The 288,358-nt window shown below is 39.4% G+C and overlaps 5 protein-coding genes and 1 long non-coding RNA gene across 15 annotated transcripts in view; 3 read left to right on the forward strand and 3 right to left on the reverse strand.

The window, feature by feature from the left end:
* Positions 1-1,493: 1,493 nt before the first annotated feature.
* pex2 (peroxisomal biogenesis factor 2) lies at positions 1,494-8,959 on the reverse strand. The gene is made up of 2 exons (XM_026938168.3): positions 8,895-8,959; positions 1,494-3,362 (listed from the first exon to the last, which is right to left on the reverse strand). The coding sequence occupies exons 1-2, from the start codon at positions 8,896-8,898 to the stop codon at positions 2,449-2,451; spliced, it is 918 nt and encodes a 305-aa protein (XP_026793969.3). The 5' UTR covers positions 8,899-8,959; the 3' UTR covers positions 1,494-2,448.
* Positions 8,960-9,151: 192 nt separating this feature from the next.
* Positions 9,152-127,161, forward strand: LOC113541280 (putative leucine-rich repeat-containing protein DDB_G0290503). Of its 2 annotated transcripts, XM_026938166.3 has the most exons (21): positions 9,152-9,647; positions 12,170-12,319; positions 15,774-15,905; positions 24,038-24,111; positions 34,566-34,701; positions 35,177-35,278; positions 62,809-62,988; positions 68,131-68,214; positions 68,754-68,921; positions 68,997-69,080; positions 69,474-69,641; positions 70,795-71,016; positions 72,623-72,853; positions 73,417-73,626; positions 76,536-76,749; positions 82,698-82,821; positions 88,828-88,960; positions 104,578-104,687; positions 106,110-106,184; positions 115,388-115,478; positions 122,407-127,161. In XM_026938166.3, exons 1-21 carry the CDS (start codon positions 9,486-9,488, stop codon positions 122,647-122,649), a joined length of 3,093 nt encoding a protein of 1,030 aa, XP_026793967.3. In that variant the 5' UTR covers positions 9,152-9,485; the 3' UTR covers positions 122,650-127,161. The 2 variants fall into 2 exon arrangements, with proteins under 2 accessions (XP_026793967.3, XP_053084004.1); XM_053228029.1 differs by lacking the exon at positions 62,809-62,988.
* A 70,910-nt stretch (positions 127,162-198,071) lies between these two features.
* Positions 198,072-209,522, reverse strand: pkia (cAMP-dependent protein kinase inhibitor alpha). Of its 4 annotated transcripts, none has more exons than XM_053228142.1 (3): positions 209,370-209,522; positions 200,381-200,558; positions 198,072-199,116 (listed from the first exon to the last, which is right to left on the reverse strand). In XM_053228142.1, the coding sequence occupies exons 2-3, from the start codon at positions 200,529-200,531 to the stop codon at positions 199,034-199,036; spliced, it is 234 nt and encodes a 77-aa protein (XP_053084117.1). In that variant the 5' UTR covers positions 200,532-200,558; positions 209,370-209,522; the 3' UTR covers positions 198,072-199,033. The 4 variants fall into 4 exon arrangements, with proteins under 4 accessions (XP_053084117.1, XP_026794061.1, XP_026794063.1 ...); XM_026938260.3 differs by lacking the exon at positions 209,370-209,522 and adding an exon at positions 208,179-208,319; XM_026938262.3 differs by lacking the exon at positions 209,370-209,522 and adding an exon at positions 201,191-204,018.
* A 3,929-nt stretch (positions 209,523-213,451) lies between these two features.
* zc2hc1a (zinc finger, C2HC-type containing 1A) lies at positions 213,452-226,297 on the forward strand. 2 transcript variants are annotated; one of them, XM_026937801.3, is made up of 9 exons: positions 213,452-213,593; positions 216,293-216,363; positions 217,275-217,391; positions 220,940-221,081; positions 221,167-221,315; positions 222,165-222,270; positions 224,235-224,343; positions 224,422-224,532; positions 225,276-226,297. In XM_026937801.3, exons 1-9 carry the CDS (start codon positions 213,578-213,580, stop codon positions 225,409-225,411), a joined length of 957 nt encoding a protein of 318 aa, XP_026793602.1. In that variant the 5' UTR covers positions 213,452-213,577; the 3' UTR covers positions 225,412-226,297. The 2 variants fall into 2 exon arrangements, with proteins under 2 accessions (XP_026793602.1, XP_026793603.1); XM_026937802.3 differs by having other exon boundaries at positions 222,165-222,258.
* Positions 226,298-253,846: 27,549 nt separating this feature from the next.
* ctnnd2a (catenin (cadherin-associated protein), delta 2a) overlaps positions 253,847-288,358 on the forward strand; it is a 265,685-nt gene continuing 231,173 nt past the window's right edge. For 4 of the 5 annotated variants that reach the window (XM_026938090.3, XM_026938091.3, XM_034298152.2 and 1 more), the window contains exons 1-2: positions 253,848-254,162; positions 285,534-285,643. In XM_026938090.3, the coding sequence (XP_026793891.1) occupies positions 285,542-285,643 (102 nt within the window). In that variant the 5' untranslated portion in view covers positions 253,848-254,162; positions 285,534-285,541. Of the gene's footprint in view, positions 254,163-285,533; positions 285,644-288,358 lie in introns of all 5 variants that reach the window. The other variant, XM_034298153.2, reaches the window with a different exon arrangement.
* On the reverse strand, positions 261,747-268,332 carry LOC117595792 (uncharacterized). The gene is made up of 3 exons (XR_004576971.2): positions 268,280-268,332; positions 267,955-268,014; positions 261,747-263,422 (listed from the first exon to the last, which is right to left on the reverse strand). It is a non-coding gene; the product is annotated as an uncharacterized LOC117595792 (long non-coding RNA).

Raw genomic sequence — 288,358 nt, forward strand, 5'->3', positions numbered from 1 at the left:
TACTAGCTTAACTTTTTCCTTCCTGAGCAGAACAGTTCATTTTTTTGTCACTATCTGACATCCTCGTCTCATCAACCATGACAAACTGATGATCCTAAAAAAAACACAAGTTCTGTCTGAACTCATTCCCTCAATCACTCGATCATTATAAAGTCTGTTCTGTATATAACAGTGCATTCTTCTATATAAAAAAAAAAAAATGCTGGTAGAAAGGTAAGAACATTTAACCATCAACAGACCTCTTGAGGAACAGACCTCTGAAGGCAGCATTAACCACATGTTCACACTAGCAAGCGGCAGAACAACAGGCGACCGTTCCTCTTCTACTTTGCTAATCAAATCTGAGAACGAAGCTAGTATGAACAATTCTCACACTGAGTAGTGTGTTATTTTTGTGGTGAACTAGTTAGTTTTAGAACTGATGTATAGCTAATACAGTTAATCATTGGAACTTAAAAAAAAAAGCTGGGCAGGCCACACCCACAAACAACAGTAGAGACAAACTACAAGCCACTGAAGACTTGTCCCGTGCTCGTATAGTGTGGATGAGCGTAAGAGAGCCACTCAGAGTTTGCTGAAGAGTGTCACATAGAACTTTTCCCCCATTACGTGTTTTATCATCGTTTTCGCCTCTAAACTCTAAACCAGGGGATCTCAACATCTTTTACAGCGACGCATTCAACTGCTCAAAAAAACTGACAGACCCCCTCAGTACAGATTTATTTTACAAAGGAAAAAAAATGGCTATTTATAATAAATTGTCTATTTATTTGCACAAGAGAGATTTTTTTAAATTCAATAGAAGGAATCCATTTTTATTAAAATTGTCATTAGATTCCAGTTGACATTATTTAAAGGTATAACAACATAGGGTTGTGATTTTCAACAGTGTAACTAAATTTAGAAAACTACAGACGCCACTTTGAGAACCTAAAAAACTGATGAGTTTTTTTTTTTTTTCTCCAAGCTTTAAATTAAATTTTGAAATAAAATGTGTGCCACAAACGCCCTAACGAGTCATTGTGCATTACGATTAAACTGTAGTGATTGGACAGCTGAGCAATGGTTAAATAAATATATGACAAACTGCATGAATTTATCCTCGGCTACAACACCTCCATGTCTTACTCACTTCTTCTCCGGTCTCACCTGCAGTATCCTCACCCACACAACACACACTTACCCACCTTAAAAAGAGCTATCATTGTGTAATCAGGTATTATACAAGTATACAAGAGGAAATAAAAAAAAAAAAAAAAAAAAGTCAAGCGGCGTGTGTACATCCTGCGCTGAAAAGAAAGCGAAATGTCAAAGACATTTGTGATTCATCTTTATGAGTGTTGAATTACAGTAATCCTTTCACGTTGAGGCTGCATAAATGCGCATTAACGTAATGTACGCAGCGGCGAGCGTGTTACAGTCGAACCTTTTTGTATGCATTAAAACATAGCAGTGTTCATTGCTGTGACAAACCTCCTGTAAGAATATATATCTTTCTTTCTTTTTTTTTTTTGTCTTTTATTCCGCAGGAATTTTTGTGGATATGTATGTAAATGATAGTAGAAGACATTTCAGTGGACGTCTTTTAATCCTGAATGAAAACAAAGGCTGCAGTGTAGTGTTTGGCAATAGCACATTAGCATAACAAGCTCAAAGCAAGACTTCAGCGCTCTCTTTGTCAAGAAACTTCAGGAGAATAATTTCAAAAGATGCACAAAACAGACCATGGGCTCCATCACGCCTGGAGTCGTGATTGATTGCCTCCGAAATCAGCAATTAAGGCCATGCGATCAAAACAAGGTGGGAGTTTCCAGCAGGCCTGAGCCCACTTGGGTGCATTTTGCTGGAGGCATGGCTCATTGGAGAAGGTTAACGCCAGAATAAATAACCGTCTTTGCTGTTATTATTAGGATTAGTGCATAATGTGGGTTATAAAAAAAAAAGCACACAGACCTACTAGGGTTGGTTACAGTTTACTGCCGTCTTAAGAAGGCCAAGGAGATTACGCCGGGATGTCTGTCAATCCGTACACCCAAAACACCCCCACCACACACACACACGCGCACACACACACTCCCCACATCCCATCCCATCATGGCCTCTCCTTGATCTTGTGCAAATTTCACACTTCACTGGAGATGCAAACGTGCAGGCGCTCGAGCTGTTTTGATGTTTATTCATTTGCGCCGTCTGAGAACGCGGGAGAGGAAAAGTGGACCTCTGATACTCGAGTCCCCATCAAACTTTAATGAGCAGGAATAAATTAGCGACAGAAATCGTTTTAATTTGAAACTAAGCATCATCGAGTTCGTCTCTCCTCGGCCTTTTCTTGCATATTTCATGCCAACAAAAAGGCACAAGCTGCAGTCTTTCATCAGCTGGTCTCTAGGGATTCGAACAGAAGTTCACATTATGGTTACTGTCAATGACATGTTGTGGGGAAAAAAATCATGTCTGCTGCATTTCCGCCATTTCTATTTGAAACTTGACTGGCTGTATGGTGGTGACCTCAGCACCGCATTGGGGACACGTGAAGAAGACGTCGGCAGCCGTATGGCTTTTGATGCAGTAGTAGCAGAAGACGTGGCTGCACCCGATGGAGTGAGGCATGATGGGCCATTCGGCGCATAGTCCGCACTCGGAACGTCCGACAGACTCCGATTTCTGGCTTGAATGATCAGAAATGGAGAACAGCGCAGACACACGGGTCTTTAGTTTCCACACGTTGATCAGCGGCAGCAGAAAGATGAGGAACTCGGCGAAGCCGTGCCACAGCAGTTCCCGGTTCATGTAGTGGAAGTTGATTTCACGGGCGCTCTGATCCCGGACGAACACCGGCCGCACTCCCAGCATCCTCTCCGTCAGAGTGGGAAATGTCCCGCTTTGTAGAAAGAGCATAAAGTTGAGCAGGCTAGCCACTTTAACTGCGCTGCTAACCAAAGCTAGAGCTTGACGTGTTTTCTGGAGGCCCGAATGCGCACTGTTGCTGAGGAACAAGCTGTGAGAACGTTCCTTCAACCACTTCTCGCCCACCGTGAGCAAAGCGAACCACAGTTTCTGCCGCCTGCTCAGAGACCTGTATTTCTGTCCGGCGATGAGCGTGTTGTGGTAGCGGATGTTGAGCAGCGTCTGGCCTACGGTGGCACTGCTGGAATACACGGTGAACCTCCACACGAGGAGCTGCAGCAGAGCTTTGAGCTCTGGCTCCACACGAGTCAGCAGGCCTGGTTTGAAATGCTGGAAGCATCGCGCAAACTGGGACCAGACGAGCTGCTCCAGGGCATCGTCCAGCTCAAAAGCGTCCAGCTGGCTGATTCTAAGGACGCGAGGCGGTGAGTTCTCACTTCCGGCTCTGGCTCCGGCTGCAAGCAAAAGAAGCAGACGAGTACAGGTTATGTGCTTTCTGCATTTCACTTGAAATCACTTTTTCATATGTTAAAAAAAAAAAAAAAAAAAAAGCCTGTCCTAAATTCATCTTAATACTGTCCCCTCTGGAGCTTCAAGCTGAGGACCAAATCACATCACAGGAGATTATCCCTACAGCGCACGCTTGGCACGGCAGTAAACAGGCGCTGTGTGGAACTGCTTCACTTTGACAGCTTTTCTATATGATCTAAGAACTTTTGCGGAATATTGGAGCGAGTTTATCTCTTTTAAAAGCAGTGGAAGCACTTTAGAAACGAGAGCCAGTGCCCAAGGTGGCCACCTCTTCTCTTTGTGTGCATCAATGGACGAGATTAGGACAATCTCAGACATAAACTGGTTTATAGAAATCATGGAAGCGACTAAATCTTCAAAAAAAAAAGGCTTTAAGTGAACCGATGATAAAGTCGTGCGTCTACAATATATTCATGAGTGTATATAAGTGGGGCAGGTGAAAACATGAATATATGCATTATAAGCACTGCATGACGTTATATTTCCATAACCCTTACAGTATAAGCCATTACCCTTCATCTTGTGTGTACATATTAAACACTTAACATCTAAGTGAACAATTATGTTTTATGGCATGCATAATACCTTTTAATGGCTGGTGCAAAACTGCTCATAAGCAGAGATGTTATAGTTACATGCATAGCACTTCAAAAGCATGGGTACTCTGATATAATGTCAGGTTACATAGAACATTTATAACATCTTATAGCGTGTGTGTGTAATTTTAATATCTGGCTTAATGATGTAGTTAATTACATGCATAACATTTTAAAAGCATGAGCACACTGTGTAACGACAATGTCAGGTTACATTTATAACATTTTATAGCATTTTATTGCATTATAATGCCTGGTGTAAAGATGTAGAAATGCCCATAAGTAGATCGCATACATAACACATTAAATGCAATGCACACTATGTGATGCCATAATGTCAGATTATACAGAATATTTAGAAATGAACAGATGCATTATAAACCACTACAGCACATAATTCCTCAGACGTTACAAGGTTACTTATAATATTTATAACATGTATAAAACTTTATAATGCCTGCTAAAGCATGAGTGCACTGTGTGATGCCGTAATGTCAGTTTATAGAAGAATATGAGCAGGTGCATTATTAACGCTGCAGCACATTATGATTCCATAAACCTTACAGTATTAAGCAGTTCTATTTAATAGGGGTGTAAGGATACATTGTGACATGGAAACCGGGCATTTTAGCCCACTTTGGAGCTCTATTTCTGCTACAGAGCTCATTATGGTTCAGTCGATCATTTTCAAAGACCCCAGGTCAGACATTTCCAAAAATTTTGGGACAATTTATTTATTTACTTTTAAGATATGGTGAACCTGTAGTACATTATGTTCACAATATTAAACCTCCGTTAATAGCAAATTTTGATTTATTTAGTTTTATACAGACAAAAAAATCAGTCTTAATTTTTCTTCATTCAGTCTTAATTTTTCTTCATTCAAATTTTTTTTTTCTGATTTTCTGAGAGTTGAATCAAATCGTGACCGGAGTGTACCGTTACACCCCCAATATTTAATGCATGCATAGGTTTAGCTCTTCATCTCCAGGCCACTCTGGGACCTCGGGCGTCCCTGTCGTCGTCGTCTTCTTCTTTTTAAAGGCTTTTATTGAGCAGTTTACAAGTTATGAATGAATATGTTATATTTGAGAACATATTATTGACAGCGACCTATCAATAGTAATGTGACTATTGTCAAGGGCCTGTCAATATTAATGTAATTATGATTTAGAGGATCACGCAGACGTTAGCCGGGGCCAAGTAACATCTCCTACAGGCCTGCTATCAATACGGGGATTACTATTGACCTGTTCGCTCAGACTCAAAAGCGGTTGCCAAATATATAACAACTAGACACTTTTGTCAATGTGCGCTGCCTATAAAAATTAAGCAGTTGAATTTACAGGGCTTCAACTGGAGAGCTGTGGAGAGAAAAAAAAATCCATGTATTCTTATGTAATCATCAAAATTCACAATCGATGGATGTGTTTACCTCTACTGTAATCAGAGGACCTGACCTACATACTAGAGAGCTGTGATTCCTACACATGCATTGACCACTGCGAAAAAAATATGATGGTGGAGAGAGAGAGAGAGAGAAAAAAAGCACAGTTAAAGTGGTACGAGCATAAAAACGACCACAAATTAGACTGAAATTATTCTACAAAAAAAAAACGACAATCCGCCTCCTTTTTAAAAAGGCATTTCCCAGTTTTCTTTGTCTAATATGTATATTAGACAAGAATGCATGTGGTTTAGCATTTATGCAGAATTGACTCGGCTCTGACGAACAAATAGGATACAAAAAAATGCTGAATTTTAAGGAAACACTTTAAGGCTCCAGGTGACAAAATGGATGAGGAGCACATATATTAGGTTATAGCAGCCAAGTCAAGGCCCTGACAACTGGCATTAAATGACAAACGACTGGCACTGGCGCGGCCCATAAAGCGCCTCGTCCCCAGGCAGCGACTCCAGGCTGAGGCTCGCAATTCTGAAACTGATAAGAACGCTAACAGCATGACCTTGGGCCTTGAGCGTCACAATGCTGCAGATTTCCTGCAGCTAGATGACTGTGTGCAATATGCAGACTTGTTTCCGCAACGTTTTGAAACATATTTTCGGCTTGTGTATTTTTTCTGAGGTGAAAAGGGGTCATGGGTTGTTTACTGGAAAGCTTACTAACTTTGTCTAACAGTGCATTCACACGGCATGTTTTTTTTTTTTTTTAAACTTCATTTAAAAAATCATTGTGTATAGCACCTTTCATGCAGACATGAAAAAAAGAAAAACAAAGAAGAGCACACGTGATGTGCGCACTGTTACCATAACGACGCTTGTCACAGTCCTAGTTGGTATCGGCTAACTTGGTTTTGCGGTTTCAGATTTTTACGGTACTGTAAAAATATCAATTTCAAGACATTAATCAGCCATTTAAAAAAAAATTATTGCTAATTAACTAGCTTTAGCTTGCTCTGCAGATGAGATTTATTATTCTCAGTAATGCACGTGAAAAAGTGTGGTGTAACTCTGGTGATAAGGAGGATGCTTGTCTTCGCTGTAGCTTTAGAGGCGGAAAATCAGGAGAATTTGAGCTGCTTGTGCAAGACGTCGCATCACGTACTGGTGAATGTCCCAGTCGTACACACACTGATATTTTTAGTTACACTGTAAAATTGGAATCTTTTGAACCATTTTCACCATGTTGTAAATCTCCTCATATTTACTCGCTGGCACTTTGTCCTTCATGTTTGTTTTTCTGTTCTGGCCTCCAACTTGCGTCCTGATTGGATAGCAGATAAAGTCATCAGCACTTTTCTGAATAGTTGAACTTTTTTTGTACTTTGAATCTAAACTGTGACCCTAAAACCTAAAAAAAAAAAAAACCTGAGATGCCAACACTATTTAAAAGCAGCCGCTTCCCATATGATTGCATTTAAAACTAGTGGTGAAGGGAAAAAAGAAGAATATAAGCTATAAAACTTTTAGCCAAAGCTGCTTTTTATTGATATGACTCCAATTTACATAACCACATGAAATATGAGCGGTTGTATTGCACCTTTCAGGTTGTACGTGTGCTGTTAATCAGCATGATCGTGCCTTTTAATCTGTGCTCATTTTATTTCAGCTTAGGGTTATGCATTCATGATGACTCCCACAGCAGCATATCAATTCCATAATGATAAATAGGTCAATTTGAAACTTTTTAGCTGATGTCATCTTTGCTTGGTAAATTACTCCCCGTGTGTCCATACTAATTGTGCCATCATAAAATATGAATGTGTACAAATGTATCGAGGGGGTCCGAGGCGATGCGTCATGCTTTATCAAAGCGGCCCTATTTCCCTAATTCCTAATTGTGCCAGCTCGCGCACAAGCAAAAGTTAATGTTTGAGAAACAGCCTTTAAAGTGAGTCTGACACAAAGATATGAGCTTTGCTTAATCTAGTTTGCACAGAACATAAATTATTTAAGGGAATTAATTGATTTTGTGAGTATGAAGGTGGAAGATGCAAAGCCTGTGCGAGTAATAAGTACAGAAGTTTGCAGGAAAACAACTTAAAATCTCATGAAACATTTAAAGGCTGAGGCAGCAAGAATGACTGGAAAGGACAGTTAATAAATGAGAAAACGGCAAGGCCGCGATTTTATGGAGTAAAGACTCCACACGCTCAGCTGATGCGAACAAAAAGATGGACATATGAGGTTTATAAGGCTGAATAAGTCTAGGCTGATATATTTATATAACACAATGCAGAATGAGCAATGAATAACAACGCATATAAACAAGAAGCAGAAGGGTCAGGAACCTCTTCCAGTGTTTAAAATAAATAAATAAATAAATAAAGTCCACTAACTACCTTGTCATAGCACAATGAGCAAATGAATAACAATCATTTATCAGAGCATTTCTTCAGGTTTTTTTTTCCCTGAAATTTTCATCCCAGAATCCAAAATGAAACTTGTTTAATTCATGTGACTCATAACTCAACTAACAACTAAATGAAATGCTGAAATCCGATTGGATTTAACACCTTAACATTCGATCCATGACTTACGTCATGCCATGAACATGTGTATATTTGACAGATGTGATGCAGATCATGCACATGAGCATGACACAATGCGATTTTTAACACAAGCTTGCAAAGAATCATTCTAGTTACTAAGAGGATGGAAGTGTTGGATCAGTATTAGCTGATATTCAGAGCTTTGCTATCTGAACCATAATGAATGAAAAAAGTGGGATTGCTGCATTCCTAAAGGTAAATAAGAATTAATTTAATATTTAGCTAATTACTTTATCATTTGTATACTATTTCTCATTTGTATTTATATAGCATTTATATTAATTGTAATTTTTATAATAATATAATAACTGGTTGTGATCTTTATCACTAACAAACAAATAAATAAATAATTAGCCAGGACCCTGTGCTCAGTGGACTCCATGTTGACACTTATAGCGAGACATAATTTCCTAAACTACAAAGCAAATTTGATCTAGAAAGAGTCACTAATTATTCTGAGTTTGTTTTGGGCTTGACTGAGCTCTAACGATCAGATATTCTGATTTAATTGAAATTATAATGATAAGCCTGGAGAGCATGGGTAGTGTGTTATAATCACACCGAGGATTAGGAAACAAGATACAGAAATAATTAAAAAGGTAAAAGGTAAGAGCAAGGCAGTAAATTCACCAGCTCAATATTATTTAAACTGATAATGAACTGGACCAGGAACAGCTACAGACAATGTTTACCTGATTACCATTAAAACCTGATTAAAAATACAACCATTTAATGCTGTAACTAAAAAAAGCATTCTGTTTAACACAGTTACGTCGGCGATTACAAATTAACTATGCAAAACATGAGATGTTGGGTCTGTGTTATGAGATGATTTAAACATATTTACCCATTTTAAGCTCACGGTCTAAAATCGACACGTTGAAATAGTTGATGCTCCATTTCCGGGTTGCATTCTCAGAAACCCCGCCTTGAATCGTATTCACCAATCGTAAAACGCGCTTCATTCACGTGATCGAATTTACGCAGCCAATCGCGTGTCGCGCCTGAGTCCGCGAGGCAAACACGAATTTACACTAAACAGCAGCTTGTGCTGTGGAGGCGGAGCTGAATTCTCAACCGAACGCCCCCCCAGACGTAAGGGTAGTTTGTCACATTGTATCCAATCAGCGAGAAGATTTTTTCTGCATAGTGCAAGCTAAACCAATCATATTTGATCAGAGGCGGGACTTCGCGGTGTGTTTACTTCCATGAGAGCCAGAAGGACGCCGTTGACTAGCCAACGGTAAATATTGACAGTACAGGGAGACTTTATAACTTTGTAAAAACGTTTAAATGGAGGTCTTTATTTTGACAAGAAGTTTCATAAACTGTAAATGACACTCTCTGACACTAGGTTAGTTAGTTAGGCTGTGGGATTTCATTTAGAAGTTGCATTGAAAGGTGTCATCAGCTGAACTTTAGACTGTTGGAAGTGTGAATGAAGATGGACAAAAGCAGTAGCTCGGTTTTGGAGATGAAACGTAGTTGTCTCGTCAGTAAATCAGTGAAATGTTTGCTGAATGAGGTCCAGAGTGTGTACGGAGAGAAGCTCAGGCGCCTTGAGTGGGAAATGAAAGGCTCCCAGGAGGAGATTCTGCGGGTAGGTGATCATCCAAATCCAAACCTCCTTCTGGAGTCTGCCTCTCAAATGTCCTTTGGCTGTGAAAGCCATGATAAATAAACATTTAAGCTCTAACACATCCATAATATATCCCAAACCCATTACAAGTCCTTTTTAATATCCATTAATCTCTAAAACGATTCTTTTAAGTGATTCGACTCTTGTAGTTTAGTACACTAATATGACTCAATGATTCGAATCGTTTCAGACTGATTCATTCCAACTGATTCGTTCATTTTAATATTTGATGTTAATATGATTTATTATATTTAGTTGTGTTATTTCGTATAAAATGCAACTGGTTAGCATTAATAAAAAGAAATAAGGATGATATGAACATTATATATTGATATTGATTAAATCTTTACATTTTCTTTTCCATGTTTTATGCATGTTCAAGGATCTGTGTAAGAAGAGTTGAGTTTATTCAGGAGCTTTTATTACTAATTACAGGACAATAAGGAGAAGCATTTCAGTGCTTATATTTGCAAACATTTCAAAGATTTGTTTAAAATGAGAAATCTCAGTGCACTAATCCCGCATTTCAGCATTTTCAGTACAATACTGATATCAGAGCTACGAGTATTGGCTGATGTTAGGATCTGATCCGATACTGACGCCGTCCTCGGAGTGTTTTACTCCAGATGAACCAAACACTCAGTGCAGTTGTCATTCATGACCAGGAAAAAAGTGTGAAAACTGAGTTATGCGAAAGATCGTACTACGTCATTATACAATTTCCTGTAAATTCTGTGTTCAGTGCAAGATGTGCTGAGTCAATATCACACACGTTCATCACATACACTGTGGCAGTGGAACACATAGTTTGGGTTTTAGGTTTTAAAGAAGTTCCTTTATTGTCACTTGTAACCAAAATAGTTCAGTTTTATAAGTTTAATATCTGATGTGACGTAGGACTGGGTGATATGACAATATAATATCGATATCCTGATAAATTATGCTGCAGTGCACTGTTCTGAGATATTCAATTCAATTCAATTCATTTTTATTTGTATAGCGCTTTTTACAAAGGTCATTGTCTCAAAGCAGCTTTACACAAACAAAAGTAAAGTGAAGTGTGTGTGTGTGCCGTCTCTGATGAGCAAGCAGGGCGACGGTGGCAAGGAAAATATTTAGATATATTTAGATAGATATTTTAGATATTGAGGTGGCAGTATTTTTTAAAAATAATTCCAAGCTGATAGGAAGCAGCTGATTAGATGATAAAATGTTGTACTGAGTCTTTAAAATTATGACATGCTATGTACAGAATGTTTATTTTTCTCTTTTAAGTAATAAATGTTTATAGATGATAACTAACGCATTTATTAGTTAAAATCCTAAATATAAATCACGACACACTGTGTAGTGTAGAAATGCTTTCATATGCAGTGACCTTTTTTTTTTTTTTTTTTTTAAACCATATTGACCATCCCTGATGTGAAAATTCTAGATAAATTGTACAATAGAGATATGTTTTCCTTATTTCCCCCCCCCCCATTTGAGGTGAATAGGATAATTTTATAGTCAAATAAACAACAGATATGTCCGCTCATTGCTGATGTTCCTTTAGGGAGTTTTGTGTTTGAATTTATTTTAAAAAATTATGTTTATTTATGCAAATGAGGCATCATTTACTTAAATATACATATTCATGTATATTTAAAAAACAAAGAACTAGACAGTCTCATGAAAGACTTTTGCAATAATATTTATCTTTTTTTTTGTTTAATCATGAAAATGCCATGCATTGTTATAAAACATATATGTTTTAATGTTTTCATATTTCATATAAAATCTAACGTAAGTCCAAGAATAATCAATATTTTGGGAAGTTCCTCAGTAATACAAACTTCTATTTAGGGACAGTAATGAATGTGTAAAATTTCATGAATGCAGGAAATCCAGATTTTTGATTCTGAAGAAACTGATTTTGAGAAAAATGGTTTTAAAAATTCAGCAAGCGGTTTCATGCGTTTGCATGAAGTTAGTGTGGTCTATAAAGGAACTGGATATCGTAATGACACATACACTGACATGTATATGAGGAAACACGCTTTTCATGGATTTATGACATGATGACATATGATTGTGAAGTGGGCGGAGCTTAAAGCCTATTGCTGAATATTAGATAATGGTCACTGATAAGCAATGGACAAAAACAGTGAATTAAATTTTTTTTTTTGTTTTGACGTTTTTATTATGACAGTGTAAAAGAAGACGTTATAGATGGGTGATGAGATTAAAAAAAATCATTTCTACCTGTATCCTGAATTTTAATTTCTTTTTTTTTTTTTTAAGACTTTTTACTTAGCAAGTATCATGGCATGGTTTTACTGTCTAACGGTTTAACCATGAAAAGCTTTGCAAAGAGATTTGTTATCCATTTAGCCTTGAACATGATGTCTCAATTGTTGGTATAAATGAATATATACAGAAATATATAAATCTCTGTATACAGGAGCTCAGTTATGTCTGTCTGTCTGTCTGTCTGTTTGTAGGTGAAGGTACGGATCCTGCACTCTTATGTAAATGACCTGAGCGACCAGAATCGAATCTTGGTCCACACAGTGGAAGAGCTGGAGAAAGAAGCGAGCGAGAAGGTTGCCGACTTGAAAGCGAAACTGCAGACTTCAGAAGAAGGCATTAACGTGAGACACGTGTGCGCGTATGGCATTGGATCACAGCTCGTTGTCTGAAAGCCGTGCCCAGCTCTGACACATGCAGCCTCCAGGAATGGAAGGCAATGCTTTAAAAAAAAAAAAAAAAAAAAAGCTTTAAAGATTACATCCATATGTTAAGTGACACGGGCTGTTCATGGGCATCAGAATAAAGGGACGTATGGCCTTCTAGATAGATTTAATCATACAGAGTGCTCAGGTGCAATAATGATTTTTTTTTTTTCACACACATTTATACACGAGCGTACGGACGCTTTAACACGTCTCTTCTTCCTTCACCTTTCGTGTTTGGTTTACAAGGTTAAAAAAAACCTCTTAGTGTTCTAGTATTTAGTAAAGGAACAATCTTTAAACTATGTTCACCTCAATACATCGCTGTATTCAAAAGCTCCAGTTAAAATGACACAAATAGTTATTTCTCTGCTTTTACACCAAAAGGATAAAAAAAACCCGCAGAGTTTTTCACCTACACGCAATAAAGAGAACTAATTTTATTTCATCCTCACACGCTTTGTTGGAAGGCTGTCAGTTTTTTTATTTAGGTCGGCAGTTGCAGATCGATTTCTTTGAGAATATATTTATTTGGCGAACGCTTTTATGGAAAGAGACTTATGCTTTCTAATTACCAGCGTAGAACTTTAACCCCTCAGTCAGCGCAGCTCTTAACCCCAAGATCTTTCAGTTTCTGTCTGTCAGTACTTAATAAAAATTTTTCACGTCTGTACTTCACATGCTTTGCTTTCATAATTGCTTGAAAGTTTCAATAAAACTACACGACGTATACTTCAAATAGAAGTTTATTTTTCTTCATTTATTCATCTCTCTGTGATCATCAGCACTCATGTACGTAACCTTTAGTTTTCGTACACAGTTTTCTGACATTTGCTTCGTTAGTTTTGCACTGGAGCTACAAGAGTGAGATCGCTCCCCCAACATCGTTTCAAAAAATCCATGCTCAGGTATTTATATATTTGTTAAAAATCACAGTGTTACTCCCCGTAATGTAATTAGTAAATCAGAGAGTTTTTTGTTTTTTTTTTGTGCTTGCTATTTCAGTTTAAGGTCACACTAGGACTTTTATTTTGTTGATGACTGAAAGTCTAACTTTGTGCAAAAGTGCTGAATTTTCAGTCACCATAAGCCTTGCTTCAGACATCGATGCTTAAAATCTGTATTATGTTGTAGCCGGCCATTTTTTCAATAAGCGCTCTTTGATATTACTTTGACGCTAGTATGCTAGTTCCTGTTTTGAGTTACTAAATAGAGACTTGAAGCTTTAAAAAAAAAATATATATATATATATATATATATATTATTTTACAGCTACTGTCCCGGGAAGGTGAAGGCTAACATGTGCATGCTCTGAGATACGTGAAGTCAGCCAGTTGCACCTTTCTGAACTGCTGCTCATGATGTAGCGTAACACACTCTGAGGAAAGCGCTGTCTGCCCTCTTTCACATACATGAGCTCACAAACGCCCATGCCTGGCTAATGTCGCTGTGACTGGGACTTTAAGCATCAATCGAAAAGAAAATTTGCTAATTTAACTGTCTGCTTTCTGCCACTGTAGACGTTCTGTCTACTAAGCAAAATATTATATTATATAATAAATAAATAAGTAAATAAATAAATAATTTATATTTTGTTCACACATTGATAAAATTCTTTATAAGGAACACAAAGCATATTTTTAAAGGACACGTAAAACTATCATTATTTCCCTTTTTTGAAGCTACACCTTTGAAACCTGATAAAAAAAAATGAAGAGCACAAGGGCGTGAAATGAGGTTTGAAAAATAAACGAAGGCTTGTTCCATGACTTTGTGCTCCGTGTTCAGGTATATGTTAATATTATAACAGTATAATCTCTTTGTCTGAGATCAAATCATTTTTTTTAAAGCTACGCTGTGAATTTATTGTCACATTGTGTCCTAAAACACATTACGGACTTCTGCTAGTTAGCTACATTATCCTCGTAGCTCCAGTGCAGTGCGAAAGATGCAGATGTCAAACACAAAACATATTATTATTATTAGCATGATATTTGGAGCGATGTCAGTAATTGCAGTGCTTTTTACAGAAAATAATCCAGATCCATGGGTTGTAAGATGATAAAGAACACTGCATTATTGTGTTCCTATGAGTTCATTAACTAAATGACTTGGTATCAGTATCAGTATGAGTATGAGTGGATGTATTGTGGATGTTCATGTTCATATTGCTTGATGGTTTTCTGTTAATCAGTGGAATTAGATTGGAGTAAGAACTGCTGCTCTTCTGTTCCACAAGCACATTAGCTCGTTGTCCCTTGACTGTAGTAACCGTCGCTGTAATGTACATAATTGCAAATTGAATAGATTCAGGGGATTAAACGCTGCTTATATGACTCTCAAAATGTAAAGAAATGCATCGCACTCTGTAACACGAGGAGCAAAAATGCACTGATTGAATGGCGGCAGTACTTTTCAGATTTATTAGCCTGTTTTGCGAGGTTAGGAGTTAAAGCAGTGGGTTTTTCACTAGTCACTGCTGTCATCTTACATAAAAAAGTAAATAAATACATAAATAGAGAATAAACACACTCTGCGTTGTGCTGTTAGAGGAACACGATCAACGACGGGGTGGTGATATGAAGCGTGAATGAATACTGTTCAAACTCGAAAGATTATTTTTATTTATTTATTTTCCCATAATGGCATGTCCCAAAGTGTTTTATTCCTCCTATACACAGATATTTCTACAATTACAATCAAAGAATGCCGTGTCATACTTTTTAATCTGATTATAGTTACATTTAATGTTGTGGAACTCTCCATGACACAGGTTAGTTCCTGTTCTCACTTGCGTTATAGCAGCTATAAACAGTAGTTCCTTCACCAGCCTCTCACTTACAGTTACTAAGAGAGAAAAAACACAGCGTTAACTAGAAACCGCAGCACGTAAACTCCTCTGTCCTGAAGATTTACAGTTACGGCTTTACCTCTGACTGTTACCAATCGCTGACACTGGAGACTCCTTACATAAATGTGAAATAAACTTCTCCTAACAGAAAGTTTCACCATATCAGCAATTACACATGTCCATCCTGTGAAGGAGCTGTTACTATAGAAACGATCAACCTGTTAAATTAATCAGCAGCTTCTGACCAGTCAGATTCGAGAACCCAGGAAATATACAGGAATATACAGGAAATTGGTCAAAGACGTCATCATTTAAAGCACAAGTCATTATTATTATTATTCCAGTGAATCTGGTAATCTTTAATAACAGCCATGTTGCTGGTGGCTGGATGTTTGATGGAATTGGTGGATCCTTGCATCAAAGCTCGGGTTAGCCTGGTTGGTAGGCCAGATTGGATTTACAGACGTGTATAAAGGATGAAGCATAGTGATTTTTTTTTTTTTTTTTTATTTCCTCTTGCAGGATTTGGACCATCAGAAGAGGCGCCTCGAGGAAGACAACAAGCGCCTGAGAGCTGAGATTCAGCAGCTGAAGGCTGACACTCGAACCCTTACACGTGTGATCCAAGAGGCTCAGCGTGCACACGGCCTGGACGTGAGTCATATGTTTATGTTTTCCTCATCTCTTTAAAAATAAAAAAATTTAAAAAAAAATCCCTACGCCATCCCTGAAGTCGTGGAGCAGCCCCTCATTTATTTTTCAAACCCCATTTTCCGCCCTTGAGCTCAGGATTTTTAATTCCATCCTCACCTTGACTGGTGGCCTTTGGGCATGAGGGATCAGCGGAGGCGAGGCTTTGATCCACCGAGCCGGCATGGGGCCTCATTTACAGCCCTGATGCCACTCGCCAGGCTCCACTTGACCTCCGAACTCTGGAGGGACCCTCCAGCCTTTGCCAAACCCCGCCCCCCCTTTACTCCCTAAAGCCCATTTCTCCAGAACACCTCCAGAATCTCCTTCCAATCAGGATTCGCTCCAGTTCCTCAGCTTTGCCTTTGATCTTTGTAGCTCTGCTCCTGCACGCAATCAGTGCAGGACAAAGACGGAGCATTAGCACGCTAGCTCTGAGTGCTGGAGGAACGTGCACCAGTGAGGCGCTGCAGGAACTAATGATTGCTCCCAGGCTGCTGTTTTGCGGTGGTTCGTCTTTCTTAGAAAGATATTTTGGAATATCTTGGAACGTATGGCAATGTGCAGCTCTGTTCCACCAAAAATGGATTGTTATTTGATCTTGTTCTGGTCAGCAATGCTGCGTTTGATAGCCATCATGTATGGTAGAGTTACGAAAATGCTCAGAGAAATGGGGGTGTTGTAACGGGATTTAGGGCGAGTTCAGAGGGACGGGGTTGCAAAATCCAACCTACATTTTTGTGGAGTCACAGTCAGACACAAAAGGGGTGAGAACTACTGGAGAAAGGAACTTGATCAGGTAAAAATAAAAGACGGAAAAAAAAATGTATCAGTAAATTTGCAAAAATAGTAAACCTGTGTATCTTATTACTCTGTAAGGATGCACTGTTTGTTAAAATGCATTTGCGTGGACGAGCAGATTGTGTCTATCAGTGTTCCGACAGAGCGCCACACGGTGTCAAGAAGTTGTTTGTGCTTCATTAAAGCAGATTTCTGTTGTTGTGGTAAAAATGTGACGTCTACAGCGGTGTCAGAGAGACCACGTTCAATACCACGTCCAACTCCAGCCTCATCCAGTAGCATCCGAAAAATTCGCCGCTGATCTGACTCTAAACTAGCCAAATAGGATTGGGAAGTGATGCGCAACCCACGGCTCTGAATGCGCTTTTTCACACACCGCTGGTCACGACCAAATTCACTCTGCCACAGTGCAAAGATTGATGATGTGATATCAACTTGTTAACAGTCTGTTAACGCAAGAAAATTTAAGAAAATGTTTAGCTTAGTGATGAGTAATTGTACCATGTTATCAGTTAAATTCAATCAATTTTATTTGTATAGCGCTTTTAACAATGGACATTGTCACAAAGCAGCTTTACAGAAATAAATAGATTCAGATTAAATTAAACCAAAATAAATTGTACGTATGTGACTTTATCCCTAATGAGCAAGCCAGAGGTGACGGTGGTGAGGAAAAACTCCCTAAGATGATATGAGGAAGAAACCTTGAGAGGAACCAGACTCAGAAGGGAATCCTCATCTGGGTGCTAACAGATTATGAATAAATCTCATCTATAACTGTGTGCTATATGGATACGGTGTGCTGTATATTATTGCACCAGTAAATTCATCACGGTTTTCACAAGAAGTCCAGTTTGTTAAACCTATCCACTGTCCACTGATGGAGTCCAGAGTTAAAAGCTGCTCGTGGCAACTGCAGCCCCCAAAGCCACCACAGCAACCGCAGTCCCAAGCCATCACAGTACAACTCCACATATGAGATCCCCAAGCCATCTCCATGGCCCCCAAGCATCATCATCCCCAGCAATCCCACTGATCTTCAGGCCGTCCGTGTGGGGCCGCCCCCAGCAGCAGCGAGCGATCTCAACCGATAAGACCTCCAACCAGAAGTAGGGCATCAGGATGGATCAGGCAGGTCTGGAGGGCAGAAGGGATCAGGATCACTGGTATCTCAGGGTCACTGGTATCTATCAGTGTTCCGACAGAGCGCCACACGGTGTCAGGAAGTTGTTCGTGCTTCATTAAAGCAGATTTCTGTTGTTGTGGCAAAAAGTGGTGAACATGGCAGCACCGGGCCAGTGTAAGGTCATGGCAGCTTCTCCATGTGCATCACTTCGGAGTCAGGACAGTTGACCGGCAGCGCTGGAGGGAAAAAGAGGTCACACCAGGTCACTCGCCTGTGCTTTGCTAGCACTGCTGTGAACGACTTCTCTTTGAGTGATAATTGATCAGCTTCATTACCATATTAAGTCCATAATGCAGAGTAGGGCGGCTGTAATTAATGCCGGGTTTGATTTTTGAAATAATGAACTAATTAGGCTAATTAAAATCAATAGAGGCGCCAATACGAGGTTAGGCACGAGCTCCTCGCCGGTCTCTATCAGCGCGCCAGCCCGAATCACCAGCTCAGTAGGAAAGGAACCTTGCGCTGATTTACAGCCACTCGATGGTCGTTAGTCGGAATAAATTGCTCGTAGGAGCCAAGACAGCATTATTCAAGCGCAGGATACTAAGTGCATTGTAAGGTCAGCAATAAGGGCAAACTTACATATGTAGTGGAATGCCCTTGTAAACCCTTGTTAATATATCAGGTCAGAGCGGTGGGGGACGACGTACTGTATCTCTGAATACACACTTCGCTAACTGCACTATGGAAAGTAGGCTTAATATGCAGTAATAGCAGGATGTTAGCTGCACTGGAAACTCATTCATGGCCCCGTAGCTGTTTTTAGGTGCAGTGAATTACTGAGATCGTTTGATGGCATTGGAAAAAAAGCCTTCAGGTTATTGAAGACGTGAGTAAACACAAGGTCACAGGCATGGGTTAATATATCTCAGAAAAATTAATGAATAAAATGAATAATATTTCTTTTTTTTATTTGAATTGTTTACACTTGTTTTTTCTTCAGCAGCCATCTTGTCCAGGATATTGAGTGTTGTATCAGTTTGGGTCGTTTTACTGTGTATTATATAAGGAATATATATGCTTTTGTTGGAAAATAATCAATTGTTTTATTCCTCTTACACCACAGCAAGTTGCCAACGATGACAAATTTATTTATTTATTAAAGGACATGTAATTTTTATCCGTTTATAGTTGCATTTAATGTTGTTTAATGTGTACAAAACAAGTTAGTTCCAGTTCTTACTTATTCTACAGCGGAAAAAACAAAACAAAACAAAAAAACGCAGCTTGTCGTGTTACCAAGCCATAAACTCCTCTGTCCTGACTGTCCAGAAAACTAAAAGTTACAGCTTTACCTCTGACTATTACAAAGTGCTAACACCTGAAACTGAAGACTCCTTCCATATATATAAGGAGTTAAATAAACATCTCCTTACGGAAAACTTCACCATATCAACGATTGCACACATTTTTTAAATCTGCTTATGTGGAGCGTTCACTGTATATACAAGTCCCTGTGTATGAGCTGTTGCTATAGAAACGATAGTGTATTAGATAGAAGGAGTGCATTAATATAAACCTGTGATTTGCAGCCACACTTCTGTCAGCGCTGCTGCTATAGAAAATGAATAAACACTTTCTGACCAATCAGCATGCAGAATTCAGCAGCACTCTGGTATTACAGAGAGTTATTATGAGGCCACCTCTGAGCTCGGTTCTTGTATTAATCTGACGTGTCAGTCAGCCTCGACGTGCCATTTTCAGCCAGACGCCAGACTTTTTCCTGTCGGCTGCCGCTTTGGCCGGTGGCCTGAGCTCTGACGCCTTTTCCCGCTCCTCGTTATATTCCCTCTCCCTATTTTTACCATATTAATGTTCAAAATGGCCCTGAAAAGTAATTTGCGTGATGCAACATCCATGTTTGGCCCTGTTATATATTAGCACACCCATACCGAGCTGCGTCGGGTTTTTCTCTCTGTACGGCAGTTGACCATTACTTTAATAGTATTTTTTTTTTCTCTCCCTCCTCTTCAGCTTTAATGATTGAGTACTGGTTGTGCGAGCTTTTGCCATTCCTCTAACAAATTAGTTTACTGTGGTCATAACCTTCAAAAAGCTCATTACCATAAATTGCATGGCCTTTCATAAAGCCCGAGAGCCGCATTGACGGATCACGAGCGGGACCTCACTGCGGACACTGCTAGGAAATTAAAACCTCCATTTCCTGTACGTTTATTAATCAGCTAATGTTTTTTTATTCGCCTTATTAATTTTTGCCCAATTTTCGGAAGGAGCTAAATGAGCAAAGCTGTGCACAGATTTGTGAGGCTTTTTACAGGAATACGGGTGTCATAACCTGAGAGGTAACAGGAATATGTGCTTATGAAATTGCCTCTGCAGTGTCTTCAGTCATCCTGTACTTACACCTTATATGAGCACCTTCCCCGACTTTTCTTTTTTGGAGACGTGATGGCTGCGTGCAGTAGTTCAGTAAATTCTACAATTTGGCTTTTACCACGTTTGTTTAAATACTCCTGACTCATTATTAAATATTTAGCGAGTTGAGAAATGTTAGAAATCACTTTATTTTATTGGAACGGTCAGAAAAAAGCTCCAGAACTCTTTCCTTGCATAGCTAATGAAGAACATTTGTCCAAAACATCCTGCTTCTCTGGAAACTTTGTGCAATTTGTACTGGATCCACCATCATTACAGAAGTACTCTGTAGTTATTTCCCGGATTTTTTATATTTATATGTAGATATATGGTATAATTATATATTAGGCGACTAATGCATTCACTAGATGCCGCTGTGGAAAGCAACTACATGTACTGTGTTAGCCTGAAAATAATTCATACTAGACAACTGTAAATTTTTTTTTTTAATTTTATATCGATTTAATGGTACATTATCATGTTCATTATAACTTTTTTTTTTATTCCAGTCAACTCTCTCTTGAAGAAATTCCTCCTGAAGTTACTTCAGCTGTCCTTTAAAGCTAAACAAATAAAATAAATATAACTAATAATAACAGATATAACTAAAATCATGGTGGCCAGCACTGTGTGGAAGAGCCACGGGTTGCGCATCACTCTCAAATCCCGCTCGGTTAGTTTAGAGTCGGGTCAGCAGCACATGCTGGCTCAAAGAGGCTGATCCAGACTCGTTTTCGGACGCTGCCAAGAACAGAGTTGATCATGGTGGAAAAACCTCCCATGCGCTGCAGTAGATGTCACATTCTCCATCTAAGAAAGGCCAGTCATTGAGCTATAAGGAGAGCTCTATCTGCAGACATGAGCTTCCACGCTGCACGCTCTCAGTTCCAGAATCAACGATTTCAGCTCAGTCACCACGTCGTCCACATGAGCACATTTTTAAAAAACTGGTACATTCTTAAACTGTCACACGATACACATTTAGTGCAAAGAGGCATTTCCTTTTTTTTTTTCCCAAATATATTTGCCTATAGCATAAAGAAGCATTGAAACTGGAAATGTAAAAGTGCTATTTGACAGTCTTTGCTATTTTTAGCCTCGTTTATTAGTGCAATTAAACAGTAATAAACATCAACAAAGTCCTGATTCTGCTTCGGCTTTAGCTGTGGATGACTAGAAGTTAATAGTCGTGCAACCCCATATGCATTTCTATTTTCCCACAACATTTTTGGTGAAAGTGCAGTTGCATCATGCCGCAGCGACCCTTCAGAAGTGCGTTCTTTTAATGAAATTAAGCCGTTTAACGTAATTTAAAAAGCAAATTACCGAGCCAGTGCTTGTTTTGAGCTGTAGATTCACCGCAGGTTCACAACAGAGTATGGAATTTAATTTCGGTTATTGCCTCTCTGGAGCGGCCAGCTCGATCCCCCCCCTCGTTACAGTCAGAACACATAATGGGCGGCTCACGAGCTGCACTGATCAGCCTTCCGTTCACTCTTTTAAGCAAGTGTTTCACGGCTCGGGCCTCCAGCCTGCTTTTATTGTTCCTCTCTGGCCGTTTAATTCCCCTCGGTGCTTGCTGCGCCGTCTACACCGGCTCACTCCTCTCAACACTAATAGCAATTGTGCACCTTCAGTGAGCAAGCGTTCGTTAAGCTTAGGCACGCTGCTTAATTAGCCCCCCCCCCCAAACACACACACACACACACACACACGCTACTCCTGCTGTAGCTGTAATGCTGCATATTGATCAGCTCATATGAAATTGTGTTAAGTGCTCACTTTTGATCTGTCTCTGTTCAGTATAAAATACATACAGAAAGGCATCGTTATGGGATTAAACCTGCATCTTTCGTAATTTTTTTTTTCTTCTCCAATGCTGTTTGTCGACCCAGAAAGCAGCCAAGCGTTACGAGCCATAACAGCAAGAGGTCCCTCGTCTCAGAATCATGCATAAAATATATAAAATAAAATACTCTCGCTTTAACGGATGCACCTCAAGTGAGTCGGATCTTGCGTTGCCACATTCTTGTGTCGTGTGTGTGTGTGTGTGTGTGTGTGTGTGTGTGGGGGGCTGCTAAACATTTTAGAGGAACCGGAGCAGAGCAGCAAAATCAGGAAAGAGCTCCTCTCTGCTTGGGCAGGTCATGGAGAAAAAATAGACCTGATGGCACAGGGACTTGACCTGTGAGTAATTAACATCCACATTGATTTCCTTTTTTCCCCCCAGAATGACCTCTGTCACTGCACCTTCCAAACACACACTCACATGCCCATATTTCAAGTCCACACACACACACAGCCCCATATTTCACTCCAGCACACGCTCCCCCAATATTTCAGCAATGCGGCCAGCCTCAAATCCCCAGCTCTCCAAAGACAACACCAGGCGAGGCAGCAGAAGACTAATTAGATGTAGTACAGGGCTGACCATGTGAGCTGTCCGTATGTTTTATTCACTGAATTTATTTATACAGTGAAGTCTCTTCCATCCATCTTGCTGTGTTTGGTCAGCGACTTTATTATTCTGACAGAAAGTCTTCATGTTGTCACGTGTCTCGGTTTTGTGTCTCTACTCTCTCTCTCTTTCAGTCTGTTCCTAGAGACGTGACCTGTGGTACACGCGGGCGATATGGCGAAAATACATCGTATCATGATACCGCAAGAAGTCTTAAAGAAACAAGATATTTTTCTCTATACCACAGCACTGCTGAATTCTCAGTTCTGTTTGTTTAGAAGGCGTTATTTAATTTTCTGTAACATACAATTTCTATTAATGCACTTGTTCTAATACATTATCGTTGCTATAGTAACAGTTCATTCACAGGGACTCGTATGGCGGACACTCCACTAATTATAAACTGATTAAAAAAGTTTGTGTAACTGTTGATATGGTGAAGTTTTCTGTAAGAACTTGATTATTTAACATTAATGTAAGGAGTCTCCAGTGTCAGAGGTAAAGCTGTAAGTTTGAGATTTCTTCAGGACAGAGGAGTTTTCGCTTCGTAAAATGACCTGCGTTTTTTTTTTTGTGTGAAAATTCTGGGAGATCAGCAGTTTCTGAAATACTCAAACCAGCTCATCTGGCACCAACACCCATGCCCCGGTTAAAGTCACTGAGATGTTTGATGTGAACATTAACTGAAGCTCTTGACCTGCATCTGCATGATTTTTTTGCATTGCGCTGCTGCCACATGATTGGCTGATTGGATACCTTCATAAAGCATAAGTGAGCAGATGTTCAGGTTCCTATTACTTTGAATGGTGTGTGTGTGTGTGTATATATGTATATATGTATGTATGTGTATATATATATATATATATATATATATATGTATGTATATGTATATGTATATGTATATATATTTCTCAGAATGTGAACTTGCCTCAGAGATTTAGATAAAGGGTCGACGAGATCAGCCTGCCATCTCAAAGGGCTCCATTCATCAGCAGAGAACATGGCCATGTCAGTGTCTGAGTCAAAGTTTTGATTAAAACCCAGTTATGGAAATGAGACATAAGCGAATGCAATTATCTTAATTATATTTCATCAAATTATCTCTTATTACTTCCACGTCTGCCTGGAATTTTTTTTGGTTGGATCTACTTTTTGAAAGAGTGATTTTAAGTCTGCTGATTACGGCCACTCGCTGGCATTCTCATGTTATTGGGAACAGACAATAAAGAAGGTGTGTGTGTGTGTGTGTGTGTGTGTGTGTGATGGTTATTACAGATCACAGGGCTCACATTAAGGACACAGCCACTGGATTGCATCACAGACCAATCAGCTCATAGCAGTCAGCTATCGTAAGTAATAAACTGTACCTAATCTTTTGGTTTGTTTCGGTTTGTACAGATGCTAGAAAGTCTTACGTAAGGAATAAACACTGTGTTGCGCTGCTGATGGAAAATAATTAATGACTGGGTCATGTGTGGAAGCGGAGTTACCATTAACATGGCAACAGCACATCCTGACACGTTTTTTACTCTTACGCCACAGCAGCCTACCAGCACGTACAATTTTTAAATTCACAACAGAACGATGTCATACTTTTTATCTATCTATTGTTACATTTAATGTTGTGGAAAACAAGTTAGTTCCTGTTCTCACTTACGTTATAGCAGCTATAAACACCAACCTGTCTTTTTTCCCCTCTCTGTGTTGAAGTTAATGAGACAAAAAAAACGCAGCTTGTCATGTTACTGAGAAACCGCAAAATGCGTAAACTCCTCTGTCCTGAAGATGTCGGAAAACTGTAAAGTTACAGCTTTACCTCTGACTGTTGCAAAGTGCTGACACTGGAGACTCCTTTCGTAAACGTTAAACAAACGTCTTACAAAAAACTTCACTATATCAACGATTACACACATTTTTTTTAAAACTTTTATCTGTAACTAAAGCTGTTAAAGAAAATGACACCTTCTGACCAATCAGAATTGAGAATTCAATAAACCTTTAAGACTACAGTGGACACCATTATGAGAAATAACTGCTGATTTCCTTGACAGATAAGATAAGATGTACCTTTATTGATTGAAATTCAAGAAGACTCATATATAGGAATAATACACTAACATAGTGTTAGTCTATTTAAATAATAAAATAAGAGTTTTGAGTAGTAGTGAAAAAGTTTCGAGTCGTAAATCCATTGTGCCGCACTGCAGGAACAGGAAGAGCGTTACTCGTCAAGCAACTTCTTGCAAACTCGAGCACTGAAGGATGAAAAAGGAAACCTTTCATAATTTGTGCATTAGTAGTATTTGTTTTCTTATTTCAGAAAATTTTTGCAGAAAGTAAAATTCTTCCCTCTTCTCATTTGTACCACATTTGAAGTTCTCCTCGTGTCCCGCTTCACCTTTAGTTCTCATTAACCTTTTATTTTTCTCTCCACGCAAAGTTTTCCAAAGTTCTCTCTCCTCCTCGACGAGCCACAGCAGTGCTAAAGCATGCGGATAAAAAGGCTTGTGCTCTCCCTCCCCACCCCGAGGGACAGACGAGCGCCTTCAAAGAGGAAGGTGTTGTACCGGGAGGCTGCTGTGCCACGCTGCCGAGCGTGAGCCTGAGCCTGAGCCTGCGTGTCCCGTGGTTTACGTTCTCACAGCCGGTTCCCAGGAAGAGCCTCAGCGCCTTCAAACATCATGAAATAAATAAAAAATAATAATACGAATAATAACCATGGCATCGAATCATGTAAATATGAAATGTAGGCAGCATCCCTGCCACCAGCGTCAACATTAAAAGGAACAGATTGAAATGATCCCCGGCGGTGCTTTCACTGCAGTGGGTGATGGAATTTCACTGTTTTTTCCTTCCTTTTTTTTCTTTCCTATTTGTTTTGTTTATCTACAGAGTTATTTATATATTTACGATAGCTTGACTAAGTCAGAATAATGATTTATTGATGTCAGGTTCAGTTAAGCTACTCGTCAATGATTTAACTTTTGTTTATATATATATACATATATATAAGTATATATGTGTGTGTGTGTGTGTGTGTGTGTGTACAGTCTTTGCTGGAGTTATGATTATATATATATAATCATAACTCCAGAAGAGACTGTACGTTTATGCAAATTAGCACAGCATTTGTAGTTGCGCTGTGGAGTAACACCAGGCACACTTTTTTGTATATCATTATTTGACCTACGTTTTTTTTTTTTTTTTTTTTTTTTTTTTTTTTTTTTTTTTTAAAAACACTCCATGGGGTAGTGTGGTGAAGCGGAGTTACTGTTGCCACCCTGAAGTTGATTTATTTTCCTATTTTCCAAAGTGTTTTATTTCTCTTATACCACAGCAGGTAGCCAACGACTTTTATTTATTAAAGGAAAGGATGTCTTTTTTTTTTTTTTTTTTTTTTAAATTAATTTATAGTTACCATTAATGTTGTACAATGTCTGAAAAGTTAGCTCCTGTTCTTAATCAGTTTCAGGGATTATTTTTTAGAACAGCACATCCCAAAGTTTTATTTCTCTATATTACAGTTTTATAATTATTATTAAGCAACACAACTTACTTTTCATCCATTTATAGTCACAATTAATGACGCAGAGCTTCCACGAAACAAGATAGTTCCTGTTCTCACTTATGTTATAGCAGCTATAATCAGTGGTTCCCTCACCAGCCTCTCTCTTCTCTCTCTCTTGAATTTAATAAGCCAAAAAAACACCAAAACCACAGCTTGTCGTGTTATAGAGAAGATCAAGATGCTGAAGATGTCGGAAAACTGTTACAAAGTGCTGACACTTGAGAAGACTTCACCATATCAACGATTTCACACATTTTTAAGCTGTTTTTGTGAAACTATAGCTGTTACGATAAAAGCGATAACATATATGAATCCACTTGTTCTAATAAACCTGCACTACTGTCAGAGCTGCTGTTATAGAAAAGTAACCAACGCCTTCTGACCAATCACGATCCAGAATTCAACAGTGCTGTGGTGTAGTAGTAATAATAATAATAATAATAATAATAAATTCATTCCCAGCACAGCATCACTTCACAAGGCATTGGACAGAGCAGACTAATCGAAACTCAGCATGAGATGATGTGATGGGAATTAATCGTTGTTTTAGTTCAGTAACTTTTAGAGCATCACTGCGCGTGAAAGTGAGAAATTTCGCTTTCAGTAACGCCTGCTTTGTGGGCGGACACAAGTTTTTTCTAATTTCTATTGACTTTTACAGGTTCTGGCCTTCTGTTATTAGGGATGCAAACAGATCAATACAGTACAGTGTGGCCAAAGTGCAGACATGAGCGACTCCTGCTTTCGCTCTCTCTCTCTCTTACTCTCTGTCTCTCGGCACCGTCTGTTCAACGCCCTCTCTCTATCCCTCTCTCTCCCCCCCTCTTTCTTGGTTTCTCTTGGCTCCATATGCTCATCGCTCTCTCTCTCTCCCCCTCTCTCTCCCTCTGTCCGTTATTTGCGTTGCAGATCTGTGGAGTTGCACAGCAGCTGTTTTTCGCTCGTTAGTCACATGAATCAAAGCGTAGTGGCAATGTGAGTGTAGTTACGCAGAATCCGATGCAAAATAATGCTCAGTTAAGAATAAATCATTTGTGCTGCATTTGAGCTCTGACTCGATCCATATAATGATCAATGTAACGTTTATAAGAAGTTTAAAAAAGTGCTTTATTTCAGAAGTTTATTTTATTTTATTATAGAGACCACTGACACAGAGATCTATTTATTTATTTATTATCTAAGTCAGTCTAATGAATTGCATAATTAATTAACTGAGACGTAACACTGGAGTCCTCACTTTTCAACTTCTTATTTATTTATTTATTCATTTATTCTTATTATTTTTTATTTTACTTATACACAGTTGCATGTAAATTATATATTTTTAATATTAACTCATGATACAAAGTTAGACTCATGAAGGTTTGCTTGTTTGTTTGTTTATTTATTTTATTTATTTGAACCACATGTTTTTTTAACTCCTCACATATACTCAGTGGCACGTAAATCATATATTTCTAATATTAACTCCTGCCACAAAGTTTTAGAATCATGAAGGTTTATTTATTTGTTTATAAGCTTGTTTATGTAGACTTCATACTGATGGATCACTGTAACGTATTTACACGTTTTTCGTTTGTTTAACTCCGCCCCTGTGGTCACATCTGGTTCATGTTTTCTAGCCCCAGGCACCTCTCTCTCTCCCTCTCTCTCTCTCTCTCTCTCTCTCTCTCTCTCTCTCTCTCTCTCTCGGGTCGTTTTCGTGCATGCCAGGCCGAGCCGTTCTTACGTTGTGATCAAAAGCAACAGATCCTTTTGCTGTGCTGCTGAGCAATTCCCCCACCCCTGAACACACACACACACACACACACGTTCACATATCGCTTATCGAGTGCTTCCCAGCTGGAAAGTTTTGACGTGTGTTGGATGGTTGGAGCGGCGGAGCAGCTGTCAGGCTCGTTCAGCGGCAGTCGGTGCGATGGCGCTGTGCCAGCTCATACCATCTGTGCTCCTGACATTTCCTTCTAATTAACACGAGGGTTAATTGTTGTGGCAGGCTGCGACGTCGTGTCTGACATTACCCCAGGGAGACGTGCACAAGTGGCAGAGCGGCGAGGTGGCGCGATGCGACGGCGCGGTTAATGCCACACGCTTAACAGTTGCCAGTTGGTTACGTTCGCTGCCACTAAGACTGAGGGGGGTGGCTTTTTTATTTTTGATGAATTATGCCAAGCTGCTGTAATGATGTAGAAAGAATTGGGTTTGGGGAGGCACGGACCTCTGCCTGGGGGCAACTCGTAGAGGGAATGATTTGCATGTTATTACTGCATATTCATAACTAATTGTGTTAGGCTTCGCTAATAGAGCAGAATGACAGTATGAAAAATCGCGACGGTGTTTTCACAGCCAGCGAAGCACACCGCCGCCTTTTTTTTTTTCTTCGCGTCTCGTTTCCCGCAACGCACGACGCCGAGCCAGCGATCATTAAGACACTTAGTTGCTAAATATAACAGGTTGTACCATCTGTCAGGGTGACGCAGTGTAATTTATTAAGTGCTCTAATTTTATCTTAGTGTACGGAAGCCATTTTTTAACGGCACTTAGCGTGGCACCTTATAACGGAGAAATTGTGTTTGGTGTTTCAACAATGTATTAACCACTAACGTGTGAAAATGTACAATTAGCGCCAGTAATTGTGGTGCATTTGTTATTTGTTTGAGCCACTCAAAATATTCATTTATTTATTCACATTTTTTACACTTTACTTTCACACTTTATTTTGTAACAAAAACAAGAACAACGTCAGATAGCTATTTATTTATTTCATTATTTACTTACTTAATTAATTAAATGAAAAGTAAAAAAGTCTGATGGCTAGTAAACTGAACAGAAATCTAAATCTTATTTTATTTCTTTTTTTTTTTTTTTTTTTTAAACTTTATTTATTTATTTATTTATTTATTTATTTGTAACCTAAAGCGTAAAAAGTTTGATAGTTGGTGTGTTGACCCGAAATCTAAGCTATCAGTTTGGAGAAATGTTATTTACTTTATTTAACTTTTTAAATGACCAGTACACGGTGTCTGGTAGCCGGTATACTGGAGAGAAACGTGAGAGTTTATCAGTGTGGAAACATGGCGCAGGCCTGTGTAAGGGTTTTGGCTTTAGCTTGTGATGTGATGTGATCGATGTGAGCATATGCATGTCATGATGAATGATTAATTGTGTATCGTGTTGGCATCAGAGGTGGCGTGACCGCTGACGTGCGGACATCTCTCTCTCTCTCACACACACACACACACTCTGTACAGATGGGCTAAATGGATGCCCTGTGGGTGCAGGAGTGATTTGTGCGCCTCCCTCGGCCCCTGAGCTCCACTGACTGCCTGTTAGGAGTGTGTGCTGTGAAGGCGTTCTCACCCCAAACTACAGAGCTTGGACTTTTTTACCCCAGCGTGGGACAATCTGCTCCCTGCATCCTGCTCCCTACTTGGCTCCCTGCATCCTGCTCACTACCCCTGCTCCCTACCCCTGCTCCCTACCCCGCTCCCTGCATCCTGCTCGCTACCCCTGCTCCCTACCCCGCTCCTACCCCGCTCCCTGCATCCTGCTCCCTGCATCCTGCTCCCTGCATCCTGCTCCCTGCATCCTGCTCCCTACCCCACTCCCTACATCCTGCTCCCTGCTCCCTGCATCCTGCTCCCTACCCCGCTCCCTACCCCACTCCCTACATCCTGCTCCCTGCATCCTGCTCCCTACCCCACTCCCTACATCCTGCTCCCTGCATCCTGCTCCCTACCCCGCTCCCTAAATCCTGCTCCCTGCTCCCTACATCCTGCTCCCTACCCCGCTCCCTGCATCCTGCTCCCTGCATCCTGCTCCCTACCCTGCTCCCTGCATCCTGCTCCCTACCCCGCTTCCTGCATCCTGCTCCCTACGCCACTCCTACGCCACTCCTACCCCACTCCCTGCATCTTGCTCCCTACATCCCGCTCCCTGCATCCCGCTCCCTACATCCTGCTCTCTACATCCTGCCCCCTAACCCGCTCCTATCCTGCTCCTTGCATCCTGCTCCCTACATCCTGCTCCCTAACCCGCTCCTATCCCGCTCCCTGCATCCTGCTCCCTGCATCCTGCTCCCTGCATCCTGCTCCCTGCATCCTGCTCCCTGCATCCTGCTCCCTGCATCCTGCTCCCTGCATCCTGCTTCTACACCTGCTCCCTGTATCCTGCTCCTACCCCTGCTTCCTCACATTCTGTTACTTCCTTGTTCATTTCTTTACAGGTTTCCTTTTCCTCATTCTTCCTTCTTTTTGTGCTGTAGACCCAGCATGCAACAGTCTGCCAGTGCCATATGCTGTTTTTTTTGGAGTGGAAATTGAGATTCAGGATGTCGTCTTTTATTTACTGAACTTTTACATTCTTCCATTTGAATGTAGCACATTTTTATTCCCTGATAAAGCGCTCTGAATACATCACTGCCTGTAATTTGAAAGAATATTAAAAGATGCAGTGTCCCTACAAACTTTCCTCTTTGTTAAACTCCTCCAGACTTGTGTCTGCTTCGAGCAACACCTCTGATTCATCAATCCTCAGCTGCTCTTTTCTTATTTCTGATGAGTACAGAGCATCTTCCTCGGCATCGTCCCTCGGCATTTTCTTCTCCTCGTCACACGTTTATCCGTCGACGTGTCTGGTGGCGCAGGACGACAGCCAGGGAGGAAAAAAAAGATTTTTTTATGTCTTTGTTTTATAAAGTTGGATTTACATATTCAAATAAAAGCATGGATTAGCGTTGATTTGTTTTAGAAATATTTTTTTGGCAGGTGAGTGTTTAGACAGGCGTTTTTCTGGGCTGTGACTGGTGATGGCACGGTGCTTGACAGCTGTCGCTAGCAGCTCGGCAGATCTCGTCAGGAAGTCGGGCCGCCTGCCTGCTCTGTCACAGAAGCTTAGGAGCGATTCGAGGGCCGTGCGCTCCTCAGAACCTTGGTGGGAGACGAGGTGCATGGGCTCGGCGGGTTCCTCAACCTTCAACTAGTGCTCCATTGCTTCATTTTCCTCTCTCTGGTTACACGGCCCCGCAGGATCAGCTGTCCAAAACCTGCCAAAAACCCTGCAAACCTCGCCTGTTTATCGCCGCTGATCAGCTCCACGCCGCTTTTCTGTTTTATTGCTTCAGACTGCAGGAGGAACGGGAGCATTCTTCTCCAAAAACATGAACTCAGTGAACTATATGAGGATGTTTTATACATTACACACTAACATGCACATTTTCTCTATTTATACATCTTTATCCAAGTCAATATGGGTGGGCAATATGACCAAAAGAAATCATATCAGGATACTTGAAGACATTACTACAATATGCAACATTTATCACAGTAATTAAATCTGCCAGCAGATCTTTATTATAATTAAATAAGTATTATAGATATTAAATTATAATTGCTATTAGAATAAGTAACAAATGATTTAAATGAAATGTTAAAACATTTTACAATTATGAAAAATTCAGCAAGCAACTTTTATTCAATTATTTAAAGATTCAATAAAAAAAATACAAAAAATAAGCCGCATTCAAGGAGTTTGTATTTTAACAAAATAAATAAGACTGGGAAAAAATTTAAAAAGTTATTTAGTAAACATTTTTTCCCATAAAAAAGCTCCTTCCAATAAATAAATAATTTAGCCCTGAAAAGGAGAAAAAATCTGTTCAAATAAATATTTGCAATTCTAAACATTTATTTAAATACATAATTTTATAATTAAATAAGCCGCATAAATAAATAAATAAATAAATAAATAAACAAGCAAGCAAGCCCTGAAACGGAGAAAAAAATATAAAATGCAAAAACATTTCACAATTTACAAAACTAGTACAAAATGTTAACAACAAATTACCCGCTTCCAAGCATAGTTTGTGATTATTATAAAAAGAAATAATTTAACACAGAAAAGGAGAAAAAAATAATTTAAAAAAAAATCATGTTTTTAGAAATTAAAATTTTACAAGCATAAAAAAAAGCTAAAGCATAGAAAAAGCTGCTTTTAAGCAGAGATTGTAATTATCTAAAAATAAATAATTTATTTAACACTGAGAAGAAGGAAAACAGAAAGAGTTAAGATTTTACAATCAATTTTAAAGATTCAGTACAGAATCTTTTTTCTGTACTGAAAAAAAATTCACATTCAGTGCAAAAAATGAATGTTAAATAAGATATATCCAAGGAAAGTTTGTAATTGTTGACATAAATAATTTAACATTGAAAATGAGGAAAAAATAACAAAAATATGTAGAAAGTTATTTTAATTACTATTAATTTAAAAAATCCCCACAATATTTCAGACAAGTGTCTTGTGAATATTGTGTGGAATTTATCAGGATGTCTGTGTTATATAATCATATCACTCAGCCTTACCAGTGCATCAGCCGTCTTTATTTATCAGTGTGTCGTGTGTTTACTGCATGTCACAGCCCTGTGTGTGTGTGTGTGTGTGTGTGTGTGTGTGTGAGACATTGTGTATGACATAGTGACAGTAATGATGCAGGATGGAGGGAAAAGATTCGGAGAACCCACACAGAATTAGCCCGAATAAAGAACGCTCCAGCCGCTGCATCATAATTGTGGCTCTCAGCAGGCGGTTCTGAGGAGAAAAGAAAGAGAAAGAAAAAAGAAAAGAAAATCATCTAGAGTACACAATGCAGATCGGGAGGTTCATTAAGACGTTCTCATTAGAGGCCCATCACCTCCTGGAACCGCAACAAAGCCGTGAAAGGTGTCATTAGGGATAAAATAAAATCGCACCTGGAACGGTTTCGTTCTTTCCAGGCCAGATAATGGCTTCTGATTCTTTTTTCTTTCTGTTTTTGGCGTCTCCAACATAGTCCTGTAATCCGAGTCCACGATCAGTAACTGTTTCATCAGATGCAGAAATGTTACAATTTATTTTCACCTAAATTGTATTTCCTAATGGAAATTGTATTATTATTCACTGAAATGCAATAATGAGCAAAAAACCGTCTTTATCAAACGTTAAGCAAAAACACAAAGCGTGCATGTTTATGTTTAAATATCTTCTGATTTTTACACTATTTTGAAAGTGCAGAGAATGAGTGGGTGATACGACAAATATTACGATACTTGAAGACATTTCTAATGATCTGTGATCTCTCTTTGTCTCTCTCTCTCTCTCTCGCTCGCTCTCTCTCTCTCTCTCTCTGTATATATATATATATAGTATGTTAATGTTGCTTGATAAACTGTGAAAAACTTTGAGTTTGAAACTACTTTTATTTAACTTTTTAAAGTATGTAAAAATGCACGAATTTAAAGTTTAAGTAATAAAAAAATTGATAAAATCAGCTGCTTCCATTCGGTTCCTTTAAGTTTGTAATTGATATAAAAATATCACGATAGCAGTGATATCTCCGAAGTGTATTGTGACGTAATTTATCATGATTTTGAGATTATATCATCATATCACTTATATCCTCTATTTAACATCTACTAAAGCTACTTTCAATAACTTTGTAATTGTTAATTAAAACAAACAAAAAAGATAATTGCGATATCTCCGAAAAATGTATAGAGAATGTATTGTGTCATAAAGCAGAACTGATTATCCGCAAAACAAGTTCGTTCCTGTTCTCACTTACGTTATAGCAGCTATAAACAGTCTTTCCCTCACCAGTCTCTCTTTTTTCCTCTCTCTTGAAGTTAATAAGCCAAAAAAAAAATGCAGCTTGTTGTTACCCAGAAACCACAAAGTGAAAACTTGTCTGTCCTGAAGATGCCGGAAAACTTAGTTACAGCTTCACCTCTGACACTGCAGTACGAGTCCCTGTGAACGAGCTGTTACTATAGAAACGATAACATATTAGAATGAGTGCATTAATATAATTAATTAGAATCCAGGATTCAGCAGCGTTGTGGTGTAAATCAGGTTCATCCGCCATTTTGTGTTTGTTTCTATGTAACTTTGATGAATGAGGAAACTTATTTAGACCTTTTTAAGGAATATCAGTTGATAATTTACAATCTAAAAGAAAAGGGTGTTAATTATTCAAAGCAATAAACTGCAATAAAATGATTTTTTTTTTATTTACGTGGACAGTTTTGATCATTGTTATTATTTTACTGATTACAGAAAGCACGATTATTGTTTTTAGCCGTTGCTGCTGTGTACATACACTGCGTTCTTCTGATTTCTTTGGTGTGTTTGGGTCTTTATCCGTGTTTTTTGAGATCTGCAGGTTGTGTTTAATATTCTCCGTGGCCTTTTCGCTTGCAGGCAGAAGCCAGGCGACCTTATGAAGGCTCAGGTGGAGGATCTGCGGAATCAGCTGAAGACCAAAAACAGGATTATTCAACGTCTGGAAGAGGAAATTAAGATGCTTTTGTCCCACAGAATCCAGGAGAAGAATGAGGTAGAGGAGCTACAGGCTGCTTTTTCATTCTTTTTTTTTTTTTTCGTTCTCTCCTGCTCTATTAAATAGAAGCACGCTGTAGCAGCAGTGGAGGCGATATTACTTGCTGTGTTGTGCCCTGAGCTTTGCATGTGTTATGTATTACACAACGCTCACTGCATGTGATGAATCGCTAACATTGCGTGCCCTGGAGGTTCGAAGTGGTGCCCAAGCAGTGTTTCTTTTTTTTTTCTCTTTTACTTTTTTTTATTTTTTTTTTATTTTACTGCTTCCCACACCTCCTTATGAAGTGTCACCAAATTAAACCTCACCGCTGTTTTACTGTCTGCGGCTTCTGCATTTACAAATTGACAGTTGTGGCATTAAAACCTCACAAAAACTACTGTTTTTTCCCCCCAAAACAACCTCGCAATATAAACCTATCAATATGATATTTTGTTTTTATTTTATATTTCAGAGCTGTGTGTGTGTGTAGTTGCAGGGCAGGAGGGTTGCAGAAGCTCTGGAGGAGGTGTGTAAAGAGGAGGCGTGTAAGCCGAGCGTGGTGCAGAAGCGAACTCACTCACACACTGAGCAGGTTAGGTTTTTTTTTTTTTCTCCCAGCATTCTTATATAAAAAATATTACACCCACTCTGATATGCTGGAAGTGAAAGAGAGAAACAGACACGGTACACTGAGTATCTATCTATCTATCTATCTATCTATCTATCTATCTATCTATCTATTTCCCTTTATTACTTATGTTATAGCAGCTATAAACAGTCATTCCCTCACCAGCCTCACTTTTTTCCTGTTTCTTGAAGATAAAACAGTGCAAAAGCACAAAAATGTTAGTGTTGTGGACATTCCACAACATTAACTGTGACTCTAAATGGATAAAAAAGTATGATCTGTCGTTCTTTAATTAGTAAAATATTGTTATACGGCAAATTCCTGTGGTATAAGAGGAATAAAACACTTCAGGACATTATTATTAGGCTGTTATTGGAAAATAATCAATGTGACGGGTGGTGACAGTAACTCACATTCACACCATCACACCACCCTGTTGATTATTTTCCGATAATGACATGACTCGGTGTGATTTATTCCTTATGTCATGAAATCTCAAACGTTTTTCAGGCTGCTAAAAAAATATATATAAATAAAAGAAAAAACTAATGTATGAATTATTATTTAATTGTTTACAATGCTTTTTTGGACCATAGAGCTTTATTTTATTAACTTTCCACTCACAGAACAAGCTTTTAAAATGAAAATTGTGATTAGAGCTTATTAAGGTTATTAACTGTTATTAAGGTTTTTAAGTAGCGAGTCAAACGGGTTAATAACTCTAAGAGCTCAATAATAACAACATTAACAAAATGAACACGTTCTGGACCCTTGACCTCGCTGTGAGAACTGTGGCCTTACATAACTCCTTATTTCAGTAATTAGATCATACTGTATTGTAGGTGACATCTGATTATAAATCATTACAGTGTAGAATAAAATAAATCAAAGACAAATGGTACTAAGTGTGTTGAGAAGATAACGAGTGTTAGACGTGATCTAATAGTGAGCGGGGTTCCGAGACACAGCAGCAGTTCATAGCAGGAACAGTGCTGTAGGAATACCGTAACAGGGAATACTGAGAATATTGACTTCCGAAGGCAAAAAGCAGCATTAAAGGAAAAACCCAGCAGGAAAAACTTGCATATTAATCTTTCTAACTAACACGTGATCTTCAACGGCATCCAAGATTTATTTTATACCTTAGTTTAAACTTCTTTCTTCGATATGTTGGTTGATTTTTAGCTTAATTAACGTTTTCCTACGCTACCCACAATGCCGTGCTGATAGTGGCGCAGTGGGATTTAGCCCTTGCTTCATCTCTAGCTAAAGAGAGAGATGCAGCGGCGCTTTAGTGCTTCAGTCTGTCCAGCTCTCTCATGGAAAATGAAATGTGAATGAGGAAAAAAGTTTTGTTTTTAGGAGCTAACAGTGACCGTTATCACTCACGTTCGAGACCCCCACCACACACACACACACACACACACACACACACCCTGTGACGTCAGTGTGACACGTAACTGCTAACTTGCAAACCTATTAAATGTTTTACGGTGGTGTTTTCCTTTAAAGCCCTTTAAAGTGATCGCTTCTGTCTGGTACGCCACGAGCGCACATGCTGCAGTTTTACAGTAAATTACATTTGTACTGCGATAGAAACAGGATCTGAAATTTTCTCCCGGTTGACAAATTTCTACTGATGTCTCATTTACATTTAAATGTAGTCATTTAGCAGAAGCGTATTTCGGCAGCGAGGAGCCAGGACACTGGAGTAATGAGATATCGCACTATGAGCGTGCTTAGAGCTCGGAGAAGGACACGACAGTCGCACTGAAGCTGAAGTCATTTATCCCAGCGGACCGCTCATTACTACACTGTGTATCTCACACTTGTAGTAAGTGACAAATAAAGCAGGAGTGAGCCTTGTGCTTATAGATGAGCACACTGGAGTTGATTATTTTCCTGTAACACCACATTCGGGAGTGTTTTATTTCACTTGTACCATGGAGACGTGCAGATGTTTTTTTTTTTTTGAAGGGTGCCTCCTTTGGGCCTTCAGAACACATTCATGTGCAGGATTTGTGTAAGGTTTTTATCCAAACTTGTGAGATGACAAAAGTTTTTGTAGTTTCTGTAGACTGTCTGCGGTACAAGCCTCAGTGAATGAGCTGTTACTATAGAAACGATAACGTATTAGAACGAGCGCATTAACGCAAAGCTCTCATTTGGATTGGGGTGAGACGATAAGACCAAAATATCACGATGTTTTGATTACGATATTTTGATTATAACAGAAAAATCTGTTAAAACATTTTTCAGTTTTAGAGATTAAAATCTGCTTCCAGAGTTTGTAATTATTATTTTATTTAAAAAAATCATAAAATAATGTATAAAAAGTTATCACAATACCCATGATATCACATAATTTATCATGATATCATATTGCCCAGCCCTAGTTTGAAGAATAGTTGATGTTATAGAACATGAATCTGATAAACGTTCTGGCCAATCAGAATCAACCCCATACACTGATGTGCACTCCACAGCTAATACACTCACAGCATCTCTTTTATACTTTTCACCAAAACAGCGTAACGTTCATTAAAACCGTCGAGAGGCGTTATCGTCGCTCCAACACCAAGCCGTGTCAATAAGCAGCTTTTCCTGATGAATCTGTGTACGGCTCAGCGGTGGGCCGTGTAAGCATCACCTGCGGAGTATGAAAGCAATATTAAGGCCTCTCTCAGCTGCCTCTAATTCTGTTTCAGTGCTCTACCTTTGACGCAGAGCCTTTAACAGAGGCTGGATTTATCTGCGCATTTTTAAAGGCCAACAGATAAACATTTTAATGTTGCCTTCGGCCAGTAATGAGTGCAGAAAGAATGGAATAATGGAGGTGAATAATAGCACCACATCCTTTATGCAACTTCCTCTGACCTCATCAGTGGCTCCATTTATGGCTACGGCTAATATGCACTAAGAGGATGCACAAGGATACAAGTGCTCGTAACGTGCATCGTATTAATCGGGTTGTAGCAGCGAATGAACCTGACAGCCTGCACTAATTATCTTAAATAAGGGAAGTGGGGAAAAAAATGGTAATAGATGATGGTTGAAATTGTGGTGTGATGAAGTTTATTCTGATTGAGAGACTCTCCGGATGTCATCGCAGCAATGTAGTAGTAGTAGGAGTAAACTTTATTTAACCAGGATAAAAACTCATTGAGAGAAAATCTCTTTTACAAGAATGCAAATGTCTGCAGCTTAAAGATGGACAGAAATAAATAGTGTTCCATCTCAGTATACATGTGTCCTCATAGCCTGTTTTGTATCCTATACAAACCTTAATAACCTGCTGTCTGACTTCAGAGCAGAGCAACAAAGCGTCTTTCTCTGACGCATCTTTGTATCACTTGTCCGCGTTGACACACAGATAAAGCTGTGATTAGTTTTTCTCACAAAACATGAATGGAGTTTGAATTCAGAAAATGAAAAGACATGTTGCAACGGTCTTCTTCGCTATGCAAGAATTCAGTAAGTAAAGTAAACTGACTAAATGCTAGATGCTCTCTCCCCTCAGAGCCACAGCCGATTTTACTTTCAAGCCTGTAACAAAACAGTGTAACAAACAGTGCAACAAAACCCGCTGTAACAAAAGAGTCAAGGCACAGATAAGGCAAAGAAGAAAACACTGCTTAGAACTTACTCAACTGGAGAGAATGGCAAGACTTCGTCTTTACACTTGCTTTATATGATGTGGTTTATGTAGTAAATGAACCAGGAAGTAGACAGGAAATGAGCAGTGACAAGAATTCAGGAGGTGGTGATATCTGTCCTGGACTGTTTTGACAACTTTTTAAAAAATTTATTTGTGTAAATCTTCACATATGTTTAGTAGCATCTAAATAACAGATTTGTAGCATTAACTCATTTATGTGCAAAAAAAAAAGTTCGAACCTTATATTCGGAAATGCCCCCATGTCATCGTATCCCAAATGCCCTTCCATTACTTGAATATACATAAAAATATGTAACAAACATTTTATAAACATTTTATTTTATTTTTACATATATTAAATAAAAATATTTGATGTATTTTAAATAAAAGAATAAAATAAAAATAGTATATGATAGCAAATAACATTAATAAATATATAAATAAATAAATTAAAAAACTAATATAATGATCATATTTTTTAATTTTAATTAAAATATATTTTTGAAATATTTAATTAATCTTAACTGAATTTAAATTAGGCCTAGTCTGAGACAGGAGCAAGGATCAAACCAGAAATTCTTTTTTTTTAATTACTATTATTATTATTATTATTTTTATTTCACTGAGAACTCCTATCTGGCAGGTGAAATGTAAAAGTTTTGTTTTCCTCCTGCTTTATTTTTCATAATATTTCGCTTGTAGCGTCTCCGCCTGGAGTTCAGGCCCTGCGGTATTTTGTGAGGCTTTGAGCCTCAACTCTTAACCGAGTGTTGCACCAGATTTGCCTCATCTGTTAATACGAACAGGGTCAACACTTCGAATGGATGAGTTTTATTCCCCATGTGCACCTGAATGCCAATAAAACTTTAAAAATGCATTAAAAACAAATTTGAGTGCCACGAGGTTCAAACCAATCGCATGCCTCCGCTCGGCGGCGATCCCTTGAGGTCCTCGTGCATTTTATGACGCCCCGACTTTCAGTGCGGAAAAGGTGATATTTCCCCACGTGTTATGAAAAATTAAAGCTGAGGCAAAACAAACAAGCCGACCAGCCTGTACCGAGATCACGTCGTCAGGCGAATTGTTCAAATTAATCAGGAAAGTATTGATCGGGATGCGGTAGAACTGCCACGTGTCTGCATATTAATATGAAAAGGCCCGTGTCGTCCCTCGTGTTTAATTTCTTTATATCTTCATAATTGATTAATGTTCCTTTGTGAAGAAGAGATGAATAATTTATAAGTCCAGTAGCCTTTGGCTAATGAGAAAATGCTTAATTTCGGAGAACATGCCCGTGTTTTATGAGAATCTCTTTCGCCCGATACTGGTGACGTATTAAACGCATCCACTCCGTCGACCCGCTGGAGTGAGACTCGAGCTGGCACCCGGATAATTATGCTAAAATAGAATAATGATAATGAAAGATTGAGGAGATCTTGTTGAGAGAAAGCACCTGATTGTTAGCATCTGTTGTACTGAATTGATGAATGTGTGTTAATTTTAACACCCCCCATCACTCAGACACACACACACACACTCACTCACTCACACTCGCTGCCAGTCTGGCTCATTGAGCCTTATTGAAAATGTGCCAGCAACAAAACGGAGGAAATTGAATAAACAGCACTTATCCTTAACAAGGAGCGTAATTAAATATGCAAATTACCGCAATAATATTGTTAACCTTGGCAACGCGTCGGGGACTCTCGAGTGCGCTCGTGCGTCAGGATCAAAGCTTGGAAGTTTGCCAAAATGTTGTCACACGTCTGTTTTCTGCTTTTATTCCTGCATTTAAATGAACTCATAATACCACTAATGAATCCCTTTTGTGCGCAGTTTGTGTACCTTGTAATCATAATGAGGCGCGAATATCATTACCCTCGAACGTCATCAGCTGGTCCACATCTATTTATTTATTTATTCATTTATTTATTTATTTATTTATGGTAATTCCAGGCTGTCGCGACATCCTCAGAGAGGTGCCACTCACCCGCTAATTAATCCACAATGTGGCCTATTGGGACACTTTTTCAAGCTTGTCACGGTTCCAGCTTTTCTCTGGCACTGCCACCTTGCGCTCTTCACTTCACTCCGTCGCTCTTTTCCCGGCAGGATGTTGAGAGCGGGACGCAGATGCCCTCTTCAGAAGAGACGCTCTTGTTTTTCTGATAAGAGCTCTCTCTAATCTGTGCAACAGCGAGAACTAATTTGTATTTGCATCTAAATAGACGGCGTAATTTTCATCAAGCTGGAAGATGATTGAGCCACCAGGGGCAACGATTCAAGTTATATATTTATCTTATTAGCAAGTGCTCGTTAGATACTGTTTGTGAAACCTTTTTTTTTTTTTCTTAATGCTGAAAAGAAGATCATTTTTTTAATCTTTGAGAAATTGAACATTTTAAAAAATGATATAAAAAAAAATTAACATCAAGTCAACAGCTTCCAGTCAGTTTGTAATTAAATCTCTAAGTAATAATCCAATAAAAATCCAAATCTGAGTGTGGTTTTATTTTATTAAAAAACAAAAAGCCGGAAAGTTTGCAGCGTAGGTGAAATAATGATATACATCAATCGTGTTAAACTGTGTCTTCACTTTACTGAAGGAACTTGAGTAACTTCATTACTAAACCTGAGTATCATGTTTTTTTTTAAATTTAATACTAGTTCTCTTAATTGCATTTCTGTGAAACAGCACACTTCTCACTCCTTACATTTCCATTCAGACATTTCACACGCAAGTTCCCAATCCTAGAAATCATGATTTATTTTATTCCAATTTTTTCAGTATTGTTTTTCTACCAGTTAATACCCAGTATCATATTTTTGTGCATTTTAACTTTTTAATCTTTATTTGTACTATAGTACTGTTGAATTCTGGATTCTGATTGGTCAGCAGCAGGTGGGGAGGGGGGTGATGAGAGAAAAATTACAGTTTCGATGCTTTCTATAGTAACAGCTCATTTAAAGGGATTTATAATTTATTTAGCATTTAAGGAAGGAGTCTCCAGTGTCAGGACTTTCCGATCTGAAGCACAATGTGTAATTTTATAGAATTGTTTTTCTCTGTTTGCGTGAAGGGTACCAATATTTCTGGAGTTGGCTGTGATACAGGGTTAAGAGCACACACTCGGTAATGGTGATGCCACAAATTAAATTGGTGGTGTTGGAGCTTGCCTTTGTAAAACTTTCTGGCATTTTAAGACTCACTTTTCAGAATGTAAGAGTGAAAACACTAAGCAGCAAAAACAAACAAACAAACGAAAAAAAGTTTGCGGAAAGTTGTAAGGTCGTATTAGTTGAGGTAAGCAGGTTTCCAGCATCTAAAAAAAACCCCAAAAAAACAATATGATTAAGTGACTGCTTTCGAGCGCCGTTGTTCTATCTGTGAGCGAGAGAGAGAGAGAGAGAGAGAGTGTGCCACGGTGCCCGCCGTCTCACTCAAATCTTGAGGAGGTTGCAATATTTTAATCCCATTTCTGCCGTGTCGCCTTCGCTCCTGGCCACTTTGCATAAGAAGTGTCCATTACGCTCACTAATGGCAACGTGCGCTTGGAACCGAGCTGGAGGTCCGCGCATTAGAGGCTAAAAAGCACACCAGCATGGCCTAATGGGAGCACGGCACCATGAAACGATAATTCATCAGATTTGCTGATTCGTCAATCCTGCGCCCTCATCTGATTGTGTGTGTAAAATGATCTGGCCTCTAATTACAATCCATCTCATCCGAATTGCAAATGGAGGTGTCTGGCTTAAGTAGAGGGAAAAACAGATTAACTTTGAATATTGTCGTAGGACGGCAAGAAAAAGATGAAATAGCATTCGAAGGCATCGCATTAGTCTAAGTGATTTACTTTAAAAGTGATCCTAATGTCTTGAGCAAACTTACTTTAATCACGCTTTGACTTAAACAGTTGCCGCTCCTTTACAGGTTAATCACTGACATGCTAAAGTCGGTATGACAGCGTGATGGGAAGCTTGACTTTGACCAGAAACGAAAATCAGCGCCACAAGCTCCCACGTTTTGTTTTTTTTTTCACCTAAAAATGTTCTTGAGTTCCTGGGATCCTCATAAATGATCTTGCAGTGAAAACACACCTGTTTTAAATTCCTGGGTTCTTAAAAAGTTACCTGTGGTGGAAATGCACTCATTTCTGGAAGCTTTCTGAGGTAGACATACTGGGTTCCTGAAAAGGTACCTGTGGTGGAAACATGCCAGCTTTGTGTTTCTGGGTTCTTGAAAAAGTACCTTGAGTGAAAATGTACCTGCTATGTGAGTTCCCGAAGAAGGTTCCTGCGGAAGAAATATACCCTGATGTCCTGGGTTCTTGAAAGTTCAGGGTTCCTGAGGTGGAAACTTGCTTGTTTTGAGTTTCTGGGTTCTTGAAAAGGTTCCTATGGTGGAAATAATGTGTAAGATCCTGAAAATGGTGGAAACCTAGGGTGGAAACACATCTGTTGTAAGTTCCTGCACGCTTAAAAGTTTACCTGTAATGAAAATGCACTCATTACTGAAAAAGCTTTCTGAGGTAGACATCCTGGGTTCCTGAGAAGGTACCTGTGGTGGAGACATGCCAGTTTTGTGTTTCTGGGTATCTGAAAAGGTTCCTACGGTGAAATGTTCCTGCTGTGTAAGCTCCTGGAAAAGATGGAACGTGCAGTGGAAATGTGTCTGGCTTATTTTATTTTATTTTAGCTTTTTTTTTTTTTTTTTGCAGAATACTAAATCAGAAATCATAAAAGCGAAAAAAAATCACGCATCAAATAAACAGCTTCAAGTTTCTCGATTTATTTATTCATTTATTAATTTTAAAAAAGCAAATGTGTACAGTTTAAATATCACAGTGATGCAAAGCCCAGACCCCTGGTTGCCATGTTGTCGTTCTTCATCATCTGCGTGATAACGTGGGCTGAACGTGGTGACCTGCATCTTCTTTCCACATCATCTCCTCATCTCCGGCTCTGGAAAAAAAAGAACACTTTCATTATCTCTGCAGCTGGAAAGGCGGGACTGTTCCACAGAGAAGCCGGTTATTCCTTACGTGTGATTAAACCAATCCTGCCTTATGGAATGTTTTGTGATTGGGGGAGTTGGGAAGAGATGGAAGATGGGATAAGGTTAAAAAAAAAACAAAAAAAAAACATGTACGTCTCTTCATTCTTCAGCGTGTGCGTGAGCCAGGAAATGTGGCGTTAAAGCACGAGACATGGCGTACATCAAAACCTCGTCATGTCGCACATGTTCTCCAAATCAGGCTGAATGAATATTAATGAGAGCAGAAATGATCCCTGGGAAATGTAGCTTAGCGTCATAGCTCAGCCTTTGCCATGGTGGCACTGAAGGGAGGAGGAGCAGGAGGAAGAGGAGGATGAAGAGGAGGAATTGCCAGCCCCCATCTTTCATTTATGCATCTCATTGGTAGCCTTTTTTTTTTTTTTTTTTTTTTTAAGCATCTTGTCAGTCAGATAAGCCACGCCCCCTGGTTCATGATGACAACACGTGATTTAAATCTAATGCCAACTTGCAACTTTTTTATATATAGTGATATAATGGTAAAAAATGATGTAATAATCTCTCAATGTTTTCTTTTTTTTTTTTTTAACAAGATCACAGGGTTTTTGTTTTTGTTTTTTTCCTAAAAATGGTTCCAATTAAAATACAAATTGTCCAACATTTTGTTTCTGTCTCTTAATGAAAGTAATGGTTGATTAAATTGTCTGATTATTTGGGTTGGCACTAACTTTAGCTTTACAGGAGATCTTCAGGAACATGGTTCATGATCTTCCAGATTTTCAAGATTGACTAATTATTAAAAAAAAAAAAAAAGGGAATGTATTAATTGGCCTTGATATGTTTACATCAAGCTTTAATTAACTCCAAATTCCATTCTCAGGCTTTATATTGCATCGACAAATGCGTATTGATTTATCTGATTCTGGGTTTATCCTGTACATAAAATTCACATCTGCTGTTCAAATGGGAAACGGTGGCATCGATTTCCTTAACTTGAGCCCAAACGCTAAAGATTTTTGGATAAGCTTTCTCATTACTTAAGCCAAAATCAATAAGGAAGAGCATGTTTTAATGAATGAGCAGTTTGACCAGCACGCTGCAGATACGCGCCCTGCTTCATCCACTGCTCCGCCAATCGATCATCAAGGTTGCTTAAGTGAGCTCCAATTGGTTGACATTGTGGTTTTCTTTGTGTGTCAAAACTCTCAGCTCAGGTAAAAGCGCAGGAAAAGGAAAAGTGAAGTCGAAGGAGCTGCAGGGGAGAATCCGGGATCTCAGACGGAAAAACAAAACCGTTTCAGTGTAATGAGATGTGTCCATGCGGACTTGCGTGAGATGTGCGTTATTCGTTTATTTTTAACGTAACAGAAACTGAGGCCTCATTTATAAAGACGTACATGAAATAAACAGGTCATATGATTATTTCTAGTTCCTGTAAACAATTTATTAAACATCCATATATCAGCTATAAACAGTTCCCTAACAAGCCTCTCTTTTTTTTCTTTTTCCCTACGACAGAAAAAAATGTATTCTCCTTTTCAGTTGTCTTTAAGTGTTAGCTAGTAAATGTTTTGACTTGTACGCGTGATGAATCCTTTGTCTTTTTTTTTTAATCTATCCTACCTGTATTAGGAGCTCATTAAAAGTTTCTGCTAGTAACTTCTACTAGGTGTTGGTGGACGTGTTTGAGGTGACCTACAGCAAGTCCGAGTCATCAACACACACACATGCGCACACACACTTGAGCCTCACTAACCATCTCCTCAAATCTCCTCATTTGTACGGATCACAATTTCCAACAGAAGAAAAAAATCAGCGACGTAAAAGCCACTCTGACAGCTTCCTCAGGTTTAAGAGGCTTTTTCATGAATATGAAAAAGCTCGACAAGTTTCACAGCAGGGAAAAAAAAAGGAAAAAGAATCAAAGCCTTTTGTTGTATGTCCTTTTCTCGTGTAAAGTTTGCTTTAAATGTCATCCATTAGCATATGAACTTTTAAATGAGCTTGTTTGCTCAGTGATCCTGGCATGTAAATACAGATATTGAATGCGTGTGTTCGAGTTATCGGGGCTCCGCCGATGAGACTGAAGGCCTCGGTGGCTGTAATTAAAGCACAGCGAGGGATATCCCTCCTGTCTAAATACTCTTTTTGTGCCTTTTTTTTCTTTCTTTTTTTTTTTTAAAGCACGCCCCTTTCTGGAGCTGCGCCTCCGACCTGAATATCCGATACTCGGGATGGAAATGATCCGTGTCGTCCTGATTTAGGCAGTCTTGATTGACAAGCATCACTCCCTATATAAAACTCTTCATGCATTATTCACACGCTCACCTTTCCCCTGTTGTGGAGTGTTTTTTTTCCTTCTCTTCTCTTTTTTTCCACAGCATTTGGGCCGGGCGGTGATTAGAGATGAAGAGACAGGGTTTCTGGGTTGCTTACAGATGGATATTAGCATAGACAGTAAATAAAGTCGTTATTTACAGCTCGGGAAACACGAAACATGGGGGAAAAATAATGATATTGAAGATTTGAGGCACCTTAAACTCTAAATTTCAATTCCTATCCAAACCACATCGACGCTAATGCAATCTCGAGTGTGTATGATGTCATGCAGAATGCATTGTGGAAGTTGACATCCTTCGCCATTTTTTATTCCCAGTGTGCATCTCCGGTAATTACCTGATCTCTGACGCATGGCGATGTTTGAATTTACAGAATAATGCTTCAAGTCGTATGTGGTATGAAGCGCAGGCTCAGAGACGGACCCTGAACTTCCAACTTATCAAATTAAATATCCGATTATTTTTCCCCTCGTTTCTCTCTCGCTCAGTCACTCCTTTAGAGAGAGAGAGAGCAGTAGAAAGAGGGAAGGAAATGACATTACGTTACCCGTACCTTCACTATATAAAAATGATTTAATGTGCACTCTGCTCTCGGCATCATTGACTCTCGCTCCAGTGCAGCATACATCGCTGTTTTTTTTCTTCTGGAAGTGTTCGAAACAAAGACGGGAAAAAAACAGCTCTGCGATTACCTGCGGGACGATGGGGATTATTTTGAGATCTCGATGTAGCTCAGGCTCGCATGATAAACACAGCATCTGATCAAATGCTACAGTGGCATAATCGTGTTTGTTGTAGCACCGAATTCTTTAACCTTTGAATGACCCGGCAGAATGCCAGCGCCCCAATCAGAAAACCTAATTGAATCTCCTTCGTGGGCTTCTAGAGTTATGAAAAAATAAATAAATAAAATTGAAGGTGAAATATGTTTGTATTTCCAAAGCTATGAAGCGTCCTTCTTTCTACCTAAAGCCGCGGAGTACAGGGGGAAAAAATTAAAAATACGCCCTCGTTTCTTATCAACCCTCGAGTCCTCCAGTTAGAAGTTTTTCTATACCATAATCGGATTTATTCGCCACCTAACGTTTTCTCCTTAGATGAATATCTACCATGTTATTAATATCCACCAATAATTGGGACCGATGGTGATATATATTTTTTTAAATTTCTCATCCGCGCACTTTAATGGCTACAGTGCGTCTCTAAGTTGGAAGGAAAATCCTAAAAGAATATTTGAGATGCTGTATCAGTGATGCTGTGATCAATAAGGCGCTTAAGATGGCAGCTCGTGCTCTGCTCCGAGCTACCTCGTTATTTATCAGAGCAGGATACTGAAAGTTGCGTTTAACATCTCGTCTGGACCGAATTTCACAGTGAAGCGCCAGGAAACTACACCATTTCCATAAGTACAAGAGGAAGGAAGTGTGAGACATGGTGATGCTTTTTGAACCAAACGCTAGCTTTCACATTTCCAGGTTCATGTTTAACTTTATTTTCACATTTTCAAAAATATGTTAGAGCTGTGGTCATGTGACATTCAGGACGCGGTCTGTCATAACATGATGGACAGCATCTTTTCAAAACGCTGTGTTTTTGATCGTTTCAGCCTTTACATGAGCCTCAAAGAAAACATTATTTATCATTACACCACAGTGCTCCTGAATTCTGGATTCTGATTGGTCAGAAGGTGTAGATTAATTTTCTATAACAGCAGCTCTGACAGTCGTGCAGCTACAAATCACAGGTTTATTTATAATTAATACACTCTTTCTAATATGTTATTGTTTCTGTAGCAACAGCTCATTCACAGGGACTTGTACTGCGGACACTCCACGTAAACAAATACGTCGTATTGAGGTTTTCTGTCAAAGTTTTTTTATTTTAAACGTTTAATCTGAAAATTAAGTTTTTCTGACCTTTTTAGGACTTTTTGCGGTTTCTTGGTAACAAGACAAGCTGCGTTTTTTTTTTTTTTTGTCTTATCAACTTCAAGGGAGGGAAAAAAGGACACCCTGGTGAGGGAACGACTGTTTATAGCTGCTATAACTTAAGTGAGAACAGGAACTGACATGTTTCATGGACTAAATGGATAAAAATCTTAAATTATTTGTTCTTTAGTAAATAATAAATTATAATCGTTGCCAGATTGCTGTGATATAACAGGAATAAAACACCTCAGGACCTGCTGTTGTAGTAAAAGAATAAAAGGAGCATGGCACTAGTGTGAGGAAAGGATACAAGATAAGTTAAAAAAAAAAAAAAAAGGTTGAAAAATGAAATATTAAAAATGAAATGAATTTTTATCTTTGTTATCGAGCCTCATGGCAGGACGAGTGTTGTATTTTTATGTTGTTTGTTTGGAAAGTCGTCACAGTCGAAAAGCATTTTTTTCCGCTCGCCTGTCAAGGACAAACACACGACTGTTTGTCTGAATTATGAAAACAATAATCACGTGTGTAATAAAACTGCTAATGGTCTTTAATTGGGATTGATCTGCAGCTTAATGACCATTAGCACTGTGTGACACTGACATTACGACTGCCTCCTCCTCCACGCTGTGTGTGTGTGTGAGTGTGAGTGTGAGAGAGAGAGCAGCAGGGGCAAGACCGTAGTAAATAGTGAATTGTGAGACGCAGCCAGGCTTGTAGAAAATAACTGTTTGAGGGATGGCGCACGACGCCGAAGCTGTAATTTTGACAGGTGGCAAGGTGTGGCGTGGCACGCGGCCGCCTCATCTCTCCGCCACGCTGATGAATGACTCTAATTAAGGGGTGAAATCAAGCGTGTGAAGACGGGGGAGCGCTTTAGCTCACCGTTTGGGGCTTTTTCTCTTCCTGCCACTGCACTCATCCATCCAAATATCAGCGCTCTTTCCTTCCTTCCGGCTGGCTGGAGCTGAGAGCGAGCGGCGGCAGGGCCGAGCGTGGAGCTCCTCACTCGCTGACGTGGATTTCACACTCGTGTCTTCGCTCGGTGGATCAAGAAATGTGTGTGTGTGTGTGTGTGTGTTCACACATCCTTTACATTTACTGCATCACCAGTGCTGCATCTTACCCATAATTGTCTCATCCTGTCACCTTCATGTGTTTCTTTTTCCCTGACCTTCATCACTTTCTTTGTGAGGAAGTAAGGAATAAAACACTCCTGCTGTGTCTTGCTGTTCGAGGAAAATAATCTCTTACCACCAACAAGTTGATTATTTTCCTGTAACATCACGTTCCACAAAAACAGTGTTTTTATTGCTCTTCTACCACAGCAGTTTGGAACAGTTCATCATTTGTTTACGAAATAAAGAACGCCACATTATTTTTAATCCGTTTTTTGTTACATTTTACGTTATATTCTATGTTATGGAATGTTCTTTAAACAGGTTAGTTCCTCCGCTCACTTACGTTACAGCAGCTGTAATCAGTCGTTCCTTCACCAGCCTCTCTTTTTTTCTCTCTCTTGAAATTAATAAGACAAAAAAAAAAAAAGTTGGTCCTTTGAAGCTGTTTCTCTCTCTCTCTCTCTCTCTCTCTCTGTTTGTCTGTCTTCCTTCCTCTTCCTCATCTGGCAAAGCTTAAGCTCTGAATCCCCTAGTCTCCACACACACACACACACACACACACACACAGGGGAAGAGAGCCACCAGCTGGAGTTTTGCTGCATGTCGTGCCACAGTGTCAGTCAGAGAGACGCTTCACCTCCGTCTCCTCTAAAGGCTTCAGCGTGTTCAGAATGAATAATTCACATCTCCAATCAGCACCGAGGCGCTCGCTCATTTAAAGGACACATGAAAAATTCACCGCTAACCCGCGTCCTCTCTAATTTCTCTAATTGTGATCCGGCTCAAGAGCACAGGGTTTTAAGTCAGAATTTAAAACGCACCCTGTTTATGCTAATTCCGTCCCCGAGAGCCACGTTGCTCTTCGTTTGCTCCCCCTCTGATTTACGTCTGTGTGTGTGTGTGTGTGTGTGTGTGTGTGTGCTTGTCTTGCTAGGCTAATATTTATAGCGCTGTGTTAGGCACGCAGGACTGAGGAATTAGTTTGTTGATGACTGCTGTATATCACAAATCATGCCCACATTACAGGGCTGCTAACGCAAATCTGTCCTCGCTCTCTTCCTCTCCCGTGTCCCAGCGTCGTTCTGGGGGCCGGCCTTAATAACGCTACGCTCATTTTTGCGAGATTATTTGATGAGGAGAAAGTGATTTCTGTCCTGCTCCTGCTTCTTGTGAGCATTTTTTGTGCCATTTTTCTGCGTGACGTATCAGCAGCGAGCTCATTGCTTTCAAAAATCAAAGCTAAACAGGTCATCTATCATCAGAATTTGTGTCTGGACGAGTTGTCTGAGCATCAGGATGATTTATGGGCCAAATCGGCAGCGTCAACCGTGCATGTTTCTTAGTTTATCCGTTTTTGCTGTCTTCAATTAAACTACCATAAACACCACAAAGGTCTAAAGACAACAAGGGTTTTTTTTTTTTTTTGTTTGTTTGTTTTTTTGCATTAGGGACGTAATGACACCGGATATCATGTGACTCGCTCACGAGTGACTCGCATCACGAGAGGCTCAAGTGCCGGTTTTTCATCAACTACATCCACTAATTTGCTCGTTCTCCTGTTCATACGTCTCATAAGATTAAGACGAGATGTTGACTGTCCTCCATGACCAGAATTCCACCTCTGCGTTGTGTTTTCCTTATTATTTCTCTCTTCCAGAATCATTTTCAGTTTTTTCTGAGCAACTGTGACGGCACACTTCCTGTTTCTAGAGAACGCACAGAGCGGATGAATAGGCACGTGGGTGGTTGGGATATTCAGTGATTTAAAAAAACAGACATTGAATAACAACGTCTCTGTTTTTCCCCCATGATAGATAGGATTGTAGCTTAGCTTTAGCTTATTTGGCAATGAGGAATCTGTGTGTGTTTCTCTGGATGCGGTACACCAGGGACTGGGTTATTAGGTTATCAGCGTTCCCTTCCTCCCTTCTCACGTGCAGTCGCGTCGTAAACAAATCCAACGTTTCTGGAGCAAAACTCAGGCGTGTTGTTTGATTCCTTTTGGCTCAGTTGTGGCTCAACCGGCGGCTTTATTGACAAAGACGTACCTGAGAGATATGAGCGATATCAAATCGAAGAGCCCAATTACCTCCACGCTGATCATTACAACACGCTGGAAAGCTGGCTTTGATGCTTTATTTAGGAGGATTACACGTCGGGAGTGAGCAAAAATGTTTAAACAATAGAGCGATTCTTCTTTCCTGTTTACTCAGAAGAAAAGAGTTTACAAACCAGCACAGGATGCAGAGATGTTTTATTAGTTCCTTTTTCCTGTTTCAACACCATCAGAGATCTATCGAAGCCTTAAAAAGTTCAGTTTCGCCTCCTCGGGGACGCTGGTGAGGAGAGAGAGACAGAGAGAGAGAGGGAAAAATGGCACAAGGTTATTCAGAAATTAAAAAGAGGAACTGATTTGATTTTCACCCTTAGCCCAAAAAAAAGAAGAAGAAAAAAAAAAGACAGGGTGGGAAGAGTGAAGACCTTGGCGTTGGCTGAAGAGCGGGGAAATTAATCAGTGTGCCGTCTACGGCGAGCCCGTAGTTAATCACAGGCTTCAGCATTTTATTCAGAAAATGATATATCTGCTGCGAATTATCATATCACAGCGACTCACTCCCCCTCTCGCTGCATTTTGTCATTTGAAACGGAACCTTGATTAACAATGTTTTAGGTGAGGCGGAGAGAGAGAGAGAGAGCGTGATGGAGGGAGGGGGTGGAAAAAAGCAGCATTAATATTACATGCATTGTGTCAAGGGTTCATCTGAATCTGTCTCGGCTCAAACTGTTCCATATTTATTTATTTATTTATTTATCTAACGAGCGTGTTTGTTAAACCATAAGACGTTAAACCTGCAACTTCTGGATTCTTTTGCATGCAGGCGATCGATACGTATTTCCAGAAAGTAATGATAAATTGTTTGATTTGTGCTGAGGGTTTGGCAGTTGGACCGCATCATCAAACAGTGAGAAGACGGAATGATAACTCGGTGTTGTGCTGATTTAGGAAAATAATCAACAACAGGGTGGTGAGATGAAGCGGAGTTACTGTAAGTGCCCCAAAGTTGATTATTTTCCTATAACAGCACATCCTGAAGTGTTTTATTCCTCTTATACCACAGCAATTTGCCAACAATTATGTTTATAAAATTTAGTACAGAATGACTTTTTATCCATTTGTAATTACGTTTAATGCTGTGGAACATCCATGACACAAGTTAGTTCCTGGTCTCACTTTCGTTGTAGCAGCTATAAACCGTCGTTCCCTCACCAGCGCCTCTCGATGTTAATAAGACAAAAATCGCACTCTGTCATGTTGCCAAGCAACTGCAAAGCGTCAACAACTCCGTCCTGAATTCAACAATTCACAACCAAAATGGGAGAAAGGTATGTGAGGAAATTTAGTAGTCTGAGTAAAACAAACCAAGATCCAGTGTTTCTAAATCCGCTGTCCTTAGACTTTCCCTTATTTTCAGCACTAACTCAGCCTCTGTAATGCTCATCTCATCATATACATAGTTTTCCCTCTTTCCTTATACACACCAAAACAAACTGGCATATTCCTAAACATTCCCACACTTCACGTCATACAGAAGAAACCTGAAGTTAGTGTTCGTACCTGTTTCTTAAAAACTGAATCTCGACAGAAGTCGATAAAAGAATTTTTACACAAAGAAAGCACAAGAAACTTAAGACAGGACAAGAGTGCCTATTTGCTAATGACATTAAAAAATAACTGTACAGAATTTTCAAAACATTGAAATAACCTTTAATACGTAACAAAAATAGAAATATTCTTATAAATGTACCTGTGCAAAAATACTACTAACATCATCTGTAGCAAAACAAGATGGATCTCATATCTAATGTGCTAATTACAAGCTTATTTTACATTAATAATTCCATTGATTAGCATGCTAGGTGAACGTATATTAGCAAACAGACATTCATGTGAAAGCTTTCTTGCTCCCTCTACTGATTTAACGGTTTGGTGGCTTTAAAAGAAAAAAAAAAATAACCAGCCACCCTCTAGACGTTGCTCTTCTCGTGCGATCAGATGAAAGATGAGGCCAGTCTCCATCTGGTAACCTGATGAAAAATACAGGTTCTTTTTAGCCTTGATTTACTATCTGCATCACTGCCAGGAGACTGGCCCCCTACTGCCCCCCTACCGCCCCCTACCGCCCTCCCACCCTCCACCATGCTCTATTCATCTCGCTCATTTTCACCAAATTTGGTTCCAAACCGTTCCTTCCACTCAGATCCCCGCCGAGCCCCCGGTGCATGCTGGGTCGGGGCTGCTAGGGATGGGCGGGGTGCGGAGGAGGACGGCGGGGGGTGACGTCCTGAAAGTGCTTTTGTGTCCGGTTCTCCTGATTGTTTTTTTTTTTTTCCTCCCCTCACCCCGTCACTTTGAATTCTCCTCTGGCCGACGCTGATCACTCTCTCGACGCACTCGACGCTCAGTTTTAATATTCACGTTTCTGTGCTGCTTTGTGGACGCTCGAGTCGTGGCAGCCGCCACCGCCGCCGCTCTGTGAAGTCCAGATGTTCATGTGCTCTCATGGGGAAGCAGCAGGAAGGAAAATCTGGAGGAATCCTCGGCCTCCTAAATTTCATGCATCACCATTCATGTGTCTGGGAAACGTGTGTGTGTGTGTGTGTGTGTGTGTGTGTGAGTGATACGGACTCGGCCCTTCCTGGATAAATAAATAGCAGATGTCATTCAGATCTTTTTTTTTTTTTCCTTCTTCCATAATCTTCAGGAGGTCTTATTTTCTTTTCTCATTTCTTTTACAGTTGCAACATTTATTTTTTATTACTCATGATCAGTAATATGCATGTTGTACATTTTCATGAATTCACAAACATACAACAAATGCAGTCATAGTATCTGAACACATGGAGTTTTTGCAAAAAATTGGACTTGGCCAAAAAATTAAACAAGAGTTCCATCAAATCCCTAAATCTTTCTATTTAAGGATTTAAATCCTGTCTCAGATTGTAACACAACTCTAAATGAGCGCTGTATTAAAGCGCACTTGTTTGGCGAAGCTTTTATCTTACAGTTTGATATTAGACAGTGTTAGGATCCCTTGTAACACATATGTGTGTGTGTATGCGATACAAGTGCTCATTCAAGAGACCCAAATGTTTTTTCAATCCAGTTACATCTGATTTTTTTAAAAAATAGGTCACAAACATTTCTCAGTTCTTAGATTTTCTAAGTCTAGAGAATTTAACTCAAACCCATTTCTGGAAGTTTAATCAAAAAAGTCACTCCTGGTGGTTTAAATACATCTTTTTGTAGTTTCCATGAAACTGGAATGTAAATTTGTAGTCAGATGCTGATTTCTATCATCTGAAGTAAGGTGAGAATCTATTCATAATGCAGTATAAATGTACGAGGGTGAGTCAGCTGAGTATTTTGCATTGTTTATTATAAATTGGTGTCACAAAACTGTATCATTTTTCTACATAATCTCCATTTCATCCAGCGCAATTGTCCCAGCACTTAACGAGTGTCCGACTTTGTCACATCACACTTTTAAGGATGTCATTTGACTCACCGTCGTAAAATAAGAGTCTAAACACGTCTGCGATTATGAAGTAACTGTGATTTAAAACCTTTTTTCCAGGCTTTGGATTGTTGGTGATTGAAACATACGGTGTTTATCGAATATGAAATCACATCTCAGTATCTCCCTACGAGTGTATAATCTCTACTGTGGTAGATATTACGAGAGATGTGACCAAACTTTCAGGGATAAGTGTGCCATTACTATTGAAATCAATGTTCTGCAATAGAAAAAATGATCTACTTAAAGGTGACAGAGAAAAAACTGTTAAAACTGTGATGCATCCTTGTATGTTTAAGGCCAAAATATCATTCATGTGATGTGTTATATTAATCTTATGTATGTATTTTTCCTTGTTCTTTAATGAAGGGTGCCAATAATTCTGGACCCAGTCATTTCAGTTTGATTAGGACTCAGCCAGCTGAATTGGGCTGATATTTCTCTAAGCCATGGATGAACTTTTCTCCCCCCCACACGCCGGTGGATGGTTTGCGGTGTTTTATTGAAGAAGCCGTCCAAACTTGGCGAATCGCCGAGAGCCAGGATGAGGGAGGAGGGAGGAGGAGGGAGGAGGAGGGAGGACGGAGCAGCTGGGAAATTACAACCTGGCTAATTAAATTAGCTGCGTTAATTAATTCATATCTGCAGCCAAAAGGAGAGGACTTGAGTAAAGAAGTCATTAGCCTAATTACTTAATTAATTGTCTGTAGCAGCATCCCGTTTTTCGCTGCGTCTTCATTATCTGATGTCTGGCCTTGGCAGCGCTCTGGTGTGTTTGATGAAGTCTCGGGCGTGCGATAATTCCTCCTTGTCATGCTTCGCTAATGGGGCGCCACGGAGGTGCCATATGGCCATGTTTGCACACGGGTACCTGTTGAAAATGTCACCTGCTGCTGCTACTTCATCGTGTGTGTGTGTGTGTGTGTGTGTGTGTGTGTGTGTGTTGGGGAGCGTTTCCGTCAGTGTGACAGCATGTTAGCATAACAATTCTTAGCATTGCATTTCTTTAACACATTCCACGTGACTAAAGACGTGAGGCTGCGGTGCTAATGTGTGCTCATGCTAGCGTTTAGTGGATGTGATCAGTACGCTTACGAAGATGTTGATTATTTTCCTGTAACAGCACGCCCTGAAGTTTTATTCCTCTTACACCACGGTAATTTTTCCAGTCATTACAATTTTAACTAATTTACAGACAACGTTATACTTTTTATCCGCTTATAGTTATAGTTAATGTTGTGGAACGTCCACGAAACAAGTTCCCTCAACAGCTTCTCTTTTGTCCTCTTTCTTTAACTTCTTTAAAAAAAAAAAAAGGTTGTTGTGTTACAGAGAAACCACAAAGCGTAATCTCTGAAAACTTAGTTACAGCTTTATCTCTGACTGTTACACAGCGCTGACACTGGAGACTCCTTCTGTAAATGTTTAATAAATGTCTCTTTATAGAAAGCGTCCACCGAACAAGTCCCAGTGAATGAGCTGTTCCCATAGAAACGATGACGTATCGATGTCAGATTTGCATTAAAGATGTTAAAAGCGGATACTTTTATAACACTGAGCAACTGGATTGGACAATAATTGTTATGTATTTTCGTAGGTTTTCATGCGGCAGGGCTTTTTTTGCTGGTGTATTTCTTAAGAATGGTGGTGAGGGTTTTTTTTGTTTTGTTTTTATAACCATATCTCCCCAAGTTTGTTTATTCACATTTCAAGTAAGCAGGCGCTGGGCATGTATAAACTTATTTAATCTGTTTGCATTGTTCTCGAGCTGGAGGACAGTTTTTCATTGCGGCTGAGCGGAATAAACACGGCACCGTGCTCGTTTAGGACATTAGCATGCCATATTGAGTTGGATGTATTAACGTCCTGGGGACATGGGGCTAACTGCACTTTTACGAGCCACTGCTAAAAACAGAGCGAGGGAGGGAGAGGGATGCGGGATGGTGTTGCGGCGAGAACGGCAATTGGATAGAAATTGATTAAGATTGCGTGTCCGGTGCAGACTGGGCTCAGGAAACCGAGATATAGGGCCTAATACCCAGGGCTCTGGTTCCAGTGTCAGCTCAGATTGTATTATATATTCAAGTGATACCTTGTGTTTGCGCTGCTGAAAGCTTAAAAAGCTTCTCCCCCCTCAATCCTAACGCCATCGGCTGTGGTTTCCGGGAAAAAAAAGTATTACATTTGTCATTTATAGACTCTGTGTGTCCAAAATAATCCCCCTTTTATCTCCATCCGCACAGGAAGCTAATGGATCATCAAACTCGATGCGATCGTTTCTTCAGCTCAGGGATTGAAGCCTGCCTGTTGATGCAGAAAGCGTCTGTTTTATCCCTCAACGTAACGACACACGCATACACAAAAAAATGATACTGGTTTTCAGTGGAGCAATTTCCACCGCCATCGCCATTTCTTCTCCTGCGTATCAGCGTCTCCGGCATCAGAATAAATCTCAGTTCACTCCGGAAAGCATGACGAATCGCACTCTGTGTGCACACGATAGGGGTGTAACCTGTCTGTTTATTACGCTAAATATTCGTATCTCTATTCGCTTAAGGAACGTGAGAAGGTGTGGCCTAAATCATATGTGTTTTTAATTAAATGTATTAAATTAAACGTAAACCGGAAACACTTTATTAATCCCAGGTGGAAATGTTGTACTGAATATCAGCATGGCTGTGATTCGGCTGTAGGCACGAGTACCACGGGTAATCACAGCTAATCACAGCCGTGCTGATATTCAGTACAGCAGCATGACTGCGAGTGTGATGTTGCTTTTATACAACAGTTTTATAAGCAGGAAATTAATATCTAGTAACTGACATTTCAGACACAACATGGCCAATTAGTTCAATTTTGCTCCATCAGTGAAAATCGTTCCCAAAGAAGCCGCAGCTGGATTGAGGATTGCGTGTTGCCATGCCAACGCACAGGCTGACTGACAGCCCGTAGTAACCGTAGTAACAGTTTCAATGTAATGAAATATTGCTAGAATAGGAGTTTTACGTGGCGAGCACAGACGAGTGGAGTGAGACACACGGTGAAATGGCCCAGTGCGGTTCTACTAAATATCAGCGCTCTCGGAACAACGCTCGTCCAATCAGATTAGTGAACTGCTCTATAATAGACAATATAGCAGCAGAAGGATATTAAAATATAAATTAGAAGTGAACAGTCATACACAATGTATATAGAGAGAATATGGTTGTATGTATAAAACAAGATCAGATGGTAGGTTATAAAAAAGGAGCGCAAAAAAAGAAATCAGTGCAGAAGTCAATGCAAGGACTATTAAAAGAGCGAGGCAGATAATTTAGTAAAGTTTTTGGAGAAAGTGTGGTGTGCATGGGCGATATGGAGCAGCGGCTCTACTAGGAAGTGATGGAGACGTTTAAAAAAATAAATAAATAAAATAAAAAAAGTTTATTTTTAACTGAAGTCATATTTGCAACATACAACCCTAAGCATAAACATGACCTTCCTGGATTCGGGTTACATAATAAGTGCGAGAGTTTTCATCCTTCACACAAACATGTAATAAATACACTCCTCTCTCTGCCCCGTTGTGTCCGTTGTTACTGCGCTGCTGCCTGCTATTCTACGCACTGACCACGTTTAAGTAAGAGAGTGGAATACACTTTAATGGATTAATTATGTTAATGTTACGGCGTAAACTCAGTCTGGCTTCAAGCTGCACGTGTTATTAGCGAGCAACTTTATTAAAGCTCAGCTCTGTTTGCGTCCATTGAGTCGGTAAGTACCTTCCCATCAGAATGTCATAATACATTTTTCAAACTTCATCTGCAAAACACTCTTGTTTTTGGAAAGCCCATTCATTTTTTTTCTGCTTTTCTTATTGGAATTTAAAATTCGCCCACCTACTTCTTGTCACTTTAAACTACTTCTGACTTTTAAAGAAGGTCCTTGAAAAATCTGTTTAATTTATAACACACACACACACACCCATCCCTGGCTTCTGCCAGACGCTGTAAAGGCTCGTCTCATTCACATTGTCCTGCTCCACCGGATTGACGTCTTGAAAAGATGGAGAGCTTTGCCCCATCGTGGATTTAAGCATTTCTTTCTCGCCGCGTCTCCCTCTGTCTCAGGATTCAGAAAGGGGACTCAATCCAGCACCGAGCTGGACGCACAGCCTGAGCAAATTCCCCCAGGGAGACTCTGATTGGCAAAGTAATTAGTTTATTATGTCCTTTGTAGATTCTTCCTCCAGCTGAAGTCCTCTAATATAATATTTAGGATTAAGTCCACCATTTCGAAATATAGCAATCTGATATTCTATTTTGAGTTCTCCCTTTCAGCAGGGTCAAACGAAACCTTAAAAGTTGTAAAATAGCAATTTGCGTCATCTGATTTATCAGGAATCGGGCCTCACGTTCCTCGAGAAGGAGAACGAATGGTGTTATTAGTTCCTTCTAAAAATGTAGAAGATTTTAGACTTTAAACTGAGTGTCCTCACAGATCCTGAGAGCTTGCTGATGGTGCAGTGTTAGCTCACCAGGCTTTCGGGTCAATTCCAGGACTGACTCACCTTCTTCCCCATGTTTCACTTTATTTTTATAGTTATAATTGTAGTTATAGTTACATAATTATCTAGTCATTTATTTAGCTCCGGCTCCGTGTTCTCTGTGCAAGAATTGTTCACCTTTTTTCTTCGCCGTATTTTGTGACTGATGAATGAAAAAAGTTTTACAAGGACGTTTTCAGCCCTACCTGCCACTCAGACAACTTTTTTTGCTTTTTGTTTTGTTTAATTACGTGATTCGGACTCCGGAACAATAGGTGTGAAAGCGAGCAAGTTTTCCCTCTGCATTTAAAAGTGTTTTCTCTGAGCATCACGTTCAATCTTCACTCTGCATTTTGATGAAACAGGAGACCTCTTCTTGACAGAACCGAGTTTTAAATCCTGCCTGTTTTGCGAAGACAAATCCTGCACCGTGTTTCAATAATACACTTGTTTTTTTTCTTTCAAACACACTCCCATAAGCATCACTTTAATGGACAGAACGTGCCAGAACACTTTAATCTCCGGTTCATACAGATGCCGTTGTCACAGAAGCGCAGTTTTACCGTGTCATCGCCAGCTCACGCTGCACAACTTGAAAAGAAGCAGGTGTTCAAAACGAGCCGCCGTTGTCAGAAAGGTTTCGCTGTTTTAGCTATCAGAAGAAGCAGGTTTCTGCGCTGGGGGCTGTTTGGAAGTGCAGTTTTTTTTAAACTCTTCCCCTATCCTGGAATTCCCAGTTCACCTGCTAGCGTTTGAAAGCGGTGCTGATGTTCTTCGTTCTTTGTTGGACGAGGTCTGTAGACCTGACAGTGATGTGAAATTGACTAGCGTATTTGTCAACAGATACAGACAATAAGACTTTTTTTTAGTTTCTGGTGTTTATTGAGTCCAATTTAACTAAAATGACTGGTGTCTGTTTCAATTCTTACCCCAATTTTGTAAACAAAAATCAGCAGATGTTATTTATCATAATTTTAGCTTTCTAAAATAGGTATTTTCTTTATCAGTGACTAAGAAAAAAACATCAACAACAAAAAAAAACCTTTCATATTGAGCCTTACTTGGTATGTTTGAATAGTCAGTGTTTCTTTAAAAAAAAAAAAAAAAGTAAACCATGTATGTAAAGATATATGTTAAAACTAACCATATATGTAAAGCCAGGTTTAACCAAACCTACTGCTGTGTGTTTCATTTTTGACCAAACTATATTACATTGGCTGATATGATTGCATATAGATTAAAATTGCTATTTTATTAGTGACCAAAATAAAATTAAATTAAAATCCTGGGTTTTACTCGGACTAAAAATCATTTCTTAAAAAATAAAATTTTTAAATCTTGGAGACTTTTTTATTTAATAAAGCTAATTGCTGAAATTCCTTAAAAACTATAAAAAAAAAAAAGGCTTCTTTTCCCCCCTTTATTTATTTCACAGTCATTGCTCTCGTGCTCATCAGTCTGGATGCTGATATCGCTTATAAAATATCGATTGTAAAACTGTTAGAGAGCCACACACACACGACCAGCACACACTCCACACCTGGTGAGATCAGGTAAAGCCCCGCCCACTTTCCTCCCTGAGAACACGCCTCATTTTCATTTTAATTTTTTTTATTTTGATCTTCCTGCTCCGCCGAGCACCAGTGATACTCAATAACGCGGCGCGGCGGAGCTCTCTCCCGCTGAGGATTGTGGGTTCTTGGCGAGCAAATGAAGGACTTGTTCTCCGTTTGAATGTGGTTTAGCGTCAGCGTGTGAGAAGGGTGAATTTAAGTTCTTATGGCTCTCCCTGAATAATAAATGAGAACATTAAGGAAGCATACTAATGATGAATATAATTGGGTTTGGTTTCTTGCTTTAAGCATTTTTTTTTTTTTTTTCCCTTCTCAGGGAAGTTTCGTTTCGTTCTGTGCGCTTTGTCCTTGACAAAACAAAGTCGTTTGATTTTAACTGCCGCTGATTGTGTATCGTAGGATAACCTTTAAATCTCTCTTTCTTAATCCTTTTTCTTTTTTCTTTGAAATTGCGGCCAGCTCCTTTTCCTTTAATTGCTTCTCTAATGCGAGATGGAAAAGTGACCACAATCGGTGGATCGAATTGAATAATAACGTGTTTTAATAATTGATACGTGTCGTATGAATAGCAGAACAGCTGCTGAGTAATTTGCAATGAAGTGTGAAAGGATCGATGGAAGTGTGTTACTGCAGGATTGTATTGAATTGTGCACCGGAGGCCTGCGTGAAACTGCGATGTCGGAAAAAACGCGCGTCTTTTATTTACACAGGATCTGTCAACCTGCTGCGTGTTTATGCAGGATATAAAATAAAAAGAGTAGTAAATCTGTAGTAAATCGAGTGACTGCTGATGTCTGGTGACACTTTATTTAAAGCTGACTTACATCTCATCTACATCTGTGTTGCATAAATCTTTCATAAAATGGTGACATTTAAGATTTTTGTGTAGTGTTGTGTAGTGTAGTGTGTTGTGTAGTGTAAAATCCTCGATTATCATTACATGTCTAATGTTTGAAACAAATTTCTGTAATTTTAATCCTGTATCCTGGAGGTTCATCTTGACTAACATCACATCCACCTGAAATCTTACCTTTTGTGTCTGTCTTCTTCGTACAGGAGTATGGACGTTAATGTTTCTCAACTCCAGACGTGGTCCATTTACATGAAAAACGAGTCCGAAGCATCACTCGTTAAAAAGTCCTTACAGTGGTGTAGGATTTTCACATGCTTAAACTAATGTAGTAATCGTTTAGCATTGACTGTGTATGAAAGGAGTGATGAGCGATGTGCCTTTAGTTAAATAAAAACAATACAAAACACTAACCTGCATGATATGTTAGGAATAAAACACTCAGTGGCATGCTGTTATAGGAAAATAATCAACAATGCAGTTACGGTTGAATATTTTTCATTCACAGCTGTTATTAAAAATACCTTTTTATCCATTTATAGTTACATGAAACAAGTTAGTTGCTGTTATTGCTTGTTACAGCACATCTAAACAATCGTTCCTTCACTTCCTGGTTTTTAATCTCTCTTGAAGTTAAGACAAAAAACTTTACAGCTTTACCCGTGACTGTTACAAAGCTCTGACACTGGAGACTCCTTCCACAAATGTCAGATAAATGTCATACTTCGATGTCACCTCATGAAGGTGCTTATGAATATGTTATGCCCAAAAAGTTATGATTATTATTTGTAAATGCAGCATTTCTCTGTTTTAAGACAAAGTATAAATGTTTAACTTCAAAGCCCTGTCACGTTTATTCGGAAAGACACTCAGCTCCTGTCGTTCTCTCTTTTCTCTCTCTCCACTCAGCGGCAGACCAGTGAGGAGAAAGTTAATAGCCCGGGTTTAGACGTCGGCCTGCTCAAGTCCAAATTACAGGAAAAGACGGAACAATCTCAACAGCTGCGAGATCAAATTCTCAAGCAGCAGGAGGCTTTAAGTAGGGCAAGGCGAAGTCTCAGAGACACCACCAGAGCAGCTGGCAGTAAGGTAAAGAGAGTGCTCAGTGCCCCTCCTTTTCCTTTTCCGCCCTTCTCTTCTATCTTTTCTTCTGATTCTCAACCCTTGCTGTGTAGTGGTGATGATCTCCCAGGCTGTTGTTTAGAAGAATGCGGAGTCGATTACGCTAATTTCACACTGTGGTATGTAAAGATCACCAATCCGCTTTGGTGTTCGTGTGCAGAGTCGAAGTATTTTTACTCCCGATGGAGCACAAAGTTTAAGACGGGTTAACTTAATTTTCTCAAGTGTTTATCCACGCAGATGTTGTTCTTCTACACCACAAAAAACCCAACATCTGTTTAACCCCGTAACCCCTGAAAAAAATTGAGTATATATATAAGCAAGCCTGTGATAGGTCTCGATTAATTAGTTTAATTTTTTAAAGCGAGCAACACGGTGGTTAATCTGAGCACCGGCCATGTTCCAGCCCCAACATCTGCTTCTGCTTTAGAGAGAAAACCTCGTCTCTGATCTCATATGTTGAACTACTGTAACTTTGCCACTGTCCATTTCCTGTCGGAGGGGGAAAGGGCGGGGGCGAGGAGGGAGGGAGGAAAGGAACGAGGGAGGGAATGAGGGAGGGAGGGCGAACAATAATAGGTTTTGTTCCAGCGAAGTTCCTGCGTTAGTGCAGCTGAACAAATAGCTTTAACACTTCGGTTTGAAAGAAGTCCTCCATCTGCGGTGTTTAGCAAGCGCTCAGATATTTATTGCTTCAGCGGATCTGGATCCAGGCTCGCTCTTCATTCCATTTCATTACCAGACCAAACTGCTTTACTTTCTTTATTTATTGTATTTTTAAAGCTTCGATTTTAAGACGATCCTGTCCATGCAAAACGGAAAAAAAAAAATTAAGAAAATACTTTGTTTAAGCATTATTTTGAGTTTAGTGAACACATTTTCTTTTTCTTTTTTTCTTCTTTCTTTTTTCCTCTTTCTAAATTCAAAGTATATAACTGTATAAAATAAATATTACCAGATTCTTAGGGGGGAAAAAAAGGTTCTTCGTGGGATCTTTAAGGATTCTTGGGATGATTCTTTCCAGAACAGGGTTAAATATGGAACGCTTTGCTGATAGGAAAACACTTTGTTGTAGTGATGAACATAGAACCATCAGAGTTTTTTTTTTTTTTTAAGAGCGAGAGAAGAAGACAATAAGACGAGAGGTTCTGTTGAAGTTGACTTGACGTGGGCTGAGAGAAGGGATTGTAGAATCATTATGATTGTAGAATCATTCAGTTGAAAGCTGGATTCTGATTGGTCAGAAGGTGTTGACTCGTCTTCTCTAACAGCAGCTCTGACAGAAGTGCAGCTGCAAATCGCAGGTTTATATTAATACGCTCCTTCCAATACGTTATCGTTTCTATAGTAACAGCTCATTCACAGGGACTTGTACAGTGGATACTCTAAACAGATTTTAAAAATCATTGACGTGTTGAAGTTTCTTAAAGTAAGGAGATGTTTAGTTCACGTTTATGGAAGGAGTCTCCAGTGTCAGCGCTTTGTAACAGTCTATTAGATGAAGTTGGCTTGACGAGGGCTGAGAGAAGGGTTCTGCTCGATTTCTGTAGCAGCAGCGGCAGCCATGTTGAATTCACTACCCACAATCCACTGCGTCTGTCTTAGTGGCCAGAGTGAGAAGATAGTTTTGTGAGTGTGATGACGTTGCACTTCTCATCTCTCACACACACACGCACACACACACACCCTTCAGCACTGAATCCCTGCAGTCTAACTGTCGCTACACTCTGATATCTCACAGCGAGCTCGTGATAAAGGCACACTTTTTTTCCGGCATCAATATTGGATGTGTTTGACAGTCGCTCGATTTGTTTGTTGGCTGGTTTCATATCACACTCATTCCCTCTCTTCTCTCTGTTCTCTTTACGGAACGACTGCACGTCAGTTGGGATTCTCTCTGTCAGCGTTTGAAGCGGGCGGAGACGCATGGGGGAGACGCGTACGCAACGATTGATTTTTAAAAATACCTCCTCCTTGATTCCTGTCCGTAATGCTCCTCCAGTCTGCTCATTTTTCCCCTTCTGAAAGTTAAGGAGTGATGGAGCCAGTCGAGCTGCGACTCGCTGAGCTGCTCCTGACACTCGTTTCTTTAGGTGGGTAAATAATCAACAAAATCTGGATCCTGTCACGAAATGACAACACGAGTGCGGTTTATAAACCTAATCCACATTTACTTTTATCCTACAGTGAATTCCTCTGTGCTGAAGCACACCAATGCCATTGCAGACTGTAGAAGCTTTCATTTGAAAGCTGGATTCTGATTGGTCAGAAGGTGTTGACTCGTCTTCTCTAACAGCAGCTCTGACAGTAGTGCAGCTGCAAATCGCAGGTTTATATTAATGTGCTCCTTCCAATACGTTATCGTTTCTATAGTAACAGCGGACGCTCCACTAAACAGATTTTAAAAATCATTGACGTGTTGAAGTTTCTTATAATAAGGAGATGTTTCGTTCACATTTATGGAAGGAGTCTCCAGTGTCAGCGCTTTGTAACAGTCAGAGGTAAAGCTGTAACCGAGTTTTCTTCAGGAGAGAGGAGTTTACATCTTGTGGTTTCTCGATAAAATGACAAACTGCATTTTTTTTTTTTTAGTCTCGTTAACTTCTAGAGAGAGAAAAAGAGAGACTGGTGAAGAAACGACTGTTTATAGCTGCTATAATGTATGTGAGAACAGAAACTAATGTTTTTCATCAACGATTCACAGCATTAAATGTAACTATAAATGGATAAAAAAGTATGATGATCAATAATAAATAAAACGATTGCTGTGATGTAAGAGGAATAAAACACCTTCAGATGTGCTGTTATGGGAAAATAAGAACTTCGTAACAGTAAAATAGTAACAGTAACTTGATTATTTTCCTATAACAGCATGTGCAGAAGTGTTTTATTCCTCTTCTACAACAGCAATTTAGCAAAGATTACTATTTTATTAATTAAACAACAATACGTCCTACTTTTTATCTGTCTGTTGCTGCGTTTCATGTTGTGGAACATCCACAAAGTTACAGCTTAGTTCCTGTTCTCACTTTTATTCTTGGCTTAAATCTGAGGATTAAGGTATTATAGCGTCACAATAGCAGCGTAGCTATTTTTGTCTTATATGTTATTTATCTCTAGCTCTAAACAATTTCCTCTGCTTTGAGATTTAATTTGAGCATTGCGAAACACAAAAGTGGCGATGAGGTGTGTAACACCGACCCAACACGAGCGTTACAATCTCTCTGCCCCTGCACTCGCATTATTAATGAGCTGTAAAAGCTGCTTTGTTTTTAACGTTCCACGAGCAGATGTGCTCACCCCTCGCCGTGTTTGGGCCCCGCGCGTCGCTCTGATGCGGTTAATGTCAGCCGCTGTGCAGTGGCACGCATCAGATGTCAGCTTTGTGAGATGATGCTACGGTGCGACCTGTTAAATGTGCTCTGGAAGGGTGTAATGCAATATATTATGCATGCATGAAATGTACAAACACAATGGAATTATGCACTGCTGATATGATACACGTCTCTCAAGAGCTTTTTCATATACACAAATATTTCACCTGCTTTTTTTTGCTCTTTTTTCTTTTCCTACCCCCCCGCACCCTTTTTGCCATGGGCCACATTATGCACGGCTGTAACGTGTCACGTGTTGACATGCGCCATGCGTCCTACAAGTGTTCACATTAATCTGAGATATTTATTTATCGCCACTTTGTGACTTTGTTTTTCAAGCACTTTTGAATTTTGACTTTATCCTCATTTTCTCGTTTGTTCATCCTCTATATGTTACATATTTTTGGTCTCAAGGTGACTTTTCTGCATCAAACAGCTTCAAACTCTTGATTGAAATTCATAACAAATCTAAAGTGTAATGACTGTGAGAATAAGAACATGTAGGTGAGTGTATTTATGATGTGTTTCTACTTTTTTCATTCGATAGACAGTTTGTACATGGAAGCACATTGTAACAAAACTAAAATATTCACAAACTGTGAAATATTTTGCAGCACTGGAGCTGAATCTGTCATAAACTATCTGACAAATAACTGGTGGTAAATATATACATGAGTTGTAATAATTTGCTGTTATCAGTATGTAGTAGTCGTGTAAAATTACAGTACAGTATGGTGTTTATTTGCTTGAAGAATGTTGTAAACACTAATTACAGTCACAACTTGACAGTTCTGCTCACGGTATATTACTGTAAATTTACAAAATATTTTGAAAGGAAATTTTATTCTAAGCTGCCTGGATGTGTGAATTTATACAGCCTTTTTTTTTCTTTTTTTTTTTCTTTCTTAAATTGTGCCATCCACTCTGAACAGGAGCGCTCGGTTGGTGTGACGTGCACACGCCCGCACGCCCTCGCTGCTTAGCCTCAGCGTTGAAGGCACCGGCTCCAGACAGATGGCCAATACAAAAACATTTACGGCCGGTTTACGATTGATCCTGACCGTGTTTGCATAGGCCACAAAAGCAATTATTCTCTGAATATAGCTCTGAGCGGGCGGCCAAAAGCAGACAGAAACGCCAGGAATTAGCGCAAATTGCAGACTTTGGCGCGTGGTATTGGATGACAGGTTAGCCTTTAATGAAGGAGAAAGCAGGGGTAATTAAATCTGGACGGGGCTTTTGTGTGGCCCCGAGCAGGCACAAGAGGAAAGAAAGTGGCAGAAACGGTCCGGCGTGACGCTGCTCTGTCATTCGAAACCGTTCTTCATGAGCGCGGGGTGAAGGGCGAGAAGCTATCTTAACTCCATCAATCCTGCGGACAGTTACAAACGACCTTTCACTTTCCATAAGGCGCCACGCGCGCTGAGCGGGAGCGACATTTTTCTGAGTTTTAGCTGATTTTTAGGGGCGACATCTGTGCAAACGGTTCCTTCTTCTTTCTCCGATTTAAAGAAAGTGAAGTGATGAACACTGTGCATATAAAGAAGCTCGACATGTTCGGTAACAATTCCTAAACCAGGCCTGCGTCGCTCTCACGGCCGACTTCAGTAACCGTGTTTAAAGATTTTTTTTTTTATTGTAATGAATGACTTCTGTTGTAAAAATGAAATGCTTTGTTTTCAAAAGGAAATATTCATTTTAGAGATTGTTCTCTGTCTTGGTTTTGTGTTTGCAGATACATAAGACAGAAAGCAGGCTGTCTGCGGCCCAGAAGCGACTACACGAGACCAAGAAGCAGCTCACAGAGCTGAAAAAAGAGGTGATGATCCCGGCGCATTCATAAATAAAAGTCTGCAAATCATTACATTGAGTTGTTTATTACATACAGAGATGTACTGGCTAGTCACCTTTCCTTTTTATTGCACTTTCACTGATGACGTTTAGTATCTGCTGCACATCACAGAGTTCCTGGGTGGGTGTGGTGACCACGTGGACTCACACCGCTGTGTTTGCCGTTAAAAATGTGTCAACTGTTCACTAAATCTAATCTAATTAGTGGTGGCTCGTTATTAAATGAGCTAGCTTTGCAACAAAAGGTTGTCAATGGAGCATCTAAATGCAGATATTTAGCTAGCTTAAAGCTCCTCAGGTTATTTACATGAGCTACAGGACTAGCATCCATCCATCCGCCCACCCAACCATCTTGCTATCCATCTCCCTACCCATCCATACCCCTACTATGCCACTGTTCACCTATAAACCCATCAGTCAGTCAACCCATCCATCCATCCATCCATTATAGTAGTGTTCAGTTTGTAGTAAACCACACTAACACTTGGGCTGTGTTTGTGTGTTCAGTGTGAACAAAAACAGAACGAGGTGGAGAAGCTGCAAGAAGAGATCACAAAGCGTGAAGTGCTGGAGAAGGAGAACGCCGAGGAGCTTCAGAGAGTAATCTCTGAGAAGAGAAACCTGGAGCTGGAGCTTGCCGTAATTGCCGAGAAACACAGAACGGCTCAACAGGAGGTCTGTCTGCTCACACTGCTGAACATATGACTGCAGAATTACAGCATCATCATCACGATGCTTTTCGTTACGCAGGTGTCCAGTCGAGATCAGGTGATTCTGCAGCTGAGGGCGGAGCTTCGAGTCTCGGTGGAGAAGAACCAGGGAGTGCGGGAGGAGGTGAGAAAGTGAGGGGGAAATATGTGGAGAGAATTCCATTTATATATGGCGGGAGTCTAGCGTGGACGAGTCGCAGGAGAAGAGGTTGAAATCTTCTAAGCAGTTTTGTCATCATTATACTGACTTCAGCTGTTTGTATAAAAAGCTGAGCTGGTCTTAGGAGGTGTTCAGAGGAAGAGGAGGAGGTGTGAATCTCCCCTGACCCTCGTGCAGCTCATCGCCACCCGCTTGTTTACCGTTTCATGAAAAATGCATGAGTGTGTGTTTGGAAGCTGCAGAATAATTTTCAATATTTAGCCAGGCTATGAATACAGATGATGTTGAACTTTTGTGCATTGCTGTACTCTGTATGTGTGTATGTATATGTGTGTGTGTGTGTGTGTGTGTGTGTAGCTGGGGCTGCAGGAGGCTGAGGTCAGCAGGCTTAATGAGAAGGTGAGGAAGCAGCAGGCCCACTTACAGGAGCTGAGAGAGATGTGTCGCCACGGAAACGCCCGGATGGACCAAGAACAGCAGAAAACACAGCAGCTCCAGAGTCAGTTACAGCTCGCCCAGCAACAGGTCGACACACACCATTGTTCACCGCTTACACACCCGACTGACCCAGAAACACGTCTGACTGCTTGTGTATCAAAAAAAACAAAAAAACATTTATTTTAAACATACATTATCTATTAATTAAAATAAAAATCCACAATGTCTGCCAATCCTGATGCCAAAGTGTACATAAGAGATGGAGGGAATGTGAACTTGGATCACCTTTTAATTTCATAAATGAAAATACATATTTCTTAATTATTGAAATATAAATTATACATATAAATATATGTAAAATGTGGTTTTACATAAAAGAACAGGAAAAATGGCACAGACGAACCTACACCTTTATCCTCATCCATAAATCGAGATTCTGTGAATATGCAAATTAGGAACGTCCCCACATCCGACACGTTTAGTTACGATGCATATTGCATGGTCTCTTATGTTTTATACTGCATTATACCGCAACAATAAAAGTGTAAGATGAAGTGCTAGTTTGTATTTTAGCTGTTAGATTTGTTTTATTTTCTTTGTTGCTTGTTTCTTAGTTGAATGTTTGTTTATTTGTTTTGTTTTTGTAGTTGTTTTGTTTTTCGTCATCATCTTATGTAGCTTATATAGTCTTATTGGGTTCACTGTTTTTTTATTTATTTGTTTTTGGTTAATTGTTAGTATTTATTACATTATTACATTAGCTATTTGGTTGGTTAGTTAGTTTGACAGTTATTTTGTTAGTATTAGTTCTTATTAGTTTTATTTTGTTTGTTTGGTCGGTTGTTAGTTACGTGGTTAGGGTTACGTTTAATCATTTCATACAGTCAGTTGGGTTTTTAGGTAGTTTCATTGTTAGGTTTAGGTGTTCCATGGTGTAGAACATCTCATGTGTTAGAGTTAGGGTTATAGGAGGAGTTGGATCAGGTTCAGCTCCACCCCCTGGACTTTTGGGTCTGAAATGTCAGTTTCAAACATGTAGAAACAAACCTACAATCAGCTTCACTTTTCATCAAGGTTAATTTGCCTGCGTATTAGTAAAGACTCTGTGTTCTTAAATCAAGTTGAAACGTCTTCAGGAGTAGAACAACAGTCCAGTCATTTACTTCCTGCTGTTAAACACTTCTCGCTGTCCGAGCTGAGACCCGTAACCCAGAGCCCGATTGCGCTGTGTTGTGTTTAGCTGAAGCGGCAGGCCGAGCGCACGGAGCGTCTGCAGGGGGAACTGACCGCCTCACGGCTCGAGCACGCCGCCGACGCAGAGCGCTGGACTCAGAGGAACCTTCTCCTGCACAGAGAGGTCCAGCAGCTGCAGGAGCAGAACGTCCAGCACACACAGCTCCTCGGAGAACTCAGAGAGAAGCTCAGAGAGGCCGAGCACACGCAGCACCTCGCCCAGGAGAAGGTAAATCTACAGATAAACACATGTACATCACAGGAAGTTAAAGATTATTGCTCTGAGTGCTCACTGGTTCCTGTTTAGCCGCTTTTTAACACTTTTCAGCTTCACTAGAACTCTGTGTGGAATATTTTCCTGCAGGATGAAGACAGCTGGAACCTTTTAACCTACTTTATTTTGGGGGAAAAGAAAAATCGCTGCTGTTTTTGAGACTGAAATTAGGGCGGTTTGGTGCACATTTTGGTTTTAATAGATGCTACTGCAAAGTCAGACATGCCTAATTCAGTTTCCGACACTGGTGCTGAGACACAGTCGTTAAGCTGGTGCATCGCAGCAGCATGTGATGAGCACAAAAAGATAAAAAAAAAAAGGCAGACAAATTGGACACAGCAGCCCCAAGGTCAGCCTGGCGCCCCTCTCTGTTAATCAGCCAATGGAAATTGCCATTTTAATCACAGGTTCTTTATTACAGTCACAAGAAGAGCATATCAAAGCCATTATGTAGTTTCTGAGTCATTTATCAAGGATCGAGGAAGAGAAAAAAAAGCTCTTTAAAAAAATGTGAAAACATTTCGGCGATAATGTCGTAACGGCATCAGCCTGTGAGGTTACAGCAACAGCTTCGACGGCTGGAATGTCCAATATTCAAAATGAAATTAGAAAATTAAGCAAAGTAAGATAGTTGGATGTTTGATCACTGTGATTGTGTTTGACTCAAATATGCTTCAATTGTGTCCATTTGTGTACTCTGGCTCCGCGGCATTCATCTGCTTTCAGAGCGGCTCGGTGCTGTGTGTGTGTGTGTGTGTGTGTGTGTTTAGTACATCAGTCCTGGGTCACAATTGGTATCATTTATGCCAAAATACCATTTATTGTGTGGTTTCCTTCCAAGTGTTGCAATGTTGTCTGAGAAAAATAGGTCAAATAGTGCGGCCAGGACCAGTAATATCTCACAAACTTCAGGGTCTTGCACAGGTCTGGAAAAGTCTGACGCTCGTTTCCAGACCTGGAATAATTCTGAAAATGTTTTGGAAAAATGATAAGTGTTCTGTATGTATGTATGTATGTATGTATATTATTTTTAAAAGCACATAATACTCAAGACTGAGGTTCTAAATCTGCTACCTTTAGATGTTCTCTCTCGCCTGTCTTCACCCTTTCATGTTTTTCCTTTTTTTAAATTTTTTTAATTTTATTTATTTCATTTTTCATATTGGTGAAGATGTTCATTTTTTCCCCTTTATAGATCCACCTGCATTCCTGACCTCACACAAGTTAAACAGGAATTACGTGGAAAAAAAACCACGATAGATAACATTAAATTTTTGTTTATGCATAGCAGTAAAGAAACATTTTAAAAGATAAAAAAATCAACACGTCAATAAAATGTAATTAAATATACAATACACAAAAATGAATAAAAAGTACCGTTAAAGATGAGTAAAAACTATATTACATTAGAAATTTATGTGAAATGAAATGTAAAATTAAATAAATAAAAATAATAAAATACTTCTCAGGCCTGGAGACTTTTGCTAGAACGCCACTGACAGTCAGTCCACTCCCACGTGATGTCTGGTAGGGATTAGTGATGATTTTGTTTGAACTTCAGGTAACAGAGTATGAGGAGTTCCTGAAGAAGCGGGACACAGAGATTAGACTTCTGAACCAGCAGCTGGAGGAGATCCAAGACGAAGTGCAAAAGAGCAGGAACTCGTCCCAGAGTCAGCGTTCTGCGCTGGATATCTTCAAACAGAAATACACCACTGCTATGGAGAAGGTCCAACAACTGCAGGTCCAGATCCAGAGAGCGGAGGAAGAGGCGGAGCTTTCTCAGAAACAGGTACGGTGTTTATAGTAGACAGATTGTGAAGGAGTTCGTTGATAAAACGCGCGGATTCTGTTTGTAACAGTATTCCCAGGTTGCAGGATTCAGTTTTTACTGTAGTTAAAAGAAGAAACCCAGGTGTTGTCCAAAAAAAAAAAAAAAAAGTAATTTGATTTAAACTCTAAACTATTGCAAGAGTAGAAATAAATGTTGACTAATAAATTAGACAATAATAAATAATGGTAATACTTTATCGACATCAATGCACCTCCTTCCAAATCGTGATTTTATTGTTTTAAGGGAACGTATGTCTCATTGGCACTAAGATCAGAGAAATGATGTAAAAATGGAGGTCCTGTAATTCAAACACTGCAGGCATCTGGCATCAAGTGAAAATAAAAATAAAATTCAATTATAAATAGTAATTATAAAAAATAAAATAATAATTAAAATGAAACAATAATTAAAGATTAAATTAAAATCAAATTAAAGTCATTTAAAATAAAGTTTTTTCTACAGGAAACTGTAATTCACGTTCTGATAGCGTGTGTTTTAGTGTGTTACGTGGTGTGTGTCAGGTTGTCGAGGCTCGAGCAGAAGTTTGCAGTTTAAGAGCTGAAATCTCCAGTCTGGAGTCTCGCTACGAGCAGAAAGCGAGGCAAGCGGAGCTCTCGGAGGAGGCGATGGAGCTGCTCACGGATGAGCTCCAGGCAGCGCTGGACAGCCTGAGGAGCCGAGAGGAGAGAAACCTGCTCCGCGAGGAGGAGATGGACCGTCAGCAAAAACAGGTCAGCTTCCTCAAGGCGTTTTCCTGAGCTCAGGCCTTTTCTCTGCTTCTAATATTTCCCTCACTGGTTATTCTGATCATTCTCACATTCAGTTTGGCGTCTCTATCAGAGTTCATTAATATCACTTAGCGAACATAAATATGTTGTGCGAAGAGAAACAGAAGGAAAAGAAAGTTTTTTAACTTCTTTTTCATGATTATCATGTCTGCGAGACGAACCTTTTTTTTCCAAGTGCTCATTTAATTTGTACAAAACAGAACTGCCACGTACAAGGTCAAGCTGGTGGAATTTAATTTTTAATCAAATAACATTTTATTTGTGTTTTCTGAAAGCAATTTGAAGGATGACTGTATTTTATTCTTTATTACATTCAGTAATGAGTTTGATTCTCTAGCTGCTGTAGAGAGACGCGTATCCGAGTCGCTCGGTACCCGAGTGCCTCTCAGCTCTGCGTGTCCTTTCACTCGAGGGCCTTGTTTTTTTAATCTCAGACTTATTCACTTGGAGAGTTTATATACCAGTGCTAATATTGATATATAAAAGCTTTTTGTGTTGTTTCAGATTCCTGACTTTTTATTAAAGTCGCTTATTATTCAGAAGTGTTTTAGATGAAAGATAACTCACGAGCCTCGTTGTTAATTCACTCATTTGTGTTGAGCTGTTGAGTCGATTACACTCCTAAAATTAATAATAGCGCTGCTTATAGACTTTATACATGCTTTTATTAATACTACAATTGTCTCTGAATGTAATCGAATACGCTAGAAAGGTTCACTAGGTGACACTAGAGGTGTGCACAGGGACTGGGATCTTGGTGATGGTACTTTAAATTAGGTTTAAATTTTTATTTAAGGAAATAGAACTAACTAAATTTGTTAAAAAATATCGTGGGCAGGCGCAAACAAAAATAAGTGCGTGAGGGGGGTTAAAAAAAAAAAAAACAGTCCCGCACATATCACTAGTGGAGACCAAATATGAACTGGAGTGATGGAGCTGAGGTTGAGAAACTGTCAGAGCCTTGTGGTTTAGGCCACGCCCACTTCTGGTTTAAATCCAAATATAGCTACAGTATCTTTCCACTACACAGTCGCCTTGACTTAGTCGGCTTCATATCGTAACTTGGGGCAGCAATTCAGAATACTTCTCAATTTTACAGCAAAATTTTATTTTTAAATTGCATAAGAGATTAGATTAGACTGTGCCAAAATTACTAGTCATAACTACGTCTTTGTTCCATAAAAATCTGTTACTTTGAGAACGCAAACATTTGTGCAAGTTGACGTACGATGACATGAGTTAGTATGGTGCTGAAAGTTGCTCCTCTGTGCAGTGGAAATAAGCCTTCAGTTCACTTTAATTTGCTGCAATAACGTAATAATCGATGGGCCTCATTTATTGAGCTGGAAATGAACCGATTTATTCGTAAATGTCTGTGCACTTGACGTTTTATGGACGTCGATAAAAATGCAAATGAGCTGTGTCGGGAACGCACTTTGCATGTTCTGGGTGTTCAACAGTACGCATGTGAGTACAAAGAAAATCAATGTTGCCCAAACTTTTGTAAATTCGGCAGGAGATTTTAGTTCGGTTTGGCTTACGCAAACATTTACACACTATTAAAAGATTGATAAATGAAGCCCGTTGTCTTTAATGGCTCAGGCTTGAGCAGAGTGGAATCAGCAGTGTTGGATTTCCAGGACCGCCTGTACACTGGGCTCGTCTGGAGCAGATTATTAGCTCAGGTTAACAATATTACCTGCTCATTTCTGAAATCATGGTCTGGACACGCCCTCCTGAGCTATACTAATAATTAAAAGTTTAGGTTCAATACCTCAATGGGCTTTTGCAAGGCAGCTGGGTCTGTAACATTTCCCGTTGTTCACTCGGGCTTTAGAGCCGGGATTAATTTCCACAAAACGTGTCGAGTCAATGTGATTGACTCCAATTACGGTATGAAAGGACGCTGAATATTCAAATGAGAGGAGTGGGTGATCGGCGGCCTGACGGAGAATGGAGGTGTGGAGCGATGCCAGTGGAAGGAACCACCCATTCATTAGCACCTGAGGTGAAATAATAGGCTCTCATTCACCGAGCAGTAGACATGTGTTCTGGTGGGAGAACAAGCCCCTGGTGGGCCTTTTTTTTTTCTTTTTTCTTTTTTTTTTGTTGTTGTCAGGTTTCTTCAGTAGCCGTTGGCACACAGTCAAGGTTTTGAATAACAGGGGCACATTAAGAGTCTTGAACTAACATGATCACGCATATTGAAAGTTAAATAATGAGCCGCATGGCTACATACATGGCTACATACATACATACATACATACATACATACATACATGGTAATTAAGGTAATTAAATAATAATAGATATAGATGCAAATTCCAGATTGATAGAAATGGACCCACGGTGTATTTCCTATTTAGTATACGTTTGCTAAACATGGTGGCAGCACTTATGGTTCTAAGACGCAGCCATAGCCTTGTCCAATCACCTGCAGCTAGAACCGGTCTCAGAATCACACATCCTAGCCACCTAGATGTAGTATACTTTTGGAGAAAAGAGACTAAATCTAGTATGCTATGGGATTCTTTGGTTTGTCCCTCTTGGGAACACAAGAGAGAGTTCCCTTTCAGACAGAGTGTTAGGGTAGAACCTAAGCTAGAGCCTGGTAACCAGACCTAGAACCTAACCATCCTGTTAACACCCTAAACCCAGGGGTGCTCGCCCATTTTGCCCATCAGGGAGCTTGGTCTGTGGGTCTGCAGCTGGACGTCACTCCCTAAATGTGGAATAACAAGTGAATTTTTATTGAAAAACCACTCACTAGCCTACGGCTGTCCTGGATACAACTTATTAGCACTTACTGTTGGTCATCTTGGTCATGATGCTCCTCTTGCTGTACCACTCAGGTCGAGAAGGAGGTGGCTCTGGTGAAAGCTGAGCTGCAGAACACACTCCTGACTCTCCAAACCAGAAGTGAAGAGCTGCAGGAGCTCCATGAGGAGATGCGGAAAGTGACTGAAGAGAAGAACCAGACGGAAAAAGAGAACCAGGTCATGAGGAACGAGCTCAAGCATCTGGATCATCAACTTCAGCAGCTCCTCTCCTTCTTCACAGATACAGGTAAGGTACTACCTCAGTAGTAGTGTCTAGATACAACAGTCAGAGCTGCTCTTACAGAAAAACACATTCTGACCAATCAGAATCCAGAATTCAACTATTTACCATTGCAAAATCCCAATCCTGGGGGTGCGTGTGTGTGTGTGTGTGTGTGTGTGTGTGTGTGTGCGCGCTGACCGCGTCTTGGCACTCTGAGTGTGTGATCACAACATCACAGCCTGATTGGCATGCCTCATTAGCAGATCTCTAATAAAGTCACTCTGGTGCGATGGCCTGATGCCACTCTGCATACAAAACACACGCACACACAGACAACTCTGATCACACACACACTCAAACTCACACACACACTGTTTGACACACTGACCACTGATCTGCAGTGTTATAGCGAGATACTGGATGAATATTTCGTGCCATTATTTAAATTTTCCTCACATTTACACCAAACAGAACTCTGCTTGTGTTAATAATACTAAAGTGTTGTTGTTGTCGTTCCTCTTTCGGCTGCTCCCATTAGGGGTCACCACAGTGGATCATCAGTCCGCGTATTTGATTTAGCACAGTTTTTATGCCGTATGCCCTTTCTGACACAACCCTCCTCAGCTTTATCCGGGCTTGGGCCCGGCGCTGAGAGCGCACCGTTGCATGCAGCTCCAGTGGCTGGGGTCGGTTCCCTGGCCGGGAATCGAACCCGGGCCGCATCGGTGAGAGCGCTGTGGCCTAACCACAAAAAATATGTGCTCTGCTAGGCAAAGATTTATGTTCTCTACAGTTTTCTGCATTAGTATGAAAAGAATAGAAGTCTTGTAGGTTTTTTAGTCTGCCAAATATATCAGGAATACAACTGCCCAGGGTGTAGAGCTGGTATCGGATCATCCCAGATTGTTGGTCAGCACAATACGGTGTGATGCAGTACTGGTAGTCAGTGGCCAAATCAGTGTAAAGTGTGATCAAAGTTTAAATGTCTGAGATATTTGTATAGCCACACTGACTTTAAATACTTAGTTAAATAGCAAGGTTATCCGAAAATGATCACTTAGTTGCTCTGGAAAGGATTTTCCCACTTCCCATGGAGAAGAAAGCTAATCTTAACAAGGCAGGCATCAGAGTTCGCACTACGCCAGGCTGAATCAGATGAGTAATTAAATAGCTAGCTAGCAATCCACCCGAGTGATTGATGTTACGATAGTATGTTACTTAGCATTTGGGTTTATGTGAAATGACACGATGCAGCCAAGCAAACGGAACCTTCCGGGTTTTCCAGTATACTCGATGGAAATGTGAATGTTATCCTACATGACTAATTTGACTAATTCCTAATTGACCTTTTGACAAATCACTGGTCTGCATCATCTCTTAACCCAAGTTTGGTTCTCTTGGTACCCTGGCAAGAAGGGACCAAATTCAGTACCTGTTTTGGGTGAAAATCACATCTGAAAATGAACATCCTGGCAGAATAATGGGATTTGTACCAGTGGAAAATGCCAAAGTTGTGAAACAGCACTAAGCTCCAATGGAAGAAGAACCTGATTGTTTGAGTCCTATAAATATTTTGCATCTGTTGATTGCAACAGCACTCGAAGGATTGCAGTCACTCCCGGTCGATGTGTCTGTTAGTTTGGAAAGTGCTGTGTGAGTAAGTAAGGTTAGATTGGGATATATTTACTGTTATCCTGGTTGTACTGAGAGCACAGGTTACTTAAGGGCATGTCAGGTTTAGGATGCACACGTTTCGCCCTGCTGTGCGTCTGGCTTTGTGTGTTTGGTTTAGCTGAAGCTGACATGCCCCCGCTTGGCTGTACATGTTCAATACACGCGCACAGGAACTGCAGCTCACCTTAATGATGGTTGTGTGTGTGTGTGTGTGTGTGTGTGTGTGTGTGTGAGGGGTAATGATGCAGTGCCGTGCTGCCTGGCTTGGCTGTCTGTAGAGAACTCCTCATTTGCAGTCTGGGAGGCCTTTGTTGTTCATGCGCACAGTGTTGTTACGCAGCCTGGAATGTCTCATTAAGAATTAACGTGGGCATCCTTAGCAGGCGACAGGCAGAGATCACCCTGCGACACACACACACACACACACACACACACACACACAGAGACACACACAGCCCTCCAGCCTGAGCGCTTTAATTATCAGGAGTTATCTGTCCCCCTCCCCTCCCTTTGTCCTCGCCGTGCCGGTTATGATCTGATTGTGAAGCATGCCGAGCTGCCGCGGCCTCACCTGGCACCCTCGCCTCCTCATTACCTTCCAGCTCCCACACTCGGCTAAACACGCCAGCTGCTTGGGTACTAGCTTTGGAAGATTTTTTCAACATGGTTCGATTTTTAAAAGCTGCACAACGACTTCTTTTTTCCCCCCAAAAGTCTTTCCTGGGATGAGACCCTGAGGTTGCCGGGGAAGGCGTCGTATCCAAGCTTTTCCAAAGAAGAGCTTAGCGTCTTCATTCCTGGGTGTCAAGGCAACAGTTTCACTGATGCACGTCTCTCCATCCCTTCCTTCCATAACATTAATGTCTACTCGACAGCAGCGCCACATATTGATTTCCAAGGGTGCTTAAAATGTAAAAAGGTATCCGTGGCGTTTGATTGGAATTGGTGTTGACCGTGCATAAGTGATGGATTTCATTTGAAAATTGTACTTTTTTTTGAGGTGGGGAAAAAAATGTGAAGGAGAAAATGGAAGATGTGCCGAGAACCATGAGAGTTCAAGTGGCTGATTGAACTGTATGAAGACAGACAGACTAAAAACGAGAGCGACCTGTCGAGGAACCTTCGCAGACTTCAACAACGGGGGGTTAAGAGACCGTCTTGTGCTTCAGCCACTCAGCCGAGCCCTTGGCGTGGATGAATGGAGTGCTTAAGAGAACAGAGCTCCTCGCCATGCTTTGTGTTTCCCCCTTATACACTTCCGCTTCCACGTCACTGTTGTCCTACGGCTAATCGATGAAGGACGGAGCTGTTTGCTTCTGTGCAGGGTTTTCCACTTTGAGCTGTTATTATTTCTCTTCTGCTCTACATCTAGATGCATTTTTTTTTTTTTTTTTTTGCACAAATTCATGACCTACGTGGCATGATGTACACCATTCTCTCGTTTTGTCAGTCTCTGCTGCATATGATTTGGCCTCAGTGACCTGCGCTGTGGCTGCTTGAGGTGTTTATTTTGTGAAATTACAAGCAGGTCTGTGATAAAAAAAAAAGACACGGAAGAATAATGCATTATGCGCCAGAATATAACTTAATGCAGCAGCTCCACGTCTATCCCTGCGGAAGAGAGCCGAGCACTGATTGGCTGGCAGTGACATGATTTACGAGGTCGGGGTTGCAGAGGTTGCCATGGATAGAACCTTCTGGAAAATGATATATCACAAAATAATTGAAGAATCCTTAGTGCTAGTGTAAAAATGTTTAAATGCAAATCCTGCTAATGCAAAGAAAAGTGAAAAATGGCAGCCTTATAGTGTGAGAGGTGAAGGCTGAGTGTGCTGAATGCTCAAAATCCAGGACAGGACACACACCCCGCTGTCATACACGTGCGTGTTGTTTTTTTTTTTTTTTGATGCACAGCTTGTCTTTGTGATTAGATTTGGACGATTGTGCAATTCAAATAAATAAATAAAAATATGCATCATTTTCCCGATTAACAAATGGCTCTTTGTGCTCATACAGAGTAATACAGTAGGCCATACATTTTCATTCCTTTTGCTCCGAAATGCCGCCCTTTGAGCGAGCAGTGACATCCTATCCCTTTCACTGAGAGGTATACATTTTAAAGATGATGGAATTATCAGTGAGATCTCTCCGCCTGAAAACCCGGGAGTGGACCCGAGGAAACTCTTTTCCAATACAACTAGATTACTGCAGATAATTGTGTTACACGGAGTATTGATCAAAAAATTGTTGTACTCAGGAAACATCTAAACACACAATTTCTGGGCTCTCTTTATTGCTATCTGTCCTACAATGCACCTCCTTTTTTATTTTTACCTTTTTTTTTTTTTTTTTTTTTTTTGGAGCTCCTGAATGAAAAAGATATGAATTCTATTATTATGAAGTATCATAATAAAAGAAAATCTCGGGTTGGAACATCAGAGAAATTACTTCTTTACAAGAATCTATTGATCACTTTATATCAAAGGAGTATGTTTGACATAAGATTACCTGCCAGTTTGAACATTAGGTACACTGTGTTATAGCCCGGGGCAGTTGTAAGTCTGCCAAAGGGATTGTAAATAAGGCAGCAGCTGCAAGCGCCTCTGGCTTAGAATCAAGTCGAGCTCAAAACCGAGGCGAAGGTAAACTCGAGGTGATGCAGATTTTAAAAATCCCGCTTTTCCCAAGATGACACCTATAGGATAGCGGTCACATGCTATAGGAACATGTCCACTCGAAACCTTACACATGCGCACACATTCCACTTCTTCTCCCGTAAAAAGCCAGAATTAAACATGTCTCCCCTTTTTCCTCCTCTCCCCTCCCTTCACTCCAGCTTTGGCAGCCTCTAGCTTTTAGATTTTGGTGAAAAAACATTATTCCATCACTTCCAGCACTCTAAACTCAACCTTACGTGCATGAAGCAAAAATAAAAAAAGAAATAAATAAACAAATCACATGCCCTGGCAGCGATTAATTGTTCAGCACCAACTCTCGACTCTCTCCCAGGATGGCCAGTGTTAACGGGGTTATATTGGATTGATACCTTGGATGTGATCTTTATTTTAATTTATTTATTTTCTTAGCCAAAGCTGAATTTTAAGCGCGCCTCTACCTCGTGTTATTGATTTATTTAGATGTATAACAACATTTTTTACCTTGAGGTTCTGTAATCTAGCTGAGGTGGGCTTGCGTTCAGGCTTTGTGTGTGTACGTTGTTAAATATTTAGAGATTTCGGTTGCCTCTTCAATTTCCTGCGGCTCCAATTTAAACAGTTTGGGCCCTGCAACACCATAAATTAATCATGTTTGACCGTGGATTTTTAGCATTCACTTTTATGCAGCAGTACTCCCTACCAGCCATATATAACACGCTATTTAGAAGAGACTGAAAGCCCTTAAAGCTCTGCTGCGCTGGATCCATTACACTCAGCAGCTCAAACTAAGGGGAGCTCTACTTACAAAAATAACACAATCATCTCTGCATTCAATAATCCATAGTCTGAGACTCGGTTCTGACTGGAGTCTGTGTTTTATTAGATCTGTTTCAAAAAATTATCCATCACTTTATATCAAATGTAAAGGAACAATGCTGCTTCAATGTGTTGGCTGAAAGTAGGTGTTTTAAACACACACTCGATACATTCACTATAGGAAAGCCAGAACAGTGCTTTTTTTCGTGATAGATGTACAAAAGAGGAAAAAAAAAAAAAAAGCTCAGCTGTATTCTTCAGCATTTGAGTTCAGGTTCAAAGTAAAGAGTGCCATCTATTGTCAGAGACTGGAATTTATTCCTGCTTTGTGGCAGGCACAACAAAAGAATGGGGCTTGAAAATGTACAAGCATGGACAAATATAAATCTTAATAATGTAGAATTTTTGCACAAGAGCATTTTGGTGAAGGAAAATGTTTTTGTTGAGGCACAAGGATATCATTTCTAGTCTTTGTCCTGAAATGTATGGCTGTTGGCTCGGTGTAGGTTTTACAGCACTTGCAAAAATACTGAAATAAGATTACACTTTCTGTGTGAATCTGAACCCAAGCTGCTTGTTGCGATTTCTTATTATTGTGTGTTATATTTGTTATGAATAGGGAATACAATTCATACACTGATCTAAATGAATATGTATTCATTTTCATTATCTAATAATATTTAACAAGTACACAGTGTATTTTTTTTAAATACAAAATTGCAAGTGCAGTTAGTCAACAGCTATTTAAGCATGAATTTGGTTAGACCTTAAGGCCTCTCTTTTCCTCCCTCCCTCCCTCTGTTCCTCATTTTTTCTTCTCTCCAGCTGATACTGTACTCGAGCAGGAAGACAGTGCTGTTTTCTCACCATCATTTCTCAAGAAGACAGAGCAGCAGCTGAGTGACCATCCTGAAGAGAAAGAGGACATCTGTCAACTCACCCGGCTACAGTGAGATACAGTAACGCTATAAAACCACCCACTCACCCGGCTACAGTGAGATACAGTAACACTATAAAACCACCCACTCACCCGGCTACAGTAAGATACAGTAACACTATAAAACCACCCGCTCACCCGGCTACAGTGAGATACAGTAACACTATAAAACCACCCGCTCACCCGGCTACAGTGAGATACAGTAACACTATAAAACCACCCACTCACCCGGCTACAGTGAGATACAGTAACGCTATAAAACCACCCGCTCACCCGGCTACAGTAAGATACAGTAACGCTATAAAACCACCCACTCACCCGGCTACAGTAAGATACAGTAACGCTATAAAACCACCCGCTCACCCGGCTACAGTAAGATACAGTAACGCTATAAAACCACCCGCTCACCCGGCTACAGTGAGATACAGTAACGCTATAAAACCACCCACTCACCCAGCTACAGTGAGATACAGTAACACTATAAAACCACCCACTCACCCGGCTACAGTGAGATACAGTAACACTATAAAACCACCCACTCACCCGGCTACAGTGAGATACAGTAACACTATAAAACCACCCACTCACCCGGCTACAGTGAGATACAGTAACGCTATAAAACCACCCACTCACCCGGCTACAGTGAGATACAGTAACGCTATAAAACCACCCACTCACCCGGCTACAGTGAGATACAGTAACGCTATAAAACCACCCACTCACCCGGCTACAGTAAGATACAGTAACGCTATAAAACCACCCACTCACCCGGCTACAGTGAGATACAGTAACGCTATAAAACCACCCACTCACCCGGCTACAGTGAGATACAGTAACGCTATAAAACCACCCACTCACCCGGCTACAGTGAGATACAGTAACGCTATAAAACCACCCACTCACCCGGCTACAGTGAGATACAGTAACGCTATAAAACCACCCACTCACCCGGCTACAGTAAGATACAGTAACGCTATAAAACCACCCACTCACCCGGCTACAGTGAGATACAGTAACGCTATAAAACCACCCGCTCACCCAGCTACAGTAAGATACAGTAACACTATAAAACCACCCACTCACCCGGCTACAGTGAGATACAGTAACGCTATAAAACCACCCACTCACCCGGCTACAGTGAGATACAGTAACGCTATAAAACCACCCACTCACCCGGCTACAGTGAGATACAGTAACACTATAAAACCACCCACTCACCCGGCTACAGTGAGATACAGTAACACTATAAAACCACCCACTCACCCGGCTACAGTGAGATACAGTAACGCTATAAAACCACCCACTCACCCGGCTACAGTAAGATACAGTAACGCTATAAAACCACCCACTCACCCGGCTACAGTGAGATACAGTAACACTATAAAACCACCCACTCACCCGGCTACAGTGAGATACAGTAACGCTATAAAACCACCCACTCACCCGGCTACAGTAAGATACAGTAACGCTATAAAACCACCCACTCACCCGGCTACAGTGAGATACAGTAACGCTATAAAACCACCCACTCACCCGGCTACAGTGAGATACAGTAACGCTATAAAACCACCCACTCACCCGGCTACAGTGAGATACAGTAACGCTATAAAACCACCCGCTCACCCGGCTACAGTAAGATACAGTAACGCTATAAAACCACCCACTCACCCAGCTACAGTGAGATACAGTAACACTATAAAACCCACCCACTCACCCGGCTACAGTGAGATACAGTAACACTATAAAACCACCCACTCACCCGGCTGCAGTAAGATACAGTAACGCTATAAAACCACCCACTCACCCAGCTACAGTGAGATACAGTAACACTATAAAACCACCCACTCACCCAGCTACAGTGAGATACAGTAACACTATAAAACCACCCACTCACCCGGCTACAGTGAGATACAGTAACACTATAAAACCACCCACTCACCCAGCTACAGTGAGATACAGTAACACTATAAAACCACCCACTCACCCAGCTACAGTGAGATACAGTAACACTATAAAACCACCCACTCACCCGGCTGCAGTAAGATACAGTAACGCTATAAAACCACCCACTCACCCGGCTACAGTGAGATACAGTAACACTATAAAACCACCCACTCACCCGGCTACAGTGAGATACAGTAACACTATAAAACCACCCACTCACCCGGCTACAGTGAGATACAGTAACGCTATAAAACCACCCACTCACCCGGCTACAGTGAGATACAGTAACACTATAAAACCACCCACTCACCCGGCTACAGTGAGATACAGTAACACTATAAAACCACCCACTCACCCGGCTACAGTGAGATACAGTAACGCTATAAAACCACCCACTCACCCGGCTGCAGTAAGATACAGTAACACTATAAAACCACCCACTCACCCGGCTACAGTGAGATACAGTAACGCTATAAAAGATTTGTTTTAGAATTATCCCGCAATAAGAAATATTATACAAGTTTGCCTTATAACATAGTTTTTTGCAGCGTAGCTCCATCTTCCCTTCAGAATGAATCCCGTGACACCAGGACCACCTGTAATTGGTGGAAATGTGATGTTGTTGCTGCTGTACTGTAGTTTGTCGGGAGAAGTGCGGCGCATGTCTTGCCGCGTGTTTCCTTGTGTGTTTAAACAGCATCTGTGTGTAATCTGTGTACAGTGTGCGTCAGCTCCAAACCAGCATGTGCTCATGTAACTAGCGCTTTGCCCTTTGGAGTATTTAGTTTGATCTTGGCTTGCTGGCTGACTTAATCAGTTTTATTTGAAATTTCATTCACTTTTTTTCTGTTTTTTGGAAGTTGTTAACATGGCGCACCCACAGGTGGCTCGACGGGGTCCCGGGTTCTCCCACCGCGCACAAATGTCGATTATTAGTCCAGATGTCTTTCAGCTGTGTCTGGGAAACCCCCATCCTTTTGCCCCCCGTTCTACTTTCTGTCATCTCATGTAAACCGCCTTTCTGCAATTACAGCTTTCTGTTTTCAGCCTGGTGCAGCCTCGCTCATGTCGCTCAATCAGTTTGTTTTAGCAAAATTTAGCTAAAGTTTAAACCACTCCAAATTTATATGGTCCTACACGTGAACCCTGGAGTCGCTTCTCTGTCCCAAGACAACTCCAATACATCCAAGAACGGGCAAATCATAAATTTATTAGCTAAAGTAAAATCCACAGTGTGCTGCTCAGTGTGTCTGTGTTTTATTGCTGACAAAGCTAAAAACTGGTAGCTAACCTGTAATAACTTAAAGCTAGCTAGTTAGCTAGTTAAGTGCATTAATACAGACTAAGGGAAATGAAAAACTTCTAACAAATGTTCTAATGTAGCGCATCGTGTTTGCGTCTTCAGCAACAAAGTCAGCAAGTCGTTAGCCTGTGTTTCAGCTATGAGACGTCATGTTCTCTTCTAGCATCACACGGAAAAGATATTTCTCGAGTCTTGTTAGCTTCTTTATTTTCTCTCTCTACGTTTAACCGCGAGGTAATTGCGTCTGTAATATTTCCACATACCTGTGTGTTCTTCATTCTGAACAGACTTTCTGCCATCCATTTCTGCTACTTATACCAGAGCACGGCTCGGACAGTAGTTCCGGCTGTAACATGTTAATATTAATGCGCTCATTCTAATACGGGATGGTTTCCATAGTAACAGCTCATTGCCAGGGACAGCGGACACGTCACATAATCTAAGACTAATAATAATCAGATTTTTAAAAAGTGTTTAAGAAAAGTTTAGTCATTGATTTTGTTTGGAGACATTTATTTATGGAATGAGTCTCCAGCGTCAGTGCTTTGTAAGAGGCAGGGTGCGTTGGGAAAGTGTTCAGGACAGAGGAGTTTACGCTTTCCGGTTTCTCAGTAAAATGACAATCTGTGATTTTGAGAGAGAGAAAAGGAGAGAGGCTGGTGAAGAACAGCAGGTTATAGCTGCTATAACCTAAGCGAGAACAGGAACTAACTAGTCTCTCAGATGTTTCACAGCATTAAGTGGAACTATAAACTGTTCAGATGTGTGACGTTTGCCAGATCGTGGTGCAGTGGCTGGTGGGATTCAGAAGTATGTGCTAGTGTTAGAACATCGAGCTGTGACACATCACTGTTTAAGCATAGCTACACACCAAATAAAAATGTACATAATAAATAAGATGTGGAAATAAGGTAATAAAAATGTTGCGCATACTCGCTGGAGAAGAACTCCGCTACCGATTGGTCCACCCCAATGCTGAAATATCTGACTAACCCTCCTCTCCATGGCTTTCACAAGAGCTGACCAAAGTTAATGGCCAAACCCAAAATTAGATCCGTTTCTGCTCCTGCAATTATTCACCCACTATGATTTAACCTTTCCCCGTGGTAGAAGCGGCCTGATTGTGCTTGAATAGGCATTTGCGTCGCGTGTATTTAACTCTCTTCAGGCGTGCGGTATTTGACTGCACTAATGCAGGCGAGAGGCAGAGGAGCGCGTGTTCGCACCCCACGGAACGTCCAGTGGAGGTTGTGGAAATTGTAATAATTTGTTGTATTGATCCTTTCGCCACGGCAGTCGGTTCCCATTGTGGCGGAGCAGAAATAGACACTTCATCGATTGCCTCTTTACTGCCACACTTCCCGGCCTGGGAACGAGGCTTCCTGCCGCCGCAGGGCCCATTGTCCCTCGCGCCTGGAGATTTAAATGACCTCCGATAAAAACCCCAAAAAAGGGGAGGGAAGCAGATCTTAATTCTGAAAAGCAGTCACTTCACGCTCGGTTTCTTGATTTAATGTGCTTGATTTTATTCATTTCCTGTGCTTGAGTTACAGTCTGAGGGCCAGGCCATGTGAATAGCAGTGATTTTAGCAGATTACCATAAAGCGAATTATTATATTTAACATTCATGTGCTTCACTGGAGATATTTATATATATATATAATAGCATAAAAGTTGTGGTTTGACTACAGCTGAACAGTTGTAATCGTGATTTTTTAAAAATTAATCTTTAAATAATTAAACACCACCCGGGATTTTAGCTGAGATTAGATCAAATTCTTTAATTTTATAATAAAAATTAATATCCAGTCATAACTTATATGTCCACTTTTAACCTTTAAAGTTGTTTAAATTCAAGTTGTCACTGAGTCTGAGAGGGTAAAGGCTCTTAAATTATATAATTTAATTTAAGTAAATAAATAAAATTAATATTCAGTAATAACTTGTGTGCCTACTTTTAACCTTTTAAAACTTTCAGGTTGTCACTGAGACTTACAGGGTCATGGCAAAACTGAAAAACTCGTATTAATTAAAATATCAAAATCAGTAAATAAAATTGGTTCATATTAAGTATCCAGTTTTATTTATTGTCAAATGGCTGATAATTACTTTATTTCAAAATTTCAATATTATAATTATTTATTTATTTCATGTAGCCCAATCTGTGATCACTTTTCACAGTATGACTCCTACAGTGCAAAAGTTTGCATCCCCCATGATAAAATGAAGATGATTTGAAAGAAATTTAATTCAACAAAACTTTTAGTGTGTTCTGTTTCACGGGACTGAACAAAATCTACTGAAAAATTTCTGAATTTTGTGATTTTATTTTCATTTTATGTATTTATTTGTTTCTCTTTCACCATAGTCATGACTTTTTAAATTTTATAATACAATTAATATTCAGTAGTGACTTCTGTGCTGATTTTAATCTTCAAAACTGCATTAAAATGTCACTGTAAGAGGATCACGATTAATCTACTTCTAATCAAAGTTTTTGTGTTGATTGTTCTTGGATCTTTGCCTTGTCTCAGGATTCACCCAGATTTCATTTACAACTGCTTGGAATTCTGTTATTTCTAGCTGAGTTTTAAAAACCATGGGGGTGTGCAAACTTTTGCACTGAACTGTATATTTGTACAGTGTATATTTATATTAGTGTACATAGTAAATTGGATAGAGTGCCGATTTTCCTTTAAACAGGATGCAGGATGTGGATGTTTAGAAGTCTTTAAAAGTGTGCACTTTGTAAGGATGTTTGTGTGTAACAGGTCGACTTGCGAGAAGCTTCGAGCCGAGGTCGGCGTTCTTCTGAGATCTCTGCAGAAAGCTGTAGAAGAGGCAGAGATGCAGCAGAGGCTCGTCTGTGAGGTGGCCAGAGAAAGAGACGAGGCCAGAGAGCAGGTAACCATCTCTCTCTCTCATTCACACACACACACACACACTTGCTTTCGTATAGCCTCTAGCCTCTCACAACACATGTCGCACTATGAACGGGCATAAAGGCCAGAAAAATCAGCTCTCACACTTTTCACAAAGGTCAGCCGTGTCTGAAGCCTAGCATTCTCAGAACACACACACACACACACACACAGTCTCACTCACGGGACGCATAGGGTTGTGACCGGAACTTATTTATTTATTTATTTATTTATTCATGCACTCAACGCTGTCATCTCCCAGCACGAAGCACAGAGAAAGACTAAGAGATTAGAAAACCCCTACAATTGATGCAGAGGTGCCAATTTTTACGGCTTAGCCATAGAATTTACAATTTCTGACCCATTGTGACATTGGGATACATTAGAAAACGTCTAGTTTCTCAGTTAATTCAGCAGTCAGACCAAACGTGAATAAAAATCTCGTGAAGGGAAAAGGACACTGGAAACGTGTGAATCATGTATGTGGTTACTTTCCTTTCATATCCACTTTATCTAGCTGACCTTTGACCTGTGAAATCACAAACATCACTCTTGTATGCTAATAGAAAATAAACAGATGAGGATTTTGCCTTTGCGTGTCGATAAACAGGTTCAATAATAAAAGCGCAGGTTAAAATGGCCAGTTAATATTTTCGTATATTGTATAATATCATATAGCCTGTGTCATTCTTTTTTTTTTTTTTTTTTAATATGTCGTGTATTTTGTGTTCATCTTTAGGCACAGAGGCTGTTAGAATTGCTTGATTTTTTTTTTTGGATCTTTTTTCTGCAGTGTGATATGGACACAGACCTGATTGCGTATATTCAGTAGCTTACAGACCGAACTATCACCTGCACGCAGTTTAGATTAGCTTGTTTATTACGAATATGTTATACATAATAGTTGGGAAAATATCTCCTGCGACCCCAAGTCAAGAAGCTATGGCTTATACACTCAATCCAAACACTTCTGCAGATCAAACTATGCATCTTTTATCATGTATGACATAGACTCAGGGTTTTTGTAGTAAAATTCTGGTTTCTCTCTCTGCTAGGACTTTTCTTGTTAGCAATATCGGCACGTCTGTTAGCGCAGGGCGTCGTGTGGTGGCACCTTGTTCTAATACACCAGGATTTCGACTTGTAATATTTCAGAAGGTCTTGTAGGTGGGAATCAGATTGGATAACGCTTCATCAGGTAGGAACTTCACAAAAGCCTGGAGACTTAATTAATCCAGGTCTGAGCGAGTTTCTTTGAAATCATTTAAATTCCTCTTAACTTCCTCTTCATCTTCTTCTCGGCACAGTGGCACGGTGAATAATTCAGGCTTGTCTTCGCTCTGTAAGGTGGTTAAATATGCCGTATGCTTCACAGAGGTAAAGCTGTAGAGCAGGAGGAGGGAGCTTAAGCGCGACTGATGCCCGACATCGGGATCATTTTCATGTGTCGTTTGCTCTCTGACGAGCTCGGGCTAATTACGGCAGGTGTCATATCGACCACCCAGCGCTCTGATCAGCCTCGTCCTCCGTCACCTCAGAAATAAAGAGCGAGACAGAAGGCTAATCAACTCCCTCACACCTTCACCTCACACCGACACTTACTCCAGTTTGCAGAAGCACATAGCCTTTCATTTGTGGGTTAAAAGAAGAGAAAAATAAAGAAAATTCTTTCTCTTTAGCCAGACTTTGTGTTGAACTTCATGGGGCAGTTGTCAGATCTGGGCTAGATGAAGCACTTTAATATTCCAGCGCAGCGCAGCTCAGCTCAGCTCAGGAACCTCCGGTAAACGGCTCAATCGAATGCGCTCCATCCATTTACTCCTCATTTATTCCAAACATGATCCATAACCATGCTTATTTTAGGCAAAATTGCCGCCCACGTTGCAAATGAATCGCAGTAGGGAAGCCTTAAAAAAAGATAAAGCACCTCCGTGTGGCCGATCAAAGGTTTTAAATACTAAAAACAGCAGCAGGCGTCGTAGGCGGTAAGAGTAAATCCATATAACAAATTGCTTTTGTGAGCTCTGGATGAGCCGCCGATTTTTCCGTATTGAACTTTTGTCCCATTCAGTGGCCACAGTGGGGAAAAGATACTGATCCTCTACAGGATCAATACAGGACCAGGCTTCACTGAGCAACACACACACACACACACACACACACACAGGAAGCCTGAACAGATCACTCCGTGCTGCCTCTTAAACCCTTTTTCCCACTTATCAAAAATGTTGGCATCCCAAACATCAAATTTAAATTTTTCCATCAGTCACTCGTGCAGCACCAAATGATTAAAGTTGTGTGTTTTTTTTGGTACCTCCTTACCAGGAACTAATGGCACTCAAAGGCAAGGCTAAGTGCTGAGTGGGTTACACAGGTTTGTGGACACCTAACCATCACACCCATATGTGGTTCTTCCTCAAACTCTTACCCAAAAGTGGAAGCACACATTTGTACAGAATGTCTTTATATACTGTAGCATTACAATTTCCCGTCACTGGAACTAAGAGGCCTAAACCTGTTCCAGCATGACAATGCCCCTGTGCACAAAGCAAGCTCCATGAAGACATGGTGTGTGAAGGTTGGACTTTCTGTGGCCGGGCTTCTAGGCGGTGTCAGATGTCAGCGAGTTCAAAACACCTGCAATTGGATCATTTCTGGTCATATAATATGATCTGCGCTAAACATCACTGGATATCAAGGTAACTTAATGACATGCAGGGATGATAATACTGTTCTCACACAAGCCTGTAGTAAATTCTGTCACATTTGAGATGAAAGGGTTCTTGTGTGATGTGATCCATAATGATGATGTCATTATTTTAAAGTTAGTGGAAATTGAGCTGGTGCTAAAAGCACTGTTGGTTCCTGTTCCTGTTTGTGAAAGCGCAGTGATTAATTGCGTACATGTTATTTCCTCTTTCCTTCATCGCTCGCTGCTCGTTTCTGATATGATGTGCTGGTGTAGATGAGCTCATTACGTGTAATTTTCTATAAGATCATCAACATTAGCTGTGATGTACATTTGTTTGTGTTGCCTCATTGCACCGGAGAGCTGAATTTGATTCGGATATTAATTGATTAGATTTTTAAGGATTTTTAAGCATGGGAAATGAAGAGGAGGGTTGAGTGGGTCGCTCTCTCTCTCTTTCTCTCTCTCTCTCTCTCTCTCTCTCTGTGCAACTCTCTCACACTGTTCCTCGCTTTATCTTCATGATGGCATCATTACCGTGAAGAGTGTGCATCAGCCGTCAAATTAGCACGCCACGTTTTTAATGATCCGCCTCATGTGCCAAATAAAGCGTGCCCATTGGCTCATTATTGATCTTCATTTGCCCTGATTGGTGCCACTTGTGAGAATCTGAAAATCCTTTGGAAATGCACAGCAGGAGAGCGAGAGACAGAGGAAGATAGAGAGAGAGAAGATGTATGAGCTGAATGTATACATTATTAGGCAGCTGGTGTCCTACGTCCTTCAGTCCACTATTACTGAGAGGCCGAGGGGCATCGTAAAAACCACCGAGTCCCAAAGAAACGACCACCGACAAGGCCATTATCAGCTCCTCAGCCACACTCATTACACACACACACACACACACACACACACACACACACACACACACACACAGCCAGGAAAAAAAGCAACATGATATAGCGCTGCTTAGATAAAACGATCTGGATGATTTGACCAATTAAAGCCCGTGAAAGAGTTTTTCGGATACTCTTTAATCCTCTCCTTTTTTAACCCCATTTACTGAACTTTCCCTCCAGACCACATTTGCATCACTCACTCTGCATGTGAGAATGTTATTGCGGAGGTGATCATTAAGAAGACCTGCAGGTTTAGAGCATGCTTAACTGCAACTCGGCGCAGCGAGACCTCCACCACGTGTTTTTAATATACAGTAGCCGTGCAGTGCATGCTCTTTAATCATCGGCTAACAGCGGCGACGTCCTCCTCCGATTTCCCCTCATTGGATACTTTTAATTAGCCCCTTATATTAAAGGTAACACACGTCCACTGTGCTCAACGATCCCTCCGTGAAATGGAGAGATTCGCTCCAGAGGTCGGCTCGTAATCCCGAGCAGGGAGGAGTCATGCTAACATCCTGTTCTCTCCCACGCCAGTGTCTCTCGTCTTCCCTCCCTTTTTTTTTGTATGTTTCCATCTTCATTTATATTAATTTCACAAATCTCGGCAGACAAGCGGGAGGCGTCATCATCCACCCGCCCTCGTCTTGTTCCACACCCCTGGGACTGGTGTTTTAATTTAGCCCGACTTCACTGTAATAAAATTTTATATCAGTCTTTTATTAGGTGTTAATATTACACTAGCTCTCCCTCCACTACAGCTTTATCTAATTGCTTTCATTAGCACCGCAGGAGCCGCTCGAGCGAGGACTCGGAGAAGCTCGCTCGCTCGCTCGCTTCACTACAAGGCTAGCAGTTAGAATCCACTGGCGTAGGTTAGTCTTACACTTCTGTGAGCAAATGCATGTGATGGAAGCTGTAGATATACGGTTAATATAACTCTAGTTATCTGAACAGTTGTTATCCTTACGCTTAACACTTATTCTTGATTACCACTGATGTGAACTTCACCACGTTTCTCTGCACTGATGAAAAAAAAAAAGTGTGTTTTTTTTTAATCATAGGTATAAAATTACTAATGCACTCATTACTAATGTGTTTATAGAAACATCGACAAAAACAATATCCAGTGTTTAATAAATAATTACTTTTATTATTAATAACCGCTTCTTCCACCACACAATGTAGTCTGTTATCAGTACAATTTGGTTGCTAGGCAACATCACGGACAAAGATTAGGGTTTTCTACAGACAGAATAACGGCTGTAGCGTGACTGTTTTATTAGTTTAAAACCTGGCGGATTAATACACAATTCAGTTATCGTGATGCGCTCTCAGGTGTGTGGATCGTTTTATAGTAAAAGTCGAATGTTGAATAAATGTCGAACATTTAGTAGAACGTCTCTGTCTCCTTTCAGAGATGGAACTATTTTTTTCAGAGGAAAGAGTTTGTGGCTGTGCCAGTCTTGGAGTTGTGTGGCTCTGATGGCGTATGGATACAACATATCTTTTAGACGAGTGTAACGTGTAACTGGAACGACTTTTAACTGTATGTTTGGAAATTTGTATAAAACTCCATAAGAACAGCTTTGATAAAATCTTTTCTCTCGTCTGTCTCATCTAAACACCTGTACACACACGCGCACACACACACACACACACACACGCACGCACACACACAGAAAATGAGTTTATACGAGAGTTTAATATTTTCTAAATGAGGAAAGAGCTCGCTCACTCTCATTTTTTCTGTCTTTCTCCTGCTCTTTCTGTCTCTTCTCCATCTCTCTTTCTGTCTCTCTCTGTCCCAATCTCTTGTTCCATCCTTCCATCTGTCTGTCTCTCACTTTCTTTGTCTTTCTCTTGATCTCTCTCCCCCTCTGCTTCTGTCTTCCTATATATATATATATCAGAGATTAATATCATTTTTCTCCATCTCTCTCTCTCTCTCTCTCTCTCTCTCTCTCTGTCTCAGCCCCCGTCTCTTTCTGCCTACATCTCGTCCTCTCTTTCTCTCTGACTTTCTCTCTCCCTTTATATGTCTCTTTGTCTCCCACTCTCCTTCTCTCTGTCTGGCTCGTGTCTTTCTGTCTCTCTCACTGTCTGCCTGTCTCTGTTTATCGCTCTTGTCTTTCTGTCTCCCTCTCTTTCTCTTTCTGTCACTCTCTCTCACACTCTGTCTATATCTCGGTCTCTTTGGCTGTGTTTGTCTACCGTCTCTCTCTTTCTCTCTCTTTCTCTCTCTCTCTCTCTCTCTCTCTGTCTGAGTGTGTGTGTGTGTGTGTGTGTGTGTGTGTGCGAGGATGAAACTGACCTGCCGATGGATTATTATGGCTGTAGAAATGGTCAAGCTTGATGAATCTGAAGGAAATTGGCTTTGAAATGGCCTCATCTGCTCTGGTCAAAGCCATTACTTGATATATTTTATAAGTGGATTCTGAGTGTGGCTAAATTATTTTAGAATTACCTCGGCTGGCTCGGCGTTTTGGCTGCTTGTCTTTTTGTGAGGTTTAATCACAGTGAGAACCATTTTTGAGTAAACCATTGAAGTGATATTTTAATGATCAGGTCACTTTAACGCGAATGTTACTGTGTGACTGTAAGTCTGTTTTCATTCAACGCTGTGAACGACTTGAAATGTGCTTAATATTTAATATTAATATTTCAGCACTCTAGATAATCTACCTGAAGTTCTCTGATTTGTTAATTAAACAGACGGGTGTCATATACAGTAGCTTTTACCCCCACATTTTCTAGAAAAGAATTGCAGCTAACTGTTAACTACTGTCTGGATACTAACTAGTTAGCTAAATAAAGAAACAAATAAATTGACAAAAGAAAAAAATCTAATTATTACGTTATTGTGTTGGATGAAGATTTTGTTGTATATTAATAAAACTATGCATGTAAATTAATTAAATTAAATTAATTTTTAATTTTTAAATTACTTTTTATTATGTTACTATTTCTGAATTCTTTTTAGAGATTTTGGATTTTATAAAAAAATACACAATAATCTACCACTAATATATTATTATTATTATTATTATTATTATTATTACAAAAAAGTCTTTTTTATATTTTACTGTTTAATGTTAAGGACGATAAATACTGCATGTTGTCCGCACACGTTATTGTCCTTGTTAGTGGACGCCTTTATATTCACCTCTTACTGTACGGTTCAGCTAATTACATCACAGTGTTACACACACTTCAGATCAATAACAATGTTCTGTTTGGCGTAAGAACAGCGTGGTGACATTGAAGCGACCCTCGGCTCCTGCGTCCTCTATGACCAGAGGAACACGGCTAAATGTTTACTTACTTATACAGTTACATACATGACACACGCTTCCACGAGACACAGGAAGGACCCTCAGTGACGGTGACCCCTGCTGACCAGCCCTCCCCCGCACATGCGCGCACACACACACACACACACACACACACACACACACACACAAACACACACAAAGACTGTTGTCTTGTTCATAACACTAAGCACTAACATAAGGCACAAAAATCACTATTATATTCTGGTAGTATTTTTTGTGAGCAATCAATACAAGCGTTATTGTACTACAGAGCTGTGTAATTGGGAAAAAAGAGGGTGGGGCTAGAGTGAATACATCATAAAGAGGTGTGGTCAGCTGCTATGCTGTGCTATCCAATCAAATCAGCTCCTTTTGTTCCCTTTAAAAATGAATTGCGTCTCGCCAATAGTCGGTGTGTGAGTGCTCATGTATGTGGAAGAAGGCAGACAGCACTGCCCCGCCCCCGAGTGTGTTACACGGCAGCATGAGCAGCAGGTTGGCTGGCTTCACGTGTCTCAGAGGAAGCACGTGTTAGTCTTCACCCTCCCTCAGATTTCACTTCCAGATTTCACATGAATATTTTAGTAGAAGAAATAACTGAGTAAATGTGTTTTCGGCCTCATGCAGTTTTGTGGTGGGGCATAGTACCTTTCCTGACTGCTGATTGGCTGAAAGAGCAGTTCAGTCTGTGTGTTTGTGCTGGTTCCATTCCATAATCTTCAGCCTGTCACCTGGAAATGTATTAAAAGCCCCCATTTTTGAAGACGTATCAGTTGTTAAATATGCGGTTAAGACTCGAGGACACTTCCTGAGTGATGATCATCTTTTATTTTAAAACAGTAAGGTTACATACATAAGCCTGCAGGCAGTCGTTCAGACTCGTCACTTCAGTGTCGTACCTAATTTGCACAGAATTGAGAAATTCTCAAATCAGAGTTTGCTTACTGCTCGGTCACGCTGTCGCTTGCCGTCTTCTCTGTCAGAATCGCGGCTCCACGTCACATTTATAACAAAAACACGGTTGTCTGTTGCTTTGTCGCTGTTCTAGTGAACGCAAGAGAAGACAAGAAAGCAGAAGAAATGAGGAGTTGTACAATACCGCAACTAAAGAAATGAGAAGCACCGCTTGGTCCTCAGGGTTTTTTTATTCTCCGTTCTGAATAAGAAACACTGCCCCCTCCTGGTGTGGAGAGGTATTTCCTTGGCCTCAGGTGCAGCGCATTCGTGCATATCCACCATCAGCTTTCATCTTTGCAGGAGACTTTTCACAAAAGAAGTTACGTGACATGATGTGATGTGACGTGATGTTTCCCGACGCAGTCCTCAGCCAGCCTTGACTGGCACTAATTCTTTGACGTGGGTTTGGCGTGTCAGGACCGTAGCCCTGAGCTGTTCAGCCTGGATTGCGCTCTTCTTCACTTTTAAGTGGCTTCACTTCTTAAAGCATATTCCAAATGAATAAAGTTTAAGCCTTATACCTTTTCACCCCTCACCTCCGCACACTCCTACACACACTCAATCTTGACTTTTCTTTTCTTTTTTTTTTCAAAAGTACTGCGACATTTTTACTTGAACGCGAAGGTCATGTCTCAAGTCTGAATGTGACACACAGCCAACTCGAGTCCTGCATAGAACATTTTCCATTCCCCATTTTCCCTGACACGTTCAGCTTCTTCATCCTTCAGTCTTATCGAGTGAATAGAATGGAATGAAATCTTTATTATTTGTCGTTGATTTGCTACGCAGAGTTTTTTTCTCTCTTCACCAACACCAGCAGCTCTCCAAGGGTCAGTGTGGCAGAAACTGCTAACGTTTCGATGCAGTGCGAAGTTCCACGTGACGTTTGAACACAATCCCGTCCTTCTTGTCTACAAAAATCCTATTGTAGTGCAGTTCTTTATGCATCCTTCAGCAATCACGAACCAGCTTTTACCGTAGCCTGTTTACGGTGCGCTCCTGATTGAAAAACACTCATCTCACAGTGATTGAAAAAAAGAAGCCGCCTGTATGAAAGCAGCAGGGCTGATTGGAGAGCCTGGCCCTGAGGAGAGCACTCTGGGAAGGACAAGCTGGACTTTGGATAAGTAGGGGATGCTTAATTACTTTTCCCCAACGTCCTCCAAGCCATACCTTATCCTCCATCTCCGTACGAGCCATTAGTCATCGGAGAAGTGCCGTTATTAAGGCATTAGACGACTCGTTGTGGCCGCTCTGGAAATTGTTGCTGGTACCGATGCAATTAAAGAATCCATTAGTATTATTAATAAGGACTCACGTGTGCACCGGTGGACGGTGGTTTAATATGTAATTATGCTGCTGTTATGAAAGACACACACACACACACACACACACACACACAGTGGGACAGGCCTTGCCTTGTTCAATCACGTTTCCTACTCGTCAAACTCGCATATTTAATTCAGAGCCCTTTTAAAATAAATATACATATTTAACCAATACATCATCCACCAGACATTTTAATTAGTACGATGATGAATTCTTAATGCCATCTTTAACAATATATGTAAGCATTATTACTAATTCCGGTCTGGTGAATGAGGCGTGCTTTTACATGAGGCCTGGAGGCTCTTATTTTCTTTTAAGTGATCAGAAAACGCGGAGCTGTGTGTTAACACGCTTTCCGTTAGCTTCGTTTATGAATTTTTAATGTTACTTTTATTAAGCGCAAATTGCAACACACTTCACGGTACAAAATCCGGGTAACAGGTTCTATATTATTCTATAATCACGGGGTTATTATTATCTGTGTTTGATGATAGAACTGTTTCGTAGGAGGAATATGAAGTGTTTTATGGAGACAGTACTGACGGCTGTACGGACTAGCTACCGTATCCATGGTAACCGGACACTAAGCAACAACTCTAACACTATGGTTGGGTATTTGATAGTCTTTATTAGCTAAGAAAATGCCATTTAATAAAGCAAGCGAAGATCTGAAGAGCTTTATGCAGTAGAAGATGAGCTAATCTCAGAGGAAGTGTGTGTAGTAGTGTATGATGGCGGGTCTGTTAGGTTTACAGTCCAACAGTTTGACAATTATATTAAATCATAAGTGTCTCGGCCCAAATTACTCTGATTCATTGAAGGAATCTAGTCATTATCTAGTGCCAATGTAATGCTAATTGTCAAGACACATAAAAAAAATGTGAAATTGACTCATCTAATCCTCATCTTTTGGAGAGTGCCTTAAACCTGTGTTTTTGCCCGAGTAGAAATGCAGCCTACAGTCTACGAGTGTTTCAGCTCTGTATCAATATGAATGGCTCTACACTCACAAGAAAAAAAGAAAGCCTCTCCTCCTCATCTCTCGTTCCTGATCTGCCCTCTGCATCTCCGTCAGTCTCCTGTAGTGAGATTATATGAAGTGCAGCAGCAGCAGCATCTCCACCTGACGGGGAAGATTCCGCTTAATCGCTGATCTCAGAGGACTAAAGTGTCGTATTATACACCATGCAGGTTTTATTTCAGCATTTCTGGAAAATAGAATTCTCTCCCAACATCCACATCAGCACTTTTTTTGTAATCTGACTACACACTGATCAGTTTTGGGCATGTGTGTATACACTTTCAGCTCCCATAATGCACTGGGAAGTTTACTATTCAGAAAGGTACTGAGAAAATGAGTTGAAGGTGCAGCAGCGTTGCCCCTGATGCACTTCGCAGACCCTCAGGACGGGCTTGGTCATGTGTTATAAGCAGTTTTGATTGTGGCATAGCACACTGGGAGGAGTTTTTGTTGTAAAGGAATGTGTTGGAATGGATTTGCAGAGCACCGTCATGGAAGCATTACTATGTGGATAATCACTTTCTTGGGTATGATCATGATACCCAAGAATGCAAGAAATTACCGCAATCATAAATTAAATTACTGGTTTTGTGTATGTAAAATGGCAAATAATGTAAACTGTAAACTAGCCTGTAAACTGCCCAAAGAATTACTGATTATTTTAGCTTTTGCATAATGCATATGTAAATATATCTGATTGGTTGTGCCCATGCACAGAAGCTACACAAAGAAGGAACAACCATGATGTCCAGATCGATTAATTCACCTGTCTGTGTGTGAGAGACGGAGAGATGATTGGAAATCTTATTTGAATACAGCGACCGAAGAAGTCGTATCTTTCTCCAGATCTCTGCATGAGGCTGTGGAAACACACTGGGCGAGCGTGTCTGGCGTAACACCGTGTGTGTGTGACAAGGAAGAGCGCTGTAATAAACGGAATATACAAACAAAACAGCTCGGCCTCCTCCCCTGTGTTTGTGACACACACGAGACAGGCTTCTCTAAAGCTCTCGCTCTGTAATACGCACTTATAATTGAAACATCGACATGAACCGTGCATGTGTACGTGATTCTCTGACAACTTCTCTTTCCTCATAATCGCTGCTCTTTAATCTCTCACCGTTTCGGCGTGCTGAATCTCTCCATCTCCTCCCTTCCTGTCTGTAGTCGTGCACACAGAAACGCAGTTATTGCCTTTGGTTATTAAGCAGGAAGAGATGCGGGGAGGAGGAGGAGGAGGGGAAGCCATTTTGCGGCGGCAGAATAAGCTGTCAAACAGCGGGGCAGGTGATGGTGCGGGATGATGGCGCAGGCGGTCCGATTACTGCTCCTGCCTTTATTAAATGTCTCTGTATGAACGGTAGACTGCAGACAGAGAGCGAGGAGAGGGAATCATTAAAAAACACACTCCCCCCCCCCCCCCATGCAAAGCTCTTCTAACAGACTGGCTAATATTATTTACCATGGAGAGAAATGAATCCTAGCAGAGCTGTGCAGGTTCAGTCGCGGTCTTACAGCGTCACAGAATAGAGCTGATTTGAGCTTGAGAGTATTTTGGCACACAAACAGAGTCCATGTTTAATACTGATTTGATCATACCATGTCCATGTTGCCAGTGAATGCCTCAGGATTTTAAAATCACTTTTATGAGCAATAATAGTACTACACGATATAGAATCTTATTTCTATTTGCTGAGTCTAAACCTACGTTCACTCTAGCAAGTGACAGGCGATTGTTCATTTTCTACGTACGTGTGTGACACGGATGCGCAATTTCAGCGACAAGCGACATGCGAATTGAGATTTTCTCAATTCTATGCAAAACAGGTATGACGCTGTACAGTGACGACTCAAAACTGTCCACTCTTACAGCGTGTGAGCGACGTTTCTGTAGTTCCTACCTAGAAGTACTGTCTGATCCAAATAATGGAAAAACTTATAACCATGGTTTCCTCATTTCCTGTCATACGTAACGTATCATTAAACATGTATAGAGACATTACAAAGAAAAATAAAGCTTGAAAGGAAGTAGCGGAGCTTGTTGGTGCCTCTGTTGAGGTGCTAGTATGAAGAAGAGAACTTAAATAAATCAAACTAATTTTAATGCTCATTAGCATGTTGTTTTATTTGTGTTTAGCTAGCTAGCTTGAGAAGCTGTATATATAGCTACTACCATTTCTCATCAGATCTAAAAATGAAATGCTGGACAGGCCACGCCCACAAGTGACAAAAGTTGTCAAGTCAGGAGTTGTTAAAATTCGTTAAATGCATTGTGGTCAAAACACTTTAGAGAATTGTGAATACTTCCGATGAATTTTCAGCAAATGTATCACAGGATCTATAATGGCTCTTCATATGTGTGAATCGACTCCCAAATGATTCAAATCATTTGCAGAATGACTCATCTGTAGTTGAATTCAAACAGATTATACAACACTGCTCGCTTTTCTTCTTGATGATACCTGCAAAATGTTCTGGACCCTGATATCAATCCCTTCTTTAAAACACACACACACACACACACACACGAGTCACTCCACCTCCTATTAAGAGAAACAATCTAAATGTTAAGCAGTGAACGTCATGGCTGGAGAAGAGGCCCACTGCACCCCGGCTCGGGGAAATTATTCCCACCGTGGTTTTGTAAAACATCCATTGTTCTCTCTCTCTCTCTCTCTCACTCACACACACACACACACACACACACCTCTTTAATCTGTATTTACAATATAGACACATTTACTTTTGTTCCCTTTTAGAGACGGCACTGATCCGATTCCCGTTATCAGTCCGATGCCAGTTAAAAACAATAACAGTGGATTGGATATCGGAGAAAACATATCGGATATCAGATCCTGTAACAAACGCCAAAGATTGGAATTGGATTTTGGAAATGTCTCCTTAGAAATGGAAAGAATTCCATATAAAGAGATTTGACTGTTTTGTCTTTTGTGACTGATTGTATTCTGTTTATACTCTGTGATATTTATGATATTTACAGTGTAAGGGAGTTTTGTGTGAAGGTGTGTAACTGTGACGTGCTTCAGTTAATAAAGCTCATTTTAAAGCTGAGTAGTTTTAAAGAGCGCAGTTTGGGATGAGGTGATATCGGCTGATGCTCGAGGGTTCAGTGTCGGTATCAGAAGAGGAAAAGTGCTATCATATCATCTCTAATATTAGTAGAAAACTGACTCATTTTTAAATTAATTAATCTTTATTTTTCTTTCCTGTATCAAGTGTCACATTTCTGCACACTGCTCTATCACTTTGTCTCTCTCTCTCTCTCTCTCTCTCTCTCTCTCCTTTCTCCATCTCTTTTCTTTCTGTCTCAGTCACTCTTTCTCTCTCTTAATAAACTAGAACCCCACTTTGTCTTGCTCTCTGCTTTATCTTTCTGTCTTTCTCAGTCTCTTTTCTATCCTTCTCCCCCCCTCCCCCTACTATTTCTCTATGGTCCTTTCTTCCACTCTCTCTCTATTCTATCTCTGCTTCATCATCTTTCTCTATATGCCCTTTCTCTCATCCCCCCCCTTCTCTTTTCCTCTTCTCCCCTTTCTCTTTCTGTTCTCTCTTCTTTCTCTTGATTAACAAAAACTTTATTCCGTTCTCTCTTTCTCCATCAACTTTCTTTCCTTTTTTCCTTATCTATGTCCCTCTCTCTTTCTGTCTCTTTTCTTTCCCTCTTTCTTCCTCTTTCCCTTAGCAATTCTTATGTATTGTGTTCTCTCTCCCTCTCCGTGATCCGTAACTATTTACCCCCTCACTGAGGTGTTTGCATTCATCCGTCTCGTGCTCTGCATGTTCACTCTAGCGCTCATGTTGCGTTTTTATGCCTGTATTTATTTGGGCTGCTCGGCTGCTCATAAACACCATCCAGAGAGTCGCAGCCTCCAGACGCATTTGTAACACATTAGTGTGAGCGATCTGCGAGGTCTGCTTTTGGTTTAGTGTCTTGCTCCCTGTCTTTTTTTTTTCTTTTGGAGAGAAAAAGAAAACCCCTCCTTTTCATGTTGTGAGAGTAAAAAGTTGGATCCCAGAAAAACGGGATGAAGGAAAGTGTAATTGAAGTCACCTGATTAGAGGTGTGTCCCCTCGAGAGCGCGGGAGCAGCGTAAAGCGTAATAAAATAGTAAACATGAGACGTGGGAAAGCTGCAGGCGTCTCTCTCAGCATACTGAACCAATTAATCGCATGTAGAGGGAAAGAGTGATTGTGGGGAAGGAGAGAAAAATGAGAGTGGATTCCTGACGCAGGTGGGTGGTGACTGAGTGTGTGTGTGTGTGTGTGTGAGAGGAATTTGGTTTGCCATCTAGACTTTTATAATAAAATTAACATGTTTATTCATCCACATTGCACCATTCTGACTCGTACACAACAGTTAAAGTTAGTGCTGGATGAGAGGTTCAGGCTTAGTGTGTGTGTATGCACTGGGAGTGTTTTTTATTTATTTATTTTTTAATCATCTGCTAGTTTTTCATAGATGTTCAAAATGCATGAAATACCTGAAATTAGCCTTTTTTTAAAGATTGAAATTCTCCCTGAGGAATTGAAACTCTTCCCAGAGGCTGATTATACTGTATAAAATAGATCGAGGTCAGTTTTTTTCCTGTTAAAACACACTTTCATATACAGGTTCCTGTATAAAAATGGATTTGGGGCGGGGCTATGGATGAGCTGTGTACAGGATTAGGTAATAACCGGAAACTTTTTGCCACCAAACCGTCATGCCAGGACAGAGAGCTCATTTTATCTCTCAGGTGCTTGTGTGTCATTTCATGGCGACTCAGTCTGTAAGGAATAAAACACTGAGTGTCGTGCGGTTATAGGAAAATAATCAACAAAGGCATGGTGCGATAAAGTGAAGTTACTGTAGCCACCCGGAAGTTGATTATTTTCCTGTTATAGCTTATACCACAGTAATTCACCAATGATACAATTTTTTATTAATTAAAGAAGGAGGCATCGTACCTTTTATTCATTTAATGTTGTGGAACGCCTACAAAACAATCTCACTGACATTCTAGCAGCTATAAACAGTCATTCCCCCTCCATCCTCTCTTTTTTCTCTCTCTTGAACTTAATAATGTGGTTGTAATACTGAGAAACCACAAAAAGCATAAACTCCTCGCCTTGCAGGTTAAAAAGAGAAAGAAACCAAAAAAATATAATTAAAGGAATTACGTAATTTAAAATTACGGATTTTAGGAAAAAAAAAATTTTTTAGAAAAAATAATTCTTAAGGTATTTACAAGTCGTCAACGTTAGAGCTTAGAGTGTAGGCTTTGTGTCATTATTCACTGGTAGTGTGTGTGTGTGTGTGTGTGTGTGTGTGTGTGTGTGTGTGCGTAGTGTGTGTGTGTGTGGTGTTGACCTGTTGCTCCTCACACACAGCTGCAGCAGCTGAAACGGAATCTTGAGGAAACCCGGACAGAAAACTCTCACCTCCATCAGGAGAGAGAACAGCTGGTGACCAGCATCAACCTCTGGATCACCGAGCACAAGTAAACACTCCTACTGTCCCCACACACACACACACACACACACACACACACACAGACAGCTATGTTTCTGTGTACTGGCATCTTCAGGACTGAGAAGCATGACAAACTTGTGGCCATGCTAAATTAAGTGTTACAGGTTAAGTGTAACTGTAAATGGATAAAAAGTGTGATGTGTCATTTTTTTAATGAATTAAAAATTGTAATTGTTGTGAAATCGCTGTGGTGTAAGAGGAATAAAACACTACGGGACGTGCTTTTACAGGAAAATAAACCTCAGGCTGGTAAGAGTAACTCACACCATCACACCACCCTGTTGTTGATTATTTTACTGTAACAGCACAACACAGTGTTTTATTCCTTACAAAACCATATCAAAAGGTCAAGCTCTCTCGTTTAAGTTCTCTTGGCCTCTCTCGTTCTTTAGCTTCTCTCTTTCTTTAGGTTCTCTGTCTCTCTCTTGTTCATTAACTTCTGTCTGTCTTTCTCATTCTGTAACTTTTGTCTCTCTCTTTTTCAGATTCTCTGTGTCTCTCTCATTCATTAACTCTCTCTCGTTCTTCAGGTTCTCTCTGTCTCACTCATTCAAGTTCTCTGTCTCTCTTTCTCGCTCTCTCGTTCTTCAAGTTCTCTATCTGCCTCTCTCACAATCTGTATTTCTTTTTCTGTCTCTTTCTCTCCCTCCCTCCCTCCCTCCCTCTCTCTTTCTATCTGTCTGTCTCTCTCTCTATGTCCATCTCCCTTCCCATGTTTCTTTTTTCTATCCGTCTCTCTCTCTCTCTCTCTCTCTCTCTCTCTCTCTCTCTCTGTCTGATTAGAGCTGCAGTATTTGATTTGTAATTTAAGCTCAATCAGGACACAATCAGTTGTGATGAAAGCCATGGAGGCCGTGATGGCTGTTGTCCTGTGCTGTTTAGTGATGCTTTATCGCCGCTGGATTATCGTCCTCATGTTCTCCTTCCGACCTGAACAACATTTACTCGCACTTCTTCAGGCTGAATAGTGCTGGAGTTTAATGATACAGTCAGAGCTGAGTGAAAATGTGAAAACGCCTCTGTGCTGCTCTACGTAATGTGTAATGAGCGTGATCTGAGAACACACGGGCCGTGACACGCTCTACGTCTCCGTTTATTCACAATTTCTCCTCAGAACCTCAGTGACTGAAAGCACGTGAGCTCAAGAGCATTTTTCCGTGAGACTGGTCTAACGCTATTTCTTCATGCTGAGCCTTGTTTAGGTGTACACTTTTAGACGTGTATTGTTCTTTCTTCTTTTGTACAAATCTGAGCTTGTGTATGTGATCGTTATGTCTGTTACTGGCTCTTTGGTACAATTTTTTAACACAAACATATGCAAAAAAATAACAAAAAGAAAGTGGTGGTCTTGTCATGGAAACTAACTTATGTTTTTTTTTGTCTTTATCAGGGCCGCTAACGAGAGTCTGGCTGGACGGATCAAACAGCAGAACGAGCTTTTGACCACCGTCAGTCTGGAGAGAGAGTACGTGTCTAATCACCTGTCCAGCTCTTCTTCATGCCGCGTGTGCTTCATCGCCATCTCACAAGGCTACACTGCAGTCTCAGACGTTTCTATTCCTCACTGTATTCAGCATACAGAATTGAAAACCTTTCTCACATATACACATTTAATGAGAGGTTGTATATAACAGGATTGTAAGTTGTTCTTCCATTTTTCAGCGTAAAACAGTAGATGGGAACTAACTGCAGGTAGGAACTAAATTAATGAGCGGGGAACTGAAGAAACGTCAGAACATACGCGCCATAGGTTCGGTCCGAGGAATCGTTCCAGTCAGTCGTTTGGATTCGTTTGAATAAATTATATTGTTGCACGAGCAACATAATCATGAAACTACTGTTACGGCAATGTGACTTAAAAAAGCTCGCTAAATTCCACCTCGGTCACAGATACAGCGACTTTGTGTTGTGCAGTCTCCAGTTCATAACTGTGCTGATTTCTAATTGAGAGCACTTGCACTCGATGTGAATTTCGTTGTCTCTAGTGGGCCACGTGTTAAAACCGGCCCAGCGCTATAAGGTGTTATCCTGCAAAGGAGAAGTCGACTTATTACAACATGGCTGAATTGTCATTAAATGGCCGCCCGTGCTGTGAATCTCTCTCTCTCTCTTACTCTGTGTTATTTCATCAGCTCTTGCTTGTCTCTCTGTAACACTTGTCGTCCCGACTGCTTTGCATGATGAAGAAATCCCAGCGCGACGTGATGTAGAACATAATCGCTTCTTATCCAGAGCTGATTTGAGACAAGAACTCGTTCACTTTTCTCCTCAACTCCAGTGAGGAGAACCATCTCTGGCAGAACACCAAAAGATAATTATACCTCAGAGAGCGAGCGAGAGAGAGAGAGAGCGAGGGAGAGAAGGAGAGGGGGAGTCTGCGTGCTCGTCTTGTCAATCGGTACGGCCTTCCTACCTACGGCTTTGAAAAGCATGGCGCCGACACGCAGCCTTTTCCGAACCTCCCCTCTCATCCCTAATGGACATGTTTGTAAGGAAATGAATAGCTCTTGTTTTCCATTAAGAGCATTGGAGGAAATGGCACTTTGTATGTTGGCATGGTGGACAACGTATGGATTGAAGTTCAAAGGGTTCAGCGAGGACGCACTCTGTATGCCTGCAGTAATGACAATCTTCTCTCTGATGTGTCTGATGCACTTTTTTTTCGTCTCCCTTCATCATGAAATGCCATTAATTGCTTCCAAATGGTTCTCAAACTCGGCTTAAAGACAGATGTAGGTCTCACAGTAATTGTTGCTGGTTTCTCGAAGAAACATCCCCTACTGTCTGGAGTCAACGGCTACCGTCGTCTAAACTCCGAGAACTGTTTGTTATCCGGAGATTATTTTTGTATCGGTCCTCTGAGGACCTCAAAGATGTTTTTCTGTAGGTCTTTAACTCAGGGTTTGTGATTCGTTGAATTTTTAGTCATCAAGTTTGTGTAAGAAAGTGGACAGCCCTCTTTTTGTCCTATTAAAAAAAAAAACCCAGAGTAGGTTTAGAGTGAAAGATTCAGGAATCATACGAGCAAAGGTGAACAGCATGACCGCTCTGAATGTCCTACTTACTTATTAAACGTGCCATTTTTGTTCTTGCTTTGTTCTGTGCTAAAATACCTGCTATGCTAATACGGCCGCCTCCCAACTAGGTCAGCTTCTTCTCTCCATGAATGTATCCTGGTTTTTTTATCCTGAAATATTTTTTTTTCTCCCTAGTATATTTGCATATTTACCAGATTGATGTTCACCAAAAAAACAATCCTTGAAGACTCAAATAATGAATTTCTTGATTTGTGGGCGTGGCCTGTTCAGCGTTTTATTTCTTTTTTTTAGTTCCTATGAGAAACAGTAGTAGGATAATTGTGCAGCCTACAGCCCACTATACCATTCATACACCACTTTTGTTTAAAATGTTTTTAAGTTAGATTCACATGCTACATCCTAGGCTTTGTGCTAGCTTCGTCAGCAGATTAGCAAAATACCAGCTACGTACACTCAACCTTCCAAGCTTTCCAAGTATGTACACTTCCTTCCAAGCTTTATTTTTCTTCGTAATGTCTCTATACACATTTAAAGAGCGGTCATGTATGACGGGATAAACTGAAACCATGGTAAGATTTTCTTCTATTTTTTTTCTTGCACTAAAGCTGTGAGCGGGGAAACATCAGACCACACGATTTATAGGATCATTCGAGACAATCGTTAGGATTTGTGGCTTTACCCTGACTTTTTCCACTTTAATCACCGACAAACTTTTAAACCTCAAAACTTGTGCTACATCCCAATTCACCTACTGTTCACTAAAAATATGTACTTTTTTTTGTAGCAAAAGAGTGTGCAGGTACTGGGACGTACTAACTAACACGTCATGTAACGGCCGAGATCGTCGTTGCCTAGTTACGCACACTGTCACCGTAAACAAACTCCTCGATGCACTTCTGCTTCTCTTCATTCATTATTCCTTATACAGTTTATACTATATAATTTAATTTACCATTCCCTTGATTTTTTATTGATTTACCGCCATGTTTGCATCACAAACCTCCTCCTCCATCGCGCAAGGAGTCGTGGGCAATATTAGCTGAAAAAGTGTCCATGGATCCACACTCCGAAAATTTACCAGACCAATAGTAGGCCTTTGGGATCCTCATTTCAACATACTACGATTTGGGACACACTAATTCTAATCTCGGATACTATTTAGGACAGATAGTAGGCGAATTGGGACGCAGCATGGGATGTGAACCCGAGTGTGAAATCTACACAATCTGTTCCTCGCATGGAGCAGAGCTATGATTATACACTTCTGTGCTCACTGTGAGTGTGTTAAAGAGTGTGTTCTCACCTCTCCCATATCCTGATTCAAGTCATTACGACAGACTGCTCATCTCCTGCTCTGATTGGCTGAAAGGATTCATGAGCCTTGTATCACACTTCATCACTGTTTATGCACTGAGAGCTAACGATCATCTCCTCTCTCTCTCGCTCGCTCTCTCCTCCACTCAGGCCATCCACAGTCACGCCGCTAATCAGCAAGCGCTTGTTAATCAGCTAAGAGGTCGTCTGGAGGTGGAGGAGTGAGTACACCACTGTGTGTGTGTGTGTGTGTGTGTGTGTGTGTGTGTGTGAGAGAGAGAGAGAGAGAGAGAGAGAGAGAGATATAGTTGTGGAATAGATGACATACATGCACAGCGTCATTCTACTGTAGAATATAAACTGAACACGAGCAGCCAGTTGCATCAGTTTAACTTAGTATTGAATTCTGGATTGTGATTGGTCAGAAGGTGTTGATTAGTTTTCTATAACAGGAGCTCTGACAGTAGTGAAGCTGCAAGTCACAGGTTTAAAGCGCAGTACAATTTCAATGCACTTCTTTCACAAGTTACTCGCCTAAAGTAGAAACTGGAGTGAGTGTAGATATACAGCGTCAGGATCTTATTTTACAAATGAATTACTTAATATCGAAGACTGATTTTGTGTGCTAATATTTTGAAGTGTTGCTGGGAGTCACATTCAGACGAGTCTCGTTTAAATCAACACGTGCTATTTTAGTCAGTTTCATTAGCTTGACACGCTGCAGAGGTGTAGTTTAGCAATGAAAATGGACAAATTTCCAAATCCAACCACATCAGACTAGCTCTGTGTCTCAAATCACATATTTATGTACTATTTTAGACCATTATTAAATACTAATATTAACCAGATTTCCTGTTACAGTTAGTGTTTAAATTTTACACGCCACTCATGATGCCTTCAAACCTACTGAAAGCTCTGTTTTGCATACCAGCCTTCTGGATTTTCTAGATTATTAAATATTTTTGACTGTAAGGTCAGAGTTTTGATTTGAGACACAGCTCATGACAACAATCGAGACGAAAGTTGTAAGAGAGCCAGAGCTTGTTGGTGTACCTGAAATTGCTAAACATTTTACAGTTGAAAGCCGTGATGGACTTTTTGGCTCGGATGTGCAGTCTAGTGAATGTTGCTTTTAAATCTTGCAGCTGTACATAAGATACGCAGCGAGTGTGTGAACAGTGCCACTCGTGTTAATGCTGCTTCTGCACACAAAATCATGCCTCAAGTATAAACCAGGCCTCTCTGCTTCGGGTGGAGCCGTATCACTGTCACACCACTCCGGCGTGGATTATTTTCCTACAACACAACACTTCCCACTAGACTGCTAAATCAGTGCAAGGAATATTCCTTAGGTTTTGAGTCACTTATGTTACACATACATATGTTACTGACAATGTTTAAGTATTATAGTAGTCCTATATTATAAATATAGAATTAAAAAAAAAAATGTTGGGCAGTCAAGACTTGGTGTCACAGTAAATTCATAATGTCCATACTGGCGTCGTTTGGGAAATAAGTACTTATTTCAAGATGTTATCTTGTTATTACAACTTAGTAACTTGTATGATGACTAATAATGAGATCATATATTGAAAGAACAAGTAACTTAGTCATATTTATGAGTTAGTAAGTTGTAATAATGAGAATATCATGAAATAATGCATTAGTAAGTCAAAATAATGCTTTAGTGAGTCACAATACTGAGTCAGGAAGTCGTAATAACGAGTTGGTAAGTAGTAATAAGTAACAAAATGGTAATAAAGAGTTAGTTGGGCATAAGAGAGCTTGAAATAACAAGTTAGTAACTCATTAATGCGACTTAAGTCTTATTAACCAGTTACACAGTCATAATAATGAGTAAGTTGTGTGAAAATAATGACAACACTTTAAAAAAAAAAAAAAAAAAAAAAAAAAAAAGAAAGAAAAACACACCTTGCAGTTCAGGGCCTTCGCTGTTGGCTCAGTCAAACATACATTCATAGATTTTATTTCACATTACTGAACTCAAAACATTCTCTATTTACCAGGACAAAAAGTGAGACTTTCACATAAGAAAATGGGGATAGGGGGCGGGGCTTCCATGGGTGTCGGTTAATATCAGTGAATTTGAAACACCTATGCGTCTGTCAATCATTCCAGATTCATATGTCGATTGGTTTATCTGCCGTTTTTATTGAGGGGAAAAAGAAGCTCTTTCGACTTCTCAGATTGGCGTTCCTCAGGAGCGAGCCCTTTATTAGTTTCTTTAGGAGAATAAAAAGCAAAGAGAGGACAGGACCAGTTAGAGTAGCTGCCTCCGTCCCTGACCCTCAGAGCTCCGCGCTCTGGCCTCTGTGCCTTCTTAACTTCGTGTCAGGGTGTGTGTTCGTACCTCACTCCATTGTTTTCACTCCTGGTTGGTTTCAGATGTTGCCCTCCAGCTGTCGATCATTTTAATGATAATGTTAGGGGACCTGACAGCCTGATGAATCGCTCCCTTTGTCTACTTTAATAATTGAGAAAACATTATTCATATAGATCTGTCGATTGGATTTTGATAGAAGTGAACATAATCATCTAACCTGAGATGATAAGGACGGCGGAGGAAATCGCACCTTTATTTCCACCTTTTTTGAATTGATGATTATTTTGCTTATTATAATTATGTCTCTTATGTCTTGAAACCTTTTTATTTTTGTGCCGCTGGTTTGTATATTGGGAAATAAGTGGTATTATTTTCATGCCTGTCAGTTTGTGGCTCATCCATCAGCGTAATGTCATTATGCAATTTTAAAATCTCAATCCAGGAGCACGACGTGACTGCGATCAGCGTGATGAGAAAATGTTAATAGATGTTTTATAAGCTGGATCTATAAGGGCCGAACTGCCAGTCTGTACATTCAGGTGTTCATTTATTATTCATATCCATGCAAATGAAAGGTGCTATATTTGAGGCTAACCTGAATGAGCTGCTAAAATTAGCTCTTAATTGGCACATTTATTGGAAATATGACACATAATGAAAAACACATAATGAATGAAGGACTCGGAGGTGTAAAAACCTGCTCATGTGCTTTTACTGATAATGTATTAGAACAAGCACATTAATATAAATCTGTGATTTGCAGCTGCACTACTGTCAGAGCTGCTGCTATAGAAAAATAATCAACACCTTCTGACCAATCAGAATTTGTTAGGCCATGTGAAGAAAAACATGACTGCTTGAGCCGTACTTTATAGCCCTGTTCGTCCTCTCTCTCTCCTCTCTCTCTTTCTCTTTCTCTTTCCAGCTGCTTTCACTCCAACACTTCGTCAGCACTCACCATGCACTCGTTAAATCAAGCCACAATTATCTGCTCTTAATTAGCAAATGGCGAGCGATTACGGCTGTGGATTACTGTAAACATGCGGCGACGGGGGCTCAGACACCAGAAAGCATCGGCCACCCCGTAATCCAGTCAAGTTGTCAACAAATCTCTGGCTAATTAGCAGAATTACAGGGCTGCTGATTGGAAATTGAAGACTGCGAGGCGCACAGGAATGTTTCGGCAGCTTGTTCAGGAGAACTGATCTGTGCGGCTCCAAATATTTCCCCTGGATCACAGAGTCTTAAAGAATAATTCCTCAATTCATTCCCACCGAAGAACTTGTTTAACTGTAGAGAATAAGGATATAAACATCACTCTCACTTACGGAATGAAGTTGATTATTTATTTATTTGTTTATTTATTTATTCTAAGGCAAGACGGTTCAAATTTAGTTTAAGATTTTTAATCACGTTCACATTCACCAACAGGTTCGCAGTAATTTCTTGACTGCTGATTGGCTGAAATAACATCTAAATATCAAATAACAGCTAATAATCAAATCTGGGCTTTATTTAATTATCTACTGTTTTATTATATATTTTATTATTATACTGTAGTGCGCAACTTTAAATGTAAACTTTGTACACTAGATTAATTTAAAATGAGAGTTGAATTAAATTTTTTGGCCTTGCATAGTACCTAAAATTGTGAAATACAAATAACATTTGATTAGATTCAACTTCAAAACATGATCTAGAATTCCAAAATAAAAATGAAGAATTGCAAAAGATGGGTGAGAATTTAATAGTGAAAATGTGCAGCTCACTATTCAGGCTATGGACGTATCTACAGGATTTGCATGTGGGGTGGAGTTTGTCTAAAACTGAGGCATGTCTCAGCTACGCTCGATTCTGTCCTTGCGTGATATCGGGCTCGAGTGAGGAGCAGGATTAGATCCACTGCTACTGTCTGACAGTTTGATGTAACACTACGCAACACTAAAATTTATCTTTTGGCTGTGAACATGCAAAAACCTACGGAATGCCATTCGAGTCTAATATTAAATACATAAATGTACTTTAACTAGTTAACAGTATCGTCCCTTTGAAGTCCATGAAACATTTTCGGAGGAGATCGGAGGAGACGCATCTTACTTAGAGACACTGTTTATTTCAAGGAGTGTTTTTTGTGGATAAATTGCTGAATTAATGTAAAGTGAGCTGTAGTCATAGCAGATAAGGGCTAGGTCTACACCCTGAGCATGTTTTCTTTATCAAGACACCTAGAAAATCCACTTAAGCATGTGTGCAACCTGACTCTGAATATGAGGAACTTTCCCCAAATAAATACTGACCTAAATTTTGGACTTCCGTCCTAGTAGAAATAGAGATCAGGTAATCAACACAGATCTAACTGCAGTAACAAAGTAATGGTACTCCTATTTCTGGTCATTAACTCAACCTTCAGCCTAGCTGAGACGTAGCAGTGCTCAGTTCTGTGGCAGTAAATACAGTAACATGTTATGAACACATCATTATTGCCCGAGTTCATGTTTGCTCATGTTTCTTATTGTTTTTCTCTCTGTTGTGTATTTACTCTCATACATGAAGAAGATGGTTTCAATTAAAAGGCTACTTGTTCTCCGTCTCGTTTGTTATCAGTCGGCACGCAGACTCAGACGCTCGGTTCCCGGCTGCAGAGACGTTTCGCTGTCCTAACGGATGGATGAATCGCATGTGTTTCCTCCAGCTCCGGTAAAGAGAGAAGGTGTAATTAAAAGTACCGTGTACTCAAACTTCATATTTTACAATCATGTCTGTCACAGTCGCTGCAGATATTTAATATTTGGTTGATGAGGAGTTGGAACAGAGCGCACTGCTGTCCCGATCATCACCAAATACCTCCCTCGTCTTCTTTTCTTTTAATTTCTGAGCTCTTGTACGATTTGTATGCTGGGAAAGAAGAGCTCATTACGGTGTGCTGTGGATTACGGGGTTATACAGGCCTAGCCTAGTCTAGCGCTCTTTATTAAGAAAAGCTTTTGTTGATCTTTCTGATTTTTTTTTTTTTTTTTTTTTTTTTCCCCCCCTTCTCCTTTGCTGCTGGCCCACAGTCTTTAATATTGACTGATAAGAAGCAGTGGGACGAAAATTAGCGAACAAGTCTTATTATTCCAGAATGGATCTGTTATGACTTGTCAGACAGGATCTTTTATATGTAAATCTTCATAATGGGCACGTAACATCTTGATTTTTTCCCTCTACTCTTTCTTTCTGTAAGTCTTCAGCACTAATAGGGTAGAAAAGTGTGTGTGTGTGTGTGTGTGTGTGTGGAATTCATTAAAGATGAATCTGCAACTGAAGCATGATAGACCTCTTCCTATCCATTGCTTTTTATATAAACTTCATAAAAGACTTGGGTTTTTCTTTACAGGCAAATTAGCCTGAGAAATGGTTTAATAAGCGATAAAGTCTGGCACTGATGTCGCTCATAAAGCGGCGTTTAGAAAAGTTGCACGAGAATTCGTCTTTTAACTGGACTGGACGAGTTCATCTATGCAGAAAATGGCCTGTTTTCCGGAGAACTGGAAGAGAAGACTGCGTTACGTGATGTGCGCTACACTACAGATCGTTAATTAGATGGCCATTTCTTTTAAAGAGATCTTTTGGGAAGCCGGCCATCATAAAACACAAAAGCGCTTTAATAGACGGTGAATTCTTGTTCTTCGCTGGCTTGTTATGTTCGTTCTTATTCATGTCTGTCGCTATGTTAATGTTATTCGTGGGTCCAGCGGTTTTACCTCATCCAACGTTTCTTAATAACCTCGCCGCCCTTTGAATTAAAAAGAAGAAAATGTCAATTTAATTTTTTTTTTCCCTCCGCAAACAAGGTCATGATGTAGTTGGGCGCAGCTTCCCCTTCAGAAGGCGATGAATCGCTTCTCGGCTGTTTGAAAGCCGTCATTAACGCATCTGGTGTTTCTGTGCTCTTAGCCGTCCCTTTTGCTCTGCTCTGTCTTTTATGTGTAGGAACCAACTAGCCAATAACTTGAACAAAATAGATGACATCCAGTCAAGGCTGAGGTCCAACATGCAGTCTGTCAAGCTGCTAAATCAACAGGTAAGACACAAGAGAATGTGAATCACTCACTTCACCCTGAGCGCCCAATACGTTACGATTTCTCTTCTTTTTTTTTTTTACCCCCTTTTTTCCTGCATCAACTGCTTTAAGTAACGTAAAATAACGAGTGTTTGTGAACCCATTTGTCCTTGTTTTATTTGTAGGAACATTTTAGATTTAAAAGAAAATCAGGGTATTAAAGAGACCTAAAACAAAGGACGAGTTTCAATCCAAAACACATTTCAGAAATGGAAAATAGTTCAGATACAAAGTTGGAAAAAAGTTCTGTTTCTCTATGGGTCAAGGTTCTATGTAGAACCCTATAATAGATAAAATTTTCTACAAACTTGCAATAATGTCACATTCGTAAGTTATGAGAATAAAAAAACAAAACATTATGTCCTTATACCACAGCACGGTTGAATTCTCAAATCTGATTGGTCAGAAGGCGTGCATTATTTTCATATAAGCGCACGGCTCGGACAGTAGTTCCGGCTGTAACATGAGCTACAGCTTTATATTAATGCACTCATTTTAATACGTTATTGTTTCTATAGTAACAGCTCATACACAGGAACTTGTATGGCGGATGCTGCACATAAGCTAAAGCTAATAATAATGCATTTTAAAAACACATTGTTTAACAAAGAAAAACACAATCGTTGGTGCGGTGACTTTTTTTAGGAGACGTTTATTTAACATTTATGGAAGGAGTCTCGGGTATAAGCACTTTAACAGCCACAGCACTTTGTAAAGTCGCACAACAAAGTGTTTAAAATGCGTGATATTCAATTAAACTTAAAAATTTTAATCGCAGGCAAATGGCTGTGGTGTAATAAGCGGAATAACACACTCCAGATTGTGGAGTTATATGAAAATAATGCACTTTGAAGAACTAACAGGATCGTGCCGCATTACACAGCCCCAGCATGCATTATTTTCATATAACCGCACAGTCAGCAGTGTGTTATTCCTTACTTACTTTTCATATAACATTTAGTTCTGAATGTCTGATGTAAAACTCTATGACAGTGTGTCAGAGGTGGCACTGATCCAATCCTCAGGATTGGTATTAGAATGATACACCAAGGTATCAGTATCGGAAAAGAAAAAGTGGTATTGTGCCATCTCCATAAGGCTATCAATAAGGAAACCTAAAAAATTATTTCCTCTGAAGTTATTCATAATCATATGCAGTCGTAATGATTGATTCACGTTATGGAGGCGTCCTCGTATTTTCTTACGGATTCCAGACAGAGCTCACATGAGACAGTGTAAGAATTCGGCCTTAAATGGCAGTAAATCAATCACATTTCTTTACATAAAATATTATTTATTCATTAATAGACACCACTCTGCTGTCTGAGTTGAAATCCATGCAGAAACCCTCCCATTTCCTTTCACTTCCTCACATTAAAAGCCAAATGTGAACATGTGCCAGTAAATGTACATATTTTTGCTAGACATTGATAGGATGACATGCGAGTATGATGATTGACAGCATGAGGCGAGGTCATGGGGTGGTACAACGTCTATTGTGAAAACTTTCCCCTGTCTGAAAACTCTGAAACTGGAGACTCCTTCCATAAACAACAACTTCTTACAGAAAACGTCACAATATCAAGATTGTTTTTCTTTGTTAAATAACAACACGTGTTTTAATCTGTTTATTATTAAGCCTGGATTATGCTTGCTTTTTGATTACACGTATGCAAGATACAGATTTTTAATTACACGTGTGCACCAGTCCTGCGGTAGTTTGGACAGTGGGGTCAGGATAGCATTTTAAAAACTTCTCATGTACCCTCAAAGCTACAGAAAGGTCTGTTTTTCATACTAGTCATTTGAATCTTCTAGATTTAAGATATTAAGTAAATACTTCTAAATTTAAGATAAGGATTTTTTTTGCTTTGAGTCACAACTCATGACAACAATCACAAAGACAGCAGAAATTTGCCAACGTTCGCTAACTCGCTAATCATTACAGTTGGATTTGGAAACCTGCGTATACGGATGTTTTGGCTCTGACACGCCATCTAGTGGGTGTCGCTGTTAATCCTTCAGGTGTATATAAAGTGCACAGGCGTGTGTGTGAACAATGCCCGTCACGCTGCCAACGCTTCTGCACCTACGAGGTCGCGAGTCAAGTATAAACCAGACCTTAATCGTAGATTATAGCATCTGCCTTACAAGTACTATAGAAGTATGCTGTACTAAAATGATAACTTGTTAGAATGAGTGCAGTAATATAGTGCAGCTGCACTACTGTCAAAGCTGCTGTTAGAGAAAATGAATCAACTATCCAGCATTCAACAGCACTGTGGTATTTAATTAATCTCTAACCTCTAGAAATTCAGACTGCTTTATTTCAAGTCAACTCATTATTCTGATGATTTGATCTAACAGATTAGGGTGAGCTTCAGACAAGATGGTTGGATGAATGTGTCAGGGGGTGTGGTCGAGTGAAACCAGTCCTGCATGGACAGACATGGATTATGGCTGATAGGGACACACAGTGATGATTAGAGCACACCGAGGCCAGGTGTGGAAGTCAGGAACTTGGGAAATATTCTCATTATAGGTCATGGTGATAATTACCTGACACCTACAGATGGACTCACCCCTTAATCAAAAGCATGAATCATTACTGATATTGATTCAGACTGAGATTATTGATATAATGACTGCAAAGTCAGGGAGGAAAAAATGATGGAGGGGAAAATATTTCAAGGTAATTTTCAGCGACTTCCCCACACAGTTATTCGCAGTCTAAATAATAATGGAATGTCTTACTTCATTTTGGTGTAATGGTGAGAAAATGAGCGTGGCAGCGGAGGCTAAATTGCCCCTGTCTAATCTGCATAGATTGCTGGGCTGGAATAAAGTCAGACAGGATTTGATTTCTAATTTCTTCACTCGCTGCTCATAAAAGGCTATAATTCATGTCCTTTTGTAAATGAAGTGAGCTCGATTGAACGCTTTTTGGACGAACAATATCACGCCGTTCCTTTGCTGCAATCCATTGATTGGTATTTTTATTATTGTGTGTGGAATCTGCTACAATTCATTAAGGCTAGAATTCAATTTGAGATTGTGCTCGAGCTATGACAGCTATATGCTAGATAAATACTTACTTTTTAGACATTAAAAGAGAGACATGTATCTCATTAAAGCTCTACTTTCTAATTGAACGCTGAGCCTGCTTGAGATTTCTAGAATAGTGCTTTATTATTTCTCAGATAAATATGTTGTTGATGGTGAATTTATTTAGCCTTTTTCCCCTCTTTGAGATCAAGAGAAAATACATTCCACTCTCCGCACATCCATCTTTCATTCAGGCTGAGGGAAAATTAGACTCAGCGTGATTAGTTAGTCGGAGGCTTTTTAAAGAGCCGGGTTAATATTTGAGAACGTCATTAGCCTCTTCATAATTAAATGATGGCCGTGATCCTCTTAAGCTGACGAACATTAGAGTGTCTTCCAGAATGCAAAGTTAATTAGAAATTCAACGAGACCAGACATCTTGTATGACACAGAGGATCTCTGATGGCCAGTGGGCTAAAGTAAATTGCAAATATTTGAAGTACAAGTAATACCACGGCCTCTTTAATGGTGAGACTGAGAAAATTGTACAGAGCCTTTTTTAAATAAATGTTTAGCGTGAGAGATGAGAATTAATCCATCTTTATATATGTATATACACAAGAAGATATACTTGATTAGGGGACTGATAGCTTAGCAGTTGGTAGTCACCAGATGGGTATAAGTTCAAACTGAAATAAGATAACTAACCAGATTGCAAAGAAATCCAGATCCAGATCCATAAATGCAGGTCGCGGTACACTATATGACCATCACACTTATACAGTATGTGGGCCTTCTGCAAACTGTTGCCACAATGATGGAAGCATACAATTGTATAGAATGTCTTTGTATGCTGTAACATTACACTTTCCCTTCACTGGAGCTAAGAGGCCCAGACTGGTTCCAGCTTGACAATGCCCCTGTGCACTTTATAAAGTTTTGTTTCCTCTTACATCTTTGGCACCATGTGCGTACTGAACGATCTGAATGCTTCATTCTCTACAGTTTGAAATGGACGCACATCTAACGCCATAAATCAACCTGTTGCCTTATTGCTTGAGCACAGTCGGAGGTAGAATGTCATGAGTGTTGGATGTTTTTCTTTTGGTTCCAGTTCAGCTGCTTCTGTGTGGTACATTCGAAGATGGGCTGCTGTATCTGATGTATTTCCAGATGCATAATCAGATGACAGTGGAAGTTTTAAGAGGAGGAATAGAACCACAAATAAGTCACAGGACTGAAAGACACTTCAGGATCGCAGATTTCAGATGAGAAAAAGAAGGTGGAGGTTTAACAGTGGAGTTTGTATGAACATCACTGTAATGAACTGCTGCACATGAAATGCTAATATACATTAATTTTGTCTTGAAAAATCTTAAAACAGCACATTGCTCAACATACTGGTGTTAAAGTTATTTGTTGAAGGAAAAGGGTTTTTCCCTAACATCCAGCACCATTTAATGAACAAAGAGACATATAGTGAACTGTCAGGGTTTAAAGCCGCTCTATACTTAAGCATATAGTAGGTCTGAATAGGCAATTAAGTGAACGGGTCACATTGCTTGCAAAGCAGCTCGAGAACTGCTGCCAAGCTGTGGTCTTCAAAGCACCGAGCACAGGAGGGAACAGCGTAGAGGAACGATCAGAAAGAAGATACTGTGAGCACGAAGCTTTAAATATACAGAAGCCGTCGGTCACTCGTGCCTCGGCTTTGGAAATGCAAATGTGCTGCACAATCCTTGTTGCAGGTTTTGTAAAGCTCTAGGAATTTTTTTCCCATTTTATTTAGACGTGATATAATGGTGTAATTTTTTTTGCACCAAATGCTTAATATAAGGGATTAGAACAGCTCATTTAGCATCAGTGTTTTCATTAGAAGCTAAGCACATTAGAGAACAGAGTCCAAGTTAACAATTGACTAATTCAAGGCTAGTAACTGCAAGTTCACCAGGACCAGCTGACAGAATAAACTACATATAAACTGTATGCTTCTAGAGCATGGTTGAGTGAAGGTAAGGAATTAATTAAGGGAGTCAGAGTTAACAAGAGACTTTGAGAAGTACAGCACTGTCACGTGGGGATTTCCTGGCAAACATCACTCGCCTCCATGGACTGCAGAAGAAACTTCTACCTCAAACATGTGCGAGGCAGCTTTGTGAAAGCCGTGCTTCATAACGGACCCAGACTGGGCCATGTGTGAAAGAGCATTGTAAAGCATGAGGCAGTGTGGAGGAAGCAGACACAAAGTGCAACAAGGACGTGAAGAATTGTTAGTGCTGCTACTGAAGTACTATAAGGCATACTCATATGTGTCTGAGGCTGAATAGAGTCAACAGCAAATACATCTGTTAAAGGCCTAGTGCTTAACACCAAACCAAAACATGTGCTTAACAGCTTTCTGGAAGCCACAGTTCATAAAGACACAGCATTCAGACAATCCTGGTCATGGGGGAGTGTTGAACTGCCATCAAGAGATCATTTGCTGTTACTCATGTTACGCAACATGTCTGAGAATGACTGTCATGTGTCCCAATTAGGCATCTATCATTTGCCTTGCTCATGGACCAACCCATGGATGGTTCCAGATTTTCAGTAGCAAATAATCAATGGCCTAAACTTACCACTACATCAGAAAGGTGATGAGCTAATCCTGATCCGTTTGCCAGAACACAACCACAACTCATCCCTCATGAGACCAGGTCTCTGAGCTGAGGTCTGAACTGAAGTGCCCACATGAGCTTTGGCTGCATTTCACCCAGACGCTTTCATCCCTTCCCATTCATCCATAACCATTTTATCCTGATCAGGGTTTAGATGGATCTGGAGCCTATCCTGGGAACACTGGCCTGGTGAGACAGGAATACATCCTAGATGGGGCCCCAGTCCATCACAGGGCACCTCACACACTTTCACAGAGGGGCAGTTTAGTCACCAGTCAAGGTACTGGCCTGTTTTTGGGAGGTGGGAGGAAACTCACACGGACACGGTTAGAATAGCGACACTCGAGGATCAAACCCTCAGACCCCCAATAAATCTAAAATTATCAATAATATATAAGTTTGTTATTGTTAGTGAGTGCAAATCAGCCATCAGCACCTTTACACAAGGCGTTCCTCAGGGCTCGCTCCTCAGCCCGTTTCTCTTCTTTGATTACATGTCATATTTAACAACCAGGGTCTTAATTTTCATTGTTATGCCAGTGACCATCAAATCTCTATCCACTGTTTTGTGTGTGTGTGTGTGCATGTGTGTAATTCTAATATTCTGAGAAAATAACAAAAAAATTCTTGAATTCTGTTTATAAATTGCAAAATTACAACCATTACACTGGAACAATAAAAGCCTTAGGGTGGGACAAACATAAGAGAAAGTCTTAACAAAGTATTTTATCCATCTTTCCAACACTGGAAAATATTTTCCGAAGGATTTCTGGTATCCATTCGGCATCATAACCACAAAGTTACGCTAAATGCACTCCCTGACAAACTCGTTCCGTCTCTTAAAGGAAAAACGATACAGATTTAGAGCTTCATTTATGAATACCTTTGACGTAAGAATTCATAAGATGATGTAAGAACCTCAGAAGAAAGTGTGCTTCAAAATGTGTATAAATTAGCAGAATTTAAACAATTGTCCTTACACATCTATTATAAGTAAGTTTGGAGTAACTGTTTTTTCCCCTTGGTAAAGGGAAACGTGTTGGAATTCTTGTCTGTGTTAATTACACATGTAACTGATGCAATAAGCCAGAAGTGGTTTACTTGTATGGCACGTTGTTAACAGAATGCTCGTGTGTGTGTGTGTGTGTGTGTGTGTGTGTGTGTGTGTGTGTGTGTGCGTGCAGCTGAGCAGCATGAGGGAGGAGAACAAGAAGAACAGGAAGTTGCTGGAGAAGGAGAGGAAAAGACGCTCACATCTGGAACTGTTGCTGGGCTTGAGGGTCGACCAGAGCTTGGTTCCTCTCCTTTCTCCTCCATCCCTCGAGCCCTCAGACCTGGAGCTTGACCAGACCCAGTCAGTTCGAGAACGGTTCTCGGCGCAGCCCAGGGGAACATGTGAGAAGAGATCAAAGTCTGCTTTACAGTAGTGTCAAGAGTCTTTTCATCTACCAATCATGTTGCCAAGAACCTACAACTTTCACACAGAGAGGTCATACACATGACAGACACTGCAAACGACCAATCAGGACTTGTAGCTCGTTGGCAAACACGCAAGCGTCACACACTTTCCACTAACTACTTCAAACAAAAGCACATTGCTGAGCTCATTGTTGCTTAAAAGCCAGTTGGAAACGTTTAAACACAGGAAAAAACAGGTAGCTAGCCTATAACTGTTAATGTCCTGATAGTCGCAAGCAACGCAATCAGTTTAACTCGGAAGTGGAAAAACACAACTTTATACATAACAAACTACAAAGAGGAACAAAACCATGGACGCCTCCATGAATGCTTGTCTTTTGAAAGCTTGTCTTTTTCTGTCCAAAAGCTAGCTAGCTAATATTATCTATAATCTCAAACCAGAAAACTGTACGTCCAGTGTTGAAGATTAAACCAAAAAAATGTGTCTGTATGTTTATTGATCTAAAGCAAATACGACTAGAATCTAATGTAAAAGTACAGAATGTTAATTTATTTACTGTGGAAATGGCGTAATGTGCTAAACTCAGGGTTGAGACTGTTTTCCCGAGTTTCTGAATAGCAATTTTAAGTTGACGGGGCATTTTTGTTGTTTTTTCAAAGTCAGACATCAGAAATTCCAAGTAACGAGCTCTTATCAGATGGTTTGTGGGCGGAGCCTCTGAACCTGAGCTCTACATTCATAGTAGTGAGTGACATGATTTCCACAACCAAGTGACATTTAAATTTTCTGCAAATTAGGTATGACTTGTTAAGGTGACAAATCCAAACGATTGGCTCAGCTGATTCCTCAGACCAATCCCAACTCGTGCGTGGTCCGATGTTTCTTCACTTCCTCGCTCACAACTTCCTACCTTGCACTTAGTTCCCATTTAGTGTTTGATGCAGAAAAATGAAAGGAAAAGCCATGATTATAACCATGATTTCAGTTTATCCTGTCATTTCTGACCTCTCATTAAATGCCTATAGAGATGTGACACAAAAAAAAAGCTTAGAAGGAAGTAGCAGAGATCATGGTGCATCTAGTGAGTGCATGTAGCTAGTACAGTTAGCTCGCTTTGCTAATCTGCTGACAAAACTAGTATGAAGTGAGTTATTTAATTTTTTAATTTGTGTTAAACTGGCTAGCATTAGAAGGGGTGTGTGTGTGTGTATATATATGTATATATATGTGTGTGTATATATATATATATATATATATATATATATATAGGTACTGGGCAGACATGAGACACGAGCGACTTGTCACTTGCTAGCGAACATAAGGTGAACACAAGGTGAGTCTAGTGTTGAAGCGACTCCTTTACACCAGAACCTGGTCTCTTCTTACATCAGAGTCTGCTTCTGCTCCTGAAGTGCTGCAGAACTGCACACAGGTCAGTGTTTTAACTGTTTGAAAGTCTGTGGATGTGTTACATCACCATGTGTTTTATCACCAGGAAACAGTAGATCTCCTGTTCTGATCAGTCCTGTGCTCTCAGCTTCACACCACCTGTGCAGTCTCGCACACCCCAAATAAATAAATAAATAAATAAATAAATAAATAAATAAATAAACCCAGACAGAATGTATACAACTTAGAAAAATGTCCTTGAACTTTCCACTGAGTGTTCCGTCACGTTGTCGTTGATTTATAATGACGTGCTGCGCTCATGCAGATGTGCCGTGTTACTTTTCTTTCTTTCTTTTTTTTTTTCTCGCCTGGAAATCCAAAGCAGAGAGGCATTTTTAATTCATGAGTTAGCGGTCAGTAAGGTGTGTTTTCCACCCCTGTTTGGGTGTTTATTTGTGTGTGTGTGTGCATGTGTGTGAGTGTGTGTGAGAGTAGTGAGGGGCCCAGGGCCGTATATTTTACACTGAAAATGAGCTCTCATCTGTGCGCAGTGATTGTGCTCATAAATAAGTGAGGGGATGAATCACCTGCTGTCTGTGCCGTGCATGTTGATAATGCATTGTTATTTTGGGTCCATTTGTACAGTGCTGCCAGTCGCTCTGCGTTCCCCAGACTTCACTTAACACACTCACTCGTCTCGGAGAGAATCCCTCTAATCGGACATGTTGACTTCGGTGAATATGATCATTTTTCTCACACGTACAGTTTTTTATTTACCAAGAGAATTTAGCGTGTAAAAATGTGGACAGTGAGGTATGGCATGGGTCCGCTAACACATCTGTGATCCTACGGCTGGGTGATATGATGCTATAATATCAATATTGTGATAAATTACATTCTTTTTTTTTTTTTTTTTTTACAAACTGACTGGAAGCAGCTGATTTGATCTTTAATTTTTGGACTTAATCTTTAAAATTATAAAATGTTATAATTTTTACATTAAAAACAATCTTGAATGAGTTTCTTTTTTCCTTTATTTCAAAAACTACCGTATTGCTGGGAAATTAACAAACCTAAATATAATGAAACATATCATTTATTATAGAAATGTCTAGGAGAATCACAATTTGTTCCGTTTTATCTAAGTGAGCTGTAATGTACCACATCCTCCCGGGATACCAGGAATACTAAACATGGACATGTGGGCGAGGCTAGGAATACCGCAGACATTTAGTTGATCAAATGCAATCATCTCAGTTCTGACAACCACCATTCTAGGGAAAATAATAATAATAATATTAATAATAATAATAATAATAATAATAAAATGCGCTAGCTAGAATTGCTTTTCTAGCCGACAGTAAAGACACAGCAGCCTTCAATAACGTCTAGCTTTTTTTTTTTTTTGTTCTCGTAAATGTTCTTGCAGTTTACTGGGTTATGTGTGAACTCTGAGGTGAAATCCTGGAAATGGCAACTTGCTATTTTTTTCTTTTTTTTAAATAAACTGTTACAACTAAATAAACTATTACAGACATTACAAAATATAAATCATAAGATATCATAATCATAATCAAAGCACAATCTTCATATTCAGTTTCTCACCTGCGCACAATTTCCAAGGTTCAGACGTAGTAAAACTCCTGTTAAGTGTGAACAAAAGCCAGAACATTGCCAGGTAACATGACTACGATGACACTAGACCGGCAACTTTGCTGTAAATGAGGAGATTTATATGAGGGTCAGATGCTCAAGACAGATGAGTACAAAAAATAAGAGAAAGAAATTGCTGTTATGTGTTGTCTGTGTGCCCCGAGCTTCTGCTATCTGCTTCATATTCCTTTCGGTTTTCTCCTGTTTATTATAATGCCATGAGCAACTTTTGGAAATAAGTATTACAGAACATCAGCGGTCTGTAAAACGTGGTAAATTAATGATGTTGTGAAATACATGCGCGATATCTGTTGAGTGGTAATTGTTCAGTGCATCACTGTGTCACATGACGCGTTTCCAGGATTTTCATGCCATGTATGAACGGCCTGGAGTTAGAAGTGTTCCAGGAATGGCCTGGGAAGTCCTTCTAACATTCCCACCCAGTATGATGGAAAAATCCAGAAAGTTCCGTTTGGTTGTCTGCTTTAAGTCTCTTCAGATTGAGCTAAGTGGTGTAAAGCTTCACGATAAAGCAGAGCTCCAGTGTTTCTCCACTGTTGGAAATGATGTCACCAGAACACCTCCACAGATCTCCTGCTACTTCCATGGCTTATGGAGTGTTATGTGATGGGAAATGGATGGACAGCGGCACTTAAGCAGGGTTCAGTTGGTTCTGTATTCGGATTGGATCTGATGAAATATGAAACAGTGTCTGTGTTTCCAGTCTCTTCTGCACATTTCAGGGTGAAAATGATTAAACAGACGAGTGATAATCAGTGGCGTGTTGTTCTGTAGAAATGTGGCGGGCATGAGTAATCAGACGTGACATCTCTCCTCCGTAATGAGCTTTTCTTCATCGGGAAAACAAGTTGATTGTTCTCGCCTGCCATTTGATCCTCTCGATGAACTTCGTCTCCGCTAAGCGACTCAACTCCTGCGTTCACACACATCTCTCTCCAACAATGAAGACGTGTGTCTGAAATGCCAGCGAGGGGCCTGTTTTAAAACACACAGAGAAGGGAGAGCATGTGTGTTGGCTAAACAAGGAGACCTGTGAGGCCGCTCTTTGAAATCGCTCTTCTCCGGAGAAAGAGGGTCTGTTTCACTGTGTTAATGAGAGAATGTTAGTAGATGCATGAGTCAAAGCACAGCATTTTCTCTTATCTGCAAAATGCGCTGCAACATGATTTTTCTTTTTTAAACTTCAGCCAAGGATTATACATTTTAATGAGGGAAGGCAGGGCTTGTTAGCGGTATTAGTCATTTGCACTGTCACAGTTAAAAATACTTCCTTTTTAATGTGTGCACGCAATGCACATCTTAGCCTCACATAACATCCATGGCACAGTCATTAAAAATAAAACCGCAGGCTTTTAAGACTCCGAGCCTGAGCCAGAAGCACTGCGAAGGAAAAAACACGCTCCCTTGGAAACAATGAAGGAATCATCATTTGTTGTTGTCAAGAAGCCGGTGATTTTTTTTTTTTTTTTTTTTTTTTTTTATTTATTTTTTTTTTTGCAGAGGTTAAGCAGGCTTTTGATCTGCTTTTAACTCGTTTGAGCTCGGTGTAGGGATTAATTCGAGACCCCACTCCTCCAACCAGAGTACAAATTCTAATTTTCAATGCACAGAGCAGGGTTTTTTTGGTACAAAAAGAAACTGGAGCTTGCTTCTTGCTTCTCCTCCCTTTCCAACATCCTCCCATAATTGGAGTTAATGAACATGTGGTTTCGGGTGTGTGTGGTCTCTCCGAGCATGATGGCACCCCGAGTCTTGTTTTTTGCCGCACTCAAAAATGCCGTACCCGAACCGCAGGCCTTCAGCAGACACGGCCTGACAATTACCCGTGTGATTATGCTGCATTAGTTTATTTTCCGTGCTGAAAATGAAAATAACTCCAGGGCTCTTGCTCCAGACGGCCCGGTGCAAATTGCATTACACACGTGTGCATTTTCTCACCTCAGGTGTGCCTGTTTCAAATGAGATTAAGACAAGACGTGTGGATGGCAGTGCCTCAGTGTTTTGTTTTGTTTTTTTACACCAAGTGTTTCCCTGCAGTCCAATCCATTTCCGTGAGGTAATTAGGCTGCTCCTGGCCATTGATAGAAAGTGTGTCGAGTTATCAAGCTCACTGTGTTTGAGTGTCAGTCATTTCCATAACCATAAAACTTTCACAACAAACCAGCGACTAAAACCAGGACTCACCAGCTGGCAAAAGGCAAACCCAACAAATCATTTCAGCAGACTGAACTGAAAACAACTCGAACTCGATGCCAACGGCGCAGATGGTGAAGTCTCCACCGCAAACAAGCCTAATATTTGAAACAGGAAAGAAGCTGTTGACGAAAAACCATTTCAAACATCTGACCTTGTTGTGACCTTGATTCTATTTTTATCAATTCCAAAAGATAATCTGCTGGTTGCAATGATAATTCTATATAAATCCTACAAACATTCGACCACTTGTTCTCAAGAGACTGCTTTGTTAACGAGAATCTCGGACAGACGAATAGACAAATCTGAAAACATAATGCTGTAGCAGAACTGATCAAAGTATGAAACAACATAGTTTTACTTAGTATTAGCGATCCAATCAAATGCATTTCTGTAAATGATTTAGCTGAAGACAGCTCATCGGACCAGAGACTAGCTACAGGGCTAGAGATAGAAGCTCAGAAAGGAGAGAGTTTTCACAGACATTTGTAGATTTTTTATTTTATTTATCCTTTCTGGTCTGATTAGTGGCTTGTACAAAACAAGAAAAGAAAAGTTGATGATAAAAAGCCAAAGGAATATGTCATGTACTTCATCTGAAGCACAATTATGGAATAAAATATAACCACCTCAAGTGGTTAAACATTAAAAGGTAACTGTTGTCATCATTCAGTCATGTTATCCGGACCTTTGTAAGAAAGGAATTTTGTGACTCTGGACCTCTAAAGTTTAGTTCAGAACTGCTGCTCTAAATGCTTTATTAATAAATGTTGTTTAAAAGAAGTACCCTGGGATTATTTTAAAAACTTGAAAAATGAAATGTAAATTTGGCTTTGTGATAAATGATAGTGGAAGACCTGGAGGCGATAAAGCTCATTGTGGAAACTCCTTCGTGATGTGAATACATAATATCTCGTGTTAAATTGTTGGGGGAAAATGAAAAGGAATGTTAATAAAAAGTTCTTTTTTAGAGCCGCGTTATAAAGCAATGGCCACTGGCGAGCCTGGACACTGAACTGCGTCTCAGCAAAATCCATTAGTATGCTTTTTAAATTGCCTTTATTTTGAAAGGTTTTAAAGGGGCGAACAGACAGGGAGGGTGGGGAGCGTATGCACCTGATGGGATTGTTAATGCGGCTCGAGAGATACATCTCAACCCCCTCCATGATCTCTTCCTGCATCTGTACTGCATTTTCTTTGGGGGGGGGCTCATAGGCCAGGTCACTGACCCCGCCCGTTTTTGAGATGTACGAGGAGACGCTGTCTGAGGCTGATTAGTAGAGGGAGACACTCCAGTTCCCTGCTCAAGTCAGATCCATGCTTTTGTGGAGTGGAGGATGGGATGTGCATGCTTCCTCCTTCCTCCTCCTCTTTCTGGAGGTAAACTCAAGCTCTTAACATGATCACGTGTTAAGATCAAGTTCATTTCGAGAGCCTGGAAATCTGTGTGTTTGATCGAGACAGACGTGGGACCTGGGGTGGCGTACTAGCCATTAAGCAGCAATTTAACCCTTGCGTTAACACACACGACTTCCTCACAGACTTAAACGGGACGAGTTAGACGACGTGTTAGACAGAAAAGGGTTAATCGTGAAAGAGAGGTGACCTTTCTGTTCTCACTCCCCCTTTTTTTTCTTTTTTATCAAGCCTCTCCAAAGGGACTCATCATACGTGGGGCTCTATGAACGGGAGAAGGAGAGCATTGTCCTTATCACCTCCTTGCAGAAAGTGGCCGAGTAATAGGACTTTGTAAGGAGAAATGAAGCCCCAGCCTGATGCGGCCTGATTAAAAATTGACTCTGCCACATCAAAGAGGAGTTTGAAGGTGAATGCGATGATCACTTCCCCTCGCTCGGGGACCCACCGCCATTTCTTTTATTCAACCTTGAAAGATTCGGTCTGAATACGGAAATCTCCCAGGAGCCCGTTCAGAGGAGACTGGAGCCGCCCGATGGAGATGAAGATCGCAGAGTGTCCTGTTCTTTTTCGCATTATTAAAATCATAAAATTCAATTTGGAGCTAATGACGGGCTGAGAACGGCTCGGTTTAGTCATGTGGAGATATTTCTCTAAGTCGGGCCTAATTGGGGTTAGTCAGGGATGGGGACGGTGTATGTTTAAATGTGTGTATGTGTGCGTGCGTGTGTTTGATTCAAAACAGATTCCTCATCATCGTCTCACTTTTTAAACTACAGCTGCTGATGTACACGACACCGTTGGGAGCCATAGTTTCAGCTCTTCTCTGTCTTCATTAGCATACAGAGTGGCATCAGTGGCGGAGTAATCTCCATGCAGCGAACGACAAAATAAAGGTGTCACGTGAGGTCAGGAGCTCCTGATGCCTGTCTGACGCCTCTGATGTCATTATATGACGATGATGAAAGCTGCTTTGGCGTGTAGCTGTGTTTGGTATGGAGTCACTCAAACCAAAGCACTGGAATGTAAAAAGACTTTGGTTGGAGTCTCAGTTCATTAAAGATCTCACAGGTTTCTGTTTATGTGCAAGAACATTATTGGCTATTTCACCTGGCTAAGAATGATCATTCTTTTGAGGGATGCATCAATACCTTTTTTTTCCTCCCCAGAGTACCAGCACTGATACAGAAATGAGTAACCTACTTAGTATAAATTAATCAGGGACATCATGAAACTTTTTATTTCGCTCTGTTTATGTCGGTTCTTGTCCCTTCCTCATGCAGAGCTTTACGTTTAAGATGTTACAGCATAAACAGAAAGCGCAAGGACGGCCTTCTCGAGAGCACAGAGCAGTATCAGCGAGTGTGTTCATTCAAAATAAGTGCAAAGTGCCACGTGTGCAAAATGTAGACGCTGGTGAATGGAAGTGTGCATGTCTCAGTGCTCGCTGAGGTGAACTGCTCTCAAATGTGAGTTTCTCAGCGTACTCACAAATATCTTTACATGTACAATTCAGGGCACCTTGCACTTGCTGGTCCCGCGCTGCGAGCTCAGGTCGGCCATCCTCGAGCTCTCTATTCAGCATAAACATGCTTTATCGGGTGTATTGTAGGAGGGTGATGTAGTTTTTCCTATTGATAATTTCAGATAATTGCAGTCTTTGATCGTTAATTGTGAAATACATCCAGCTGTTCATTAGCACAACCACATATACTAGGCTTGTGTCACATTCTATCGGATGTTGGTGTTTGAGCTTTTTCTACATGTACGAGTAAATGAACCCATTATCGGTCCCATACCAGTATAATGCACTATTGCAAAACTGTATTCTGCACATACACCAAACCATCAGACATATCCACCATTTCAGTCATGCATTTTCATTTCTATCAAGTTCATTCAGTTAGTTACACACAGCTCTAGGTGTGAGGTAAAAACAGAGTCTTTCTGATCAGACCTGTCCAATTGAGACCTGTAAACCTCAGAAAGCAGTCGTGGGTAGAAAGGTGTCTTGTATATACAAATGCAATTATGCATCCCTCGCTTCCTCACTTCATTACGTGACAATCAAAGCAATCCGGCGTGACGGCGTGCAGAATTAAAATTCTTTGAAAGTTTGCACCAATAAAGCTTTCTCGAGTCGCAGTGAGAATTTTCACACCTATTAAAGCAGTATCTGTGCTTACACACACTCTGTTTCTGTGTTTATGATGAGCCTCAGGGTGTTCGAATGGATTTATAAGCTAGAACGACAGAGATAGGAAAGAAAAAAAAAACTGGAGGGAAGTGAGCCGAGAGTTTATAATATATATGTCAAATTATATACATTTGTGCGTGTTGGTGGACCATGATCATATTCAAGTGTCAAGTATTCCCATTAATTATGTGCATTTGAGTGCAAAGGTTTGCAGATAAATAAATAAACAAATTCTGTGTGTGTGGGGGAAAAAAGAAAATATTCCCTCACAATTCTCACTGTATGTGTGAAAGAATTAAAAAATGAAAAGGTGTTCAACAGAAGAATGGCATTCTCCAAAATCAACAGAAAAATAGTTTAAAAAGACGTTTTGTCTCGAGATCTGTACCAAGAACCAAGTATTTTGCATTTCTGGATCAACAGAGATGTGGATTAATAATACAAGCGCATAAATGCAATTATTGTATAAATGCAAATATTTGTGCAGATTTCAGTTCAACCCGTACGTTTTATCGTTTCTGCTGTTAGCATGGAGCCTCACAGCAGCACAGTGGGTCGTTTTGCTGCCTCACAGCTCCAGGGTCAGCCAGATTGATCATGAGCTTGGGTTACTGTCTGCATGGAGGTTTGCACGTTCTTCCCATGTCCGTGTGGTTTTCCTCTGGGTTCTCCGGTTTCTTCCGCACTCCCAAAAACATGCCACCGTGGTGGACTGGCGAGGGTAAATTGGCCCTGTGTATGTGTGGTATGTGGTATGTGTGTGTGTAAATGGTGTCTTATGATGGACTTGTGCAAGGTGTAGTCCCGCCTCACACCCAGTGTTCCCGGAATAAACTCCGGATCCATCGCGACCCTGACCAGGATAAAGTGATTACAGAAAGTGAGTGAAAAAAACATTTGTTCTGTCTTCTTTGCTGTACTAATGTAACTCCTATGTAACAAGGCTTTAGTGTTATTGTATATGTATATATACAATAATATATATATATATATATAAAATATATATATTGTACTAGCATTAGAATATGTTTTTCATTGGAGAAATGTGGCTGTGGATGAGAACATCGGCTAAATGCTGTAGACGTAAAATGTAAATGTAGTCACACATTATTTTGACCATTTTTGTTATTTGTAAAAATGAAAACCCAGCACACTAAATAAAGTAAATTTCTTCATTCTAAGGCTTTGCACTTGGCTCTAATTTACAGTCTTTTTGTGATTTTTAGTATTTTTCTTTTTTGCATCGCTGCATTACTATATTATGTATCTCAGCTGGCTCTGATCCAGCGGCGTTCAGCTCCAATCTTGGGGAAAACTGAGCGATCACTATCTCATCGAGCTCATCTCTGTATCTGATGCTCTCGAGTGGTGATAGCCGGGTCTTTGAGCCCTTTCTGCGCCGAGGGTAACCGCATACCGAGTGGACTTCACCTCCCCCCTCCATGCACTTTTAAAGACGGTTAACTCCAGCAGTACGGGCTATTAGAGCAGGCTGCTCCGAAATTGCCTCTGACCTCTACGAACACTCTGGTGCATTCAACAAGAAAAAATAAATGATGGCTTGAAAGTTCATTTGGACTGATCCATCAAAAAAAAAAAAGCAGTGCGGGTTGCACTCAGCAGGACGGATGACGGACCCTGGCTGAGAACTCCATCAGTGAGTCGGAGAGTTATCAAGAGCCCTGACGAGGCCCCGTGCATTCCCATTTCCACACGGCCTCCTCACACCGTGGCCTGTTTACCATCTGTATCTCTCTGCATGGTTAAGGTTCATGAGGTGGCGCGCCGCAGACATCTTCATATGAATGAGGACGAGGAGGGGTGCGAGGCTGCAGATAGCCCCTGCTGAATGATGGGAGTTTAGTGGACCCTGCTGAAGCCCTCCCTGGGTTCTGCACAACATATAAAAAAAAAATGTAAAAAAGGGGCATTAGATTCTGGCACGCTGGAGAAGTTTGTCTTGGCAGGAACCCAGGACTTAATAGTCAGCGATGTGTAGGTTATGAATAAGGTGCTCTCGCACCGCCAGGAGAGCTGAAGGGAGCGGCGGTTGGTGCTGGCGGGATGCCTGACCACAACCTCTGCTATCAAATCTCTCCTCCATCCACATGCTTCCCTCCGTCCTCTCTTTCTTCACTCCATCTCCTTTCTTTACTTCCATGACTATTCCATTCACACGAGGCATCCAAGTGCAGATAGTCTGCGAAATCTCGTCACAGTTCATCAGGGCCAAAAGTAGGGGGCCAAGCACCAAGTTGGCAAACCTCAGGCAATTTCTTTCTTCCTCCATTGCTTTATTTATGCCTTTCTTTGTCATCTTGTAATCTGTCTATCTATCGATCTATCTTTCTAGTTTGGTACTGTCCTTTCTTTCTTCTGTGTTTGATTCTTTCCTTTCTTTTGCTTTCAGACTTCTTTCTTATTCTTTCGTGCTTGTTTTTTTTTTCTTTTTCTAGCTTCTCTCTTGCATGTTTCACTCATTCTTTCTTCCTTGCTTTTCTTTCTCTTTTTTGCATTCTTGCTTCTTTCTTTATTATTTCTTTGTTTTCTTTGTTTTCTTTCTTTCTTGCTGGCTTCTTTTTGTTCTATTTCTTTATTTCTTTCTATTCCCTCGTGTCATCTTTTCTTCCTTCTTCCTTTCTTTACATCTTTCATTCCTTCCTTCATCCCATCTTTTTGTTTCTCTCTTAACCTAGCATGCCAGTCAGAACTGCTAATTTTAACCATTTCGTTCATTTTAATTAGCTGGCCAGGACTCGTAGTCATTATCCGTCGGGGATTAGCGCACGCTGTTTTGCTTCGTGTGTGTCTCGAGTCTCCACTCTTTGTGCCTGAGGAGCTCCAGGTAGAGGAGTCTCTTTAATTACTGCACTTTATGAAATCCTCGTTATGACAATAGCAACATGTGCAAGTAATATTGAATTTTTAATCAACAACACAGTGTGCACGCTGTGCTCCTCACACACAGGTCTCACACACAAGGCGTAAGATGTAGGATTCGCTTAATATGCATCTGTAGTTGTGAAGAAATGGAATGAATTATTAAAACAAACACCAGTTTTTTTTCCTCAAATTAAATGTGACCACTGCTAAAAGTTGTAGTGCACCAGCATACACTATGTATGAAATTATGTAAATGTGATGGAAAAAGACTTGAAGCCACACCAGGTTTCTGAAGGATTGCCAGCGCGGTAATAAGAGCAGCGCTGACTGGGACGCGCCGACATCTGGAGGCTTTTACGTCGAGTGTGGGATGAATATCAGACCGTGATCCTGCTCTTCAACTGAAGCCTGAACAGCATGACATCATTTCCTGTTTGTAATTTTACAGCTTTTCTCAGAGCGGCATGTCGCAGCTTTGGTTCTCAGAGACAGAAAAGTGCATCACTTCACCTCCTCCTCAGGACATTTCCGCTTCGCTTCCTTTTGAGCACTTTTTGCTTTCTATTGATGTTTTCACTCCCTTTTGAGGACATTTCTACTTCTTTTCAAGGACACTTCAATTCCTGTTGAGGACTCATCACTTCTTTTTTGTGACAGTTCCACTTCCTTTTGAGGAAATTTAACTTCCTTTGGAGACATCTGCATTTCCTTTTGAGGAAATTTCCACTTCCCTTTTGGGACATTTCACTTTCTTTTTTTTCTTTTCTTTTTTTTTTTTAAATCGTTTTCACGTCCCTTTGAGGATGTTTCACTTCCTTTCAAGGACACTTCATTTCCTGTTGAGGATTTTCTGCTTTCTTTTTTGGACTTCTCACTTCCCTTTGAGGATTTCTCACATATTTTGAGTCCACTTCTTTTTGAGCACTTTATCACTTATTCTTGAAAAAATTTCAAATTTTTTTGAGTAGGTTTCACCATTATTGATGACCCATATAATAAAAAAAAATGTTATGTTTAATTTTGTCTCTAATAATGACGTCACAACATGGACTTTATTGCCCAATTCCACCAAATATATGCCAAGGTTTTTTAGAATTGCTGTTTTTATACAAACAAGTCACATGACATGAATACATACAAAACGTTCTAATGATGCCTTGTTCATGTCAGATGTCTCAAATCATCATCATCATCTCTCTCACACACACACACACACACACACACACACACACTCACCAGTCCACCCTTCACTTCCACTCATCTGCTGCCCTCTATTGGTGAGGAGCGGAAGCCAGGTTTAAACCCGATGCCCTTCCCGCAGCGCTTCATTGGACCCCTGAGCCTCCACACTGCCATTTTAGTGTCTGAATTAAACCTCATCTCATCTCCTAGATTGAATGCTTTGTTTTCTTTATTACCTTCCAGATTGAATAGAAGGAAAGAAATGGTAAACATTAAGCATGCAGATAAAAAGCGCATTACTGTAAATGTGCTCCGAGACGCCGTTTATCCTGCGGATCTTGATGAAAGCTTTGACAACCGTCATATTACGGTGCATAATGGAGGATAATAAGTTACTGTTCAGCTTTTTTATTTATTTTTTTAAATCGAACCCTCTGTGAAGTACACACCTTTAACTAATAGTCACCCAAACCATTTGGCGTTCCTTTATTCACGAAATTCAATACTGTGTGTTTAGCGTTTCATCATAAATCATATTCGGTAATGACATCCATACGAGAAGACGCTGGAATATTCTGTCAAAAGTCATAAATGTAAAGGTTTCAGACCGGGCCATGAGAGGAACGTGATGGTTCTGGTCATTTAGACTCCATTCTTCAAGGCTGTGTGTTTATCTAGGGCACTTACATTAATTAAAGACGTTTTATTCTTTCTCCTTTATATCATTAATGGTGTAGAACCGCTGCCGCTTCACACACTGAGACTCATCCCGTAATTAATTTAGACAACAAAATAACTTTTATTCTCCAGTTCTACATTTTATGAGGGTTTAATTTTGCAGAATTGAGTCCTGACTGTGAAAGTGTATGAAACATGTTCAGTAATAATATGGAGTGTGAGCAGAGAGACAGGTTCGTGCAGGAACAGTGTCGCTGTGATGTCTGGATAAAATCGCGACAGACACGAGGTGAAGGTTAGAGAAATCTTTCCACAAACTCAGTGACATCATTCCTCGTGGCTCATTATAATTTTAGGAGGGGAAAAAAGAGACGATTTGTCACCATCATTTTACCCTTTTGTACATTTTATACAAGGATGGAGGACAGGGTCCTGAGAAAAAATAAATAAATAAAAAATTAAACCTGCATTTTCGCATGCATCTCAAAATCGATGATTTATCAGTCCTTTTTAGTCTTTTGCAATTATTATTATATATTTTTATAACTAAAAAATCTGTAAATTTTTTGTTTTTAAATTGCCATTACACATTACCTGCATTTTGTGTGTGTGTGTTGTGTGTAAATGTGTAAAAATGTAGGTCAGAGTTAAAAGAAATACATTTTGGTGTATAGTTTTTGTTTTTTAGTTTTTTGTTTTGCTTTTATTTTTTTTTATTTATTTTTTTTATGGTTACCAAATTATAGTATTTATTATAGTATTAACAATTCCATTATAGTATTTTTGTTACTTTTGTACAAATTTATAAAAATGTAGTGTTTTTGTTGTTGTTTATGCTAAATAACTTGCCACTACATTTTTTTTTTCTTTTTCTTGTGTATAAATGTGTAAAACTGTAGATTCTGACAATTAATCGTGGCAGGCTCTTAGTCTTCTCATTTGTTTTGTTTATTTATTTATTTTTTTTAATAACGGCTTTAATGGTGTTAACATTAGATGTGCAGCCATAATGCATGTCAGGTCAAAAACTGATTTTAAACCATACACACAACCAGTCAAAAGTTTGTTCACCCCTGCATATAGAAGACCTTTAATTTTTACCATTTTCTACTATTTTAGAATAATAACAAAGACATTGTTGAACACTATGATACAGTGTTGAAATGAAAAAAGTCACTGGCCATAAAAAGTGTTAAACAAAGCGAAACTGTTTTGCATTAAATCATTAACAGTATGAAGTTCTGCAGACTCACGGCATCTTCTCGCCTGGCTTCTTGAGGAGCTTCATGCAGGAGGCTTTTAATAAAATTTCTAAATAAACCGAGCTGCTCACGGCTTCTTCTAAATTTAAAGTAAAATCTACTTGATTGGAGAAACTATTTAATTTTAAGTAAAAACTGCTAGAAATCAATGTATACACAGGTATTAACTTCGCTATTTACTTTTGCCTTGATCAAAACGTCTTTAAGACGTTAAAAAAAATTTATATTCAGTTCAGTGATTCCAAACTTTTGTGTGTGTTTATACACATCTAATACACCTAGTACACCTAATTTGTACTATTGTAATCCTATGATCACAAAAATATCACAAGATGTCAAAAAATGAAACGTTTCACCCGGACAGTAAAGGGTTAACGCATGTTAGAACGACACACCAAGGTCAAGTCTGCTGTTATAAGCCCATGACTGTGAAGGCCATCGCATATGATTTACATCATTCTCATCCTCATCAATGATCACTCATGCCCTGTGGACGGGGGCGGAGCCATCTCGGAAGAGACCACGCCCACCAGAATAGAAATATTTCTTCACAGAATAAAGGTGATCAGTCAGAAGAACTTTGTATTAATTTGCAGTGATGTGTCGCTGTAAGGAGACGAGGGAACTCGAACCATGCCAGCAAGAATAAATAAACACCCCCCACAGCATAACAGAGCAGACCCACTGGTTTTTCCTTTAATTTGTCACTCGTCTATATACCAGCCTGAAGTCATTTTTCTTCTCCCCATGGCATCGCCTGTAACACTGCCTCCAAATTTAAATGTAAAAATCCCAATGTACATTCCCGTGCCTGACAGATTCCCCAGAGACAAGCATAATTATGAACGTGAATGTGCTAGCAGGCTATAATCAGCTGTGTTTTAGATAGATCTCTCTCCCACTGTCATCCATCCTGGAAAATTACAGTACGCTTGATGGCTATATATTGAAGAATTGCGTCACATGCTTGCAATTTCCTGGCCATGCAGGATTTCACCTGTTTCTCTTTAATACTATGGACGTTGCTCTTAATAAAATGCCCTCTTCAATATACATTTCTGCCACGTCTCAGAGAGCAGGGCGTGCCGCTCAATACCATGTTTAAATATTTACCTCGGCGGAATGACAATAAGGGCTGAGGAAAATAAGTCCAAACGGCGAGTCTCTCACTGGCGCTTTTACAGTCATAAGCAGCCGTGTGGGTTTGAGCAGGGAGACGCCGCAAAATGGAATTTCCTATCGGCTGATCAAAATGCCGACGTGCTGATGTCTATAATTCAGCCTCCATACTGCTGGATTGTTTAAGGGACTTTAAATTAAGAGAGAGAGAGGGAGATTGATAGGCAGGCAGAAAAGCAATTCCGCCATCAGAAATGGAGCCTCGAGTCGAGTGTCCGTCAGGAAAAAGCAGCTGGTCACGGTGGGTCAATTGTGACGGCGTGAGATTTGTGTGGCGGAACGTGTCGGGGTCAGATAATGAAAGACAAATCAACAAATCTCCGAAAACGCACAGCTCCCAGTGAGAGGCATGTGGAACAAATAAACAAAAATTACAGGCGCAGGCACCAATAATAGTCTAATGACTGAAATGAATCAAACACATTTCCGTGCTCGTTAGATCTATTGTTGTCTCAATCATCACGCTTAATGTGTCCCAGTAGGTCATTTAAATTGAGGCTTTTGAGGCCTCCAGTGAATTCTAATGTACCTTTCATTTATTGTCAAGTTGGGTGGTAAACAACACACAACAAAACACACACACACACAGAGCGCATTACACAGTCCTTGTCTAATGGCCTCGGATTGCACTCTAAAGTTTGATTTGGGCACGGTCACTGCGATTAGTGCCATATTAAAGCAATCAGTAGCCGTCGGTTCATATTTGAAAGATCTCTAAATGCATTATTTGGACATCTTTCAGCAGTGCTTTCACGTCGGCGGCCAGGCAAATAAGATTCCATGGCCAGGAGAAGTCTGCTTTCCATTGGTTTTCCGCATACACAAGAACATATGGTGTTTAATAGGCCCTAATTCTGCTCTGTTCAGGCCCGAGGCTCCTTCTCCTCAGACGTTCAGCCCTGTTCCCTGTTCCAGCATGTTTATCGGAACTGGAGCTCCAGTATGTGGTGAATCATCAGGGCTTGACCTGCTCTTTTGGACGACTCCTACTATTCCCTCCCCCAGATTCCCAAAGATCTGCAAGTACATGTGTGATGAGCGAACAGTCTCTTAGCATATTTATTTGCGGTGCTCTTTAAGATGCCGAGCTATTTTCAGCAACGATAACAGATGCTGAGGAGCTGCACAGAGTTCTAACGATTATCCCACACGTTAAAATAATCTGTCACTTCAATTAGAACGCTGTCAGGTGGGTTGACGTCTAGTGCACCTCCCATTTGGCTCCTCTTCTCCTACGGTGGGAGTTTACTCAAAGACCACCCCATCCCAGCCCCTGCCCCCAAACACACACACACACACACACACACACACCGAAACAAAGCAGCATTGCAAGGGAAATTGACAGCAGCTTTAAAAAGCGAGTCAAGAACAACCAACCAGGTGAGGGCATGTGTTCACTTTAGGGAGTGTGATTGATGTTCACAATCACACTCCCTACAACCAGGAGAAGAAGGAAAATAGAGGAGGAGCAAAAAGTTTTAATAAGTAGCCAACCATTTTTTATACATTTAATTATTTTACATTCAGAGTTTTCTCAGCAGGAGATTTCCAGGCTTCACGCTCACATGGATGAATCCATCTCTTGGATAAACCTTTCAACAAAACATGGAGCTTTGACTTGTATCTGACCTCACCTCTTTTGGAAAGTTTTCATATCTGAATGGATAGATGGATGGAATGAGATGAATGGATGATGTGGAATGGATGGAAGTAGATGCATGTGATGGGATGAATAGAATGGGATCAGTAGATGGCGTTTAATACATGAATGGATGAATGGGTGGAGTGGAATGCACTGGGTTGCATGGATGGAATGGGATGGATCGAATTGGATGGAATGGGATGCAGTGAATCGATGAGGTTGGGTTGATGGTTGAGATGGACAGATGGAATGACTCCAATAAAGTTTAGTTTTTTCCAGCTTTCCTTGACCCACTTTCATCCCATAATTTATTCAATTTAATTACCTCCATACTCTTGCTATGCGTCATCCTGACCCTGCAGACTACAAGTAAAAAAAAAATCTCTGTTATGATTACTAATTATGACCTGAACGAGGCTTATCGAGCGGCCGTCTGCTTCGGCTTTCGTCCTGCCCCAGCTTTCTGCTCACCGATAATATTTTGGAAGTGTAGACATTCTTCAGTCTGATTTTCTAATTCGCCAAATGAGATCCAGCAGAAAATCTGTTTCATGTTAGTCATATCGTTGGTGCTATCTATGAGAACTGCATCTCTCCCTCCCTCCTTCTCAGTCTCTCTCTTAGTCTCTCTCTCTCTATCTCTCTCTCGGGGGATAAGCATGTGTGTGTAGAATCACTATACGGTCTTACCCATTGGGTTTTCTGAGTTTAGTTCATGATCCCTGTTTTTCCCTTTTTGGCAGCTGCTTAGTTTATGGAATAGACATTTTCGGAAACGTAATGCGGTGTGCTCTAATAACAACTCAATTGTTTCTTAACCTTGAAAAACCTTTAGGCGAAGGACAAAATGTGTCCTATACTATAGTCTCTCTGGATTTAGATTTTCTAACATTAAAAAGCAATTTAATACAGCAGATGATTAAAGCACACTACATATCTATAGGACACTTCAAGGAATAATTGCATTACTGTTTACTTTTCCTGCCTCATCTCCATCCTCGCCTACAGGTATGAGTGTGTGTGTGTGTGTGTGAGTGTGTGTGTGTCGTTCTCTGATGGAGCTCTATCTCCTCTCTCACTTTACTAATAGAAAGAGAGCTAAAGTGCAGGTGTATAAACAGGGATGTAAATGCACGTGATCTAGCAGACGATGGGTGTATTTTATTTTGCGGTAAAGGCAAGTGACGTACGCGCTGTGGCCCGCGTTATACAACCCACGCAATATGAAACACCTAATGGCATGCTGATGCATTTTACTTGGGTTCATTTTTTCCCCAGCATTAGAAAACCAGTTATGTGACCACCATTTCTCAACAGACAGCAGAGAGGCAATTGACAAAATGCCATTTTTATGAAGATGTGCTGAAATTCATACGGCCATACTGTCCCCATTTTTAGGAATTTGAAATGCCCCAGGGTGGGACCCCTCTACTATCTATCTCTCAGGAATAATTGACTAACGTGTACCTTTCAAGGGGTCACTTGAAACTCTTTTCCACCAGACGGTGCAGTAAGGTGTGGTGCAGTAACAAATCTGTGATCCCACAGCTTTTCAAATAAAAATAAATGTTAAGCTGTTTACTGACATGCGGGAGAAAAACATTTCACCACCCCGTAACCTCCAGAGAACCTCGTCCTACCCTCATGGGTACAGTTATGTGATGGGAAATGGACACAAGTATTCAAACAGGGTCCAGAGAATTCTGAATTCAGATAAGTATCATACCAAGACGTACCTCATCATCTTTGTAATGTAAAATTTGTATCTTTGTAATGTAAGATTCACCTAGGAAAATTAAATGCACACTCTTAGAAAAAACATTTCTTAAGAGTTATCTGGATAGGGTTCCTACGTGGTCCTACATGGAACCCTCTTTGAACAGGGAAGTGGTCTGTGGTAGGGTTTTACACTGAGCATAATTGGACCTTAGAAACCATTGTGGTACCTTCTGTGGAGTCTTAGGGGGAAAAAAATGTACTTTTGGAAATCTAAGAACCCTACCTAGATCTACCTAAAGAATTCTTCTCCATATTATGAGAATCTATTTGGAACCTTCTTTGAAAAGGAAGTCATCTGTTGCAGGGTTTCACACAGAACATAACTGGAACGTAGGAACCACCGTACCATCTTTGAAGATGCCTTTGGGGAACAAAAATGTACTCTTAGAAAATAGGGTTTCTTAAGAGTTCTTCAGATAGTTATGGGTTCTTGGCTTCCTAAGGAACCCTACTTGGAACCCCCTTTGAAAGGCAGATTTGAAAGGGTTTTACATAGAACACAACTGGACCTTAGGAACCACTGTGGTACATTTTGAAGGTGCCATAACACCTAAATGTGTTCTTAGAAAATTTAGTTTCTTGAGGTTTCTTGGTTATCAGAGGCTTTCTATTTGGAACTGTGGTTGACAGGAAGTTGTCTGTTGTAGGGTTTCACATAGTACCTAACTGGACCTTAGGAACCACTCTGGTACCTTTTAAAGGTGCCATGGGGGACAAAAATGTACTTGTAGAAAATAGGGTTTCTTAAGGGTTATTTGGAGAGTTAAGGGTTCTTAGCTTCCTATGAGGTCCTACTTGCAGCCCTCATTAAAAGGGTAGTTGTCTGTTGTAGGCTTTTGGACATTAGGAACCATTGCAGTACCTCTGCAAGTGCATTGGGGAACAAAATGTACCTGTACAGTTCCTTGTTTCTGACTTGCACAGTAAATGACTAAAATAATAGATGCTCCAATACAAGGAACAGTGAAATTAAGCAGAAAATAAATTGCAGTATTTCTTTTGCGTTATTATTTATTTTGTATGCATTCCTACCAGGCTTTAAATGTCTCACCTATCCTTTTCCTCACTGTTATTTTTGGCATTTTTCCTCCACTATGTTTGTCATTTTGTCCGATTTATTAAATTTCCTCTGGTAGTCATTCAGCTTTTCTATTGAAAGCATTTTGCGCAAATTGCATCTAAGCGAGTGTTCGTGCTGCCAGACGCTTTCAGCCTGTAATCCGCTTTAAGTTTGGTCAGATGTAACATCCTGCATTCACTGCTCTTAATATATGTAAATATTTCAGGTAATGCGCATCTTCCACGCCATAAACTGTTTCTACAGCTGGTAAAAATACCCTGAATCTGGGATTTCTCCTTCTGCAGCAAAGCAGCACTGATGCCTCAGAGTAAATACCTGCTAAGCAACATTAGCAGGTGTAAACAGAGAGTTTGTCGAGGCTAAGCTCAGCGCAATGCTTAGGTAAATGTCATTTCATTTGAGAAGCCGTCAGCTTTAGTTGGGGCCGGCATCCGTATCGCTGTCTCTTCTCCTTGCCAGAGTTTTCGTTGCTCCTCTGGGAGAGCAGTGTGCATGATTGCAGGCCTGCCTTGTCAAAAATCTGCCCGGTGTTTCTATATTTCTTTGTGAAATGTCCTCCCCTGCTTGAATAATGCATGAGAACTGCTCTCATTACATTCTCTGTCTCCCTCTCTCTTCTCTCGTCTACCTCTCTCCCCATGTCGAAGTTGTCGGCGGTAGCCAGAACTCGGGCAGCGGTGGCCCATCGTGGCTCCCAGCAGCCTCTTCTTCCCCTCCCATCAACGCCGCTGCCCACTGCTGACAAAACGGGCTTATTTGACTTCTCACCCCTTGGCACAGATGAATAATTCAGCCTGGCGCTGCCCAGCTGGGGAGGCGCAGGCAGGTTTGCATTTGACAGAGCGTGGACGGTGGATTATAGGATTGTGTGGAGGTGCTTGCCGCCTCCCACTCCGTTGCTCACTGAAGAACTTCAATCCACATCCTTTTGAAGCCCGGTTCCTGGTAGACACACTCAATGCTCCAAGTCCTGCGGCCACAGTGTGTGTCTTTATGTCACACAATCAAAAAGGCACCAGACCCAGTGAATTTTAATAAAACAGAAGTCTTCTGATGCAGATATTGTCATCCGTCTCTGGTAATTTCAGACAAACGGACACACAAAAAGACTTCTGGATGACAGAGAACCATCCATGATAAACCAGGTCCATTGCTTTGCTCTGCAATTAAGCTTTGAATCATTAAGAAATTAAAAGGCTGTTTTGACAGTCAGCTCTGTATATTCGTTACTCTTCCATCTCCAGTTTCCTTTTATAGAAAGCGTAAAAAAAAAGTACATAGCAAAAAGTCCTTTCCAAAGTCCATGCTGCTTGCCCAAACAAGTCATGGGCAGTTCTTTCTCTCAAAATGCAAGGACACTGTAAGGACACACTTTCTAGCACACTCGCCTTTTTTTCACCTTTCTGAGTTCTTTTTTGCGAGTCCGTGCTCTAATTTCCACCGGCCCTTGGCAGGCGAGTCTAGGCCTGCCTTATCTGTCTTGTTAAACACTGACAAAGGGCTGAATCCTTTTCTGTCTTTTCTCCAGCAGAGACAATAGCTGAAGTCGATAACCTAGTACTCCGGAATTAATTATCTGGCCCTTTAATTCAGGGCTGCTCTGATTAGCCCACAGTGGAAGGACGCGGGAGCATTAGCATAATATTTTTTGCTATCTTTTCCTAGCTGGCTCTCCTGGACCTCGTCTCGTCCCCCTGGCTGCTCCTCAGGTACGCGTCGGTCCCAGGCTATGAATGTGATTTGGGGTGGAGGGCAAGGAAATGAGATTTCTCCTCGATGTGAAATGTACTAATGACAGTTCATTGCAGGCGGGATAATTATGCATGGTTTTTATATATCATTTACCGGCGTGATGGGGGGAGTGATATGATGTGTTAATATAGACGTTTAGGCCCATTATGTGCTCAGCCAGTAATAAAGCCCACCAACTATGCCGCTGATTACATCCTCCACAAACGTGTCAGTTTTGCCAAGCCAGACATCTCCACCTGAGACAAGGAGGTATGGAGGACAGAGGCCCGCCTATACGGCTAGCGAAGAACTCTGTAATGAATTACCTGTCATTTGAAATGACAGTGAAGTGGGGAGGAATTTGTCAAAACGGTCATGGCTTCTCTTTTTTTTTCCCTTTCCTCTGAGCTCGCACTACGAGCGAAGGCCTACATTTGGTCTGGTTCTTCCATCTTGGCTTCTGTCACTTGTGTCCTCTTGTACTCGAGTGGCCAGTGAAGCTGAGCATCCAGGTTTGACCCACTGCCCTTTTTCCTCCCTGCTCTCGATACCACTGTAGATAGGTTGCGCAGTGAATGTCATTGGACTAGCTGCTCATAAATGGAGCTCCATCACCAGAAGCCTAACCGGTGGCAGTGACAGATGAAATCCGAAGCGTCTGCATACACCAGGGAGTGACACAGACAAGCATTCTCACACTTAATACTAAAGCTTAATACCAGGAGAGGAAAGGAGATAGGAGTCAGCTGTTATCTGCATAACAATATCACGCTAATCAGCTCTTTTAAAGAGAAGAGCAGAACGTCCCCGGAGGTTGATATGCTTTCTACTACAACTTTTTCCCCCTGAAAAAACACCTTTGCCACAGTTAGACAAAACTGCTAAATTGCTTTTCTATTTAAGTGAGGGGATTATATTATTAGAACATGTGTTTTGGAGGATTAAGCATAGACCCAACTTGGATTTTCTCTGTCCCAAGAGAGTAACGGAGAAGAGTGGAATTACGAGCTTTAAAATGGGACTTCCTGAAGCATATTCCCACACCAAAACCAGAAAGTTACTGAAGAAAAAAAATGAAACACAAGCACAAATCTGGTTCATATCTAATATGGATATAGTCTGAGGATGATCAACAATCGTTAAACAACTATTTCGTTATGAAAGCTAGAATATGATACCGATTCCAACTGTTTGCTTTCAGACATACATTTATCTTCAGTAAGCATTTCATCCTGGTCAGAGTTGCCGTGGAGACTATCCCGGGAACCCTGGGGTTGAGGCAGGAATACACCATGTTAGCTAACGTGATAACTCTGACCATACAACCTAGCTGAATGCGTATAGCTAGCTGCCACAATACAAACGTGAGAAAGTGTATGTAGCAGCAGATAGATTACAGTGATGGATATTACATCTGATGGTTTGTGCAGCATGTGATTCCTGTGAAAATATGGCAACCAGAAGCAAGATGGCACGCCCTAAACGTAGCACCAGAGGAAGTATATGTTAGCTTTTGCCCATTTTCGGTTGGTGGTTGATTTACCGTAGTAGAGAGCTAGCTAGTGGGTGAAAATTAAATAAATTAAAAACCACAGAAGAGCATTATGGGAACTCATCCTAACCTAACTGTCTAATTCACAAGATTCATAAACTGCATTATGATGTGCTCTGTATATGGCCGACATTTTCTTTGCCTGAATGTTTGTTTGTACATAAATTTTTTTTATTTAGCCATGTCTATTTTCCCCCAGCTCGTTTTTGGAATTCATTCCACTTCTGGGATGCATCACCGCCATCTCACGGCTCTACCGAGAGCAGGAGACGTTCAGCGTTTTTATGCACTGTGAAAGGTCAAGCCATAATCACTCCTCTTTAGCCTGGCTTCACAATTTAACTGACTGTCTCCCACACATTAAATTCCCACGTCTCTCTGTCTGATTATTGGAGCTGATGGATTTGTATGTGAATTCCTGAGATGCGATCTTGCTCTCCTTTGGGACATGGAGAACTTCATTTTGAATTGTACTGGAAAAAAATGCAACATAACACGTCTGAAACAGAATTTCCAGCCTGCCTTTCCATCTCTCTTTGTCTTACAGAGTAAAAGCGAGTTTGTTTTGCAGGCTTTGTCTGTGTACCAGCATAGAGCGCACAAAAGGTTATTGTCCTCCCTCCAATGCTGGAAATATTTCCTCTTGCTCACCTTGGAGCAGGCAATTTCTATTTTTCCCCCTCTCCAGCCTTTGTTTAGGAGACAGTGAAAATGCCAGGCGGACAGCAGAGCAGAATGAAGTGTGTCATTTTTTCTCTCAGCAGGTGTGACGCTCGGGGCCTGGTGTGAGCTTCGAGCCATTGTCCTGACACACATGGCCACTCCTCGGAGAATAGCCCCGTCTCTCCGGCCGCGCCAATCCCAGGACAGAGCAACACTTGCAACAAAAAGGTGAAAATGAGTGTAAATTGCAGTTATTTCTCCTTCCCTCCTTTTGCAATTTGAACACTTTTTCGAGCTCGTCGAACAACAACGCCGTTTTGATAGGAGCTCACAGGAGCATTATTTGCACAGTCTTGTCTCTGCGTAGGTTTCTGATTACTTCCAAATGGTGTTGCACTGAAAATCTTGAACCTTGACTTATGCTTGAAGTTATGATTGACTGTGCTGTGAAAGGTTTTTTTTTTCTCCATCGCCGGAACTGGTCTCATCGCTCTGCCGTCATTAGAGGGTTGATTTAATTTCCATTTTAACACCTCTTCAGTTTCCTTAAAATGTCCACAAGACAGAATGTAGGCTATGCAAATGAAGTCACACTTCTGAAAATCACAGGAAATGAAAGAAATGAGTCAATGATTGGCTGTGTGTTAACACATTTTTACTAATAGTGGCTTAATTGTCATAGCTGACAGTTCACACCTCACAGTTTCTGGCACTTAGCTGCACAAAGCTCACAGTTTACACTGAATTTTTCAGAGCAGGGCAGCCCGTTTGATCTGCTTGAACACTTGTCATTAGGTTTTCCTCATATCTGCATGGATTAATTGCAGAATGAAAGTCTGTAAATGATGTACTCTGTATTTAACAACATCTTCTGTTGCTACAGAGTTGTGAAGCACACAATTGTATAGAATGTCTTTGTGTGCTGTAGCATTACAATTTCCCTTCACTGGAACTGAGAGGCTCAAACCTGTTCCAGCATGACAATGCGCCTGTGCACAAAGCGAGCTCCATGAAGACATGGTGTGTGAAGGTTGGAGTGGAAGAACTCGAGTGTCCTGCACAGAGCCCTGACCTCAACCCCACTGAACACCTTTGGGATGAACTGGAACACCGACTGAACCCCAGACCTCCTCGACATCCCAACATCAGCGCCTGACCTCACTAATGCTCTTGTAGCTGAACGAACACAAATCCCCACAACCACGCTCCAACATCTAGTGGAAAGCCTTCCCAGAAGAGTGGAGCTCATTATAACAGCAAACACAGGGGGAATAAATCTGGAATGAGACGTTCAACAAGCACATATGGGTGTGATGGTCAGGGGGGCACAAACTTTTGGCCATGTAGTGTAAGTAAAGAATAACAACATCATTAGGCACAGTGCACAGATTGCAGTTAAAGCACAGTGAAGATGATATAGAGCTACTTTCACAATGTACATGTGTAAAGTGGCACTGTGATTTATAGATTATGGAATGGGATATAATATTATACCGAATATGATGTTATTGCAGAACTTGACAGCTGGGACCTGCTTTCTTTCTGAAAGAGATCCATACAAAGAGAAAAAAAATCTCCGCTAGAGAAATTGCATGCTGATTTTCTTACACACATAACCTCAGATATTCACTTGGATTTTAAATGTCCTCACTTCCAGTTGATGATGGTTTTAATATTTGGTTTAAATCTTGATAGAAATGAAAGATTCTCCATTTCATATTCCTCCTTCAGCTTCAGTTATGTATGAACCTCTTATTAACCTCAGGTACACTAAGGCTTGTGGAACAGTCGTTCCAAATATAGTGTTTATTAACAGATTGAGGAAGAGCCTAGAGAATACCGAGCAGCTGTGTCATCCCAAAACATGGCGCTCGTGGTCTCATTTAATCAACGTGGAACGTATTTGCTGCTCTTTGGCCACTTTCAGCATATTATGATGTCTGGTTACAAATTAAAATGCTATGCCACTAAAGGAACACGAAGGGAATGAAAAAGTCATCACGGAAATCTAATTGTTCTCATGACATTTTTCTCCAGCAGGACAATTACATTCCATCAATCTGCATAACCTTTTCCGCAAAGTACTGCACGATGGCGTTTTTAGTGTTCGTAATGAATGGATCCAGAGTGAAAATATGGTTAAGCAATAATTATACTGTTTAGCTAATGTATTTAATTGGATTCAACACCGGTCTCAGTGTTTCTCGGTGAGGAGGAGATGGCAAGGGCATTGACGTTATCCCTGATAATTCACTGTGGCCAATTCTGCAATCATTTCACCACATTATGACGCTTGATGCTTGATGGAGGCGTACAAACAAGGCTCCGAGTCTGGTCTGGATGCCCGGCTCCTTTTTCACCGCCTTCTGTCTGGCTCACGGCTTTGCGTTTTAATGAAAGTCAGGGGGTGAGTTCTGTTTCAACCCAAGTGAATTTACAAACGCAATTTGGAGAAAGACGGCTCTGCTGGACTTGTCGAGAGCTTAACTCCTCACTTTAGCCGAATTAGAGCCTCCATCAGGCAATGCTCCTTAGGGACCGGGTAGGTGCTTAACACCCATGTCTTAAACTGAGGTGAAAATCATAATTTATTAAGTATTGATCACTACAAATGACAGTAAGTGCTACAACATTTACTGAGCAAATAACTGACAAATTGACAGACAATTTTCTTACATTTCAACTCTTTAATGGCTTAAGTACACAAGAAAAGACTGTAAAAATATTAGCAGCCATGGCCCATGAGCGAAACAAAAATCCATCAAAGCCATTACACTTTCCACTTGACATTGGTAAATTACCTTAATGCCTTAAACGGCGGACGTTTCTGGCCGTAATGATGCATTTGGTGAGTGTTTCTTACTTTTTGGACAAAAATTACATGGTTTTATTTGATTTTTTAAATGCAGCTTGTAATGGGAGATGCATTATGCATTGTGCAATGCCATTATGTGGTGCTAGAAGAAAAGTACCTGAGCAAGGATTGGAGTAAATGTGCTTAATCTAGGAAGGCCTAATCTAATTTTGATCAACAGTCGTCTTGTTCCGGGCTGTGAGGCGAATGTTAATATGACCTCATTAATCTATAAGCTGGGCTCGCAGACTTGGAGTGGACGTGGCAGATTGGAATAAATAATGCATTATTTTCACGAGGCTGAGCCCTCTGTAGCTCTCGCACCTTTGGGGCAATTAAAAGGGGTTAGAATGTGTCAGACAGAGCGTGGTGATGCTATCGGCGAGTGATCGAGGTATGTCTCAGAGGTGCACGTTTGCAAATATGCGGTATTTGCACATGAAATTGTACTTCCTATTTCCTAGTCGTTGTGAATCTCGTGTTGTCCCACAAGGTTCGACACTGGGCCCTTTATTATTCATGCTAGAAAATCTGAATCAGGTAGATGATTCCATGGTTAAGATTTCTATTTAACTTCACATATTTCATCACTGTTTGTTACTTTTGTGTTGATATCTACTAAAGCCTCAGATTAATGTGTTTTACCTTTGGGTCTGAGATTCTCAATGATAAAAGCTTGTTTATATGAACTTACTGTACGTGTTATTGAGTATGTGTAGTATACACGTATTTATTCATTTTATCTAAAGAATCTTACAGGTGAGTGTGAGGACAGTTCAAGCGATGGATCTATACAATTTTCCATTTTTGCAATATTTGTGAAAAATCTTACACTACACAAAAGCTTGACGATTAATTAATCAAAGAAGTAGTTTGAATGTCAATGGCCACTACATTTGAGTTTGTGGGCTACAAAAATTAGCACCAAGTAGCATAGTTTTAATGTAGCCTTAAGTTATAACTTAAAACTTTGCCGCTACCATCTGTCGTAAACAAAATACTGTGTAATTCTGTTCAAAGTAAAAAGTGCATGTTTACCGACTCTAAGTAAATGAGTTTTGTTTTAATTTGAGGAGGAGAATGATTTCTTTATGTGAGAAGTATTTTTGTGGTGTGTGATCACCAGACATGACCAACTCGCTGAAATACACTGCAGGCGTAATCGTACAGGATCATAATGATAAAATACAGATGGGTTATTTTTATATCTTTTATATTTTTATAAATACATATAAAAATTATATTTTTATCTGTAGTATTTCCTGTTTATGTGGGATTATGTTTCTGATTTGCTGCTCATGGTGAAATACATTACTCTCTGCGACAAACATTTAATCTATGATCACTCTATGTCTAATGATTAAGTAATAAGATGCAATAATTATGTCTAAATATTAAGTGTGTGTGGTGTAACTGAAATTCTGTACCTCGCTAGTTTTAAGCTAACTCTTCTCAACATATGGTTAGGACCAACTTTACACGCTGATGTACAAACTTGTGTACGACTGGCTGCTGAATAGCAAAATCACTGCTGAGGTTCTAAGGGTTAAACCCTCCAAGTTCTTATTAACTTTAATGATAGTTATTATGACTAAGTCTTTATGCTATCAGCTTACGCTCAGTGCTAGTTAATACGGCAGAGAGGAGCTGTATGGTAATCACCAGGTTTCAGGCTACAGTAGCTGACATTTAGACTGCTGCTCACCTCTGGAATTAAACATACGAATGTATTCACGCAAAAGGAAACCTTTTGTTTTTTATTTGGTGTAAAAAGTAAACTTTTTTTTTTTTTTTTTAGTTTGGTCCACTCACATCTGCAGGTCCCAAAGATTATTTTCTCTACCTTATTAAAATGTCTCTCTTCGTTGACCAAAGCAAATTTTACTGTAAATCCTCAATAATTAAAACTTCAAAAAAAGTTGGAGGAAGAAACTAGTTGGTTTTGGATGGTGTTAACAACAATTTTTTCCCACACTTCCTCTCTTCAAAGCTGCAATTATTCAAGAAAATAAAGGAATAGTTTGTAGGTATCATGGGTCCTACTTTTATGCTTTTTTTTTTAAGCCAGTAAAGTAAACTAACATTCTTCTTCCTCCTTCTTGTCCAGCACTTATTGAACAAAATACAACAAATTCTTTCTTTTTCAGGAATATTACAGGTATTAGCTTTTCTCTGCAGTTTAATGAACCACAGTAAGAATAATGTATTCATCAATTAAATATATATCAATAGTTTTAATTCACATATGCATCTTTAAATTTAAACAAATCCCTCTCATATGTTGTTTGAACCAGTTTGATTAATTTCTATTAATATGTATTTGTAATAAATGCCAGAAATGTACTCCTGTTATTATTAAAATATTAACTCGTTATTTTTGTGCGTTTTGCAGAATAAAGCACATTTTCGAGCCTGCTGGAGCGATTTCTCTCACCCGGACTCTGATAGCACTTACTGTAATGGACGATATGTGCTGAAAATATCACTCAACCCCAAATTTGCATTGAACATAGAAATACAGGACGTGATGATAATGCTCTTGACTGGAACATAAGCGGCTCTGTTCTTTTTGTGCGCGGGTCGATCCTTTGGAATAACATTAAAAAGCACAGAGCTTTGTACTTGACTTTTTTTTTTAACTCAAAATCACCTCCAGCAAATTTCATCTCAAATGGTGAATATTAATTCATTTATCTTCACGATAAGCACTTGCTGTCTTGCTAAAATTTCAAACTCGACTATTAACCATTCTGTTCTTAGCCTGAGAAAAGACTGGAGCTGTTTTCCAGTTTCCGCTTCATTTTATAGAAGCTTCAAGAACTTTAATTTTTTGAAGTCACTCTTTTCTTTCCTTTTTAGCAACAAAACTCCAAAAAAAAAAAAAAAAAACCCTATAAATCAGACTTGCTAAATGGTCTTCATAAGGGACGCAGCCATGGGCGTCTCTCTTGTTAGCTACACAGAGCTAAGTCGAGCCGTGGCCTCCAGCCCTGCGAGGTGATGATGAAGATCGAGCAGAGGGACACGGCGCTCGGAGGAAATGGTTTGAATAATTGGAAATGGAGAGTTAGGCTGTGTTTCTGAGAGGAAGGAGGTGGAGGATGAGGGTGAGGAGAAGAAAAAAAGGCATCAGGCTTTCGTGTTAGCTAAACACATTACACAGCTAATGGGTTATTTCGATGCACGCCGGAGTCAAGGGTTCACGAGGGAATGCACTTAGAGATTCAGACCATCTGCCCTGTCAGAAGCATGGACTGTCCTTTAGATTAGATACAAAATCATATGCATGAGGTCTCTTACCTGAATGTGGACACGTTGAATAGGTTCTACCTGTGTTATACCACAGCGCTGACAAATTCTCGATTCTGATTGGTCAGAAGATGATGATTAATTTTTTATATCCACAGCTCTGATAGTAGTGCAGCTGCAAATCACTGCTCTCGTTCTACAGGATTAAAAAAACATTTGTTGTTTTCTGTAAGGAGACGTTTATTTAGCATTTATGGAAGGAGTCTCCAGTGTCAGTGCTTTGTAACAGTCAGAGGTAAAGCTGTAAGTAAGTTTTCCGACATCTTCAGGACAGAGGAGTTTATGCTTTGCGGTTTCTCATTAACATGTCAAGCTGCGTTTTTATGCTCGCTCTTATAACATAAGCGATTGTTCACAACTGTTCTCCAACATTAAACGCTACTATAAATGGATAAAAAGGATGACGTGTCACTCTAATAAATACAAAAATGTATTCGTTGACAGGTTATTGGGTTTAAGAAGAGTAAAACACTTGGGGACATGCTGTTATAGGAAAATAATCAACTTCGTGGTGGAAACAGGAACTCTGCTTCAACACGCCGCCGTGTTTGTTGATTATTTTCCTATAAGAGCACGACACAGAGTGTTTTATTCCTTACTCATTCACAGTATATTATGGTTACATTGTAATATCACAAATATGAAATATAAGAGATCATTTCATGTAAATTCCATCTTTTAGCATCCACAAATTTGAGCTAATCTTAGATATAATGAGATTCTTTATGCCCTGCATCTCTGTGTTTGTTCGGGGTATAATTTAGCCACCCTAAGTGTCACAATTTGTAGCTTTTTCCCCTTCTCTCGATGGCCCGTGCAGCTGTATTAAGTGCTGGAGGCGCTGCATTGTATTCAGCGGCACAGACTGAGATTTTTTATTATCATTTTCAAAGCATCAAAGGTTTTCTCCATCCAAGCTTAAAGAGATGAAAGTTTGCCTTTGTTCCATTGGCTCCACATTACTGCCATGCATTAGAGTCCCTTTTATCCGTGAAATTACCTTTTAGATTTCTCACTGAAAGAGCAGTCTATGACACACTAGTTCCCTTTTACTTTTTTATCTCATGATATTGTATTTTTGTATTTTTTCCCCACCATCTCAGAAGATAGCTTTTAATATTTTTATTTTAAGGCACTTTTTTGTTCCTCCTTTCGTTTTTACTTTGTAAAGTCCACACGGCGAAGCATTTTCATGGTCACAGATGTCTTTGATTGCCTCAGTATCGATGACAAACACAGATTAGTTTGTCCACACGTTGATGATGCACTTTGCGTAGTGTGTACTGCTCAGAAAATACAATATGGCAAAGATGGAAATGCTATATATACACTTGACAATCTTCACTCTTTCTAGTTTATTATCCTGAGGTTTACACTTAAGAATACTATGATTTGTAGTATCAAACCTTATATATGTAGCATAATTACGGTCGAAATAGGCAATCGTTTATATGTGCATTCTGTACAGAATCCAGTTAATGTGCTCGACGTCTCAACATCCTGTAATCCATATTAACACTGTTCTTTCTTGTATGTCCTCCGGCTAAAATTACAACAAGAAAGGAATAAACAACTCGGAAAATCTTTCCCTGTGTAATGGAATTAATTGCTTTTTATCCGTGTAGAATTTTAAATGAATAACACAGCCATAGGATTCAGAAAGCCATGCTGTCGAACTCAATTAACGCTCTCGTGAACAAAGACCACGTTCAAGCCACACAATGAGTACCCAATCAACATGTGCTGAATTAGTTAGGGTGTGTGTGTGTATGTGTGTGTGTGTGTGTCTGTGTGCACTGGGGGTGATGGAAGGAGATTATCCACTGGTTAAATCTCCTCCTTGTGTGTGAAAGATTCCTCATTCATTTGGCTGAAATCCTTACAGCTGGATAATTCCAGCTCTCCATCATGTTTTTCGTACGCGACGTCTCGTCTTACTGTTTATTCTCCTCTCTGCATCTCTGAGGCTACAGCTAGCAAATGAGCTACAAACAGACAGAATGCTCAAGTGAGGCAGAAATTTCAGACTGCACAAGTTCAGACGGTGAGAACTGTGTTATATTGTGCAAGTCAGATTGTCAGTGGAGCTGCATAGTGCTGGCACTAAGACCTCATCTCTTATTTCTGTGAAACACCTGGGCTCAGACAGGTTCTGCTGTTCTGATACATCATCCAACACATTTTATGAAATGTACCTATACTGGGCCTTGCATAAATCCTGTGAATCCAGTATTCATTATGCATTAGAAACACCTTTATAAACATGTTATGTTGCATACAGAATGTTATAATGTCTAGCATATGTCTGTATGAATGTTTAGAAGTCGTTACAGTTACATGCACAGAACTTCATATAGCACAACTACAAGATTTTATAATGTCAATTTACATTATGCATTATAATATGTTTATAAGAACACTGAAGATAGTAGTGATGTGATGCACCATAACCCAGGCTCTGGCATTATAACTTGTGGTACAGATATTATACTAGAGAAAGTGTTCTAGCACATTGCAGCGTTAGTGACTACAGCATTTTTCGGAACATGGTACATTATGTTTAATCATATACACACCGAGACCAGCCAGGACCAAACAACCAAACATCCATCCATCCATCCAACCAAACACCCAAGGACCATCCATCCAAACCACCCATCCACCCTCCATCCATCCATCCATTCATCCATCCATCTCGCCAATCAACCAACCATCCATCCATCCAACCACCCAATCCCCCATATAACCAACCTTCCATCCAACCAACAGACCACCAAACCAACCAACCATCCAACTATCGAAACAACCAACAATCCATCCCGCCATGCAACCAGCCTCCATCCATCTAACCATCCATCAAGCCAACCAACTATCGAACCAACCAACCAACCATCCATCCATCCAACTATCAAACCAAACAACCAATGAATGAACCAGCTGACCAGTGCAACAAACCAATCAATCCACCAAACAACCAACAATCCAATAATTGCTTGGTGTTGCTGCATGTTTGAGGATTTGAAGGTAAATGTAAGTGGTTTCCTCTGCATTCTTTAGATGGTGCCTAAAGCTGCCTGGACGTCTGGACAAATCAGGTGTTTATAACGTTCAAATATCCGCAAATATCATCTCATTCAGAATGAATCAGGCAGGAGTCTTCAGGAAACAAATAAAGAACAAATAAAGTACATCTCTGAAATGAAAAGCCCACCAGACCTGAGGTGAAGGTTCTCTTCACGCGGAAACACTGAATCAAATTATCAGTTTAATCCACTTCCTCGCACTTTGCTACTACTAATGTCAAGGTTTTTTTTTTATTTATTTACACTCCCACATCAGACACTTTTCCCCCAAATGCTTATTGATTAATTTAAGCGAATCTCTTTTCTTGTTTTGTACTTTGAAGGGATTTTTTTTGATTCCACACGGTGTTGGCCTTTAGATAATCACAGGAGCAGCAATCTATTTAGATTGAAGTGATTTATTTAGTGTTGCAGTGTAGGTGGCATTAATGCTAGCACAACTTCATTGCAATAAACCAGTTATTTTACTTTAACTTTGCTTGTTTGTGGTGTGTTTTGCTGCTGCAGCATCACAGGGGTTCAGTGGCTCATTAAAGCAGTACATTTTTGCAACAAGTCATCAGAGCTTTCTCACACTTCCGTCCCCCGGACCAGAGCACAGTTTACTCTCCACTTTCCAAAGCTGTTTTTTTTGTTTTGTTTTGTTTTTTTGGGGGCGTAAACACGAAACTTTGTCTCGTTAATGTTATTCCAAATAGTTGAACGTTGAATCTGCGTTCGTGCTGCTTTCGCCAAATGAAGTCAGTCGAGTGAGTGAGCCGTGCTCTTCATTTGCATGGAAAGCCATTTGTAATTCTGGACTTCGGCGTTCATGTGCAGTGATTTGAGACCTTCAAAAACAGCGTAGCTCATTTGAATAATAATGATCATAAAACATCGCCCACAGTGCCCCGTGCATACATCAAACACCGCCTCGCCGACGTAGTAAACAAGAAAACAATCATGGCAGGCCACTTAATTTATGGAAAGAAGTATTTTTTTGTTATGTCACCCTGCTTTTAATTGGCTCTAAAGCCAGTGCCTTTTCTTTTCGCTCGTTGTTTATGATTGATTTAGTCTTTCATGGATAACATCGTTTTGGACAGCGATACTCAGACCTCCATTAACCCGCTGATGTCTCAGCCACTCGTGTATGACCGCATTTGCATTTCTCTTTAGTTTGAAAAGCAGCTAAGGCAACTTAGATGGCGTCATTTCAATAAGTACACTCTCTCACTCTCTCTCACTCTCTCTCGCACCGCCGCTGATGAATCAAATCAATCCAGATTGCTTTGATGGCATCATAATTGCCTGACATCAAAAATATTGGCACTTAAGAAGAGGAAAAGTCATCTGCCGTGCACTTGTTGCCTTTTTTGATGTAGAATAATATGTTTTGATGCATTTTACCGGTAAGCAGGAAATACACTTAGTGCCCCCATTCACCCACATACACACTATTACTTCCTGAATCCTTCTGTGTTTAGTGTTTTAACCTTGTGTATGTGATCCAAGTTGACTTTGCAGATTTAATAAATTAATAATAATAAATTATTATTATTATTATTATTATTATTATTATTATTATTATTATTATTAGTTCTACAAGTGTTTTTATAATTATTTAAGCATTATTATAAAATGCTTCACAAGGAAATTAAAAAGATAAAAAGGAATCAAGTACAGACATATGAGCAGCAATAGTAATTATTTTAATAAAATATAAATCATTAAGAAACAACATGAGAAACAGAAGAATAACAGTTAATAAAAATCATGAAGGTAAAGTTTGTAAAATAAAAACAATAATAACATCAAAGAAAAAAATTTACAAATCCCAAAATTGAAAATAGAAAATGAAAAGTACAGTAGGTAACAAAAATTTTTGAAAAAAATAAACCATAGAAAGAGAAGATTTCTTTAAAAAACTGAGTTTAAAGAAAAATTAAAAGAGAAAAATATTGGTAGAAAAGAAAGAATTGGTAACAAAAACATGGACAAATCATAAAATAGAGTGAAAGAAAAAGGTTTCGATGTGTAATAATGCAAGTGTAATTTTGGACCAAAGAGGGTTGACAGTGATGCTGTGACAGCAGATTGTGAACGTTAGACCACTTGTTACATCGCTTCACCCTCGTCAGCACAGGAGTGTGTATTTATTTCACAAATGGCCAAGAACAGAAATAAAACTAGTTTATATCCTACTGAATTAGCTATGTACTACTAAGTCGCTCTTGAGGCTGCATGAAAATCGAGGCCGGTGTGTAAAGTTTGAGATACAAGAAAGAAAAAAAAATGCAACCGAGCACAATGCTAATGTCTAATAAGCGTCTTTTCAGCACAACATTTAGAAACATATTTCATACACGGTGCAGCGCGAGAGAGAGGTAGGACTCTGTGCCCAGTCCGTTCTGTATGCATGACAGCGCGAGGCGTAGCTGAAGATTTTAGACGTTCCTCTCTGTTCGCTGCACTGGTGAGCTTATCAATCACAGACAGGATGACAAGCAGAACCACTTCCATTCATCCACACCACCGTGTAACTCTCTGAATACATAAAAATCACCACTTCATGCGCTCGCATGTAAATTCGAATCTGACATTCAAACCAAACTGTTGTTAAAGCTGAAACGTTACAGCTGAGTGCAAAAAAGTTTGAATCCACTCTGTGTCTGGAAGGAAAAAAAAAAGTGAAAATGTAACTCTACTTTACAATTTATGCACAAAATAAAAAAAGTTCAAAATGTTGAAAATGAAAAGTGAATGAGAACGTAGACGGGAACAAGAGTGGGCCTCATTCGTCACGCTGGATACAAACTAATTAATTCATAAAGTGTTTGCAGAAGTGTTTATAAGAATTTGGAAGCAATCAGTCCGTACAGGATTTCATGGAGTTTTTGTGATTGTTGCGGCCAAAATGCTTAATTTTGCTGCAGCTCTTTTCAGTTTGCGAAGCAACTTGTGGAGTTTTTTTGTGCTTTTTTTGCAGAAAACTCCTGGAATTGCAAACACAGGATTCTTCTTTTACACAGCTAACAGTGAAGACACAAGTAATCACTCTCTATGATTAAAAAATATATCACAGTACACAATTTTGTTACTTTTCTGACCTCAGGAACCAATGGGCTCTCTAATATATAAAAAGAGAAAATAACTGAAAAATAAAATTTCAACATTTCAGTTCAAATTTAGCAGTAAATAAAAATCAGTGAAATTCATTAACATAAAATTTAAAAAAAAGTTTTAAATTGCCGTTTGTTTTATGTAGTTTTATGTTAATCTGTACTCTTTTGCAATTTTGCCTTGACGTTTGAGGCTCAGCAGCCATTTGTCTATGATTCACCAGACTTGATTTTCTTTTACGTTCTACAACAACGTTGCATGGTGTGCAAAACAGTTTGCCTCTACTTTTGTATAAAACATCTGGATATTGTTTTGCATGGTGTTTCGCAGTGATGTTTGTTGGTGAATGAGACCTTTTACTCAAGTTGTACTCAAGTTCAATGCACGTGAATCGAAGAGGGTTTTGACTGTGATGACGTCACTTGACGCGTCTTGGCCCAATTCTGCGGTAATTTTGAAAAATTACAAGCTTTTCTGAATATTGTGGCGTTTGCTTGAGTTTGCATTAATTTCCGTGATCGCAAAATTGCAAAATACTGGAGGGACTGAGAAAATGTGGTGTTCATGAAAATCCAGACTCTCCTGAGTTTGTGTAAACTCACTAATGTGAATCTCGATTAATCGGCTTCAAACTGGTTTTATAAACTGACTGGATTACGCCGTCAAGTTTAAATTTATGTCAACTACACACAAAAATTTGATGAAAATTTTGTCAAACTCAGTCGTTTCATCTTAATGACTTGAAAGAAAGTAATCCCAAACAAATCTATAAGTTAACACAAATAAGGCTAGTCATTCTATTAGGACAAAAACAATGACAGCTTTAGTGTGTGACTACAGTAGCTGACACACTGCAATGGCCGAGCTGCATTACTGGAAGATTCTGCTTAGGAGGTGCTCCTAAACCATTCAGTAGTTATTTACTGGTTTTCAATTGTCTGTGAGCTTTGCCTTTTATGGAATTTTGTTAGTGTGGCTAAATTTAAATTCCATGAATGTGCTTGATAATTTGTGGGTACTTGGCATTTATCAACGTACGCACGAGTGCAAAGAAAGTCTGAAAATTTTCTACATCTGGTGGAAATCTTTAGATCCATTTGACATGGATCTAAATAATAATAATAATAAATAATAATATTTATGAAATATTATTACACAACTTTACTACGATTGTTAAACGAGGCCCAAATGAGTGTGGAAAAGTTGAGAGGCTGCAAATATTAACATGAAACTGAACATGTGTCTGTAATGTCTTATTGCAGTCTCAGCTGTACTGTCTCACAAAACATATCACACAAACTGCATTATATTAATCTTAATCTCTTCACACTATGAGTATCAGTGAACTGGTAAACGGTTAAAAGTGCAGTCGAGTCATTTGCTAGCGCGAAACGTAACCATTTTTCCACATGGTTCCTAGATTTCGTCTGCTCCTGATGAGCTCTGGCCTTGGAAAATGAAACATCGTCCTCCCTCAAGCTTACGCAACATGTCCAAATGCAAATGCATCGTTCTCCTTGACAGAATGACTTGCAGCAATCTGTGTAAAGTGATGTGGATTAATATTTAAGGAGATCATTTGCAAGATTGCTATAATTAGCGGGACACATTCATGAATTCCACTCGGATATCACTCTGAGGCACATCCGCTTGTCGGAATAAAGATGTACCCTGTCATTCGTGTGGATATGCAAATGTGATCGTACATACGCAGCTGATAATTATATGAGATTTGTCGCAAAAATATGACCAGGTCACTGCGATTCTTCCTGAAGGACCTTCGGATGCTGCAGGCTGCTGAAAATTAGGAATCATAAAAAATGTTCAAATGTAACGTGGCACTTGGTTCACGATGATCTGGCTCATGGGGCTGACACTGAGGGCACAAAACAAAGGATGTGTGCAAAATCCATATTTTGTGAAGTACAGTGTGTGTTGTGTTTAGTTGAGTTTGACTTTTCAAAAATGGCTGTCTGATGTTACACATGGATGTATAAAAGAAATGCCCATTTCCGTGTCTAATGTATAGGCTACAATAGAAAACATACAATACACACACTCCTAAGGTAATGATTTCCAGTCCACTGCACACAGCTGTGCTGACTGTCGAGGCCTCGACTGTCCTTCCGTCTGCTGCTTTTTTCTCCCCCTGAAAGGCGCTCCCTTTCATTAACGTGGAGTGCACACAGAGACACACTCCGAGGTTCTTGACAGCTAGGCGTCCCGTTGAGCTGCACAAGACCTCAGACTTTGTCATCGCTGCTGCTTTTGTCATGTTCCTGCCCTCCACAGTCACGGCAGTCACTCAGTCAGATCTCAGACAGAGAAAGGAAAGAAGGATAGGATACTGGAGAGGATACTCGGGCTGAGCTGTATGGGCTAAGCACTAATTTGGCTGTATTTGTTTGACTGTGCTAGCACAGCATAGCCTAGCACATTTCAGTCTAGCACACATCTTTAATGCATTAAAAGAAGCAGTACACAGCCAATTAACTCTTGGGTTTACCTTGGCTCTCGCCAGAAATGGCTGTAAAATGAAAGGTGAAAGCAGAAGAAGAGAATTGAGCTTTAGTAATTACAGGATTTTGTGCGGAGGCGGCGACAGCCACATCCTCCCAGAATTCTGTTGTGCCTGGGTCTCTTCCAGCACCACACGTCTCACCACTGGTAATTATTATCTACGCTTGCTAAATAATTTGGAATCACGTTTGTTTGCTTAAGCTGCTGAAGCTTTATATATATCTTGCCCATCGTGGGCTGACAGCCTCTCTCAACGCCTTGATGCTCGCCCCCTCAGAATCTGGTCAGTTGAGTTTTATTTTGGTCTGTTTTGATGATCGGGTGAGGCTAAGCAGACATCCCGGCGGCGTTTCCACGGAGAGATTCAAATCCCTTCCTCGTGTGCTGCAGACCACCCAGATTCTCATTTCCTTGATAGGAGAACGCACACATCAGAAATATCCCTGACCTCCTTTTAGCTCTTCGGGATCTTAATTAAAGCAACCGAGCAAAAAGAAACCAAAAGCAATCAATGAAATGTAGGAATAGTAGGCATACATTTCTCCTAAAAAAAGAGAGAGAGAAATGCATTCTTTTTTTAATTACACGCATTGTAGTTCTAATTACGCAGCTCCTATCAGACATTCGATAAGTGAGTATTATTCTTGGCACTGCCGCACTTCCCCACAAGGCTTGACGCTGGGTCCTTTTTGCTTGTCTAATGCTGCCCCCCACTGCTGCTGTCCTGTACATTTATTATGTCATAATTACACCGGGTCCCTTTGAAAGAGCGCTGGGACGGGGATGAGGGGGGGGCACTGCTTCTCATCAATTATCTTCACCTGTTAATACACTCGGTGTGAGGTAATAACCTCGGCGTAATAACAAATGGGCCAGTGCTCAGCTCTGGCAATTAAAAACAGCGGGGGTCCCTCGTTTTGATGGTCCTGATTGCGACATTCATCATAAGACACAATCGGCAGCGCAGCAGGACAGCAGATGCCACCCTGATAGCTGGACTAACTAACCGACTGTCCCGCTGAAATAATTGTCTCCCCCCCAACAAAAGCCTGCAGCTGCAACTTAGCTCATAGAGACGGACTACTCAGGAAAAAGCAGGAAAAAAATCACTGGTGTGAGTCCATCTCTATAAAGTCATTTTTTTTTTTAAATTTCATATACATCTGATTCATATTTAATGCTGTTAGAATGAATGTCTACAGTTCTAACAATGTCCACACTTTCAAAATATATACCTACAGAAAACAAAAGAAAAATCACACTGAAATTTAATGCTTAAGATGAGTTTTTCCATAGTTACTCTAGCCTACTGATAAACACGTTTCCTAAACCTCTGGCGCTTGACACTAGGGGATGAAATAAATGCATGTTTATGATATACTTTATGTTCACATGCTTTTAAACACGCCTTTATTTCCTAATTATTCACGATATTTTTAATGTGAAAAAAAAAAAAAAAATTCAACCAAATCATGTCAGATCTTTTTCCACCTTTAATGTGATATAGCAACTATCAAGTGATAAATAGAAATTAAAAAAGTAATATTAAAAAAAAGTACAATAACCTGGTTGCATAAGTATTCGCACCCCTTAACTAACACTTTGTTAAAGCACCTTTTGCTTGTAATTCAGCACTCAGTGTTTTTGGGTAAGAGTCTTGGCACATCCTGATTTGACAGTTTTCCTTGCAGAAATGCTCCAGATCTATCAGATTGCGAGGGGATCTCCTGTGAACAGCCCTCTTCAAGTCATTCCACAGGTTTCTGATAAGATTTACGTCCAAAACGTTGATGTTCTTCTCCTGAAGCCGTTGCTTGGATTTGGATTTTTTGCCTTGAGTCATTATCGTGCTGGAAGGTGAAATTTTTCTTCTTCTTCAGCTGTCTAACAGAGGCCTGCAGGTTTTGTGCCAAAATAGACTGGTATTTGGAGATATCCTTGTTTCTATCCAACCTGAAGAGAAGCAGAACCATAGCATGATGCTGCCACCACCATGCTTCACTGTGGGTATGGTGTTCTTTGGATGATAAGCTGCCTTTTTTTTTTTTGGCCAAACGTATGTTTTAGAATTATGCCCAGAACGTTCTTCTGTGGTCTCATCAAACCATAACACATTTTGCCACATGGTTTGAGGTGATTTATTTTTTCCTGTGAGAACGACCTTCTGTCTAGCCTCCCTACCTCACAGCCCAGACATGTGAAGAATACGAGAGATTACTGTCGCATGCAGGGAGTGACCAGTACTCGCCAGATGTTCCTGCAGCTCCTTTAATGTTGCTGTAGGTCTCTTGGCAGCCTTTTCCTTTTGTCAGTTTTAGAGGGATGTCCTGTTCTTGGTAAGGTTACTGTGTGCCCCTTTTTTTTCTCAATTTTTTTTGGAAATGTGTTACTACAATCCACTCTGAGAACATTTCTGCATGCTAAAGCCAATACGTATTTAAGAAACATTCAAGTAGAGTCTAAAGTTGTTGTATTAATTAATAAAGGACGCACAATGAGTCTGAAATGACATACCTGCCCTGATCTTACACATAGCAGCTTTAAGAAAGCAACAGTTATCACCTTTCTTTATTTATACAATACACAGTATACACCACAGCACTACTGAGTTCTGCATTTTTGCATTTTTGTGTTTTTTGTCTTATTAACTTCGAGAGGGAAAAAAAGTGGTGCGGAAATGAGTGTTTATAGCTGAAATAAACGAGTGTTTATATGCAATGACAGTTGTATAATTGTTGGCATAATGCTGTGGTGTAAGAGGAAAAAAACCATTTGTGCATGCTGTTATAGGAAAATACTTTGAGGTGGTAACAGTAACTTTGATTATTTTCCCTAAATAAACAAGGGCAGTTCAGCGGTTAAGACAGTGGACTTCTGACCAAAAGGTCATGAATGAGAATGAGATGAATGTAAGTCGCTTTGCATAAAGGCCAGATGCCCAAATGCCATAAATGTAAATATTTCCCTGTATTCCCTACATGATGTATCTACTGCTAATGTTTGAATAACTGCACTTCTGATCTGAATGTACGGCATTAGAAAGGCGGAGGAGGCGCTGCTGTCATCACATCTTACAAAAGCCTTTGTGCTTAACCCAGCTGCCCACGTTTATGAGCGTGATTATATATTATCTCATTGTTTGTGTGCTAATGGCTTGTTTTACCACACGCCACACTGGAGCAGGATTTCTCCTGTAATGAGCTGTGTTTTCTGGCTGTGAAAAAGACATCGCCAGCGTCAGAGTTTCTGAGGGGAAAAAAACAGGAGAAGGAGAAAAAGAAAACCCCTTTTTTCATCAGACATAGAATAAATCTTATACATTACAGCTGTTTTCTTATTTGTTCATGTCTGCACTTTTGTGTGAACATGTATCATATAAAAAAAAAAATGATTCCTTGGATTTCAATAATTCACTCCTGCATCCAATATACTTTTATGTTATAATCAGAGAGGGAGGTAAAAAAGAACACACCTTCTTTTTTTTCTTTAAAGATTATTTGTGACCTGTAGCAAAAACAGGAAATGAGCTTTAGCAATTGTCGAGCTCGTAATGACGCTCCAGCAGCCCCCGAGTCCAAAGGACAAGGGAACAATTTAATATGTCTGGCATAAGCAATAAATGCCACTTTGATTAATTGCATGGAACATCATCATAAAGTGCGGCGGCCGAGCCTCGGAGGTGCATTAGGGTGGCCTGACTTTGCGAGGATGTTCACCTTCCTCATCATTAAGATCATTAATGTGGGTGGGGGGGGTGTTTGAGGGGTAAATAAGGCTGTGCATGCGCCTCAGTGTCCTCACTCACTCACACTGTTAAAGCCTGGCAATAAGCGAGACCTGCATGAGCACAATTTATGGCTCGGTTACTAAATTGTCCTTGTTAATGCTCTTACGGTACAGGGGGATACAGTAGCAGCAGCTGTGAAGTAAGAAACACAAAGTGTTTTATTCCTCTTACACCACAATATTTTGCCAATGATTAAAATTTTTTTATAATTTAAAAACGACTTATGCTTTTTTCTAATCCGTTTAGTGTTTATTTCTTATCACTTACATTATAGCAGCTATAAACAGTCTAATTTTTTTCTCTCTCTTGACCTTAATAAGCTTGTTATGTTACCAAAAAAACCACAAAGTGCAAAATCCTTCATCCTGAACATAAACTTAAAATTACATCTTTACCTTTGACACTGGAGACTCCTTCCGTAAACATTAAACCTACATCTCTGTCTAGATGAACAAAAGAAAATTACATCACATACATCTATAATAAAATTGCAATATTCCATACTTCATTTTCTTTTTTTTCATGATTTTGTGCATAAGCTTTTGTGTGGAACGTCTAAAGAGGTATCATCACCAAATTTTGTACAAAAGCAAAATACTGCACTTACGCAAATCAGACAGTTCTTTTATTTTAGGCTTTTCTGCACAACATGCATCAGAAAATATGATGAAAAGTATTGTGTTCACTACTGAGGCATTGATAATTTTTTAATATTTAACTTAGTTACTGCTGAGACTGCTGAGACTGGAGACTCCTTCCATAAACATTATATAGATGACTCCTTCCAGAGAACTTCACCATACGATGTGGAGTGATGTGTCTGCTGTAAAAGTCCCTGTGAATCAGCTGTTACTATAGAAACAATAACGTAGCCTATTAGAACGAGCGCATTAATATAAGCCTGTGATCTGCAGCTGCACTACTGTCAGAGCTGCTGTTAGAGAAAATTAATCAACGCCTTCTAACCAATCACAGTGCAGAATTCAACAGAAGGTCCGTCTCAGATCTGACATAATCCTGAAACATGCACCCCAAAACCTGCTTTGGGGGAGTACTGGGTTTTTTTTCCCCCTTTGATAAATGGTTGATGCGTGGGAATTTATCACACCACTTTTTTTTTCAATTAAATAATTCCAGGCAATGCTATTTCCATTCTTATTTCCTCCTCTTCCTCTTATCTCTCTGCTGAGCGTCGAATGATTTTCATAACCCGAAAGTGATTTCCTCCCCTTTCCCTGCTTTGCAATTTCATCTCCTTTTGTTTCTGCCTTTTTCCCGCGCAACCCATAAAACCTTCCTGCGCACCCATCCATCATATCGGTTAGTGTTGTCCCAGTGCCCTGTGGACATAATCATCATTTGTATTCTTTAATATGCAGTTTTCTGCATATTGTGTTTATCATAAAGATGTCAGCACACCTAGCAAGACTCGCTGATGGTGTCTGGGTTGTGTTTGCACGGCCGTGTGTGTGTGTGTGTGTGTGTGTGTGTGTGTGCAGGCCCCTCTGGGCCAGGCTGTCAGCTCTCTCTGATGGATAGGGGATAAAAGGGAGTGTGTTGAGCTCTGGGGGATCAGGTCCAGGCCCAGGCTGTGGAGCAGGAGACGGGGCATCACTATGCCCGCTTAGGAAATGTGTCAGTTATTGTCTCCACTGCCTCGGGGCACTGCTGAGGCCCAACAGCCAGAGAGACGAGCTTCAACCCGCCTCTCTCTCTTTCTCTGTCTCATTCATCTCTCCTTTCCTTTCCTCCTCCCCATCACCGCCTAAAAACTTCACCAAACTAATTGCTAAACGAGGAGCGTCTGTTGCAGAGAGAGAGGTTTTAATAGGAGTCGGCGAAGGTGCTCCTCGTTTTCTTTCATTACAGAAAGGTTTATGAGCACAAGTTAACATTGTGTCCGTCCTGTGCATGGTGGCGATGGCTGCATGTGGCCGGGACGCGTTTTCTTTTTGCATTTTGACATTGAACTTCTGAGGAAAATCGAATACAGCTTCATGCTCATTTCGTGTGAATGTGGAAGTTATGTGGAAGAAATACAAAGTCTAGTCATAAACACCGAAGATTTTTTTACTCCCTGGAAAAATGTTTGAATGTAAAAACTGTTTAAACATTTTATACAATGTTTGCTATAGAAATGAAGTCAATAAAGCAGAAGGTGAAACTGAAATTCAAGGAACTCTGGATGGAAAAAATCAGCGCAACGGAACGTTTTGTAAATCTGATGGAAATTTTTTGCTCACTCTGACCTCCTGTGTAGAATAAAATGTATGGCTTTAAATTCCTTTTTGAAAGACGTTAAGTTGTCGAGTTTGTCTCCGCAGAAACGGTTCTGAAGAAGTTCTCAGTCATCATCTCAATTACAGACATGACATGGCCACACGATAATCCCGCCCTAGGCCCCGCCCCCAAAATATGAAGGCCAAATTGATAGTTGTAAATGTCTTTGTTATTTCACAAAAAAGTAAATAACAAAATTATGTATCCTAAGAATGTCATTACACTTAAACCTTTATTAAAGTAAGATGTGTGGTATAACATCTTTGAGAATATATGAAAATATCATTTGAAGACATTACAACAGACTAATATTTATCAGGATATTTAGGTTTCCTGACTAACTGCCAGCATAGCAATAATGTTGCACTTAAATAAAATTCTTTCAATAATACCTGTGTTTAATATCTACCAAAAAAATAGCATTTTACAATTTTACAAAATGATTCAGAAATCTTTATCAGCTGAGTTTGTAATTATTATGAAAATAATAAAAAGTTCTCAAAAGCTACTGCAATACCTACAATCTCTCATAAAAGTGTGCTATAATTAAATTCTATCACAATATCAATATTATGTTTTCATACTGGCCAAAACTATTATTATTATTATACAATATATATAACTATTTATAAATATATAATTTGTACTGACAAGCGCTCACACACAGAAAGAAAGTCCCGTGTTAATGCGGAATTAAATAAAATACACAGAAAAATGTGAAAATGTGAAATTTGTTTTCCACAGGATATAATGGAAATGTATAGTAGCTAAAAGATTTAGCTACATTAGCTTCAAGTAGCAGACTTTGGACACCTGATCAGTCTGGCACGTAGTCATCTGTCTCACACGACTTGGGATAGTGTGTATGTGTGTGTGTATGTGTGTGTAAAAGGCTAAACACTGCTGTATGACTGTCTCCAGTAGTCACATGAGGAGGAGGATTTGGAGTTACACAAGGTCAAGGTCTTCTCCTTTCATCTGCCTCCACAATGAAGCTCCTCAGCAGCTCCTCAAGCATGTGCTGCGATTAACCCGAGTGACGAGGAGAAATCATTCAATTAGCGAATGCCACAGCTTTGCATTTCAGCGCCTCTGTTCCCTGGACCCCAGGCACGTGCGATTAACGCCCTCATCTGCACTGACAGCTGGGATCGTCTGTTCAGTGGGAATTCATTCGGCGTGCTCCGTTTGTCACTATGAACATCGCTGAAAACATTTTCCGAGCCATTCCCACCTGCCCAATTTAGCTGCTGATATTTACATGTTCTGCTTCTTCTGGGCCTCCTTCATTAAACAGCGAGCACACGTGATGTCCGTCTCGCCAACATCTTCATCTGGGTGGAACAAAAGATGAAGCGTAGCAGTACCATTAGCTAGTTAGCTAGCGATAAACATCATGAAGAGAGCAGCAAGTCTTGTTTGAAGTCTTGTTTGAGCACTATTTAATAATTAGCAATTCCTACCTTCTGCATTCTTTTCCAGAAAGAAGACGTCAAAGCTCCGCCCTCTTGTTTTCTATTGGCTCAGACTTCCAAGGGTCACTCATTTGCCTGGTGAAAATGAATGTGAATTTTGGAAACGCCCCGACTGAAATGTTCACCTGACATCAGAAATAGCTAGCTGGCTCGTTAGCTGCTAGTAAATTAGCCTCGAAACGTTTTCCATAACAACCACCATCTTGTTCATCACTAGCTAGCTTAGCATGCAGGTCATGTGGAAAAACAAGGTATCACATCCTCATCTAATTATTTGCATATTGGAAGCTAAAATGGTTAATATGCTAAATGGAGGATTTGAAAAATGGAGCTTTTTCCATTTACAGAGTTTGTAAATGTTATTTTAAAAAAATGATATATTTTTAGACTTTTAAAAAGTACTGAAAGGTTATTGTGGTATCTGTGATGCTTCAGAAAAGAATACTGTGACAATTTATCACAAAATCGATAACTATATTCATATCACTCATCAGTAAGTATAAAAACACCTCGGACCACGCCCACCGTGGGGTTAAAGGGCACCGAGGTGACAGTCACAAAGCAAAAATAATGGCACTATTTAAATTAATTGCCATTCTCAAGGCGTAGTTTATTTTATGTTCACTTTGGCCGCTGCTTTTCTCCAAACAGATGTGAGTGTAGCATGTGAAAGAGCTGACATTGTGTGTGTGTATGTGTGTGTGTATGTAGGTGTGTATGTGTGTGTGCAAGTGTGTGTGTGGGCCATGACAGCGTGTGAGGTTTTGTTGCATATTACGTGTGTGGGCTTCGGTGTATGTTCATGACATTTCGTGTGTGTGTGTGTGTGTGTGTGTGTGTTTGTGTGTGTGTAATAAAGGCACTGCTGAGCTCTATAGATGCTGCCCTTTCCACACACATCAAGCCTCGAGCTCCGACACTCCATCACCCTCCACTGACAGCCTCCAAATTGGAATCACAGGCCCAATGTAGGAAGATATATCATTAACACTCTCTCCCTCTCTCGACCGCATTCTCTCTCTCTCTCTTACACACACACACACACACACACACACACATACACACACACACACACTATTTTTCCACGTCTTTTTCCCGCATGGATCCTGTGTATATACTCATATATTTTATATATTTGGACAAATGTGTAACGTAAGCGCTTGGAAAGTCGGCTGGATTAGTGGCTTTATTTCAGACTTGTGCATTATAGGCATGTTTCTAATACACATATATTAAAGAATTTGTCAGAGAGAACATCATTTAAGTTGTTCAAAAAGTAAAAAAAAATAGGTGAAAGCCTTAGGTAGCGTGCGGCAGCTCGTCACGGCTCTCTAATCACCATCTCCAACTCGTCTTCCCATCTTTCACATACAGTATTTATCATTTTTAATGAAAACCCTGAATTTCACTCCTCTTTTAAAACCTCCAGCTTTTTTTTTTCTTTTTAAGTGATAAGTGATGAGACGGTGCGCTCCAGCTCAGTTAGAAAGAAGCAACACATTTCTTTCAAGATTTAAGATTTTTCTTTCCCCTCTCTTCGTGTCTCTCTCCTCTTGACATGTGTCACACGTTGGAATTCTGCTCCCGTGGGATAAGTGCCAGATTACACGCTGTCGTATTTTTATCCTCTGTACATTATCTGAAAAAAAAAAAGCTTACAACATCAAAGAGAAGGAAGATCACACACACACACACACACACACCAGCAAAAAAAAAGACTAGAAACCATAATGTAGTGCCTTTCATCATCATCATCATCATCATCATCACCTCATTCTCGTTAATAATTAGCATAGATATAATCATGTGTATAGAGTTTGATTTTAAGAAATAAATTAATGTAAACCTCTGGTAAAGACTTTTATTTTGTCTTTCCACACTTTTCTATTTTGCATTTCATTTAAGAGACATTGTGTGATCTAGATTTAATCATTTTTACTGCAAAATCTAAAAAAAATAATCATGTGTTAGCGTCACTGCAACTTTCTCTCATGCTTAATTAGATAGTCGGTCTTAGTGTCTTAAAGACCTCCTGCACAAAAAAAAAAAAAAAAAAAAAAGAAAAGTTTTCTTCCTCTGAAATGCCTGATGGTGATTGTACAGATTGGCATTTCAGACTAATTTGTTTTCCATTTAAGCCAGAAAATCTCTCGGTATTGAATAAAAATGATTCAGGGGCGGGGCTACATAGGAGCATGGTTTGTGAAGTCGGTAAACACACTGAACCAATCATATTCAGTATGAAAATAATTAGATCAGGAAGTGATACCTGGAAATGTTTAGCCATGTGTTATGGAAAACGTTATAAAAATTGAGGCTAATTTACTAGCAGCTAACTAGCCAGCTAGCTATTTGGGATGCCAGGTGAACATTTCAGTGGGGGCGTTTCCAAAATTCACATTCATGCATATTCATTAATTGTGATCTCAGGGAAAAGGTGTAGAGATGTTGCTGGGATATTTTTAGTATCTTCTTGCATTTTACCTTGAACTACCCCCTTAAGTACTATTCAGATGGGATTAGCTTTCCAGACGAGCGTCTGTTAAGTCATGTTGTAGTAATTCTGATCGATTCACATGGGATAAGCGATCTCAGTATAAAACACAGAGATGTCCATGTGGTCATCACAACAAAACTTCCAGCAGGACCAACTGATTGCTTTGTCCTTTATTATAAGCGCTTGTACTGTGATCATTAGTAGGTCACATGACTATAACACTTACCTAGACGTTACCTGTGTTGGTGTCTAAAACCCCAGGCAGTGTCCTTTTCCTGACATGTCTATATAGTTTATTGTTCTTCATTTTAAACTTCACTTTGAGAGCGAGCGCTTCCTGGAACGTTTTTATCCAATGAAAAAGCACAAAATCTATTTCCTACAGCATACAACAGAATCTTTACCGACACGTCACTCTGGTTATATAATACGATGTTTCCTCAGATAGTAGGCAGTTCAAATTAAAATGGGGCAATCTTTCCAGATGTGTACAGACGGGATTACAATCCCAGAGATACAGCGATAATAACTACATTACTCAACCTTCTCATGTAAACTAATCCAGTCCAAATAGAGCTATTTATTTATTTATTTAACAGTTAAATCTAGAACCCTAAAAGTTCGATTGGTTTCTCTCTTTGGGGAAGCTCTAAGCATTTTCAGATAGGAAGCTGAGTAGTGTGGAGAGGCATGTGATGCGACGGTATTCCTCCAGATTTTGGCTCATTCTTGTTTGGGAATGTTTTCCACCACACTTGCCTGGTTATGGAAAAAAAAGCTGATGATGGAAAACTGCATGGTTATTGTGGAAACGTGTGATTAAGCAGCACGGCTCCAACACGGTGACGTGTAGAGAAAAACCTGGCCATACTGTGCGCTCTTTAGCCAGTCCTCTGTGTGTTCGAGTCTCATGGGCTTTTTGATCGATCGAGATTGTGGCTCGTGTCTGACTGACTGAGGTCATGCTGTGGTTTAATCCTGGCTTCTGCTCGGGCCTGAAAAGTGGCACATGCATGGAGTGATGATATAAAAATGATTTAGCATGTCTCCGGCTCTCACATTGCTGTCGAAATAAGCCAGACAGTAGCACATTCGTCTGAGGGCTTGCGTTTTAATTCCAGCTAAATCATGGCCAAATAATGAATCCTATTTTAATTGTGATCCTGATTTCTGGCTTCTTTAATTAATTATACATGATTGTCTGCATTATTGCTGAGCTTAGGCAAAAGTAGCTAATAGGTTAATGTCAGAGATTGGATTTTATTGACTTTGGTGCACTACATCACAAGCTTACCATGAGGAATGGGGAAAAAAATTACACTTAAATGAAAAGTTGGGGTATTCTCTCAAAATCCTAATGTGGTAAGGAAAAGGACACTCTTTAAATACAATTGAAGCCTGAAGGGTTCTTTGGTTGGACCTCTGGAAGCCTTCAGAAGTCTTTCCCTATCAGAAAGGTTTCCAAGGCTTCCATTGCAGAACCTAAAAGCCTTTCATTATCTAATGAACCCTTAAAGAACCCATAAAGAACCCTTTATTTAAATACAAGTGAAGTACCAAGAGAGTGAAATTAGATATTTAAAAAAATAATTTGAAGTTAGGAAAAAGGGGTTCTTCACGGGATCCCGTTCTGATAGAGGACAACCAAAGAACCAAAGAATATTTCTAAAAGTGTACTGAGCCAGAGGAATACTGTACTAATTTTATTAAAAATCATGATCTGGGTTTTTTTTAGAGAGATGATCTCACATTTGTAAATTCCTAACTATACTTGCATGACTTCATTTGTTTAAAAAATTATAATGTTTAGAGTCAGAGATGAGATTGCTGTTTGCTGTTTGATTATTATGGACTTCATTGGAAGTTTTAAATAGTTAATAAATAGTTAAATAGTTAATAAATACATTTGAAATGCACAGAAACGTGACTGAACTGGTAGCCTGATGAACTGACTCGTGATCTTTGAGATTTGTAACGAGGACTCACAAAGCCTGAATGAAAGTGATAAATATGTAATTAAGTAAACCTCTAAAATGATATTTAAATCGAGTAACACAATACAGTTAAATTCCTTCCATTTGGTAACTGGCTTTGTTTGTTGGATTTTTGAGTTTAATTGTGTTTACAGTTATGATTTAAAATCCTAAAATAATTAATTCTTGATTAATTTGACTCAATTTAATTTAAACTCTTATTTTGATTCAAAGATTTATACAGGTTTATATCATAAAATGACAACTCTCTCCTTTTCTCCATTTGTGCAATTAATTTATTTTGGTTTTAAATGAATAAACATATAATTGTTATCGTTTCTGCCACTCGAAATTTCAAACCTGGAGCAGATTCTGAATTCTGCAGTCATGAAAACGACCTGACAAACAAAAGGTGAGCTGTGGACCATCCTTTGCTGTTAGTGCCTCATTAGGACTTCCTCTGAAAAGGAGGCTGTGTGTGTGTGTGTGTGTGTGTGCGTGTGTGTGTTCGAGCAGAACCAGGCTAATGCTGTTCCTGCCCTGCTGGAAGAACAGAGAATCGATACGGTCTTGCTTACAGGCCCGGCCTCTGACCCGACCCGACTCCGAGTGTGTGTACGAGGCTTTAAAAGCGCGTGGCCGAGTCACTCGGCGCCGAAGCTCATCGAAGAAGCTGCTTCTTATTTAATGGATTCACTCAAAGCGTTCCTAAATGTAAAGCGTAAAAGAATTTGGCCTTTCACGCTGAAACTCACTTACACAATCAGATTCCTTAGATGTTGTGTTACATGTCTAACCCTCTGCTATCTGAGGGGATGAGACGCCTTTCGCTGACTCGCTAAAATTCCTCTCCTGCATTTCACTTCCTGTGGGAGGGTCATCTCGGGCCAGGGGGTTTCCTCTCTCCGTTTGTCGAGTCTGGCTCTGATAGAGTGATAAGAGTTCAGATAAACGTGAGGTGGACTTTTGTACTTCAGTGTATCTGATTAACGGGAGGGCTGGAGCAAGAATGAAATTAAACCAAATTTAGAGATAACGTCTTTAACAGAAAAATCACTAGCCTGATTGTAGTAGATTATCTGAAGGGAAAAAAAACACAGCTTGTGTGTTGTGCACACTGTAACCATAACAAAGCTCTTACCCATCCTAGCTAGCATTCCTCGTTTGAAGTTTTTTGTTTTAAGTATCGTTATCTTTCTCACGAAAGCCTACCACTGTTAGTAAACAACCACTGACGTGTTCACCAAAAAAAACCTGCGACTGCTTTTTTGGGTCTGATGTGCAAACGATTCCGGTATGACATCCTAGAACCTGTGTGCTAAGCTATTTGGCTAACTAGCTAACTTGGCTAAGGTTGTGCTTTCCAGGTTTAGCTCCACTTATGTAAATAAAGAAAGAAAAAAAATAATGATACAAAAAAACAAAAATGAGTCAGGTACTAAAATTGTGAGAAATGCAAAAGTTTAATAGCAGTCAGTGTAGTATACAGTGTAGTATTCAGCTAGATATTTGGGATGACAGGAGGATATGAAGAATTTATTTTTTGTACATTCTTTCATATTCATAGACCCTGCATTTTTAAATTAGGCTTAACTTGTGTAAATGGTTCTAGACTAATTTCATTAGCACTTTGGGTAATTAAAATTGGTTTAAGATGGCATGTTGAGGCGAGTAAGCTCAGGAAAGGCAGGAACAGGAGAACAAACTCAACTCGTTGTTTGCAAGTAAGCAACAGCAGTGGAGGATCACAAGAGGACTGCAAGCTTACAGCCAATCAGCAACATTATCCTGCTTTGGAGTTTCATTTCCTTTATTTTCACCATCATTTACAGTCACCTTTATTGCTTCTGAGGACCTCAGGCGTGTCCGTACAAACAGACACCTCGTGAACGTGTTCTGAGTTTGTGTACATTTGCGACGAGAACCTGATTATTTGTTCGAGACCACCCAGAGTAGAGAGTGTCCGCTCCTTTTAGCTATGCTGTGCTGTAAATATACAAAGGGGTGCTGGGATGGCCGATAGCCTCACTCTCATCCAGCTGTGATGTTCAGATTGCAGTTCTCCAGCTGTGCAGCCCCATAAAAAATTCAGTATTTTGTAGTTGGGGAGCAGGAAGAGCAGGAAGCCTCAGAGAGAGGACCAAGATGGACAGGTTCAAAGTGAGGCGAGGATGAGAGGGACTTTCGAAATCCTGCATGCATCTTTGCGTGTGTGCTCGAGTTAGTGTGAACAAAGCAGGCTTCTCGAAATGCCTCTGAACAGCACAGGAAGCATGTGGATAACTGGATTATGCCAGGCAGGCAGTAGTTGACCTTTGGAGCCGATCAATGTAAAGATATCTATCGTGTTCGCCATGATGAGAGCTGCAGTTTTGCTCGTTTCACTCAAATCAATAACGATCTATTCATCGAGTATCTTCGGCACACTGTGGTTGGTCTTCACGGTAAAAAGCACTGGAGTTTAAACACAACCCGAGTCGAGCTGTAATTAAAGGCCCCCTCACCGTTTTTTAAAAGCGACTGTTATTGGCTTAGAGCAGGAAGCTGTATACGAGTGCTTACAGCTGACCCCGGGTCCTCCGGGAGTCGCCTCAGTCGATGCTCAGCTTTACACACGGCTCCGAGAGACTCACACTCACCCGCCTGATACACTTAACCTCCCTTTACACCAGCTAGCTCAATAACAAATCCATTTACGTTCAGCTCTTGCATAGCAGGCTAATGACTGAATTAGCTTGCGTGGATACATGTGTGTTATTTGTACTTATTTGCACATGGCAGGAAAATCACTGAAATGGTCCTGCTGTCACTGGAACATAACTCGACTCGACCGGTTTGTGTAAATTTGATCTTCTGTTTAATATCCCGACTTTAAATCAAAAGTATTATAGCTAATAAAAACTAACATTGAAAAAAATAAAAACATATACTAAACTAAATTAACTAAAATGAAAAAACTAACATGCTAAATGAATCTACCCCATAAAAGGAAATACCCCATAAAAAAACTTCATGAAAGCTAGAAATATCACCTACGAAAGTAACAGAGATTAGAAATAGAGATAGAAAGTAACAGTAAGACTTAGCAAATAATTTTCATTTCTGTTTTTATTCTTAATATTAACATGATTTCAACTTTTAATCATAGATTAAAATGACTAAAACTATCCAAAATTTTAAAATTATCCAAAAAAACACCACAGTAAACTGAAACTAATTTCAAATGTAAATCTAAAAAAATATATAAAAACATACAAACCAGTTATTTTGCAGACATTAAATGTAACTATAAAAATATAAAATGTATGACGTGTTCTTTAATTTAAAAAAATGTTAATATTGCCACATTTCTGTGGTACAAGAGGAATAAAACAGAATGTGTTGTTATGGGAAAATAATCCACTTCAGGGTGCTAACAGTAACTCTGCTTCATCACACCACCCTGTCGTTGATTATTTTCCTGTAACAGCACAACACATGGGTGGTTTATTCCTTACGTTAAAAAAAGCCTCGTAGACTTTGAAAGTGAAGCATTTGACACTAGCATGTGACCCTATAGATCTCAATAATTCCTCCAAAGTTGATCAAATCTTCAGCACGTCATTTGTGCTTAGCCTTGCCTTCGTTCTTAGTTAAATGAAATACAAGACATAATTAATGAGCTTGAGTGATCCGCCTTTTCGTTACAGGATTCTCCAGTTTAAACCCGCTTCCTCCTCCTCCTCCCTCGAGCAAACAGGGCTTTCATTTCATCCGCCAGCTGCCGATTCTGAGCTGGCATCGTTCGAACTGATGATTTAAACAATGTCTTTTGAAATGATGAAGTCGATACGGTGAGTGAGAGAGGGCTCTGGAAGCCTGCGGGGGCACTGGCGATATTAATAAACACTATGTGCAAAATAATTAATGCTGCAGTAGAGATGAGCCGCGACCTCGCTCCTCTCTGCTCTTGGGTGCTTGTTGTCATGTGCTGTTTGGCTCAACATGGCCACCAACATGTCTGTATTACCAAGAAGAATTAAAACCGGAAAGCCGTGATAATTAAACCCAACTACTCCACTGCCTTTTTAATGGGAAGTACGAATTAAACTTAATTACTCCGGCTAATTACAGACGGAGTTTGACTCTTCTTCCTACCAAAAAAATTATCAAAAGGCACTCTGGAAAATGGCAAAAGATGAATTTAATAAGGAATCTGCTGTCTTGCGTTAACGTTTTAGTGCCGTTTAGCGACGAGGCGGCAGGGTTTGCGCCTCGATAAGGAGCCGTGGTGATGACAGGCCATAATTGCATGCGTAATTGCAAATAAACAGAACACAACATTGATTTATGCAGCGTGGAACTGTTGGCGGTGTAGGAAAGTCGGGTCCAGAGCGGTGCATTATCATCACTCAAAACATCTCCACGGACTGGAGGAGGCTCCAAATTATGCCGTAATTATAGGATGTCTTTATGTATAGACAATTTTGTTTATTGCTCTTCAGCGTAATGTTGCGAGGAATCGTCTGCTTTTGCATTTCATTAACGTTCCACAGATGAATGGGGTTTTTTTTTTTTTTGCTTGCTTTTTTTTGTCTGTCTGATATGGCTTCGCTGCTTTTATCTTGTTGGGAGTGTAAAAATAAGCAAGCGATGGTTAGGCATTGCATGATACTCACCTGAGTTTTATTTGTGGCTTTTCATGAATTGAATATGCAGCAGGAAAAAAAAAAAAGATCATGCCATAGTGATCATTTCAAATATCTTTTCTTAGTGCTTATTTGCTTTTTTCTTTGTTTGCACTCGTAGTCTGGTGTGGAAATTCCTGCCTCGTCCTGTGCTGCGTCTCGTTATGGTCGTCTGGTTGGCAATTATCGTCTCACAATACGCCAAGCTCTCGTCCCGGTGACATTGGGAATGGGTGGCATTGCTGGTGTCCTCTCAGAGAGACAAGACGTGGCTGAATAGTGAGCGATATTCGTGCGTGACCCCAAAATCGGCCCGGCCTCATGTTCCCCAGACGCTCTTTTCATCCGTATCCGGGGAGGAATGTGTATTCAGTTAAGAAAAAATATTCCATTACTCAGTGTGAAAGCATTTTGGGCGCACATGCCATTAACCCGCGTGCTCAGTTAACACTTCATCTGTTGGTCAGCTCGGTGGTCAAGGCAGCATGAGAACCCATTTTAGGAGTTTTATAATGATGCTGCTAGTGATGCAGAGACAAGGTCCAGGGTTTGTTTATCCGCAAGTTTGGAATAAAAAAAAAAAAAATGAAGGAAGAAGAAGAGGAGGAGGAGGAGAGGACGATAAAGAAAATCACGCGTGATGAAAGCACACCACCAGTGGGACACCATTAGCCCCACGGCTGAGTTGATGAGCCGCTTGGCTTATTAAGAGAGTCATTTTATAGCAGTGATGTCCAGCCTGCAGCTCTGTGTGTGGATAATCAGCAGTGCCACTGTGGCCGTGGCCGAACTGTGACTTGCTGCAGACTGCTAATGAGCCTGGCCCTGACTCCATCTCTCTGTTTCTCACTTTTACACCCTCGTTTTCTCATAATCTCTCTATTTCCATTTGCAGCTGTATCTAAACTCATAATACAGGCCCACTCACCCTCTACACCCTTCATATGGAGCCTGGAAGCTGACAGAATTATCTGAACATGAATTTCATATATTTGAACTGTATACACATCATATTAAATAAAATTGCTGGATTTAATACATTTAGATTTTTATTCATGTTTTTTCTTTGTTTCAAACTTGGGCTAGGGGTAAGATGTCAGATTTTATTTTTACAAAATCGGAATCCTAAATAGAAATCCCAAAAACTCTAATCACAAAAATACAGATTTTATGTAAATAAGGTCAAAAGTGGATCATCCTGGAGTCCCAGGGAAAATTAATCGCTTTCAGAGTGGTCAAATTCAGCATTTAGCCAAATCATAGTCGTCTGCAAGCTCACGCCATGACATCAAAGTGAAGAGAAGAGCTGTAGGGTGGAGGAAAGAAGAAAGAAGAAAAGAAAGAAAAGAAAACAGAAGATGAAGTGGAATGAGATTAGAGCATCTAAAGCTTCATGTTCTTCTCAAATGGCTAGTTTGTGATGTTAAGTGATGTTAAGCACTCGATGCCCAGTGTAACTATTTAGCTAACATTCTAGCTAGTTAGGCCATGTTAATGTTAGTTTTTTCACCATGGCTGAATTCTGGAAAATGGCCAAAAATGATGAAAATATAGCAGTAATATACTTTAACATTTTGACTTTAAGAAAATGTAAATATATTTACATGGACATGTTTTTATCTAGGTTATTTTCTATCCTTCTTTTGGTGTCTTCCTGCAAAGTTTGCATCGGGTAAAGAGCCAGTTCAGCAAACACAGCATCAAAATGTCCGTGATGCACCTGCAGCTTCGATTCCTCGCCAGATCGGAGAAGAGCGCTTACACACTCTGTGCAGATGACAGCGGACAGAGTTTTAAAATGTTTCCAATCACTCCATGTTAGCGTGAGGCTCGTGTTTAAACGCTGCGAGGTGACGAGACAGAGACTGATCTGGATGAGAACTGGTTTCACATTGTAAACTTCTCATTCTTTATAATTTTGTCAGTAATATAGTTTATCCATCAGTAGATCAGATTATAAAGATAGATGTAGGGGTGATGCACTTCAGTGGAATTTAATTAAATCTTTAAATGTGATTTTTGTTTTTGCAGAAAAACAGACATTAATCTGTTTTTTTGAAACATATTTCAGCTCAGACTGTAGTTTTCAGAACTACATGAAATAGAAAATGTCAAACTTTGACCTTGTGAAGAGATTTCCTAAGCCGCCACATATATAATCAACATAACTATCATTTCCTAATAAGAGATGATGATGGAAAGTAGTCTGTCAGGATGGAGAATTAAATCGTATAATTATGTCATTTTAGGTTTTTTTTTGTTTAAAGTTGGCGCGTTATCTAGCTAGCAAGCCTAGCAACTGACTCGAACAGGTTAGAAAGCAAGGTTGAGGATCAACAGTACATTGTGTTTAAGTGCTTTAGTACACCTAAATTCATCTAGAGCGGTAATATTGCATTTACAAGCGTATGAAAACAAAACTGCTAACTATTTCACAAGGGAACCCAAACTGCACATTTGCAGATGACGGCTTTGTTCATTTTCAGCAGAAGTGCGATGGAGGTTGAGGTTTCATGCAGCTTTCTGTCTCTGTGCTAGCTCTAGCTCTGGGATTTTTCAGGTCCGCTCCAGGCCACTGTCTGCACCACAGATAACGCTTGTGTCTCCGCTGGCTTCATCGGCATGGCGGCTGCTAGAAATGTGCTCTTTGCCCTGACACGGCGATCGATAGCTTCACTGGACTGTTGCCCCCTGGAGAGCTGCAGGATTCTGTGGCCATGAGCGCGCGGTTCTCATGCTGTAGGCAGCTGAGGAGCTCCAAAATCAGTCACATATTATACAAATAGTTTCCTGCTTGTTCAAGAAACTTCATTTGTTTTAATGTAGTGAAGTGTTTCCAAGATTATAAAGTCACCTAACAGACACTGAAAGCCTTGCTAAAAAATTTTTAAAACCTTGCAAAAGAAATCATGCTAACACTCCAAAGTTGTTTAGCTCTGCCGAATCTGTGGTAGGAAGATTAATACATATTATCTGCAACACAGGATATGTTTAAACCTGGTCACTTTTTGTCGTTTTCCACCAGATATTGTGTTGTGGCACTGGATCGCACATTCTCTCACTGTGCCTCGTTTATCAAATTGATACAAATTCATTCATAAATCGTAGCAGAAAGTTTAGTGAATGCTGTGCTTAGGAGGCGTTCTTTCACTGTTTATTCATTTCTCTGTGAGCTTGTAGGCGGGGCTAAGTGTAAATGCATTGAACACGCCTGGTAGTTTACAGATGATTGGCATTTATCAACATAGGCGGGAATTTTATTTGGGCGTGGTCTACAAAAACATTTACACACAGCTTTACTACAAGACAGGCGAGGTGTGTTCTTCACTTTGTTCTAAGCATGTGGGCAGAAGGTTATTTGTTCAAACACAATTACTACAGAATCATCCTGATAACGTCTAGAACGTCTTTGTACCATACAGTACAGCAAAGTGACCTTCAGCAATGTCCTGCCAAAGTTTCTTCTTTCTGATCTTTATTTATTAACCTTTATATTAAAAAATCCTACATTCTTCTGGAGCCCCCTGGTGGCTTGGAGGTCCCTAAGCGACTGCAACTGCTCATACACCTTTCAGCTAGAAACGGCCTTGACGTTCTCTGTGTTCATCATAGAGCTTTGGAAGTCATCTTGACTAGCAACACCAATTAGCATTCACTTAGGGAGCATTTGCAGAGATGAAAATAAACTGCAATTAAAAAGAACATATCCTTTCATTCTGTAGAGATCTATATGAAAACCCACTTATCCTGCACTTGAAGGGTCGCCGGCAGAATACAGCCCATCTCTGTTAACTACATTGTTTTTTTGAAGATGGCCTTTTTGCCAGTGATGGAGAAAATAAACCTGGCCACTCCAGAGCCGGAGGTGCATTTACTTACAGCGGCACAGCAGATGGGTCACATGAACCGTACGGGGAAGAACAAAACAAAACAAAAAAAATACACAGAGAGCACTTTGTGCTCGGCACTCCTCCTGGGCTCCTGCAAATGAAACCTGGGCTTCTTAGACCACCACGGTCAGGCATGGAGCTCCCTTTATATCTCAGAGCCCTATTGTGATCGGTCAAAGCCACCGGCATCAAAACGTCTTCTCCAGCATCTCCCATGTGAAGTGTGGCTTCCCTGAGATTGATGCACTTGATATGCATAATGAGGAGAGCAATCCAGAGCAATCGCTTGATCTAAAGATATTTTCCACTCCGACGTCCCTTTATGGAATAAAATCATTTACTAGGACGTGAATATGGAGTATAATGCAAGGATCAAAGCCCATGCAGAGAGCTGAAGTAATGTCAATACCTGAGCTGTGTTTCCAGATAGATTTCAAGCCTCCTGTTTAGCTTAAGAGCATTTTCTTTTTGTCATTGTTTGATTCATTGCTTTCCTTTGAAAGTGACAGAGAGTAATAGTCACCCTGAAGATGTGCATCATGTACAAAAAGGAGCAGAACTGATGAAAGCAGATACACGAGATGCTCCTTTTCATTCGGCTGGACTCGGCTTCACTCACTTGCATTGCTTTTTGATGAAACAAATCTGAGTGCCATTTGCCATGTATGATGCTTTATGGTAATTATGGTTATCAAACTCTGAACCCTGATGGTGATGATAATGCCAATGATGGTGATGATAATGCCAATCAAAAAGTTTTTTTTTAAACACACAATATATATTTTAGCATTTTTTAAAATGACTTAATTGAAAATCCTCTAAAATGTAAAAACCTAACAATAGGTAAAAGTGAATCACAAAATGTTTATAGCACATTAAATTCTCAATTCTGATTGGTCAGACAGTAGTGCAGCTGCAAATCACATATTCATATTAATGCCCTTGTTCTAATACGTTATCATTTCAATTAACATTTGTTTAACAAGCTTTTTTTTTCTTTTGGTTTATTAACTTCGAGAGAGAAAAGAGAGGCTGGTGAGGGAAAGACTGTTTATAGCTGCTATAACAAACAAGAACAGGAACCAACTTGTTTTGTGGATGTTAAACATTAAATGTGGCTTTAAATAAATAAATAAAAAGTACGACTCGCATTCTTTAATAAATAAAAAATGTAATTGTTGACAAATTGCTGTGGTGTAAGAGGAAGAAAACACTTTGGGACATGCCGTTATAGTAAAATCATCGAATTCGGTGTGGAAACACTTTTTCACTCATTACGTTCCTTATACAGAACAGCACTTGTTTTATTCCTTACTTAGTGAGTTCAGAAATGTTAGACATTAATTTATTTTATTGACTACTGTGTTGGAATAATCTCACGCTAATGTAAGGACAAAATCTTTCTCGCTCTAATTATTTATGTTTTATTATAGGTAATATTAGCATTGTGTTTTTTAACTATAGGCTTAACGGCTTTTCCCTCTGCTGCGAGTGCGCCTGTCTTTAACAAAACTCTCATTTAGAGTCGCATTAGGATCTGAGAGCAAGCAGGTAATACGTTCCACACAGATTTTCATTCTTCATTGTTTGTTCTGTGGAAATAATAATGAGTAAACTGTAATAAAACATAAGAAACTCCAGGGGTTCAAAACTTTTGACTACCCAAGAAGAATGGGTAAAAAAAAAAAAAAAAAAAAAAAAAACTCTAATACCTGTGTACTTACGCATTAATTATACACGCAGCTATGAGGTACTCTCTTGTGAAAGGGTTCCAGATAAAAACTTCCTAGGAAACCTTAGTTATTCAGTTAACACTTAAAGAACCCAAGTACTAAGAGCTAAATGTTAAACTCTTGACAGGTTCGAGGTAAAATGATGAGCTGTCATCTGAGTTAGTACCACACACTTACCCAAAGTAATACATACAGTACATTCTTAGGAAAAAAAGCAAAAAAAAAAAAAAAAAAAAGGTTCTTGAAGGATTCATTGAAGTTCTTACCTATAAGAAAAGCCTCTCTGTTGATTTCTATATAAAACCTATAAGGCTTCCCTCAGAGGTGCAACCAAAGAACCCTTCAGGATTTAACATTTTTATTAAGAGTGTCTTTTGCATTGATTTCATTTGTATGTCCAGAAGTGTGAGAAGAACCAGGGGTTAATATCTGTAATATTTGTGATCAGCTCAGGAGGTTACACGACATCCAAAAATGAGCATTGCTTGATTTATGATATCAAATGTAAAAAAAGACAATTAATCCTTTTCTTTCTTAACCCAGTGCTACGACAGAAAAACTAATATTTGCTGACATTTTCAGGGCACATTAACTGCCCGAGCTGCACAATGCTATGGAAACGCATATTACCATACATCACGATTTATAAAGATATGCAAATGAGCTGCCATAATTAAAGAGAAAACTGTAATCTTCTGCGAGTTCCTAGGCAGCGCTGTCAGGAGGGAATTAGCGAAACACAAGCACTGAAGTTGAACTTTTTTTTTCCCTGAATTTCAAACACGGTCTATTAATGGAATGTGCATTAATTAACTGCTAAAGCTCAACTGTTTAACCCAGAATTTTTTAACAAAAATATATGACTGGCTTGATTTGCAGTTTGCAAACACGTTGGAACACAATCAGAGTCGCAGTTGTGATGATTTCTTGACTAATGTCCGAGTCGAAATCAATGGGCTGTCAGTTATTAGAGGCTGATGGTGACGGGAGAATGGAAGCGTGCTAGCTCCTGAGCAGACACACCTCGCCTGTCTCTGCAAGTCACTCAAGAGCCTTCAAACCTGCTCATATTGTGCTTTCTTCAATTTACTGTCATCTGGGCTGACGCTGCTCACAGCTGAGCCCCTCTCTTAATCTCTCGCTCTCTCTTTCTCTCTCTGCTTCATTTTTATTGCATCTCTTGACTCTTACTTCACTCGTGCATTTACGCTGTGATTTCTAAACATGAATATTCCAACCAAACTCCTACAAATGGTCACCGATGTGGCAGATGCTTAAAGGAGAAATGACAGTCATAGTTAAAACCCTTAATAAAATATATGCAATACATGCTTTGAAGGACAAGTGTGTAATGTTTACAGCTAACTTGGGAGACAAGCCGATGTCACCTGCTCTCTTAAAACCACATACGCCTAGAAAGTCAAACAGATCATCAAATGCTCATACAAATTCAAACAAACGAGACAGCATAACTGGTTTTCATTTAGTCAATGCAAAGTTCTTACGGCACTCTCACACCTTTTAGTTTGTCGAGGCCAAATCAGAGCGAAATTGATACGTTGGTTTGTTTGCTATGTGGTTTGGTTTGACACTGCGCATAATTAAATTAAACAAATTCAAAAACAAATTTGCAGAAAAGTTGTGTGCAATTGTGCAGAAAACGCAAAAGTCATCCATCAAAGAGCTTGCTTTTAGTTTATTTGATCTTTTTGTGTGTTTTGTTGGTCCAAATCTCCAGAACACGTGGCATTTCTGCAGCGTTACAGCTCTGTCTCAGTTTATCAGCTCACACCTACAAAAAAACACAACACTGCAACTCAAAACACATATTTTTTATATTTGATTCACTTTCTGCAGATGAGTCGCTTTAGAATCGAATCACCTTCTCACACCATCACCATAACCTTTGTATCATTTAACAGACACAAGTCGTGCTGATTGTTGCGCATTTCCAAGACACGTGGGTGCAAGAAAAAAGGGGTGGGGCTGCGCAGGTCTGTTCCAGTAGGGGCGGAGCTCATTTCCAAGCCAGAAGAATAAAACTGCACCTTTAATAGGTGTAGTCAGTGATGCGCTGTGATTTCTAAACATGAATATTCCAACCAAACTCCTACAAATGGTCACCGATGTGGCAGATGCTTAAAGGGGAAATGACAGTCATAGTTAAAACCCTTAATAAAATATATGCAATACATGCTTTGAAGGACAAGTGTGTAATGTTTACAGCTAACTTGGGAGACAAGCCGATGTCACCTGCTCTCTTAAAACCACATACGCCTAGAAAGTCAAACAGATCATCAAATGCTCATACAAATTCAAACAAACGAGACAACATACTGTTACTGTGACTGTTAGCACTAGCTAGCTCCTCTCTACAGTGTTCTCTTTAAAGCCACGCCCTCGAAACACATGCAAAATGAATGAATGCTAGTGCAAGAGGCGGAGCTTTCTGATTTGGAAAGGATGCCTCCTTTTTCTGATTGTTTCTTTGGTTGGATGTTGGTAATTCTCCTAATTATTTTTTCCCCTCCTGTTAACAGAATCTGAGATAACACAGAGGCCAGAGCAGATGATATTTATTATTTCAGCTTATTAAGCTTATTGTTATTAGCAGTAGCAGTAGAAAGAGAGATTGTATTGTAGTTATAATTATAAAAATTACTGCGTATAATGTGTGCAAATCTGATCTGTATGTGGCGTGTTGTGTATATGCATGCACTTGCTTATTTGCTTTCATCCAGAGTGTGTGTGTGTTTGTGTGTGCGCATGTCTGCATCTCGCTGAACATGTGTATCTGCATGAGCTGGAAGCCGTGCAGCGAATAGACAGTTTACGGACTTGAGGCTTGGCCAAGAAGCTCCTTGTGAATTCAGACATGAAATGGCTCCAGCCTGCTCCCTGTGGTCGGCTGTGGCTTGAGGCTGCGCGAGGTCTGAACTCTGTAATTGCCTCTTTCAGCTAAGATATTCAACATTTCTGGAACGCTTCATCTGTTTATCAGAGTTTCCAACCCCAGGCCTGCTTTCCTCCAACGATGCCTTGTTACCTTCAAGACCATGTTAGCATGGAAGTCTTGTTGGCTATGCTGGACTGTTTATCCTTTTTTTATTAATTCACCACAGATGTTTGATTACGGCCAATTTCATATTTTACAGTAAACGCTTTCATTTAATTTCAAATGCCTCGTGTCTTGACTTGGGGCATTGTAGCTTAGAGATTAAGGTTCTGCACCAGTGACCAGAAGGTTGTGAGTTCAAATCCCAGAAGAAAACTTTCAAGTGCTCAGCTATAAGCTTCAACTGGATTCTATATCACCTGCAGGGTCTTTTGGATAAAAGTGTCCTCCATATGAATGAATAAATGAATAAATTAATGTCCTTCACTTTTTGCAGAGTGCATGAGTGCAGCATTCAACACCATTTACCATCATATGTTAAAGGACAACCTTGAAAACATAAACGGTTTAAAGAGACAGGTTTTGCCATCACCAGTTTGTCAGTGCTTATGCCAATTTTTCAGCAAGCCTAAAAAGAGTGTCGTACAAGATTCAGTACAATATGGTGTTCTCAATGTTTCTGTTTTAGGTCCTTGCAGTATTATTTTCCATAAGCTTCTGTTTTAGGCCCCGTATAAGAGCAATATGGTGTCCCTCAAGGTTCTAGTTCAAGCTCCCTAAAAGAGCAATACGGTGTCCCTCAAGGTTCTAGTTCAAGCTCCCTAAAAGAGCAATACGGTGTCCCTCAAGGTTCTAGTTCAAGCTCCCTAAAAGAGCAATACGGTGTCCCTCAAGGTTCTGGTTTAGGCTCCCTAAAAGTACAGTATGATGTTTCTCCTGGTTCTGTTTTTGGCCCCATATAAAGTGCAATACAGTATTCCACAAAGTTCTGGTTTAGGCCTGACATTCTGTGAAACCAGAAGCTACACTTAAGAAACTTAGTGTCAAACTAGACACAGTTTTTTTTTTTTTTTTTTTTTGCCATTCCCATGTACAGTAAGTAACAACTTCACATCATGTCAACCCAGTAACTCAGATTACTCAAACGCCAATCTCATTCTTTATCTGGCTTGATTGGCATCAGTATTTACTTATTTATTTATGCAATAATTTCCATAAACTGGCTTAATCATACCTTAATCAAAGCGTGCCAAAGAGCGGTCTTCATACGAGGAATATTTGAGCTTTTCTCATTAACTCTGCATGAGCAGGGTGGGGGAAAAACAGAAAAGAAATGAAATGGAACATTTTTAATTATGATAGGTTTGATCTCAGCAAACATGCATCTCCTGGAATTAGACGGAGCAATTAAAATGTAATTTATGTCCTTTTCAGCACACTGTGAGTGTTAATTTAAGGCTCGGCTTCCGTGGGCTGTTTGCACCAGCACAGCTTTATGGGAACTAATTAGTGGCGGTTACCCAAGACTGCTAGCTATCCAAACAAGCTAAACGATGTAGGCCAATAAACATGTTATGATGTGTTAAAGTCAGGCTCTAAACGTGGATCTCCAAAACAACCCCGTCTCGGAGGTTAACTTTTATTGCGTTATTGTTGTTCTTTTCTTCTCCTGTCTTTCATTATGACATTTTAGATTTTAAATTATGCATAGACAGTCTGTTCTCTTTCGTTTCCTGTCTTTCTTCCTCTTTTTTCTCCCTTCTGTTTAAGTCTATATGTGTATGTGCAGAAAATGGAGGATCTTAAGAAAGAAGAAATAAAAAAGAGAGAGAGGAAATTCTTCTTCTTGGAAACCAAGTTCTGTGTAATTATCTACACGCACTGGATCAAGTTTCTCTTTAAAAAGCAACCAATTATCATAATGCGTGTGGTTGAAAACAAAATCCAGCAGACGAGATGGATTTTTCTTATAAACACAAACACTTAACCGGCGGCGAACGGAATCGCTGCAGTATATTATTGGAAAGCCTGGTGAGCTTTGGCAATGTTAAGTATTAGAATTATAGACATGTCAAGGGTTTAATATGGTAATATATGCGTGTCTAAATGCAAAATTAGACACTGTAAAACTTTTATGGGGGTTTTCACCAAACGTCTCGAAGACATGACAGTCGAAAGCTTGACCGTGTGTTATTTAGCGTCGAGTCCTGTTATTCATAGTGCCGTAGTGTGTTTGGTTTAGGATTGATGAATCCGGAAAACACCAGAGTGTCTTCAGTAACGAACATTTAGAGAAATGATACGGAGTCAGCTTGAGAGACGGAGGGAGAGAGCATTGTCTGACACACTTCATTGAGCTCTCAGTGGCCTTGACCCACAGTAATCATGCTAGATCCTGGACTTCACACTCAAACTCAGAAAACCGCATGGACAGTGAATGTAAACACGCAGAAACTTTGATGTACGTAATGTTTGTGTTTGTTTGAGCTGATGATTTGCTCGTATCAGAGATGGCATAAATCAGCGGTGCGCTTGGTCAGATCCGATTCATGCTTTAAACCATGTGTACATGTGTTGTGGCATTGAAAATGTAAAACATCCAGCTGCGGTCAGGAGATGGGACTCACACAGGGAGCATGGAAAAGAGCTTTTCGTTGTACAACAGTGCAACCTGGTGGAGAGATGCTGTACTGCAGGTTCTGTTATAGAGGAGCACACTTGGCCCAGTTTCCCCACAGCATCATAAAGTTCAAATCATAACTAGTAGAACGAGAGAGAGAGAGAGAGAGAGAGAGAGAGCGAGAGAGAGAGGGCACTGTGATGCTCGCTCTACCATTTAAAGGTCTCTTTTATTTCTAAAAGTGTAGAACTCAAGGAAATGTTATTATTAGCTCTGGATGCAAGATTTTTATTTAATTGTAGTACAGTTCTTTAATTTGAGTTTACGATTTTTTGTTTAGTTTGTTTGTTTATTGGTTTGTTTATTCAATTGCTCTTTTATATTTTTTCTTTAAAAAAAAAAACAAATAGCCCTAGTCTGAATGCAGTTATGTGTCATGTTTACTTATCTCAGATTAATGCACATCACAGCAATAATACTCTTTTTTTTAGTTCATTTTGTTTTAGATGTAAAATTTTAAACTGTTTATTTAGTTGTAATCTGTGTGTATTTTTTTTGTTTTGATTTTAGTATTTCTTTTGCAAGGTTTTTTAAAAATTTTAATTGTTTTTAGTCTTTTTTTCTTTTAGTCGTTTATTTAATTTTAGTTGTGTTCTCAGTAAGAAAAAAGCAGTGGAGAAAAAAGATTTCTTTGCATTGCTTAGAACTAACTAGTTTCTTTTCCATCCATCCATCCATCCATGTTTTTGTTTAACTGGCTTTTAAGTAAGTTAGCTTTTTCAGAGCCTCTGCCACACAGCTGAGGTTCAGTACATTAGTGTTTATAACCACACAAGATATTTTCCCTTGCTTTACTACAGGCAGCAGACCATTAACCAGCATAACAGAGAACACGTCTTAAGCAGGTCTTCCTCATAATAAACCTCATAAAAGCAACACATCAGAAATCTTCATCATGTGAACTCTGATGACTTAATCCACACAAAACCACCCCCTGATATGCACTTTCATTTTTAATGGTGAACCTGAGAAAAAGTGGCTTTAAGCTTTAATAATATATCTCCATGTGCTATGAACAGGTTTCCAAGCCGGCTGTGATGAAGAGAATTACAGAAACGCACACGAGCTCAGCACGAGCTGTACAAAACCTTCGCCACGAGAAGCATTTCAATCACGCAGCCGGCTGAATTTTCCCCCAGAGCAGAGGTTAATAGCATGAAATGCCCTTCGGAGTCCAGTGAGAGAGATCCTCCGCTGTGGCCGTATATCTGCTTCATATGTCACCAGCTGCCTTGTGTTATCCAACGGGGCGGCTCATAATTCACGATGGGAACAGATTGGTTATAATATCCCCAGATTCCTCTGTGCTATGGACATCTCTGTGTTGTTTCTGTATATACGTTCAACAGTCTATAAGCATAATTCAGTGGAGCGCAACACGTTCTGTATGATACGAGGTTTCATTCTCACACAAGCTACCATAAAAACGGATAAAAACCTCGCCGAGGCTAAAGATGGCGGCGTAACGGCCCTATAACGCCGGGATGTCACAGACGACTTGGCGATTTAGACTCAGTATGGGTGTGAAAATCATAAAAAGCTGCCACGCCATGAAGTGTGACCTAATATGAACAATATGCTTCATGATAATTGCATTTATTAGCAGCTCAGCCAGACACTGTGGTAATTACATATAGTTACAGTCTGCATCCACATATTTTTGATTTATGTATTTTCGCGCTTGCTGACAGATAAATAAGAAAAAATGTTGTATTAAACAGCAATAAATATGAATTATTTCGCAATCTGCCCGGAAATAATATTGTAATCTGCGAGGCGCCGGCCTGAACCCATGCCTCTATTTCAGCACAATGTGATGCTGCGCTTCTGAAGGAGCTCTTGATCAAAGCGTGGACGTTTTACCCCGGCCGTGCACCTGCTCTCGCGCAACAAGTCTCATTTTCTTTAAATTACTTTTATCATTTTTACCGATGCTCTATTCAGAATTAAACTGTGGACTGAATTTATTTGCCTGTATGTACAGTAGGGTCCAGTCACAGTCCACTACCAAGAACAGGAACTGTCTATACAAACAACAACAACAACAACAACAAAAATAAACGATTTAGACATTTCCTTATATTTCTCAATTATTATTCACACAAAAGTTTACTTTTTTTTTTTTTTACTCAGAGCATTACTCACAATAACGCATGATGCGTACACGACTTTAACAACTGAGCCAATATCAAGTGTTCATCATTCTGTAAGGAATAAAACACTCTGTATTGTGCAGAAAACTAATCAACGCAGAGTGGTGTGATGAAGCCGAGCTACTGTTCCCTCCCTGACGTTGATTAGTTTCCTATAACAGCACAACAGTTTCATTCCTACAGCAATTTGTCAATGATTACATTTTTTTTTATTTATTAAAGAATGACACCCCATAAAAATATAAAGAAATATAATTTTTTTTTTTTTTATTAAAAATTTACTCAGTCTGATCTGATTAATGATGTTTTACAAGCTACCAGAATGCTCAAATACTGTATAAAGGTATTAATAAAAATAATTAAAAGTCAGTTCAAAAGTTTAGCCTTTAAAATAATGTTTTTTTTACTTTATCTTCTAGAGCATGTCACTACCTATATATTTTTTTAAATTTAATTTAGAATTTCATAAACATCACCTAGCATTTTATAAATAATGTACAAGCAATTAAGTATTCTCTAATTTTATCTATTTATCAAATACATTTTTAAAGTTTGTTCAGATTGTTTATACAAAAAGTGGATGGTATTATAAATTTGCTTGGATTGGAAAAGGTGTGCAATCAAATAAAAAAACTGACAAGACGAGATATTTTTTGCAAAAACTATTAGAGTAGACTTAATTTTTATTTAATTTTTAAATTATTTAATGCTCGTTTATCTTATCTGGAAAATTATCATGTTTAATTCAGTTTTACAAACAACTTCTGATCTCTCGATCTCTTAAATTCTCCCTCTCTCGGGTTCTCCACGTTCACTTCAAGCCTCATTTTGACCTCTTTCCCAGGACTCTGTCTCGGTCTCCTCATTACCCGTCACTTCCTGCATGTCCGTGTTACACTCGTGTCATCATCACCTGATGTCTCTGTCTAATGCGCCACGCGGCCGCCTCGCTCGCTGCCACTCCTTGTTTCTGCAGGCTGAAGAGCTGGAGGTTTGATGATGAAGAGCCCTCACACCTCGAGCTGCACTCGCTCCTTCAGCCGCCGGATCATTATTTAGCCGGCTGTAATGAGCGAACGCCAGAGACACTAATCCCCACAATGACACAGTGGTGTAGGAAGTGGAAGGCTTTGGAGTGCTGAATAGAATAACGACTGGAGCATTTTCAGTCTCTGTGAATAGAACAGAATCTTCACATTGTACATTTTGTCCCTTAGGTACATTTAATGTTGTAGAAAGTCCATGAGAGATAGTTCCTATTATCACTTACATTATAGCAGCTATAAACAGTACCTACTCAGTTTCAGTTAATAAGACAAATAAACGCAGCTTGTCAAGTTACTGAGAAACCACAAAGCGTAAACTTCTCTGTCCCAAAGATATCGGAAAACTTAAGATACAGCTTTGACACTGGAGACTCCTTCCACTCCATCACAGTAAATGACTAGTCAATGAGATCTTATGGGTAGAACCCAGTAAGGAAAGAGATGTTAAACCTATGACAACATAATGGACTTTATTTATCAATCAGGATAGGAATAAATTTATTCTTAAATCATTTGAAGAAGCATTTACCCAAGAAATGTCTCTCTAATGTGAACCTCGATTGTGCTGGCGATGAGTTACTGCGATTTTATATACGCCGTCGAGTTTAAACAGCACATCCTGACGTGTTTTACTCTTCTTATACCACAGCAGTTTGCCAACAATTGCTATTTTTAATTAAGAAAGAATGATGTCATACTTTTTATACATTTATTGTTACATTAGGTGTTGTGGAATTTCCTTGAAACAAGTTAGTTCCTGTTCTCACTTACGATATAGCAGCTATAAACAGTCGTTCCCTCACCAGCCTCTCTTTATTCTCTCTCTTTTTTGAAGGACAAGAAAATGCAGCTTGTTACATTCTGACCAATCAGAATCAAGAATTCAACAGCACTGGAGCATACGTCCTAAATACTTATTGTGCTGTAAAATAAAGAGTTTGTGATCTTCGAGTTTTGTGTAAGAAAATACTGACCAGTGAAACCTTGAGGTGTCTGTAGTGAAGTGATGGAAGGAGAAAGAAATGAGAAATGATGGCACATGCGCAGGAGTGTATCTGCGTGAATATGAAAGAGAGAAGGTGGTCAGATTAGAAAGGATGGCACGACACTGTCCTGTCAGGACCGAATCCATCACTGTCACGCAGGAGGTGGAGTGTAGTGTTAGTGGAGCTCAATTTCACTCCCCAGAGCCTCTCCGTCCTCCCCAGAGTCCTCACACGGAGACACAGACGCATCGTTCCGACTGAACCGTGGCAGAACCGTCACTGTCCATCCAAACCCTGCTGGAGGATTCTTACTCCAACACACTACCGGCTTCAGCTCAGGTCATGGGCTCTCCATACAGTCGCATCTATAACCAGGAACGTTTAGCAAAAAAAAAAAAAAAAAAGACACTAGTCAGCTCTGACAGTAGCGCGGCTGCAAATTACAGCTTTATACAATATTAATGCGCTCCTTCTAATACGTTATTGTTTCTATAGTAACAGCTCGTTCACAGGGACTTGTACAGCGGAAATCTTTATTTAACATTGATGGAAGGAGTCTCCAGTGTCAGTGCTTTGTAACAGTCAGAGGTAAAGCTGTAACCAAGTGTTCCAACATCTTCAGGACAGAAGAGTTTACACTTTGCGGATTGTCAGTAACGTGACGATTGTTTATGGCGTTTATATAATGGAAGTGAGAACAGGAACTAACTTAACTATATTAAAAGTTACTATAAGAGGATAAAAAATATGACGTGTTCATACTTTGCTGTAGTAGAAGAGGAATAAAACACATCAGGACGTGCTGTTAGAGGAAAATAATCAACTCTGCGGTGGTAACAGTAACTCTGCTTCATCACAGCACTGAGTCATTGATTATTTTCCTATAACAGAATGACACGGAGTGTTTTATTCCTTAAATGGAGCTTTAGTTAGAAATACCTTTGACTAAAAACTTAAACAACAGCTAAATGTGTTGTAAAATTTTTAAATAGTTTCATTTTTAAGAACAAACACAGCATGAGAAAATAAAATGAATAAAACCTACATGTGATTCGTAGCTAAGAGTGATCCTTAAATCTGGTTTAAAAGGATTAGAACAGTTTAACCATGTAAAAGATTTTTTTTAAAAAAACAGACTTTTTTTTTTTACTTCATTGCCTGAAGTAATCAGAGGGTGAAGAAGTGCAGCGTGTGCTGATGAATGATTAATGTACGGCTCCGTGTGTCCGGCGGTGGGGAAAAGGTCAGCACTTCTGTGTGTTACAGTTAAACCTAACCATAAATGTCACACGGTGAAAAGCTCAGGATGACTTTATAACCTCATCCAACACAAAACGCCTCCTGTCACGTATTCTTCAGTCTCCACACTGTACTCTATTTATTATTAACACATCATTTAATAACTCATCATTCCACATCAACAGCAGGTCATCAGTACGTCACGTCAGTGCGTGAGTGCAGCAGATACTCGTATACATTTAAAAGACTGCAGAAAAAATATTATATATATTTACTATATAGTCCAATTCATTTAAACTAAAATAAAAAGTAAATAAAAATTGAAGTGCAACTGACTACAGAGTTTTGTTTATTTATTTTCTTATTTATTTACCTACTATTTATATACTGTGTATGATTTTTTTAATGTTTATATATAATTACATAATTGTATTACTAAGACAGATCACCAGATAAACAATCATTATAAAGGCTATTAAATGCTTCAGAAAGTTATAAAGATGATTTCTGCTCACTCCTGCTAATGAGTCACATGTTATAATTGCAGCTAATACACTGACTTTTTATCAGTTTTATCCTACATGTTGAAAAGTTGATTCAGCAGTAGTTATTGAAATGTAATGTGGCTTGTTTTGTAATGTAATTATAATGTAATTATGTATAAAGTATAATAAAATTATGTATAAAATGTAATTATGCTTTGTTTTATTGCACTAGTTTGGAAAGGTGGATAAAAAACAGAGGACTGAGCTGAAACAGAGGATGTGCAGTTGCTCTTGTGGCCACACGAGGGCGCTGTGTGGCTCTGATGACTGCAGTATGATATGAATCAGGTGTGTATGAGCACATTATGAGGATTCATTTCCCCTCAGAGATGCCTTTCAATTTAATTTACTGTAATTTATGCCGCCACACTTATTTTTTTTATTTATTTAATTTGTTAAAGTGTTAAAGCACATTGGAAGTGTATCAACTTGTATTTAACTCCAACACCGCAGCTACACCCCGATCGCCATCAGCAGCTCCTCACTCAGGCTCATGGGAAAGATTTAATATGTCTACATGGTGTAGAGATGAATTTGTGAAATAATTTTTTTCTTTTCTGGTGAATAACCCCTTTCGGTACAATACGTCCGAGTGTTCGGAGAGGTCCAAGTGTGAAAACTGTCACTGAAGTGGTTTTGCTGTATTTAGGAAAACATTTGTGTTAGGGTTGAACATGTGACAAGTGAAGGTTATTGCAATCATTTTTTAAAAAGTTTGATATTAAGGTTCGATATTAGGAATGAGTGCAGTGCTTCATTTGAGCTAAAATCCAGCAAAGTCCTGGGACATGCAACAGAACTCCAAGCACTTGAGCTAACACAGCTGTCACACAGAGCTAATAGCGCAGCTATGATGCCTGCGAAGGACATTTCCAATGTGTTAAATTTCACAATACTCACAACAAACATTTTACTGAGAATTTTCTGAATAATGAGCCAACAAGTTTCCAAAACAGGAAAGGATGCCACTACGGCTATTTTAGCATCCTGTTCAGCCCCATCATAAATTACACTGCTGGTGAATGAATTAACCTGCTAAGCTACTTAGGCTAATTAGGCTAATTTAGCTGCTGAGGTACCAGAAGGATCAGGTGTAAACAATAAACCAGTCCTGAGAGCTTTGTCCGGTTTAATTCTCCCTTTTCCTTCTTTCTTCGCTTTTAGACTCCACTTTCACATTTATAATCGAAAGACATTCTGCTATTTCTGCCTGCTTCGCCTGAGAGACAATTAAACCTCAATTAAGCAAAGAGATTTAATTAGACCGACCGTTAACGACGTCTGGATCATGTGATCGAATTACACGCATCCGATTGGATAACACGAGAAAACACACCACATAAACTGATTAAAAAGTGGAGGGATGTTAATCATCATGCAGGGAAGGAGTCTCCAGTGTCAGCGCTTTGTAACAGTAACAAAAGCTTTCCAACATCATCAGGACTGAGGAGTTTACGTGTTGTGGTTTTACATGAAAAGCTGAAACATGAAAAGCTTATTAAATTCACCAGAGCGAAAAAAGAGAGAGAGGCTGGTGCGGGAGCGACTGTTTATAGCGGCTGTAACGTAAGTAACTTGTTTACAGTTATTCCACAACATTAATGTAACAATAAACAGATAAAAACTATAATGTCATACTTTAGTAAATTTAAAAAAATGATAATCATTGACAAATTCCAGTAGTGTTAGAGGAATAAAACATTTCAGGACATGCTGTTATAGTAAAATAATCAACTGTGAGGTAACTCTGATTCGTCGTTGATTAGTTTCCTATAACAGCGTTACATGGAGTGTGTTATTCCTCAAAAAAAAACTTCTCAAAGTACCAGTATTGGTGTATATATATCTTAGTATTGGATTCAATATTCAAATACAGACAACTTGGGGAAAGGGGCGTGTCTCCAATTTGCATATTCATAAACACTGCATTACCTGATGAAGTTAAAATTGTAGGTGCTATTTTTCTGTGATTTTTTTTTTTTGCGTAAGTAAATTTTATGGTGTATATAATAAAGAATGCAAGTATTCACCGAGAGAAATTATTTTATGTGCACTTGTGTTGAAAAAGGTCATTTGCATATTCATAATGAGTGCATCTTTTTAAAGCTTGTTCATGAATAATATGTAGTCCTTTATGTGTATATAAATGCATATTTGCCAGATATTAGCCATTATTTGAAGGACACAAGGGAAACAGTCAAGAAAAACATTAATGATGACAAAAAGATCATCCATTAATGTTTATTACCAAATTTGTCACACCAAGCAATAAATTGAACAAATGTGGAAGACGTACATATTTAAAAAAAAAAAAAAGTTGAGCTCAAAAAAAAAAAATTACAGGGCAGTGTTGATCGAAAAAGTGTTTTTTCATTTTTATTTTCAGTTTTTTTTTGAAAAATTAAAAATAAAACTAAAATCACAAGCTCCAAAAAAAGAAAAGGAAAATACCATAAACGTTTAGCTCACTTTTACACAGCTGCATATTTTGTACATGTATATTCTCTGAATATATTGAATATATTTAGGTGTCATGCATCACTTTTTAGACCACTTTCAGTGACATTTAACTCGTCCACCAGTCACAGAGCAGCGTGTGAAACTTCGTTTCTTGCGTGTATTCAATAATAACATCAGCTGAAACGTTAAGTGAAAAACAAACCCTAATTAAAATACCGAATGAGTATTTAAATATTTAAAAACATAGGCTATTACAACAACACTACTACTCATACATATTAAGAACACCGAAATGTATTAGCAGGGCTAACTTGGCAGTGGACCTGCGGATCAAAAAAAACGTATCCCTCCATGACTCCGTGACGGAAAGTCAATGCTGAGAAGATCCTACAAATCTCCAGCTACGTCTTTAGCAGCTCTGGGATGGAGGGTCTGATAGGTTTAGCTCCATTTCAACAGCTAACAGCTAACAGTGATTAGCTAGGGGAGTGCCTACATCAGCTATGGTACTGAAGTGATTAACGCTTCATCCGGTGCTGAAGCTACAAGTCCAGCCTTTTCCTCTGAACGCTTTGAAGGCAGGGCCTCGGCTGAGTCTAGGGCAGAGCAGGAGAGGGCGTCGCTGTGTCTGCTCGGCCATGTCCAGTCCTCAAATCACCACAGGATGGAGCTGATGAGACGTTTCTCTTCCTCCTCCTAATCGCACCGGAGGCCATTACGTTCCCTCCGCTTTGCTCTCCTCTGGTTTCGGATTGGAGTCTGAAGAGCTCGAGCTTTTCTCTCCATCATTCCCTTCATCTTAATGGAAAGAGATGTTAAAAGGGTCACAAAGAGAGCATGAGTAGAAAGATATGTTCTTAAATCCATAAGGACAAGTGACCTGTTAAAGTTGGTGTTAAGTTGGTGTTGATGTCAGTGCGCTCGTTCTGATACGTTATGGTTTCTATAGTAACAGCTCATTCATAGGATGGCAGATGTTCCACATAAACAAATTATGTTGTGGATTTCTGTAAGGTGACGTTTATTTAACATTTATGGAAGGAGTCTTCACTCCTTCACTCATCTTTCACCACTTTGTCCTCCATGTTTGTTTTTCTTGCTTGCCTTCACCAACTTGCAATCTGATTGGTCGGGAGGTAACAAAGTGTTTGAGGTCACTTTGCGCTTTTCTGGGTCAGAATCTCCTGTTTTGTTTTTTTTGTTTTTTAAATTAATGTTACAAATATAGTTCTAAATATGAACACAGATTTTGTGTGCTAGTATTTCGAAACGTTATTTAGAATTAGGTTCAAGATTCATAATGTCCATTTGGAGTTGTTTGGCCAAAAGGTCTGCTGTAGGATTCCATGTAAAACATGCACTAGTGGGAAAGCAGCTGAAGAATGTTTCCTCTGAAAACAGGGCGCTGTTTGCTCTTTGCGATCGCTCTCATGTATCTGTAGCCAAAACAGTTAGACTATCATTAAAAATTAAACCCTCGTGTCCGCGTCACGTCACACTGCAGCAGGTGTGAGCGCAGAGTTACCTTGACTAAATCCTGCACCCAGGGTCTCAAAATGTCTGTCTTGAAACTATTCCAAAAAGTTGAGGCAGAAAGGGAAAAGTGAGCCGCATTTATCTTCTATTTGTCATCTTTTACACAGAAAATGAGTTTCACTTTTCCCCTTTTTTGGATTTCATTTAATTATTTGTTTTAAAACAAGATCTTGACAGCTCTGGTTTGTCTTTAAGCCATCCTTGCAGAAAAAAAAAACAACAACAATAACTCACAGATATGCTTTTTCAACAAGCAACCTTGTTCTAAAACCAGCCCAATTTGGAGTAAAAACTGCGACCCTGGCAACCCTGGCTACACCTCACATGGAATATTTTACACAGGTTGCCATGTTTAGGATAAATACATCAACAGTTCATTCAGAATCTGCCCTCTGAGTATTTATTTATAACAGTTACTGTTACACAGCCACAGCCACTGGAGGGTATTAATAACCCTGGAGCATATCAGGACCAGAACAGTGTGTGTTCCTGCTGTGGCTGTAGAAGTCGAGATAGTATCACTCACCTGTTTTGTTGATGTTGAGCTCTGAAAGTGTCTGTGAGAGTCCGCTAGCGTCCAGTCCTCCTGTTTCCCCCAGGATGTCATGCACTGCGTTCCTTCTGCCCGTCCTTCCAGAGGCGATGAAGTCTTCATACGTTGCCTCCACATCAGTCATATCTAATTTATTTCAACATAGCAGTGTCTGGGAGAGACAGATCGACAAACTGAGAGAAATTCAGAAGAATGATTCTATAATTCTAGCAAGCATCTCGATTTGCGTCGTCAATTTCTCAGTGATTTCTCAGTCTAGCCTGACAAAATATTCCATCTGTTTCCATAAACATTAACACTATTACACATTAACAGACCAGGAGTAAAAGGTTACTAGAGATGAATGAATGAATGATTAGCTTTCTAGCTACGATAATATTTGTATATCGTATGTAGCTGGAGAGATTATTAGCATGACATCACAAACTGAGGTCTCTGATTCAGTTTTATCTAAAGTACTGAAAGAAAATCAGTTTTTCAGTTTTTGCAGTCTGTGGTAACAAATTTGACCCAAACACTGTTTTAATCTGTACAATCACAATCAAACGTCCCAACCATTTAATAGAGTTAATTTTTCCTGCATGTACTTCAAAAAATTCCCGATTTCTTCCAAGTATCCAGATTTTTTGCTAGCTCTTTGGAAATTTGATTGACATTTGTGAAGCATTCAGCTGGAAACAAGACTATAGTGCGCTAAGCCACTGCTCTAATCCACTCGAGATTGGATTTGCAGGGATAAGAAGAAGCTTACACTGTGACCTTAGGAAGACATTAAAGTGATACCATCCTCTGTTCCTGGTCTGTATCAGTGTCAGTACTGAAGTTTACAGCTCTGCAACATAGGCTCTGGAAATCAGGGTGACTTTTCGCCTAATATACATTAGCTTCCATTCTGTATTTAAAACAAAAGCAACGAAAAAGAGTGTGTTAATGGTATAGTCCAGTGTTTTTCAACCTAATCTCTATCTACTGTATCTGTAGTGTGTGTGTGTGTGTGTGTGTGTGTGTGTGTGTGTGTGTGATTACCACAGACAAGAATTTCAACACGGTTAATAACAGAAGTCTAAGGGCAGATATTGAATTCTGTCAATAAACTTAAAATATGTGTAAAAATTTTTACATTGTCCTGAAAGTTTTGTTTTTGCCACACAACTACTAGTCTTTTTGTACAGAAAAACAAATACTTTCTTCTGGAAAAGTAATTCCATCTTAGAAAGGATCCATCTTTAATCTGGGCAAATTTATCTACTATTTCTTATGAGATTATTATAAATCAAATATAAGAATCAGCCTGGATTTAGACCTGGTTTTCTACTGACAGATCATTTGCTTGTTTCTAGAAATAAATGCTTAAAACTAGAAAAATGATCTGCCAAGACTATTTTAGGTGAAGAAAGGTATAAATTTATTAATGTTATATCTGGTTTAGATAAATTAAATAAAAGATAATTTTGACTATCTTCAAGATATTTTCACTTGCTAAGATATCATTTTTTGCAGTGTAGTAAAGTGTTTCAGCAGATCGAAGATGATTTAGCTGAAGGCAGCTCATCAGACCAGAGACCACCTACAGGGCTACAGACATTAGATCAGAAAAGGCAGAATTTTCCTAGAACTTTCATAGATTTTTTCATTTTATTTACGCTGTCCGGTGTGATTAGTGAGCTAACAACAAAAAATAAAAGCTGACAATGAAAAGAAAAGGTTGAAAGATAATGAGACAGAGAAGCATGTGTTTAATCTCCGGTTCAAATTCAGAACTGTTCAGAGTCTGTGCCACTAGTCAAAAGTAGTAACATGAAGCACCACTATGATAGAAAACATAACCAATCATAAATTTTCTTATATATAGTAATAAATAAATGAATCATTAATGAGTAAGCATTAAAGGTAATTGTTGCTGTAGCATTAAAGGTCACTGCTGTCGCTGTTCAGTCATGTTTGTCACTTATCCGGACGTTTGTAAGCGTGGAATTTTATGTAAACGAGCTTCATTTGCAAACACATCAGACTGAAATCTTCATTAAAAAAAAACTGTGAAAATAAGAGTTTTGTAAAACAATAAATATTTATTAAAAGATTTCAACAGCTGCCCTTAAACTTCTATTATAAGTGATGAGTTTAGCGTAAACAGGGTTTCTGTTTTTTTCACAGTGCAGATAAATAAGTCGGAATTCTCATCTGTGGTAAACACACACACACACACACACACACACACACTACAAATGCACTACAGTGGATAGAGATTAGGTTGAAAAACACTGGAGTATCCCTTTAAATTGACAAAAACAGCCCAAAGCGTAGCACCTAAAACACTCCCAAAAATCACATCCTTGCAAGTCAACATGATTTGCCAACAGAATAAGAATAAATAATAAGCCGAATAATCTTATATTATAGTTATAATAATCTCATAGTAAGAAATAGAAGATCTGATATCAGGGCGTATAATTAAATATCCAGTGATAATTAAAGCAACTTGGGTGCATTTCTGAGACCAGTATTTCATAGTATTTTCCGAATAAAGGAGCACCGATGCGACGGAGCATCTAGCTGTTTCTGCAGAATCTTCTAGTCTTTATTAGAACGTAGGAGCTGCAGCCGTGCCGCACCCTGACAAGCTCCACTGCTATAATTAGTGCGTGTCATCATCACAGCGCGCTCGTTCTCAGCTGTTGAGTTCAGAAATGGTGTCACGGGGCAGATAAACACTCGGAAGGAGGTCAGCAGCGTGGATCAGTGGGCGTGCTGATGGAGACAAAGCCCGGTTGATTATGGACTTTACTCACAGATGAAACAGATGCTATGTAAATGTCCATCCTGTTTCCTCAACTGCTGCTCGAGGATTCTCGTTTAAGATAAATCTTAGCATGATGAAGCAGGATGCAACCGTATGCTAATTGCTAACCCAGAGTCATGCTCCAGTTCAGTGATGGGGGAATAACTATCTTAATTTGAACATTAATTGAGATAGTTAAGATATTATAACTAAACACTATCTCCGATTCCTCAGAAAAGCGTCTGTGGTGTAATTTATCATAATATCAACGTTGTCAGATGAAGTTTTCTGTAAGGAGATGTTTACTTAACTTTTGTGGAAGGAGTCTCCAGTGTCAGTGCTGTGTTACAGTCAGAGGAAAGCTGTAAAGTTTTCTGACATTTACTGTTTAAAGTTATTGGAAAATATTCACCGTCAGGGAGGAAACAGTAATGCCGCTTCATCACACCAGCGTTTCGTTGATTATTTTCCAATAACATCTCGAGACAGCGTTTATTCTTTACACATAAATCAGCTATTCACTCATTAGCACATGCTTTAACCTCGAACTGATTTGATTCTGTTTTTAAAATACTGCAGAAAGAAAGACGATCCGACAAAATGTCAGCGCTGATAATCCATCTGATACGGCAAGCACCTGTCCCTGAACTGAGCCAGATCCAAATCACAAGCATGACGACGACTCCTCGCTCTCTCTCTCTCTCTCTCTCTCTCTCTCTCTCTGTTTCTCTCCCTCTCCCCCTCTCTCTCTCTCTCTCTCTCTCTCTTTCTCTGTCTCTCTCTCTGTCTCTCTTTCTGTTTCTCTCCCTCTCCCCCTCTCTCTTTCTGTGTCTCTCTCTGTGTCTCTCTTTCTGTCTCTCTTCTTCTCTTTCTCTGTCTCTATCTCTCCCCTTCTCTCTTGCTCCCTCTCTCTCTCTCTGTTTCTCTTTCTGTCTCTCTTCTTCTCTTTCTTTGTCTCTATCTCTCCCCTTCTCTCTGTGTGTGTCTCTCTCTCCCCTCTCTCTATTTCTCTTTCTGTCTGTCTCTCTCTGTCTCTCTCTCTCTCCCCCCTTGGCATCCAAGTTCATGTTCTAAAAGATCAATACGCTCTGTGGGTTTGTCAATGATTCCTTTAGGCTAAAGTGACAACTGTACAGAAGGCACAGTGCACATGCTCTGTGTGTGTGTGTGTGTGTGTGTGTGTGTGAGAATGTGGGCCGCAGTAGCATCTGCCAAGTCACCCACACAGACAGCTTGTGCAACAGCTTTAACAAAAAACACACTGAATGAATTGACAGATTGTATCATTCAACAAGAAGGACGCATTCAAGTTCCACACCCTGAATGGCACGATTGTGTTCTTATCTAAAATTTCCAAAACAAACAAGCAAAAATTTCCAAAAATTTCTACAATTTATTTCCAGGGAGGAGTCTTATAACCGAGCATGTCTCAGATTCTAAATAATTTCCGACATTTTATCCAGATAAAAAAAAAATAAACCCACTGTAGGAAGTATTTAACAATTTTATGTTTATTTTGTTTTATTCTGCAATTAACGCTGTATTTTAAATGATGTTCTTAATAATGCTGTATTTCTAAAGCAAGATCTGGCACATAAAGTACCACCCATAGACTTTTGGTTTAAAAACAGCCATGACGCATCAAAAATCTGAACATCGCGTCCTTCGGTAACTGAGTGAGTTATAAATACACCAATTTTCGGCTAAGCGCTAGTGTTGTAGGTATGCTAGCATCATGTCACAGTGTTGCTGAGCCCAAGAGAGAGGCAGCATGATTAAATTTCTTCATTATGATCTTCACATATCCAGCAATCTGCAAATCTGTGTGATGTGATGCAACTGCAGGAAACAAGCATTTGAAGATGAGTGTGTAAAGCGCATCACGACACACAACACAGAAATAAAGACAGAACAGCAAATTAGTCCAATCTAGATACAGAATTGTATGATGTTTCATCTTTATGTCAAACAAATGGGATGGAATGATAATATTTGATAGCAGCATCGGCATTACATCTGAGTTCCTATATGCAGTATTGCTTTGGGGGTCGTTGAAGCACTGTAACTTACACATACAAAAAAAACAGGAAAGTGATGTGCTAAAAGCTAGGAGTGAGTGATCTGGCAAAAAAAAAAAAACATTTCGTTATACATTTATCCAAATAATATCTAAAATATATTGCGATATTTATGTTTACTCCCAGCGTAACAGCAGTCTCAGCCTCATAAGCTCAAATATTTTTGTACACTCAAATTTTTTTTTTTTCTGGTCACAAGCTTCAGAATGATGAAGTCTGCAATCTGATTGACTTATTATTATTATTATTATTATTATTATTATTAACTTGAAGACAGAGAAAAGAGAGAGGCTGGTGAAGGAACGAGTGTTTATAGCTGCTATAATGTAAGTGAGAACAGGAACTGGCTTGTTTGCAAACGTTCAACAACATTTAATGTAACTAAAAATGGATAAAAAGTATGATGTATCGGTCATTAATAAATGAAAAATGAATAATTGTTGGTAAATTGCTGTGGTATAAGAGGAAGGAAACACTTCGAGGTGGTAACATTAACTCTGCTTCATTACATGACTGCGTCATTGATTGTTTTCCTGTAACAGCATGTCCTGCAGTGGTGTGTGAATGAGATAATCGCTTGTGTTTGCCGAAAAGGAGTGTGGTCAGTTGTTTGCTGTGTCAAGCGTCGCATTTCCAGATTTCGCATTTCGCAATTTTCCAGAATCTATAGCAAAGCTAGATTTGTGAGACAAGAAAAAAAAACAGTGGTTTTAAAAAAAACATTAAGAAAACCTGGTACAAATTGTGTTTCATGAAGCAGTGGGGCAAAAAGAAAATGATTTCAGTGCAAGATTTGTGCAGTGCAGGATTTTATTCACATCTAGTACAAATTATGCTGGAAGGAAAGATACAAATGGTTACAAGAACCTTCATATTTTCTCCTACAGCCTGACTTTTTGTACAAATCTCTATAAACTATAATGTGTGCTTTGTAATTTCTCCTTAATATCTCTCTCTTATTACCTGATAAATATGAAAAACTGATCATTCTGCTAAATAATTTAGCCAGCTGCTAAGTGCTGTGAGAAAGGACACGGGTTCTGAATTACTGCTACCTGTTATTTTTAAGAAAATACACAGCATTAAGGTAATTAAACAATCAAACATTTATTCGTGTAAAGATGGTTAACCAGTTTAGCCGGCTCAGCTCGGCCTGTGATCTGGCAGCAGCTAGCTTTAAGACCAAACTGCAAACTTCAAAAAGGATGAAGTGTTGGGAAGGAGTAATCCTTATCTGTCCTCATAGTTCGGAGAAAATGTGATATCCTGACTTAGGGCTGGGCGATATGGCAATATATAATAAAGATATTGTAATAATTTATGTCACAGTACTCTTTTCTGTGGATTCTTTTTCGTGGATAATGTGATTTAATTACAATCTGACTGGAAGCAGCTGATTTGATGTTAAAATTCTGTACTTATATCTTTGATTTTTCCATTTTTCCTGTATTTCTTCTTCAATTTTAATAAGAGTGTTATTTTTTTATATAAAAAAATACTTTTGTAGACATTAAATAAAGTATCAGAGTTTTTTTAAACACAACACTACTGTATTGCTGGCAGCTTGTTAGCTAATCTACAGTAAATATTGTGATACATATCGAAAAGTCTTCGAGTATCATATGATATTTTTATCATATCGCACCAGCTCTAGTCTCTATACTAATATATTGAGAGTAGAGATGGCACGATACAACATTTTCTTCTCCGATACTGAAACCTTGAGTGTCAGCAGATACTGATACCTATCCCATACTGTTCTCTTTAAAAACTACTAAAGACTATAAGTACAAGTATAAATGTAATAAATTAATAACAGTCAAGTCTCTTTATACTGTATGTAAACACTTCCAGTTCCAAAAATACATTTCTTGTCCAAATTCAGTTCCAGTCTTTGCTGATTGTTACAGGATCTGATATCCGATATGTTTTGTCCGATATCTGATCCACCATATGTGTTGCTCGATACTGATCGGAATCGGATCGGTTCTGTCTCTATCTGATACTGATCTAATGCTCATGTCCCCTAGACCTAATGAATTAGTGTGTTTTAATGGGATAAATTCACATATTTACAATATATTTTTTTGTGAATCTATTTATTTCTGTAAAGCTGCTTTGTGACAATGTCCAATGTTAAAAGCACTATACAAATAAAATTGAATTGAATTGAATTGAATTAATCAGGAAAAAATCTAATAAATAATGGAAAGAAGCTAAAATGCCACTCTTCACTGCAGAGTGGATAAGAGCTCACATCCAAGCATCTGATCTTTATAATATTATTATTTTCCAATGAAGAAAGAAAGAAATTGCGCAATACAAAGAGTGAAGCCTAATAAATAAAAAATAGAGAAGAAAGCAGGACATCAATACTGAGGTCGATGCAGAATGCATGGTGTGATGAGGTTTAACCACACACACACACACACACACACACACACACACTGCTCTGTGTAAGACTACAGTAAACGCCTGGGGGAATTGATTTGCGTTTTGTTTGGTTTGATCAGCTTCAGGAAGCAGGCACAGGAATGAAGAAAACAACCCGATGCATTTTGCACATTTTCACTCAGAGCAGATCTGCAGGCTTGATCCCAGGCCTGCGCACAGCGCGCGCGCGCTCAGCGCCATGTCAATGCACGTCTTATGAAGCTGTTATGCATGCTGTAATAGGATTTCATCACATGCAATGCAACACAAAGCCTTCACGTTTGTGTTTCAGAAGGTTTTGTTTCGTTTTTTTCTGCGTCTCCGAACACAATGACAGCTAAACTCTCTCACACCGATGCTGCGTTTCTAATAAACCGGCGTCCAGGCTGAATGCGCGCGACCTGTCCAAACATCTGTATATTACAAAAACACACACACACACACGCACACACACACACGCACACACAGGTTCATCTCCTACCTGTTTTAGGCTTTGCTTGGTCTCCTTTAGGCTTCTCTCTTTACAAAAGCAGCCTTGCTGTCAGTGCTGCTGCCTGAGCTGGGATGCCAGATTGAACGGATTCACCCCGACTTTAGTCTATTTTTATCCACAGTGCTCTGGAGAAATGCCCTCAAACTGATAGAATTAAAGGAAAGATCCACCCTGAACTATTTGCATATTCATCTTTTTAATTAGCATGTGCACTCCAACATCCATGAGTTATTTTGTAATGAGAGAATAGGTCTGTTTTCGCTTTAGTTAACAGTTTCCTACATTACCCAGAATGCCGTGCTGATAGTGCTGCAGTGGGATTTAGCCCTCACATCATCTCTAGCGAAAGAGAGCGTTGCAGCAGCGCTTTAGTCATCTGTACACTCTGCGCAAACAGATCAGCTTCCAAAGCTTCAAATTTCATGCTAATACCAACATCAGCGTCATCGCGCTCTTCATCTCGCACACAGCTAGCTACCCGAGTTGAGTCTCTGCTGTAACATAACTAGCTGCAGTGCATTCTGGGACTTCATTTCTAGTGTTTGCACCAACATCTGCATTTCTTCTATGCTGGATTTCTCACTAATATGACATTGAATGTCGCTGGAAAATGGCGAATGAGAAAAGAATCTTCGTATGAGCTAACAGCAAAAGCTGATCGCTATCACTTGTGTTTGAGATCATGTCATTTTTCTCTGATTAAACTCCATCGTAACTGCGCTGCCTAATAACAGTGTCCTCGTGTGACGGCAAAGCGACACACAGCCGCTAACTTCTCACGGGAATAACAAAAAATCAAACCACATTTAAGGAAGGAGTCTCCAGTGTCAGAGTTTTGTAACAGTCAGAGGTAAAGCTGTTACTTTAACACAGAGGAGTTTACTCTTTTACGGTTTGTCAGTAACATGACAAGCTGCTGTAACATGAAAAAGTGAAAACAGGAACTAACTTGTTTCATGAACATTAAATATAACTATAAATGGATAAAAAGTATGATGTTCTTTTAGTTAGTACAATATATATATATATATATATATATATATGAATGAAACACTTCAGGACATGCTGTTATTGGAAAATGAATAACTTCGGTGTGGTTAAATTAACTCCGCTTGGTCACACCACCCCGCTGTTGATTATTTTACTATAACAGCACAACACAGGATGCAATTTACTCACTGAGACTTTACAAAGGCTTTTAATTTGTTAAGACAAACAGACGGCATGTCGTCCGAGTTGCGTCCTCTTAGCCGTATTGCTGCAGCTCTTCTTACAGACAGTTGAGCTGTTGTTTCGTCCTCCCTGCTGCATGAGTGAAGAGGTTTACAATAGTGCCAGATGTCGCTCTATAACATAGTGACTTACTTGTTTCCTCAAACACACACACACACACACACACATATACAAGTCGCTTGTTCAGTGCCTGCAGAGAGCGTGTGTGTCCAATACGACGGCGGGAACCGTCTCTGATCTCTCCTTATAACAGCAGGGGTGAAGAGCCGAGCTTTGATTTCTACAGCTGGAGTGATACGAGCAATGCTGCGTTCAAGGCACAAAGTGGGGGGCAAACATGGACACCTCCATGAAAGTGTGTTTTCTTAGCAACAACCTGCGAGCTAACTCTTAAGCTAGTGATCATGAGTTGATGAGGTTTCTCAAAACCGTGAACTGTAACCAGTCAGTGTTATAGATTTAAACATCTAATGTGTCTGTGTTGATGTTGAAATAAATACTACTGTAAACTCACTTAAAGTAGCGAAGTGATGTTTTATTGACTGTTGATGGTGTGAGCTGGCGGCCATGTTGACATGACGTTGTACTAAACCTGGGGATGATGAAACCTTCACGTTTCAATGTTTATTTCAAGTCATGTGCACAAAATGTCAGTGACACCTGTACATTGAAATGCTTGTTGTGAGGCTCAGATACTCTGCAGCTCTGCAATGCAGAAAAATATCCATCAGAAGAGAGAGGAAAGTGGGGGAAAGAGATTATTTACACATACAGTATATATACAAAATATGCAGACGATATTGGTATGTATGGTATGTGTGCCTAGATAGTATAGATAGTATATAAGTAAAGTGCAGATCCTAAGTGTAAACACTGGAATATGTGCAGTTACAGAGCGCAAAACATAGTCAAATGTACAGTAGCTGTGTGCAGTTGTAGGGTCTGAGCAGATGTGTATAGACAGAGGAGATGATGTAGTTAATGTTCCTGAGCTTCTGAGTAGGAATTCCACCCTGAGAGGGTGTTTTCTTTTGCTGCCTTCAAGTCCAGTCAGAAATATCGGAATTACGAGATGTTTTTCTATGAGCCCCAGTTTTCCTTGTTGGGGGAGAGACGTGAATGAAACCATTACAGAAGGCGGTGTTAATGTTAACGGTTCAGTTTTATTTTCTTTCAGCAAAGCTACATGAACTTCTTTTTGATGATGCAAAAGAATCTTTTTTAACAAATGAAGTTTTCTCACACCATCATAACTTAAACACACACTATGTCATAATCACCACCTCTGAACTTGTATGAACTTCCACAGAGGACTCGTGAAGGCAGCATCTGGGTTTTCCTAGCTCAGAAATCACATGCTCAGCTTTAGCTGAATGCAGCGTAACCCCTTTAAAACACACCAGAAGCAGAAACACTGCAATAAAGTAATCACAGCGTTAAAGGAATAGTCCCAAGTTGTTGTTTTTTCAGCCTAATCTCTATCTCCTGTATCTGTAGTGTGTAAGTAATGATCACAGATCAGAAAGTCAACACGATTCCCTGCACCAGGAAAACAACTGAAAGCGTGTTTTCTCCAGATTCACTTATAACAGAAGTCTAAGGGCAGTTGCTCAAACTACATGACTATGTAATGCAAACAGCTGTTACACTGAGACAATAAATGTGTGAGGTGGAGGCAGATGAGAGAAAGTCTTACCAAATCTATTATTATGTAACTTTCTAATAATGGCATAATACTATAAAAGGTAGTTCCAGTTACTTTACACTTTCCTGAAACTGGTTTCTGTATTCATACGCCATCAGAGACGCTAACATTTAACTGCTAACACTGGTATAAGCAAAAATGCTTCTATTAAAAAAAAAAAATCTGTATTTAGAGCTTCACTTACAAACACAATTGACCAAAAATGTCATTAAAGTGTCTACAAGAAGAAAAATTTTTTTTGACGCAGTACAACAACTGCCCTTAGACTTCCATTATAAGTGAGCAATCAGGTTTTCTGTACTTTTCTCAGGATCAGAACACTTGTCGAAATTCCACAGTAAATACACACACACACACACACACACACACACACACACTAAGGAGGCAGGAGATGGGTTTGTAGAAGGACAGCTTGTTTTTAGGTGTTTGGAGCGCTGTCTAGTGGTCACAGGGAACAAGTGCAAGTCCTCAATGCAACGCTGATATGATGCTTCACATCTGGAGACACACATCCTTCAACGTTTAGCTCGTCATCTTGTGGTAAGACCAACACACTAGAAGATGAATGAATGATTGAATGAACATCAAATGTACTTTTTTGCCCATTATGTTGTTGTTTTGTCTCTTATTTTGGCATCCATAGGTGAAAAACATCTGTGCACTTTTCTGTTGTATTTTTTTTTCTCCCAAATCACTTTTTTTTGGCATCTTCAGGATTTTTGTGGCTGTATAATTGATAGAAACACAGACACAGTTGCCATTTCTTGTGCCAGTATTTTGGAAATTTGTTTTAAAAAAGTGACCTAGTGCATGCACAAATGATTAGCATTACATTGTCTAACTTACACTAAACATGATTAGTCTCTCATTAGTTGATGCTATAGGTCATGAAGCAATGTAGGTGCTTGCATCCCTCTTTTACTGCTTCACCCCAGCGTGGTTTCAGTAGAAGCCTCTCCCGTAGTCACTTCTGCTTCGCTGCTGAAGATCCAGGATCCCTAATGATGCTCCATATGACAGGAAATAAAGAGGAAATGAAATGTTAGAAAAAGCAGAAGCAGAAGCTTTTATTTGTCACACATACATTACAGCACAGTGAAATTCTTGTCTTTGCATATCCCAGCTTGTTAGGATAAACTGGGGTCAGAGCACAGGGTCAGCCATGATACAGCACCCCTGGAGCAGAGAAGGTTAAGGGCCCAACAGTTAGTAAATGTTACTGTCTCAGTTATACCAGCTTTAGACTTCTTCTCTTTGTAAAGCAGGGTTTATGGTTGGCCAGTGCACACGGGGTTAAATGGCCACTCAGGAATGGGTGTGTAATCTCTGCTGGTGTGATGGAGCGGAACAAACTGTGGGAGGAACCAATTCTCAGTAAGGGTGGGGATGTGACCCTCCCTACTCTACTTTAGAGGTTAGTTATTTTTATATATTACACAGTCTAGAAAATCTTGTTTAGCAATAATTGCAGTTTGTTAATAGACACGGCAAGGCTTTTGAAATTGTTTGCAAGTTTCCAGTTTTTATTCTATTTCTGGTTGTGCTTAATGCTCAATGCTCTTTTAACTGCTAATGTGTTTATTTTACAAATATTTATTACCTGACTTGTGCAGGATGATAAACATCTGTCTCTTTCTTTCTTTCTTTTTAAACCTCTTTGATGTTTTTCTCCCCATGATGATAGATAATTAAGCAATTTTACCTGAATGAGGTCTCATTTCTGCTCAAATATAGTAGTGTTTGTGGATACTAAGAGGATTTTATATATTTGCCCCTATATTTTGTGTGTGTGTGTGTGTGTGTGTGAGACAGTATAGTGTTGGATTAATATTAAATATTTTATGGGGTGCCAATATTTGTAGCGTATGTTTTGAAGGGAACTATGAATAAAAAGTAAATACTTCTATTTCTGAGCAAAATTCTGAGCAAATATGTGTGTAATATTAATGAATCTACCTATCATTACTGAATTAAATAATGGAATTTAATTTTATAGCAATATTATATGCACAAAAATCAACGTAATTTAACAAACAAACAAACATACATTTAGATTGGACCTGACCAATCTCTTCCCTTGAAAGCTGTCAGTTTACTTATAAACGATTTTTTAGTTTTATCTTTTTGTTGCAAGTAAAACCAAAGAGGCCAGTTAGTGGCTGTAACCAATCATATGTCGAGTTTGTGCACTGCTTAATGAATATTCATAAGCGTTTCCCCAGCTTCTCCAAGGATATGATCACTTACTTCCTGGTCTCCTCCTACGCCTCCACCCTGATGACCTCGCTCTGGGAGTGACCAATCAAACATCAGGATATTTCCTCGTGCGCGAACGCAAGGCCAGGGAATAACCAATCAGAGGCGTGGATATTGGCTCGCGGGGCGTGTTTCAGGCGAGGCTAGTGGATGCCCGTTGCTACAGCAGCATCTCCTGCTTTCACTGAGAAAGATGGAGGAACTTGACGGTAAGGACATAAATAAAGAAGACTATAAATTCCTAGATATTATGTAAAGAATGTTATTTAGAGGATTAATTAGTAATGTGCTTCGAAAAACGTATTGTGTTAGCTATCTTGTATTAGCTATCTTTTGTTTTGTTAGCGAAAACCTCCTTCCATAAAATTTAAGGGCTGTATTCCAAAAGGCTTAAAGCTCCCTAGATAAGTGCACTACACAGGGGATGAGAAAATGGCGTACACACCCTACGTAGTGAGTTTTACGCTTAATATAAGTGCATTTGGAATCCGGCCAAGATTTATTCCCTTTGCTGTGATCATTGAGGGGGAGTGACGTCGCTTGGTCAGATTTTTTTCACTTAGGCAGCTGCTATTTTATTATTTTATATCAATAATGTTTTTAATAACAGTGACAGTTGTTAAATAAATAATTTAGCTTTATATTAGATTGCCTAGGGCGCAATAAGTTGCATCTTTTTTTATTTAAGCTAAACTAGCTTACTAGCTATGTAAGAAAACCCAGTCACAAGATTTCCCCCTTATATCCCTATAGAATGTATGTGTGTGTGTGTATATATATATAGTGGAGTGCAAAAGTTTGTGCACCCCAGGACAAAATGAAGACATTTACTATACTGTCTAAGATTTCTTAAATGTTTGTTCACTATTACAAAATGAGCAACTATTGTATTTTGTCATGGGGTGTACAAACTATTGCACCATATAGATATATATTGTTCCTCAAGGGTTCCTTAAGGGCGTGTGTGTGTGTGTGTGTGTGTGTGTGTGTGAGATTGACACAGAGCTGTGATGTCATTGTTTACATTCACGTCAATATTCTGATATTAATCGGAATTTGTCAATATTGTAATGAGTATTGAGTCATTGAGCCAATATTCTCCAAATTCCAATTCCTGTTTTAATCGGAAATTTGTTGCATGTAAACACCTTATTCAGAAAATCCACTGAAAGGAGATAAATGCGCCTGCTCAGTCCACAAGGAATTGTGGGTGCTAACAGATGCTTAGCTGTAGGTTAGGTGTTTAGGAATGGCAACTCAGGCACACTTACAACAGCCATGTATACAGGAATATTCCGATGCCTGTACGCATATAAACATCGTATTCGGAATATGGCTGCAACCCAAATATAGACCTTAAACGGAATTTGATGTGTGTGTAAATTACTCGATTCTGTGCAAATTACTATATGGTATACTTATGGAAAGAGACAAATCCAAACCGTTGTCGCGAATGATTCCTCAGACCAGTCTTATGGCACGTGCAGTCCGATGTTTTTTTAGTTTCCCGCTCGCAACATTAGTTCCTACTTGCGGTTACTTCCTGTTTACTACAAAAATGGAAGGAAAATTTACAGCCATGGGTTCAGTGTTTCCTGTCCTACACGACCGATTGTGAAATGTGTATAAACGTCTGGAAATCCAACTTCCAGAAATCTAAAAGCAGCAGACACTCTCTCATCTGCATCAGTGGGACTGAAGTAGAGCGTGTCTCCAGCTTCAAGTTCCTGGGTGTCCACATCTCTGAGGCTCTATCCTGGCATCATAATACTTCAGATCTTGTTAGAAAGTTGCAACAGCTTCTGAAGAAAGTTCATCTGTCTCCCCAGAGCTTAACAAGTTTCTGTTACTGCACCATTGAGACCTCACAGTGTGCTATGGCGGCTCCACAGTGACTGAAAAGGGAGGTGAAAACCTCCCAACATATCACTGGTGCCTGAACATCTTCACCGTAGGAGATGTCTGTGTAGAGCAAGCAACATCATCAGGGGCTCCTCCCATCCCAGTCACAGACTGTTCAACCTCCTTCCTTCCAGGAGGAGATACAGGAGCATTTGCTCTTCTGGTAGATGCTAAACTGCATGTCACTGCTGAGCACCTGTACTGTGCAATGACTAGAAAGTTCTATCTATCTATCTATCTATCTAGAAAGACATTACAAAGAAAAATAAAGCTTGTAAGGAAGTGGCCACAAAAAACAGGAGCTAGTACAAAGCCTATGATGTAACACTTAACTCAAATGCATTTTAAACAAAAGTGGTGTATGCATTGTATTTGGCTGCGATTGTTTCTCATAGGAGAAAGCGCAGGACAGGCCACGCCCAAAAGCGACATCTATAGAGGTTGCTACATACCCAAAAGAGACAAACAACAAGCAACTTGATATGTTTTTAAATCATTTAAGAGCGGCTTGTCACACACCAGTTTGAACATAGGGTCAGCTGCTATATTTACGGAAAGATGTCCGAAAATGACATTTTCCCTTTTTCCCCAATTCATAAAACTATAGTGGGTGCAAACCTTTGCCCTTAACTGTAAAGTATATGTGTGCAATAAGACTCACCTGTGTGTATATGTGTATGTGTGTGTTATATACCTGTGCAGTAAAAAAAAAAAAGACATGACACTTGTAAAACACAGAAGGAATTTCATTCATAAATATCAGCTGCACTCTGAGTCATTTTTCTTGATTGAGAGGTGATTAAGTGTCGTGATGAGTTCAGGTCTCAGATCTGAACAGTAAATGTGTGGTGTTGACTGAATCGTCTGCTTTCTGTCTGACGTTCCTGTGCCAGTATTTTTGTGGTTGTGCTTCTGCTTTCAAGTTCAGTTTGTGATTAAACATCTCACTGTATCCTTGACTTCATTAACGCAACGACTGTTGTTTTTTTCTCTGTCTCTCTGTCAGAATCTGTGCCCGTCGGCGAGGAGCTGCTGCCGTGCAAAGTGTGCGGAAGACGTTTTTTTTTAAGTGTCCTCGTAAGTATCCTTCAGGGTGAAATCAGAGCTGAAAGCCGAGTATCACTGCAAGTTGCGGCAAGGATGGATTCACTGCTTTGCAAACACGAAAGGGAAATCCCTGTTTGGAAGAAAACATGCTAATCAAAGCGCTCTTTGTCCTCAGAGTTCCTCGTTTATTGATCTGTTCAATCGAAGGCAAGTTGCCTCAAATACACAACTAGAGCCACTGAGAAGAAAAGTTGTGATGTGGACATTCCACAACGTTAAATGTAACTGTAAATGGACAAAAAAAACCATGATGTGTCATTCAGTAGTAAATAAAATGTTGTATAATCGCAGGAAGTGCTGTGATAGGAAAATAATCCATTACAGAGCACTGTGATGAAGCAGAGTCGCCCAGAAGTTGATTATTTTCCTATAACAGCGCTACACGAAGTGTTCTATTTCTCTTTGTACTCAAGGACATTTTTGTGAATTCTCTCTTTATTAGGGTTTGACAGATCCTTAGTACTGCCAAACATTTTGACCATGAAACCATGAGGCTTGAAGGAACCTTTAAAGAAACTATGTAGAACCATACAATGGACAGAAAAGTTCCAAGCAGACCCCTAAAGCTAGAACCATCCTGAACAAGAAGTTGCTGAAATTCCTTCCGTATATTAGCACCATGAAGGCAAACCTTTTATTCTGAGAGCGTCGTGCAAAAATCGTAGCTCCCTGATGAAACAGAGAACGTTCCTCAAAAGTGAGATCGCCAAAAAATAGTTTTAGGTAGTTTAATTTTTTTTTTTACCCAGAATTCACACAAAAGCCAGTCAGTTACGTTTTTTTTTTTTTTTTTTTTTTTTTTTTTACTTTCACATGTTTATTGATTTTACAATACACTGTTTACTGTCGCGCCAACTAATCAGACAATCCTCTCTTTGTAGAAAAAGCACTCGCTTATCTGCCAGAAAACCACAGCGAAGAGAAGGAAAGTGTTTGACTCGAGCAGACAGAGAGCCGAGGGCACCGACATCCCGTCTGTGAAACCGCTCAAGCCAAAGGTGAAGACAAAACCTCAACACTCCTCACAAAATGCCTTTCAGTCCACTCTGATTTTATTTATTAGCTGCTTTCACACTTTTCCTTAACTGCCACTGCACATTTTCCAATGAGATGCGGCCGCATTCTGTCCACCTTTCCCACTTTTTCCCCCTTTTCATCTTGTTAGTAAGTGAATATAATGTAAATCCTGTATACTGTAAGCTTCAGGCTTCCACATGATACGATACGATTCTTAAGGCGACAACTCGTTATTTGACGATACCACTGAATCTGTTACGGTACGATACTATTTGATTTTGTATCCTCAGATCGATATGTGACCATCTTTGTTCAGAATGTGGAGTAAGTCTGCCTTTAATTTGTGAATGATGATGATGATGATGTAGAGAAGGACTATTTTAAAAGTCGATCCAGTTTGTCTGATTGTTACACCCCTAGAATATAACGAGCTTCACGATAATGAGGTCTTTAACATGGCTATGTAACTAAAGCAGGGGTGCCAGCATTTACGGTTCAGGCATAACATTTACAATGTTCGACTTGTTGCTACCTGAACACTAAAGCAAAGCAAAATAAAATTCACCCAGTGGAAAGAGCAGTCCACTGAAGGAGAAAAGGACTTCTTGTACTATTTCTTGTAGTGGCTACTTTGATCTGGGAATTTGCAAACCGAAGACTTAGGAAAAAAGTAAGTGGCACTGTGGACTGTTTATTATTATATATAAAAACAGTGTTCACACCAGACTTTTGCCCTCTGTTTTCTTCCTGCTGCTTGGCACACATCTGGGGGGAAAAAATCTGTTGCACCCACATTCATTAGGGTTTTGTGGTAAAATTCAGTTTTTTCTCTCGGCATGTTAGGATTTTCTTATTAGCAGCATTGGCACCTCTGCCAGAGACAACACACATATTTGTTTTGGGACGTTCCTTGCTGTCCTGCCTCACAGAGCAGTCCCAGTTTAACTCTCGCATAAGCACTCCTCTTAATATCCTGTCAGTTTGGAAGAAAGATTTCCATGAGTACACAAAAAGAGCTCTGATTTACAGTATAGCAAAGGCTCTCGGCAGTAATAAGGATAAGCCTTTCATCTGTAAATCATTTAAAAACATATCCAGGATCTTTAGATGTTTATTTAATTACTTAAAAGTGCATGTTATATGATTTTGGACTTTTTCTAAATATCACTTATATTAAAAAATAAATGGATTTTCCATGTGTATGCATACCATGAGTGAAAAAACTATAACATTATACCTGAAATAATAAAAAAAAAACAATAAATCTTCTGCACAAATTCATTCATTGTGTGATTTTGTGTAAAAAGTCTGTAAAGAGATAGCCGAGACATTCTGTATTGAGAACAACAAAGAGTCTAGAGAGCAACAGAAATCAGGATCGTGATTTACGGTAAATTACAGTAAGCGATTTGGAGGTGACTTGCATGTTATATTTTCCTAAAAACAGCCTTAAATTGACTGCACATACACCGATCAGCCATAAGATTAAAACCACTGAAAGGGGAAGTGAATAACATTTGATTATCTCATTACAGTGGCCCATGTAATGAGATAATCAATGTTATTCACGTCACCTGTGGGACGTATTAGGCAAATGAACAGTCAGTTCTCCAAGTTGATGTGTTGCAACCAGGAAAAATGGGCAAGTGTAAGGATCTGAGTGACTTTGACAAAGACCAAATTGTGATGGCTAGATGACTGGGTCAGAGCATCTCCAAAATGGCAGGTCTTGTGGGGTGTTTGGTATGCAGTAGTTAGCACCTACCATGTCGAGCTCATCTGCCAGAGAAGCATCTGCATTCACCTTTCTGGAGGATGGTGTTTTATAGTCCGTTTTGTTCTCACTCCCTGAGACAGGCTCCTGCGAGTTTCCTCCCGTAAAACCGGTTCACCTCCTTCACCGCTCTGCGCATGTTGTAGGACACAGCCTTGTACTCGTCCATGTTCTTGGTGGCGAGCCCTGCATTATAGTCAGTGGTGTGAGATCTCAGAGCTTGCCGGATGGTTTTATCCACCCATGGCCACCTAGGCATGAGGAAGATGATGGCATGGTCCGATTTCCCAAATGGTGGTTGAGACTGTGCCTTGTAGCTGTCTTTTCATGGAGTGTAGCAATGGGCCAGTATCCTTTCACCCCTGGTTCTGCAGGTGATGTGTTGGTGGAAGCTTGGCACTGTTAAAGGCCCCCACTGCAGTGAGCGCAGTGTCCTGGTGATGAGTCTGCTGTTAAGTGAGAGCCTTATGTAGCTCGCATAAGGCAGTGTTCATGTCTACCTGAGGTGGTATATAAATGGCACTGACTATGGCCGAGGTAAATTCCTGAGGAAGGTAGAAAGGGAGACATTTGATGGTCAGGAGCTCCAGGTTGGGTGTGCAGGAGCTTGAGAGAGTAACAATGCTCGCGCTTTCGCACCAGCTGCTGTTTACCGTCAGACACACTCCACCTCCGTTTGATTTCCCCGATTCTGTTGTTCTGTCCATGTGGTAAACCGAGAAGAACTTGGATGGCTGGATGGCGTGTTGCGGTACCGCTGGGGTTTGGCCATGTCTCGGTGAAACAGAGGAGATCGCAGTCCCGAATGTCCCTCTGGAACTTAACTCTGGCCCTGAGGTCATCGAGCTTGTTCTCCAGAGACTGGACGTTGGCTAGCAGCCCTCAGTCTGCTCCTGACGACAGGTCGTTTCCCTCGGGGCTGCCGCTTTGGGTCACGTCTTTTGTTCCTCCTCAGGATCTCGCTTGGCCAGCATGGATCCGGTGTTAAAAACAGCGATAGGTGAGGGGACTGTAAACCAGTAGAAATAAAAATGTTTCTATCATATCTGGTGATAGCCGTGGTGAAAAAAAAAGGTTGAAGAAAGGGAGAATGCAAAAAATAAACAAAAACAAAGAAAGTGTGGACGGAGCAGTCGTGACGGCAGCTGACCTCACTGGCGCCATCTTGTTGAGATCTTGTTTCAGCAGGATTATGCGCCTTGCTAAACTGCAAAAAGTGTTCAGGAATGGTTGTAGGGATATGACAAAGAGTTCAAGGTGTTGACTTGGGCTCCAAATTCTCCAGATCTCAATCCGATCGAGCATCTGTGGGATGTGCAGGACAAACAAGATCAATCCACGGAAGCTCCATGATACAACTTGCAGGACTTAAAGGATCTGCTGCTAACGTCTTGGTGCCTGAAACCACAGCACACCTTCAGAGGTCTTGTGGAGTCCATGCCTCGATGCGTCAGAGCTGTTTTGGTGGCACAAGGGGGACCTACACACTATTAGGCAGGTGGTTTTAATATTCTGGCTGTTGGGTGTAAGTGTGGACGCTAATACGGTGGTCGCAGCCTGCATAATGTGAATGCTGTTCCACAATGAAAAAAAAATCATATAACCTGAGTACATTTATTATAGTTATTCCAGCAATGTGCATTTTCTGGACATTCTGTCTGCTACAGTTTGCTGTGCCAAATTGACGTCATGAGTAATTCCCACAGGCCCTGTTTGAACCGGCCCTGTCCTTAAACGACATGTTTCTCTGAACAGCCTGAACCACCCAAGAAACCGTCCAACTGGCGCCGAAAGCATGAGGAATTCATCGCCACCATCCGTGCTGCCAAGGGCCTGAGCCAAGTGATGAAAGATGGCGGCCCTCTTCCCCCGCCCCCTCCTCCGTCCTACGATCCAGGTAGAAACATTGAAGGTGTTGAATAGGGGCGGAAGCTAATTGTCGTAGTAGTAACGGGTTTTGCATGATAATTTATTTGTTCTAGATTATATCCAGTGCCCGTATTGCCAGAGGCGGTTTAGCGAGAACGCAGCCGATCGGCACATCAAATTCTGTAAGGAACAAGCCTCCCGCATTTCCAACAAGGGGAAATTCCCTGTTAATGACAAAGCCAAGCCTTCAGCCAGGACGCAGGTGAGTGTATCAGAGTGCGTCTGACTCTTGCATAAGTCAGAGGATGTAAATTCAAATAGAGATGAATGATCAAAGTTCAGGGGTGGATAATGATCATTTCATTCGCTAGCGGACTAGACAAGTAAAATCTCCAGTGTGCTGCTCAGACTTAAAATTCGTTAAAAGTTTTAGTTAAAATTCAGAAACCTAATCTGCTAAAACGTGTTAGCTGATGAACATGTAGGACATCATGTCTGCGCCCTTGACAAAAAGTCATTAGTCAGTGTTTCTGCTGCGAGATGTGATGTTCTGTCCTCGCGTTGCACGTAAACGATAAACTTTGAGCTGGCTAGTGTCTTTTTTTTCCTCACTCAATATGTCGAGGTTACTGTGCAGTAAGCAGGACCATTTTGCGTTGAACTTTTTAAATTTTTTTCAGTTTCGTTAGTGTTTCCGTTGGTCACTTGCGATACGTGTAGCGCAGCAGGCAGTCGGATTTGGAGAGAGTAGCATGCGCTATAGGTACAGCATCGAGGTGCGTGAAACGTGTCATGTTTAGACGTACATAGGAAATGACAACTTTTGATTTTTTTTGTGAAAGTCAATAAAAAGTAGTGTTTTTCTTTTTCTGCTAGTTGAGGCTGCTTGCCTGCCAGACAACTCTGAATAGAAAAAACACGAACACAGTAGATTTTCCAAGGTGAATGATTTGTCCATCTGCAAGTGAAAGAAAAAGGTGTTTAATCCCTGCACTGCTTTGACTCTTACCCCTCAGATTCTCAGACACATGTTGATTGTTTTTAATAAATGAATAAATGGTTTGTAATATTAAAAAAAAACACTCTAAAAAAAAAATCTCTCTATCTGCAGTACAAACCTGCCCCAGTGAAGAAGGCGAGTTCTGTAACTTCCACGTCTTCGGTGTCTTCCTCTCGCCTACCTCAGCGTCCAGCCTACGGACAAGGTGGAGGAACTGGTACAGACCGAAACTCTGAAAACAGTTTAACTGCAAAGCGTTTCCCAGAAGTTTACGAGCAGCACTGTTGCTTTTGATAAATTGCTGTGTGAAGGCAGGCAGCAACATGATACAGGATTTCAGCTTAACAGTAGACAGTATTAAATGTTTAAAAAAGCAAATCCGATGACCTTTTTTTTTTTTTCTGTTGTCATGGCAACATCTGCACAGCCGCTGCAAGTCTTGATGTCTTCACCAACAGAAAAATGGCACATTTTCTGTTTGTCTGCACAAGCTTTATAGAAATAGTCGTTTTCACAGCTCAAATACACGGCAGGAAAAAAAGAGCGAGTTCTTTCATTCCTAGGTTTTAATCTCAACCTTTTTTTTGTTTTTGTGCCCTTGAAAATACCTAACTGCAGCAAGTCTTTGGCTGTTTTATAACGTGAATCACTCTATAGTTGCTCTGCATCCTGGAAGCCCCACCTGCTTCCCCCCATCGCACTTTAGAAATCTCTCACCTTGTCTTGATTTTCCTGCTTGAAAGAGACGCTGAAGCTCTTGCGTTCTGTTACAGTAAATCTATCCATGCATGTTTGACTAACATAGTCAAAATGGCACTTTTTTGGCCAAAAGAGAAAAATAGATTGAATAGGGCATGTTCAAACAGCGTGGTGAGGTCTGTCATGTTGGAAACTGGAGTGTGCGTATATACAGAGTTTTACAGTAACTACACTAGAAAGTTTACATGTACATTTTCTTAATAATTGCTGTACATAACATCTTTTTCGTAGAATATGAAAAAAGTACATTTTTCTACTTTTTTGCATGTAAACTTCTCTACTGTGAACATTTCTACTTTCCTGCATGTAAACTTTGCTACTTTCCTGCATGTAAATGTTTCTACTTTCCTGCATGTAAACTTCTTTACTTTCCTGGATGTAAACTTTTCTACTGTAAACTTTTTCTACTGTAAACTTTGCTACTTTCCTACATGTAAATGCTTCTACTTTCCTGCATGTGAACCTTTCTACTGTAAACACTATACTGTAAAACTTTCTACTTTTTCTGAAAGTAAAACTTTCTACTTTCCTGCATGTAAACTTTGCTACTTTCCTGCATGTGAACCTTTCTACTGTAAACATTTCTACTTTTTCTGGAAGTACACCTTTCTGCTTTCCTGCATGTAAACTTTTCTACGTTCTGCATTTAAGCTTTTCTACTTTCATGCATGTAAATGTTTCTACTTTCATGCATGTAAACTTCTTTACTTTCCTGGATGTAAACTTTTCTTCTGTAAACATTTTCTACTGTAAACTTTTCTACTTTCCTGCATGTAAACTTCTTTACTTTCCTGCATGTAAACTTTTCTACGTTCTGCATTTAAGCTTTTCTACTTTCATGCATGTAAATGTTTCTACTTTCATGCATGTAAATATTTCTACTTTCCTGCATGTAAACTTCTTTACTTTCCTGCATGTAAACTTTGCTACTTTCCTGCATGTAAATGTTTCTACTTTCCTGCATGTAAACTTCTTTACTTTCCTGGATGTAAACTTTTCTTCTGTAAACATTTTCTACTGTAAACTTTTCTACTTTCCTACATGTGAATGTTTCTAATTTCCTGCATGTGAACCTTTCTACTGTAAACACTTTACTGTAAACCTTTCTGCTTTTTCTGGAAGTAAACTTTTCCACTTTCCTGCATGTAAATGTTTCTATTTCCTGCATGTAAACTTTTCAACTTTACTGCATGTAAACTTTTCTAGTTTCTACGTTTCTACAGTTAGAGCATTTTGCATTAAAATGACACGTAAAACAGGCTCATAACTAGTATAATAACTCTATAATCTATATAATAACTCTGATAATGATTACAATCATGATGAATTTGCCAAAAATTTGTGTTCATTTTTCATGCTTTCAAATGAGCTGACACAGCAGGGTGAGAACAACACAGAAATAGCTCTTTCATCTTCCCGCAGGAATTTCCAGCACTAAAAGTCCTGCAGGCTCAGTGAGGAATGTGAACGTGTCAGCTTCTTTCTCTCCATCCCATGCTAGCTCTGGTGGAGTAACCAGTCCTCCCTCTGGGTAAGGCCTGATTCGCACTCCAGAACTGAAGGAAAAGGCATTTCTGAGCTCATTTTTCTCATTTTTTCTTGTGTTCAGAGATAACACTAAACCCAAAGGTGTGGTTGCTCCAAGTTCACTGAAGAGCATGACCTACGGAGGAGGAATGAATAAAAAAAAGGTCTACAGTGCTAACAACTATAATTCAAGGTAGCACCAATGATCAGAGATTGTTTAACTGCACATGGACACATCATAATCTTGAGGATTAGAAAAATAATCAAGTTCAGGCTGGCAGCAGTAACTCCGCCTCGCACCACCCTGTTGTTGATTTTTTTTTTTCCCCTATAACAACATGCCCCCTAAATGGTTTATTCCTTTCTTATTCCATTTAGGAAAACACACACTGTGATTTACCTCAAAATGTCAGTAGCCCCTACTTGCATGGCTTGGAAGTGTTTGATACAAAGAATTTGATGATATTCAGTGTGAAATTTTACCAACAAATCAAATGTTTCCAATCAAAGTTTGTAATTGTTATTAAAAAAAAAAAAAAGATATTGGCGATATCTCAGAAGTGTGTTTTGACATAATCTATCATGAAATTGATATATCATCATATTGCCCAGCCTTAGAAAGGCATCATGACAGTGCACACTGGCTTTTCAAGAAACTTAGAAGTAACAAAGTTTAGAGAAATGCAACGGAAACTAATAGTCCAGAAAACATGTCATGTTTTGTACTTCTGATACAATTTCTTTCTTTTTTTTTTTTTACTCTGCACTACAAACTATACCCCTATATGCGCAGTCTTGCCTGGAAGGATGAATTAGATGATCGGTAGTTTTGCCTCTCGAGTTAGTGTTGAATTTCAATGGCAGTGTTAAAGCTCTGCTTTTGTTTTCGGCGCCACACAGACTGACTGTTTTCCTCACTTTCTCTCCTCTTCTTAGGAACGAGGTGAAAAATGAGCACGTAGTGGACTATTCCACACAGGGGACCAAGTTCTGCCATGAGTGTGGAACCAAGTACCCGGTGGACTGGGCCAAATTCTGCTGTGAATGTGGGGTGAAGAGGATGTGCATTTAGAGACAGAGAGAGAAAGAGAGAAAGTGACGTCTTTTAATGCTGAATTTCCCATTTTTCCAACCGTCACACTCGTGCCCATGAATTCGTCTTTCTCTATTTATTTATGTTTTTGCCTTGTTTTATTCCACTTGTGTTTATTATCGAAGTGCAATAGGATAAACTACTGATAATTTTTTAAAAAAATCAGAACTTACCCAGTGTTGAATTAATTTCTAAAATCGAATTATATTTCCACCTGATTTCAAACCCGTGGCTTAAAGTCCCGACATCGCACCTCCGTTTCCAAGCAGGAACAATCCGTCATTGCGATTTAATTTATATTTTTATTTATGCGGATACAATTACAAAGCAAAGCCATTCCCGTTTGTCTCTTTTGTTTCATTATATTATTTTTTTGTGAAGTTCTTAATGCTCATTTATCTCGACATTTCATGTATTGTATGCAAAATGTATGTTCACTAGATAAGAGCAATCTGTCGCAGCCTGATCACGATTCGTCCCCAGGCATATTCAGACGATCCTGCTTCGAAACGACAACCTGAAATACACCCCAAAAAAACAGCGAATTTTTACATTTCACTCCATGAGCACCTGATCGAAATCGTACGCAGAAAACAGCTTCACAGCCTGAAGGTCTTTATAATCCCGTCGCTGCTCCTCAGCTGGTAGGTCACGTAAGCTAAAGCGCCATACACATACATATATATATTAACCCTTTGTGCTGTTATAGCTGAACGCTACGGCGGTGAAATGCTTATGAACAGTGTATATCACTTCTGTAAGATGGAGTGGGTACAAGGCCCGCTGACAGAGTGGAGGCTGACCCCAGATTTGTCACTGTATATGCACAATGTCACGTGAATAAACATTCATGCGAGTGCTGAGATGGATGTGATGTGTTTTTTTTTTTTTTTTTTTGGCCTTGTCTTGAACATTGGCTGTTTTGTAACAACTCTGTGTGTCTTTATAGGACAATAATTAGCGATGATGTTTCCACCCTGAGTGTTTTATTCCTCTTATACCACAGCAACTTGCTAACAATTACAATTTTTTAATTAATTAAAGAATGACACCTCGTACCTTTTATCCATGTACTGTATAGTTACATTTAATATCATGGAATATGGCAGATGACCTGTTTCTCAGAAACCACAAAACATAAACTCCTCTGTCCTGAAGACATGTTGGAAAACCTGCTGACCGTTACAGTGCACCATCGCTGGAGGTAGAGAAGGTTAGTATGAACAAGTTTTTAGTTGGGTTTGTAGTCTAGATAAGCTTACTGATTTTATTGGGAAAAATTATCAAGAATAGTACAAGTGGACTGTATCAGGTAGAATTTACTAAAACACTGGAATAATTTGACCCCACCTCCAATCCACACGCACCTATACGAAGCCCCGCCTCCCAGAATCTACAGTGGCTGGTGCAGCTCATTTGCATTAGTTCATTAACTAGGTAGACAACATTCTATCATCTTATTACAAAAAAGATCACTGGCTATAAACACAAAATGCTGACACTGCTCAATTTCTAACATTTAATTTCTAACAGCAGCTTCCTCCATTTTGCAAAACAGCTCTCAGATTTCCTCATTTTATTTCTTTGGTGTCATTACATTTATTTAAAGAAAATTGGATGTTTTTGTTGTTTTTTAAAAACATTTTTGTGCATTTGTTTCAATTTCAGTCAACCCTCCACACTAGCCAATAACTAACTCTAACTCTTACCTTGTTTGCATTTCTGGCTGTAATGATGGAGGGGCGGAGTAAAGGGCCCACAGGGGTGTGTTTATGATAAGATTGACAGGAATGGAAAAACTATGGAGCTATATTTTTTTATCCCCCATTTTCACCCTAAATTTGTCTTGGTGGCGTAACTTGCTTGGAGGAAACTGCTGTCTGCTCTCTTCTGAATACGAGAGCTCACGGACGCCCATGATTGGCTAGTGTCACTGTGATTGACAGGGGAGAGGGAGTACGCCCCTCCCACACTTGGCCACAGATAGATGTGACATCTTCAGGATTCCGGCTCACGATCCTCCGACGATAGGGCGAACGCTTTTCCGTTGCGCCTTTTTAGTCGCAGTTCAAACCAATCAAGCACAGATTAAAATGCCAAGTTGGAAAAAAAGGGACCTTTTATATAAAAATATATTTATTCACAGAGAAGTAGTATAATACATAATAAAGATCATAGACAGTTGAACGTCCAAACAAATTTGTTTTACCTGGGAACTGACAGAATCAGTTCCTGACTTACACCGAAGTGAATCTCCATAGCTAGAAAAACAATGTGGATAACCATGGCTGCGGAAAATAAAATGGATATCCATAGCTTCAGTGGAAGCGTGGGTTAAAATCACAGCATGCTGTTGAACCATCAGAAAAAAAAAATCAACCTGATTCATGGCAACTGGTCCGTAAAACAAGTCTGCTGGTTGTACGGTTCATGATGGATTCCGCATTCGGCTGATTTTGCTCTCCGAGCAGCGGGCGTAGTTCACTCGCCGCTTCATTATGAGGGCGTGTGCTCTCATACACAAGGTGCGGTGCAAAGCCTTGGAAGGAATCCATGCTTCGACATTTTATTATTAGTATTTTAAAGTTACAAAGTCTTTCACTCTGCGATCCTTTTGGCCCACGCTTATTAAGCCGAGTTGTATTGTTCATACGCTTTCTGTATCGTCATGAGCAAACGTTTCAGTCGGCAGAACTTCTTCTGTAAAGACTGGGATTCTGACCACCTCACTGGCTGCTCAGTGTCAAATGAGGAAAAAACAAAACAAAAAACAAAATGTGAATTTAAAAAAAACCCCACAAAACAGATTAAAGTTTGCACGTGCTACTTGTCAGTAAACATGTCTTACCTGGTGTGCAGCACACCGACAGAGACATCCCAGAGATAAATTTATGTCCCTCATGAGGTTCGGCAGTTCAGTCTGCAGCTGACCGTTTATGTTCCTTGGCAACCGTTCACAGGACACGGTGCAGATACGATCGATCGGCGATAACTGCACAGATACAGGGATTGCAACATAAGGAGAAGGTGTTGATTAATGTTCTATAACAGCATCCTCCGACAGTAGTGCAGCTGCAAATCACAGGGTTATATTAATGTGCTTGTTCTAATACGTTACAGTTTCTATAGTAATTCACATACTCATTCACAGGGGCTGAAAACCGCGTGCAATTGTTGATAATCATACACGCTTAAATTCAGTTTCCAATATTAGATTGCTCTTTTAGATTGCAAAACCACAGAATGACAGGAATCCCAAAGAATCATATTAAAATTCTTTTTCTGAGAATTTGAATTTTGAGAATTTTTTGAGAATTTTTGATTTTTTGCATTCAAGTTCAGATTTCTGATTTTCTGATTCTAACACTTATCACTTTCAGACACTAGGGGGCAGCAGAAATCAGCTCTATTCTTAAAAGGCCTACAATAAAGCACTGGGGTTTATCTGTTCATAAAATAATAAAATAAGCTTGAGTGAATGCTGAGGTCATGCATGGCTCAGCCATGGTCTTAATGATGCCGGGAAAAATTGTCAAAACATGCAATGTTATATAAGGAAGAAATGACGCCATACACTCAGATGTTAGCTTTGAGTAATGTTGGTGTTTCATAATTCCCTACGTATTTCAGTAGAAATGATGCTAGCTGCATGAGATTCCCTGTTTTCTTATGCGACTGTGAGTTTTGCGAATCGATTATTGGTTTCGTTCTTTGTTCAAGATTTCCACTTGCATGATATTTTTTCACATTTCGACATGCTGTGCCAAGAACGCAAGTACGCATCATGTGGCATCTTAAGTAAGTAAGGTATGATCATGGGAAAATAAAAGCACATGCACTACATGTGCCTGATGTGAAAAACACAACGTGATATGTCTAAAAACAAACACGTGTAAATTTCACATGACTCTTTCAAGTTCGTGTGACTTTACTGTAAGGATCATTACTTAATGCTTTAGGTTAGACGTTTTATTTGAGGTTATTTTATTTTATATTTCGAAGTAGTTTCTGGACTGGCATTTACATCATACTTTGAAATCGTGTGATACTTACATTCTGCAGCACAAGTTTTCTTTCCCCGCAGGACTCCACCTGTCTCTGAATACTCAAGTTCTGTGAGGAGAACACAGCTTTTTTATTTTTATTCTTTCGCATACCTTGATAAATGAAAAGACTTCAGCTCTCCTGAGCATCACTTACAATGTGCTCCAGCTGCTTCTGAATGATATACTCATAATCCTGAGAGATCTCCTCTTTAGTCTTGGTGCTTTTGCAGGAGAAGACGAGAGGTAGAAGGAGAAACACCAAAACAGAAGTGCCAAGAAGATGCTGGAAATGAAATCGAAACAGAAATTTCAGTACCTTTATCTCTGGGTTCCAACACTAATTCATCACTCTCTGAAAAATATGGCACTACACTGTACTTTTCCTTGGCACTGGTGTGCTAACAATAAAGCGTGCACCTTTTATAACTTTAGCGTTTCTTTTAGGTGCAAGAAGTGGACATAAATCTAGACGCTAATTAAAAATAACCTTCCTTAAGGTTTGATTATCTACAGTGACTCTGGAACATTTTATACTTTTAACCGTCTATCCTTCATTTTTAATTTCTTCTATCTTTGTACGTATTATTGCTTTATTCTGTCTATTTTTTTTAAATGTCTTCTATAAAGCATATTGAGATTTTCACCCTAAATGATATACAAATATAATGATTATTATTATTATAGATCACTTTTAAAGGTACAAACCATATACAGCTGGACTGCACTGCCCAAGTGACAAGAAAATGTACAGGTGAGTACCTTTTTTCTGAGAGTGAACACACATGCTCCTCACCGGATCCCAATCCTGGTCCCAAAGACCCCCTTGCACAGTTTATAGTTTTCCTGCTCTAACCCACACACACCCACGAACGCACGCACACACACACACACACACACACATGCACACACTTCTGCTTTAGGAGGATCAGTTAATTGGCCTCATTAATTGGATCAGGTGTGTACGAAGTGAAAACACACTGAAATGTGCAGGACAGGACAGGGGGTTCTCCACAAGCAGGTTGGGAACCTCTCAGAAATAAAGGAACTAAACTGCACTTTTTCCTCATCACTGTGTGAGTACTATCTTTTGCATTTAAGTCTAATTTAAGGTACCTAATTGGAGCATTAGGAGCTAATTAAAAGTGTAAAGATCCACACTGAGGGTGTTTTTCTTTTAACATTCGGCCTGTTTTAGCATTCCGGATCCAAGTTTTAGCATTTTGTGGGTGTATAGGAACAGAACAAATGAACTCGGACCTCTGTAAGTGTTTTTTTTTTTCCACATGTAGTTCATTTTAAATGAACTATACTCAGCCCTGGTAAAGTAGACCCAAAAGGGAACCAGCTGCAAATGATTGGCTTTAAATTCACAATATAAGTGAACACAAACGGGGATTCTGTTCTCTTTCTGAACAGAGTACTTCTTGTTCACACAACAACAAAGCAAACTCATGCTTCAGGCCCAGCGCCAGCTTGTCTGTTCCATGTATGTAGTTGGCAAAGACAAAATCCATGCATACATGATATACATAATGTGTATGTATGTATAATATTCTTATTGCTTTACTAATTAATCTATTTAATCTCGAAAGCATAACTCATAATGCCTCTAGTGAACAGTTAAACTGTTTTAGAGTTCATATGTTGTGTTCACTGAGTCACTGATCCAAGTACCACTTTACTGTACAACCAAAAATTCAAAGGGTTGAGTGGGACCTGACCCAGCTCCTGGGCGGAGTCCAGCCAAAAATCCAGGGTGTGTTTCAGGCTGGAGGACAGTGTGGTGTTGTAAAGTGGCTTGTGGGTTAGTGTTATAGGAGGAGGTGGATCAGGTCCAGCTCCACCCTGGACTTTTTGTTCTGCATCTCCATCGACACCACTTAAAGTGGGAAAACTCCTAAAATGCCCACAAGCGAACCGTGCTCCGACTACCTCTAGAGATGATCTCAGTATGGTTTTTTTTGTGGTCCACTTGATTTATGGTCGGAACATGAGGCTTGCTGTCGTTATCATACGTAGCAGCTTCACAGATTAAAACAAGTGAATAACATATTCGAATGGTTGCCAGTGACAAAGGAAACACTGTCGGGTAGCAACAGGACAGACTGATACAGGCTGACAGGCACTGTGGTATGAATCATGCTTTTGAGCTTCAGTAGTAAATCAGCAGTAATTAATCACAGAGTGAACAATAGTTCCTGTATATAACTGCTGTAACAGATGTCGTGTCCGCATATAGTTTGTCTTTCCCTAACTTTCTAACTACATACTTATATGAGAGTGACAAGGTGGCCTTTGGCACAAAGCCTGAGTTTGTTTGTTGATTCTGCAGGAACATTCCTTCTCTTTCCTTTCTGCTGTTCTCACCACCACCACCACCCCAGAGGTTTCTGCTGTTTTCATTTCACTGTAATTCTAATTTCCGGCCACAGCCATATCACCAAATCACTGCATCACCCTTCTGAATGACCTTCTCCATAACTCATCCAGTGATGGTCCTAAACAAGTACGAGTCCACTTGTATAGTTTAAAACCAACATCATTTCCAGATGGTGTCCTTCTGGATCCACTTGAACAGGCCTGAGTGTGGCTTATTTCAGTGGAAACTGTGTGTAAAAGTTGTTCCTTTGACAGCAGCCACAGGGAAAACGACTTGCTTTGGAAAGTGGCTTGATTTTTGAGACTGGACCTGTTCAGCTGTAGCTGCTGGAGTTCAGCAGGACCAGATGGTTTGATGAGATATTACACATCCTGACTTTTATGTTCCCAGTCAGTGCGCAGTAGTCTATTTGTTTCCATCTCCAGGATGATTTGAAGAGGTTTTTCCTCGTAACCGCACCGCATTCATTCGCTTTCGATATGACCTTCCTTTCTTGTAAACTCTCTTTCCTTCTGACTGTAATAATTACAGATAAGTCACCGGGATTTCCCCACATTGGTAGTATAAATAGGCTACAACCTGTTGCCCTTCTCAGTGCTATATGTAATGGCACCCACACACGCAGCGCGGTGGCACAGGTAAGCCCGGCTCATTATTACGCGCCTTTGTTTATTTAGCTGAAATAAAGACACTTGCGACTTACCATTTGTCATTTTTGGTCCATGTTCACACGCCTGAATGATTCGTGCCGAAGTCCTGTCAAACTGGACAATCAAACTCCATGCATGGAGACTACATTTTTCTTTCCTTTTTAATGGAGATTCTCCGTCGGTCTGTGGCGCTGGTGCTTGTCTCGGAGAGTTCACTTCGGTTTGCTTTTAGCTGCGCGTTTTCTTGGAGTCGCGCATTTCGGCGCTGTTATGAAGTTTCCGCCCCTACAGCGTTGCCAGGTGCTGAAATTAAAAGTGTTCCCCAAAAAAGTGTCGGATTTCAGAGCGAACTGTCGTGATTTCATAATCTACCCGCGACAAAAAAAAAAAAAAAAAGCCGATCAGACGCCGCGTACAAAAAAAAAAGAAAAGAAAAAACCCACAGTGCGTAAAGAGAGGTGCTGAAGAGGCACAGCAGCAGCAGCAGCACAGGTGAGCTGCTCACAGCAGCAGCAGCACAGGTGAGCTGCTCACACACTCAGTGTCACAGCGCGCGCGTGCGTCTGGACGCAACGACCTGTGCCACATGTAAGCGGATGTGTCACTTCTCATTCCTCGCGCGTCTGATCACGGATTTAAATTTTCCCATCATGCACTGATGATTAGGCCTGTTCCAAATCAGACGCACCCTAGCCTATATAGTGCACTATTTTGAGCGTTCACATTCAATTGGCTGGTCAATTGGCACACCAGCCTGCCCAGTGCGCACTGGTAGGGAACAGCGGATAGTGCACTGGTTCAGGCACGAGCGCAGGATAAAAACTTTTTCACTGGGCAGAAACAGAAAATACACACTGTAGGTGTTCTTTGGAACAGGAAGAGAGTGTTTTTTTTTCGCTTTTAATCCAGCCATAATCATTCACCTGCCAAAATTTCCCCTGCTTCCTTTCGTTTTCTGCTTAATGACGCGCATTGCGAGCTTTCAATTCACTGAATCGATTCTTTGGAACAAACCCTCAAACCCTGAGCTCAGTGAATCAAACTCCGCGAGTCGTGTGACTGATTCACCGCCCAGGGCGTCTTGCAGAAATATTTTCACTGGTTTCATTCACTGTGACTAAACATTCTGCTGTCATTTGGGCTAATATTTATAGCTGAAACAGAAGCTCCAGTTGTGTCTGGATTAAAACCTCGCCAGGAATATATTTACTAATCACTAAACACTTTAAACCCCAAGTAACACACACGCACAAAAAAAACAAACAAACAAACAAACAAAAACCCCGCCATAGTAATTACAGGTAATTAAAATAAAAATGAGTGCAAACTTTGCCAAGAACCTAAGCCAAGTTTATTTTTCTCTGATATAATAGACCTATTCATGTAATTTAGTCTTAAATCAATCTGACATTTGACTCCTTTCAGTTGTTCAGATTTATAGGACTAAATTAATTGTTGGGATTTACTGAGTTTCTGAATAAAAATATACGACTACTATTACTACTACTACTAATAATAATATACTTTATTTATATAGAAATGTTCATACACGTGTTGACTCGAAAGTAGTAAATGATTTTAAAAAAAAGTGTCAATGTAAATACACAAGGTTAAAGTACAAAAATAAGTGTAAAGAAATTTTAAAAAAAGTACACAATAAAATAAAATAAACAAAACTTACAAGCATAATTATTATCCAGACTACTACTAAAAAATCTTTCTCAGGGGTTCTTTAGGATAGTTAAGAGTTTTAGCTTTCCTTACTTTGAGCTTTACAGGAAACACAGGTGTAAGGTTCTGTAGCCTATAGAAGCTTTTAGGGTTCCCCAATAAGGACAAGGCAAAAGAGATCTAAACAGAGGGTCTAGAGCTGAGCTTTTCATTTTTATAAGAGTGTGTGTGTGTGTATATATGGTTAGATATGTGTTATATAGTGTTGTGCAAAAGCCTTATATAATATACTTAATGCATAATATATAAATTACACTGTATAATATATTCAATACCTAATAATAATAATAATAATAATAATAATAATGAATAAGTAGTAATGACATTTATAATATATAATATATTTCGAATACATAAATTATTTGGTGTTAGTGTGTCATTTTTCACAGTTTCAAACAAATATTACAAATACATTTTTTGTGCCATTAAAGAGCCTTTCGAATTTCATAATAGACCATATTTCATTATTTTATAATTTTGTAGCTCTTTATCATCAATTTTATAGATTATTTAAAAAAACTCATTTCATCATTTTTAAAAATATCTGTGCTTTAAGCATCACTTTACAACATTTGTTTTATAAAGCTTTCTTATCATACACTCACTTTATTAGGAAGACCTGGGAACACCTGTACACCTGCTCTATCCAGTCAGTCAAACATGTCGCAGCAGCGCAACATATATAATCATGCAGATACAAGCCAAGAGCTTCAGTTAATATTCACTTCAAACATCAGAATGAGGAAAAGAATGTGAATTGGACTGTGACATGGTTGTTGGTGCCAGTTTTCTGTATTTCAGAAACTGCTGAGCTCCTATCATTTTCACACACAACCAGCTCGTGTGTTTACACGGAAAACAGGACCGTCTTTAACTGACCAGTTTGGGTGAACCTGCTCTCATTGTAGCCTCAGATTCCTGATCTTGCCTGACAGCAGTGGAACCTGATGTGGAACCTGATGTGCTCATCTGCTGTTGTAGCCCATCCACCTCAAGGTTCGATGTGTTGTGTATTCTGATGCTTTTCTGCTCACTACGGTTGTAAAGAGTGGTTATTTGAGTTACCGTAGCTCTTCTGTCAGCTCGAACCAGAGTCAGCGTCTGACCATTCTCCTCTGACCTCTCTCATCAACAAACCCACAGAACTGCCGCCCACTGGATAGTTTTCATTTTTTCACACAATTGTGTGTAAACTCTAGAGAGGGTTGTGGCTGAAAATCCCAGGGGATCAGCAGTTTCTGAAATACTGAAATACTGAAATACTCATACCAGCAACATGCCACAGTCAAAGTCACTGAAATGTTTTCTAATGTTTGACGTGAGCATTAACTGAAGCTCTTGACTGGTATCGGCATGATTTTACGCATTACGCTGCTGCCACATGATGGCTGATTGGATAATTACATGAATGAGCAGGTGTACAGGTGTTCCTAATAAAGTGGATGGTGAGGGTATATGGATATATACGCTCGTTGGCTTTTTTGTCAGGTCATTCCACCACATTTTATAGATGTACAGTTACTGACTGTAGCTTACCTGTTGCACTGCACAAAGTATTGGCCCCCCGCTACATCCGTCAGTGGAAAGCTGTAGTCTGCAACCGACCACCTACGAGGTAGCAGTGTGTAATAATGTGGATATAACTCTCTTAACGATAAAAGTGACCAAAAAGTTGCTTCAGAGCATTGCAACAGAAGAACTATTTTTTGTTTCCCTAAAAGAACCGGTCTAATTCTGTCCAATACTCTTCAGTGTATTTTGCTTGTTGTCATAATAAAGTGAATCATTTTCCACCACAAAGAGTCTTTCACACAATTATAACATTTATAGTGCGAGTTTAGTTTAGTTCTCTGTTGACGACAACAATAATAGTGCTTAAAGATCCATCAATCAAAGGGTTCTCAAGGAACCAAAAAGTTTTTCCCCCCCTCTTTGACAGATATAATATCATTTTTCGCATATAAGTAGTAATCTCAGGTAGTTTTCCCTCACCACAGTTTTCATTCATGAGATACCTAAATGCACGTCCAGATTTTTTGCAATGCAGTTTTGTGCTTTATGTCTTAAGTGAATTAAATTAATGCAAAATGTGCAATATGCAAATATGTAATTCTGTAAAAAAATGTATTTTCACAGAACAGTTCAATTTAAAAATACAGAACAGTGTGTCATTGCTGTAACAAACATTACTGTAAGAATGCTGTCAATAGTAATGGTAGTAATTACAGGTAATTACAGGTGAATTTACAGGCTAATGTGTTGCATTACAAACTGCTGATTGTTAACTTTTGTTAAGTATTTATAAGTAACAGAACTGTTTTATTGTCATAAAACCTAAAATATGTGGTGTGTCGTGTCTTATCGTGTGTCTTTCACAGCACACCTGACATGAATGCTTCCTGAACTATTATGCTGATGTTTAAATCAGACATCATGTTAAAATATAAAACTAAAATGAAATTTAGGGAAGCTCTATGGACCGCTCCACTGATTTATCTACACACGTAGCTTGTAAGTTTGATTCATTAACATAACAAAACACAAACACAGCAAAAGAGAGCAATGGGAATGATTGTTCTCTAAAAATGAAATTTAGGGAAGCTCTATGGACCGCTCCACTGATTTATCTACACACGTAGCTTGTAAGTTTGATTCATTAACACAACAAAACACAAACACAGCAAAAGAGAGCAATGGGAATGATTGTTCTCTAAAACCAGAATTTTACAAGAGAGAGAGGTGAAAGATGTGAAGACTAGGAGATATGATTAAATGCCTCATGCATCAAAGTTTCGGAAAGCGATATGGAACTGGACCATGTGTGTCACTTAGGAGTAATGCAAATATGAAACATTTCCTGCAGGACTCGAAACAAACAAGACAGCACTTGTCTGAAGGACTGATTATGATTCATGGGGGAAATATTTTCCCACATTTACAGAGACAGTAACATTTTTCTAACATGTGTTGGTTGATGAGAAAGAAATCATATTGTGTGTGTGTGAAGATCTCATTGGCCAGAGCCAAGGTTACTGTAATAATAATAATAATAATAATTATTATTATTATTATTGATGATTACTACTACTACTACTACTACTAATAATAATAATTATAATAAAAAAAATTAGGGAATATATACACGGGATATTGTAAGGGTGTGCAAACTTTTGCACTTACCTGCATATGCGCTTCTTTTTGGCTGTGTATATATAGTAATTAGGCATTCGAGCATTAAAATGACCATACTCTGATGGTAGTTTTGGACTGAATCGTTCCTACAATTTTAGAAAAAATAATAATTCTAGAAAAATATCTAAGGGCTCTTATCTTCCAAAAATATGGATCCTTTGTGAAAGGGAAGCTGTTTGTTTAGGGTTCTACCTAGAACCTTTAAGGGATCCTGCAGAGGGAAAGAATCCTTAAAGGTTCTAATGTTCTGTGTATAGTATAAGTTTATATACACAGTGATGATAATCTGCATGCTTAGTGTATGACTTTAACTTTTCCACAGCCTTTACAATTTTGTCTCTCACTGAGAATTTGGCCTTTTCAACAAACAGCCACATTTTTTCCTTTTCCATGAGAACGTGGCCTTTGCAGTCTCGAATCAGGTCCACACACACGGCTCAGGGTCGAGGTCTGAGCTCGTAACCCTCTGGTCACTGTCCTCATTACTGCATTTACAGGATTTACAGTAACGTGAAATACAGTGAAATAATATAGCACATTTCCTTTATTCAGGACTTGTGAATGTGTTGAGCAAAAGGGAAAAGTTCACTTGAAAGAAAAACATGGAGAAGGACAGTTAAAATGAGTTAAATAATGTACTGTTCTCCATGTGCTGTAAATATTTGTTATTATTATTATTGTTATTAAATGACATTATTTTTAAAGGAAGCACTGAAAACCTTTAGGTGTGTGTGGGCGTGTGTGTGTGTGTGTGTGTACACACTGCCACTCAAAAGTTTTTGAATTCCCTGAATTTACAGTTTTGGTTAAACTTTAAGAACTGGGATTTATATTTTCCAAAAACAGCTACTCATCACTACTAAAGCAATCCTGAATATCATAATTTAATACATTTAATAAATTAACTATTAGATGAACAGATAATCCATTAGATGAGTATTTGTATTATTTTGTTTTAGTTATTGAGTATTTTAATCACCTGAACATATTTTACACTTTACATCCCAAAAAATTCAAGGAAAAATAGATTTATTAAAGTTATTAGGTATAAATGCTACTTACACATACATGCTACTTATGTAATATTCTTTAAAAATGCTACAGAAATTAATTTGTACTTTTATTGTGACCCTTTACATTTCTTGTTGTACATGTTATAAATATTGGCCATTTGTCTGAACGATTTTTTGTTCACATTGGAACTTAATTTCTCCTCGAATATATACAAGACTGGTCAAAAGTTTTTGAACCCCTGGAGTTTTATTACAGTTTAATCCTTCTTATTGACACCGACGTATTACCTGCTCGCTCTCAGATCCTAATACGACGTCTATAGATAAGGCACTCATAAACAACTCTAGTATTAACCGTAAGTCATAAATGCGTGAGGTCTAAAGTTTGTAATTAGAGTAATTAAAGTCATTTCTAACATTTCTTGATTCATATATATATATATATCTTCCTTGGTTTGATTTTCTCATTTTCCAGTGTTTAACATGAGGCCATTTAAACAAAAAATGCTAAAATAAAGCGTGTTCAGTGTATATTTAACCTGTTAGTACTTAGTAATAAGTTTCTACAAATCCCATATATATTTATATAATTACACACACACACACACACACACACACACACACACAAACATACACACATGTATATATATATATATATATATACATGATCTACAGTACTGTGCAAAAGTCTTAGACACCCTATTTATTATTTTTTTTTAGTACAAACTTTGTTATAGATGTTTATTTTCTGACTTCTACATTATTGATTCAGTACAAAAACATTTTCGATTCCAAACATTAGTTTTCCAGCACAAAGTGAAACGTTACAGAAAAATGTTTGTATGTCAGTAAAGAAAGCAGCAGATTCCATAAGAGACACTTTTCAGATAAAAACAGAATGAAGGCTGCTGGGTTTCGCTGCAGAAATAAGAAGCGAGTCGACAGTCAAAGTCTCCAGAAGAACTGTGGCTGCTTCTGCAAGATGCTCAGTAACACTTCCAGCTCATTTCCTTATAAAACTGCACACACTGCACCTCAGATACTATTTTTTTTTTTTTAAAAAGTGAAGGATCGTCACACCAAAATATTGACTTTGTTTCATTTATTACTGTTTACTGCTCTTTATAGTATTTTTTTTTATGTAGAAACATTTAATTTCATTATTTTTGAAGGCATCTTTGCTCTACAGCATTTCTTTGCATGTGCTGAAGACTTTTGCACAGAACTGTGTGTATAATATATATATTACAAAGTGTAATTCCTTACTTTTTATTTAAACTTAGTGCAAGTGGGTGCTGTTCAGTTTCTCTGGAGCACAGCTTCACAACCTTTTTACAGCCAAGGATCTCTTTAACTTTGAAAAAGACCAAAAATTCCTCAGCAGTTAAGAGAATCACAGACTTTATTGGCCAGGTCATCATTGTAAATGAGAACTGGTTCTCAGTTGACTTACCTGGTTAAATAAAGGTTTTATATATATATATTATTAACATGACCCATTATATAAATGCGTACAATAATAATTTGGTTATCAATTGGAGCCATAGAGCTTTTTAATTTCTTTTAAATTTAATTTAAACCTTTTCACTCACAGAACAGAAAATAATGTAAGTGAAATTCTACAAAAAAACAACAACAACAATAATAATAAATGAATAAACAAATTCAGATAAACAGGGAATTGTAACTCAAAAAAAATATAAGCAACAAAACTAATTTAAATAAAAAAATATATATATATTGTTCACAAAATGTTGGCTGATACAACAAACTAGACAAAAATGAGAGAAAATTAAGGTAAATACATGTGGTGTGTGTGTGTGTGTGTATATATAGTTTGATTACTTCTCGGTGTGTGTTGTTGATGTGGTCTTGGACAAAAAAAATCCCGAAATTTCTGTTTGTGAATTCGTTGCATTATTTGTGAGTCAGTGAGTTGCTTCTGTATGGTTAGTGCTAACACAGCTGTAAACATCATTCTTCAGAGACTTCCACTCACTCTTCCTCCACTCTTCTCTCAGAGTAGGAGCCGAGTGATGTCTTGCGGTGTTTACTCACCAACTCCCGCTTGGTAAATGAGATCTAAACGTGATTTATGAGAGCAATTTTGAGGAGTGTTATGACTTCAGGCCAAGGTTCATGCGCTCAGGATGGGGATGAAGAATTTGTTGGCCTTCAGGTTAAATCCAAAGTGATTTTTTTTTTTTTTTTTTTCCACAGGAGCTCTTTGAACAGTACAGAACTGATTGTGCTGTGATGGATATTTAATGGAGCTCATGCTGTATCCGCTTCCAAAAACCATCAACAAAATGACTCAGCTCTTTTTTTTTTTTTTTTTTTTTTTAATCCAGGCTTTCTTTTGCCATCATAGGCATTTATACTTACACCTGTGGATGATTAAGAGTTCTAGCTTTGTGAAAGAGTACTGCTCAGAATGAGCTCTGTACAGGAGATCTCCGGTTGCAGGGTTCCACACAAAACATTGCAGGGTTCTAGATCCAATATTTTTTCTCTAAGAGTGTATCTTATGCTTATCTTTATTCTTTAATCTCCATCTATCTGCGTAGTTAGCTAGTTAGTTAGTTAGATAGTTAGCATCACCTCCATGCTATTTCCTATATGCATATTTTCAAAACCTCTGTGTATATTATCCATCACTGCTAGTATATTCATTATCTTCAGTATGTTTCACACTAACCTTATGTTCACACAAGTCGCTTGTAGTTTGTCGCTTGTGGGCGTGGTCTATCCATGTTTTAATTTTTTTTTTTTAGTTCGGAAATGACAGTTACTGTATACTGTCTTACTGTATATATACTATACTGTATACTACAGTTAAATAGAAATTAAATAACACACTAATCAGTGTATTGGTTGTTTGATCAACTTTGTACTAACGCTGTTCTCAGATTAGATTAGCAAAGAAAGCTGACCGTACTAGCTATATACACTCACCAGAAGCACCGATGACCTCTGCTACTTCCCTAAGAAATTTTTCTCTTCGTACCGTCACTGTACACACATTGAGAGGTCGTATATGACAGGATAAGATGAAACCACGGTTCTAAGTTTAGCTTTCATTTTTGCATCAAACTGTAAATGGGAACTAATTGCAGGTAGGAACTAAAGTTGTGAACGGGGAACTGAAGAAACGGCGGACCGCACACGCCATAGGATCAGTCTGAGGAATCGTTTGGGTTCGTTGTTTTTCAATGTCTTACCTAATTTGCATAGAAGTGAGAAAAATCTCAATTCAAATATCTCTGAAATTGTGGCTCCGTGTAGAAAATTGTCGCTCGCTAGTGTGATTGTAGGATTATAGATGAGAAAGTATTGTAAAGTTCTGGCCGTAGGATACTGTTCTTAATTTATGATTATGGATTTGCTTTTCATTACCTAATGTGTTCATGTTTAAATAAGTTTTTAGAGAGTTCCCCTGCTGAATGAGACATCATTGTTTCAACAAAACCAAAATCGATAAGCCTTGCTCTCATCCATCTGACTCCATCCCTTCTGCTGAAATTACGTGTCTTATGAGTTGCCTTCTAAGGAAAAGTATTGAAGCTGAACAGCAGTGTTATAGATAGGGCAGGGGCTAATTTCTGTGCCGCTGTTAGCAATACAAACTCGAAAATTGGAAATTTACATCAATTTCTTTTACTTGTACACACAGAAATAAAAAAATGTAAGAAGGAAAAAAATGAAAAGTGAATGAGTCTTGCAGCAGGTTTTGTGATAGTCTTTGTGATCATAAAGAAAGATCTATCAAACCTAAGACACTGAATGTCTTCTTTTAGAAAGAAATGACATCTTTTTCATCTTGTCCTGAGGGTATGCAAATTCTTGCACTCAAATTTTTGCTGAATCAGTTTTCTGATAATAGAGGAACATCCATCAAACTTGAGATGTTAAACGTTTTCTCTTAAAAAAAATAAATGTATATTTTTCATTTTGTCCTGAAGGCATACAAACTTTTCACACTGAACATATTTTATATCTGAAACTGAAATGGTTTGATGTGATTGTTATTACTTGATTTTAATGAGATGACAAAAAGGTTTTTTTTTTTCTTTTCTATTTCCTGTCTGAAGAATGAGTATAACTGTTCCTCAGTGTTGACTTCTAATGGTTCTGAAGAAACATTTTTACTGAGTAAGACATTTTATTTTTAACATTGTGCTTATAATGGAGGAAGTTACTGTACACTCTATTAATGCCTAAAATGTACTCCTATAAACAGCGCAATGTGGAGGGGATTTCTAGTTTTTTCTTTCTTGTTCACAGCATGAGCATGCCTTTATTCGCTTGCTGACCTTGACTATCAAAAGATGCTCAGAGAGTCAAAAAGCTACAGGAGAGCAGAATCTAAACATTCAGGGTTTAACAAGAAAAATGTCTGAGATACAGATTTACATACAGGATGAATCCAAATTTATACATACTGTACATTCCAATATTGGAAACTTGCACGGCCAGTTTTGCGCTCTCAGACTCCTGGCTATGGATAGCTGTGTCATCGTTGGCATTCCAACTCACGATCTCTGGACAATACGTTTCAAGATGCAAGAGTTTTAAACCTACATGGTGCAAGAGTTTGGTAGAAAAATCCTACTGCAAGCTATTTGCAGAAGAATATTTCATAGCATAAAGGTTGTGCGGCGTCTTTCTCCACAGCAGATTAATCGTAAACAGTATAGACATCACTGTTAGTTTGGAGTGAAGCCCAAACTGGAAAAGTATTCTCCGGAGAATAAAATAACTTTATTGTAAAGGAAAAGTGTTATTGCCACAGTTACTGGGCATCAGATGAAAGAGTAAAACCTCTCTCCTTTAACAAGGGTTTGTCTTTTAGCTGACATGCTTTCATCTGATAGCTTTCATATGAAACTCACGGCCTTGTTCAAAGGAGAAAGGCTCCTCCTGTAATCTTGCATTGGAACTTTACAGGTCAATGACAGGTCTTCGGCTGAATTACTTTGAAGGCATGGTGCCGTTGGATGGATCTGAGCTTTTGTTTGATGCGTGTGTTCGAAATTTCCCACTAATTCCAACCCACATTCCAGCTCTGATTGTGAATTACCATGAAGTGGTATTACAGGATTATCAGGTTGACTCATGGATGCTCAGGAACATCATGCGTTAGAGTATATTTTCTGCCTGAGTCAGAGCTGCTGTTTGCATTTTTACTCAAAAGGGTGTTTTGTGAGCATAACGGTAGAAGAGATTAAAAAACTGATTATTCATTTAGGAATGCTTCTAACCTGATCAAAGTGCTAGTCTGAGACTCAGTTCTCCATATTTTAAAAAGAAGGCTTTACACTGTAAGATTTTTTGGACCAATTTTCACAGACAAAACGTCACGAGTTTCAGATCAGCGGTCTTGCATTATGGCCGTTAGCCTGTTAGCTTGCTAGTATCATCTGTCTATTATTTTTATTTGTACCTGTCTGTAATATTTGAGATTTATTCTAATGAATTTAGCTGCTTCTATTTCCCAAAATATTCAGAAACTTGTAGTGTACTTTCAACCACCGTGACCCTGACCAGGCAGTTACTAAGGATGAATTACTGAATGCTGTAAATGGTACATGCAGCACCGCATGTTCATGCTTTTTCATCATCACATCTCACTCACATCCGCAAGAAAATAAAATCCTTCCGTTCGCATGACTTTATTGTTGTGTCCTGTGGGATCCCGAAGCACACCTCTTTTCTCAGTCAAATTCCCTGTGAACCTTTCTGGCAAGCTTTCTAAAAAAAAAAAAGTGTTTTCTATTCTCTATTAAGAATATACACACACATACACGTGTGTATATATATATATATATATATATATATACATATATATACATAAATATAAAATCAGAGAAAATATCTTGCTTCTCTGTGCTATCATAGTTATTTCTATTTATTGTCAAATACTGAAAAGTTTCAGATGGTGAAAAGGGAGGAAGGGTAGCATGAGGAACACAGGGGAGTTAAGGCTCTTAATTTGAAGCCTATTTTTAAAGAATCTGTTGTAAACATCATCTGCTGTGTGATTAAAGCAATGTTGCTTTACAAAGAGTGCACAGCAAACAAACGAGAAATTCAGATCATGTTCCTTCTCTTACCGTTTACCGTACGCAAGTTGGTCAATGAAATGAAGTAATAATGAGATTGTGTATTTGTGTAGAGAAGGGAAGTGACTTTGGGAAGTGAATGTAAAGCTCTGTGAAGCAGAACCCACACACACAGAGACTTTTAATATCACTGCACATTTTTTTGGTATTTCATAATTTCACAGGCTAGAGTTTATTCACATTAGTCGTCTGTTTTCAGTGTTTAATTTGAATATTTGATGTATTTGTTAGTAATATACACTATTAACTAATCCATTGTGTTTATTGCATTGTGACCCAAACGAAGGATGGCAAGAGTTCCCGAAATGGGGTCGCTTGATTTACAAATGGGGTTGCTAGAGAATCTCACAATCTCCTTTTTTTGTTTCACTCATTTATTATACAAATGAATATAATAAATATTAAAGGGGGATTTTGTGTGCTAATATTTTGAACTGTTACTGGGAGACACATTCAGACAAGCCATGTGCTATTTTAGCCTTTTTTCACACTCCTGACATGCTGACGCATTTCCCCGTCAATATGCCTCCTAATCAAACTAGCACTGTGCCTGAAATTGTGTATTTATGAACTTTTCTAGACCGCTATTGAATGAAACTCTCATGTCACCTTCAAACCTACCAAAAGCCCTGTTTTGTTTACCAGCCTTCTGGATTTTCCGGATTAGTAAATACTTTTGAATCAGAGTTTTCGATTTGAGATGCAGCTCATGACAACAATGACGATGACAGCAGAAAGTGTGAAGAGACAGGGCATGTCAGCGTGTTTAACATTGCTATATAATTGCGATATAAAATTTTACAGTTCTTGGAAACCGGACAGACTGGGATGTTTTGTCTGTGACATGCCGTCTGTTGGATGTTGCTTGTAAATTTTCTAGAATAAACACAACGAGTGTGTAAATAATAATGCTGCTCACATTGTGCACACATGTGGAAGAAGCAGTAATCACGCGTCAAGCTTTGTTTGCTCCAAAATTTGTGAATCTCTGAATTATGAGATGACAAAATAAAAAGAATGGTGGAGAAATCATGTCAAAATAAAAACACGTGCATGACTACACGTGAAAATTGCGTGAAGCATAACATGTGATGTGTGTCTGCTGCCACACCTGTGTAAATTTCCTATTCAAATCTTTTCCTGATTGGCTCTGGACCCTAAGATGAAGCACTTAATGAAAATGAATGAATAGTGTACAAGAAGTGACTTTTAATTCCTTATTAAACACTATGTACTTGCTGTAGTGTAAAAAAAACTGTATTGTCTTGGTGAGTTGTGAAAAGATGGGGGGTGTGTGTGTGTGTGTGTGTGTGTGTGTGTGTGTGTGTCGGGGAGGCGGGGTCGGTATCTGTTTCCGTTTTGGTTGTGGAAAGACAGGAAGAGGTTCTCCACCCTCCACTGGGAAATGCACACATTATTTCACACACAATATTTCATACACATTAGGAAATAGCTCATGTACCATCTGCTTCTTGTGTGTATACATTATGATATACTTTCACTTCCTTTAAATTCAGGTTTAATTTCATTCCACGTACACTCTTGGTTGAAATTTGGTTTGTCTCTGGGTTGCAAGTAGACTCCCTTTTTGCAAGCTAAGAACATTTAATGATCAAATAAACCCTCTCTAATAGAAAAGTCACAGACTCTTCACATGCGAAGTTTACACGTGTGGGTCTGAGACACTTCACGTGCCCTTTCACACACTTCTGTGGTTTGTGGAGTCAAAGCTTTTGTAGTGCATGTGACTCTTAAACATGATTCAGGTATTTTCCCATGATTTTTCATGATTCATTCATATTCACATGTGATTTCTGTACAATTCCATTATTTTCACATTATTTTTACACACAATTTATTTTCGCATGATCATGTGATTGTTACACAATGGATATAAAAAGTCTACACACACCTGTTAAAATGGCAAGTTTTTGCAATGTAAAAAAATGAAACCAAGATGATTCATGTCAGAACCTTTATTGTGAAATTGCAACCAACAAATTAAAGCAAAAATAGTAAGAATCATTCTGGGGAAAAAATAAAAAAAAATGTACATTAACCTGGTTGCATAAGTGTACACACCCCTAAAGCAACGCTTAGCTGAAGCACCTTTAGATTTTATCATGGCATTCAATCTTTTTGGATAAGAGTCAATCAGTTTATCTTGACTTAGCAATATGTTGCCATTCTTCCTAGCCAAAGCATTCTAACTCTCAAATTGGCTGGGCATTTCCTGTACACAGCCCTCTTCAGGTCACGCCACAGATTTTCACCTGAATTTGGACTCCAGCTGGGCCATTCCAAAACCTTGATCTTTTTGGTGAAGCCATTTCTTTGTTGATTTGGAGGTGTGCTTCAGGTTGTTGTCATGCTGAAAGGTGAAATTCCTCAGCTTAAATATTTTAGCAGAAGCCTTAAGGTTTTATGCCAAAATTATCTGGTATTTGGAGCTATTCATGATTCCCTCCACCCTGATTAAAGCCTCAGTTCTGGCTGAAGAAAAGCAGCTCCAAAGCATGATGCTGCCACCACCATGCTTCACCTTGAGTATGGTGTTCTTTTGGTGGTGTGCTTTTTTTTTTTGTACCAAACATACATACCTTTTGGAATTATGGAATTATTATAACTTTTGGAATTGGTCTCATCAGACCATAACACATTTTGCACATGGTTTGAGGTGATTTAGTTGAGCTTGGATGTTTTTTGTGAGAAAGGGCTTCTGTCTAGCCGCCCTACCCCAAAACCCAGACATGTGAAGAGTATGAGAGATTGTTGTCACATACAGAGAGTCAACAGTACTTGTCAGATATTCCTTCTGCTTTCAAAGCTGCAGTTGTTGCCATAAGTCTCTTGGCAGTCTCCATGGTAAGTTTTTGTTTTGTCCTTTTGTAAATTTTGGAGGGACGTCCTGTTCTTGGTGATGTCACTATGGTGCTCCATTTTCTCCACTTGTTGATGATGGCCTTCACGGTGTTCCATGGTACATCTAATGTTTTGGAAATTCCTTTATACGCCTCTCCTGATTGATTCCTTTGGACAGTGAGATAGCATACAGGCTTTGTAAGCTCTTTGTGGACCATGGCTTCAGCAGTCGGATGAAACCAGGAAGATGACAAGAAAATCCTACAGAAACAGCAGGTCTGTATTTGGGGTTAATCAGAATAAGTTCACTGATGACAACTGTATGATAATTACTTTTGAACATGAGATTGAATGCGATTGGTTCATTCTGAACACAGCCACACCCCCAATTATAAAAGCGGGTGCACACTTATGCAACCGGGTTATTGTAACTTTTTATTTTTCCATAAAATGTTTGATTGGTTTTGACTTAATTTTTATACGTTGTAATTTCACATTGTGGGTGGGAAAAGTTCTGACATGATTCATCTTGGTTTAATTTTTTTTTTTATCACAAAAACTTTCCATTTTAACAGGAGTGTGTAGACCTTTTATATCCATTGTAACTTAAGTGACTTTTTCCTTTTTCACATCATTTATACACATGCTTAATTTATCTTCACATGTGATTTATGCCTTATTATTTTAAAGCATGACTCATTTACTTTCACATCATTTTTACATGATTCATTTATTTTCACGTGATTTTTACCCATGGTTCATTTATTTAAACATGTTATCCCCCCCAAAAGATTAATTTTCCACATATGATTTTTACATTTGGTTTATTTTCACATGTGATTTTTTTTTTTTCCCCTAAAGAGTTCATTCATTTTCATGCTTTTTTTTTTTCATGTTCCATTTATTTTCACATATGTGGCATGTGGTTTCATTTTTCAGATGATTTCTAACACAATTTTTTTTCACACATGATCCCATGTTATTCACACATGTTAACTTGCACAATTTCATGGTACAACATGCTGAAATGCACCTTTGTGTGTTATACACAGTTTCAGTGTGTATATGTGATGTTTCCATAAGGGCTTAAAGAACCATTTTGTGCTGTTTGAACAGAAATTTTGATTCATTTATCATAAACGGTACTCAATCATGTCCCATGTGAGTTATCCTCAGCTTACATGCTTATGCATGGTGCTACAACACGCTTCGTTGATAGTTTGCGTTTTCTCAGGAACTCGATATCCTTCCTGTCAGCAAACAGAAAGTGAGAGTGTGTCTCCATATCCTGCTTCTCCTGAGCACTGAGAACTCTTGAGTGACGGCCAAAGTTCACTAGATGGAATTCCTGACACTACACACTCACACACTCAGGAAAAAAACCCAACAGCTCTGTTTCAGCCATGAAATTCATTCTAGTGTGACTGTGAAAGAGCAGTTTCCCATCAGAGGAGAATTAAAGAGAAACTGAAAATGTTTAGACAAGCAGTGTTGCTGTGGAAATGTAACATGAGGGTTGGACTGTGGAAAAATGGGTCATGGCAATTTCCGCATTTATGGCTTTACGACACCATCTTGTGGCAGTCAGAACATGTTTTAGCTGCTGTGATTGTAGTAATTAATTTTATTTATTGTGCACTTGCTGCAAACCAGCAGTGGGATTGAGTTTATAAACTGAAATGATTAATGTCTTTTGAATCTCTTTCTAGTTTCTTTCTAGTTTAAAATGTTCTAAAGTTATCTTTCTAGTTATTTTTTTAGTTTTTTTTATCTAAAGTAAACTGCAGTCTGTATTTTAGTGTTCTATAGATCTATTAATTTTATTCATATAGTTTGTAATATATTTTGTATTATTATTACTATTATTATTGTTAAATTTGAATGCGAATGTACTCTAAATTAATTTATTTGCTACAATTATTAACAATAAAACATAAAAGTATATAAACCCACACTGATGTGTCCTGGTTTATTAAGTCTCATCATGCACATTTGAATGCAAAAGTTTGTGCACCCTCACACACAATGAAGAAAACATAATTTATAGCAATAAAACATTTTAAGTGTTTTAGGTTTTAACAATGGGGGTGCAAACTTTTGCACTCAGCTGTAGGGTGTTAAACATATCGAACCTTTATTTAACCCTTTTATGTAGAACCCTACAAGAGTTTCCCTGTCAGAAAGGGTTCCAAGTAGAACCAGTAGATCCCTAATGAGCCATAAAGGAACTCTGTACCATGTACCAAGAACCAACCAAAAAACTGCCAATAATTTGGAGTGTACACTGCACTTACCTGGTTCTAAATGGACTGTACTTCAAACCACGACAGGTTCTAGGGATTACAAAGAAAATAATGATCAATAATTTGGAGTTTGTTCTGCACATGTAACCATTTAATACATACATTCTTAGGAAAAAAAAAAGTCTTCGCAGGTTCTTTAACGGTTCTTTTCCCTTACAGGTTCTAGGTATTAAGAAGAAACTAATGAGCAATAATTAGAAATGTACTGCATACTTGACTAGTTAATACATACACTCAGGAAAAAAAAAGGATTATTCAAAACCTTTGAATAACAAAAGTTCCAGTTCTTCCAACTGGAAACCCTTGAAACTGATAGGAAAACACTGTGGCAGGTTTCTACATAATCCATTTTCCTCCAGAGGGACAACTGAAGAGCGAGCAAGACAATCGTTTTCTAGAAAGTCCAGGCATTAAATTATCCAAATGAATCGTGTAAATGATGGCACAAATAAAACAAAACTAAATTTCAGGCAATGACTCTTTACTGTAATTGCTTTTGTGTGGTGTCTGTTTACTTTGGTGTGATACAAAAACACCTCTTTCTATCCACCAAAATTTTCAAAAACTCATTATAGCTGATCATATCACGCTGACATTTTCCAAAACACATTATGATGCCTTGGAAAGAATTTCAATCTACTGCTCACCATCTGAGCAGCACGGAAAGCCTCAGCTCGTCTGCAGTAATATCAAGCCTCCTCATTTCTTTTATTATCGAGCGCCGTGCCTCAGTGACGCCGTGTTCCCTGACGCCGAGAGACAGATCAGACAGACTCAAAGTGCAGCCGAGCTTTTGTTTACAGACTGCTCTGATGAGATGTGAGAAGCAAAGTAAAAAAGGAAACTGCTTCAAATGATGCGTTCAAGTTATCGTGAGGAGCAGATAGACACAGAGCCTCATACTATTGACAGAGTGCAAACAATTTTTTTGTAGTGCAAACATTTACCTCAGTTATGGAACTCCTTAAAAGCATTCCTTTACAGAGTTATTGAACTGAAAAATACAGTTCTACCACTGCTGAATGCTTGGTCAGAAAGGGCTGATTAATGTTCTATAGCAGCTCAGAGGTTTATATTAATGCACTCCTTCTAATACACTATCATTTCTGTAGTAACAGGCACTTGTACAGCAGACACTCCAGATGAACAGATGTATAATTGTTAGGTTTTCTGTAAGGTGATAACATTTACAGAAGGAGTCTCCAGTGTCAGCACCTGGGCCTTTGGTAGTGTGTACATTCCACAGAAGACAAAATGAACAGTCAGTCAGTCATTGTTTTAGTACCGGTGTTTATAAGTGGTGAAGAACATGCAAAGGTGGAGAAGTCAGTGAACCTGGTGTCTGTGCAGATGTGCAGTGATTTCAGGGTTTGATCTAGAAATATAAAATCAAGAATCAATGCCAATTTGGTGGTTCTTTATCAGAACATGGGAAGGGAAGGAAAGAGCCAAAAATGTGGATTAGCTGATCTTAAAATCAGCTTTACAGAAATCCAAAACAATAGTGAGCAAGCAATGGCAATGAATAGCAAGGACTTTAAGAGCTTGAAGAGTGACTCTTGAAGAGGAAACTCAGGACCTTGAGGAGGAACCCAGACAAAGCCCTCGAAACCCAGAAGAGGCCCTCATGGAGGAACCCAAGAGAAAGTGAAAACCAAAGAACAACCTTGAAGAGGTTGAGAAAGTCCCTGAAGGAGAAACCTGGAGAATGCCCTTGAAAAGGAACTTTAAGACCTTGAGGAGCAACCCAGAGAAAGCACTCTGTATAAATGTAAGGTACAAAAGGTTTTGAAAAAGTATGATTTTAAGTGGAAGTGAATAGGAGCCTTGAGAAGAATAAAGGCTCCAGGGAAGTGCAACTACAAGTATAAATGCAGAGCTGATTGCTGGGAATGATTGGAGCATACAATACCTTAAAGGATGCATATGGTGATCAGAATACAGGTGGAGACTCTTGGGTCAGGAGACATCAGCAGGCCAGAGTGACTCTCAAAAGTACCCCTAAATATCTTTAAACCCACATTGTTTTCAGAGCACCACTTAGACAGCCTGCAGTTCAGAGATCAAGCACTGGGATTGGGGGGGAAATTACATACAGCAGCTAACACCTTAAAATTACCTGCAGTATTCAGCAACCTGGCTCTGGGTATACAGCTAACCTAGCTGCTGGTGGCTCTAAAAGCCAAGCTAATTTCACATGATGATGTAAAATAGAGTCTTCTATAACCAGAGCACTTTCAGCATGCTTCCCAGGAGGTGCAAACCTGTTGAACAGAAATAGAAGAATATTAGCGTTGCAAATATGCAAGGCATCCATTCACCTCAGTGTGATGCACTGCACCATCTCCAGCCAAGGAAGCAGCGTTCCTCCTGAGCACTTACATGCAACGCTGGATTCTTTTCAATCATGTAGGATTTAGTCTACAGGTAACCAATGATGGTGAGACAAGCTTTCAGACCAATAGTGTTTTAAAAATGGCTTATTTCTCAGGGCAGCTAGTGGCCAAAAATAGGCCTGTGCACCCTGTGAAACTACACAAGATGTGGAGCAGTAAGAAATGCCAAAAAGAAAAGAAATCGGATAAGCCATGTCAAAAAAAAAAAAAAAAGAATTCTTGAAGGTGTATTGAAGTGTTTTGTCATAGTCTACACGTGAAGTTTAAATATGTAGAAGTTTAAATATAAAGAGATACTTTAGAGGTTATTGACAATCATGACTAAGATTAAAATCTATAAAATCTTGTACGTGGTTGGAATTTCGATGACAAAAAACAGCTCACCAAATCCAGATCCATTCTCCAACCAACAGTCCCTAAACAATGCTTCAAGTCACCACTGATGACATCATTACAGAAAAACACCACAAGCATCCATACACAACTTCACCTGTAAGTGTCCTACCTTCAGCACACACTTTGAAGCTTTGTTACCCAACAGAACATGACTGCAGTTAATACAGAAAGAAAAACTCAGCATCTTGCACACATCACATTAAATACGTCTAAGAGCAGCCACACTACAGTAGAGGGTGTTACTTATATTTACATTTAAGGTTACTTTTTTCATGAAGGTGTTCAGGCAAACCCGTTAGCTAAACACTTTTCAAGAAAATGGTTCTAACGTGGAGGAAAGTCAAAGCCTCAGATGGCGTTTTTTATCCATCCCATGATCCGCCACCAGCCTGGAGAGCTTGTGGAGATCATTTCTTGTTCACAGTGGAGTCCAGGTTCTATTTTATATGCTGAATTAGGGAATTAAAGCTCATAAAGACCTACAGGATGTTTCTGTTAAATACCACAGGGGCAAACTTTAAGGTACATAATTAAACCTTATAGAGTAAAGCATTAAAGGTTTACCACGTAGACATTTCTAAGCATTAAAGGTACCACAGGTGTGCCCTTGAGACTACCACTCAGGGTACCATTTATACCCCCTTTTTCCCCCCCGAGAGTCTATAATAGTTTGCTAAAACACATATACTGAAATATGAGAGTACTCACACTTATTTATTTCGCAGACTGTCAAACCAGCATAAGAAAATGAATATCTGTGTCTCTGCCTGAACAGGATTCTGGCAATTAAAGTACAATAATCTGAGCAAAAGCTCTCCCACTTAACCACCAAAACTAACAAGACAACCCATTATTCTACTGCACAGCAATTTCTATAATAATTCCACTCCGAATCATTTCTTAACAGTTTCTGGGCATTTCCTGCAGTCAGGAGCAGATGGTGAGACTTGGACAATGTGCCAGTCTTCAGTGGTAATGAGCCTAATGTTTAACCTCATCACCTGAACCAGCATGCACGCATTAATACTGATTAATAAAGATGACTTGAGGGTTTTTCGCCCATCTTATAGGGACACATGGTTTAGTCTGATTTGGTTGTTATTCTTTTTTAATTTTTTTAAAAAAAATTAATGTGTTGTGGAACATTTCCACATCCCACGACTCTTACCTAGGTTTGGAAAATCTCAAGGTTGCTGAAAGTATGGCCTTTTAATTGCGCCCACGTGATCACAGAACAGGTGCGCAAATATTTTCAACCAGCAGCAGGTGGCGCTCTATGATCTTGCATTGTGTGTGTGTGTGTGTGTGTGTGTGTGTGTGTGTGTGTGTGTGTGAGTGTGAGAGAGAGAGAGAGAGAGAGCTGGGTTTGTGTGTGATGCAGGCTGGAAAGCCTCCGCCGCTCCGCTCTGTAGCTCTGCCTCCGTCGCGGTGATCCACGCTGCGCTCTCGCCCTTCCCACCGCGGACATCAGGCCACCTGATCCGTCTCCCTCCCTCCCTCCCCGGTGAGAGCAGCATCCTTCCTCTGGTGAACTGAGGACTTAGAGCGGAGGAGGAGAGGACAGAGGGAGAAAGCAGAGGAGAGGAGAGGAGAGCAGAGGAGAGGAGAGGAGTGCGCCGTTTCCTTTGCTCCTCGTCTGGTGAGTGCGCAACATCCATCCCGCTTCTTCTCTCCGCCTCTTCCAGCTCGCGCTGTTTCGGTCATGATATGATGCTCTGTAAAGCCAGGATGGCCGGAAGTAGGTAGACCACAACGCTTTCTAGCCTAACTGCATAATGCATGTTTTAGCGTGGGATTTCCGGCGTGGTGGTAATTTTGCAAGTTGTGACTCAAAAATGTGTGTTTTTGGAGCAATGCTGGAAGCGTTAGACCAGTTTCAGAGCAAAATGAGTAGCAAATGCAAACTGAGCTCACACACACACACACACACACACACACGTGATAAATATATTTTATCTAAACAAATCAAGAAGACAGGAGGCTGTGAGGATTGCACTCCTTCAGAAGTAAAGAAGGGGCTCTCTTTTGGGATGTATGCTTTACCTGGGAAGGTGCATGTGGTCTACATGTAATTAGCTTTCAGAGTAAAGCTTTAACAGTACATCAGAGCTCCTTAGGGTATAATATACCTTCAGAAGTTTAAAGATACATACTATAGGTACAAAAGATTGTCTTGCTGATGGGACCAGCCAAGTGACAAAGTAGGTGCCAAAAGTACAGTGTGGTACCTTTATTTTTAGGTTGTGCCACTTTGGATACCCGAGCTGCAGATAGCTTTGCTGCTTTTTTTCAGAATTTCTAAGATTCTAGTTTCCATTTCCAGGAGCTGAGTAACGTAGACTTACGCACTGTCAGAAATAAATACGGTACCAAACTGTGCTTTTCCATGTTCCTGGGGTGGCGCCACCCAGGGTACATCTTTTGTACTTTTATAATAAAAATAATTTAATGAACATAATTTGACCTTTTTGACCATTAATTTAAAATCGAATCCACATGCACTTTCCGAGGTAAAATGCACAAGACATGGACTCTTCATGGTACCACCCCAGCAACAAGGAAAAGTACCCTATGGTACCATTATTTCTGAGAGTGCATAACTCTACACTGCTTAGCTCTTGGAGAAAACAGATTGAAGTCTGGAAATAAAAGCAAAGCTATTTATAGTTTGAAGACTCTATAAAGTGAAATCTCTTAATCAAAGTGGAACTCAAAAATAAGTGTACCACACTGTACTGTCACTGTGGTGGTACCAATAAGGGGACATGCTTTGTACAGTGATATAATGTATAAGTAAACCTTAAAATAATTTGAGGTACCTTACTGGACCTTAAGGGCCACTGTAAAAGCTAAATAAAGGTACTACATGCACCTTCATGGTAAAAGATACACACTAAAGGTACAGTAGATGTACAATGGTACTATGCCAGTGAAAAAGAAAGGTACAGATTGGTACCTTTATATGTGTGAGTGCATGACACATGCACAGTTTATCATTGCACCAGAAAATCCATGAATTCTCCATCAAACGCTGATAAAATATCTAATATCTAACTCTCTGTTTTGGTAGCTCATCACTAGTAAAATTTTTAATTGCAAATTCCCAATCTGTGCAAACATTACAAACATTACTAATGTCAGGTCATGTTTGCTGTAAGTATCTCCGGACGTTGTTGACTCACAGAAGTGGCTCACCCATGACTCCATTCCATCACGAGCCCTTGTTCCTGTGGTGCATTAATATTTAGAAGCTCTGCCCTTTTCTCACATGGTTTTTGCACTGAATGCCTGAACGTACACCCTGCAGCTCTTTGAGCTAAAAGAGATTAATTGGTGTTGGTGTTGGTGTCTGTGCTGGAATTGAGTCAAATACTCAATGTTTAATGAGTCATACTTGGGTGGGAGTTCAATAGCTGAAGTGAATGACTGTACAGGTCAAAGGTCACGTGGGATTGTTTGAGGTAAGCCGGTTTCAGCGGCCTCTTAAGATTATTACCCGTCACACTGTATGACATGATCCTAATAAAATCCAGACCGAAGTCTGTAATGGTCTGTGTGATAAAGTTTCATACCATAGCGCTCGTTCGATTAAGTTATTGTTTCTATAGTAACAGCGTTCACAGGGACTTGTATGGCGGATGAACACATAATCTAAGCCTAATAACAAATATGTTGTTATTTAACAACGGTAAACATATAATCATTGATATGGTGAAGTTTTCTGTAAGAAATGTATTTAACATTTATAGAAGGAGTCTCCAGTTTCAGCATTTTTCTGGGAAATCTTCGGGGCAGAGGTGTTTATGCTTTATGATTTCACATGAACATGACAAGTTGTGTTTTTTTGTCTTAAGAGAGAGAGAAGAGAGAGGCTGGTGAAGGAATGACTGCTTATAGCTGCTATAACGTAAGTGAGGACTAAGCTTTTTCTTGGGACATTAAATAGCTTTAAACAAATAAAAGTAACTATAAGCAGAAAAAAATATGACGTCTCACTCTTTAATAAATAAATATTGTAATTCTTGACAATTCGCTGTATTATAGGAGGAATAAGACACTGCAGGTTGTGTTGTTATAGGAAAATAATCAACTTCTGGGAGGCGTAACAGTAACTTTGCTTCACCATATCACATTATACGATTATATGAAAATCCTCTAGCGATAGACCTGCGATTAAAGAAAATGACTGCGTTCTGTTGATCAATCAGCTTGATCTGGAAATCAGACATTCTTCAGCGGGAGTTTGAGGTAATAAGGAGATTTGTTTCTGTCCGTTTGCTTGTTTTGCTTACATTTCTCCATCGCTGCTTTTATATTTGTAGTTATTCCATGAAATCTCACACTCTTAGATTTCAATCAGAAATTTCTCACATTGACAGAACACAATAGCGCTAAACAGGCATCACATTATACGTACTAAGAGCGCCAGTCTCAAACTGAAATTTTCTTTTTTGATGTCGGATTTTGGGCAAAAACAGGCTGAAAAATTACCCAATGTAAAGCCAGCTTTCCTGAAAGACAGTTTCTCGCAGGACGGTGCTTTCTCTGGTGTGTTTTCCATCAGAAGATTCAGTCAGATTGTGTTTTGGGTAATTGTCACTGGAGCTTCTGGTACGACGGAGTGAGCTGCCAAAAGGCATTTCTCTTGATTGTCTTCCACGCCATCGCGCTCGTGCTCATTCTGAGATTGTTGTTTTTTTTTCTTCTTCTTTTTTTTTTTTTTTTGCAAGGCAGCATGCTAGAAAATCGCCATGTGTTCGAAGATTAATAGCAGAGTACAGGCGTACTTTTTTTTTGTGAAGCGGTGCTAATTTAACAGATGGACTTCATGAATGTTCCTCAAGGCCCGTGTTGATGGAGAATAATCAACTTGTGGCCAGGTCATCAGGCATGCACAAAGCTGCTGGAAGATAATAACAAATTCATGCTGTAGTGTTGTTCAGTAATGTCATTTTTAATGACGTTTCTTTCAAACCATAATGCTTATGAGGTTTTGCCTATTCAGAATGACACACATTTTAGATAAAAATGTGCATTTCCAGCCCAAATTAGCTCACAGTACTGAACACTAAAATTCTCTAAAGTATGCATTTTTATCAGCATGCCATAATCAAACTCATGATGTTTAAAACTATATTGCGGCTTACAAGAATTTCAGGATGAAATGTGGATGTATTCACAACACAACAAAATATCCAGAAAATTCAAAATATAAGGAAAAAAAACACCCCAGAAAAATAGATTGAACAGGAAAGGTATCATCATGAGCATGACGGCAGTGTATGACATCTGAGTCGCAGATTTAACATAATAAAATAAGGCATAAAATATAAGACAATATTTATTTGTTCCTTTACTATTAAGCTCTTCACATACACAATTTAATCCTTTTATAACTTTTGATATTGATGAAACATCTGTGAAATTGAACACCATTTATTATTATTATTATTTTTTTTTTTTACAATAAAAGATTTTTTTTGTCTTCATTATATCTTAAGGGTGTGCAAACTTTTGCACTGGAATGTATTGTGGGTCACTCCTGAGAAACAGACTTTTCTGAATACACAAATGTAGGCACCTACTTTCTGATGTTAAGCAAAAAAATCTAAGCACACATTTGCAAATGGCAAAAAAATAAATCATGTTTTATGCAAATTATATACGCTTTATGCAAATTAGCATATTTTATGCAAATGAGCTCCTAGTCTACATCTACATTCATCTACATTCTTTGTGAATCAGTTCTATGAGAATATCTATTGTTAAAAGCACTGTACAAATAACAATTTTATTAATCTGATTTGAAAAAAGATTGAGTGAAGCTCTTGTGGCTGAAGTGAGACCGTGAGGCCAGGGGACGTCCTCTTATTTACCTGAGTAGTGAGGAAAATTCTGCACCTTGCCACCAAATTTTGTTAGGCAACTAACAAACTAACAAATAAATAATGAAATGAAAGACCTGCTGTTTAAAAGCCTGTCCTCATCCCCCCTGCTCTGTCACGCATGATTAATTTCATCTCAGGTCATGTCACATTTCTAACCACTGGTAATATCTTTCCCTCCTGGCCTCCATTTTTTTGACAGTTAATTTGACACCGAATGCATGCTCGGGAAATTTATGTGCAGATATTGAGATGACAAACGACAGGAACAGGTTAGAACAGACCGCAAGGCCAGCACAAACACAGCGTAGCGTGCTAACAGTCTTTTTTGATTGTTAGTGCCATCTTTTGCGATCTCATTAACTTTGATGAGAGACAAACCTAATCTAATTCAGTTACTTAGGAAGTCAGAGAGTAAATCCGTTATATTAGCAGTCGTAATTGAGGCTTATACACTGTATCCAGAGCGTACGCTATATAATCTACTTCACACGTAATTGGTTCTGTAATACGCCTGACTTTCCCCGTATTGTCTTTAAGAGGCAGAAAAGTTTCTCTCTCTCTCTCTCTCTCTCTCTCTCTCTCTCTCTTTTTTTTGAGAGTGTAATTACCACTCCAGTACTGTGCTGGTGTTTACCAAGTTTGCTTTGGAGAGTTGGCATCGTGCTATTAGTGTGAAGGCCCTTTGATATGGAAATCATATTCATAGCACATCACTATGACAACATTTCATTTCTCTATGACTTTCCAACCTGCTTTGCCAACACGCAGATGCTTATGCTTCAGTTTGCACACTCAGGATGGTGTGTGCAGATATACAATCATCAGTGTCTTGTTTTTTTATGAGGTATCTCATGAGCCATCATCAGTCTCATTGCTCTGGACTTATCCAGAAAGTATCCAGCGCAGAATGATTAACAACACCTGTTTTCTTTTTCTAGTTGGCACATGTTCTTTGGTCTGATTCACCAACGTATCTCCTCTAATAATTATAATTCTCTGACTAATCTACTCTTCACTTTGTGGATGGTCTCCTCTAGGCAGAGTCGTGGTTGTGCCATATTCATTACATTTTTAATAACAGATTTAATCTCGCTCCAAGGGATGTTCAAAGTTTTTTTTTTTTAATGCCTCCGCTACTAGGTATTATGTTTTCAGTTTGTTCGTCCATCCGAAATTCTGATTATCTCAAGAATGATTGAGTAAATGTTTGTAGGATTTATATGGAATGATCACTGTAACCAGCAGATGAACTGATAAGATTTTGGAATTCAACCAAACAGGGTCAAGGTCACAGCAAGGTCAAATATCCGAAATAGTTTTTCTTCAATAGCTTCCTTCCTGTTTGAAATATATTTTAGGGTTAATATTAGTAACAAGAAGATTCCCCGTCTGTGCCACTGGCATTGAGTTTTACTTATTTTAACCAAACCCTGATCATTGCTTTTCCAGAACATTGTCCAGGATGTGTTTTTCCCCCAATTTTCTCCCCAATTTCCACCCACCAGCCAGTTCTCATAGATCATACAACAGCTACCAACCAGAGAGAGCGAAGGTTAATACATGCTTCCTCCAAACCAAACACTCTGAGGAAAGCGCTATCTGCCTTCTTCCGCATTCTAGAACTCACAGATGCCCACGATTGGCTAATGTCTCTGTGATTGACAGGAAAGACAGTAGAAAAAGACGCCGTCCCTCCCACCCAGAGAGCACGGCCAGTTTCGCTCCTTGTGGCTGGCTCCTGTTGGGATTCGTAAGGATTCAACTTGCAATCTCTCAGTGATTGATCTTCAGTGCTCCTTGGTCTTTATGAAGCTGTTTGTTTTATGTATGTTCTCTAACAAACTCTGGGGCCTTCCAGAAATCACGTGACGGACAGGTCGACTCCATGTAAATAATTATGTGATTTCTGAGGGCAGCAGAACTAATGTAGTGGCATTAGTCTGAGTCTGGTTCCTCTCAAGGTTTCTTCAGTGTGTCATCTCAGCAAGTCTTTCGTCGCGTCGCCACTGTCATGTCTGGTTTGTTCATTAGGGATCTAAATGTCCATGTAACGACATCTACAGGGTGTTCCACAAGTCTCCATACACAGGGTGTTTGCCAGCACCACGTGGGTTGTGCCTTCGTCAGTAGACGTTCGTGGACGTCCGCTTCTTGGATGGTCCACAACACTTCCAGTCTCTTTGAATTTGTTAATAGGTTTGGTGTTTTCGCCGTGTTTCCTGTTAAAGTGCATCGCAACCTTGCGACAGCTTCCCGATCAAGCCATGAGAATGATTCCAATATGTTCTTCTTTTGTCAAAGGCATTCTTAAAAGCTATCTGAAAAAAAATATACATAATATATAAAATAAGTATGAAAAATTTTGGAAGACATTTTGTTAAAGAGTGTTCATTTCCCCTCTGTATGGAGACACCCTGTACTGTTTTGGGACACCCTGTACTCTTCAAGTGCTGTACAAATAAAACTCCTACAGTTTAATACCTTCAAGTCATTTTGGTATTGCAGTATATGTTTGTCCCATTAAAATAAAAATAAAAAACTTCCCATTTCACAGCATAATAAAAAGCATAAACTGAGCATCTAATCCTCGTCTGCTGAGTCACGGCTGTCTGTCTGCATGTCTGTGTTTGCTTGAAGACAGGAGCATGAGGTGAGGAGATATAAAGATGAGAATTAAAGAATAAACAGTATGCTGTGCAAGCAGTGATGCAGGAAATGTACTGATTACAGATGCACAATCCATCATATCGGACATGTTTTTTTTTTTTCCTCTTTTTTTCCTCTTTACTTTCACTGTGCTGTTGGTTTTTTTTATGCATCTTTATGGATAAAGCATCAAATAGCTCGATCAGTACCACTGAGTTTTACAATGTGTGACTAAACCTTGTGCAGTTTTGTGTCCTCAAGAAAACACAGGATCATAACAAAGATTTTTGTCTCACACAACGGACTGGAACGTGTGTATCGAGCCTTTCTATTTTTAGGAGCCTATTTTTAGTGGTGCAGCAAATTCGCTGCCCCGCAAGACCTCTTCCCATGGGGTCACTGATTGGTTCATTTCTGTCTGCAGGGGAAAAATGAGGGAAGGGACATTTTCACTGATATTTTAAAGTCTCCTTAAAAGTGTCATTTTAAACTTTTATAAAGAATGAAGGGTCAGCTTGCACCTTGGTGAAAACAGCATCCTTGAACATCCTCGAATTAGCACATCCTGCCACCACAACGCAATGCTTCCAGTTACAATTATGCTGACATAAAGATGCTGACATGCACTAATGTTGCCAGCTACGTTACCTAGCTAATGACCTCATTAGCATACAATATTTGAATTTTAATATCTAGCCGGATTCATTAACAATCTAGCTAATGCTATCCTATCATGTAATTAAACTAAACAATATCAAGCTTTAGGCTGTTTGTTTATAAGCCTGTAACCAATGCTGCACTTCTGGGGCTCCTCAAAACATCATATATGTCAGATGATAAACTAGTGAATACGACTTCATTCTGTGTCAACTGAAGTCAATATGAAAGCACAGAGTTTTTATTTGTTGGGTTAATAAAAAAAGAAAATTGCAAAAAGAAAATCCTTGCACTTGTGTGGAAAATCGTTTGCTGTATTTGTTCACATTTAGACTTCATGTCACTGCTGCTCATTCTTATCAAACGGAAACAACTGAAATATTTTTTTTTCTTTAAATCATACGGACTGACTGAAGTTCGAGAAACTTCTCCACTGGACCACGGGACACCTCATAAACTCGTCTATCATCCAGAATCCTGAATTTCCCACATCATCGGCTCCGAGTGTTTTCCTCACAGCACTCAAACGCGGAACAATTCTGACAGAAAACTAGCTACTGTTAGACTAAATGTAATGTATAAACCAAGAGCCAAGGTTGCTAGCAAGCTAGGAAACTATTTATTTATTCATTCGTCTTCAGTAAGCACTTCATCCCGGTCAGGGTTGCTGTGAATCCGGCATCTATACCAGGAACCCTGGGCCTGAGGATGGGACACATTACAATGCACAGCAGCCTAACTAATACATATTCAAAGCCATTAGACAGGTTAACATTTGTAATTAAATAGTATTATGTAATTAAAATTATTAGTTAGGTTTCCTGTTAGCCTAGCTCACATTAGGCTAACTATTATGTAATCTCAAACATTAGCCAGGTTCACTAGGATTGTTAGTAATCTAGCTAACATTAAGCTAACTGTTGTGTAAACCAGCAGCCAAAGCCGCTAGCAAGTTTTAGTCCTTATGCTCCCAGAGCTACGTAAAACTGGGTGCAGGTTGTAAACATTTCTGTGAAATGGCGTAAAGGGTGTCATTTCAGTATCAGGGTCTTAATTTACGTCATTATTTTAACCCGTAAATTATTTAACAGAAATATTTGTGTACATATTTAAAAGTGAAAAAGAAAAATCTGCATTTTTAATATGAAAGATCTATATTTAGTCACTTAATGTAAGTCCTTCTAAACTTTTTAGGCAAACGACCCATGTGTCGCTTGATGTAAAAATGGCTCTGAAAAAAAGTGAAATAAATATTAAAATTTACGATGCTGAATATTGACTTTGTGAAAATGCTTATGTCATGAAACATGAGAGGATTTTCAGGGGAACTCAGAGAATGTCAGTGTTTTTCAAACTCTGTGAAGGAACTGCAGGAAATCAACAAGTCCAAAACCCACACAAGAGATTCGCAGATAATGAGTGCTGGAACAGCAGCGCCGAGATCTGACCTGGATCAGGTGAAGCTCATGGCTGATTTTCAGAGGAGACTTCATGGAGAGCAGCGATGGTCACCACTCGAGCATCACAGCACTGACTCCCTGCAGCTCGAAACTGTGGCAACCATTAGCAGTGCCGTTACCATGACATCAGTCCATCGGTGATTACGGGGCTCCTCGCTGTGCTCCGCCGGGAGTCGAGGGTGGCCGTCGTCGTGGTGACGGGGAGGAGGACAAAACCGGTGCATGAAAACGAGGTGCTGCAGTTTTATCTAGCAATTTAGGGAATAAAAAGTTGAGATCTTTTTCATCTTTTTCAGTGCACTCTCAATCAAAGATCTGTGGATGATGTAATGTCATATTAATGTTTTACACACACACACACACTTTGAAGATCTCACCACATTACAGAACACTAGATTCCTTCACTGGTGGAAAATTCAGGAAGGAAGGAGAACATGGGAGAACAACATACATTCATAGTTCATAAATTCTTTTAAATTCATTTTAAATACAATTTAGTGTAGCGATTCCACCTACCAGCATGTTCGTGGAAACCAGAGAACCCGGAGGAAACCGCACGGACATAAGGAGAACATGACAGTAACCCAAGCTGGAAAGCCACCACATAGAACCAGATTCCAAAGAAAATGTATCTTATAACTAAGAGTTCTGGCAAAGGTTTTCTCTCAACATCTTTTCACGAAACGTTTAAGAGAATCAGAAGAGTTCTAAAGCTATCATATCGATGTGGTCAACCCCTTTGCCATGGACGATGGTTCAAAATAAAATATGACGAATTTGAGACAAGAAGAAAGGAGGAACGAGGACACTACTAGGACCATTACATCCTTTTGTAGATTAGAAATATGTAGATTTACACAGTAGTGGATAAACTGGACGTGACTCCGGTTTCCAGCCATGTTACTCCAAATGTGGAATAATGTGGAATGTTGTTGTTCTTTCGGCTGCTCTCGTTAGGGGTCGCCACAGTGGATCATTGGGCCACATGTTTGACTTAGCACAGATTTTACGCCGGATGCCCTTCCTGACGCAACCCTGCCATTTTATCCGGGCTTGCGACCGGCACTGAGTGTACGCTCCCCGTGGCTGGGTTGAATCGAACCCGGGCCGCGGTGGTGAGAGGGCGGGATCCTCAGCTGCTAGACCACCAGGGACCCCAAATGTGGAATAATTATTCCAAATGAATTTTGATGAAACAAAAACCTTGCTGTAAATGATGTGAGTGGATTTGGTTACTTTCTGATGGCAGCTTCATATTATATATCAATTATAATTTAACATATATAACGTTAAATTTCTTTTAGTATACATCTAACTCTCTGTGCTGCTGTAATAGGTGAATTTTCCTCTGGGATGGATAAAGTCATCTATCTATCTATCTATCTATCTATCAATCAATACATCCATATTGTGCTCATTATTATTCTGACACAGTTACAAATACAACAATTGTGTTCCTTTGACAGTATTTTAACGGTTGGATTGTAGAATCATAAACTGCTGTAGTGTTTTAGAGATCAGAGATGATAATCTTAGGTTTCTGAAATGTCCAGTATGATGTATCATGAGCATTTCAGCTGAAGTTGTGTTTTAGATGAGGACTACACACAGGTTTAGGCTGTAAAGACGACTGGTTTGGAGTTCCTCAGAAACAACGCAACAAAACAAACCGTCTCTGAGCATGCAGATGTAGAAATAGATGATCTACCACTTTATTATGTTTTTAAAAAATACCAGGGTCATGTTTCAGTGTTAATTTTCTTCCTTTATAAGCTTTTATGAGCATGTGAAACCCTTTTAACTGTGAAATTAAGATATTACCAGGGGAGAAAAATGCATTTAACCTTTGCCCCTTAATTTCATTGTGTGATAAAAATGACAAAAAAAAAATCCTTTCTGCCTCCCGCCATCAGCGACCCACCCCTCCTCTGTTTCTGAGAATGTGAGAAAGAAAGCACTATTGTTGTCAGTGTGGTGATATTGTGCAGTCGGCATGGCGTGATTATTGAATTTATCTCTGCTGCGGCGCCAGAAAGAACGAAATTTGGGTCTGTTCTTGTGGCCTTTGTCTAAATGAGTGTGTTCAAGGAGTGATAAGCCACAGAAAGGCTCCTTTGGTAAGACACTTCTTTTCAGTGCTGGAATCAGGTCGACCTTGGAGATAATACACGGCCTTGTCCCTGTTTGTCACATTCGAGGACAAACTGATTATATTCTCCAGAGGCTTGGCCGAATACTGGAGCTGTCATCCTCTCGCCCACGGCGCCATTAAGCTCAGTCAGAGTCAGACTTGTGCCGATTATCTGCTGTAGGACATCCTGCGATATTCTACAGGCAACTAAAGGTTATAAAGATGGTTTTACAGCTCAGGTGATGCTGAACATTTGTATATCCAAATATTACAACTAAGAGGCTCTAAAAGCTGTTTAGAGGATACGAAAGAGGTTTGAGGGGAGCATACAAGCTATCAGAGAATATTTACATCACATTCAGAAATGCAAACGTTGATATTATTTTGAATATGAAAGGAATAAAACACTGTGTGTGTGCTGCTGTTATATGAAAACAATCAATGACAGGGTGGTGCGATGAAGCAGAGTTACTAGTATGACCCCAAAGTTGATTATTTTTCTATAGCAGCATGTCCTGAAGTGTTTTATTCCTCATACCACAGCAGTTTGCTAACAATGACCTTTTTTTAGTTATTAAAGAACAACACATCATTTTTTTTCCGTTTATAGTTACATTTAATGTTCTGTGAAACATCCTTATGTATTAACAGGTATATTGTAAAGAGTCTAATTAACACCTTCTGAGACGTAACCATGCCAGCAATTAGCTAACGATATCTGGGGGTGGCGGAGTAAAGAGGTTATCTAAAAATAAAAAATAATGGATGAATCTGATGTAAAGAGCACCACGATGAAAAGCATCCATTATCTGTCATAAAAGCTTTTTATCAGCTTTTACCAGCGTTAACTTATCAGTATTTTTTTAAAGGCTTATTTAGCTAACATTATACATTAAATGCTCATGTTTGTTTTGTTTACTAGAAGATTCCATATGATCTCATAGATACTGAGTTACCATTTGCTAAGAGTTATTACAGTATAATTTTAGTGATACACATCTTTACCAACACAGTTCTGTCTAATTTCTACTGTCACAGCGCTTTTAGTTTACAAGGCTGTGTGCTAAATCATTAGCCTCAGTCATTAGCAAGTTTATGCTCATCGTACTCGGAGTCGGCGACTGAAGTCCAAAAGTTACATCACTGTTTACCTGGGGAAAGTTTCTCGTATTCAGAGTCGGGTTACGCACGCGATTAATTTCTATACTCCACGTTCAGATTATTAAAATCACCTGTGTGTAGTTCATGCCTCCGAGGCTGCAAAATTTTTCTTGAGTGGAAGTGATCGAGACAGGGTTTTTCAGTAGCGTCTAGACCACCACCATTAAACAGGAGTACTTGCTTTTGAGCCTGGGGTATAAAATGCGGCGTTTTAAATATTGGCCCTAAATGTCATTCCACCGTTATTTTGAGTGAATTCACAGCCAAAACATGAATCAAACTGTCAGACGGTGGAGCTGGACTTAATTCTGCTCCTCGCTGGAGCTGAGATCCCTCGAGAAAAAAATGCACTTCGAAAGTTCAAGGGCAGAATCGTTCATAACTGAGACACGCCTCTGTGTTACTCAAACTCCGCCCTGCTCGCGTAAATCTCGAGGAAATTCTCAAGTCTGTAGTTACGGCTGAGATCTGAATACCAGTGTGCACGATTTCGGTATTAAATCCTCGCAAAGCGCGCTTAACTCAACTCTCTGATTGTCCGTGTTTCCTAGTTGCCTAGCAACAAGTTTCTCTGGATTTGAACTACTTGAATGTATTATGTGTTCATCAAAATTTTAAGGATTTTTGATCAAATCTACATTCAAGGCGTCCACATATAAGAAAATTCCTGATGCCTGCCAACCAATCAAAAATTTATATTTTTTCATGGCCATGTTAGAAATATTTTCAGATAATATATTATTAAAAATTGAGATCAGTTTTGTGTCCGTTTAAGAAAAAAATGTGCAAAATTAAAACGGAAATACTCCATGTGCACATCCTTTTTATTGTCATATTTATAGTACAGTCCTAATGTGACGTTTTGATTACTTTTTAAAGATGTCGTGTAAAAAATCTTCTCTGCGTAAAAATGACATCTTAGCAAATGAAAATATCTTTAATATAGTCAAATATATCTACTATGTCCTTTTATACGATTACAATAAACTAAACATTATTTTTACACACACTTCCAGACATTTATTACAAATTTCAAGCTTGAAATGATCTTGTTCTGCTGGCAGATAATAATAATATTTATAATAATCTTATAATAAGAAATATTTAAAAAAACTTACCCATACTGAAAATATAATTATTGTAAGATATCTTTTTTTTCCTGTGTAAATATTTTTAGGTTTGTTTGTTTACTTATTTTGGGGTGCCATTATATTTATTTCACATCTAATGATAACACATGGAGTGATAAAAACAACTTGTTGATGAATATTAACAGCTAACACCTCTAAATACTTTGACGTAATGAGGATTGATGTTTCAGCAGTATATTTGGAGTAAACTTTTTTTTTTATATATATCTAAGAAAGTGAAAATCTCTGCTGTAATTCCAGCAGTTTCACACGAGAGCAAAGTTTCTGTGGGTAAAAACTCCACACCAGCTCTGAGCCTCCCAGGGTAGGAAAAACGAGGTAATGATTTATTACTAACCTCAGCGAATGTGAATATCTCTGTCCTTCCCATTGGGCACGGCCACATGGCGTCCACTTCCTGTAAAAAAAAAAAAAACAACACTGCCCACTTTTTCCCTCAGAGTAATGAACTTACGGCCAGCGCCGAGATAAGAGATTAGTCTGATTAAGCAGTCTGTGCTTCTATAAGAATGGAAGATTCCTCACTTTAATCTGTGCTGGAATTTATCTACAGACCTTAAAGCAGAAATCAATAGAAACCTGGACGCTTGCCCAGGAATCAAAGCAAATCTCGGTTGTGTATGGAAACTTTGGCTACCTTGAGTTCTTCTTTTCGTACGTACCATATTTCCTGGAATATAAGAGACACCAGAGTTGCACACACCGCCAAGCAAAACGGTCCAAAATAATAAAATAATAGATGCAGTTCTGCTAATGTTTAACACTTGAGTAGGCGTGGTCTTGCTTAAACCATGGCTGTTTACTGAAGTTGTATTTTGGGTTCATCATCTTATTTCGCTTTATACCACAGTGCTGTTGAATCCTCGATTCTGCCTGATTAATTTTCTAGAAAATTAAAAGCAGCTCTGAGAGTAGCCACAGGTTTATATTAATGCATCATCGTATCGTATTCTATAGCAACAGCATCGTTTACAGGGACTTGTACTACAGACGCTCCACGTAAGCGGAATAAAACCCGTGTGTAATCATTGATATGTGAGATGTTTATTTAACATTTATGGAAGGAGTCTCCAGTTTCAGTGCTTTGTAACATTCAGAGGTAAAGCTGTAAATTTTTGTAAGGTTTCCAACATTCTTCAAGAGAAAAGATTTTACGCTTTGCGATTTATTGGGAACATGACAAGCTGTGTGTTTTTTGTCTTATTAACTGTTGAAGTATCAAAGTGTGGGCGATATGATGACGTAATATTGATATCTTGATAAATTAGGCCACAATACACTTTTCTGTGATATCATGGATATCATAATATATTTTTATGTTTTTCTTTAAAATAAATTCAATTACAAACTTACTGGTATTAAAATTTTGTACTTAATCATTAAAATCAACATTTTAACATTTTTACAGACTTCTTTTCAGTATTAAATATATAAACTTAGTGTATATCCTGATACATATCGAGTATCGTAGAATTGCCTTCAGGAATCATGGCATGATATTTTTATCATATCACTCAGCCCTGCTCTAATGTGACTGAAATAATATTTCAGATTTATTTTACTTATTTTATGAATTTTACTGTGTAATAATCTAAATTTGTTGTTGTATTGATGTGAGAAGTAAGTGAGAGCATTTGGGGAGTTCAGTCTGGGATTGTCACCTGTTTCTATCATAACAGAAATACCAGTTAAAACTGCATGAATTATTTATATAAAAGGCCGAAAATTCAGCTTTCTCTCCGAGATTGAACCATCTGCTACCTGCTGCAATGGCTGAGATTCTTTCTCTGAATACACGCATTAGGAGAAAATGACTTCGTATTCTTTTGTGTGGGCAGGGAATATTAAAAACCACATATTTTACACTTATATTAAATTTTTGTTTGCTCCATTTAAAACATTCATGGGATTTTATGTAGTAAACCAGCTGTGATTTATTTTCAACCTCATTCTATGCTGTAAAATAAAACATGCTAATTTTGTTACTGAAATATGTAAATGAGCTCTGTCCTGATTGGTCTTTACATTTGTATTGAACGCTATTGTAGATTCCACGCAGAACTCAGATATGATTGATCATTTTGCATATATTTGAGTAATTCGAGTAATTATATCTATACATATTAAAATAAGCACTAGCAGCTATATGAGGTCTTCTCTTATACACATGCTTCTTGATCCTGTTATTCTTATTCTTTGTTTACAGAAATATATTTAAGGCTGTTTTAGGATTTAACGCCCCACCAACAAGTATACGGATAATTTTGCATAATTTTTCCCACTCCGTTAAAAAAAATCCCATCCGCTTTAAGAGCATTTGTTAAAAAAAAATCTCAGTCCAAAATGAAAATTAGGGGTGTAATGATCAGACAGTTTGGATCGATGCATTGATTTAACTCAAGACAAAGATTGAAATGATTTGCTTTGTGCACAGGGGCGTTGTCATGCTGGAACAGGTTTCAGCCTCTCCGATCCAGTGAAGGGAAATTGTATTGCTACAGCATACAGAGACATTCTAGTGGGTGTGATGGTCAGGGGTGCACATAGTTTTGGCCTTATAGTGTATCAACTAAGAAATTACTGACCACAAACTAACAACCTGGTCTGCCGCTGTGATAAATGGAATCCTAGCACATTCATAACACACACAAAACACACGCAACGGGCATGCACAGGTTCATGCTCTGATGTCATCGTTTTTAAAAAGGACATGTTTTTTACTATCCATGCAAAAACACATGTGTTTTCAAAAAGCTTTGTTTTCAGCGATGCTGTTTTCGTGTGGACGGGAAGCCAAAAATAAATTCAAAAATAACTTTTCAGAAATAACTGTATACATGTGGAGGGACCTTAGCCAAAAAACTGTCTAAGAATACAGTGATTTTAATATTGCTATGTTAATAATGTACTGTAGGTTAATTTTAAACGTTAGTATAATCATTTTTGTAATGGTTTACAGGGTTTAGATGTGGCAGGGTCGAGTTTTGATATTTGGCTCGATTTCTTAAGTATTTGGCTTGATTTGTCATACAAATCTGGCAACCCAGGTACTAGGGAAACACATGACAGCATCTATTTAACACAGAAATGATCTTTCTTCGTAAAATAATTTCCTCAATTCTCCAAGTACTCCAATTTTCTAATCACAAACAAAAATCAACACATGCTCTAGGTTGAAAGTTGATCTCCCTGAAAGCAGGGTGTCCCAGAAGTCTCCATACAGAGGGGAAATGAACACTTCTTAGCAAAATATCTTCCAAATATTTTCATACTTAGTTTATATTGTATATTTTTTCAGATAGCCTTTAAGAACGCCTTTGACAAAAGAAGAACGTATTGAAATCATTCTCACGGCTGGATCGGGAAGCTGTCGCAAGGTTGCGGTGGACTTTAACAGGAAACACGGCGAACTCATCACACACACGACACTGTCACCAAACCTATTAACAAATTCAAAAAGACTGGAAGTGTTGTGGACCATCCGAGAAGCGGACGTCCACGAACATCTACTGAGGAAGACACAACTGACATGGTGCTGGCAAACACAGTCCCTGTGTATGGAGACTTTTGGGACACTCTGTACTACAGAAATGAGATGCTGATTTATCTTCATCATTGCTGTCTTGTTCAAAGCCAGTGGAGAAAAGAAATAGTTAATAATAACAGTGTACTAGCGAGCATATTACCAGCGGTGAATCCGAGTTGATTTTCTTACTGAAATGTCGTTAATGGATAAAACAAAAAAAAAAATAAAACAGGCTAATTTATGGTTTGTGGGTTTGCAGGTGGGTCGAGCAGTTTAGAAGTGACTCGTTGGCAGAGCTTGTACTACACTCAACACTATATTGGGCCTAGTTCCAAGTGCAGTCTGAGCTGAAATGTGCTGAACAGACTGTTAAACTCGGACTGAAATCCTCAGGGACGCCGGGACGGAAAAAAAAAAAAACAACAGCTCCAGCCAGGAAGAGCAGCAGAGCAATGTTTAGCAGTTTTTTCCTACACATCTTCTATTTTTGCTCCAGGAAGACCAGTAAAATCGAAGGTTCATCAAAACACACGACATTAAACTACTGACTATTAAATCAGCACGTGTCTGTAAATGTACAAAAACATTGCGATGTGAAACCAAACCGAATAAAATCAAAATAAACTTCAGCAAAAAAGCTGAAAAAATAAATAAAAATAACTAAAAATAAAATAAAGCCAACAAATTGGCCACTTAAAATTACTACTTAACATTCTAGCTCATTGGGCTAGCACATCTTGCCCTTTCTTTAAAAGTTAGCGTAAAAGAAAAAAACTAGAGACAGTTTGTCTCCACGCTTACTCCTCAGCTTTCACACGCCGGAGAGTTTCGCGGTGACACTCGGCACACGGAGGAATAAAATAATCAACATGAGAATCAGGGGAATTAACACTGAGATTTGACGTCTCTCGTCAGCTAATTACTGCTGCTTAAGATAGCGTGGATGATGAGAAGCCGCACTTCATTATGAGAAATGCCTTACTGCTTTGTCTCAGAAGAGCTTCTCTCAAATCCTCAACATCGCGCCAAGCATCAAGATCAAGCATCAAGATGAAGGACGTAAAAAACGTTAAAAAAAAAAAACTTCTGGAAAGCTAAAAAACACGTCTCTGTCATTTTATTGGCTGGTTTTTATCATCATTTATTCATTTTCAGTAGTTTCAGCTGTGACCTGAGCCGGGTCTGTGCATCGCTTTTCTCTTTCTTCTCAAAACTTCTTTAAAAGCCTGGTTTCAGTCTTAAAAGCAACTTTACTAACATTCATTTACTCATTTCTGACACAGACTGCGGCGCTTCTTTCTTTTTTTTTCTTTCTTTCTTTCTTTCATCATTGTCTTTTTCTTACCTTTCATTTTCTTCTTTATTTCTTCCTTTTTCTTTTAATTGTCTTCCTTCCTTCATTTCTTTGTACCTTTTTCTTTCTTTCTTTCTTTCTTTCTTTCTTTCTTTCTTTCTTTCCTCCTTTTTTGGTTTTCTTTCTTTCTTTCTTTTAGTTGTCTTTTCTTTCTTTCTTTCTTTCTTTCTTTGAGTTGCCTTTTCTTTCTTTCTTTTAGTTGTCTTTTCTTTCTTTCTTTCTTTCTTTCTTTGAGTTGCCTTTTCTTTCTTTCTTTTAGTTGCCTTTTCTTTCTTTCTTTCTTTCTTTCTTTTAGTTGCCTTTTCTTTCTTTCTTTCTTTCTTTCTTTCTTTCAGTTGCCTTTTCTTTCTTTCTTTATTTTAGTTGCCTTTTCTTTCTTTCTTTCTTTCTTTCTTTCTTTCAGTTGCCTTTTCTTTCTTTCTTTCTTTCTTTCTTTCCTCCTTTTTTGGTTTTCTTTCTTTCTTTCTGTCTTTCTTTCTTTCTTTCTTTCTTTCAGTTGCCTTTCTTTCTTTCTTTCTTTCTGTCAGTGATAGAATGAATGATTGCTGGTGAATTGCACTCGGATGTGAATCCACGCTTCTCCTCAGTGATTCCTCAGTGATGTTTTTTTATTTTTTTTTATTTGGAGAGGTTTTCCTGAGCGCCGCCTTACACACTGACCAGGTAATTAAATGGTGAAGTGCCTGGCAGGCGGACGGCGCGGAATTCAGCCCGAACGAGACGCCCCACGGCTCTCACTGCCGCCTGCGCTGATCTGTTTGTTTCATAAAGCGCAGATGATTGTGATCTCCACATGCAGCCATTCAGAACTAAATGAGGATAAAATGAAGCTGAAGCAAAGCCGAACTGCAGCTGATAAAAACACCGCTGAAGCGTCTGACACCTGACAGCAAACGTGAGAGCTTCAACCGTTCGGTCCTTTTCCCTCAACCAGACTCCGCAAAATCACATCTGGAACGCTGCTGAAGACACGGAATCAGCTTCCTGTGTGAACCGAGGATTAGTGTGTGTGTGTGAGAGTGTGTGTGTGTGTGTGTGTGTGTGTGTGTGATGAAGACAGAGAGAAATCACAAACACACAGCTGAACACTTCAGAGTGCAGGAAGATGTTGTCTTAGTGACGTCCAGGAAAAAAAATCATGTGTTCATGTGGAAACACATTAATCCCACACAGATGCCAGAATTCCTGGAATTATACTCCCGAGATCTTCTTCTACTTCTTCTTCTCAATTTCTTCTCTAAGAAAGTATAGACAAGACTGCATTTCCTCCTTTTTCCTTCTTGTGTTGTCTTCCCCTTTCCTTACTTTCTTCCAATCCTCCTTTCTTTCTTTCTTTCTTTCTTTCCTTCTTTCTTTCTATAAACTCTTCTATTGTTGCTTTTTCTTGGTTTTTGTTCTTTCCTTTTTTCATTATTTTTTCCATCTTTCTTTCTTCCCCTTTTCTCTTTGTTTGTTCTGTAATTATTTTTATTTATTTCTTTTATCTGGTTCACAAAAAACCTCGCGAATAAACGCTCCTTTTTTTTTTAAACCATTCTCTCCTCAGTGTGGTGTGTTGTATATCCTGTCAAGTACAGAGCTGCTTTTTTTTTTTAAGAAACATATGTAGGATCTTTCAGAGGTCTAAAAGAATTCTTTCCATTCTTTTTTCTTTTGTGGTTTTTGCTTGCACATTACAGAATAATACATTAGAGAATAATATGCATAATTCAGGATTTAATATCTGACATTAAGGTGGAAGTAAATTGGAGGCATCAATCACTCAGGAGCTCGTATTCGCTGGACATTAGAGCTGAATTTTAACAAGCAGAGCAGTCAGGCGGGAGCCGAGCACCAAATTAGAGGCTTGATGGTTTTTATAAATGATGGCAATTATTTTTGGATTTTAATCAAGGAAAATGCTTTTTCTATTACCTGTGTCACATTTATCGAGTTCCATGTTGATTCGTGACCTGTGGCTCATGATATAATTGATCTTAGTCAACTATGTGGTGGGAAAAATGTTTTTTTTTTTTTTTTAAAGTCACAGTTATGATATTTATTAAGCAAATCCGCAGTAGTGTTGATGTCCGGTCAGAATAAATGTTCATATTTAATCACTCTAATGGTGGGTGTGATGAAACGGCTCAGTTCTGTACGCTTCTGTAGTTAGTTCCACAAAGAGTTAATTAATTGCACAAAATTGCATACGATTAAATCTTCAGTTTGCAGTATTCACTCATAAACCCAGACAGAAGCTCATGTTCTGACTCATTTTACAGAAAACGTCCTGAAGTGCCGCAGCGATGCACACAGTGTGTGTGTGTGTATTTAAGAGAAGTTTGTACCATAGACAACTGAAATCTGTGTAAAAACTCTACGAATAAACACATTAATCAGAATAATAGTGATGTGTCGTTCACTAAAAGAGTCGACTCTTTGAATCGGTTCTTTTAGATGAAACCTCGAGAGTCAACTCCCATATGTGAGCCTTTCTTTCTTTCTTTCTTTCTTTCTTTTCTCTTTTTTGTTGTCTTCTTGCTTAATTCCCTTCTTTCCTCCTTTATCTTTTTCTTTCTTTTTTCTTTCTTTCATTTGATACTCACTTTTCTCCCCCAATAGTATAGTATAGTGTAGTGTTGTATAGTATATGTAATGACTGGATAATATATAAAGCAGGTTTCTTTATATACACTTTCAACATACTGTAATGTAATGTATATACTTTAAAAATATAAAAATGCGCTAACATATATAATATGTTAATAAGACCAGGATCTCTGATGCTTCTACATGTAGCTGTGCCTTAGGAGTTTCTTCTTCTCATCAGAAATATAGCACTTCAGTTTCAGTCTATAATCCCTTTTCTTTCTTTAGCTCTCTTTAGTCATTAAATTCTGAAGAAATGCAGAAAGAAGATGGCTGCATGTGGTCATTAGAAGCTTCAAATTTTATGCCCAAGATTTGGACAGCACATTAACTTCAGCGAGCCATCTGTTGTTGATTAAAAAGCAAACGCCTCCACCTTTGTTCATGCCAGCTGATGCAGGAGTCTTGTCCATGCGACAGACGGAAAACCTCTTCCTTCAGGAAGCTCTCTCTGGGAATACTTTTTTAATTTCTAGTAGTATTATTATGTGAACATACACAGCAGTGCTGTCTGTCTTAATAACAGAGTCAGTGAAGCTAATTTATTACTGGTTATACCACAGCGCCGTGGAATTCTGGATTCTGATTGGTCAGAAGGTGTTGATTAATTTTCTATAACAGAAGCTCTGACAGTAGTGCAGCTACAAATCACAGGTTTTTTTATAATTAATGTTATCGATTCTATAGCAACAGCTCATTCACAGACACGTGTCCATCAAAAATATGTGTAATCGCATTAATTGCTGATATGGCAAAGGAGATGTTTATTTAACATTTATGGAAGGAGTCTCCAGTGTCAGCGCTTTGTAACAGTACAGCACTTTGTGACATCTTCAGGACAGAGGAGTTTACGCTTTACGCTTTCTCAGTAACATGACAAGCTGAAGAAAGAAAAAAAAGAGAGACTCTTGAGGGAACGACTGTTTATAGCGCCTATAACGTGAGTTAAATCAATAACTGAAACTCTAAATGGATATAAAGTATGGTGTTGTTGTATGATTGTAATGGCTGGCAACTTCATCACCTGTAGTTTGTGAAGTCATTAGTCTTTGCTCACGTATTTAGTAAAGGAAATGCCACATCAAGCAAAAGTTAGCGGTTGCTGAAGCAGCACGTTTTCCTGAACTTTCAGCATAAATTCACAGTTGGACACTCATTTACATTTCAAGGCATAACAAAGAATTATTCGCCGTCGCAGCTGGTGTTAAATCAGCGCAGATTTATTTAGTTAGAAAGCACAGTTCATCAAAGAGCAGCAGAATCTCTCTTTTCTGCAAATATGACATATCTGAAGTTCAGTGAATATTGTATATAAAAAAAAAATGAAGTGAGAAACGATTAATATTTTAGCATCGATGATTAAATAGGTTTCACAAGTTCAAGCCATATTTTATGATTCTTTAAAGTAATTAGAGATTAAAAAGTTGCCCACTGTGCAATAACAGCGTTTCATTATTTTATTGGGGCTTTTTTCTGTTATTTTGTATAATTTCATTATTTTCTTTACGGACAGAAATGCTGAAATTATTCTTCTCAGTTGTTGAAAGAACAAAAACGTTAATTCTAATGTTCTGTAAGTCATTGTACATTGAATCAGAGACATACTCTGGACTGTTGAAGATTCTTTGGTTGTCCGTCTGGTGAAACCCTTTAAGGTTCTATGTGGAACCCTACAGCAGAGTGGTTCTCTATCAGAAAGAGCTCCAAGAACATTCATGTGCATAAACCTGGATCATCAGGGACTCTGATTATTGGTTGGGCTTCAGCTAGTCTCAATCTTTAGACTCAATGCAATCCTTATGCAAAAATGGTGTGCTATAAGAGGAATTCAACACTCTGTGTGGTGCTGCTTCAGGAAAATAATCAGTGATGAGATGGTGTGATGAAGTTACAGTTGCCACACTTTTTCCTCTAACAGCACATCCTGAAGTGTTTTATTCCTCTTACACTGCGGCAATTTACCAACGATTACAATTTTTTTATTTACTAAAGAATGTTGTTGCATTGTACTTGTATTTTAACCATTTATAATTTCGATATCTTTTCTATCTCTTGAACTCCTCTGTCCAGATGTTACAGCTTTGCCTCTGACTGTTACAAAGCGCTGACACTGGAGACTCCTTCCATAAATGTTAAATAAACATCTCCTTACAGAAGATGTTACTACAGAGCTTTTGCTATATAACATATTGGAACGAAAGTTTTAACGTTAAACTGCAGCCAAAAAACAAAAATTCTGTAATTGAAAGATAATCAACACCTTCTGACCAATCAGATTTGAGAATTCAGCAGTGATGTGGTGTAACTGTATTTTATCTATATGTTTATCCAAACACCAATCGCAAACATTTCATTTATTAAATACAAATTGGATTGGTTTTGGAAGGTGGACAAGCTGCAGAAGAAACTGAGACATGGTGAGAGAGATGCCAAAAAAAAAAAAAACACAGAGAGGCAAAGAGGAATAGCTATAAAAAAAAACAAAACAGAGAGGTATAAAGAGAGAGCAGGGGGCGAGTGTTTGACAGCCGTGTCAGGCCTGGTTCAGCAGAGCTGCTCAGAAATGGTCCTGCAGAATGAAAAGGAGGAGACGCTCCAGTGCTCCCGGGGAGGGACGGCGGACATGGATCAGAGCCGAGCCCTCTCCTCCCTGCAGCTATGCTCAGGACTTGGGAGGAAGACGAAGAAGGAAGGAAGGCATCTTGGAACACGACCTGGTGTCACTTTTATGGAGATATGCTCACTGACAGTGAAGAAAGTCTGGTGTAACTGCGAGGGCACTGCAGAGGGCAGATCTGACACTCCGGCTAGACTGCAGCCTGTGGGCTTTCAGCCAACTGCTTCACCTAGTCATAATTCTTATGAGTGAAGGAAGAGTGAGCAGAAAGATTTTTGTCTAGACAGTCCATGTAGCCTTTCACCAAGTTTCAGGAATAATTATGCTGCATTCTTCCTGAAAATCCTTGCATGCTATGTTTAAAACTGATATACTCCTCATTATGCAGTGTGTACATGGTGTGTGACGTGAGATTCTCATCCTACGTATACAAAATAGAGAGAGGAAATTGTAGGAAGTCAAAAGAGTGCAAAAAAAATGTGCAGTTAGCGATAACCAGCACTTAATATTCAAGTCAAGTCAAGTTTTATTTATAAAGCACTACAACAGTAGTTGATCCAATGCGCTGCACATTAAATAGCATCATAAGCTACAGAATAAAAATATGTTTTAAGAGAAGATTTAAAAATGGCTGCAGATGTAGTGGACCTCGCGTGAAAAGGGAGACCACAGAAAAGGCTCTGTCACATTTTTTCTTAGTACAACAACAGGGGACAGATAGAAGTTGGTGATTACATGATCTTAGTGTTCTGATAGGAGAGTAAAGGTGAAGAAGATCAATAATGTACTGTGGAGCAAGACCAGAAAGAGCTTTATATACACAAATAAGAATTTTAAAATCGATATTGTTCAAATAATTTTAGGTTAGCAAAATGTTTTCCTGTAACATTTATGGAACATCTGCAAAAGAAGTTAGTTCCTGTTCTCACTTACGTTATAGCAGCTATAAAAAGTTGATCCCTCACCAGCCTCTCTTTTTTCTCTCTCTTCAAGTTAAATAAGGAGTTAAATAAACATCTCTTTACAGAAAACATGTTTTTATTAGTGTATCATCCACCATACATGAATGAGCTGTTACTATAGAAACGATAACCTTTTAGAGCGAGGGCATTAATATAAGCCTGTGATTTACTGAACTTGCATTTCTGCGCTAGTTGGTACTATGTTATCATTTCTACCGTTTGTAAACCTAGAGTGCGTTTACTAGGTGGTCCTGAGTGGTGTGTGCATGATTAGTTATTATATTGGATTTTAAATGCATTGCAAACGCTTATTTTGGCTGTGTCAAATAACATTTTGCACTGTGTCTGTCTGGCCCTTACTCTCTTGTCTTTTGAGATGTTCTCCATCTCCGTTACATCCTAGCATTCTTTGAGGAGAGTTTCAGTAAATTGGAGATCCGTTTTTTTGTTTACTCATGCATTCAGTGGTGTAATTCTCCAAACGCTTGGCTCGCTTCTCCAGACATGAGCTTTGTCAGAGCTTCAGAGCTTTCATGTCTTATCTGTGCTGCAGGAATGAAATGTCAGGCCTCACCACCGATACACTGCTTTTCAAAAGCAAAAGTAATTACATGTTAGACTTTGGCTCGGAACAAAAGAAGTCTGCTTGGTGTAAGATCGGTATACAGCGATGCTTTGTGTTGCCAGATCTGTTGCTTGGTCCCTGGAGAAGCAACAAGGTGGCCCTAGCTTCACTTTTGCTCACTTAATCTTTAGGCTGACTGCAGTATCTCTCTCTCTCTCTCTCTCTCTCTCTCTGTGTGCTTTATCGGGCTCTTCACAGAGCTGGGTATTAAGCGTGGTTCTCCAGCGTCAGCTGCCCTTGTTCAGCTTGGCTTGGTTTGCTTATTTATCCCAGCATTGTTGTGAGCCGGCGCTCGGCTGGCTCGCTGCCGCATTAACTCAGGGGTGGAACTGACATTCGGCGTGGGATGGAGAGCAGCGCTTGCCAGACCTTCTTCTCCAATTCGCTGCTCCGACATGTGCAATCTATGGGGAAATCACTCCATCCTATTCTTTTCTTCTATTCTGCTTACCCGGCCCCTTTGGGGTTTTCCGTGGTAAAGACAGTGAGGCTAAGGCTACGTTGAACAAGACCGGGATCTCCTCGGTGCACGAGGAACGGTAGCCACAGAGATGGTAAACTACACATTGCTGCACAGCTTAAGCCTTGTTAAATTTCTGCTGTGATGTGGCATTGCCACAGTGGAACTCCCCAAAGCCCTGCTTGCCAATAAAACCTGTAGTGCTACAGTGCTTTAGGATTTTTCATTCTGACATTACTGTTGCAGTCTTGCTGCGCTTCTACAGGTGTAACAAGTCCCGGGAGGAGTGTAGACCATTAAGATTGATCATTGCTTCTTTCATATACACCCACCACCATGTTTCTAATATTGTCTTCTCATGTCCATAGTTGAATTATGTAGCCAATTTATTCACTGTGCTGATATTACTGTGGCTGGTCCTGTGTAGTGCACAGGAGGTCATTTTCACACTTTCGTTTTTTTTTTCCAGACTTTGGAACAACTGTGATCTGGTCCTCTTGGAAGCGCTGGCCTTGGCGCTTCAACCGAACCGCGGCACGGTCCGCATCAGGTGTGGGATCCTCGCTCGGGTCCGCATGCCGAGTAACGTGATTGGTTCAACTCATGACATTACTTCCTGTTTCTACTTTTGTGATTCCAGGGAAAGGGTTATTATTGTTATTGATGTATATGTAACCAGATCTTCATAGCGCTGCAGCGCTGTAATGAGTTTACCTTTGTGGTGTGAGTGCTTGCACTCCGAGCATCACGAAAAATGCAGGTATACAAGAGCAGCTCCTTATTTGCAGACATTCCTGCGCAGTGAAGCCCTGCATCCAAAAAGGGTTTTTCTTTGCCCCTTGAGTACCACAGGAAAAAAAAACAAAAAACAAAAACAGATGAAGCTTGTGCCTTCCATTTTTATGGCCCAGCCCTGACACAAGGCAGCACACAAGGCCTATATCGAAAAAATAAAAACATATTTTAGGAACCGGTTTTAAAAGAAAATGACAATGAGCTAATAATTTACAGTAATCCACACTTTCTGGGTTCCTGACACTACTGTACAGCTTTGACCCCGTGGTGGTCTGGTCCTCAAATGACAAACAAATCACTTGTTGACTCCGGAGTCATGATTTGTATTTATTTATTCATCCTGGAGTGTGAAGTGCAGGCGTGGTGTCTGGCTTGTCAGATAATAAGTTAGTGTGATAAACAGTGCATTACATTTTAATGAGGCTACAGGGGAACTCTGCTTTGCATACTGACATGGTGAAGGATTGAACTCTGCACTTTTGCAATAACAAGTTTTTCTGCAGCAGAATTTTTTCTTTTTGCTAATGTGCAAACTTGATGACACTTGCAAAAAATTTCCATGGATTTTTCTAATCCATTATGCGTTATGTTTTTTCTAATATTATATATATGTTGTTCTTACATTTTTGTTATTATTATTATTAGTAGTAGTAGTAGTATACTGTTGTCTCAAATTACAATATTTACAATTAATTGTTGTGCTGTATAGAAAAATACTCTTACTCTCACCACCTCAAAGTGATTATTTTCCTATAACCACATGTCCCGAAATGTTTTATTCCTCTTAGACCGCATCACTTTGCCAAAATTACGACTTGTATTTATTAAAAAATGACACATTATAAGTTACAGCTTTACCTCTGACTGTTACAAAATGCTGACACTGGAGACTCCTTCCATAAATGTTCATGTAAATAAATCTCCTTAGAGAAAACATTTATGTGAAAAGTTTTGTAGAAACGATGATAATGAGATTAGAAGGAGCGCATTAATATAAACCTGTGACTTGCTATGCATCAGGAGCTACTTTCTCGAGCCGTGCTGTTATAAAAAATTAATCAACACCTTCCGACCAATCAGAATCCAGAATTTAACAGCGCTGTAGAGCGATGATATAAGATTGTGTGTAAAAGAAAGAAATGGCTTGATGTTTTAAAATGATGTAATTATTCTTTGTGTTACTGGGGTTTCTTGGGCATGACGTTGATTACCGAGGTATTTTTTATTGATTATTGCTGGTTCTGTGGTTTTGTTTTTTTTTTTCTCGTCCTGTGTTTACCTATGCTTGTTAAAAAGGCATGGTCAAGGAGGAAGAAGATCAGAAGAAAAGTGCATTCCATGTGTTTATTAGCTGAAGGGCAATACGGCGTGTTCCAGACACAACAATTACCACAAAATGTTTGTCTATTTAATATGAGCTTTAGCCTCAGTCTGGCATTAAATTGGGCAAAAACTACCATGCTTTAAGCTACCGTGTGTTACATATCTCACCAGCTCCAGTATTTACACTGGATTATTTGCTCATGTAGACTGAATTTATTTATTTTGGATGATAACAAATAACCACCCTTCAGGACTTCTTGTTGACCCTCAGTCCTCGGACCGCTCGGTTAAATCACATGTCCAAGCAGACAGCTTTCTCCTGATTGATTTCCAAGCCCGGGGTTTAAACAGATGAATGTGCTTGATAAAGGCCTGCGAGACGTGAACGCTCTATTTCACTGCTGTGTGCGTTTATACGACACTGATAGCCACTTTACCTTTACAAGCACACGTCCCTGAGGGAGAAATGAGCTGTGTGTTATAGCTGCTAACACAGAAAAGGTCATGGAGAAAGAAATGAGATAATGTATGCAATGTAATGCAAGCATATGTAAAGCAGTGTACGTATGAATTACCTATATCGCAAAGATGGACAGGGCATGCAGGCGACCTTCAGGGTCTTTGACATGAGGAGGTTAGTGTAAAGAAAATAATTAGAGATGGCACAATACCACTTCTTCTCTTCCGATACGATACTGAAACTTGGAGTATCAGCAGATACCGATAGCCATCTGATATTTTTTCTTGAAAAACTACTGAGGTTTAAAATGATTTTTTGTTTACTGAAGCACTTCACTTAAAAACACAGGCAAGAAAAGCCTTAAATCTTTATCAAAACGGATACTGAATGAATTTATTCGTAAATAAATACGTACATTCGTAAATCATTTATACAATGTAGCATTCATGAAAATCTAGAAAGTCTGTAAAAACGTTCAGAAAACTTTTACTTGTTAGATACATACATGGAGACTCACTAAGGAGAACCTCAACTGATCGGCTTCAAATTGTATAGTTGGCAAGGAAAAAGTAATGGCGCCATATGAAAAGGAGAAAGAGTTAGTGTGTGTCTGTGGTAGCTGACACGCTGCAGTGGCTGAGCTGCATTACTGGAAGACTTAGCACACACTCCGCTTAGGAGGCGCTCTTTCACAGTTTAGTCGCCATCTTGTCATTTTCAGCTTTCTGTGAGATTTGTGGGCGTGAATACGTGTAAATGTGAACTTTCTTGGTAATTCGTGACTCTGTGGCGTTTATCAACATATGCGTTTACGAAGTATGAAGAAAATCTGAAACTTTTTTTAGTCTGTTGGGAATTTTTAGTTCGATTTTGACCAGTATAACATTTACACACAGCTTTAGTGAAAGATCTAATCTCTGTTAGGCTTTTGAATATAAATACCTAGCTGTGTTATGATCAGTTACTCTACCGAGAGACTTATTGCTTATTAAAATCTTAATCTGTATTCCTGCTTTTAGGCCCCCTCATCAAACGCCTTTTCCATCACCGGGTTCTAGACACCCTGACGTAATCATTAACAGGTCTGCCATAGAAAGATGCCCTCCTAGAGAACTTGCTGGCCAGTAAAAGAAAGGAATAGATAAAATAAACTCTTCTCAATATTTATTTTCCTTCTAGAAACCCTACAAAATACTATATTCATGACATATTGTGCAGTCTAGGTCTATAATCTAAACTTACAAGCTTTATTTCAGCCTGTCTTCTTACATTTTTCATGCCATTTCTTTTCCAGTAATAACAGTTGGATGGATATCTTTTTATTTTGCCTAAAATCTCTTTCAATCTATTGTTATTAAGCTTTAATCATGAACCAGCACACCACTGCACAGACTCACTCAAAATGATGACAGTCTTTATTTTCGTGAAGAAAAAAGAATTTTTTTTTTTTTAACTAAATGCCTGACTTAATGCAAATTTATATTGTGCATAAAAAGAAGAGGGCCTAGAATGCCTCCTTGTAGAGATCCAGGGCAAGAAACAGGACTAGTGGACGGCTCATTACCCTGTAAATCCTATTCGTTAGAATTTGGCTGTTGATTATTTAAGAATATTTATTTTCATGTAAGATTTCATGATTTTCAGGGAAAATTCCTTTGTCATTATTCAAAAGACCCATCTGTTGGGTCATGACTGATGATTGACAGGAGACGGAGGTGAAGTGAGAAATAAAAACTGACCAGTAAATGATGTGAAGATCAGATTCCCAGATCCAGCCTCTATCCTCAGCATTCTTATTACAGAAGAGGCTCAAATGATTTCCTGGTCTATGTGTAATCCTTGGAAACTCCGATTGGAGCCAAAGCTGTTGAATTAGCGCTGAGAATTCTGCTCTGTGTGGAAGGGCTGCAGGGGGAGTTATATCACGAAGAGAAGATGGAGCTGGATAAACACCTTGGAAATTGCACTGTAAGTAGGTATAATTAGATTTTTCTGAAAGCTCGGTGGAGGCCCACCATCTTGCGAGATGAGGTAAGTCATCTTTATTAAGGGAGGCACTAAGTTGGCAGGCTGGGCCGCTTCAGCCGACGAGCATGATAGAAAGCGGTGCGAAAATGTCCTGCATGACCATTTGTCATGGTCTGTGTGTTTATGTCGAGGGAGCGCCGCTAATGCCTTCGTTATTATGTGGAGTTTGCGTCTAATCGATACAGATGCTCTACTGCTTTTATCAATCATCATTTTCCAAAGTCTGACACTTGCTCATCTACTTTCGGGTGTAATAAACACGGTGTTATGAGGGAGGTGGAGGAAGAAGAAGACAGGAAAGAAGATGGACGGAGGCTCGGGAGGCTTTTAAGTGATGGTCAGCACAGCATTATTACCTTTATGAGCTTACTGCAGCGTTCATATAATGGTTTATTTATACATTCAAATTTAACTGTAGTTATCCTCATAAACATATCTAAGATGTGTGAAGTGAGGTATATTAACGTCGCAGAAAATTATGGGTTTCATATATGTAAAAGATCTGCATTCAGAAATTAAGCTTCTGGAGCTCAGGTAATAACTCACCCGCTCTATTAACAAGTCAGTTGCTTCAATGGGACACGAAACAACAATTGTGTAACAATTGGGTCAGAATCATTAAACAAAAGACACTTTCACTAATAACACAAATAACAAAATATGAAGCTATTATACCTGGTCTGCATATTGACTCAGATATTATACTTTCAGATGAGTTATTATCAAATTTGTAAAGGAAGGCTCCTCGGACAAATCAGGCCACCTTTTTTCCTGGTCATAATTTTCAGCATTCATGATGATGTTCAACGTTACTGTGATCCACTAACTTCAACGCTTTTAAGAGCTGAAAAAAAAGGAACAGAATGGATGTAGCAATCAGAAATTCAGTCCTGTTACTCATCCCAGGACTCATCTCAGGAATGATTTATAATCCCACTATGCCACTACTCTCTCCCAGACGAGGATGAGTTCCCTGATAAGTCCGGTTCCTCTCAAGGTTTCTTCCTCGTGTCGTCTCAGGGAGTTTTTCCTCATTGTTCATTAGGGACCTAAATCTACATCTAGATTTCTGTAAAGATGCTTTGTCTATTGTTAGAAGCACTACACAAATAAAATGTAATCAAATTTCTCATTGCAGGTTGAGAAATGCCAGTTCCAGATCAGCCTGCTGAATCCGAGAACGCCTCCACTGGGGACAGAACCGAATCCGAGGCCACTTCAGCCATCCTGGCATCAGTTAAAGAGCAGGTAGGAACCATGCATGTTAAATTCTGAGCTCGGTTGGCCATGGCCTTGTGGGTCACGCAAGCGACCTGAGCACGTTTGTCATTTTAATATTAGTGTCAGGGTTTTGTCCTGCTGAGACAGAGAGAAATTAAAAGGGTAATGAGGAAGGGCAAAAGACAATTCTTGAAACTCTGTGAAAATTGCTGGGTTTTTTTTTTAATTAGAAGATGATGAAAGAAACTCTTAGGGAACTAAATATATATATATATATATATATATATATATATATATATATATGTATAATTCTTTCTCTTTGATGATATTAACATCCTCAGATTAATATGAAGATAAAGCCAGCATGTACTTGCATATTAGACGGAATTAAAATAGGAAAAAAGGTTTGGTGGAAATGTGTGATTGGTGCAAATGTGTGTATCATATAAACGTATGATATGATGGAGACTATTAAGCTTATATTGTTACAGAAAGAAGGATAAACACTTTAATATGTTACGGAGAAGTTTCATGGCCTATTTGACTAATATAATCACTAGTTGTGGATGTCAGGATGCTGGAAAAAATAGTGAGGCAGATGGTAAAAATAGCAGATAAATGTACTTTGTTTGTCTGAAAATATTTCATACTTAGTGAAGCCAGTTCTAGATCATCATGACCAGTGTCAGGTGAAAGAGTGCATTCGAAGCCGCGGGTTGCGCATCTCTATCCAGTCCGACTCAGCTATTGTAGTGCTAGTTTATTTTCTGAACTTTTGGGGGCTATAATGGCCAACTTACACATGGGACCCAAAGTATTTCCTTATAACACCTGAAAAAATGACATTAGGCTACTTACATTAGGCCTGGTGAAATGTTAGGCGACTTAGCCTGGTGAAATGTTAGGCTACGTAGCCTGGTGAAATGTTAGGCGACTTAGCCTGGTGAAGCTCAGAGACATTTCTTCACTGGTTGTGATTGTCTGAGTTGCTGTAGGTTACTGACTTTTCGCCCACCTTTAAAGTCAAGGCTGCTGTTGTTATAGCTAGTATAATGAGCTAGCAACTTAACGTGCGCTAGCCTAACAGTTCTTACTCTAGATACTAGCTAGTTAGCTAGCCAATTCAATTACATCAACAAGCAAAAGCAAGAAAGTGCATAAATTGACTAAATCTAGTTGATTAGCATTAATTTCTTATTGGTGTTTTGGGTTCTGTTTCCCCCTTTGCTTTTCACATTTTTCCACCCCAGACAGATATGAACTCTTCATGATCGCTGCTTCTTCAATAACTTCTGAAGTTAGTTACCTAATTTAGTTACGTAAAATGCAGTTTCTATTCTTTTCACACCACAAGGGGCGCCCTGTGAGATACATACAGTATTTTGGATGCTACTGAGGCAGTGCTCCTCCCAGGTCATTATCAGCGTTATCACACGCTGCAGTAGACATTGCGTCCTTCATCCAATGAAGCGGTTTATCAAGCTATGAGGAAGGCTGTGTTTACGGACACGAGCTTCCATTCTGCGCACTCTCAGTTTCAGAATCAACAATTTCCACCTGAGTTCACCAGCTCGTCCACACGAGTACATTTTAAGAATCGGTATGTCCTTATATATGACATATGATACACAGATTTAATATTTCACTTAATATTAATATTGCACTGAACTAGTTTGTAGCCTGGCTGTTAATTAAAGTGCAGTTTGATGTGACCTTTGCTGTCATTTATCATGACTTAATAGCAATATAATGAGTGATTTTGCTTTATCTATGCAAAAGCCATTCTCGTTTTAATTTCTGCCAACCTGTTTTATTGAATAATGACACCCAGTCATTAAATATCACACTGATGTGTCGTCGCTTCCTTCACAACACCAGCTGCTGGTTTTATTAAACACAAAAAAGCTTCTCTGCACCAGGTACGACGCTCCCAAAGATATATTTAGACTGTTGGATGGCTGAGTCTGCAGCCTTCATAAGGACGAGTGTTAAAAACAGACACAGCTGATGCTGCATCTCCATACGAGCGCCATGACTTTGCTGGCATTTAATTAATGCACCTGAGCATGTTATATTCAACACTGCACAACTGCTTTTTAGTTTTTAATAAAAGGCTCAATGATTATTAGCCGATACGTGTGAAGGTTAATAATGGATTGCTGGTGCAATTTTGGAATTTTCTTTATGACTGAAAGGTAAAATAAATTACAGAGACGTGACAGGATGATAACAGTTCTGCACGGTTAAACAGAATATTTAATATATAACATTTCACATTCATTAATGCAGATGGATGTCTCTTGTCTCGTGCACACGATTCAGACTGGCATTTAAGGTTCCATGCACATATTAACCATAAGGAAGTAATAAAAAGTTCATTACTGAAGTAATAAAGTTCAACAGCCAGTTGCACCAGTTGAACGTAAAACCATAGGTTAAGAGGATTTAGTTTAAAAGTAATGCTGTGTAAAATTTCACTTAAGATATGTCATAACTAGTACTGTTTAAAGTGATCAGAGATAAAAAATTTTCGCACAAAGCGATGTGTTTCACCATCAGCAGCCAATCAGAAACATTATCCAATATAAACAGGAAGTACTACCTCTATGATAAAGACGCAGGGAAACGGTTAGTGTCTGTCTATCTTTGTCTTCTTTGAGGTCTCTCAAGTTAGTTATTTTTACAAAATTCAGATTTACAGTAAAGTGGTGACTCAAATAATCTGTCTTGTGTATTTCTGCC

The sequence above is a fragment of the Pangasianodon hypophthalmus genome, chromosome 22 (assembly GCF_027358585.1).
Source record: "Pangasianodon hypophthalmus isolate fPanHyp1 chromosome 22, fPanHyp1.pri, whole genome shotgun sequence".
In the NCBI taxonomy this organism is placed as follows: Eukaryota; Metazoa; Chordata; class Actinopteri; order Siluriformes; family Pangasiidae; genus Pangasianodon; species Pangasianodon hypophthalmus.

What these genes read in the sequence shown, in the direction of transcription:
- LOC113541280 (XM_026938166.3), top strand. Translation starts at nt 9,486, where the DNA reads ATGAAGATGGACAAAAGCAGTAGCTCGGTTTTGGAGATGAAACGTAGT. An exon ending in CTCACTCACACACTGAGCAG is followed by an intron (nt 35,279 to 62,808) that starts GTTAGGTTTTTT and finishes CTCTCCACTCAG; the next exon opens with CGGCAGACCAGTGAGGAGAA. An exon ending in ACAGAACGGCTCAACAGGAG is followed by an intron (nt 68,922 to 68,996) that starts GTCTGTCTGCTC and finishes TTCGTTACGCAG; the next exon opens with GTGTCCAGTCGAGATCAGGT.
- pkia (XM_053228142.1), bottom strand. Translation starts at nt 200,531, where the DNA reads ATGACTGATGTGGAGGCAACGTATGAAGACTTCATCGCCTCTGGAAGG. An exon ending in GCTCAACATCAACAAAACAG is followed by an intron (nt 199,117 to 200,380) that starts GTGAGTGATACT and finishes CTTTCCATTAAG; the next exon opens with ATGAAGGGAATGATGGAGAG.
- zc2hc1a (XM_026937801.3), top strand. An exon ending in TGAAACCGCTCAAGCCAAAG is followed by an intron (nt 217,392 to 220,939) that starts GTGAAGACAAAA and finishes TTCTCTGAACAG; the next exon opens with CCTGAACCACCCAAGAAACC. An exon ending in GTAACCAGTCCTCCCTCTGG is followed by an intron (nt 224,344 to 224,421) that starts GTAAGGCCTGAT and finishes TCTTGTGTTCAG; the next exon opens with AGATAACACTAAACCCAAAG.